The following is a 288,358-nucleotide window of genomic DNA, read 5'->3' as shown; positions in this document are numbered from 1 at the left end:
TAAACGTTGTGACAGTCCCTGCCTCAACTACTTCCTCTGGTATTTACCCTCTATCCATAGTGTAAAAGAAATTGTCCCTCATGTTCCTATTAATTCCTTCCCCCATCACCTTAAACCTATGTCCTCTGGTTCTTGATTGTCTTACTCTGGGTAAAAGACTCTGTCTGAAGAAAGGTCTTGCCCCGAAACGTCACCCATTCTTTCTGCCCAGAAGTGCTACCTGTCCCGCTGAGCTACTCCAGCATTTTGTGCCTATCTTCGGTGTAAACCTGCATCTGCAGTTACTTCCTACACATCCTGTGAATTTACCCTAACTTCCCCCTCATGATCTTAAACACCTCTGTAAGATCACCCCTTATTTTCCTGCGCTCCAAGGAATAAAGTCTGAGCCTGCCCAACCTCTCCCTATACCTCAGGCCCAGAGTCCTGGCACCACCCTCGTAAATCATCTCTTTCCAATTTAACAATATTTTTCTTTTAATAATATAGATGTAGTTGGGTAGAATCAAAGTTAAACATTTTGCTGTTGGACCACATTGTTGTTTCTAGGTTTTCCCTCATCTGCATCGTTGGTATAGATTGTGTGTGACTAGTTATGATTCCATCATTTAAACCTGTCCACCAGGGACTATACTGGAAGCTGGACAATTTTTATACTGGACAATTTTTACATTTATACCAAGCCAATTAACCTACAAACCTGTACGTCTTTGGAGTGTGGGAGGAAACCGAAGATCGCTGAGAAAACTCACGCAGGTCACGGGGAGAACGTACAAACTCCATACAGACAGCGCCTGTAGTCGAGATCGAACCTGGGTCTCCGATGCTGCATTTTGCTGTAACGCAGCAACTCTACCGCTGCGCCACCGTGACTGCCCACGTGGGGCCTCGTCACAATTCTTTGCAAAGTCCAAGTGCACCGCGTCCCCCACTTCTTCTATTCCCGCACTACGGGTTACATTCCAAAACAATTCCAGTAACTTTATCAAGCATGAGTTTCCTTTCATGAATGTATGCTGACCAATCCAATCACCCGTTTCCAAATACTTGACGATTACATCTTTAATAGTGGACTCTGGTTTTTTCCCTCCTACTATCAGGTCAACTAGAGTGATAGACAGAAACATGCTCTTCGGCCCAAAGTGTCCATACTGACTAAGATGCCCCATTTAAGCCAGTCCCATGTGGCTGCATTTGGCCCATATCCCTCTAATATGTCCTATTCATGTACCTGCCCAAGTGTCTTTTAAATGATGTTGTAGTACCTGCTTCCTTACCTCCTCTGGCAGCTCGTTCCATACACCCATCTGAGTGAAAATAATTCCCCTCAGGTTCCTGGTAAATCTATTCCGTCACTTTAAAGGGCCAGTCCCACTTGGCGAGTTTTTTCAGCGTCATATCAGTGTCGCCAAAAGATTTTGAACATTTCAAAGTCCAGCGGATACAAAAAAACGTTGCGACACTCGAAAAAACACCGCGTGACATAAGTCCTCACGCTTGCGTCACGGCGTGTCACCGCCACATCACGCCGCGACATTTCGGTGACCTGATACGTCAGTCAATGATGCCAGCAGACGCCGAAAAAAATCACCAAGCGGCCCTTTAAACCTCTGGTTCTTGATTCCCCTACTCTGGGTAAAATACTGTGCAGTTACCCTAACTATTCCCCTCATGATCTTATGCACCTCTCTATGGTCACCCATCCCTCATCGTCCTGCGCTCCAAGGACTAAAGACTCTGGGCATTCACCCTATCAATTTCCCTCAATAATTCCCTGTTTTCTCTCACCTCTCACCTATTTTAAATAGAGAGATTAAGGAGATGCCGGCAGTCAACAAATTATTTTTATGCGCTGCCTTTAACACAGCAAAATCTCCCTAAGGCACATCACGGGAGAATTATTAAGCAAAATTAGACATCAAACCACTTGACATATTGAAGCAGTTAACATAGCAAAAGAGATTGGTTTAAAGGATCATTAAAGGAGGGAAGCAAGGAGTTTGATGGAGAGAAATACAGAATGTAGTGCCTCAGCAACTGAGCGTTCAAGGTCAGTGTTAGGAGATTTAGAGGGGATTTGAGTTAAAATATTTCATCTTGAAGGAGGTTGAACACTGGAACACATTTCTTGAGGGGATGGGAGAGGCTGGTGGACCCACAACATTAATCTGTACTTGTGTTTAAAAAGGAACTGCAGATGCTGGAAAATCGAAGGTAGACAAAAGTGCTGGAGAAACTCAGCGGGTGCAGCAGCATCTATGGAGCGAAGGAAATGGGCAACGTTTCGGGCCGAAACCCTTCTTCAGTCTTTCCTTCGCTCCATAGATGCTGCTGCACCCGCTGAGTTCTCCAGCACTTTTGTCTACCATTAATCTGCACTTAGTGAACATTTGAAATGTCATAGCAAAGAAGATTGCAGGTCAAATTCTGGGAAATTGGATTAGAGCAGATAGGTAGACACAAAGTGCTGGAGTAACTCAGTGGGTACAGGCAGCATCTCGGGTGAAAAGGAATAGGTAGCATTTCGGGTGGAAACCCTTCTTCAGAAGAGCTGAGTTGAGTTTATTGTCACGTGTACCGAGGTACAGTGAAAAGAGTCAGGCCTGTCCCATTTGGGCGTCATTTATGCGACATCTTAAAAATTGGTTGGTGCATCGTGACACACGCCTGGCTTGTGAGGCCTGATGGGGTATGCAATGACGAGCGGTAACGCGCGGCGCCCCATGATTTTGGAAAACTCAAAATCCTCGCGCTCCGCCTGCGTGACGTATCCCTTTTGCACGCTGACGTACTGATGGCGTACGTGTAGCACGTGGTGACGCATGGTTACGCACGGTGATGCATGAACATTGCCGATGCTAATTTATTATGCGTCACCGTGCGTCAACGTCCGTAACCATGCGCTGCCCGTACGCTGTCGGCATGCCATTTGCGCATCATTTGAGCGCCGCACCACGTGACCACCCGGGTATAAAGCTCGCGTAGTTTTGAAAAATTTTAACCGGGAAAATCCTTGCCATGGAGATCGGACTACTTACGAACGACTTTGCAAATGGCTCCCAAAAGAAGCAGGGCCCTCAAGAGCACTTGGCTCGCGACTGTTGTACTGCTAGACGATTGTCGCGCGACTGTCTCTCGTCAGTCACTACCGGCCAGTCGCGGAAATGACGCGCAAATGACGCCCAAGTGGGACAAGCCCTTTAACCTCGACCTTGTACAAAGCTTTTGTTGATCTGTCCCTTTATGCAGAATTGCGTTTGAGAAGCAAGCCGGAGAGGATTACAGTGTTAATTGGGTTGTGAAATTGCAAATTTTATTTTTTGTGCCTCATCTCTGATGCAAAAGCAATGTTTTTCTTTTTTTGAAGTGTGCGGTTTTGATCAAATTTTCTCTAAAACACCAGCCAAATGTGGATCAGATTTGAAACCATGAAATGAAGCACCCAAATACCATACCTGATAAAAGTTAAAATGTTTAATACAGTGCCACTTTTAACATTACATTTTATTCATAACTTTACATCATGTGATAGGTATTTAGTTTAGAGATACAGCACGGAAACAAGTCCTTCGGCCCACCGAACCTGCGCTGACCAGCGGTCCCCACACGTTAACACTACCCTACACACACTCGGGACAATTTTATGTACAAAAAAAAAAGCCAATTGGCCTACAAACCTGTTCGCCTTTAGGAGTGTGGGAGGAAAGCGAAGATCTCGGAGAAGACCCACGCGGTCACAGGGAGAACGTGCAAACTCCGTACAGACAGCACCCGTGGTTGGGAACGAACCCGGGTCTCTGACGCTGTAATCTCTGTAAGGCAGCAACTCTACCGCTGCGCCACCGAGTCTGCCGAAGTTTCTAAACAAAGTTTCAATGAGGTATAGTGTTTAGAATTTAGATTTTAGAGATACAGCGCGGAAACAGGCCCCTTCGGCCCATCGAGTCCGTGCCCACCCACCGTACGCGAGCACTACCCTACAAACTAGGAACAATTTACAATTTACAGGGGCCAATGAGCCTACAAACTCTTATGTCCTTGGAGTGTGGGAGGAAACCAGAACATTGCTTTTCTGCATAAAGGTCTTGGAATTTGTTATCTGGATTAAATCTCACGTTTATTCAACATTGTTTTTAAAAATCAGGATATACATGAGAGAGCGAGTTTCAAAGCAATAATTAAATTGAGGTGTCAGCGCTATGTTTAATTGAGAATTGAAGTTGGAATTTAGATTGCAGTGTTACATTATACATTATATTGTGGTAGACACTACTTGCGTGTGATGCATTCTTCAATTCCGTGAACGATACTTTGGAACAGAATGGCCCAGTGAATGCTTGCATGCAGCTGGGTAGTGTTGTCCGTGAGGGATTCAGATCAGTTTTCTAGGCTATCGATATGTGAAGCCCAGTTGCATTGTTCAAGAGAGGCGATTTTAAAAAAGCGTGGTGTTTCTGTGCCGTAGCCATCGAGGCCTGTCACAGGATATTTGTCAGAAGTTCCCCAGCGCACTGATCAGTGCGGGTTTGCCATTGCAATGGGATCAACTTGGCTGTCTGCTGCAGGAACCACTAAGGTTCAACAGAGTCAAGGAGGAGTTACTCTTCTCACCAAAGATCCTATAGCGAGCAAGATAGTCCACTCGACGAAAAAGACGTAGTATGGTCATGGGCAGATTCATGGGTAATTTTAGGCCCCATTTCCGTAACTGGCTTCCGTCTCCGCACCAAAATCCCGTAAGCCGGTTACGGAAACACCCTCGTAAAAATAAAAGTTATTTGGGAAAAATCTTCTCCTCATTTTCAGAATTTTAATTTATTAACACAAACTGTTCCCCCGCAACATTGATTACACTGCGAGTCGGGTTACGGAAATGGATGAGAAAAAGGCCCACGTTCCGTTCCGTTGCGTACTATACGTCAGCCCATTGCATTTAGCACGAGTGGTCTATCTTGCTTGCTATAGAATCTTTGCTTCTCACTCTCTCTCTTCTCCCCCTCTTCCATCAGGCAAGAGGTACTGGAGTGTGAAAACGCACACCTCCAGATTCAGGGACAGTTTCTTCCCAGCTGTTATCAGGCAACCAAACCATCCTGCCACCAACTAGAGAGGGGTCCTAAACTACTATCTACCTCATTGGAGACCCTCGGACTATCTTTGATCGAACTTTATCTTGCACTAAACATTATTCATGTTATTCCCTTTATCAGTACAACGTGGATGGCTCAATCGTCATCATGTATTGTCTTTCCACTGACTGGACACATGCAACAAAACTTTTTCACTGTACCTCGGTACACGTGACAATAAATTAAATCAAGATCGTATCTGTAACTGTTCTATATGAGAGAATGGAGCGGCTGGGTTTGTACACGCTGGAGTTTAGAAGGATGAGAGGATATCTTATTGAAACATATACTGTAAGACTGTTAAGGGTTTGGACACGCTTCTTCTTCTTCTTTCATGTGGCGTGCACAGCCTAAAGTTGTTGGACAACTTGTTCTAGTTGATCTTCCGTTTGTACACATCGAGTTGATTGCATTAGTCGAAACACGGTGGACCACGTGAAGGTTGCAATCTTCCACCCCTTAGAGGCATGAAACATGTTCCCAATGTTGGGGGAGTCCAGAACCAGGGGCCACAGTTTAAGAATAAGGAGTAAGCCATTTAGAACGGAGATGAGGAAACACTTTTTCTCACAGAGAGTTGTGAGTCTGTGGAATTCTCTGCCTCAGAGGAGGGTGGAGGCAGGTTCTCTGGATACTTTCAAGAGAGAGCTAGATAGGGCTCTTAAAGATAGCGGAGTCAGGGGATATGGGAAGAAGGCAGGAACGGGGTACTGATTGGGGATGATCAGCCATGATCACATTGAATGGCGGTACTGGCTCAAAAGGCCGAATGGCCTCCTCCTGTACCTATTGTCCAACTAAGGCCAACTAAGCTACAAAGCCTCATGGGTCTTTGAGATGTGGGAAGAAGCCGGAGCACCCGGATGAAACCCACGCAGTCTCGGGGGGGAACGTGCAATCTCCCGAGGTTAGGATCGAACCAAGGGCCTCTGGTGCAGTGAGGCGGCACCTCTACCTGCTGCGCAACAGTGCCGCCCTTTGAGATAATGTTCTGCCTGCAACCAAAATAACAATGCAAAACAAACGGGTGTTGCAGTGGGTCTGCGGTAGAGTTGCTGCTTGACAGCGCCAGAGACACGGGTTCGATCCTGGCTACGGGTGCTGTCTGTACGGAGTTTGCACCTTGTCCCTGTGACCGCGTGGGTTTTCTCCGGGTGCTCCGGTTTCCTCCCGCACTCCAATGACTCAAGGTTAACTGGCTTTGGGTTTAAAAAAAAATCATAACTTGTCCCTAGTGTGTAGGATAGTGCCAGTGTACGGGGTGATCGCTGGTCGGCTCGGACTCGGTGGGCGAAGGGAGGACCTGTTTCCGGGCTGCACCTCCAAAGTCTATAGTCTAAATTACCTGACAGTCACCTCTTAGATGCTCACGGGACATTTAATCTCCAGATCGAATGCAGGGTTTCCATGGATACGGCTCAAAAGTATTTCTTCATCTCTAAACCGAGCTGCCTCATTGCTGAAGCTGTAAAAGATGCCGCACAGATACAAACCTTCCCACATTCGCGCTGCCTTGTGGCGCGCCGTAACACCACCTTCTATAAAGGAGAGGGGTTACATCATAGAATGCTGCATTATTGCCACGGATACACCTATTATGAGAACAATGTGGCGAGCCACTGTCTAAGATGAAGTGAAGTAAAAAGAGCAAATCTCGCAATGGGCGGGAAGGATGAGAAACGGAGAATTGGTGGCAGCCGATGGCCTGGACGGTGGGGGGGGAGGGTATTTTGGATTGTTGGTGTCGGAGTGGAAGTGTTTGGCTCCGCTCTGGTTGAAGTTCCACGCCAATGGGACTCATGCCAGTGTTCTACTCTAGAACACCGTTGCATTGTGTCGTGGGCAGGACAAGGTGGTTGCAGGAGACATGACCAGTTCTCTCCTCCTATCTCCGCCCCAGGGACGTCCGGCGATGAAGATAAGGCCACCTGGGGCATTTTGTTCTGATCTTGCGTATTGTTGGGCGTTTGGCTTTCCTTACATCTCGGTTGAAGAATGTAAAACAAGAACATATTAATGGATGTCGTAATCTGGATTGGCTCACAGTGCTGGAACCACAGGCTTGAGGCGCTAGAATTCTCCTACTTTTATTGTTTGTGATAAATTCCTCATGTACATAACAGAACATGGGACCAAAAATGCAGTATGAATCTTTCTGAAAAAATAAAGGTAGGATTTTACAAAATGGAGAATTGGCTATTTCACTGTAATCTGATCTCACTAACTTGAACTCATTGAGTAGATAGTAGCTCAGGGCCGCTCTCTAGTTGTGGTAGGATGGTTCAGCTGCCTGATAACAGCTGGGAAGAAACTGTCCCTGAATCTGGAGGTGTGCGCTTTCACACCTCTCGACGTCTTGCCTGATGGGCGAGGGGAGAAGAGGGAGTGACCGGGGTGCGACTCGTCCTTGATTGTGCTGCTGGCCTTGTCTATTTCAAATAGTCTTCCTTATTAATGACTATAATTGTAGTATCAAGGGTTACTTATAGTATCATGGGTCAACAGCTTTAATGAAATCAAAACACAAGAGACTGCAGATGCTGGAATCTTGAGTAAAAAAACAATGAACTGCTGGAGGAACCAAGTGGGTCAGGCAGCAACTGTGGAGGGAAATGTGCAGATGAAGTTTTAGGTCAGAACCCATAGTTTAGTTTAGAGATACAGTGCGGAAACAGGCCCTTTGGCCCACCGAGTCTGCTCTTACCAGCGATCCCCACACAATAACACTATCCTTCACACACACACTAAGGACAATTTTATAATTTTACCAAGCCAATTAACCTACAAACCAGTAAGTCTTTGGAGTGTGGGAGGAAACCGGGGTAAAAGCCCTTTGCGGTCATGAGGAGAACGTACAAACTCCCTACAGGCAGCACCCATAGTCAGGATCAAACCCAGGTCTCTGGCGCTGTAAGGCAGCAACTCTGTGCCACCGACCCTGCTTCAGACTTATTTCATTTTTCTTGAATTCAAAGCAAACTCAAGCAACTGAAGAGTGCAAGGCCAATTGGGGAGCATGAGTAAAGGGCATCACACAAATGCCTTGCTAATAAGATAGTGATCTGGATCATCAAATGGACTGTTTATTCCACTATGCTGTAAAATGAAGGCGCATGGAACTGCAAATGCTGGAATCTTGAGTAAAACGCAAAGTGCTGGAGTAACCGGTATGCAGGGTCCTGATGCAAGACCTCGTCTGTCCATTCCCTCGGGAGATGCTGCCAGACCCGTTGAGTTGCTCCAGCTCATTGTGTTGTACTCCACTTTGCTGTAACTTGGTGTACATTGGAGGAAAGAGAATAGTAATGGGAACCAGTGCGGGTACTTAAGCATCGTGAGGTAAGGAACGCAGGCGGTGTTTGCCAGCCGCACAAAGTGTCGTCTTTCTTCACCTTTACCTGCACCAGGTCAAAGATCAAGGTGAGCAGGATTTGTGGAATTGAAGATCCTCAAGATTACAGGAGGAGATGCTATTACACAAAGGGAGATACGATACAAAGAGATTCACCGTCCACCGGGGATCTACCAGCTAAACTTAGGCTGCATCTTGTACCCGTCATATATTCTCGCAACGCCGAAAGAGCATCTTTGGCCCATTGAGTTTACAGTGGTTCCCAGCGCAATCTCATCAGTCCCAGTCCTCTGCTTATTTCCACAGAACCTATTCACTATCAGGAAGGTAGACAAAAAATGCTAGAGTGACTCAGCAGGTCGGGCAGCATCTCTGGAGAGAGGGAATAGGTGACGTTTCGGGTCCTGAGATCCTGATGAAGGGCCTCGACCCGAAACGTCGCCTGTTCCTTCTCTCCAGGGATGTTGCCTGACCCTTCTGAGTTACTCCAGCATTTTGTTTCTCTTTGGTGTAAACCAGCATCTGCAGTTCCTTCTCACACTATTCTCTATCACGTCCATCTGATTCTTCTGCCACCTACCTACACCAGGGACAAATTATAGTAGGCGGTTCGCTACCGACCACATCTTTGGAATGTAGGGGAGATCGCAGCGCCCGTCTAGGCAATAAAACTTTGCAGTGGGGTTTCTATTCTAAGGCAAAGGGTAGTGTTTTAATTCCATAGCTCCCAGGAATATATTGATGGGAGGAATAGATGGATGGGAGGAATTCTACACGCTTTGTTGTCTACCTTGAGTTTCTTGTAAAGTAGCCAAAAGTGCTGGAGAAACTCAGCGGGTGCAGCAGCATCTATGGAGCGAAGGAAATAGGCAACGTTTCGGGCCGAAACCCAGTAGATTTGCTTCGTTTAGTTTTTGTTCAGTTTAGAGATACAGCACGGAAACAGGCCCTTCAGCCCACCGAGTCCGCGCCGACCAGCGATCCCCGCACTCTAACACTATCCTACACACACTAGGGGACAATTTACAATTTTACCGAAGCCAATTAACACAACAATCCTGCAGGTCTTCGGAGTGTGGGAGGAAACCGGAGCACCCGGAGAATACCCACGCAGATCACTGGGGAAGAATGTACACACTGCATATAGACAACACCCACAGTCAGGAACGAAGCCATTGTCCCTGGCGCTGTAAGGCAGCAACTCTACTGCTGAGCCACCATGCTGCCCAGTTTAGAGATGCAGCTGAGAAACAGGCCCTTCTGCCCACCTAGTCAATGCTGGCCATCGATCACCCGTTCACACCAGTGTCATGTTATCCCACTTCCTACACACTAGGGGTAACTTAATGAGGACAATTAACCTACAAACCCGCGCATTTTTGGGATGGGGGGGGGGGGATGGAGCACCAGGAGGAAATCCACGCGGTCACAGGGAGAACATGCAATCTCCACACAGACAGCACCATAGGTCAGGATCAAACCTGGGTCTCTGGCGCTATGAGGCAGCATCTCTGTTAATATAAATGACCAGGTTTATATTAAATGACATCGGGCTGATAAGTGAATGTGCCCTGTTAATCGGGCGGTGGCTTCTACGCTTGCTTATTTTTCACACTTAATATACGGTCTGACTTCACTCATTTCACGCTATCATTCCACTCATACCTTCATGAAGACGGTACAGGAGTCTGAAAACTATGACTGCCTGGTTTAAGAACAGCTTTTTCCCACCAACCATCAGCCTCTTGAACACCACCCAACACTAACATCAACCAGGAACCTCCAGGAAAGATCTATGCAGGCAGGACTTGCGTTTTTTTTCTGCACTAGTATTGTGCTCGTTAATTTATTGAACTTTTGTTTTGCCATATATTATTTATGTCTGTTGTGCTTTCCGACCTGGTATGTTGCTGCGAGTAAGGATTTAATTATGCCGTTGTTGGTACATTTGACAATGTACCTCTTGACACTTGGCTTGATTTGATTTGGGAATCATTTACTGAGTTCTGTAGAAAGCCACAAAAAAGCTGGAGTAACTCAGCGGGACAGGCCGCGTCTCTGGAGAGGAGGAATGGGTGATGTTTCGGGTCGAAACCCTTCTTTAGACCCGAAATGACGCCCATTCCTTCTCTCCAGAGATGCTGCCTGACCCGCTGAGTTACTCCAGCATTTTGTGTCTATCTTCGGTTTAAACCAGCATCTGCAGTTCCTTCCTCCACTGAGTTCTATAGTTCCATTTACATTTTAAAATATTTGTTGTATATTATGTGATGGATGGTCGAAAGGCTAAAACCCCTGTCCCACGGTTCGAGTTCATTCCAAGAGTTCTCCCGAGTTTGCCCTGATTCGAACTCGGAGATTTACGGTAATGGCCACTCGTCGGTACTCGGGGCTCTCGTGGACATTTTTCAACGTGTTGGAAAATCTTCACGAGTCTTCCCGTGCTTACCTGCCGTTAGCGAGTCTTCCCGAGTACCTGCCCTTAGCGCTAAGAGACGTCCCAGAGCTCCGACGTACCCGCTACGTTCATTCTCCGTGCTTACCATGAGTTTGATTTTTATTTTAACTCGGGAGAGCTCTTGGAATGAACTCACACCGTGGGACAGGGCTAAAACACTGCACTTTATATGCAAAGCATTGGAGAAGACACATTTTGATGTCCTGCACTTATTTTTCGATAAATGTATTGTTTGTCACTCTGTATTTAAACTACAGTTTCCTCAAAGATGTGATGGCATGTGAGAGCAGACTTATGCATTAGAAACAAAATCCCTGTGAATGTATTTCTGTAAGATGCTTCCTACTCTATAATCTAGATACAATAAGATGAGAGTTCTGTACGGAGTTCCAGCCATGTGTCCAGATGCTATGATGAGTACAATCTACTTTTTACTTGAATATTTCCAGGTGGCTCTCAGAATTCGTCCCATCAATGAATTGGAAGTAGACGACGGAGCCACCATCGTTGCACATAAAGTGGATGATCAGGTATGTAGTTCCCTGCTTCCGACAGCACTGAATACGATCTCTCTGCTAAAGTGAGTTATTAGTGTATCATGGAGTGTAAAACATCTTGACTAACATATCATACTTGTGAATTATCACAGTTTTCTATTGAAAGGATGTTAATATAACAGTTCTTGTTGGAGCAAAACACAAAGGTATAGTCTTTATGTGGAGGAAGGAACTGCAGATGCTAGTTTAAACCGAAGGTAGACACAAACAGCTGGAGTAACCCAGCGGGTCAGGAAGCATCGCTGGAGAAAAGGAATAAGTGACAAGAAGGGTCAAGACCCTTCTTCAGACTGGGAGTCAGGGGGAAGGGAAACGAGGGATATGGGCGGTGATAAAGAGAGATAACATATAACATATAACAATTACAGCACGGAAACATAGAATAGAATTCTCTTCCTCAGAGGGCGGTGGAGGCAGGTTCTCTGGATATTTTCAAGAGAGAGCTAGATAGGGCTCTTAAAGATAACGGAGTCAGGGGATATGGGGAGAAGGCAGGAATGGGGTACTGATTGGGGATGATCAGCCATGATCACATTGAATGGCGGTGCTGGCTTGAAGGGCCGAATGGCCTACTCCTGCACCTATTGTCTATTGGAACCGAGTAAGGTTGTTGTGAGAAACATTAATATAATCCTTGTACGACTGTGATAATCATCTTCAACAATTAAATGGCACATCTCATTACATCAGCAATTGTTAGTTATGCACCTGAATTATGTGACCTGAAGGTTTAAATATTTGCAGTGTTCAATTTTTAATAAGCCTATCATGTCTACTTCATGAGGAAGATATGCCAATGAGAACTTCACTTAGACGGCTATGAGTCCTTTGAAAATTCATGAAAGATCCCTGTATACTAGCACTATCCTACACTCTCGGGACAATTTACAACATACAGAGTCAACTAACCTACAAATCTGTACGTCTTTGGAGTGTGGGTGGAAACCGGAGCACCTGGAGAAAACCCACGCGGTCACAGGGAGAACGTACAAACTCGGCACAGACCCCTTAGTCAGCATCGAACCCGGATCTCTGGCGCTGTGAGGCAGCAACTCTAGCGCTGCGCCACCGTGCCGCACATATATGTGGAGGTTAATTGGCCCTCTGTTGCTTGTCCCCAGTGTGTAGGGAGTGGGTGTGAAAAAGGGATGAGGTGTGAATGGCCGTCATCATTTTAACTAAATAATTATCGGGCCTGCATAGTCAAACCCACCCGCCCTTTGATCAAATCATCTACATTACAAATTGTGTGAACCCTCTTCTACTTTTAGACCGGTAACTATTGTGCACTGTTGTCATATTGTGGTACTGTTCAAAAAGATAAAACTGACCTCCGCAGTGTTTGCTGTGCGCTGATAAAGTATTGTGCCGTAGATAAGTACTTTCATTTGTAACACACCTTATCGCATCTCTGCAGAAGATGCCTCAGAGCACACGTGGTGAATTACTTTGAATGGCTACGTTACAACATTGCCACAAGATGCCACTAAAAAAACCCATATGTATTTGACCATCCTGTAGCTGATCGCAATCTATTGAACAGCACTAAAGGGCCTGTCCCACTTGCCGATTTTTTTTGGCTACTGCCGGCATCATTGACTGACGTATCAGGTCACCGAAAAAGTTGCGTGCGTGATGCGGCACGATGACGTATTGACCCGCGGTGTTTCCTCAAGTGTCACAAGATTTTTTTGTTGCCGCTGGATTTTGAAATGTTCAAAACCTTTCGGCGACCCCGATACGTCAGTCAATGACGCCGGCAGTCGCTGTAAAAAATCGCCAATAGAGACGGGCCCTTAACTTCTCCCACTTCTTCGGGGAGGCAAGACACATCTCGAAGCCAAGTACTATCATGAGTTGTCTTTAAAAATTGAGTTGCATAGAAACATAGAAAATAGGTGCAGGAGTAGGCCATTCGGCCCTTCGAGCTTGCACCGCCATTCAATATCCAACTCAGTATCCTGTACCCGCCTTCTCTCCATACCCCCTGATTGCTTTAGCCACAAGGGCCACATCTAACTCCCTCTTAAATATAGCCAATGAACTGGCCTCAACTACCTGTGACAGAGAATTCCAGAGATTCACCACTCTCTGTGTGAAAAATGTTTTTCTCATATCGGTCCTAAAAGATTTCCCCCTTATCCTTAAACTGTGACCCCTTGTTCTGGACTTCCCCAACATCGGGAACAATCTTCCTGCATCTAGCCTGTCCAACCCCTTAAGAATTTTGTAAGTTTCTATAAGATCCCCCCTCAATCTTCTAGTTAGTTGGTTCATTGGGTAGGAAGTACTGAGGATGGACACAAAAATGCTGAAGTAACTCAGCGGGTCAGGCAGCATCTCCAGAGAGAAGGAATGGGTGGCGTTTCAGGTCGAGACCCTTCTTCAGACTGAGAGTCGGGGGAGAGGAAGACTAGAGATATGGAAGGGTAAGGTGTGAAAATGACAGATCGAAGTAGACGATGATCAAGGAAATGTAGACTGGTTCATTGTTGGCCGAGGGGAAGGTGACAACCTCACCTCAGCCAATGTCCCTGGCGATGACCAAATGTGCTGGAAGGAACTGCAGATGCTGGTTTACACCGAAGACAAGCGCAAAATGCTGGAGGAACTCAGCGGGTCAAGCAGCATCTCTGGAGAGAAGGAAAGGGTGGCATTTCGGGTCGAGACCCTTCTTCAGACTGAGAGTCAGGGGAGAGGGGAACTAAAGATATGATACCCTGACCCCCAGTCTGATCCAGGAGCGAAAAAGGCTACAAAAAGTTGTGACCACTGCCCAGTCCATCACCGGCTTTGACCTCCCTCCGTCGAAGGAATCTATCGCAGTCGCTGCCTCAAAAAGGCAGCCAACATCATCAAAGACCTACACCATCCTGGCCACACACTCATTTCACCATTGCCATCGGGAAGAAGTTACAGGAGCCTGAAAACTAACGTCCAGGTTCAGGAATAGCCCCTTCCCCACAGCCATCAGGCTATTAAACACAACAATGAATAAGCTCTGAGCTCTGAACTGCAAAAGACTATATTATTATTGCACTATATTCGTTATTTATTTAACTTTTTCCTTTTTTTCTCTTCCCCCGCTATGTACTATGTTTACATATTCACATATTACATAGAAAATAGGTGCAGGAGTAGGCCATTCGGCCCTTCGAGCCTGCACCGCCATTCAATATGATCATGGCTGATCATCCAACTCAGTATCCCATACCTGCCCTCTCTCCATACCCCCTGATCCCTTTAGCCACAAGGGCCACATCTAACTCCCTCTTAAATATAGTCAATGAACTGGCCTCAACTACCTTCTGTGGCAGAGAATTCCACAGATTCACCACTCTCTGTGTAAAAAATGATTTTCTCATCTCGGTCCTAAAAGACTTCCCTCTTATCCTTAAACTGTGACCCCTTGTTCTGGACTTCCCCAACATCGGGAATAATCTTCCTGCATCTAGCCTGTTCAACCCTTAAGAATTTTGTACGTTTCTATAAGATCCCCCCTCAATCTTCTAAATTCTAGCGTGTACAAGCCGAGTCTATCCAGTCTTTCTTCATATGAAAGTCCTGCCATCCCAGGAATCAGTCTGGTGAACCTTCTCTGTACTTCCTCTATAGCAAGAATGTCTTTCCTCAGATTAGGAGACCAAAACTGTACGCAATACTCCAGGTGTGGTCTCACCAAGACCCTGTACAACTGCCGTAGAACCTCCCTGCTCTTATACTCAAATCCTTTTGCTATGAATGCTGACATACCATTCGCTTTCTTCACTGCCTGCTGCACCTGCATGCCTACTTTCAATGACTGGTGTACCGTGACACCCAGGTCTATTTGCGTCTCCCCTTTTCCTAATCGGCCACCATTCAGATAATATTCTGTTGTGCTGCGGTAGACAAAAGTGCTGGAGAAACTCAGCGGGTGCGGTAGCATCTATGGGGTGAAGGAAATAGGCAACGTTTCGGGCCGAAACCCTCAGGGTTTCGGGCCGAAACCCTCAGGGTTTCGGCCCGAAACGTTACCTATTTCCTTCGCTCCATAGATGCTGCTGCACCCGCTGAGTTTCTCCAGCACTTTTGTCTACCTTCGATTTTCCAGCATCTGCAGTTCCTTTTTGAACATTAGGCTGCAGCAAATAAGAATTTCATTATCCCATCCGGGAAACATATGACAATAAAACACTCTTGGCTCGTGGACTCCGTACAGACAGCACCCGTCGTCAGGATCGAACCCGGGTCTCCGGCGCTGTAGAGACTAGTGCGAATGGGTGATCGATGGTCGGCACGGACTTCGGTGGGCGGAAGGGGCCTGTTTCCACGCTGTATCTCGAAACTAAACATAATTTGGCCCGAGAGCTATTGTTCTAATCCCAGCGCATCCTATCTCAGAGTAATTAGTATTTTAACATGATCTACCAATTAATGATTGAGGTCATGTAAATGTCCCCCCCTTTGTCTCTTGAATTCATCTACTGGCAATGAAACAATGGGTATGCTGTGACTGTCCTGCCATTACATTGTTGTTGGTGTTTGTGACCCATTCCCAGGCGATGCTTTATTCCTTTCTCAGACTCTCCAAGCTGCCTGTGGATGTGTGTTTGTGGCCCATCAACAGTTTCCTTTCATTCGGTCTTCCAATGGAAACGGCGCGGCAGGGCAAATCCCCCAGTAAACAATGCTCCCCATAGATGCACTCAAAGGGCTTCACACAATCGGTTTGCTTCAGCCTGTGAAAACAAGATCCATTCGTTAATTTGCAAGGGATTGTTTCCTCCCTCTTAGTTCAGTGTCCATGGGAGCATTTGCAAAAATGTTGATCCTGCTATTAGTTTAGTTTAGTTTAGAGGTGCAGCGCGGAAACGGTCGGAGGGTGGTGAATCTGTGGAATTCATTGACACAGACGGCTGTGGAGGCCAGGTTATTGGGTATTTTTTAAGGCGGAGATTGACAGATTCTTGATTGGTGCGGGTGTCGGGGTTATGGGGAGAAGGCAGGAGAATGGGGTTGGGTGGGAGAGATAGATCGGCCATGATTCAATGGCAGAGTAGACGTGATGGGCCGAATGGCCCAATTCTACTCCTATTCCTTATGACCTTATGACTCCACAAAATGTTGTCCCATCAAAACAGAAAGCAGCTGTGCAGGGGAATGTTGTGAACAGGAAGATACATCCTTAGCAACAGTCAATGCAGACGAACGTTCCTTCTTCCAGCTATTGTTCTGCATTTGTTGGTGTGGTTCTTCCTTGAAAGCGATTATTTTCAGCTCTGAGTGCAGTTTACTGTAAATTCGGGAAAGGTTTACCCAATGATTCTGTCATTTCCCTTGGCAATTGCAGCTAACTGAAACACAAAGTGTTTAAGAAGGAACTGCAGATGCTGGAAAATCGATGGTAGACAAAAGTGCTGGAGAAACTCAGCTGGGTGCAGCAGCACCTATGGATCGAAGGAAATAGGCAACGTTTCGGGCCGAAACCCGGAAGGGTTTCGGCCCGAAACGTTGCCTATTTCCTATTTCCAACGGTTTCGGCCCAAAACGTTGCCTATTTCCTTCGCTCCATAGATGCTGCTGCACCCAGCTGAGTTTCTCCAGCACTTTTGTCTAACTAAAACACAATGTGGACATCAACTCTTTGTTGGAGAGCTCTCATCAATAGTCTTACCTAAAGTTCTGTAGGGAGGATTGTAGAGTTATGGGTCCTGTCCCACTGTACGAGTTCATTCAAGTGCTCTCCCGAGTTAAAAAAACAAACTAATTTGTGGTAAGCACGGAGAATTAACGTAGCGGGTACGTCGGAGCTCGGGGACGTTTCTTAGCGGCTCGTAACGCTAACGGCAGGTACTCGGGAAGACTAGCTAACGGCAGGTAAGCTCGGGAAGACTCGCGAAGATTTTTCAACATGGTGAAAAATGTCCACGAGAGCCCCGAGTACTTACGAGCGGCCATTACCGTAAATCTCCGAGTTCGAATCAGGGCAAACTCGGGGAGAACTCTTGAATGAACTCGTACCGTGGGACAGGGCTTTAAGTAAACTCTCAGTGATTATTTGAACGTAGAACAGTACAGCACGGGACCAGGTCCTTCAGCCCACAATGTCTGTGTTGAACATGATGCCAAGTTAAGCTGAAGATCGACGCAAAAAGCTTCCTGCACATGACAAGTTAAACTCATCTCCCCAACCTGCATTTGACTCGTATCTCTCCATTCCCTGCATATCCCTGTGCGCATCTAAATGTGCAGGAAGGAACTGCAGATGCTGGTTTAGAACGAAGATAAACACAAAATGCTGGAGTAACTCAGCGGGACAGGGCAGCGTCTCTGGGGAGAAGGAATGGGTGACGTTTCGGGTCGAGACCCTCCTTCAGACCTGAAGGTGACCCGTCTTCAAACCTAACTCTCTTCAGGTCTGAAGAAGAGTCTCGACCCGAAATCCCACCCATTCCTCCTTCAGAGAAGCTGCCCTGTCCTGCTGAGTTACTCCAGCATTTTGTGCCCATCTAAATGCCTCTCAAACACCACTTGCCACATCTGCCTCCACCACCACCCTTGTTTTTTGTATCAAAAATAATTGATGTAATTAATAAAAGATACAATACAAAACGGTGGTGACACACCTACTGCCATTGCACAAAATCACCAAATTACTCAGACACTAAATTTCCAAACAACTGTCACAAATATACTAAATAACTACTATATAGTGTAGTAGTGAGACCAAGCGGATGCTGGGCGATCGTTTCGCCGAACACCTCCGCTCGGTCCGCAATAACCAAGCTGACCTCCCGGTGGCTCAGCACTTCAACTCCCACTCCCATTCCCCATCCGACCTCTCTGTCCTGGGTCTCCTCCTTGGCCAGAGCGAGCAACACTGGAAATTGGAGGAACAGCACCTCGTATTCCGCTTGGGGAGTCTGCATCCTGCGGGCATGAACATTGAATTCTCCCAATGTTGTTAGCCCTTGCTGTCTCCTCCCCTTCCTCAGCCCTCGGGCTCCTCTTCCTCCTTTTTCCTTTCTTCTCCCCGCCACCCCCCATCAGTCTGAAGAAGGGTTTCGGCCCGAAACGTTGCCTATTTCCTTCGCTCCATAGATGCTGCTGCACCCGCTGAGTTTCTCCAGCATTTTTGTGTACCAACTACTCTATAAATATGTCCCTCTCGAACACCACCTGGGGTCGGACGTATCCCCGGTAAAGGAGCAAGCATCTGGCTCAGGCAAAGCCCTCTTCCGTCTGGCGCCGTGACTCGCGGATGGCCAGCTTGGCCAGGCCTAGGCCTAGGAGCAACCCAACCAGGTCATCTTCGGCCCTGCACACTCGCCCACCACCACCACCACCACCACCCTCGGCAGCACGCTCCAGGCCCCCACCACTCTCTGTGTTGAAAACAATAACCTGCTTTAAACATTATACCCCTGTCACCTCAAAGCTCAGCTCTCTGGTCTTTATTATCCTTTAATTCATCCCTTTCCCTCAGCACTTGGTCCGGCCAGCAACCCCTTTGACTTTTTAAACCATTTCACCGAATGCCAATGATAGTGTTTACAAGAGAGTGTGTGTTTGATTACCTTGGCTCTGGCATGTTTAAGCCTGCTCGCCCTGTGTGTTTACAGCGGAAAAACAATGATCCACTGAAGGCAATGAGACAATGAATTATAAACGGGTTTCTTCAAAGTAATTTATGAAGCATTATTACCTTTGCAGAAACACGAACCGTCATTACTGCTCTATTGTTTGCCTGTCATCGGTGATTGAATAACATTTTGTTTAATGTGTAATTCCTGTGGGCACCACTGTTGTTTGAATGTCAGTACATAATCAGATATTATCAAAGCTTTTGGAGCTAAATGATGGGTCTAGGTTTCGTAATTCGAGTCACTACCTTCCCTTTCCCGCCTCCCCCTTGATCGCGTGTCTCAATCCCCAGCTAGGGGGCTTCAGACTACAGACAATAGACAATAGGTGCAGGAGTAGGCCATTCGGCCCTTCGAGCCAGCACCGCCATTCAATGTGATCATGGCTGGTCATCCCCAATCAGTACCCCGTTCCTGCCTTCTTCCCATATCCCCTGACTCCGCTATCTTAAAGAGCCCTATCTAGCTCTCTCTTGCAAGCATCCAGAGAACCGGCCTCCACCGCCCTCTGAGGCCGAGAATTCCACAGACTCGCCACTCTCTGTGAGACTTTCGGGTTTCAGAATCAGAATAAAGAATTTTGGACAAGTCTGTGTACACACAAGGAATTTGACTCTGTGTTCCGCTCGCACATGGCAACAGCACGGTGTACAGCGGACAGTAAAAAATAAATAAAACATTATAATTTCACCGTGTGAAAATATAGTAAACAGAGTAAAAAGAGGCTACAGACTTTTGGCTGTCGGGTCGAGCTGCTGCTCGTGGGAAGAAGGTAGACAAAAATGCTGGAGAAACTCAGCGGGTGAGGCAGCATCTATGGAGCGAAGGAATAGGTGACGTTTCGGGTCGAGACCCCCCTTCAGTGGGAGGAAGTTGTTTTTTATGTCCGACTGTGGCGGCTTTGATCGTCCGGAGTCGCCTCCCAGAGGGAAGTGCTTGAAAGAGTTTGTGGCCAGGGTGAGAGGGGGTCTGAGATGATCTTCTTGCTGCAGAGTGGCGCTGGAACCCATCCACCTTCTGCCAAGCCACTCAGTTCCAAACCCAAGTCCAGTCCAAACGTCACAGGCTTCGCCAATGCAAAAATAAGACGGATGCAAGATCTGTAAATGAACAGAATAGGGTCCAACGCCTGGTGCAAAATAATCCATAAATAGTCTTCATAAAATGTACACACGAGGGACTGCAGATGCTGATTTGATCAGTTTCTATTGTAGTCTCTCTCTGTGTCTAGCTCTGTCTCTCTCTGTCTGAGTCAGTCGCTCTCTGTCTCTCTCTCGCTCTCTCTCTCTCTCTCTCTCTCTCTCTCTCTCTGTCTCTCTCTCTGTCTCTCTCTCTGTCTCTCTCTGTCTCTCGCTCGCTCTGTCCCTCTCTGTCTGTCTGTCTGTCTGTCTGAATCAGTCTCTCTCTGTCGCTCTCTGTCTCTCTGTCTCTCTGTCTCTCTCTCTCTGTCTCTCTCTGTGTCTCTCTCTCTCTGTCTCTCTGTCTCTGTCTCTCTCTGTCTCTCTCTCTCTGTCTCTCTGTCTCTCTCTCTGTCTCTCTCTCTGTCTCTCTCTCTGTCTCTGTCTCTCTCTCTCTCTCTCCTCTCTCTGTCTCTGTCTCTGTCTCTCTCTCGCTCTGTCTCTGTCTGTCTGAGTCAGTCTCTCTCTGTCTCTCTCTCTCTGTCTCTGTCTCTCTCTCGCTCGCTCTGTCTCTGTCTGTCTGAGTCAGTCTCTCTCTGTCTCTCTCTCTCTCTGTCTCTCTGCCTCTCTCTCTGTCTCTCTCCGTCTCTCTCTCCGTGTATGTGTGTCTCTCTCTCTCCGTCTCTCTCTCTCCGTCTCTCCTTCTTTGAGATATGTTTGCTCATTGTAACATTTAAAGCTGCTCCAGATGAAATATCTTGACGGTATTCATCATTTGAATGAGATTTTATTAAAAAATAAAAACGAGACAGTGTTGAGCGGATCAGGCAGCATCTCTGCAGGACACGTATATGCTTCAGATCGAGCCCCTGCTTGAGACTGATTGTAGTCAGGGGTCACCTATCACTTGCCTGTCCCCACCTCCCTTCCAGTTTTTTCCAACCTACTACAATCAGTCCTGACCCGAGACGTCACCTATCCGTGTTCTCCACAGATGCAGGCTGTCCCGCTGAGTTACTCCAGCACTTTGTGTCTTTTTGAGTGGACATACAACGTCATTCAAATGACGAATAACACCGGGACATTTAATCTGTAGGAATTTTAAATGCAACAATGAACAAACATATCTCAAATAAGAAGGAATCAGAAAAGAACAAAGATTGGGAGTGATGGACTATTTAATTGAAATAGATCAATTATGTTGAAGGCCTGAGCTGTTGGGAGAGGTTGAGCAGGCCCGGACTGTATTCTTTGGTTCGCTGAAGGATGAGGGGTGATCTTATCGAGGTGCATAAAACAATGAGAGGAATGGATTGTGTAAACGCACAGAGTACTTTGCCCAATGTAGAGGAATCCAGAACCAGAGTACATGGGTGAGGGTGGGGGGGGGGGGGGAAGATTTAATAGGAACTTGAGGGGTAACTTTCTTCACACAAAGGGTGGTGGGTGTATGGAGCGAGCTTCTGGAGGAGGTAGTTGAAGGCAGTACTATTATAACGATTAAGAAACATTCGATGCGTACATGGATAAGCCAGGTTTAGAAGGATATGGGCTGAACGGCAGGCAGGTGGGACTATTGTAGCTGGGACATGCTGGCCGGTTTGGGCAAGTTGGGCTGCAGGGCCTGTTTCCACGATGTATCACTATGACTCGATGTCCTCTGGCAAGACATTGGGAGTAATAATTTGGCCCAATCATTGTCTGGTGAGGCACGTCACTTGTCTTGCTGTTTTTTAAAAAATTTGGTTGAATATACAGTAGAAACGCAGGAAGTTTGGACCATATGAAGCCAATTATAGCAGCTTATAAAAGCGTAATTTGCCTTAAATGACCCCAGTGCGAGCAGAAGGGTGCTAATTGGGAGCCGCGGAAACTCCTTGGTGTCCAGAGCTAACGGCAATGCCTCTGACTGAACAGGCCTTACACAAGAGGGGATCCTTTTATGCCCCTGTCCCACTTAGGAAACCTGAACGGAAACCTCTGGAGACTTTGCGCCCCACCCAAGGTTTCCGTGCGGTTCCCGGAGGTTGCAGGTGGTTGCCGGAGGTTGCAGGTAGTGGAAGCAGGTAGGGAGACTGACAAAAACCTCTGGGAACCGCACGGAAACCTTGGGTGGGGCGCAAAGTCTCCAGAGGTTTCCGTTCAGGTTTCCTAAGTGGGACAGGGGCATAAGTGGGACAGGGGCATAACTTCACACACTGGTACTGGATCATGGGCAGCACAGTGGCGCAGCTGGTAGAGCCGTTACCTCCCAGTGCTGGAGACCCAGCCTCGATCCTGACTTTGGGTGCTGTCTGCGTGGAGTTTGCGCGTTCTCCCAGTTTTCTCCATGTTTGCCGGTTCCCTTCCACGTCCCCAATTGTCGGTTAATTGGCCTTTGTGAATTGCCTAAATGTAGAAACAAAGAGCTGGGTGGCACGGCGGCGCAGCGATAAAGCTGCTGCCTTACAGCGCCAGAGACCCGTTTCAATCCTGACTACGGGTGCTGTATGTGCGGAGTTTGTATGTTCTCCCTGTGACCACGTGGGTTTTCTCCGGGTGCTCCGGTTTCCTCCCACACGCCAAAGACGTGCGGGATTGTCGGTGAATTGGCTTCTGTAAATTGTCCCCAGTGTGTAGGGTGGAACTAGTGTATGGGGGTCAGTGTGGGCTAAAGGGCCTGTTTCCACGCTGTATCTCTAAACTAAATTAAACTAAACTGCTGGTGCTGGTCAATATACAAAATGATGCCAAGTGCTGGAGTGACTCAGCAGGTCAGGCAGCATCTCTGCAGTGTTGGAGAGAGGAGACCTTCAAAGTAGGCAAACCTTGAGGTTGCAGTGGAGCAGTCGACGTGTCGAACCGAGGAACTGCAGATGCAATTTAACACACAAAAAGACACAAAGTGCTGGAGTAACCCAGTCGGCCAGGCAGCATGGAGAAAGCTTGGAGATGGGGCTGATATCATTGGAGAAATGTAAATAAGTCATAGGAACAGGGTTAGGCCATTCGGCCCATTGAGTCATCTCTGCCATTCAACCATGGCTGAGCGATCGTTCCCTCTCAAAACCATTCCCTCCTGCCTTCTCCCCATAACGTTTGATGCCCTTACTAATCAAGAGCCTGTTATTCTGAGGCTGTGTCCTCTAGTCCAAGACTCTCCCACTAGTGGAAAAGTGAAATAGCACAGATAAGTGTGAAGGAGAGCTGGTTGGTTAAAGGATGGGACTGAACGCAGTTATGTTCCTAACTCTGGGCTGGAAACTGCTGAGAACTGTCACCCTGAAGTCATCCCAAAGCTGCAGCCTTGTGGACGTCTGTATCGCAGTAGCAACAAATGCAAGAAAGCTGGCAGAATGCAAGAATGCATGTGGGAAACCTCAGCAGCCACTGCACTTGTTCAGGTTCTCACATCATTTAGACAGCCTGTGCTTGGTGGACCCTAGAATGAGTACCATGGACTTCCTGATCCACGCAATAAATCCCTGATTTACTATCTTGTTTGTGGAGGAAGGAACTGCAGATGCTGGTTTACACTGCAGATAGACAGTAAATGCTGGAGTAACTTCGGGTTGGGGTCAAGGAAAGAGCGTTCACATCGCGGCCCTGTTTCCACCAATCTTTCCACCACCACGCACAAGAAGCACAAGAAGCGACAAGACAGACACCATTGTACGCAGATGCCGTGAAGTGTGTTCAGCTCCGGCTGAAGAACTTCTAATTGAAGACGCGGAATGTCGGTGGCAGGAGCGGCCTGGCGCGGAGTGTCGCCGAACACCTCCGCTCGGTCCGCATTAACCAACCTGATCTCCCCTTGGCTCAGCACTTCAACTCCCATTCCGAATCCGACCTTTCTGTCCTGGGCCTCCTCCATGGCCAGAGTGAGCACCACCGGAAATTGGAGGAGCAGCACCTCATATTCCGCTTGGGCAGTCTGCACCCCAGCGGCATGAACATTGACTTCTCCAATTTCCGGTAGCCCTTGCTGTCTCCTCCCCTTCCCAGCTGTCTCTCAGCCCCCTGGCTCCTCCTCTTCCTTTCTTCTTCACCCCCCACCCACCCTGCATCAGTCTGAAGAAGGGTTTCGGCCTGAAACTTCGCCTATTTCCTTCGCTCCATAGATGCTGCCGCACCCGCTGAGTTTCTCCAGCATTTTTGTCTATCTACGAACAACTTCTAATCTTGCGCTGTGGGCTCGATAAGAAGAAGACTGCGGGTTAGGTGACGTTTCGGGTCGTAATCCGAGAGTCTGATGAAGGGTCACCTATTCCTTTTCTCCACTGATGCTGCCTGACCCGCTGAGTTACTCCAGCACTTTGTGTCCATTCTCTTTACTATCTTGTGTTTTGACTCTGCATATTGGACCATGACATGATATGATCTAATATGATCTAAAGCATGATGTGATCTAATTTCAGGCAGCTTTCTTTGAAAGTAACAATTTATTACATAGCGCCGGTAATTGCTTTTTATTAATCTTCATTGTGAACTAATCCTGTCAATATTGCAGTTGTTACTTTGATGTTGATTAATTGAAATGTTTCAGAGGGAAGCTGCTACACGTTTATCCTAAGTTTCAATCAGTTTAAGGGAGAAAATTGAATTACTTATCAAACCAAGAGTAAATCTTGAATGACTGAGACCGTCAAGGCAAATGATTTGGGGATTCCTGCTTCAAACCGTTTAGTTTAGTTTAGAGATACAGCGCGGAAACAGGCCCTTCGGCCCATCAAGTCCATGCCGACCAACAGTCCCCGTATACAGGCACTTTCCTACACTAGGGACAATTTACAGTTTTTACTGAAGCCAATTAACCTACAAACCTGCACGTCTTTGGAATGTGGGAGGAAACCGGAGCACCCGGAGAAAACTCATGCAGGTCACGGGGAGAACGTACGAACTCCACACAGACAGCACCCCCAGTCAGGACCGAACCCGGGTCTCTGGCGCTGTAAAGTAGCAACTCTATCGTTGCATCACCATGCCGCCCTTGTTTCAAAGGAAACCACCATATTAACCCAAATAGTGATGTTAAGATCATCTAATTAATTATCTCAGATGAGCAGTTTTAGCATAAGTGATAGACATAAAATGCTACAGTAACTCAGCGGGACAGGCAGCATCTCTGGGGAGAAGGAATGGGTGATGTTTTGGGTCGAGACTCTTCTTCGTCTGAAGAAGAAGGGTCTTAATCCGAAACGTCACCCATTCCTTGTCTCCAGAGATGCTGCCTGACCTGCTGAGTTACTCCAACATTTTGAGTCTATCTTCGGTTTAAACCAGCATCTATCTGCAGTTCCTTCCTACAGGTTTTTGATCACGATTCAGGAGATGCCCTTGATAAAGAACAAGGGTAGAGTGGGGCGTTGCACTGAGTTCCCGCCTGGATTCAGCTCCATGGCCTTCAACAGAATGGATCAGCAGCTTGGATGTACAGTAGTCAGTGGATGTGATGTTGGCTGCCATCGCATCTCATCCTCTCCACATTCACTCTCTCCAGGCCATTTCTTGAATGTATTTTGCGCATTTTCTTTTGCAGATGGTAGTTTTGATGGATCCAACAGAAGACCGGGATGACATCCTACGGGCTAATCGCTCCCGTGAAAGAACGTTTATGTTTGACATGGTGTTTGACGGCACTTCCACCCAGGTATATCAGATGGTGCAAAAAAGTTGCATGGATGGCCAACGTTTAGATGGACAATGTTGTAAGGCAAACTTGTCAGTGGGCCGAGAGGAGAAGATGATGGGAAGGCATTTAGCACTTGTGACACCTCAATGGTTAATGGTTCCTTTGTTGTCAACGATCAGTTTAGTTTATTGTCACGTGTACAGTGAAAAGCTTTTGTTGCGTGCTAACCAGTCAGCGGAAAGACAATACATGGTTACAATCGAAACATTTACTGTGTATAGATGCACGATAAGGGAATTGCGTTTAGTGCAAGGTAAAGCCAGCAAAGTCCGATCAAGGATAGTCCAAGGTCCGAGGACCCGATTTATTCCTCCCATGGTCTTGTACACCTTTATAAGATCACTGCCTCATCCTCCTGCGCTCCAAGGAATAGAGTCCCAGCCTACTCAAACCTCTGCCTATAGCTCACACCCTCTAGTCCTGGCAACATCCACGTATCATGTCTGAGATCTCATTCAGTGATGAGGTTTATACCATTACTGAATAAAACAAATTTAAATTTCACGATAGAGAAAACATGTATCTGTTTTTACACTTCACAGATGGTGGGTTTAAACATTTCCACTTTTGGTCAAGATTACAAATAATGATCTCCTTTTCTTTTTTATTTTATTTTATTTTCTCTATTTTCTCTCTCAACTTTCTTCATTTACTCGTTTTCTTTCTTCACACACTATATATTTCACATCTTTCTATCCTTTACTATCTAACTTCTTTTTCTTATTCTAATCTTTTTTCAATGTAACAAAAAAAAAAAGAAGTTGTACATAAAATGTATTATGAAAATATATATTAGGCACTTTGGTGCCATATGACTGTACTTACTTCTAATAAAATAAAAAGGAAAAAAAACACAAAAAAAACATTTCCACTTCTAATTAGTATAAAATAAATATTCTACTTTTTCTCAAACTGTTTCAATACTCCCTGATGCGTTTGATGGTGATATTGGAAGGTTAATGGGGGCATTCCGAATGTCCAAGAACCTGCTGGAAAAATTGTTCCCCATGTTAACATAGAAATAGAAACATAGAAATTAGGTGCAGGAGTAGGCCATTCGGCCCTTCGAGCCTGCACCGCCATTCAATATGATCATGGCTGATCATCCAACTCAGTATCCCGTACCTGCCTTCTCTCCATACCCTCTGATCCCCTTAGCCACAAGGGCCACATCTAACTCCCTCTTAAATATAGCCAATGAACTGGCCTCGACTACCCTCTGTGGCAGGGAGTTCCAGAGATTCACCACTCTCTGTGTGAAAAAAGTTCTTCTCATCTCGGTTTTAAAGGATTTCCCCCTTATCCTTAAGCTGTGACCCCTTGTCCTGGACTTCCCCAACATCGGGAGCAATCTTCCTGCATCTAACCTGTCCAACCCCTTAAGAATTTTGTAAGTTTCTATAAGATCCCCTCTCAATCTCCTAAATTCTAGAGAGTATAATCCAAGTCTATCCAGTCTTTCTTCATAAGACAGTCCTGACATCCCAGGAATCAGTCTGGTGAACCTTCTCTGCACTCCCTCTATGGCAATAATGTCCTTCCTCAGATTTGGAGACCAAAACTGTACGCAATACTCCAGGTGTGGTCTCACCAAGACCCTGTACAACTGCAGTAGAACCTCCCTGCTCCTATACTCAAATCCTTTTGCTATGAAAGCTAACATACCATTCGCTTTCTTCACTGCCTGCTGCACCTGCATGCCCGCTTTCAATGACTGGTGTACCATGACACCCAGGTCTCGCTGCATCTCCCCTTTTCCTAGTCGGTCACCATTTAGATAATAGTCTGCTTTCATGTTTTTGCCACCAAAATGGATAACCTCACATTTATCCACATTATACTGCATCTGCCAAACATTTGCCCACTCACCCAGCCTATCCAAGTCACCTTGCAGTCTCCTAGCATCCTCCTCACAGCTAACACTGCCCCCCAGCTTAGTGTCATCCGCAAACTTGGAGATATTGCCTTCAATTCCCTCATCCAGATCATTAATATATATTGTAAATAGCTGGGGTCCCAGCACTGAGCCTTGCGGTACCCCACTAGTCACTGCCTGCCATTGTGAAAAGGACCCGTTTACTCCTACTCTTTGCTTCCTGTTTGCCAGCCAGTTCTCTATCCACATCAATACTGAACCCCCAATGCCGTGTGCTTTAAGTTTGTAAACTAATCTCTTATGTGGGACCTTGTCGAAAGCCTTCTGGAAGTCCAGATACACCACATCCACTGGTTCTCCCCTATCCACGCTACTAGTTACATCCTCGAAAAATTCTATAAGATTCGTCAGACATGATTTACCCTTTGTAAATCCATGCTGACTTTGTTGGGGGAGTCTTGAACCAGGGGGGTCACAGTTTAAGAATAAGGGGTCGGCCATTTAAGACTGAGATGAGGAAAAATATTTTCACCCAGAGGGTTGTGAATTCTCTGCCACTTAAGACAGTGGAGGCCAATTCACTGGACCTTTTCAAGAGAGAGTTAGATATGGCTCTGATGGCTAAAGGAATCAAGGGTTATGGGGAGAAAACAGGAGCAGGGCACTGATTTTGGGTGATCAGCCATGATCATATTGAATGGCGGTGCTGGCTGGAAGAGTCAAATGGCCTACTCCTGCACCTAGTTTCTATGTTTCATGTCTAGTGGGCATAAATGCTGGTCTCCATATCAGTGCAAATATGAAAACTCTTTTGTCCATTGCCTTTAGGAGGATGTTTACTTGGCCACTACCAAGGATCTGATCAAAGGTGTCATTTCGGGATACAATGCAACAGTGTTCGCATATGGACCTACAGGTGACGTCACAACCTATTTTTAAAACATAGTTTTGATCCATAATTTATTTATTTAAAGTCCGCCTCTTTGTCGTGTTCTGCTCTCACAGACCAAAGCATTTTTCGTTTGAAGGGAGAAGAATATATGGACTCTAGGATAATGTTGAAACAAAGAACTGCAGATGCTGGTTTATACCGAAGACAGACACAAAATGCTGGAGTAACTCAACGGGTCAGGCAGCATCTCTGGAGAAAAAGGACACAAAGTGCTGGAGTGTTGAAGAGGGGTCCCGAACTTGAAATGTCACCCATCCTTTCTCTCCAGCGATGTTGCAGGACCCGCAGAGATCCTCCAGCATTTTGTGTCTGCTCTAGAATAGTATTCTTGGGTTTTAAAATCCATCTCTGTGGCTGCAGGTGCTTGTTAACATGCAAAAAAGACACAAAGTGCTGGAGTAACTCAGCGGGTAGCATCTCTTCACAACACGGATAGATGACGTTTTGGGTTAAGTTCCTTCAGTCTGAGGAAGGGTCTCGACCCGAAACGTCACCTATCCGTGTGGTTTAGCGATGCTGCTTGACCTGCTGAGTTACTCCAGCACTTTGTGTCCGTTTATGTTGATGAATTGTTAGCAGGGACTCTATATTCAAGCCCTGGAGATGGCTTTGTATCTATACCATGGATAACAGATGCTGACAGATTCTTGATTAATAATGGTATCAGTGGTTATAGGGAGAAAGCAGGAGAATGGGGTTGAGAGGGAAAGGTAGATCAGCTATGATTGAATGGCGGAATAGAATTGATGGGCCAAATGGCTTAATTCTGCTGCAATTACTTATGAACTCATGAACTTATACCATTCAGACCAAATTGATACTTTGAGAGACAGCGAGAGGAAAAATTAAGTCATAACTGCTAGATGATTGGAACATTCAAGGAGGCCAAATGGCTTCATAAGGTCATAAGTACCACCGACCTTGGTTGTGTGGCAATTAAATTATATCAATAAATTATATCAATAAATTATATCAAGTTCTAGGAGTGGAATTAGGCCATTTGGCCCATCAAGTCTACTCTGCCATTCAATCATGGCTGATCTATCTCTCCCTCCTAACCCCATTCTCCTGCCTTCGCCCCATAACCTCTGACACCCGTACTAATCAAAAATCTATCTATCTCTGCCTTAAAAATATCCAAGGACTTGGCCTCCACAGCCTTCTGTGGCAAAGAATTCCACAGATTCACCGCCCTCTGACTCAAGAAATTTCCCCTCATCGCCTTCCTAAAAAGACGTCCTAAAAGATTGTTTTTTGACTGGCCATCCGGGTGCATGAAAAACTATGAATTGATGGGATAAGTTAATCTGCCCATTGTGTCTCTAGGGACTTGTACACTTGGGAACGTACGGCCAATTGAAAGATGTTAATGAAAAATATATCTAGCATGGGGGAGCAATGGGAATGTGGCTTCTAGAGAATACAATGAACGACATTCTTTCGTTTGCTAAAACACAGAAAAGCCAAATATATCTCGAGTCTTTTGTTATGAGATGGTGAAGGGCTTTCTCCGGGTACTCCGGTTTCCTCCCGCACTCCAAAGACGTGCAGGTTTGTAGGTCAATTGGCTTCTGTAAATTCAATTCAATTTATTGTCATTTGGACCCCTTGAGGTCCAAACGAAATGTCGTTTCTGCAGCCATACATTACAAACAAATAGACCCAAGACACAACATAATTTACATAAACATCCATCGCATTGCTGTGATGGAAGGCCAAAAAAACTTATCTCTCCACTGCACTCTCCCCCCCCATGTCAGAGTCAAAGTCAAAGACCCCAGCGGGCGATGGCGAATTGTCCCGCGGCCATTAAAGTCACGCCGGGTGATGCAAGGTCACACACCGGGTCTTGATGTTAGAGCCCCCGGCGTGCGCTCGCAGAGTCCCGCAGCCATTCCAAGCCGCGCGGGGCGGTGCTGTAAGGCCCCGCTCCAGGAGCTCTTCAACCCCGCAACTCGGGCGGGAGAAGTCGCCGTTGCGGAAGCCCCGAAAAGCGGTCTCCCTCCAGGGACCCGCGGGCTCCCGGTGCCGCCGTCCGCCAAACCCGCAGTTGCAGCCACCGGATCTCCGGAGGTCGGGCCGCAGCAGCGTCCACCACAGCTCCACCCGCTCTGGACTCGGCCAGCCCCGTGACGGTGAGGTGAGTAGTCGGCACCACAGCCCCCGGTCTTCATGTTGGAGGCCGCTCCTCGTTGCAGCGCCAACGACAACGGAGACCCGACAAAGAAAAGGTCGGGTCTCCCGTGCAGGGAGAGATTTAAAAGTTACCCCCACCCCCCCACACACACATACCCCAACAAAAAATAACAAAAACTACATAAAAACATAGACATAAAATAATAAAAACGCAGACGGACTGCAGAGGCCGCTGCTGACGAAAGTCGCGCCGCCCACCAAAATTGTAAATTGCCCCTAGAGTTTAGGATAGTCCGAGTGTACGGGGTGATTACTAGTCACCGCGGACTCGTTGGGGCCGTGGGGTCCGTCTGTCCCCCTGCTGTATCTCTATAGTCGAATGTCTAGCCTACCTTCAGAATCCTGAGATTCATTTATCCCCTTAAGATCAGAGGATCTGTCGATGACTATCTTACGAGAAATCTGTCTCCCATTTGATGTTGGTGCTCTCCACCAACATTTGGTGCTCATATTATGGATCCAGACCACTGCCTGTAGATCTGGACATGCAATCCCCAGGCAAGGAGCTGCAGCGGTAGAGTTGCTGCCTTACAGCGTCAGGGGTCCTGGTCTGATCCTGACTACGGGTGCAGTCCGTACGGAGTTTGTACGTTTTCCCTGTGACTGTGGGTTTTCTCTGGGAGCTCCGGTTTCCTCCCAAGTTTAAGTGAGTTTATTGTCATGTGTCCCTGTATAGGACAATGAAATTCTTGCTTTGCTGAAGCACACAGAACATAGTAGGCATTTACTACAAAACAGATCAGTGTGTCCATATACCATGATATAAATATATACACACATGAATAAATAAACTGATAAAGTGCAAATAACAGAAAATGGTTATTAATAATCAGAGTTTTGTCCGAGCCAGGTTTAATAGCCTCAAGGCTGTGGGGAAGTAGCTATTCCTGAACCTGGTTGTTGCAGTCTTCAGGCTCCTGTACCTTCTACCTGAAGGTAGCAGGGAGATGAGTGTGTGGCCAGGATGGTGTGGGCCAGCATGATGATACTGCAAGCCTTTTTGAGGCAGCGACTGCGATAAATCCCCTCGATGGAATGAAGGTCAGAGCCGATGATGGACTGGGCAGTGTTTACTACTCCAACGACATGCAGACTCATAGGTTAATTGGCTTCTGTAAGAATTGTAAATTGTCCCCGGTGTGTTGAATAGTGACTAATTGGTTGGCGTGGACTTGGTGTAACGAAGGGCTTGTTTTCGCTCTGTATCTCTAAAGTCTAAAGTCTGGAGGAACTCAGCGGATCAGGTAGCGGCTGTGGAGGGAACAGACAGGTAATGTTTCGGGTCGGGTCACGACCCAAAATGTCACCCATCCATGTCCTCCGCACATGTTGCCTGATCTTCTGAGTTCCTCCAGCACCTTATGTTTTGCCCAGGCTAGGAAACAGGCAGTAAATGATGGAAATTTAAACAAGCCTTTATTTCACACAGGAGCCGGTAAAACCTACACCATGCTTGGAATGAACTACAAACCTGGAATCTATATCCAAACGTTGAACGATCTTTTCAAGGCGATCGAAGCCACGAGTGAAAACATGCTTTATAATGTCTCAATGTCTTACTTGGAGGTAAATCAAAAGCCAATTCATCCAATTTTCTTTTGGGAGATGCGGGAATGTCAGTGACGCAGTTATTAACTGCGGCACAGTGGCGCAGCGGTAGAGTTGTACAGGAAGGAACTGCAGATGCTGGTTTACACCGAAGATAGACACAAAATGCTGGAGTAACTCAGCGGGACTAGCAGCATCTTTGGAGAGAAGGATTTCCCGCCATCCCGCCTGTCCCGCTGAGTTACTCCAGCATTTTGTGTCTAGCAGCGGTAGAGTTGCTGCCTCACAGCTCCAGAAACCCGGGTTTGACCCCGACGACGGGTGCTGTCTGTACGGAGTTTGTACGTTCTCCCTGTTTGCGTGGGTTATCTCTGGGTGCTCTGGTTTCCTCCAATGACGTGCAGGTTTGCAGGTTAATTGGCTTCGGTAAAATTGTAAATTGTCCCCTAGTGTGTAGGATAGTGTTAGTGTGCAGGTGATCGCTGGTCGCTGCAGACTCGTGCGGCCAAAGGGCCCGTTTCCACGCTGCATCTCTAAAGTCTAAAAGTAATCTCTAACGTGCATCCAAACGTTGACCAAATTGTACATTTACCAAATGGATTTACAACAGAGAATTTGAATAAATATTGATCAAATGGCGCAGTCTCGGTGGGACGAAGGGCCTGTTGCCGCGCTGTATCTCTAAAAAAGGCTCCAATTTCTATCGCATTCTCAAGCTGAGAAGGACTAACACCTTTTCAGATATGATGATCAGTGTACGACTGATTTGATTCCTGCTAATTTTATTCCCTAGCTGTGAAGAAAAGCAAGCTAGAGTATATTTTTATCACCTCTTCACATTAAAGTACTTTACCACAGAATGATTAACTGGGAATGCAGTTATTGTTGTGTGGACAGGTACTGACATATTATTGTCCTATAAATATTGAATATATAAACGAGCGGATAAATTTGATGGAGTTGGTGGAATGATGCCAGTTGATTTTTTTAAATTCATTGACTGATTGAAAAATGCAGCGTGGGAACAGGTCCTTCGGCCCATCGCGCCCACGCTGACCATCGATCACTCGTTCACACTGGGTTCCATGCTATCCCACTTTCTCATCCACTCTCTTACACGCGATGGACTATTTCCAGAAGCCACTTAACCCGCAAACCCGCACGTCATTGGGATGTGGGGGGGAAACCGGAGCACCCGGAGGAAACCCACGCGGTCACCGGGAGAACGTGCAAACTCCACGCAGGGCCAGAGCAGATTGGAGATAAATTCCTCAGAAACATGGCTCCAAGAATTAACTGCACCTGTAAACATGAACTGAAATATGAGTTTACTGCTCAGTGTGTTTAAATGTTTTAAATGTTCAAATTTAAAATGCCGACTGATACCATTGTTTAGTTTAGTTTAGTGATGCATCGTAAAAACAGGCCCTTCGGCCCACCGAGTCCGTACCAACCAGCGATCCCCCCACACTAACACTACCCTACACACGAGGGACATTTTACAATTTTTACCAGAAGCCGATGAACCTACAAACCTGTACGTCATTGGTGTGTGGGAGGAAACCGGAGCACCCGGGGAAAACCCACGCGGTCACAGGGAGAACGTACAGACAACACCTGTAGTCAGGATCGAACCCAGGTCTCTGGCGTTGTAAGGCAGCAACTCTACCGCTGTGCCACCGTGCCGCCCCTAACACGAGTGCAACTGTGAGCCTGAGTCCTGAGACGAAACATCTGCTCAGATGTTTATTTCATCCAAAATATCAGTCATATTTTGAAGGGGAATAATGTATGGGCAGGAATTAAAATGCAAGATGATCTGAATTTGTAATTTCTAAGCTGAGATGGATTTAGTGAGCAGCGTATTACTGTTCAACGTGTTCGCTTCATCTTATTTTTTTTGTGCTGGGCGCATTCATTAGCCTTGCAAACATCTTAATTTTAAAATCAGGTATATTTTAAGTAGGTTATTAAAATGATGGTTATATTTGATTATCTTTTTAGAGTTTATTTGGCTCAGTATGTGGGGGGGGGTTAGTGGTGGAGGGAGAGGGGCTGAATGGGAGGAGTGAAGTGGGGGGGGAGATGAGGGGGAAGGAGGGGGTGATGAAGGGGAGGAGAAGGGGCTTGGGGGGGGAAGGGGGAGGGGGGGTTTGAGGGGGGGCAGGTATTTGGGTCTCAATGGTGGTAGAGGGAGAGGGGTGGGAGGGGGTGAGGGTGGGGAGAGAGGAAGGGGGTGTGAGGGAGAAGGGATGGGAGATCTGCAGGAGAAAGGGCTCAAAGGGGGGGTGGGAGAGAGGAGGGGGTGGGAGAGGGAGGGGTGGGAGAGGGGGTGGGTGGGGGAGGGAGAGGGGGGTGGGGTGAGAGGGGCGGAGGGTGGGGAGGAGATCAAGTAAGGTGGTGGAAGGGGGGGAGGGAAGAGAAGTGGAGGGGGTCGGGGTGGAGGTCAGACTGGAGAAGGGGATGTGGAGGAGGAGGTGGACCTCAATAGTGGGAGTGGCTGGGAGGGGAGAGGGAGAAGGGAGGTGACGAGGGGGAGGGGCAGAGTGGGGTGGATGGGAGGTGGGGAGCAGGGGAGCAGGGGCTCAATTGGGAGGAGGGAGCTGGAGAGGGTGGGAAGGGAATGGGAGTAATGAGGCGGGAGAGGAGGGCTGAAGGGGTGGGGAGAAGGGGGTGGATAAAGGGAGGGGAACATGAGGAGGGTCTGAACGAAGCGGTGGTGGGAGAGGGGTGGGAGGGGAATGGGAGTAAGGTGGTAGCAGGGGGAGAGAGGCAGGAGGAGGAGTTAGGGGCGAGGGGGATGGGGCTGGGTTGCGAGGAGGGGAGGAGATGGATTTAACCTTCCAATGTCGATGATGTGCATGATTTTAAACGCATTACTGGACACTGACAGAAGGGGGCAGTAGTGGTTGAGCCTGCCCCAGCTCAGCGACACTAAACTTCACACTTGTGCATTTTGCTTGGGCAGCTCACACCCCATCAGTAGGATTCTAGATATCTCTAACTTCAAGTAACCCTTGCTTTCCCTCTCTCTCCGCCCCTCCCCCATCCTGGTTCTCCAACTAGTTTTACTGACCCCCCACATTGACACAAATTCATTTCACTTTGCAAGTGTCGAATAAAACTTGACTTGACCCCCCCCTCCGATCAAATTTTACTGATTATATGTCTCGGTGTCACCTTCCCTTCAGCTAACAATGAACTATTCTCCATTTTCTGCGATCATCGTCCCCTTTGATCGGTGTTTTCACACCTTGCCCTTCCATTTCTCTATATCTCCCTCTCCTCTGACCCAGTCTGAAGGAGGGTCTCGACCCGAAACGTCACCCATTCCTTCTCTCCAGATATGCTGCCTGTCCCGCTGAGTTACTCCAGCATTTTGTGTCTATCTTCACACTTTGAACATTCCCTGGATCAAACCTTTCACCTTGCCATGTCGGAAGCAACTGCAGATGCTGGTTTAAACTGAAGGTAGACACAAAAATCTGGAGTAACTCAGCGGGACAGGCGGCACCTCTGGAGAGAACGAATGGGTGACGTTTCGGGTTGAGACCCCTTCGCCAGCTTTTTGTGTGTGTCTTGCACATTACTGCTTCTGTGGTTTAGTCACGAGAGATCTGCGAAGTGCTGAAATTAAGTTTAAAAGGTTTAATCCATTTTCTTATCTCAAAATGCTTCCTGCCGTGTTAAAGTGGAAGCAAGGCGACGACGAGTGGTCGAGGAAGTGCAATTACTGAGGGTGAAGAATGATGTCGGAGAATTACGCAGTTTCTCAAATTTCATTTTCATTTCAGATCTATAATGAAATGATCCGCGACCTCTTGAACCCTTCCTCAGGGTTTCTGGATTTGAGGGAGGACGCGAGAGGCGGGATACAGATAGCTGGCATCACGGAGTTCTCCACCAGCAATGCTATGGAGGTAGGCCCCCAAATAATCGATTTAGTTTGACTCCATGTGCTGCAGTAACTCAGTGGGTCAGGCACCACCTCTGGTTACAAATAATCCCATTCCTTTCCTCCAGAGATGCTTCCTGATCCCCCGAAGGCAGGAAAGTGGGATTAGGAGGCAGAGATCAGCCATGGTTGAATGGCCGAGTAGACTCGATGGGCCGAATGGCCAAATTCTACTCCTATAACTTGTGAACTTGTGAGTTACTCCAGCTTTTGGTGACCATCTTCAGTGTAAACCAGCATCTGCAGTTCCTTCCCACCCAGTAGTTAGAGATTTTTTTACACATAATGGTGGGAGGTATTTGGAACGATCTGCCGGAAGAGGTAGGTGAGGCAGGCACTATCACAATGTTTAAGAAACATTTGGGCAAGTGCAGGGATAGGATAGGTTTTGAGGGATATGGGCCAAACGCAGGCAGGTGGGACTAGTGTAGATGGGGCATGTTCGTCAGCATGGGCAAGTTGGGCTGAAGGGCCTGTTGGCATGCTGTATGTCTCTGACTATAACTCCATGAGAAACAGGTCCTTCAGCCCGCTGAGGCCATCGTCTCCCGTTTGCACGATCTATAATATCCCATTTTCTCGTCCACACCCGATACACTCGGGGCAATTTTGCAGAGGCCCAATTAACCTCCAAACCTGCAGAAAACCCCTCGCGGTCACGGGGAGAACGTGCAAACTCCGCATAGACAGCACCCGAGTTCAGGATCGAACAGCGGGTCTCTGGCGCGAACAGGCAAAAGATGAACAGAGCAGGAAAATGAACAACCTCAGTAGATTTTCACCAACTTCAAGAAGCCTTTGGGTTAGAGAAGGCAGAATGGAAAGGAGCAGCGTGTGGGCAAGTTGTACAGGAAGGAACCGCAGGTGCCGGTTTACACCAAAGGTAGACGCAGAAAGCTGGAGTAACTCAGCGGGTCAGGCAGCATCTTTGGAGAAAAGGAAGAGGTGACATTTCGGGTCCGGACCCTTCTCAGTCTGAAGAAGGGTCCCGACCTGAAACGTCACCCATTCCTTTTCTCCAAAGATGCTGCCTGGCCCGCTGAGTTACTCCAGCTTTTTGTATCCATCTTCTGTCTAAGCTTGTGATTGAGTTTCCAGTGAATCATTTTATAGATTGAAAGATGGGCATCACCTGTGCGATGCTTCAGCTTTGAATAAAGAGCAAATGAGCTGTTTTAATCTAACTCCCGCCTCTGTTATTGGTTGTCCTTGCTGATGTTCAGATTATTAATGGTTGTTTAAAATAGCCTAACCATGTAGGTAGCACCTCCTGCTGTTGACTTGGCTGCAAACCTGCCTGTGTATTTTGCCTTGTGCCATGCCAGATGCTGTGTGATGGAGGTGTTATCTCTGCTTATCTCTGCTTATCTCAGCTTATCTCTGCCAATCTCTGCCAGAACTATGCGGAGAGCTGGTAAATAATCAGAGTGCGGTATTGGTCTTGTGCCAGCCTGCCATTTTGGAGATTGTCCTCTGACCTTGCCGAATATGTATTCGTCAGTGGGAAGGTTCTCGCCCTTTGCTATTTAATTGGGATCATCCGCAACTACTTATATACTGTGATCTCGAGCGCTGTCGGTGTGGAGTTTGCACGTTCTCCCTGTGACCATGTGGATTCCCTCCGGTTTCCTCCCATGTCCCTAAAGACGGGCGGGTTTGTAAGTTATTTGGCCTCTGTAAGTTGCCCCCAGCGTGCAGGGGTGCGGAGGTGAAAGTGGGATACAACGGAACTAGTGTGAAGGTTGGCTTGGACTCAGTGGGTCGAAGGGCTTGTTTCCCCGCTGTGTAACTCTTTGTCTTGCTATTTGTTCTGGTTCTGTTTGCTGTGATCCAACGAGGTTCCAGGTTAGGGTTGCCATCTTTCTCACTCCCAAATAAGGGACGAAAGGTCAAAATAAGGGACAAATTCCCGAATGCAATTCGTTGACCGACTTGGCCGTGGCTGGGTGAATGATGAGTTGACCCGGCTGCTGGACTGCACACAAAGCCCAGCCGGCGGGCCAGCTGAGGAGTTTTACCCCGCGCGATGTTGCGCGCAAAGTTCAGCACCTCATCCAACTCATGAACCGATGATCGGCCATGAGAAGGAGGGGTGGTGGTGTCGGCGATCAGAGAAGGTCCGAAGGTCTGACAGCTGGCCGGGCTGCCGACCGACGGAGCCACTGGTGAGGGGCTGCTGCTGCACTCCATGGGCTGCACTACGTTGGGATGGGGTGAGGTGAGGCCGGACGCGGAGCTCTGACCCGACAGTCCCCGTGACCCGAGTAGTAGCAGTCAAATACGGGACAAGGGCGGTCCCATATGGGACAAACCAATTTAGCCCAATATACGGGATGTCCCGGCTAATACGGGAGTTAGCAACCCTAGTTATAGGCCAAAGACCTTGCTAGTCAAATACTTTTTGCTTTGAAACACAGACGGGAAAGTCCACCATCCCGTTTAAGAATAAGTAGTAAGCCATTTAGAACGGAGACGAGGAAACACTTTTTCTCACAGAGAGTGGTGAGTCTGTGGAATTCTCTGCCTCAGAGGGCGGTGGAGGCCGGTTCTCTGGATGCTTTCAAGAGAGAGCTAGATAGGGCTCTTAAAAATAGCGGAGTCAGGGGATATGGGGAGAAGGCAGGAACGGGGTACTGATTGTGGATGATCAGCCATGATCACATTGAATGGCGGTGCTGGCTCGAAGGGCCGAATGGCCTACTCCTGCACCTATTGTCTATTGTCTATCCCTGCCACTGTGGTAAAAGCTATCAAAAATGCGCTGACCACTCGTTGTAGAGCAGTCTGCTGCTGACGTCAGCACTTCAGTGAATTCAGTGTTAGTTGGTTTCACAGCTGGTTTATTGGCAGCAAAAACCTACCTCCGAGCCGTTCAGGATTCCGAGTGACCTTTTACATAATCCTCAGATCATGCAGCTGCTGACAAAGGGAAACAGGCGACGGACACAGGAGCCAACAGCGGCCAACAGGACCTCGTCGCGCTCCCACGCTGTGCTGCAGGTTACCGTCAAGCAGCGGAGTCGAGTCAAGGACATCACCGAGGAAGTCCGCATCGGCCGTCTCTTCATGATCGACCTCGCCGGCTCTGAGAGGGCGTCGCAGGTAATCATGGTGTAAAAACACAGTGCAAAGGAACGGCGGCACTGTGGCGCAGCGGTAGAGACGCTGCCTCCCAGCCCCAGGGACCCAGGTTCGATCCTGACCACGGGTGCTCGACTGCACATAGTCTGCTCGTTCTCCCCGTGTCCTGCGTGGGCTTTCTCCGGGTGCTCCGGTTTCCTCCCACACTCCAAAGACGTGCAGGTTTGTAGGTTAATTGGCCTACAAATTGCCCACGTAGGTTAAATGGCTTGGTGCAAATATAAACTTGACCCAAGTGGCTATAGGGTAGTGTAGGTGTGCAGGAATCGCTAGTCTGTGTGGACTGGGTCAGCCTGTTTCCACGCTGTATCTCGGAACTAAACTAAACTAAACTGCGGAGCAGATGCTGGTTTATACCAAAGACAGACAGGCGGCATCCCCGGATGATCGTTCGGGTCGGGACCCTTCTTTAGACTGAAAGTGGCGGGGGGAGGCTGAATAGCAGGAAGTCCTAGTCCTGTTCTCATCTCCTCTCTTCCCCCCCCACCCTCCCCTATTGACCTAAGGAGTGGATCATCTTCCTTGTCAATCTGTATTTCCCAGACTGCTGCCCCTCCTCATTCCTCCCATTCCACTTGATTAATGATTAATGTCATTGTGGCATTCTTTTCGTTAATATTTTTGGAATTATTGAACGGCATCGAAACAATGCCTGAGGGGGGGGGGGATGTAAAACGAGTAAAAGAACAGCACAGAGACCAGATATTTTGCAGAGCAGAGTAAAATCCCACACGATAATCAGCTGTAAGGTGATGTGTAAAGATGCAAAGGAAGACGAGAGTTTCGTTTAATTTAGTTTAGATTAGAGATACAGTGCAGAAACAGGGCCTTCAGCCCACTGAGTCCACGCCGGCCAGCGATCCCCGCACATTAACACTACCCTACACGCACAAGGGACAATTTAACATTTATACCAAGTCAATTAACCTACAAATCTGTACGTCTTTGGAGTGTGGGAGGAAACCGGACCCTTTACAAGTCAATGCAATCTTGCCCAGAGCTGGGTGACCATAAATTATGGTCACCAACTGGTCACCCTGTTGCCCAGAGGTGCAGCGGTCAAGTTGCTGCCTTAGAGCGCCAGAGACCCCGGTTCGATCCTGACTACGGGTGCTGTCTGTACGGAGTTTGTACATTCTCCCTGTAAACCACAAGGCTTTTCTCCGGGTGCTCCGGTTTCCTCCCACATTGCAAAGACGTGCAGGTTTTTTAAGGCTAATTAGCTTCGGTACAAATTGTAAATTTGTCCCTAGTGTGTGGTATAGTTATGACCTAATGAAGTGGAGTAAAGATGGCGTCCATACACCTGCCAACGACGAGCCAGGGATCTCCGTGCGTCCGCCTTGCGCCTCAATATGAAGCGGGAAAAAAAAATCTCATCACGTTTTCCCCCCCGACAGACTCAGAACACCGGCAAGCGGATGAAAGAGGGCGCGCACATTAACCGATCGCTGCTCGCTCTGGGAAACTGCATCAACGCGCTGAGTGAGAAAGGAGCCAATCGTCCCCAGTATGTCAACTACAGGGACAGCAAACTAACCCGTCTACTCAAGGTATCTGAAAGCTTCCGACTCCACCGTGGCAAGCAGCATTTAAGCATTTAAAAGCCATTTAGAATGGAGACGAGGAAACACTTTTTTTCACAGAGAGTTGTGAGTCTGTGGAATTCTCTGCCTCAGAGGGCGGTGGAGGCAGGTTCTCTGGATGCTTTCAAGAGAGAGCTAGATAGGGCTCTTAAAAATAGAGGAGTCGGGGGATATGGGGAGAAGGCAGGAACGAGGTACTGATTGGGGATGATCAGCCATGATCACATTGAATGGCAGTGCTGGCTCAAAGGGCCGAATGGCCTACTCCTGCCCCTATTGTCTATTGTCTATAACTCTTGACTTCCTTCTGGGTGATGTGACCCAGAAATTTCACTCTGATCCGTACCTCCTTCAACCTCGGCTAATCCTACCTATAGCATTAGAAACATAGAAACATAGAAAACTGGTGCAGGAGTAGGCCATTCGACCCTTCGAGCCAGCACCGCCGTTCAATATGATCATGGCTGATCATCCAAAATCAGTACCCTGTTCTTGCTTTCTCCCCATCCCTCGATTCCATTAGCTGTAAGAGCTAAATCTGACTCTCACTTGAAAAGATCCAGTGAGTTGGCCTCCACTGCCTTCTGTGGCAGAGAATTCCACAGATTCACAACTCTCTGGGTGAAGAGGTTTTTCCTCATTTAAATGGCCTACTCCTTATTCTTAACCTGCGACCCCTGGTTCTGGGCTCCCCCAACATCGGGAACATTTTTCCTGCATCTAGCCTGTCCAATCCCTTAAGAATTTTATATGTTTCTATATGATCCCATCTCATCCTTCTAAATTCCAGTGAATACAAGCCCAGTCAACCCATTATTTCATCATGTGTCAGTCCCACCATCCCGGGAATTAACCTGGTAAACCTTCACTAGTATACCAACGTATTATGTTGTCTGCTTTCCATGTAGCTTTATCTGAATAAAATGGGTTCAGTTATGGATATAAGTACAAAAAAAGTCGCAAGTGCTTGAGTAACAGTGGCTGATCATGGCTGATCTATTTTCCCCTCTCAACCCCATTTTTCCCTGAACCTTAATCAAAGAGATGGCTTCAATAAGAGAGACACAAGGATCTGTAGATGCTGCTTGACAAAAAATGGCACAAAGTGCTGGAGTAACACTGTAACCTCCTTCGCGTCACGTCCCGAAACATCACCTATCCATGTACTCCAGAGATGGGCGGCACAGTGGCACAACAGTAGAGTTGACCCTGACCTTGGTCGCTGTCTGTGTGGAGTTTGCACGTTATCCCTGTGACCATGTGGGTTTCCTCTGGGTGCTCTAGTTTCCTCCCACATCCCCAAAAACGTGCAGGTTTGAAGATTAATTGGCCTCTGTAAATTGCCTCTAGGGTGTAAGGTAGAACTAGTGTACGGGGCGATTGCTGGTCAGCGCGGACTTGTTGGGCTGAAGGGCCTGTTTCCACGCTGTACCTCTATACTAAACGAAACTAAAGATGTTGCCTGACCCACTGAGTTACTCCAGCACGTTGTGTCTATTTTTGTAAACCAGCATCTGCAGTTCCTTGTGTTTGTGCGGACATCAGTATAATTCATGCAGATGAAATTAACCAACTATAATGAATGGAGTAGTCTGAAGAAGGGTCTCGACCCGAAACACCTCCCATTCCTTCCCTCCAGAGATGCTGCCTGTGTTACTCCAGCGTGTTTAGCAAAGCCAGGTACGCCAACTGACTAAACCTACCTCCTCTGACTTAGCATTGGATCTCAACTCTGGGTTTTGTCTGTAATCCTTCCGTTCACGACCACTGGATTACACTTGACCAACGATGATTTGTTTTATGTTTTATTGCAGGACTCCTTGGGTGGAAACAGCAGAACAGTCATGATTGCTCACATCAGCCCGGCCAGTAGTTCGTTTGAAGAGTCCAGGAATACGTTGATATACGCGGACCGTGCCAAGAATATTAAAACCAGGGTACGAGGGATGAAAACTAAACGAAATCCAACTCATTTAGCTGTGGTTCTGCATCCTGGGAGAAGCAGCCAGTCAGTTTTTTCTCTCCGGTCTTTACAAGAGGGTGGGGAGCGCGTGCGTGAGTGTGTGCGCGTGAGTGTGCGTGTGAGTCACAGGGAGACGACAGCACCCATGGTGGGAATCGAACCCGGGCCTCTGGCGCTGTAAGACAGCAACTCTACCGCTGCGCCATCGTGCCGCCAAGTCTCCTAATGGAGCAGAGGCATTGGTGTAACACCTTGGCCGCCCTTTCAAGGTGGTTGGTCCACCACATATTTTAGTTTAGTTTATAGATACAGCGAGGAAACAGGCCCTTGCGGCCCACCGGGTCTGCGCCGACCAGCGATCCCCGCACATTAATGCTATCCTATAACCACGAGGGACAACCAAGCCAATTAATCTACAAACCTGTACGTCATTGGAGTGTGGGAGGAAACCGAGGATCTCGGAGAAAATCCACGCCGGAGAACGTACAAACTCTGTACAGACAGCACCCGTAGTCGGGATCGAACCCGGATCTCCAGCGCTGCATTCGCTGTAAGGCAACAACTCTGCACCACCATGACCACCCTATATTGTTAGTAATAGTCCAGAAAGTCCAGAACAAGGGGTCACAGTTTAAGGATAAAGGGGAAATCTTTTAGGACCAAGATGAGAAAATCATTTTTCACACAGAGAGTGGTGAATCTCTGGAATTCTCTGCCACACAAGGTAGTTGAGGCCAGTTCATTGGCTATATTTAAGAGGGAGTTAGATTTGGCCCTTGTGGCTAAAGGTATCAGGGGGTATGGAGAGAAGGCAGGTATGGGATACTGAGTTGGATGATCAGCCATGATCATATTGAATGGCGGTGCAGGCTCGAAGGGCCGAATGGCCTACTCCTGCACCTATTTTCTATGTTTCTATATTTTATCCTTCGTACTTTTACCAGCGGCCGCTTAAGGGAGGAATGCAGGACACTTAGCTCTGGTCTACAGAGCTCAGGTCTAAGACAAGATGTCAAGCAAAAGCATCCGTGTGAAAAGGCACACTCACTATATGCTATTGTGTGATTGTCATTCTTCAGGGAGATTAAGAGGAGCAATAAAAGAATCCACACTTATCAAGATGGAAAACACTATTTTGCTCGCAATGTACTTTATTAACACCGTCTGCGCTTGTATACGAACGTTTATCGAGTTAGAACATCTGAAAGTTAATGAAATGTTTCTGAGACATAGTTACTGCAGAAAGCGTAGCAATCTTAGCAGAGCAAAAGCCCTCAATAGGTCAACGACAATAAACAAGTGAAACGTTTTACTAATTTTAGCTGAGGATTTTAAATGGCCGTGTATTGCATTAAGCAGCGATGATCGTCACGTGTGTAGACAAGTGTCCACTTGCACCTTACTAGAATTTGCTTTAGTTGTTAATTTAGACTTTACTTTAGAGATACAGCGTGGAAACAGGCCCCTCGGCCCACCAGGTCCGTGCCGGCCAGCGATCACACTGTACACAAGCACTATCCAACACACTAGGAGCAATTTTACAGAAGCTACAATCCTGCACGTCTTTTGAATGTGGGAGGAAACCGGAGCACCTGGAGGAAACCCACACGGTCACAGGGAGAAGGTGCAAACTCCAGACAGACGGCACCCGTGGTCAGTCTCGAACCCTGGTCTCTGGCGCTGTAAAGCAGCAACTCTGCCTCCGCACTACTGTGCCGCCACTGAGAATAATGTTACCTCTGACAGTGCAGCACTCCCTCACCACTGTAGCCAAGTGTAAATCGAGGTTTAAGCTCAAAGCTCACTCATAGAATCATAGTCATACAGTGTGGAAACAGGCCCTTCGGCCCAACTTGCCCACACCGACCAACATGCCCCATCTAAAATACCCGCCTGCCTGCGTTTGGCCCGTATTCCTCTAAACCTGCCCTATCCATGGACCTGTCTAAATGTTTCACTCCAAAGGTTTGAGCTTTTTTTGCAGATGCAAAAAGAAGTTTGATAAAATATGAAATGTTTGTAGCCACGGCAACAGCATCTGAAATAAATTGATTAGATGACAACTGTTCATTACTGGAAGGCAATATAACTCAGCTGATAGCATTGTTTTGTGTTGGTTGGTACACATTGTTCTGACTGGCACAATGTATCATTGGTTACAGCTAATGTAATTTCCCTTGTAGATATCAATCTGTCTTAACATATGATGAGGTTTTGTCGGCACTGGGCCTGTACTCGCTGGAGTTTAGAAGGATGAGGGGTATTACCTCATTGAAACTTACCAAATAGTGAAAGGCCTGGATAGAGTGGATGTGGAGAGGATGTTTCCACTAGTAGGAGAGTCTAGGACCGGAGGCCACAGCCTCAGAATAAAACGACGTTCCTTCAGGAAGGAGATGAGGAGCAAGTTCTTGAGACAGAGGGTGGTGAATCTGTGGAATTCATTGCCACAGAAGGCTGTGATGGCCAAGCCAATGGATACTTTTAAGATTGAAAGATTCTTGATTAGTACGCGTACCAGGGGTTATGGGGAGAAGGCAGGAGAGTGGAGTTAAGAGGAAAAGAGAGATCAGCCATCATTGAATGGCAGAGTAGATGGGCCGAATGGCCTAATTCTGCTCCTATCACTTATGAACTTATGAGCCTGTTTCTGGTTGTGTTTACTTCATTTTGCCTGTTACTAATTGCCGAATTGTTCCACTGCAGGTGAAACAAAATCTGCTGAACATCTCGTACCACATCACTCAGTACACCAACATCATAGCCGATCTCAAGAAAGAGATCGAACGGCTCAAACTGAAGATTGACCAACAAGGACCTGAGCAGAGAAAATCGGAAAAGGCCAATATAAGGGATATTCAAGGTAGATAAGCAGGAGTAACTCAGTGGGACAGGCAGCGTCTCTGGAGAGAAGGAATGGGTGAAGTTTCGTGTCGAGACCCTTCTTCAGACAGTGGGTAGGTTTAGGGTGGACAAAAATGCTGGAGAAACTCAGCGGGTGAGGCAGCATCTATGGAGTGAAGGAATAGCTGACGTTTCGGGTCGAGACCCTTCTTCAGACTGATGTGGTGGGGGCGGGAAGAAGAAAGGAAGAGGCGGAGACAGTGGGCTGTGGGAGAGCTGGGAAGGGGAGGGGAAGGAGGGAGAAAGCAAGGACTACCTGAAATTGGAGGTCAATCTTCATACCGCTGGGGTGTGAACTGCCCAAGCGAAATATGAGGTGCTGCTCCTCCAATTTGTGGTGGGACTCACTCTGGCCATGGAGGAGGCCCAGGACTGAAAGGTCGGATTCGGAATGGGAGGGGGAGTTGAAGTGTTGGGCCACAGGGAGATCGGGTTGGTTATTGCGAACCGAGCGGAGGTGTGTGGGCGAAACGATCGCCAAGCCTGCGCTTGGTCTCACCGATGTAGAGCAGCTGACACCTTGAGCAGCGGATGCAATGGGTAGGATGAGAGTCAGTGTGAGCAGGAGGATGAAATATATGACCATTGCATACATTTGTAAAAAAAAAAAACAGATCCCTCATTTCATGTGTAGGAAGGAAATGCAGATGCTGGTTTACACTGAAGTTAGACACAAAATGCTGGAGTAACTCAGCGGGACAGGCAGCATCACTGGAGGGAAGGAATAGGTGACGTTTTAGAGGGTGGGATTGTCACTGTTGTTTCACCTTGATTTATTTTAAAGAGAAATTTGATAATGATTGGTCCTAGGTCACTTTGGAAATTGGACTCGATGTGAGTCCATCTGATGTAATTCTAGATATCAGAGAAATTAGGCAAGGTTATTCTGGGAATGAGTCACAGAGTCACACAGCATGCCAACAGATTGCCCAAAGGGACTGTTCCTGCGCTGTATGTGTAGGAAGGAACTGCAGATGCTGGTTTAAACCGAAGATAGGAACAAAAAGCTGGTGTAACTCAGCGGGACAGGCAGCATCTCTGGAGAAGAGGAATGGGCGACGTTTCGGGCCTGAAGAAGGGCCTCGACCCGAAATGTCACCCATTCCTTCTCTCCAGAGATGCTGCCTGTCCCGCTGAGTCACTCCTGCTTTTTGTTTCTGAGCTGTATGTCTCTATGACTCTAACGGCGGTGGGGGCGGGGGGGATAAAAGTTTGGCGTCAGACTTCATAACTCAGATGATCATTGGAAGGCCTCTGCCATGCAAACCACTGCAATTTCTGGGATGTTCCATATTGTACTGTGTGTTAAATAACCTGATATATATATAGAGAGGAACGGTTTAGAGAGATGTGGGCCAAAACACGGGCAAGTGTAGATGGGGCATCTTGGGTCAGCATGGGCAAGTTGGGCCGAAGGGCCTGTTGACTCTAGAAGATGAGGGAAAAACAAAAATCCAGTCTTCTCTGGCCTTGGTGTGAAGCCAGGGAACGTCACCTATTCCTTGTCTCCGGAGATGCTGCCTGTCCCACTGAGTTACTCCAGCTTTTTGTGCCTATCTTCAGTTTAAACCAGCCTTCCTACAGATTTCCAACCACTTACTGTTCTACTGAGAACCAATATCTTCTAATTGACCTCAGACATCACAATTACACCTATTCAACATTGTAAAAGCAGCGCTGAGCAGCAGAATAATTGCCCAATATAGAGTTCTGCCTTGATAAAACGCCGTATCCATGACTTGTCAGATAGTTCGTCTCTTTTCCATATGGTGCTTGGCACATTTCCCCCGTTTAATAATTTAATAATAAAGCATCTACCTGCCACGTTTTATCATTGTCTCATATTCCCTAGTCGAGCTGCGTTTCAATATTTAGTTCACTGACCCGTGAGCAGCTCCAACTGTTTTAATCTGTGGTGTTACATCTATCAAATAAAACTGAGATGGAGTCTGAGGAAGGGTCCCGACCCGAAACGTCACCCATTCTTGTTCTCCACAGATGCAGGAAAAATGTTCCCAATGTGGGGCGAGTCCAAAACCAGGGGCCACAGTCTTAGAATAAAGGGGAGGTCATTTAAGACTGAGGTGAGAAAAAACTTTTTCACCCAGAGAGTTGTGAATTTGTGGAATTCCCTGCCACAGAGGGCAGTGGAGGCCAAGTCACTGGATGGATTTAAGAGAGAGTTAGATAGAGCTCTAGGGGCTCGTGGAGTCAGGGGATATGGGGAGAAGGCAGGCACGGGTTATTGATAGGGGACGATCAGCCATGATCCCAATGAATGGCGGTGCTGGCTCGAAGGGCCGAATGGCCTCCTCCTGCACCTTTCTTCTATGTTTCTGTGCTGCCTGACCCGTTGAGTTACTCCAGCACTTTGCGTCTATCTTCGGTATAAACCAGCATCTGCAGTTCCTTCCTACACATAAAATTAGATGGATCTTATAACTTCACAGGAATATCTGTTGGGTATAAAAAAACTATTGCTTATTAATAAAATATTTTGGCAGCTGCTGTGAATATTTTATTCTGTGTCTTCATTTAACTATATCTGAAGATTTACAACTTATAGGTTGTTCATGTGCTTTTGCTAATACCTTTAGTTTAGTTTAGGTTAGAGATACAGTGTGGCAACAGGCCCTTCGGCCCACCGAGTCCACGCCAACCAACAGTTTCCCGTACACTAGTTCTATCCTACACGCTAGGGACAATGTACAGAAGCCAATGAACCTACAAACCTGCACGTCTTTGGAGTGTGGGAGGAAACCGGAGCACCCGCAGAAAACTGACATGGCTACAGGGAGAACGGACAGACTCCGTACAGACAGCACCAATAGTCAGGATGGAACCCGGGTCTATGGCGCTGTAAGGCAGCAACACTGCTGCTGTGTCACCGTGCCTCCCCCCGTAAACAGATGTGGCCAGCAGTATTGTTAGTGCACAGCCTGAGAGGTTTATCAAAGAGGTTCTGAAATCAATCACAAGGATTTTATTCCTTGGAGCGCAGGAGGCTGAGGGGTAATCGTAATAACATCACGAGGGGAATAGATAGGGTGAATGCACTTTTATCCAGACTGTCTTTTACCCAGGTTAGTGGAACAAAATAGCAAGACAATAGACACAAAATGCTGGAGTAATTCAGCGGGACTGGCAGCATCTCAGAAGGACTAGGTGACCTTTCTGGTCGAGACCCTTCTTCAGTCTGAAGAAGGGCCTCGACCCGAAACGTTGCCCATTCATTCTCTCCAGAGATGCTGCCTGTCCCGCTGAGTTACTCCAGCATTTTGTGTCTATCTTCGGTTTATACCAGCATCTGCAGTTCCTTCCAGTAACAAGAGGACATACTGTAGGCTAGGAAAGCAATCAGCCATTTCCCATATTAACCGAGTGAGATGCTGCATGCAAGTCCAACATTGCCAACACGTCAGCTGGAAAGAGTGCAAAGAGGATTTAGAAGGTTTAGACAATATACAATAGACAATAGGTGCGGGAGTAGGCCATTCGGCCCTTCGAGCCTGTACCGCCATTCAATGTGATCATGTCTGATCATCCACAAGGAGATCCACATTAGGAGATAGCTTTGTTTATAAAGTCATTCACGGTGTGAACTTTGTGATGTGCTTGCAGCGGAAGTCCAGCAGCACTCGGTGGAATACAAGCAAGGGGAAATGGACAGACTGAGGGATCAACTCATGGCTGCTTTTCGGCAACAAATGGACATCCGCCACAGTTTGATGGAGCTGGAGAACACCAACACTGAGCTGCACATCGGCGCATCCAGGCACCTGCTGACCATCGCTGAGTGAGTCCCACTGACATCTGAATCATACCACGAGAATTTCAACTGCGCTAATTGCCTGCATTTTGCAAATGACGTGTTGGCGTTTGAGTTTAGTCTCTTGTCACGTGTACCCAGGTGCAGTGAAAAGTCTTTCTGTTGCGTGCTAACCAGTCTGCGGTAAGACGATCGAGCCGTCCACAGTGCGCAGATACGTGAATGAAAGGAATAATATGAATAATGTTTAGTGCAAAATAAAGCCCATTAAAGGCTGATCAAAAATAGTCTCCAATGAGGTAGATAATGTGGTCATTTGCCTTGTAGGGTTCAATGATTTTAAGTATGTATGTGGCATTACACATCGAAATGGATACGGCCCAAACGTGGGTAAATGGGACTTGCTTAGATGAGGTAACTTGGTCGGCATGGACAGGTCGGGCCGAAGGGCCTGTTTCCACGCTGCATGACTCTGTGACACCAAAAATAATTCCTATGCCTTGTTGATTTTCCACCTTTGGGAGACCCACTGGATAGTCAAACACAAAGGCTCCTTGGTCATTGGAGCCTGTTGCACATCAACTAGAGTTTGAAGAAGGGTCACCGATTCCTTCTCTCCAGAGATGCTGCCTGCCCCTCTGAGTTGCTCCAGCTGTTTGTGCCTATCTATGTGCACATCACTTCGATCGTTGCTGATTGGTGATTAATTTCATATATTCATCTTCTCTCAATGGACACAAAGGTCAGGCAGCATCTCTGGAACACATGGATAGACAGGTGGTATTTTGGGTTGAGTCTCTTGTCCAGTGACACCTGCTCAGTTAGATCTAGCTGTTCGGGCTAACGGAATCAAGGGATACGGGGAGAAAGCAGGAACGGGGTACTGATTTTGGATGATCGGCCGTGATCATATTGAATGGCGGTGCTGGCTCGAAGGGGCGAATGGCCTACTCCTGCACCTATTTTCTATGTTTCTATATTTCTAGTAGCTCAGGACTGTTCTCTAGTAGTTGATAGAATGGTTCAGTTGCCTGATTTTGATGTTTGATCGTGTACTATCCAGTCAGCCGAAAGACTATACATGATTTCAATCGAGTTGTCCACAGTGTACAGATGTGGGATCAAGGGAATAATGTATAGTGCAAAATAAAATTCCGATTAAAGATAGTCTCAGGGTCTCCATTGAGGTAAATGGTAGCTCAGGACCGTTCTCCTGCAAAACAGAGGCATTAAATAATGTTTGTCTATGATAGAGATTTGTGTTAGATACTGTACATACATTAGTGTCTGCAGCTTATTTCAGAGTTGCCTCTGAAACATTTTGATGTTTGATTAACAAACGTTAGCTCCAACTTTCACCTCTGCATTATGTTGCCTTTGACAGCAAAAGCTGCAGGATATACCTTTACTAAAAAGGCTCTTGTAGTCAGTCCACTGCCTTCTCTGCCTCAGGATGAAGTAGCAGGGGCTGAGTGTTTGAATCCTTTCTGCTCTCTGCTCAGTCTGCTGCACTCCATCTTAATAATACTGAGCAGCTTTAAAGCTCTCCTGAAGCAAACACTGTCACACAAAGCCCCCCCGATGGTGTTTTTATTCTTCTAAGGTTCATGTCGTATGTGAGTGGTATTAGGTCTGCAAGAACAATCTGTGGCGAGGACTGACTTTCTGTCAAAAGCTTGACCGTGCATTAAGCCCGCAGAAAGCTGTGCTTGCTGATTGGGATAACTGGGCTGTCAATACTGAAGGTGAACTGGAAGTGCGTTATTCCCCAGCGCAGTGGAAGTCTTCAATGTGCTGTGTGGGCCGTGTGTTTACGAAGGAACTGCCGACGCTGGTTTCAACCGAAGATAGACGCGAAAAGCTGGAGTAACTCGATCTGAAGAAGGGTCTCGACCCGAACGTCACCCATTCCAAGTCAAGTCAAGTCAAGTTTATTCATCACATGCACATACGAGATGTGCAGTGAAATGGCAAAGTGGCAATGCTCGCAGAATTTGTGCAAAAAGACAAACAAACAAACAACCAAACAAACTACAAACAGAATGGAACAGAATCACATATTCTTTTACATATTAAATATTGTGGGCGGAAGGAAAAACGGAAATAAATAGCGATTTTTAAAAAAAGCAGTCGAGTGGTACGGTAAAGTTAGTCCCTGGTGAGATAGGAGTTTACAGTCCTAATGGCCTCTGGGAAGAAACTCCTTCTCAACCTCTCCAGAGATAATAATAATGATGGATGGGATTTATATAGCGCCTTTCTAATACTCAAGGCGCTTTTACATCGCATTATTCATTCACTCCTCAGTCACACTCGGTGGTGGTAAACTACTTCTGTAGCCACAGCTGCCCTGGGGCAGACTGACGGAAGCGTGGCTGCCAATCTGCGCCTACGGCCCCTCCGACCACCACCAATCACTCACACACATTCACACACATTCACGCACAGGCAAAGGTGGGTGAAGTGTCTTGCCCAAGGACACAACGACAGTATGCACTCCAAGCGGGATTCGAACCGGCTACCTTCCGGTTGCCAGCCGAACACTTAGCCCATTGTGCCATCCGTCGTCCCAGATGCTGGGATGCTGCCTGTCCCGCTGAGTTACTCCAGCTTTTTGTGCTTATCTTGGGCAGGGAGTTGGGCAGGAAGACAGCAGAAGTCATAGCAGTAGAAACCTCAACCCACAGTGTCTGCTTATTATGGTCAATGTCTTTTTCAAGATTGTGGCTGCTGCTTCTGTTTAAAGAGTCTAGCTATTGCTTTCCTGAGTACTTCAGTTTTAACGCTGAATTTACTTTAGACTTTAGAGATACATCGCGGAAACGGGCCCTTCGGCCCACCCAGTCCGTGCCGACCAGTGATCACCCTGTACACTTTGGACAATTTGGAATTTTATTTACTAAAGCCAATTAACCTACAAACCTGTACGCATTTGGAGTGCTTGAGGAAACTGGTGCACCCGGAGAAAACCAATGTGGTCACGGGGAGAGCGTACAAACTCAGTGTGCACATCCTCCCTGTGACCGCGTGCGTTCTCCCTGTGACAGAGACCCAGGTTCGATCCTGACTGCGGGTGTCTGGAAGGGGTTTGTACGTTCTCTCTGTGACCGCGTGGGTTTTCTCCGGGTGCTCCAGTTTCCTCCCGCACTCCTAAGATCTGCAGGTTTGCAGGTTATTTTGGCCCTCTGTAAATTGTCACTAGTGTGTAGGATAGAACGAGTGCACGGGGTGATATCTGGTCTGTGCAGACTTGGTGGGCTAAATGGCCTGTTTCCATGCTGTGTCTCTAAAGTCCAAAGCCTTCCCGAAGCAGCTTGCCTCTCCATCATTTCCCCCCTCCCCAACTTAACTCCAATCTCTGCCCACTGCACACTTTCTCTAACATAGAAACATAGACAATAGGTGCAGGAGTAGGCCATTCGGCCCTTCGAGCCTGCACCGCCATTCAATATGATCATGGCTGATCATCCAACTCACTATCCTGTACCTGCTTTCTCTCCATACCCCCCTGATCCCCTTAGCCACAAGGGCCACATCTAACTCCCTCTTAAATATAGCCAATGAACTGGCCTCAACTACATTCTGTAGCAGAGAATTCCAGAGATTCACCACAGACCAACCTCAGACCAAGAGCCCCTTGGCCTCCACTGAAATCATCCAAAACTATAATATACGTGGATTATGTGCAGATGGATAAGTGATTGCCTTGGCACCATGTTCGGCACAGACCTTGTGGGCCGAAGGGCCTGTTCTTGTGCTGTACTCATCTGTAAAATAGTTTAGTTTAGCTTTTTAGTTTAGTTTAGTTTATTGTCACACGTACCGAGGTACAGTGAAAGGCTTTTTGGCGTGTACTATCCAGTCAGCAGAAAGACTATACATGATTTCAATCGAGTTGTCCACAGTGTACAGACAAGGGAATAATGTATAGTGCAAGATAACATTCCGATTAAAGATAGTCCCGAGAGTCTCCAATGAGGTAAATGTTAGCTCAGGACCGTTCTCTTGCACTATCTCAATACATTTTGCTAAAAGTGCACATTTAAAGGCAAACATAAATGATTCTAATTAAAAGGTAACACCAAAATAGAAAAAAAAAAATTCCCGAAAATAGACATAAAATAAAGTACAGCAAGGTGTGGTCATAGATAAATCTTCATACTAACCAACAGACGCATTTAATAAGGTAAACAAAAGTGTGTGTGTGTGTCTCACGACTGAGATACACCCATGCCGGCCATATCAGGTCATCGTCCCTTGCATCGACATTGTCTGGGCGAGAGGATTCTCTTTTATAATCTTACACAGGCTTGCAGTAAAGCTGACTCGCAGTTTCTAAATATGGAGTCAGTCTTTTGCCTGTATTATCTTCTGCTTTAACCATCAAGACGCTTTGATTTTCTTTGATTCACCTATCGCCTCTTTTTTTTGTGTACGTATGTGTGCATGTATGATCTATATATATGATCTATATATATTATATACACACACACACACACACGTCCAAAGAACATAGGTTTAAGGTGAATGATTTAATTTTTTTCACACAAAGTGTGGTGGGTGTATGGAACGAGCTGCCAGAGAAGGCTGGGACTATCCCAACATTTAAGAAACAGTTAGATATGTACATAGATAGGACAGATTTGGAGGTGTTGTGGACCAAACGCGGGCAGGTGGGACTTGGCTTCTGTAAATTGCCCCAAGGGTGTAGGATAGCACTAGTGTATGGGTGATCACTAGTCGGCGTGGACGATGGGCCGAAGGGCCTGTCTCCACTCTGTACTGTAAACTATACTTATATCTACCTGATTAGATTCATCCTATGCAGAGCTAATGACAGAGCTATCCTCCAGTGCTTCTACGCAGCGGCTGTGGAAAGCATCGTGTCCGGGAATATTACCATCTGGTTTGGGAATTGCTCTGCCAAGGACAAGAAGGCTCTGCAGAGAGTAGTGCGTTCGGCCGAACGCACTATGGCAACTTCACTTGCCCCCCTGCAGGAACTATACATCAGGAGGTGCAACTCCAGGGCCAACAATATCATGAGAGACCCCTTCCACCCCTGCAACAGACTGTTCCAGCTGCTACGGTCAGGCAAACGCCTCCGTTGCCATGCGGTGAGAACAGAGAGGTTGAGAAGGAGTTTCTTCCCAGAGGCCATTCGGACTGCAAACGCCTATCTCACCAGGGACTAACTCTACTGAACGTTTTTCCTTCCATTATTTATTATGTAAAAGAATATGTGTGTTATGATTGTGTTTATAGTTTGTTTGGTTGTTTGTCTTTTTGCACAAAAGTCCGCGAGCATTGCCACTTTCATTTCACTGCACATCTCGTATGTGTATGTGACGAATAAACTTGACTTGACTTGACTTGAGGAAGCATTTCTACACACACATAACTAATGACATTTTTTAACTTCATTCTGAACGGATGTTCGTGTTACTCAATTGATTTTCAAATAAATGAATCAAGGGCATGAAGAGAAATGAAACTGAAACGCACAGCGGCCAGGATATTGACCCTGCTTATTCTTAGACCAGGCCCAAAGGACTGAGGAGTCGATTAATGTTGCTATGTGATCTAACACATGAGCAGCTTTGTTTATTTTGTTCAGTTCTTTTCATTGTTTGCCCCGACCATGGAAACTCTTTGTAACTTACAGAATAATGAAAGTCATAGATAGAGCGGATGTGGAGAGGATGTTTCCACTGGTGGGAGAGTCTAGGACCAGAGGTCACAGCCTCAGAATTAATGGACAGTCTTTTAGGAAGGAGTTGAGGAGGACATTCTTTGGTCAGAGGGTAGTTAATCTGTGGAACTCATGTGGAGGCCAAGTCAGTGGAGATTTTTAAGGTCGAGATAGACAAATTCTTGATTAGAACGGGTGTCGTGGGTTAGGTGGAGAAGGCAGGAAAATGGGATTAGGAGGCAGAGATCAGTCATGATTGAATGGCGGAATGGGACTCGATGGGCCGAATGGCCTAATTCTACTCCTATAACTTATGAACCTGGAGCTTCAGCAATTTGCTAAATTGTAGAATTGCTTCAATAATGAATAAAAATATTCAAATATTAAATTGACCCGTCGCCGACCATTGATCACCTGTTCACATTAATTTAGTTTGTTGTCACATGTATCGAGGTACTGTGAAAAACATTTGCTGCATCAGCACAATTACTATATACTGTATAACTACCATCAAACCCAAGATTACGTAGTGCTATATTATCCCACCTTCTCATCCGATCCCTGCAACACCAGGTTCATTTACAGGGGGCCAATTATCCCACAAACCCGCCCGTCATTGTGAGGTGGGAAGAAACTGGAACCCCTGGGAGAAACCCACGCGGCCACAGGGAGGACGTGCAAACTCCACATAGACAGCGTCCGAGGGCAGGATTGAACCCGTGTCCCTGGCTCTGTGTCCCTACCACACCACCCTGCTGCCCAGCTAGGCCACTGCAACTGTGCTATTTCAATGAAAGTAGCAATGATAGTAAGATTACCATAAAATCCATTCCGATATCCAACATGCACATTGGCAAAGACTGCTGGCAGCTGGTGTTACATATAGATATTAACCTAATGCAATTTCAAGTCCTGTTGAATATTCATCATGCACTATAATCTGCATGAATAGATGGTAACTGATTTTGAGTATAATTAATCGAATTGTTACGCAGTTCAGAGAGCATTGGAATATATATTTGTAAAAATGCACTTGGTTCTGTTTTTCATCCAAGCTGCATTAATCACATTTTTTTTTAAAACGCAAAGTACTGGAGTAACTCAGCGGGTCAGGCAGCATCTCTGGAGAACGTGGATAAGTGATGGTTTGAGTCGGCACGTTTCTTCAGACTGATTTTAGTCGGTGGGGAGAAAGCTGGAGGAGAGGTGGGGGCATGTCAAATGTTTGGCAAGTCAAGTCAAGTCACTTTTATTTCTATAGCGCATTTAAAAAACAACTCTCGTTGGCCAAAGTGCTTTACATTGGTGGAGGTACTAACGTTATACAACATTGGTTCATAGATTAAGTACATACATAAATACATACATATAGCCCTCACTCAGAGGACGTCAAGAAAGGCTTGAGAGTAACGATGAGTTTTAAGCCTCGACTTAAAGGAGTCGATGGAGGGGGCAGAGATGCTGCCGGTCCCGCCGAGTGGGGTGGGAGATTGCAACCTTCACGTGGTCCGCCCTGTTTCGACGAATGCAATCAACCTGGCGTGCACAATCAAATAAGATCAAATAGAACAAGTTGACCGACAACTTTAGGCTGTGCACGCCATACGCAAGAAGAAGAAGACCCGCTGAGTTACTCCAGCATTTTGTATCTCCCTTCGATTTGAACCGGCATCTGCAGTTCTTTCTCACACATTGAAGGTGGTATTATTGATTGTTCTCACCAAAAGGTCCAATCGCATTTATTGATTGGTTGTGTTACAATTCAATCATTTAGCAGATATTTTAAAATGTGCTCCGTGTGACAGAATTCCCAAGCCGTGGTGAGTTTGAGGTGGTCTGCATCACATGTAACATATGTTGACACACGCAATCCTCGACTTACAAATGTTCCATTTCCAATCTTTGATAGGAGCGCATGTCGTGAATTTATTTCCCACTGTAGCAAATAGAGTCATAGAGAGTATTGGGTCCAGGCAGCACAAAACCAGGCCCTTCGGCCCAACTTACCCATGCTGTCCAAGATGCACCAGCAACACAAGTTCCGCCAGCCTGCGTTTGGCTCACATCTCTCTAAACTTTTCCTATCTCTGTACCTGCCCGAATGTCTTTTAAATTGTGTCCAGTTTCGAGGGAAATGGGCAAAATATAGGCAGGTGGGACAAGTGTAGACGGGGCAAGTTGGTCGGTGTGGGCAAGTTGAACCAATGGGCCTGCTTCCATGCTGTATGGCTCTATGATTGACCTCAACTACCTCCTCCGGCAGCTCGTTCCGTACACCTACCATAAAGTTGCACCTCAGGTTCCTGTGAAATCTTTCTCCTCTCACCTTAAGGTAGTTTGCCAATCTTTGCCCAAAGGAACACATTGTACCGACACTCACAAAGAACTTTGGGGCTAATGACATTTTTTGCTGGCTGAGATATTTTCCAGTTAAATCGATGAATATCTGTAATAGGATGATCGATTTTGTGTTTTTTTTCCTCAGCTGGGAAAGGGAGCGAGCCAACCGTTCTGGGAGGTGGTGGGATGAGAGCTGGAGCGAGCGGCGAGGGAAGGAGCAAGCGGGGGAGGAGCGGGGAGACCGAGCGGAGGACGGGGTGGATGTGACTGAGCCACTGGAGGTTACGGCGGCACGGGAGGAAATCGTCATGTGGTTAACCGAGCAACACAAAACGGAAGCACTCAAGGTACGCAGCGCACAAACACTGTACCACACGCTAGGGACAAACTTACACTTTGTACACAAGCCAATTAACCTACAAACCTTTGCACGTCTTTGCGATGTGGGAGGAAACCGGAGCACCCGGAGAAAACCCACGCGGTCAGAGGGGGAGCGTGCAAGCTCCACACGGACAGCACACATAATCGAACCCGGATCTCTGGCGCTGTAAGGCAGCAATTCAACTGTTGCCGCCCCACAGGTATTCTCTCCACAAATGCTGCCTGACCCGCTGAGTTACTCCAGCGCTTTGTGCCTTGTCAAGACTCCAGCATCTGCGGTTCATAATATCATGAGTGATAGGAGTAGAATTAGGCCATTCGGCCCATCAAGTCTACTCCGCCATTTAATCGTGGCTGATCTACCTCTCCATCCTAACCCCATTCTCCTGCCTTCTCCCCATTACCCCTGACACCCGTACTAATCAATAATCCATCAATCACCATCTTAAATATATTCACTGACTTGGCCTCTACAGCTGTCTGTGGCAAAGAATTCCACAGATTTACCACCCTCTGACTAAAGAAATTCCTCCTCATCTCCCTCCTAAAAGAATGCCCTTTAATTCTGAGGCTGTGACCTCTGGTTCTAGACTCTCCAACTAGTGGAAACATCCTCTCCACATCCACTCTATCCAAGCCTATCACTATTCGGTACGTTTCAATGAGGTCCCCCCCTCTCATCCGTTCCAAACTCATTGTGGGGGGGTTCCTCGTTCCCCCGCAGTAATTGTCGGTGTTGGCTTGATCCCGCAGTGTGAGCTGGAGCAGAAGCTGGGGGACATCAAGGCTAAAGTCTGCAAGATGGAGGAACTGCTGCCGAGATGCATTGGCAACAAGGAGCAGCAGGAGATCATGAGCCTGCTGTGTAAGGTCCATGAGCTGGAGGTGGAGAACACGGAGATCCAATCTACCCTGCTGAGGAAAGAGAACCTCCTTCAGCAGAAAGACTTTGTGGTGCAGCGATATCAGCAACATCGCACTCTCTGCAGTGAGATTATTCGCCAGCAGCAGCAACTAATAAACGGTACAGTAACAGATCAGATAATGGAATCATTGCTTAAGAAAGAACTGCAGTTGCTGGAAAAATCAAAGGTAGACAAAAATGCTGGTGAAACTCAGTGGGTGAGACAGCATCTATGGAGCGAAGGAATAGGCGACGTTTCGGGTCGAGACCCTTCTTCAGACTGATGTGGGGGGGGGGGGGGAAGAAGAAAGGAAGAGGCGGACACAGTGGGGTGTGGGAGAGCTGGGAAGGGGAGGGGAAGGAGGGAGAAAGCAATGACTGCCTGAAATTGGAGAAGTCAATGTTCACACCTCTGGGGTGTGAACTACCCAAGCGAAATATGAGGTGCTGCTCCTCCAATTTGCGGTGGGACTCACTCTGGCCACGGAGGAATCCCAGGACAGAAAGGTTGGATTTGGAATGGGAGGGGGAGTTGAAGTGTTGAGCCGCCGGGAGATCAGGTTGGTTAATGCGAACTGTGCGGGGGTGTTGGGCGAAGCGATCGCCAAGCCTACGCTTGGTCTCACCGATGAAGAGCAGTTGGAATAATATAAGGCATATTAGTTTATCGTCACGTTTACCAATGTACAGTGACAAGTTTTTTTTTTTGCGTGCCATCGTCAGCAGAAGATTGCAACCTACACGTGGTCCACTCTGTTTCGACTAATGCAATCAACCCGACGTGCACAATCAAATAGATGTAGTGTTTTGGTGTCTACAACTTTAGGCTGTGCACTCCGTACGCAAGAAGAAGAAGCAGAAGCAGAAAGACTAAACAAGATTACAATCGATGTGTAGGAAGGAACTGCAGATGCTGCTTTACACCGAAGATAAGACACAAAATGCTGGAGGAACTCAGCGAGACAGGCAGCATCTCAGGATAGAAGGAATGGGTGACGTTTTGGGTCTCGAGATGCTGCCTGTCCCACACAGTTGCTCCAGGATTTTGTGTCTATGATTACAATCGAGCCTTGAACAGTCTACAGATATGGGATAAAGGGATTAACTTTTAATGTGAGATAAAGTCCAGTAAAGCCCGATTAAGATAGTTCGAGGGTTTCCAATGAGGTGGATGGTAGCTCAGGACCACTCTTTAGTTAGGGTCCGAGGGTCTCCAATGATGATATTAATCATTATGTTGAACTCACTGAAACTGTGATGATGGATGCAGAATTGAATCCAGTAGAGCTCACTGTACAAAGCTACACAATCCTAATTACCCTGGTTAAATCAATCACAATATCCTGACGAATCATCCCGACTCAAAACATCACCTACCCATGTCCCATGTCCTCCAGAGATGCTGCTTGACCTGCTGAGTTACTCCAGCATTTTGTGTTTTACTCAGGACTCCATCATCTGCAGTTCCTTGGGCTCCCAGTGTTCTTCCTAGGGTTTAGAACCCATGACTGGAGGAGTTCTCTAAACAGAACCTAACCAGGACCAGTAAACCAGCTTCTACCACTTATATGTGCAGGAAGGAACTGCAGATGCTGGTTTAAGCCGAACATAGACACAAAAAGCTGGAGTAACAACTCAGTGGGTCGGGCAGCATCTCAGGATAGAAGGACTGGGCGACCTTTCGGGTCTTCAATTCTTGTCTCGACCCAACACGTCCACAGATGCTGCCCGTCCCGCTGAGTTACTCCAGTGTCTATCTTCTACCACTGATGTGTTCAATAAAAAGATACAAAGTACTGGAGTACCTCCGTAGGTCAGGCAGCATCTCTGGAGAACATGGATGGGTGATGTTTTCTTCAGACTGAAGAAGGGTCCTGACCCAAAATGTCACCTGTCCATGTTCTCCAGGGATGCTGCCTGGCCCGCTGAGTTACTCCAACACCTTGTGCCTTTCCTAAGGCCTTGCTCTGCTGTGAACTCACTAAAGTGCTGAAAGTGTCCAATATCGGTTCTGCTCAAGACAAGGTGTCTGGGGATATCTAGGGAATGATATGTAATTTAATGAGCGTAAGACCTGCAAGGAAATGTGTAGGAAGGAACAGCAGATGCTGGCTTATACTGAAGATAGATACTAAGTGCTGGAGTAACTCAGCGGGTCAGGCAGCATCTCTGGACTAAAAAGGATGGGTAATGTTTTGGGTTGGAACCCTTCTTCAGACTTCGGAAGGAACTGCAGATGCTGGTTCGTAGCGAAGATATAGGTCTGACGAGGGGTTCTGACACGAAATGTCACCCATCCTTTTTCTCCAGAGACGCAGTGTGTGGAAATGCCTCGTTGAACCCGGAGGCGATAGTTATTCCATTTCACCTCATGGGGCAAGTACGTTTTAAATCATATGGTACTGAAATAAACAGCAATGTGCCATTTAATTTCAAAGTCATCATATTTTTGAAAATTTTTGCAGCACACTTCCTTAATATGTGTCACCCTGGAGAATTATTCTTAAATTTGTAATATATTAAAACCTTCACTGGCCAAAGTCATTAAAAAAAGAAAATCTAGTATCTTGTTTTCCTTCATAAATATTTATTTACAGGCAAAAGAGACTTGGTAATATATATCACCTCGGTATGTCGAGCAGTTGCTTCAATTTTTTACCCAATGTGGCAACCCACTGCCTCCCGGGATCTGTGTTGATTATAAATATATTCCTGCAGAAAATAGCCCGGTTCATGCACTGTGTATTCTGTGCAAATATATTAAATTTTAAATCCCAATTAACCAGTCAAAACATCTTAGTTATGAAATACGATGCCTTCAAATGTGTGAGGCCCTGCATTGCTGTGCAGTTTAGTTTAGTTTAGAGATACAGACCCTTCGACCCACCGGGTCCGCGCCGACCAGCGATCCCCGCACATTAACACTATCCTGCACACACTAGGGATAATTTGCAATTTTACCGAAGCCAATTAACCTACAAACCTGTACGTCTTTGGAGGAATCTGGAGCTCCCGGAGAAAACCCACGCAGGTCACGGGGAGAACGTACAAACTCCGTACAGACAGCGCCTGCAGTCAGGATCGAACCTGGGTTTCTGGCGCTGTACGGCAGCAACTCTACTGCTGCGCCACTGTGCCGCTCTTAATCTGCAGATCTGTGGGATATTGGCACTAAAATAGGTGGATATAGGCTAAAAAAAGGCCCTGGGCTCTCGTGAGGTGTAAATGCAATACATTCGAGCAACTAGGGTAGCGGTAGAGTTGCTGCCTCACAGCGTCAGAGACCTGGGTTCAATCCTGACTATGGGTGCTGTCTGTACGGAGTTTGTACGTTTTCCCCGTGACCACGTGGGTTTTATCCGGGTGCTCCGGTTTCCTCCCCATTCCAAAGACGTGAAGAAGGGTTTCGGCCCAAAACGTTGCCTATTTCCTTCGCTCCATAGATGCTGCTGCACCCGCTGAGTTTCTCCAGCATTTTTGTGTACCTCGGGTTTGTAGGTTAATGGGCCTCTGTACGTTGTGCCGATGGTGCAGGGAGTGGATACGAAAGTGGGATAACATAGAACTAGCGTGTAGGTGATCGTTGGTTGGTGCGGACTCGGTGGGCCAAAGGACGCGCTTTCACGCTGTATCTCTAAAACTGTCACGAAAACGAAACAACCGACTCCATCATTAGGTACCGCTAACTGTCTCGTTCCTGGTTATTTCGAGTCTGCCCACTTGATAGATCTTAATTAGCTTGAATTACATTTTTAAAGGACCTTGCTTGTGAAGGTTTATCTCACAGCTGCAGCATTTAAGTTCTTGGTGTAATTTAAAATAATGTTTGAATCCCCTGCGTAAAGTGACAATCGCATTAATTAAAGTACACATTGATAAAAAATCTTACTTTTAATATTCTTACGGGTTTGGTAATTAAACATTTGCCGAGGTGTGAATGTGAACAAATATTATTAGACAACATGTTTCCTATCCATTACTTGCAGTGGTTCAAATTAAACTTTTTTTATAGCAAAGAAAATCAGAAAAGGTCATAAGGAATAGACAATAGGTGCAGGAGGAGGCCATTCGGCCCTTCGAGCCAGCACCGTCATTCAATGTGATCATGGCTGATCATCCACAATCAGTACCCCGTTCCTGCCTTCTCCCCATATCCCCTGACTCCGCTATTTTTAAGAGCCCTATCTAGCTCTCTCAAGAAAGCATCCAGAGAACCGGCCTCCGCCGCTCTCTGAGGCAGAGAATTCCACACTCACCACTTTCCTCGTCTCCGTTCTAAATGGCTTACTCCTTATTCTTAAACTGTGGTCCCTGGTTCTTGAATGGGAGTAAAATTAGGCCATTCGGCCCATCAAGTCTGCACCACCATTCAATCATGGCTGATCTATCTCTCCCTCCTAACCCCATTTCTCCTGCCTTCTCCCCATAACCTCTGACACCCATAAATAAACATATCTAGTGTCTGAAGAAGGGTTTTTCGGCCCGAAACATTGCCTTTTTCCTTCGCTCCATAGATGCTGCTGCACCCGCTGAGTTTCTCCAGCTTTTTTGTGTACCTTCAATAAACATACCTAGTTTAGTTTTGAGATACAGTGCAGAAACAGGACGATCGGCCCAACCCACCCATGTCAACCAAGTTGCCCCATCTAAGCTAGCCCCATTTGACCAATATCCCTCGAAACTTTCCTATCCATGCACCTGTCCAAGTGTCTTTTAAATGCTGTTATAGTCACTGCCTCAACTAGCTCCTCCGGCAGCGCGTTCCATACACCCACCGCCCTCTAATTGAATGAAAAAAGTGGGTGCGCTAGACAGCTGTTGCCAGAACCAATAAAAGTCAGCAATCAAAAATATACCAGCGAGTGAGTCTATTAATTTGCCAAAGTGGGGCGGCAGATGACAAATGGTAGAAATAATAGCAATGCTTTGAGGACAAGTTGCTCATCTCCCTTGAAGGTTGAGAGATAATCTAATTGTGATGCTGAAGAGGATAAAGGGCATGATATAGTAATCAATGTTCAGTCAAACAATGTTCTCCAGTGAAGTCACACAGGTCTGGAAATTCTTTGTGAAGGACTGGTGCTATTGTTTGCAGTGTGAATGGTGTTTAATATCCGTGAAGGGTCTGTCCCATTTGGAGATTTTTTTTCGCCGACGGTCGGCATCGTTGGCTGACGTATCAGGTCACCGGAAATGTCGCGGCGGCGTGACCACGTATTGACGGGCGGTGTTTCCTCGAGTGTCGCGACATTTTTTTTTGTCGCCGCTGGATTTTGAAATGTACAACATTTTTCGGGCAACCCTGATACGTCGGACAATGACGCCGGCAAGTGGGACATTCTGGCCCATCAAGTCTACCACTCCATTCAATCTTGGCTGATCTATCTCTCCCTCCTAAAAGCCCCGTCCCACGGTACGAGTTCATTCCAAGAGTTCTCCCGAGTTTGCCCTGATTCGAACTCGGAGATTTACGGTAATGGCCACTCGTCGGTACTCGGGGCTCTCGTGGACATTTTTCATCGTGTTGAAAAATCTTCACGAGTCTTCCCGTGCTTACCTGCCGTTAGCGAGTCTTCCCGAGCTTACCTGCCTTTAGCGCTAAGAGACGTCCCCGAGCTCCGACGTACCCGCTACGTTCATTCTCCGTGCTTACCACGAGTTTGATTTTTTTTTAAACTCGGGAGAGCTCTTGGAATGAACTCACAACGTGGGCCAGGGCTTTAACTCCATTCTCCTGCCTTCTCCCCACAACCCCTGACACCCAGACTAATCCATGAGGACAGAGCGGGCTTTTCTTGATTCCCCACAAGTTGAGCAAACCGTTATTGATACAGATGGGTTGAGCTCAAAATGTGGGGATGCGTGCAGAAGATGTTTGTCAGAATGCTGTAGGTAGACAAAAAATGCTGGAGCAACTCAGCGGGTCAGGCAGATCTCTGCAGTGCAGCACGGTGGCGCAGCGGTTGAGTTGCTGCCCCACAGCGCCAGAGACCAGGGTTCGATCCTGACTACGGGTGCTGTCTGCACGGAGATTTTGTACGTTCTCCCTGTGGCCTGCTTGGGTTTTCTCCGAGATATTCGGTTTCCTCCCACAAACACGTACAGGTTTGTAGGTTGTTTAAGAAGAATCTGCAGGTGCTGGAAAATCGAAGGTACACAAAAATGCTGGAGGAACTCAGCGGGTGCAGCAGCATTTATGGAGCGAAGGAAATAGGTAACGTTTCGGGGCGAAACCCTTCCGGGTTTCGCCCCGTAAACGTTGCCTATTTCCTTCAGGGTTTCGGCCTGAAACGTTGCCTATTTCCTTCGCTCCATAGATGCTGCTGCACCCGCTGAGTTTCTCCAGCATTTTTGTGTACCTTCAGGTTTGTAGGTTAATTGACTTGGTATCAATGTAAATTGTCCCCAAATGTGTGTAGGATAGCATTAGTGTGCGGGGATCACTGGTCGGCGTGGACTCGGTGGGCCGAAGGGTTTGTTTCTCCACTGTATCTCTACACTAAACTAAGACGGATAGGTGGCGTTTTGGGTTGAGATCCTTCTTCAGACTGATTATAGTGGGGATGGAGGGGGGAGGGGGGGGAAACATTATCAGACTGCTGCCTGGATTAGATGGTGGTAGCTAGAAACATAGAAAATAGGTGCAGGAGTAGGCCATTCGGCCCTTCGAGCCTGCACCGCCATTCAATATGATCATGGCTGATCATCCAACTCAGTATCCTGTACCTGCCTTCTCTCCATACCCCCTAATCCATTTAGCCACAAGGGCCATATCTAACTCCCTCTTAAATATAGCCAATGAACTGGCCTCAACTACCTTCTGTGGCAGAGAGTTCCAGAGATTCATCACTCTCTGTGTGAAAAATGTTTTTCTCATCTCGGTCCTAAAAGATTTCCTCCTTATCCTTAAACTGTGACCCCCTTGTTCTGGACTTCCCCAACATCGGGAACAATCTTCCTGCATCTAGCCTGTCCAACCCCGTAAGAATTTTGTAAGTTTCTATAAGATCCCCCCTCAATCTTCTAAATTCTAGCGAGTACAAGCCGAGTCTATCCAGTCTTTCTTCATATGAAAGTCCTGCCATCCCAGGAATCAGTCTGGTGAACCTTCTCTGTACTCCCTCTATGGCAAGAATGTCTTTCCTCAGATTAGGAGACCAAAACTGTACACAATACTCCAGGTGTCTCACCAAGACCCTGTACAACTGCAGTAGAACCTCCCTGCTCCTTTTACTCAAATCTTTTTGCTGTGAATAAAGACAAGATAGACAAATGTGCATTGTTTTCTTTGCGATGCTGGAGACTTGATCGGATGGCACAGTTGTGTAGTGGTAGAGCTGCTGCCTTACAGAGCCAACACCTTCATTTACTTAATTCATGACCTGAAACATCATCAGTCCACTCCCTCAACAGATGCTGCCTGACCCGTTGAGTTCCTCCAGCGTTTGTGTTTTCTAGATTCCAGCATCTGCGGTTCCTTGTATCCGCTTCCCCTTGGACAAGTATAGAGGGTCTTGAATCTGTGGAAGTCTTTGCCACAGAAGGCTGTGGAGGCCAAGTCAGTGGATATTTTTAAGGCAGAGATAGATAGATTCTTGATTAGTACAGGGGGGGGGGTCAGGGGTTTTGGGGAGAAGGCAGGAGAATGGGGTTAAGAGGGGAAGATAGATCAGCCATGACTGAATGGCGGAGTAGATGGGCCGAATGGACTAATTCTACTCCTATTCCTTATGACCTTTTCTGGTTTTCTTTGCTAAAAAAATGTAAATTTAACCTCGAAGGAATTTTCCCTGTTTATAATCTGATAACTGCCTCTCAAAGGATATGCCCTGGAACCCCATAAGACGGGATCAAAACTGGGCCATTCAGCCCATTGAGTCTACCCTGCCATTGGATCACGGCTGATCTATTTATCTCTCTCAACCCCATTTTTCAGCCTTCTCACTGCAACGTTTGACGCCCTTCCTAATCAAGAACCTATCAAACTCTGCCTTTAACGTATCCAATGCCTCGGCCTCCACAGCCGTGGCACCTGTCCCTGTACCTCCTCCCCCACCTCCATCCAAGGACCACAGCAGTCCTTCCAGGTGAGACAGAGGTTCACCTGCACCTCCTCTAACCTCATCTAGTGGCGGCGCGGCTCTGGCTGCAGCGGCTCTCCGGCAGTCCTGTTTGTTTTGTGTTTTTTGGGTTGTTTATTTTCGTTTTGGTTAGTCTAGTTTTGGTTTTTAGTTTCTGTTTGGGGGGGGGGGGTTGAAACGGGGCTTGCTGTCTCTCCCTGCGGGGGAATGCGACTTTTATGTCGTATTCCCCTTCTCTGCCTCCGTCTGCGCTGAGGCCTAATGGCGGAGCTGGCGACCTCGAGGCTCAGGAGGCAGAGCCCGCCAGGACTTGCCCTGGGCTCGCTCCCGTGAGGACGGCCCGGCTCGGGGCTGGAACAGGGCTTCCGTGAGGGGCTGTGACGCTCCCGTGAGGACGGCCGGCCCGAGGAAGGAACGGTGCTCCCTTCGGAGTGGCCGAGCTCGGGGAGGTACGGCGTTCCCAGCCCGAGGGAGGAGCGGTGCCCAGTCGGGGCGGCCCAGCCCGAGGCTGAGACAGTAACGGCACTCACGTGAGGGCGATCCGGCTCGGGGCTGGAACGATGCTCCGGTGGCTTGCACGGTGTTCTGGCGGCGGTGGCCTGAGTCCGGGGTTCGGCCGCAGGCCAGCGGATGCGTCAGCAGGACTGGTGAGCGGCAGCTTCGACCACCCCGGGCCGCGGTGTTTGACCCGCGGGACAGTTGTAACATCGCCCGGGGGGTATCGCCTCAGCGCAGAAGGAGAAGAGGAGGGAAGAGACTGGAGACCTAAGACTTTTGCCTCCATCACAGTGAGGAGATGTTGGGTGGACTCACTGTGGTGGATGTTAATATGTGTTTATTGTTGTTTTTTATTGTATTGTATTGTATGTATGACTGCTTCAATTTCGTTCAGACTTCGGTCTGAATGACAATAAAGGCTATCTAATCTAATCTAATCTAATCTAATCTGCTGCTCCCGGTGTGGCCTCCTGTACATCGGTGAGACAAAGTGTAAACTAGCCGACAGATTCATTACTCTCTGGCAAAATAAATTCCTCCCTATCTCCATTCTAATGTCTTTTATTCTGAAGCTGTGCCCTCTGATCCCAGCTATTATCAGGCAACTGAACCATCACACCACAACTAGAGAGCGGTCCTGAACTACTATCTACCTCGTTGGTGATCCTCGGACTATCCTTAATTGGACTTTATCTTGCAATAGACAATAGACAATAGGTGCAGGAGTAGGCCATTTGGCCCTTCAAGCCAGCACCGCCATTCAATGTGATCATGGCTGATCATCCCCAATCAGTACCCTTTTCCTGCCTTCTCCCCATATCCCCTGACTCCGCTATCTTTAAGAGCCCTATCTAGCTCTCTCTTGCACTAAACGTTATTCCCTCATCATGTATGTGAATGACTCGATGGTAATGTATTGTCTTTCCGCTGACTGGTTAGCACGCAACAAAAGTTTTTCGCTGTGTATGTAAAGTACACGTGACAATAAACTAAACTGAACCCTCCCACTACTAGATCCATCCTTCACACATCCAGTGAACCCTGGAATTAATCTCAATCAGGTTTTCAGTGGCATCGAGTCTCCGAGCGCGCTTGTTGTTTGATGGCTGTTCACAGAGACTGATGCTTCTTGCTTTTATGCCCTAGATCATAACATTGAAGTTCCACAGCATCTACAAAACCTGTACACGTTGTATAGGCAGGAGACGGAGGACGGGATGCTGGATAGTCTCATCACCCTCCACACCATCTCCGCCAACACCCTGAAGGTAACAGTACCTCGAGTCCGAAGAAGGGTCTCGACCCGAAACGTCGCCCATTCCTTCTCTCCAGAGATGCTGCCTGTCCCGCTGAGTTACTCCAGCTTTTTGTGTCCATTTCATGATCTTTAGTTTAGTTTAGTTTAGAGATACAGCGGGGAAACAGGCCCTTCGACCCACTGTGTCTGCGCCGACCAACAATCCCCGTACACCCGCACTATCCTATACACTCCTACAATTTTACCAAGCCAATTAACCTACAAACCTGTACATCTTTGGAAGAAACTGGAGCACCCAGAGAAAACCCATGCGGGGAGAACGTACAAACTTCGTACAAAACTTACAAATCCGTAGTCAGGATTGAAACATAGAAACATAGAAAATAGGTGCAGGAGTAGGCCATTCGGCCCTTCGAGCCTACACTGCCATTCAATATGATCATGGCTGATCATCCAATTCAGTATCCTGTACCTGCCTTCCCTCCATACCCCCTGATCCCTTTAGCCACAAGGGCCACATCTAACTCCCTCTTAAATATAGCCAATGAACTGGCCTCAACTATATTCTGTGGCAGAGAATTCCACAGATTCACCACTCTCTGTGTAAAGAATATTTTTCTCATCTCGGTCCTAAAAGACTTACCCCTTAACCTTAAGAACGCTTGTCTCAGGCACTACTCTACCACTGAGCCACCGTGCCACTCTTAAATTATTAAGGATTATAAATGTGTGGGAAGGAACTGCAGATGTTGGTTTATGCTGAAATAAACACAAAGTGCTGGAGTACCTCAGCAGGTCAGGCAGCATCTCTGGAGAAAAGGAACAGGTGACGTTTTGGGTTGAGATCTTTCTTCTGATGGTTTAGAAAATTTCAGCCGTGCATTTCCAAGCAAATGGTCGACAACTTCTTAAAGTGTTTTATCCAGGATCGCACAATTCTGAATGTCGCTCGACAGCTGAACCTAGAAGACTACGTGTTGTCGTTGGAAGGAAGAAAGGAGGATGGGAGACCAAGGACGGTTCATGAAAACCGACCACTGCTTCATGCCCGGATTAAGGATTCAATGCCACCAATACTTCCTGAACTTGAGAGGTAACATTTGTAGTATGAGTGGCAGTGTGAACTGTGTCTGGGTGGCAGTGTGAACCGTGTCTGGGTGGCAGTGTGAACTGTGTCTGGGTGGCAGTGTGAACTGTGTCTGGGTGGCAGTGTGAACCGTGTCTGGGTGGCAGTGTGAACTGTGTCTGGGTGGCAGTGTGAACTGTGTCTGGGTGGCAGTGTGAACTGTAAAGAGGATGTTTAGAGGTTGCAGAGTGACCTGGACAGGTTGAGTGAGTGGGCAGATGCATGGCAGATGCAGATGCAGTATAATATAGATAAATGTGAGCTTATCCACTTTGGCCGCAAAAACAAGGGGGCAGGCTATTATCTGAATTGTGTTAGGTTAGGTAAGGGGGAGGTGCAGCGAGACCTGGGCATCCTTGTACACCAGTCACTGAAAGTTGGCGTGCAGGTACAGCACAGGTTATTGATTGGGGATGATCAACCATGATCACAATGAATGGCGGTGCTGGCACGAAGGGCCGAATGGCCTCCTCCTGCACCTATTTTCTATGTTTCTATGCATGTTCCCCAGAATAGGTTAGTTTTTAGTTTAGTTCAGACATACAGCATGGAAACAGGCCCTTCGGCCCACAGAATCCATGCCGACCATCGATCACCCATTCCATGTTGTTCCACTTTCTCATCCAATATTAATTCATAATCAACTCGTTGCACTCCCTCTTCTCCCCTCTTCCATCAGACAAGAGGTACAGAAGTGTGCAAATGCACACATCCAGATTCAGGGATAGTTTCTTCCCAGCTATTATCAGGCAACTGAACCATCCTATGAACAACTAGAGAGCGGTCCTGAGCTGCTACATTGGAGCCCTTCAGACTATCTTTGGTTGGACTTTACTGGACTTTATCTTTCCTTTATTATGGTCTCTGTGCACTGTGGATGGCTCTATTATAACCATGTATTGTCTTTCCATTGACTGGCGAGCGTGCAAGAAAAACTTTGCAATGTACCCTGGCACATGCGGCAATGAACTAAACACAAACTCTTACTCGGGGCAATTTTACAGAAGGCCGATTAACCTACAAACCCGCACGCCTTTGGGATGTGGAGGAAACCGGAGCACCCGGAGGGAACCCATGCGGTCACAGGGAGAACGTACAAACTCCACACTGACAGCACCCGAGGATCGAACCCAGGGCTTCTGGCGCTGTGAGGCAGCAGCTGTGAGCCACTTTGGCACAGACTCTGTTCAAAAGATGCAGAAACTAAATTAGACAGTGAATCAACATCTAATGGAGATGTCAGAAATAGTTCTGCTATGCATTGAATCATTGGTAACTCCATTGCAAATGTTGACAGATAAGTGATCTGAGCAATTGATGGTCTGTTTTTTTACATTCAAATGCTTTCTGCATTTTCATTAAACCACTCAAGGGCGTCACGGTGGCGCAGCGGTAGAGTTGCTGCCTTACAGCGCCAGAGACCCGGGTTCAATCCTGACTGAACCAGGTGCTGTCTGTACGGAGTTTGTACGTTCTCCCCGTGACCTGCGTGGGTCTTCTCCGAGATCTTCGGTTTCCTCCCACATTCCAAAGACCTGCAGGTCTGTAGGTTTGGTATAAATGTAAAACTGTCCCTAGTGTGTGTTGGCTAGTGCCAGTGTGTGGGGTGTGGACTCGGTGGGCCGAAGGGCCTGTTTCCCTGCTGTATCTCTAAACGAATCAAAGCTAATGTTGTCAAATATGTCGAGAAAGAAAAGGAAACCAAATTTCAAACATCCCGAGCTTCTATCGACAACTTTCTCTTTGCGCTTGGTGAATTATTTAAGCAGTTGTCCCCCGTTAAGTGGTTTTTCTTCCGTCCGTGCTACAGATGTTACAGGCCAGACGGCACATGTTCACCTTCTGCATAATTCATCTTGTGGCATCGTTCCCAGTCAGTGAACTCTACGGAATAAAATTGATTGCTCCTGTGTGGAAGGGAAAGAGTTTCTGTTCATAAGTGATAGGAGCAGAATTAGGCCATTCAGCCCATCAAGTCTACTCAACCCCATTCTCCTGCCTTCCCCCCCATAACCCCTGACACCCTTACGAATCAAGAATCTATCTCTGCCTTAAAATTATCCACTGACTTGTTGAGAAGGAGTTTTCCCCAGAGGCCATTAGGACTGTAAACTCCTATCTCACCAGGGACTAACTTTACTGAACCACTCGACTGCTTTTTAAAAAAATTGCTGTTTTTTTTCCCTTTTTCCTTCCGCCCACAATATTTAATATGAAAAAGAATATGTGATTCTGTTTGTAGTTTGTTTGGTTGTTTGTTTGTTTGTCTTTTTGCACAAAGTCCGCGAGCATTGCCACTTTTCATTTCACTGCACATCTCGTATGTGTATGTGACGAATAAACTTGACTTGACTTGGCCTCCACAGCCTTCTGAGGCAATGAATTCCACAGATTCACCACCCTGTGACTAAAGAAATTCCTCCTCATCTCCTTCCTGAAGGAATGTCCTTTAATTCTGAGGCCTTGCCGTCTGGTTCTAAACTTGGCCACTAGTGGAAACATCCTCTCCACATTCACTCTATTCAGGCCTTTCACTATTCAGTAAGTTTACTCAAACTCTTTGCATTCACGTTACGCGATTAGCTCTCACGTTCATTTTGTGAAGTAAACATTTGCACCATTAGCTTGGGTCCGGGGATCCTCGTGTTTTATCGGAGTGTTTAGTTTAGAGATTCAGCTTGAAAACAGGCCGTTCAGCCCACTGACTCTACCCGGATCAGCGATCACTCATTCACACCAGTTCTATGTTATTGCGGGCAGTTTTGGCCCCCATATCCGAGGAAGGTTGTACTGGCGTTGGAGAGGGTCCAGAGGAGGTTTACGAGAATGATCGCACGAATGATTAAGTGAACATATGATGAGCATTAGATGGCACCAGGCCTGTACTCGCTGGAGTTTCGAAGGATGAGGGGTGACCTCACTGAAACTTATTGAAAAGTGAAAGGCCTGGGTGGAGAGGATGTTTCCACTAGTGGGAGAGTCCAGGACCAGATGTCGTAGCCTCAGAATGAAAGTAGGTACCTTTAGAAAAGAGATGAGGAGGAATTTCTTTAGTCAGAGGGTGGTGAATCTGTCGAATTCATTGCCACAGGCGGCTGTGGAGGCCAAGGCAATCGATATTTTTAAGACTGAGATTGACAGATATTTGATTAATAAGGGTGTCAGGGGTTATGGGGAAGGCAGGAGAATGAGGCTGATAGGGATTGTTAGATCGGCCATGATTGAATAGAGGAGTAGACTTGACGGGCCGAATGGCCAAATTCTTCTCCTAAAAGGCATGAACATGAACTATCCCATGTTAGCGCGCACGCACACACACACACACACACACACACACACACGCACGCACGCACGCACACACACACACACACACACACACATACACACACACACACACACACACACACACGCCATTTAACAGAGGGCCAATTAACCTACAAGCCCGCAGGTCATTAGGAAACACATGTGGTCATGGGGAGAGTGTGCACATTCCACACGGACAGCGCCCGAGGTCAGGATTGTACTCGAGTCTCTGGATCCGTGACCACTCTTCCATGGATCCAAGTCCCGAGTAAAAATAGCATCAAGCACAATGATCTTTGTACGATCAACAAACCAGCTTGTCATGGAGAACATGGAGGGGCGGCATGGTGGCACAGCAGTAGAGCTTCAGCCTTGCAGCACCAGGGACCCGGGTTTGATCCTGACTACGGGCGCTGTCTGTACGGAGTTTGTACGTTCTTCGGTTTCCTCCCACACTCCAAAGACGTGCAGGTTTGTAGGTTAATTGGCTTGGCATAAATGTAAATTGTAACCAGTGTGTGTAGGATAGTGTTTATATGCGGAGATAGCTGGTCGGTGCGGACTCAGTGGGCCGAAGGGCCAGTTTCCGTGCAGTATCTCCAACCTAAACAAAATTACACAGTCATCTTACAGTATTTTCCCACTCATCCACTAGAGAGCTTGGATTACAATTGGATTACAATGTGGGTTATTCACAAGGTCCTGGTGCTTTAAGGTTATGAAAACTACCTTCAGCTCAGGATTTCTTCACTTGCTAAAACTCTGATTCACCTTTCACTTTGGAGACACCCCTCAGAACCTACTACTTTGATCAGAAGTTTGACTCGCTGCCATAGACTCATAGATGCCTAAAGGGGCTGTCCCACTGTGGCAACCTAATCCGCGAGTTCAGAAGAGTTTGCCCTCGACTCATACTCGCAGCATGGTCGACACGAGGTTCCAGGAGGTCTTTGTAACTCTCCTTCATGCTCGAGAGTAGTCCCCACGTACTCGAGGCCTCAGCTAGGCCCGCGAGTAAAAAAAGGTCGCCATGAAGGTTTATTTACTCGTAGATTTAGTCGAAGTAGGTCGTAGTAAGTCGGCATGTTATTCGTAGATAATCGAGGGTAGTCAAAGGTAATCGAAGGTAGTTGTAGATAGTCTTCAAATTGTCTAAGGGAGGTCGAAGGAGGTCGTCTTCACTCTCGACTATTCGGTGTCCAATTTTCCCAAAGCTAGTTGAAGCTGGTCTTCAACATAGTCCCAGGAGGTCTTCAACATAGTCGAAGGAGGTCTTCAACATAGTCCCAGGAGGTCTTCAACATGACACTTTTTCAAACTCTCCTAAACTCGCCAATTAAGTTGCCCAAGTGGGACAGCCCCTTTACAGTGTGGAAACAGGCCCTTCAACCCAACTTGCCCACACCGACCAACATGCCCCAGCTACACTAGTCCTATCTGCCTGCCTTTGACCCATATCCCTCCAAACCTGTCCTATCCATGCTCCTGTCTAACTGTTTCTGCTCTCGATGTCCTTGTACGAGCAACGCCGACTTTTGTTTGCTATCCATCCAGCGATACCATTATGGTTATTAATATTCTTTGCTGTGGAAGCTGCTGCATAAAAAGAACTTGTCGTCTTATTATTGTTGATTAAAAATAAAATGTTGATGCCGGTTTTTTTTTTCCCTTCAGTGATGCCTACAGGGTGTTCAACGCCACGACCCAGTCACGGCACATGAAACAGTTGCCGAATCTAACACCACCTCCCATCCGTCTGACTGCACCTCTGTTACTCCAGGTGGGTAGTCAGCCATTAATTCATTCTGCATAACAATATACACACACACACGCTCACAGTGCAAATATCACCAAAGATCACAATACAAAATTTAAAAAAATAATAAAATAAACTGCATGTAAATTCACAAGTTGATCAGTCATAGGAGCTGAAGGCACGGCACGGTGGCGCAGCGGTAGAGTTGCTGACTCACAGCGCCAGATACCCGGGTTCGATCCTGACTATGGGTGCTGCCTGTACAGAGTTTGAACGTTCTTCCCGTGACCTGCGTGGGTTTTCTGCAGGATCTCCGGTTTCATCCCACACTACAAACACTGCCAAAGATAGGCACAAAGTGCCGGAGTAACTCAGCGGGTCAGGCAGCATCTCTGGAGAAGAAGGGCCCTTCTACAGGCTCACAAGCCGAAACGTCACCAATCCTTTTTTTTTTCTCTCCAGAGTTGCTTCCTGACCCGATGACTTACTTTGTGTCTATATTTGCAACCTGCTGCCAGTTTGCAAGCAAACCAAAACAGAGTCTGAAGAAGGGTCTCGACCCGAAACGTCACTCGTTCCTCCTCTCCAGAGATGCTGCCTGTCCCGCTGAGTTACTCCAGCATTTTGTGTCTGTCTTCGGTGCAAACCAGCGTCTGCAGTTCCTTCCTACGGAATTTGTAATTTCTAGGTCTGCTGCCTTGATTATTTATGTGTAAGATAAGGATTTAATGTGCGTGGCTCAACTGCGCATTTATTTTGTCAGGTTGACTATCATATAATGTGTGGGAGATAAATTCTTCTGACTTGTATTTCTCCCATCGTCCATTGAATGTGCTTTGGTTAAGATATATATTCCTGCACACAATCCAGCTCAATAAATCAGGGTATGACCAGTGGGTTCTTAATCCAGAGTTCTCACTCATACAGAACGGTGGTTCTAATTAATGGCTGCAAGTCTGTAATTAACATAAATCAAGTTTCTTGGCTAAGTAGACAATAGGTGCAGGAGCAGGCCATTGGGCCCTTCGAACCAGCACAGTACTCGAATGTGGAAAGGTAGGAGCTGCTTAGTTCCACTTTCACAGCTGAGTTTAGTTTGGTGATACAGCGTGCAAACAGGCCCTTCTGCCCACAGTGATCGTGCGGACTAGCGATCACCCACACACTGGCTCTGCCCTGCACACCAGCGACAATATACAGAAGGTAATTAACCTACAAACCCACACCTCTTTGGAGTGTCGTGGGAAACCGGAGCGCCCAGTGAAAACCCACCTGGTCACAGGGAGAACGTGCAAACGTGAGGGGGATATCTTATAGAAACAAATAAAATTCTAAAAGGACTGGACAAGCTAGATGCAGGAAAATGTTCCCAATGTTGGGCGAGTCCAGAACTAGGGGCCACAGTCTTAGAATAAAGGGGAGGTCATTTAAAACTGAGGTGAGAAAAAACATTTTCACCCAGAGAGTTGTGAATTTATGGAATTCCCTGCCACAGAGGGCAGTGGAGGCCAAATTACTGGATGGATTTAAGAGAGAGTTAGATAGAGCTCTAGGGGCTAGTGGAGTCAAGGGATATGGGGAGAAGGCAGGCACGGGTTATTGATAGGGGATGATCACAATGAATGGTGGTGCTGACTCGAAGGGCTGAATGACCTCCTCCTGCACCTATTTTCTATGTTTCTATGGTATGTTTCTAAACTCGGCACAGACAGCAACCGAGGTCAGGATCGAACGGGTCTCTTGTGCTGTGAGGCAGCATCTCTGGAGGAAAAGGATGGGTGATGTTTCGGAGAGTCTGAAGAAGGGTTCCAACCTGAAACTATCTTTGATCTGGCTTTACCTTGAACTACCCTTAACATGTGTCTATACACAGTAAATGGCTCGATTGTAATCATGTATTGCCTTTCCGCTGACTTAATAGCACGCAACAAAAGCTTTTCACTGGACTCCGGTGTCTATCTTTTTTTCGGGGTGAATTTTATCTTCTTTTGCACTGTTTTTTATTCTTTCTTTGTCCTTATCAGAAGCAGAGTCCGATGAGCCTGAAGGATTGGAGCAGGAGTCAAGTGACCAACACGCCATCTGATGTGGGAAGCAGCAGATCAGAGTTGTTTGTGGTGAACAAGCAGCAGGGTGCTGGAAACCTGCAGGAAATCACCCTGGGAACCAAGAGCATCTCGGTCATAGCGGCAAAGCGGCGCTCACGGGCAAACGCGGCGGACCCTGCCCTGGAACCCACCAGGGAGAAGGGGAGGAGGATTCAGTCCATGCGATCTGCCGAGGAGACCGAGAAGGAGAACTGGCGTCACATCGACTCTAAGAAAGACGCGTTGAACATCGAAATGAAATCGGTCGGCAAAGGCCGCAGCCTCTCGCCCAAAATGGAAGGGATTGTCTTTGGGAACAGCCCAGATTTTGGCATTTCCTCTCCGCTGACCTCGAGTTTGTCCTGGTCCAAGCTGAAAGGGGCGAGAAAGACGGATCAGAGGGAGGATTCGACTGAAATGAAAGAAAGAAAGAAGAGATCCAGACAGTTCGAAATAAATTCTCCAGGGGTAAGACTGGTCGAGATCGGAATTGCTAATGATGATGGGTTGAACATGGTGATCATTCCACAGTAGCGCTCATAAGTCTTCTTATCGAGTCCACACACAAGATTAGAACTTCTCAGCATCTGCATACAATGGTGTCTGTCTTGGCGCTTCAAATATTGGCTATATTTAAGAGGGAGTTAGATGTGGCCCTTGTGGCTAAAGGTATCAGGGAGTATGGAGAGAAGGCAGGTACGGGATACTGAGTTGGATGATCAGCCATGATCATATTGAATGGTGGTGCAGGCTCGAAGGACCGAATGGCCTACTCCTGCACCTATTTTCTATGTTTCTATGTTTCTTGCACTTCTTGTGCGTGGTGGCGGAAAGATTGGTGGAAACAGGACCGTGACATAAACGCTCTTTCCTAAACCCCACGCTCATAAGTGATAAGAGCTAAATTGGGCCATTCGGCCCATCAAGTTTACTCCGTCTCAATCATGGCTGATCTATCGCTTCCTTCCGAACCCCATTCTCCTGCCTTCCCCCCCCCCCCCATATAACCTCTGACACCCGTACTAATCAAGAATCTTTCTATCTCAACCTTAAAAAATATCCACTGACTTGGCCTCCACTGCCTTCCGTGGCAATGAATTCCACAGATTCGCCACCCTCTGACTAAAGAAATGAAGTAAATGAAACTTCAAAAGTACTTCTCAAGACACATAATCCAGTACCATCTCGCATCTGCGCACAGCTGCAATACAAGGAGCAGTAAAACCCTTCTTGTACTCACACAGGTCTTTATCGAAACACATCAAGGTACACATGAAAGGCATCTTTTCAGTTGAGTGCAATGTGCAGTCTAATCTGTGCCGCGACTATCAAAATAGATAAATAACCAACCAGTCTGCAATCTTTTGGCTGGTTCTGGAAGAAGAAAGAATGTTTTACAAGAGGACATGCTTAAGAAAGAACTGCAGATGCTGGAGAAATCGAAGGTGGACAAAATTGCTGGAGAAACTCAGCGTGTGAGGCAGCATCTATGGAGCGAAGTTTCGGGCCGAAACCCGGAATAGGTGACGTTTCACGTCCGAGACCCTTCTGGAAACTCAGCGGGTGAGGTAGCATCTATGGAGCGAAGTTTCGGGCCGAAACCCAGGAATAGGTGACGTTTCACGTCCGAGACCCTTCTGGAAACTCAGCGGGTGAGGTAGCATCTATGGAGCGAAGGAATAGGTGACGTTTCGGGCCGAGACCCGGAAGGGTCTCGGCCCGAAACGTCACCTATTCCTTCGCTCCATAGATGCTGCCTCACCCGCTGAGTTTCTCCAGCAATTTTGTCCACCTTTCACAAGAGGACCCACAGAACTGAAAGAATAAAGAATTTGGAAGGAACTGCAGATGCTAGTTTTGTGCGACACTATTTGGACAGATGTATGGATAGGAAGGGTTTAGACGATACGGCTCAAATGCAGGCAAATGGGACAAGCCCAGTAAGCCAACCCATATGGCATGGATAAGGAGAACGTGCAAACTCCGTACAGATAGCACCCGTGGTCAGGATCGGACCCAGGTGTCCGGCGTTGTAAGCGCTGTAAGGCAGCAACTCTACCGATGCATCACACTGCACTTTTGCTTACACTTTTTTAATTTTCCATTCCCATTTTTTCTACATCTTAAAATTCTTCTTCCTTTGCCGATTCCTGGTTCTAGTGGCAGCTCATCCATCTGAAGCTTTGCATCTGTTCTCCCTCCACAGTCGCTTCCTCACCTGCTGAATATTTCCAGACGTTTCTGTTTATATATTAGTTCAGCAGCATCTGTATTATTCAGCTTTCGCAGCCAAAAATAACACCCAGTTTTCACATTCAAACGAAATGAATCATTTTCAATTGAAAAAACGAATGCTCGGCGGAGATAGAAATGAGTCTTTTGACAGATGGCACAATGGGCTAAGTGTTCGGCTGGCAACCGGAAGGTAGCCGGTTCAAATCCCGCTTGGAGTGCATACTGTCGTTGTGTCCTTGGGCAAGACACTTCACCCACCTTTGCCCGTGTGTGAATGTGTGTGAGTGATTGCTGGTGGTCGGAGGGGCCGTAGGCGCAGATTGGCAGCCACGCTTCCGTCAGTCTGCCCCAGGGCAGCTGTGGCTACAGAAGTAGCTTACCACCACCGAGTGTGACTGAGGAGTGAATGAATAATGCGATGTAAAGCGCCTTGAGTATTAGAAAGGCGCTATATAAATCTCATCCATTATTATTATTATTATTAATTAAAGGAATAGAAATGAGAAAAGTGAAAATCATGAAATCAACTAGCTGTGAGCAGGTGAATTGACTCTAATCGCTCGATCAAGTTTAATTTAGAGATATAATGCAGAAACAGCCCCTTGGCCCATCGAGTCTGTGCCGACCAGCGATCCCCGCACATTAGCTTTATCCTTGGGACAATTTACCTTTACACCAAGACAATTAAGCTACAAACCTGTGCGTCTTTGGAGTGTGGGAGGAAACCGAAGATCTCGGAGTAATCCCATGCAGTCACGGGGAGAACGTACAAACTCCGTACAGACCGCACCCGTAGTCGGGATCGAACCTGGGTCTCTCGCGCTGAGCCACCGTGCCACACGCAGTCCATTGAGATAGAAAGGGATGGAGGTTCCATGGAATAATACCAAGAAAGGCAGTAGGTTGGATGTAGCTCCCTGCAACAGGTTATCATAGTGTGTTGTGATTGTCAATTAACATTTCAGTAGGGAGCTGGTCAGCTGGTCCCTCAGGATGGGAGAGGAGCTTCCCAGTGTTATTCCCAGTGTGGGATCCTATATATATCGGCGCAACCAAGCGAAGGCTTTTGGGCCTGTCCCACTTTCGCGACTTTTTAGGTGACTACAGGAGACTATGAGGTTGCCGCTTGTTGGCCGGAGGTTGCCGGGGTGTCGCCTGCATGGTGATGAGTAATTCCCGCATTCTCGCAACTAGTCGCGGCTTCATTCTGGTCGCCGTTCATTTTTCAACATGTTGAAAAGTTAGCGGGGACCAGAATTTTGACGAGTAGCGAGAATTCTCGTGACGTAGATGCAATGGTAGTGGGTTGATCGCCAGGAGGTCGTGGGTTGTCGTGGGTTGCCGCTGGTGCTGACCAGTGAATTTCATTGGCTCATTGGGAATAAAATACGTAAACAGCAGTTTTCGGAACCAAGTATAACCGAACGGTAATGTTAATCTCCGCCGAGCTTCACAGCCGTGTATCTCTGACTTGTTAAAAGTTGACTCCACTCCTTCTCCCCATTCTCTTCTCCCCCTTCTCCTCCTCCTCCCCCCTCTCCCCCCCTCTTTTAAAGGACTTACGTGACCCTTCCTGTACACTGTGCTTTCACCGTCTTAATTACTGCGCCAATCTTCCTGTTCATCGCGGTGTGTGTCTGTATCAAATTGGCTTTGCACCGTGTGTATTTCACTCAGACAGCGCTCCCCCCCGCTTGCCCCATCCCCCGCCTGCATAACTGGCTGGTGAAGGAAGCGATGTGTGCGTGCGTGTTCCACTCTTCCAGTTGCCGGTTTTCCAGCGACTTGCTACGACTTGACAGTCTCCGGCAGTCGCCTGAAAAATAGCCCAAGTGGGACAGGCCCATTAGTGGTCATAGAGTCATAGAGTGTGGAGATAAGCCCTTCGGCCCAACTTGCCCTCACCAGCCAACACTGTCCCAGCTACACCAGTCATCATCTCGCTGAACACTTACACTCAGTCCGCCTTGGCCTACGCGATCTCCCGGTTGACAAACATTTTAACTCCCCTTCCCATTTCCACACTGACCTTTCTATCCTGGGCCTCCTCCACTGTCAGAGTGAAGCCACAGGCAAATTGGAGGACCTGCACCTCATAATTCACTTGGACAGCTCGCAACCCAGCGGTATGAACATTGACTTCTAATTTCAAGTAACTCCTGCATTCCCCCCCCCCCCCCTCCCCTCCCCTCTCTCACTCTCTTCCTAGTTATCCTATCACTTCCACTAGTCGCACGCTTGTATGCCTCTTGCATCACCTTCCCCAGCCACCAATGGGCCATTATGGGCTCCACCATTTCCTGAGATCATCTGTTTCTGGCCCTGATTTGTTCTGGCCTTTTCCCCCCCAAACCTCTACTTCCAATCTACCGACCCGAAACATCATCCACTCCTTTCCTCCACAGACGCTGCCTGACCCGTTGAGTTACCCCAGCATTTTGTGTCTATCTCCGTGCTTTTCCTATTAACCTTGGTCATCTTTTTGATGTCTTTCCTCTCCCCGGCGATACTGCACCTGACCTGGAACAGAAAGTGATGGGGTAACTCGGCGGGTCAGGCAGCATCTCTGGAGGACGTTTCAGGTCGGACCGAAGAAGGGTCCTGAATATCACTACCCATATCCTCCAGCGATGCTGCCTGATCCACTGAGTTACTCCAGCACTTTGTGTTCTACGTAGGATTCCAGCTCCTTGTGTCTACGTCGGGTCCAGGCGTACAAATGTGTACAAATGTATCCGCTCTAGAGAACTTTCTGCTTTGAAGAACAAATTGTCTCTTCCCAACTTTTAGCTTGGGTGTTGATTTTTTTTACTAACTTGCTACTCTTTCAATAGTGTTATGGGTTACTTAATAGCCAGCCAAAATGCTACACTGACTCTTCATTCAAACCACATCTGAAAGATTACACATCCATCATTCCTTCAGCACACCACAGAATTGTTAAGTGATGTGCCAACATCTTTGTGTGAAGTTTTGAAATCCATAACCTGATTCACATCCGAGGCAAGATTGTAATTAAATGAGCCAAATTGTTGAGATCAAAAGCAGAACTATTTGCTGGATCCTGGTCCAGAAAAACATCTTGTATACATGTTGTTTAGGTCAGAGATACAGCACGGAAACAGGCCCTTCGTCCCACCGAGTAAACGCTGACCATTGATTGCCAGGGAATTAACACTGGGAATAACACTGGGAATAAAACTGGGAATGACACTGGGGAATAACACTGGGGAATGACACTGGGGAATGACACTGGGAATGACACTGGGAATGACACTGGGAATGACACTGGGAACCGAAACGTCGCCAATTCCTTTTCTCCATAGATGCTGCCTCTCCCGCTGAGTTACACTCCAGCATTTTGTGTCCACCTTCGATTTTACCAGCTTCTGCAGTTCTTTCTTAAATACACTGGTTCTATGTTATCCCACTATCTCATCCATTTCTGACACACTAGGAACAACGTACGGCGACCAATTAATATACAAACCCGCACGTCTTTGGGATGTGGGAGGAAACCGGAGCACCTGGAGGAAACGCACGTGGTCACAGGGAAAATCGTGCAAACTCCACACAGACAGCTCCCGAGGTCAGGATTGAACCCTGGTCTGTGGGGCTGTGAGGCAGCAGCTCGACCAGCTGCACCACTGTGCCGCTAAAAGTGCAGAATAGAAACATCTATGCAATGTACTCCGAGTCCAAAATCCCGATCCCTTAAAGTTTCTGTCAACTGCCACTGCTTCCAACTGTTCATCGTTTATAAAGTATTGCATCCTAACCTCACATATTCCTGTTCTGAATTCCATTTATCACATTTCACACAATCTTTTTAATGCTCCCATCTATACTGCTTGACTTTGTGTCATTGCAATACATGGACGTGTAGCTTCCCACCCCATCACCCAGTCTGAAGAAGGGTTCCCACCCGAAACATCACCTATCCCTTTACTCCAGAGACGCTGCCTGACCTGCTGAGTTACTCCAGCACTTTAGACAATAGGTGCAGGAGTAGGCCATTCGGCCCTTCGAGCCAGCACCACCATTCAATGTGATCATGACTGATCATCCACAATCAGTAGCCCGTTCCTGCCTTCTCCCCATATCCCACTGACTCCGCTATCTTTAAGAGCCCTATCTAGCTCTCTCTTGAAAATATCCAGAGAACCGGCCTCCACCGCCCTCTGAGGCAGAGAATTCCACAGACTCACCACTCTCCATGTGAAAAAGTGTTTCCTCGTCTCTAATGGCTTACCCCTTATTCTTATTTTGTGTCTATCTTTGGATTTGGAGATTTGTCATCTAACTTGCCGTTGATTTCTTCAGCACTGTTATTAAGGCAGGCCCCTGCTGCCATTAAGTATTACATTTCACAGGATTTCCTGGCAGCTGCCCACATTTCAAGATTTTCCTGTTTATAATTTCACGATTATCCATTTTGCGATGCCGCTTTACACCAGACTATCTGCCCTTTGTGTTCATTACTTGATGTTTTGAAAGGTCTTTCCCTGTATATTTTTGGTGGATTCTGAGTTACAATTGGTCTCGAGTATTTAATTTTTTGCCTCGTATCAAATGCTTGCAACATTCTATTCAACGCTCTATTAAAAATGTTGACATTTTCAATTGATAATAAGGTTGTACAATAGATGGTTATAGTGATGCCACATGTTTTACCCCTCCACTATGCTTCGGCAAGGCCAGCAGCATAATCAAGGACCAGCCTCATCCCGGACACTCCCTCTTCTCCCCTCCCCCAGCAGGCAAGAGGTACAGAAGTGTGAAAACGCACACATACACCACCAGATTCAGGGACAGTTTCTTCCCCAGCTGTTATCAGCAAAGATCCTATAGCGAGCAAGATAGATCCCTCGACTAAAAAGACGTAGTACGGTCATGGGCAGATTCATGGGTAATTTTAGGCCCCATTTCCGTAACCCAGCTTCCGTCTCCGCACCAAAGATCCCATAGGATGCTAGTGCGGAGACGGAAGCCGGTTACGGAAACATCCTCGTAAAAATAAAAGTTATTTGAGAAAAATCTTCTCCTCATTTTCAGAATTATAATTTATTAACACAAACTGTTACCCCGCAACGTTGATTACACTGCGAGTCGGGTTGGGTTGGGTTACTAAAATGGATGAAAAAAAGGCCCACGTTCCGCTCCGTTGCGTACTACACGGCAGCCCATTGCATTTAGAAGGAGTGGTCTATCTTGCTCCGCTATAGGATCTTTGGTTATAAGGCAACTGAACCATCCTATCACCAACTGGAGAGTGGTCCTCCTGACCTGCCATCTACCCAATTGGAGACCTTCAGACTATCTTTAATCGGATGTTACTCAGCTTTATCCTGCACGAAACATTGTTCCTTTTATCCTGTACCCGTACGCAGTGGACGGTTCGATTGTAATCATGCCTTTCAGCTTACTGGATAGTGCGCAACAAAAAAGCTTTTCACTATACGTTGGTACATACGACAATAATGTTTGGTTTCATTATTTTACTTTAGTTTATTGTCAGGTGTACTGAGGTACAGTGAAAAGCTTTTGTTACTAACTAACAGTCTCTGCCCACAGTCTTCTAACTCTAATGCTTACTTTTAAATCTTGTGCCGATGGTTAGTGTAACATTTGCATCTAATGCAGTTTTTTTCTTCTTCTCCATAGGTTCCTAAACTGCGGACAAACCCCTCGCGTCCGCACAACGTCAAGAGCGTGTCCGATCACAGGTTTTCGTTCACCCCACACCTCTCCCAGAACTCTAATCTCAAGCCGAGTGTCGTGCCAGTCAGGAACTCCACTGTGTCTAACGCCAACCTGCCAACGGCGGCAAAGATCAAATTCCCACTCAAGTATCATTCAGGTGATTCTCCTTTTGCTGGGTGCTACTGCCCTCCCCTACTTACAGTCTGCATCTCAAGAAGGGTCTCGGCCCGAAACGTCACCCATTCCTTCTATCCAGAGATGCTGCTTGTCCCGCAGAGTTACACCAGCATTGTGTGTCTATCTTCGGTGTAAACCAGCGTCTCTGTAGTGCCATTCCTGCTACATTTTAATAACTTGCGACCAATCACCTCTCCTTTCTAAAATCCGAAACCTCTGGAGACTTTGCGCCCCACCCAAGGTTTCCGTGCGGTTCCCGGAGGTTGCAGGTGGTTGCCGGAGGTTGCAGGTAGTGGAAGCAGGTAGGGAGACTGACAAAAACCTCCGGGAACCGCACGGAAACCTTGGGTGGGGCGCAAAGTCTCCAGAGGTTTCCGTTCAGGTTTCCTAAGTGGGACAGGGGCATTAGGAACGCAAAGAAGACCCGTCAGAATTATGAAGCAAAACTCATGTGGATCAATCATAGAACGTTGCTCTGTTTATTTTTTAAAGTTTCTGATTATCCTTCTGACATTGTTTTTAAATCCTTAATGTTTACGTTAAAAAAATCATCCTGGGTGCTCTGATGCCTGGACCAGTGAGTGAATAACCGGGTCCCAGATTATAGAATTTTAAACATTATTGTGGCGTGGCGTTAGAGTTGCTGCATTAGGTACGGGTGACAATAGATTAAACTAAACTCCAAACACCTCAGGTGAAAAAGTCTCCTCATCTTCTCTCTGACCCTTCCTGTAATTAGGATCTGAATAAGGGTCCCAACTCAAAACATTGTCTCTCCATGTTCTCCAGAGGTGCTGCCTGGCCTGCTGAGTTGCTCCACAAACTTGGATAGAGTGGATGTGGAGGTAGAGATAGGCTTGGATAGAGTGGATGGGGAGAGGATGCTTCCACTAGTGGGAGAGTCTACCACTAGTGATCATAGCCTCAGAATTAAAGGACGTCCTTTTGGGAAGGAGAGGAGGAGGAATTTCTTCAGTCAGAGGGGGGTGAATCTGTGGAATTCTTTGCCACAGAAGGCTGTGGAGGCCAGGTCAGTGGATGTATTTAAGGCTGATATAGATAGATTCTTGATTAATACAGGTGTCTGAGGTTATGAGGAGAAGGCAGGAGAATGGGTTAGGAGGGAGAGATAGATCAGCCATGATTGAATGGCGGAGTAGACTTGAGGGGCCGAATGGCCTAATTCTACTCCTATGATTTATGATCTTATGACCACTGGGTGTCTTTTTTTTAATTAATTCATGCTGACTGCCCTTCATTAATATCTAGTCTGGTATTCAGGGTAGATTCCAATAACTTGCTCACCACTAAGTTAAACTAACTCACCTGCAATTCCACAGTTTATCTCTCCCTTCCTCCCTCCCTATTGTCTATTGTCTCCCTTTTCACTGGGACAATGTTCATAGTCTTATAGACAATAGACAATAGGTGCAGGAGTGGGCCATTCGGCCCTTCGCGCCAGCACCGCCACTCAATGTGATCATGTCTGATCATCCACAATCAGTACCCCGTTCCTGCCTTCTCCCCATATCCCATGACTCCGCTATCTTTAAGAGCCCTATCTAGCTCTCTCTTGAAAGTATCCAGGGAACCGGCCTCCACCGCCCTCTGAGGCAGAGAATTCCACAGACTCACAACTCTCTGTGTGAAAAAGGATTAGTCTTCTAATCCTCCAGCACCACTCCTGTAGTCAGTACGCACTAAAGACTATAGTTGCAGCTCAATAGCCTGAGATTTATTTTATTTGCACCTGGCAATATTTCATTTCCTAAAATGATAGTTATTTAATATTTTACATCCATCCGGCTTGAACACAATGTCGGCATCATCTCCCTCTATTGTGTCGACGGCTTCAAACTATTATTAACAGCCGTGCCCACAGTTACCAACAGCAGCTGCCCTTTGAATCTGAAATACAGACACTAATGTAGGTTTTAATGGAACGATTGAAAAGAACCTAACAATGATCTTTGATGATTTGCAGGTGAGAGCCAGTTGCAGAGGATTGAAGTGAGTAATACCACGCCAAGTACCATTCACCAGAAAAATGCAGAGGGGAGTAAGGGGCTAATCTTGCAGAAGCGATTGAGAGGTCAGCTATTCATGTTTATGTATGTAAGGGTCTATAGACGTGGTCCTTAGTCCTTCACTAAGTCTTTATTAAGACACTACATCCACACGTCCCAGCACTGACCACAACTGGTCTACACACGTACTGGAACCAACAGGGGGAGGGTGCATGCAGATACTACAGTTATACTACCTAAGGTGGGAGTGTCAAATGGTAATGAGGGAGCTACATATTTGGTTGCATGCATAACCACCTACAATGTACAATAACAGGTGCACCTGAACTACAGAACATACAGCTATATGAAGTAGGGGCAGGCCACTATGCCACCCGTACCTGCTCCCCTGTTCAATATGGCCATGGCTGATCTGATTGTAACCTCAAGTATTACAGCATTTAGTTTAGTTTAGAGATACAGCACGGAAACAGGCCCTTCGGCCCACCGAGTCAGCGATCCATGCACACGACCACTATCCTACACACACTAGGGACAATTTGCATTTATACCAAGCCAATGAACCTACAAACCTGTACGTCTTTGGAGTGTGGGAAGAAACTGAGGATCTCGGAGAAAACCCACGCAGGCCACGGGGAGAACGTACAAACTCCGTACAGACAGGATAGAACCTGGGTCTCTGGCGCTGTGAGGCAGCATAGATTAATTACCCTCTGACTAAAGAAGTTCCTCCTCATCTCCTTTTTAAAAGAGCGCCCTTTAATTCTGAGGCTGTGACCTCTAGTCCTAGACTCTCCCACCAGAGGAAACATCCTTTCCACATCCACTCTATCTATGCCTTTCACCTTACATCTGACCTATCTTTCTCTTCATATACAAGCTGCTTCATGGCTCGAAATGCAATCCACATATGATCCACATATGAAAATGCAGCATCTGCTAAAGCTGGAATCTCTGGTGCTCTCTGTACGGAGTTTGTACGTTCTCCCCGTGACTGCGTAGGTTGCTCCGATTTCCTCCCACATTCCAAAGACACGCAGGTTAATTGACTTCGGTGAGTGTGTTAATGAGAGAAAAATATCTGAGTTGACACCCCTTATAGGCTCAAGTTCTTGCATATGGTGCATGCGCAAGAATCACTCACTTTTAACAGTGGGATAAACATAGAAAATAGGTGCAGGAGTAGGCCATTCGGCCCTTCGAGCATGCACCGCCATTCAATATGATCATGGCTGATCATCCAACTCAGTATCCTGTACCTGCCTTCTCTCCATACCCCCTGATCCCTTTAGCCACAAGGGCCACATCTAACTCCCTCTTAAATATAGCCAATGAACTGGCCTCAACTACAATAAAATACTGTAAGGCCACTGAATCACTGTACCTGAGCATCTATTACACAAGCATGCTGTGGTGAACTGAGGACTGAATATCTGGCTCTACTTTGTTATACACTGGGTTTCGTCAATTACCATCTGATATGCTGATATTAGATCAGAATTTGAGCAGAGTTTGCAGAGGGCTCTTGACGGAAACGTCACCCATTCTTTCTGTCGAGAGATGCTGCCTGTCCTTCAGCATTTCTATGTCTACCAGTGTAAGCCCGCACCCACTGTTCCTGCCTACACAAAGTACATTTTCAGTTCAGTTCATTGTCACGGTGTGCCAAGGTACAGTGAAAAGCTTTTTGTTGCGTGCTAACCAGGCGGCAGAAAGACACGCCATGATTGCAATTGGGCCGTTTACAGTGTATAGATACACGATAAGGGGATAACGTTTAGTGCAAGGTAAAGCCAGCAGAGTCCGATCAAGCCCGAGTCGGAGAGACCTCTACCAAAGAGGTAGATTCAAGATTCAAGAGAGTTTATTGTCATGTGTCCCAGATAGGACAATGAAATTCTTACTTTGCTTCAGCACAACAGAATATAGTAGGCATGAATACAGAACAGATCAGTGTGTCCATATACCATTATATAAATATATACACACATGAATAAATAAACAGATAAAGTGCAAATAAACAGATAATGGGCTATTGATGTTCAGAGTTTTGCATGAGTTGAGTTTAATACCCTGATGGCTGTGGGGAAGTAGCTATTCCTGAACCTGGACGTTGCAGTCTTCAGGCTCCTGTATCTTCTACCTGAAGTTAGTGGGGAGATGAGTGTGTGGCCAGGATGGTGTGGGTCCTTGATGATGCTGCCAGCCTTTTTGAGGCAGCGACTGCGATAGATCCCCCTCGATGGTAGGGAGGTCAAAGCCAATGATGGACTGGGCAGTGTTTACTACTTTTTGTAGTATTTTCCGCTCCTGGGCGCTCAAGTTGCCGAACCAGGATACTGGATTTTTCACTCATTTGACTGAATAATGCATTTCACTTTGATTTCTTTTTAGATATGACTTTTGTCAGGATTTACCCGTGAAATATTGTCTAAGCTGCACATATTCAAACTTCTTCCCACGTGAAGGAGTGCAGCAATTTCCTTCCTACAGTTAATGAGATTTTTAAAGCAGTATCGGCAGGGAATAACCTTTCCAGCAGCTGACAGCCATGAATCTACGATGACCCGAGAAGTTAGATTAATGTTTAGGTTACCGCAGATTTAAATGTGAAATATTGATCAGATTAAACATAAAGCTCGGGAACTGGTGCAGAAAATGAAAGACCACAAACGGCTCCTGTGTTATTGATGAGCCTTGCCAGTTACTTTATTTATTTTTATTACCTGAATTTGGAGCCGACTGTGAATCAATGCAGCAGAGGTTAACCGCAGGTTAAATAGAAATAATGTATTCGGTCACGGTGGCTGGTGGGGTCACACCTTCTGAAACAAAAAGCAGAATTCAGGACTCGAATGCCTTAAATCAGTGACTCAGCTGGTAGAGCTGCTGCCTCACAGTGCCAGAGACCCTGGTTCAATCCTGACCTCGGATGCTGTCCGTGTGGAGTTTGCACGTTCTCCGTGACCACGTGGAGTTCCTCTGGTGCTCCGGTTTTCTCTTGCAACCCAAAGACCTGCAGGTTTGTACGCTAATTGGACTGTAAGTTGCCCCCAAAGCATGTAGGGAGTGAATGAGAAAGTTGGATAACATGGAACCAGTGTAGAAATGGGGAACTGCAGATGCTGATTTACAAAACAAGACACAAAGTGCTGGTGTAATTCAGCAGGCCAGGCAGATCTCTGGAGAACGCGGATAGGTGACGTTCTGGGTTGGGACCCTTCATCAGAGTCGTGTGGACGGGTAATCGATGGGCAGTGGCCTGATTCCATGCTGTGCCTTTCAAACAAAATCCAGACATTCTGATTTGATTTGTTTATGTTAACGGTGGCTTGCTTGCTTTCCAGTTGTCATGGTAACATCGGGGTGGCACGGTGGTGCAGCGGTAGAGTTGCTGCCTGACAGCGTCAGAGACCCTGGTTCGATCCTGACTACGGGTGCTGCCTGCACGGGATTTGCACGTTCCCCCCCCGACCGTGACCGCGTGGGTTTGCTCCGGGCGCTCCGGTTTCCTCCCACACTCTAAAGGCGTGCGAGTTTGTGGGTTAACTGGCTTTGGTAAATTGTCTCCTGTGTGTGGGATAGAACTGGTGTACGGGGTGATCGCTGGCCAGCGTGGGCCGAAGGGCCTGTTTCCACGATGTATCTCTGAACTAAGCTAAAGAGGTTTCAGCAGTTTTATTTGGTAGTTTCTTCACCGAGCAGCTGCAGCAGCTGGTGTATTTGAGCAAAGGCTTCCCGAGCAGAACTCAAATCTCACCACAAATATGAACATTTTTTTCCCCGTCCCAGAAGAGACTCCAGATTCTGCGGCTTTGTAACCGCTGCCAGCCGAGGAGAATGTTACCCGGGCCAGCTCTGCTTTCCAGAGCTGCCTCTCAACATTGCCCGTCCAGGGAGTGGATTCAACGTCAAGAAGTTCTCTGCTTGGTTCCAGGCGGACTCCACCCCCACCCCCCCCCCCCCCCCCCCCCCCCCCCCCGATGTTGGGGGAGTCCGGAACCAATACAATACAATACAATACAATACAATACCTTTTATTTGTCATTTGAACCTCACATGAGGTTCAAACGAAATTTGGTTTCTGCAGCCATACAAAAAAAGAACCAAGACACACACCAACACAATTCAATTCACATAAACATCCATCACAGTGAGTCCTCCTCACTGTGATGGAAGGCAAAACTTAAACATATCTCTCCCCTGCACTCCCCTCTCCCCCCCATGTCAGTCAAAGACAGAGTCAAAGCCCCCGGCGGGCGATGTTAAATGTCCCGCAGCCATTAAAGCCACGCCGGGTGATGCAAGGCCACGCACCGGGTCTTGGTGTTGGAGCCCCGGCGGGCTCTTGGTGTTGGAGCCCCGGCGGGCGCTCACAAAGTCCCGCGGCCATTCCAAGCCGCGCGGGGCGGTGATGTAAGGCCCCGCTCCAGGTAATCTTCAACCCCGCAACTCGGGCGGGAGAAGTCACCATTGCGGAAGCCCCGAAAAGCGGTCTCCCACCAGGGACCCGCGGGCTCCCGGCATCACTGTCCACAGACCTGCGGTAGGAGCCTCCGAGTCTCCGGGTGTCGGGTCACAGCAGCACTCCACCACAGCTCCACCCGCTCCGGACTCAGCCAGCTCCGTGATGGTGAATAAATCCGCAGCTCCGCGACTGGAGCCCCAGGTCATTCCTGTTGGAGGCCGCTCCACGTTGCAGCCCCAACGACAACGGAGACCCGACAAAGAAAAGGTTGGGTCTCCCGTGCAGGGGAAAGACCTTAAAGTTCCCCCACCCCACCCCACCCCCACACACATACCCCGACAAAAAAAACAATAAAAACTACATAGAACAAGACAGAAAACAATAAAAAGACAGACGGACTGCAGAGGCCGCTGCTGACAAGAGTCGCGCCGCCCAATTTACCAGGGGCCACAGTTTAAGAATAAGGAGTAAGCCATTAGAACGGAGACGAGGAAACACTTTTTCTCACAGAGAGTGGTGAGTCTGTGGAATTCTCTGCCTCAGAGGGCGGTGGAGGCAGGTTCTCTGGATGCTTTCAAGAGAGAGCTAGATAGGGCTCTTAAAAATAGCGGAGTCAGGGGATGTGGGGAGAAGGCAGGAACGTGGTACTGATTGTGGATGATCAGCCATGATCACATTGAATGGCGGTGCTGGCTCGAAGGGCCGAATGGTCTACTCCTGCACCTATTGTCTATTGTCTATTGACTTCCAGATTAAAGATGAAAAGAGCCCACTGGGGAATAAATGTAACCAGAAATATAACTCTCTTACTCCTATTCCCTGAGCAGGTCCGATGCTTAGTTAATATTTCCTTGCCGTTTTACTTTGCTATCTGCTCTTATTGAAATTCCATTCAAAACATTATTCATTTGGTAGTTTTCAATTGTACAATTTATAATGTTAATAAAATGCAATTTTAACAAGGTGCAGTATTTATCATATCCGTGAGAACTACTTTAGGGCAAAGTTTAAAAGAGAAGTTTGGGTGCGAGTTTTTTTTACACCGAGTTCGTTAGTTCGTTTAGTTTATTGTCACGTGTACAGCGAAAAGCTTTAGTTACATGCTAACCAGTCAGCAGAAAGACAATACATGATTACAATCGATCTATTTACAGCGTATAGATACATGATCAGGGTAGGGGGTGGCGGCACTGTGGCCATTTTGTCCATTCACTCCATTCCCTGTATATCCATGTGCCTATCTAAAAGCCTCTTATATGCCACTATTGTATCTACCTCCACTACTACCCCTGGTGGTGCGATCCAGGCACCTCCCACCCTTTTAGTTTAGCTTAGTTTAGTTTAAACATACAGTGCAGAAACAGGCCCTTCGGCCCACTGAGACTGCACCAACCAGCAATCGAGACTCTTCTTCAGACCCAGTTGTACAGGGTATTGGTGAGACCACACCTGGAGTATTGCGTACAGTTTTGGTCTCCAAATCTGAGGAAAGACATTCTTGCCATAGAGGGAGTACAGAGAAGGTTCACCAGACTGATTCCTGGGATGTCAGGACTTTCATATGAAGAAAGACTGCATAGACTCGGCTTGTACTCGCTAGAATTTAGAAGATTGAGGGGGGATCTTATAGAAACTTACAAAATTCTTAAGTGGTTGGACAGGCTAGATGCAGGAAGATTGTTCCCGATGTTGGGGAAGTCCAGGGCAAGGGGTCACAGCTTAAGGATAGAGGGGAAATCCTTTAGGACCGAGATGACAAAAACATTTTTCACACAGAGAGTGGTGAATCTCTGGAACTCTCTGCCACAGAAGGTAGTTGAGGCCAGTTCATTGGCTATATTTAAGAGGGAGTTAGATGCGGCCCTTGTGGCTAAAGGGATCAGGGGGTATGGAGAGAAGGCAGGTACAGGATACTGAGTTGGATGATCAGCCATGATCATATTGAATGGCGGTGCAGGCTCGAAGGGCCGAATGGCCTACTCCTGCACCTATTTTCTATGTTTCTGTTTCTTCAAACCTGGAGTAACTCAGCAGGTCAATTCTAGAGAAAAGGTCTGAAGAAGGGTCTCCACCCGAAACGTCACCTATTCCTCTTCCACAGAGATGCATTTTAGATCAGAGATACACCACAGAAACTGGCCCATCGGCCCATCTAGTCTGCACCGACAAGCTATCCCGGTACACTGGCACTACACACTAGGGACAATTTACAATCTTTACCGGAGCCAATTAACCTACAAACCAGTACGCGTTTGGAGTGTGGGAGGAAACCGGAGAACCCGGAGAAAACCCACGCGGTCACAGGGAGAACGTACAAACTCCATACAGACAGCACCCGTAGTCAGGATTGAACCAGGGTCTCCGGAGCGGTAAGGCAGCAACTCTACCGCTGCGCCACCATGCTGTCCCGGAACCTCATATCACATATCTATGCTATTAGTGAGACCATCAATTTCCATTTCTGTTTCAAGAGCTAATGTTTTGTTTCAGATTTACAAGTGGTGATGGAGATGAAAGCAAGGGTGATATAAATCAGATTTGTTTTCTCTTTTCCCACTACAATTGCAGGAGCAGGTAACGTCGCCAGCACACATGTGCCCATCCAACTCCAACGGCATCCCGGAAACATCAAAAAAGGAAGTAATTTGCCTTTTAGACCCCACAGGACGTCAGATGCAAATCTACATATCAGAGGAGATAATAGAAACAGGAAATGAACAGTTCCTAGGAAGCATGTGGGCAATAGAGATGTTCGATTCGTGAAATAGGACGCAAGGATTGAGGACAAATCTGAAATTAATTTAAACCAGGATCGTGACATTGCCTGACCTGACGCGAATTCCAAAGAAATTAATTTGAGACATTTACATTCTGTTTTTGCGAAGAAAAATAAGATGCAGGGACATCAATTCCTGCATTCCTTCATTCCGTCGTGCAAGTGACTTCAAGTAGTATTTCTACAGTTGAACATGCTGGCGTGATGAACATGGATCCAAGCATGGGAGGACTATACATGAGTGGAAACTCCAAACTGCTTAAGGCACAATTCCTTCGAGGGCCATTGACCAGTCGATCGTTGGTACTGTAGGAAATGAATTAACGTAGTTGCCATTTGGATCAGCAATGCTATTGGCAGCTATAAGAATTTACAATTATTGTATCCTGTAACAACTCACAAAAAATAGTCAATTTCTTCATATTTTAAGTTGCGATTACTGAAGGATCTGAATAAATCTACCAAGAGTATTTTTTTGTTCTGCATCTTTCACATTTCCTGTCGTGACTTATTTCAGATGCTAACTGGTAAGAGTTAATGGAGAAACTGCAAATGCTCGTATACACCAAAGATAGACGCAAAGTGCTGGAGTAATTCAGCGGGTCAGGCAGCATCTCTGGAGGAAAAGGATGGTTGATGATTTGGGTCTCAACTTACTGTATCTCCAGAGATGCTGCCTGACCCGCTGATTTATTCCAGCACATTGTGTCTATCTAATACTTCATGTATATTTCACATGAAGTCATCAATTGTATGAGCTGTACTCCAATCAATATTCGTGACAATACAAAATAGCCTGAGAATAATAAGGGATTGTAAATTACGTTAATGATAACGAGTGTGAAGTAGTAGTGTAATAACCGACTAACGACTGACAAAGGCGTACATATGTGATCAATGTTTGACGTCCCATTGTAAAACAAATGGCATCAACTTCTAAAGATTTATTGCCAGAAATTGGTTCCATCTGCACACATTTTCGATGTCGTGATTGCTTCCAGGTTGCTAAGTACCTAAGAGGAATTTGGCGTAGACCCTTCTGTGCACAATCCCTGGCATCAGTTAATGGTGTTACCATGTACATTGTGGCCATTTGTGCAACTGCCTGACTAAATTAATTTTTCAAGATGAGATCTATGACGTTTGTTAATTGGGTGTAAGAGAGGGTGGCACAGTGGTGGAGCTGCTGCTTTACAGCACCAGAGAACCGGCTAAGTATTCTGTCCGGACAGAGTTTGTACGTTCTCCCTGCGACTGCGTGGGTTTTCTACAGGTGCTCCGGTTTCCTCCCGCACTCCAAAGACATGCAGGTTTGTAAGTTAATTGGCTTCTGTAAATTGACTGGTTAGCATGCAACAAAGGCTGTTTCCTGTACCTTGGTACACGCGACATTAAACTAAACTCAACTAGTGTGTGTGAAGTTAAACTGGGGTCCTAGCACCTCCAGGCTGTGTAACTACCAAGTCGCAGAGATGACTGCCGCAGTCATCATCTTGCCACTCGCAATGTGCGAGGCCACTCCTGGTGTGGGATTGATTAGTTAGTGAGTGATGAACGGCCACACACATTGTAGAAGCAATGAACTGCAGATGCTGGTTTACATAAAAGGATTCAAAATGCTGGAGTAACTCACCCAGTCAGACAGAAACTCTGGAGAACATGGATCGGTGACGTTTCGGGTTGGGGCCCTTGTTCAGACTGTCTGAAGGGTTATAACCTGAAACGTCACCTATCCATGTTCTCCAGAGATGCCGCCAGTTGAGTTACTCCAGCACTTTGTGTTATTCGGGCCACACACGTTGTTACGTACAGGATGATGAGTCAGACAGATGTGGCACTAGCTTGGATTGTGTGCTCGGGTGTTCCCTCAACTCCATTACACCCATTGCCGCAGCCCATCGGTGCAGTCGACAGGAGAATTAGTTTAGTTTAGTTTAGAGATACAGTGCCGAAACAGGCCCTTCGGCCCACCAAGTTCGTGCTGACCAGCGATCCCCTCACACTAAAACACTGTCCTACACACATTAGGGGCAATTCTACCAAAGCCAATTAACCTACAAGCCTGAACGTCTTTGGAGTGTGGGAGGAAACCAGAGCACCCGGAGAAAACCCATGCAGATCACAGGGTGAACGTACAAACTGAACAGACAGCACTCATAGTCAGGATTGAACCTGGGACTCTGGCGTTGTAAGGCAGCAATTCTACCGCTGCGCCACCGTGCCACCCATATGCCCAGGCCAACCATCTGCCCTGTGACCAACACTCCAGTGACGACCTCAGCAACGTCAACATGCAACTCCTGATGGGAACTCTACACTGGACCTGATTTTGCAGATGATTTTAAGGTAAATTGACATAATGTTATTTTTAACAAACTTTTGCCCAATTCAATTCAATTCAATTCAATTCAACTTTAATGTCATTGCACAAATACTGAGTATGGGTACAACGAAATGCAGTTTTGCATCAGTCCGTAGTAGTGCAATATAGAAATTAAAAAAAAAGAGGATACAGAACAATAAAAAATGCAGAATAATTAAACAATGGGGACGGAGGGACCGGAGGAATCTATCGGCGGGACTCCGAGTTCAGCAATGCGACGGTATGATTGTAGAAGCTGTTCCTCATCCTACTGGTACGAGACCTGAGGCTCCTGTACCGCCTCCCTGATGGGAGGAGGGCAAACAGTCCATGGTTGGGGTGGGAGGGGTCTTTAATGATCTTCCCAGCTCGTTTCAGACACCGTTTTCGGTGGAGGGCATCCATGGCAGGGAGCGGGGCACCGATGATGTGCTGCGCGGTGTCCGCGCTTCCAGTGTTTTCCGGAGATCCAGGTGGGCATTAGTAATATATATATATATATATTATACATCTCTATTCAAGGTGTGGTGGGGGGGGGGGGGGGGGGTTGAGGATGAAGTAGATTTAACAGGAACATGTGGGACAACTTTATTTACAAAAAAGGGTGGTAGGTGTATGGAACGAACTGCCAGAAGAGGTAGTTGAGGCAGGTACTGGAGTAGTTGAAGAAACATTTAGACAGGTACATGGAGTAGTACTCTACTGCGAAATTTCCTCAAGGAATGCCTACTTAGACAGGTACATGGGTAAGATAGGTTTAGAGGAATATGGGTGAAACGCAGCAGGTGGGACGAGTGTGGATGGTCATGTTGGCCGTCATGGGCAAGTTGGGCCTAAGGGCCTGCTTCCACACTGTAAGACTCTATGACTATATATATATATATATATATATATATATATATATATATATATATATATATATATATATATATTTAAGGTGGGGAGGGGTGGGGGGGAGGGGGAGAATTTAATAGGAACCTGAGGGGCAACACTTTTGACACAAAGGGCGGGTGGGTGTATGGAATGAGCTGCCGGAGGAGGTAGTTGAGGCAGGTACTATCATAAAGAAACATTTAGACAGGTGCATGGATGGGATAGGCTTAGAGGAATTATGGGCCAAACGCAGCAGATGGGACCAATGTAGATGTGGCATGTTGGTCGGCTTGGGCAAGTTGGGCCGAAGTTGTGACTCCATACAGCATATGCGAAGTGAATGAAAAGAGAGCGAATTCCAATATCCGGGTATATGACTTAATCTATTGTGGTACTTCTGAATGGTAACCAATTTTGTAAATCAAAAACATGGTGAAAAATGCAATTTGATTTTATGGACCAAATTTCACTGTAGGTTTTTGACACTTGAAGCTGCTTTATGTTATTACACCAATGAATGTTAAGAAGGCTGGTTCTAAATAGAGCAGTGCCAAGGAAGAAGCACATTGATATATTTATGCTTTTCCAAGGGTTGTCAGATGGTGATAAAGAAAAGACTTGGACCTTTGTAGCGTCTTGCAATGTCTCTTAGAAAGTACTGCCAGATTTTTGCTCATGCTGTACTGAAGCAATGATAAAATGCTTTGGATGAGATATGTCGATCTGGCAACAGAGGTTGAGCAGCGAGGATGGAGGGCAATAGTACGTCCGATAGAGGTGGGTTGTAGTGGTTTCATAGCGTGATTGACCACGTCGCTATTTGGAGAGCTAGGAATTCGTGGACAGTTTGTGTCAGGCAGTAAATGAGATGCCATAGGGAGCTGCTGGTGGATTTGGTGGAAAATAAATAGTCAGAGCCGTTAATTTGTGGAATTCATTGCCACAGAGGGCTGAGGCGACCAACCAAGTCAGTTGATATTTTTAAGGCAGAGATAGACAAATCCTTGATTAGAAGGGGTGTCAAGGGTTATGGGGAGAAGGCAGGATAATGGGATTAGGAGGCAGAGATCAGCCATGATTGAATGGCGGAGTAGACTCGATGGGCCGAATGGCCTAATTCTACTCCTATAACTTGTGAAATAGTGTCAGTTGGGGTCAGAAAGGAAATGTATAACATGCAGTATGTGTATTTCTTTGTAAGTGTATCCCGGATTTATGCAAGTTGATATTTGTGACGCTAATCTGTTTAATGATGGGATGGGATAAGTGGAAGACAGGATGTGGGTGTTCAGCATTTGTTTGAGTGAATGAATCACCTGTAGTTTCCTTGATTTAGTAGATATTGGAAGCATAGGTGGTGAGAGCAGGTATTGAGGGGGGTTGTTCTGGGACTCCAGTACCAACTGTTGAGCTGTCGTGGGCACAACTCAACGAAACACCAGTGAAGGGAGGTGCCCACTTGATAACCCCAATAATATACTTGCATCTGAAGAAGGGTTTCGGGGGGTGGGAGGAAACCGAAGAAAACCCATGCGTAAAGGGTCTGAAGAAGAAGCTCCATAGATAATAATAATAATAATGGATGGGATTTATATAGCGCCTTTCTAATACTCAAGGCGCTTTACATCGCATTATTCATTCACTCCTCAGTCACACTCGGTGGTGGTAAGCTACTTCTGTAGCTACAGCTGCCCTGGGGCAGACTGACGGAAGCGTGGCTGCCAATCTGCGCCTACGGCCCCTCCGACCACCACCAATCACTCACACACATTCACACACAGGCAAAGGTGGGTGAAGTGTCTTGCCCAAGGACACAACGACAGTATGCACTCCAAGCGGGATTCGAACCGGCTACCTTCCGGTTGCCAGCTGAACACTTAGCCCATTGTGCCATCTGTCGTCCCAATAGATGCTGCCTCACCCGCTGAGTCCCTCCAGCATTTTTGTCTACTTGCATCTACACGATCAGATTTTATGTACTTGTTAACATGTAAGTAGCTGATCATTGCATATGGAGTAAGTTATTGTCCTGCGCACAAATTTGGAAAATCAGTTTAGATAGTACTTTGGCTTTGGGCTTGGTTTTCTTGGTTGAGAGCTTATCCTGGTGTTACAGCACAAGTACTTTGTGTTTTAATTGTAATCAGCTGGAAGCAAAAAACTTGCAACTCTGCTCAAAGAAGAGAATGGAGTTCACCGTGATCTCTGAGCCTGTATTTGTTCCTAATCAGAACAGCTTTAAAACCACAGTGTATCTGGTCATTATCTCATTCACTGTTCCCACATACGCTTCTTATTTTCTTTATTACAAAAGCTAGTATAGTATATGTCATGAGAGATGCCATAAAAATCCCTTGTTCCATTATTCTTTGCAAACAATGTATGATCTAATACTTTGTCAGGATTCCGTTTACTAGAACAGTGTAAATTAATTACTTTTTTACTGAACATCCTAAGAACATTACTGCGGTAAGTCACTTCCTAAGGTAATGCTCTTCCTCAATCTCATTCTTCCTCTTATTCAGCTCCTGATCTTCTCCTCCACCTGTGAGCACTCCTTGCATTCATCACTGTTGCAACATCTACCTGAATCGTTGATGTGATTCTCATGGCTGTTTTTAACATTTCTGTTTATCTCGCCACACTGTGAATGAAATTGTTCTACCTTCTGCCCTCCATATTTATCCTGTCAAAGTAATCTTGTTCAACTCCCTGCACTCCCTTTTAAACCTGATAATTCCACTGACCGTCACTCCTGCTGACCCTGTTACTTGATCAATAAGCACCTTCTGTTGTAACATATGTTCTCCAGGCTCTGCACTCATTCACCAAGGCTCCTGCCGTTCATGGTCTTCCTGTTCAGTTTAGTTTATTGTCACGTGTACTGAGGTAGAGTTAAAAGCTTCTGTTGCGTGCTATCCAGTCAGCGGAAAGACAATACATGATTACAATCGAGCCATTTACAATGTGTATATAGATATATATATATACATGATAAAGGAATAACGTTTAGGGCAAGGTAAAGCCAGTAAACTTAGATGAAAGATAGTCCGAGGGTCACCAATGAGGTAGGTAGTAGTTCAGGACTGCTCTCTAATTGTTGGTAGGATGATTCAATTACCTGATAGTATCTGGGAAGAAACTGTCCCTGATTCTGGCGGCATGCGTTTTCACACTTCTATATCTTTTAGGAGAGGGAAGAAGAGGGAGTGGCCGGGGTGTGACGTGGATTTATTACAAATAATCGGGATATACCATATAATATTAGTATTTAATAAACAATATGTGCTGGAATGCTTCTGTACATTGATTCAGCTGATGCTTGGAAAGTTGACTTGCTGCTTACAGAAGATGCTTTTTCTGCTGTACATTACAAATACGATGACCTAACCAGCCCACGTTTCCATGCTGCCTTTAACCTTGTAAAACCTCTACAACACGGGACTCTGTTCCCTCGAGCGCAGGAGGATGAGGGGTGACCTTATAGAGCAGTGATTCCCAAAATTTTGATACCCGTGTGCCCCTTTGTAAATTTTCGTAAGCATCTTGTACCCCTCGTTAAAAACGATCGTACTTCATTGTAAAAGTCGATAAAAATTGCATACATTTTAATTTCAGATTAAGGTATGCATGTAAACAAAAGTTTTCTATAATATGATGTATAATTACTAGAATACAATTAATAAAGTATCCATTATATACATTTTTAATGAAAATAATTTATCATCAATGTGAAGGATAAAATAGCGTAGGTAAAATAAATCATGTTTATTTAATATAAAATAATCCGTAACATAATCGATCCGTCCACGGTGTACAGATACATGATGAAGGGAATAATATGAACAGCATATAGTGCAAGAGATAAAGCCAGTAGATAGTCCAAGGGTCTCCGATGAGGTAGATAGTAGCTCAGGACTTCTCTCCAGTTGTTGGCCATGCATATACTCTCATGTTGTAACTACTCTGATGCTGTAAAGAGATGAAGGTCAAGGCAAGGGCTGCTTTTGGAAACAAAGCAGAGATATTTAAAATTGAGACGTCTCTTAGCTGGGAACCTATTTAGGTCGATGAGCATTGGGATGCAATTCTGCAAACACATATCTCAGCTAACATAAATTACACACTATTCCCATTCCCATGCTGACCTTTCCGTCCTGGACATCCTCCACTGTCAGAGTGAGGTCAAACGCAAATTGGAGGAACAGCACCTCATATTTCGCTTGGGCAGCTCACATCCCTGCGGTATGACTATTGATTTCTCCAACTTCAAGTAACCATTGCATCCCCTCTCTTTCCGTCCCACCCTCACCCCAGTCTTTGGACTAGTTTCACTGGGGTCCTGGTGAGTTTTATTGTTCGTATAACTCGTTTTCACCTGACCCACAGCTAACATGGACCACTTACATAGAAACATAGAAAATAGGTGCAGGAGTAGGCCATTCGGCCCTTCGAGCCTGCACCGCCATTCAATATGATCATGGCTGATCATCCAACTCAGTATCCTGTACCTGCCTTCTCTCCATACCCCCTGATCCCTTTAGCCACAAGGGCCACATCTAACTCCCTCTTAAATATAGCCAATGAACTGGCCTCAACTACCTTCTGTGTCAGGGAATTCCACAGATTCACCACTCTCTGTGTGAAAAATGTTTTTCTCATCTCGGTCCTAAAAGATTTCCCCCTTATCGTTAAACTTTGACCCCTTGTTCTGGACTTCCCCAACATCGGGAACAATCTTCCTGCATCTAGCCTGTCCAACCCCTTAAGAATTTTGTAAGTTTCTATAAGATCCCCCCTCAATCTTAAAATTCTAGCGAGTACACGCCGAGTGTATCCAGTCTTTCTTCATATGAAAGTCCTTGATCATCGATGGTTTTTTGCATATTTTTCATTTCTTAGTTTCATATCTCTCTATAATGCCGTCTATTTTTCTCTCGTTTCCCTTTCCCCTGCCTCTCAGTCTGAAGAAAGGTCTCGACCCGAAACGTCGCCCATTCCTTCTCTCCAGAGACGGTGCCTGACCCGCTGAGTTACTCCAGCATTTTGTTTCTGTCTTCCGTGTAAAGCAACATCTGCAGTCCCATCTGACATAAATTGTACTAACGTGGCCACTTTGCAGCTGTTAATTTCTCCATGTTAGTCAGGAAAGATGCAGCTGGTATTAGCTTGCTCTAACTGTTCACCACCTCCTCTCGCTCAATGCACTTTATGAAGAGAATTAACACGGCATTGAATTCCGGGTATGATTCACCCTGAGCCAGTTCACATACATCACAGCATCATCTGGAGGTGGATTCTTATTTGCATCGTCTATGTTGCCGGCTGTGTTTTTTTTTGCGCCAACTGTTACCCCGCATGGCCTCAGCGCAAGCTGCCTACCTGTTAAATTATTTATGCTTGTGATGTATGAAAAATAGGTTTTTAAATATACCGTATATATATAATATATGCAGCGATGGGTGACTAAGTGAGCCTATCCAGCTGGAACCCAGCGATCAATAAATAGTCTGTGGTTCTCCCACTTGATCTTTACACGGAGCTGGGATTAAGACATTGAATCCCAGAATAGGATGCACTCGGAGCAGTGACCTTGTCTTGAACCAGCGCCTGAGCTTAACCCAGACTGAATGTTAGAGAGGTCTCCATCTCCAATAGCCCAGGATCCGTGGCCATCAGTTCTGAGAAATTTGATGCTAATTGAAACTGATTATGCTTCATGAAAAAGTGAATGGTACTGTTGGAGTGTTTTGTCAAGTATATGATTCACTTATGTTGTGTGATGTGGTTTAAGGAAGCACTAAAGAAACCTGAAAAACACCACCTCTGCCTGATAGCCGTGCCCACGTTGTACTCAAGGATAAATCTGTCCAGAAATAAATTGTGTACCTCCAAAGAAATCTGTTTCTGTGTTACGAAAATTTGTTTCTGTGTTACGAGTCAAGCAACTTGGTCAGCAGAGACAGGTTGGGCCGAAGGGCCTGTTTCCATGCTATATAGTTCTGCGTCTCAGAGTAAGTTTCCATACATTACTAAGAATCTTAGCACCTATAAGTCATATGCGCAGAAGTAGGCCATTCAGCCCATCGAGTCTACTGCCATTCAATCATGGCTGATATCTTTCCCCTCTCAACGCCATTATCCTGCCTTCTCCCCAAAACCTTTGACACCTTTACTGCTTAAGTACCTGTCAATCTCGGGTTTAAAAATATCGAAAACTCGGCCTCCGCAGCGATCTGTGGCAATGAATTCCACAGATTCACCACCTTCTGTGCCAAAGAAATTCCTGCTCATTTCCTTTCCATTCTAACCCGTCAGGAAATTCACCCGATCATTTTGTTGGGATTATCCTTTGCTCTGACCACTTGATTTCCAGCATAAGACTCCCCAAATGAAAACAATATTAGCAGAATATGCAAAATTTACTATCAGTGGGATTTTTATCCTCAGTGATCTGAAAAATGAGTTTTTATTCAGTCACAGAATAACACCATGCTTTATTCATAATGTTTCCACTAAAACCATGCTATGTACAGGCAACGCCAAAAACTACCTGCTCTATCTCCACCGAGCTCTGTGGCACGGTGGTGCAGCGGTAGAGTTGCTGCCTTACAGCACCAGAGACCTGGGTTTAATCCGGACCACGGGTGCTGTCTGTACGGAGTTTGTAAGTTCTCCCCCTAGTCAAGTCAAGTCAAGTTTATTTGTCACATACACATACGAGATGTGCAGTGAAATGAAAGTGGCAATGCTCGCGGACTTTGTGCAAAAAGACAAACAAACAAACAAACTATAAACACAATCATAAACACACACATATTCTTTTACATATTAAATATTGGAAGGAAAAACGTTCAGTAAAGTTAGTCCATGGTGAGATTTACAGTCCGAATGGCCTCTGGGAAGAAACTCCTTCTCAACCTCTCCGTTCTCACCGCATGGCAACGGAGGTGTTTGCCTGACCGTAGCAGCTGGAACAGTCCGTTGCAGGGGTGGAAGGGGTCTCCCATGATTTTATTTGCTCTGGAGTTGCACCTCCTGTTGTATAGTTCCTGCAGGGGGGCGAGTGAAGTTCCCATAGTGCGTTCAGCCGAACGCACTACTCTCTGCAGAGCCTTCTTGTCCTGGGCAGAGCAATTCCCAAACCAGATGGTAATATTTCCGGACAAGATGCTTTCCACAGCCGCTGAGTAGAAGCACTGGAGGATCCTCGGAGACACTCTGAATTTCCTCAATTGCCTGAGGTGGTAAAGGCGCTGCCTTGCCTTACTCACGAGTGCTGCGGTGTGTGATGCCCATGTCATATCCTCAGAGATGTGGACTCCCAGATATTTAAAACAGCTCACCCTATCCACAGTATCCCCATTTATCCTCAATGGTGTGTACGTCCTCGGATGATGTGCCCTCCTAAAGTCCACGATCAGCTCCTTAGTTTTTTTGATGTTGAAGAGGAGGCTGTTGTCCTGGCACCAGAGTGCTAGATCAGCCACCTCCTCCCGGTTAGGCCTTCTCATCGTTGTCTGTGTGGGTTTTCCTCGGGTGCTCCGGTTTTCTCCCACACTCCAAACACGTACAGGTTTGTAGGTTGATTGGCTTCGGTTAAATTATAAATTGTCCCTAATATGTGTAGGATAGTGTTGGTGTGCGGGGATCACTGGTCGGCGTGGACACGGTGGGCCGAAGGGCCCGTTTTCGCGCTGTATCTCGAAAATGAACGAAATCTCCTTTGACTTCAAAGTCACCTCAACCTGTACACTTGGAATGATTTGCCCTGGAGGTCATGGAAACAATCACTCCCAGCTTCCTTGCCTCAGGATCACTTTAGGCTGTTGCTCCTGATCTCTGCAACATCTCGCAGGGTGCTGCATTGGGACTGTACCCCAGGCTCCTTAATCCAGGAGAGGTGTCTACATTTTCCTTCAGAATAGCAGCAGGCAGTGTAGGGATGGGCAGTTGCTGCCATGGTGCAACAATCCTAGGTTGCACTTGTGTCTTTGCTGAGATGTAGACTTTAGAGATACAGCGCGGAAACAGGCCCTTCGGCCCACCGAGTCTGCGCCGACCAGCGATCACCCTGTACACTAAGCTCTATACCAACATCCAACATACCAGGTATAATTGACAATTTTACTGAAATCAATTAACCTACAAACCTGTATGTCTTTGGAGTGTGGGAGGAAACCGAAGCACCCGGTGAAAACCCACGGTCACAGGGAGAACGTACAAACTCCATACATAGGTTGTAGGATTAGGCCATTCGTTATATCAAGTCTACTCTGCCATTCAATCATGGCTGATCTATCTTTCTCTCTCAGACGGCACCTGTAGTCAGATCAAACCTGGGTCTCAGGCAGCAGGTCTACCGCTGCACCACTGTGCCACCCCTAAACCACTGTGCCGAGATCTCTCTCGCCACCTACTCCCATGAGCAGTAGGTGATCATCCTGGAAGGCCTCTGGCTCCTTTGCACTAATAATATAAGAAGGGTCTCGACCCGAAACATCACCTATTCCTTCTCTGCAGAGACGCTGATTTACCCCAGCATTTTTTGTCTATCTTCGGTGTAAGCCAGCATCTGCAGTTCCTTCCTGCACATTTTGTTGTCTCCTGTGAGTACTGTATTTCTCCCGCTTGCCCTGGTCCGTTGGGAATACTCTGCGGCCCCTCTCCAAACACTGAAATGTGCATTAATTTAGCAGGAACTCTCCTATGGAAATGGAAGGGTAATGGCTGCATTCATTGTACCATCTGGGCTGCGTGCTGACAGATGCAGGAATTTGCAAGATAGGGAACATTGTGCTGAAATTGCCATTCTCGGTTTCAGTTTGGTGTTGCTCAAGGAAACCTCACTGTGAAGCGTTCAGCCTTTATGTAACAGCATCACCATGACCCACTTTTTCACACCATAGCAATGCATTCTCCAGCTCACTAAATCTCTCCCTCTCTCCACAGATGCTAAATATTTACAGCCATTTCTATTTTTGGTTTAAACAAATTGTCATTCTTATGTGTTGCCGAAGTAAAACCAATTGTCTGGAAAAACAGGGAAGTTGAAATTTCGTTTTACTTAATTTTGTTGAGTCGAAGAGAATGGTTCACGAAAAAAAAATGTTCATTTTGAAAAGGGGATGTTTCCTATTAAGGAATGCAAGATAAGCAATATGCTGGCAGAAAGTTATTTGGTGCTATAACATCAAACAAAATCACTGCATTAAATTAAATCCACTGACATTGTGTCCTACCAATCTTGTCTTGAGGATTAAAAAGGCATTTATTTATTCAGTCAATTGTCGCTCTGTATCTCTTTTCCTGAGCCTTTCCATAAGTGACACTGGTAGGCAATGGAAATTAAACTGCATCTAAGTTTTTATTTTAATGAGATGTTTCTTTTTTTGCATTTTAAATTTATACCATAAATATATTAGATATAAAAACAAGACTATCAAAAGCAATTTTTTGAATTAAATTAAGCAACTTGAGTTATTGAAAACTGAATGATGGGTATCTGTGCAGTGGCCGAAGGTGATCATTTGAATCCTAATTTAGAAGATTGAGGGGGGATCTTATAGAAACTTACAAAATTCTTTAGAGGTTGGACAGGCTAGATGCAGGAAGATTGTTCCTGATGTTGGGGAAGTGTAGAACAAGGGGTCACAGTTTAAGGATAAGGGGGAAATCTTTTAGGACCGAGATGAGGAAAACATTTTTCACACAGAGAGTGGTGAATCTCTGGAATTCTCTGCCACAGAAGGTAGTTGAGGCCAGTTCATTGGCTATATTTAAGAGGGAGTTAGATGTGGCCCTTGTGACTAAAGGGATCAGGGGGGTATGGAGAGAAGGCAGGTACAGGATACTGCGTTGGATGATCAGCCATGATCATATTGAATGGCGGTGCAGGCTCGAAGGGCCGAATGGCCTACTCCTGCACCTATTTTCTATGTTTCTAATTGGAATTAAACAGGGGTGGGTGAGTGCAGTGAATTTTGAATGCATCTCAGACCATCACACAAACTAACCTCCCTTCCATTGACTCCATTTATACCTCACGCTGCCTCGGCAGGGCCAACAGCGTAATCAAGGACAAGGCGCACCCTGGCTACTCCCTCTTCTCCCCTCTCCCATCGGGCAAAAGTTATAGAAGTGTGAAAACGCACACCTTCAGATTCAGGGACAGTTTCTCACCAGCTGTTATCAGGCAACTGAATCATCCTACCACAACTAGAGAGCAGATCTGAACTACCTTATTGGTGACCCCCGGACTATCTTTGATCGGTCTTTACAGGCTTTACCTAGCACTAAACTATAGCACGCAACAAAAGTTTTTCACTGTACCTCAGTACACATGATAATAAACTAAACTGGACTGAACTGAAGCAAGATAACTGAAATCCAAGTCAATGCAGTTTCACTTACGGTAGATAAACAAAGCTGTTGGTGCACTAACTACAATTATGTAGCCTACCCATAACTTACCCATGTAGCTTACCAACTGTCGTACGTTCACAAGTTCTGGGAGCAGAATTAGGCCATTCGGCCCATCACGTCTACTCTGCCATTCAATTATGGCTGATCTATGTTTCCCTCTCAACCCCATTCTCCTGCCTTCACCCCATAGCCCCTGACACCCTTACTAATCAAGAATCTGTCAATCTCCACCATAAATATATCCATTGACGACCCCCACAGCAATCCGTGGCAATGTATACTACATATTCACCACCCTCTCGCTAAAGGAATTCCTCCTCACCTCCTTCCTAAAGGAACGTCCTTTAATTCTGAAGCTATGGCCTCTGGTCCTAGACTCTGCCACTAGCGGGAACATCCTCTCCACTGTCCTCACCACCATTTATAATACATACTTTAGTGTAAATGCCATTTGCCTGCAGCATAAACTAACTGGTAGAGCTTAAGAGGCAATGTTCAACAAGGAGTAAGGCAAGAAGAAATCAGTGGTTAATATTTGGTGGCGATATCAAGCACTGAAGATAATGTTGTCTATGTTTGTAGGTTAATTGGCTTCTGTGAATTACCTCTAATGTGTAAGATGTGAAACTGGGATAACTGATGTGGAATGACAGGGATAACAGCATGAAAACAGGCTCTTCAGCCCACCGAGTTCATGCTGGACATCTATCCCCCAGTTCTATGTTATCCCACTTTCTCATCCACTTCCTACACATTGGGGCAATTTACAGAAGCCAATTAACCTACAAACCCGCACATCTTCGGGAAATGGAGCCTTCAGAGGACACCCAGGCGGTCACAGGGAGAAAATCCAAACTCCCCACAAACAGCACGAGGGCAGGATCGAACCAGGGTTTCAGGCAAGTCAAACCAGTGCTGGATTTACAGTAAATGGTAAGGGCATGGAGAGTGTTGTAGAGCAGATAGACCTAGGAACACAGGTACAGGGTTCCTTGAAAGTGATGAGCGTGGTGAAGAAGGCATTTGGCATGCTTGCCTTCATCAGTAAGGCCATTGAGTCGAGGAATAGGGACACCATTTTGCAGATGTACAAGACATTGGTGAGACCAGATTTGGAGTATTGTTTGCAATTAGGATTGCAGCTACAGAAGAATGTCATTAAGGGTGCAGGAAAGATTCATTAGGCTGTTAGCAGTATTGGAGGGCAAACGAGGCTGAGGGGTGACCGTAGTCAGGGGGCATAGATGAGGTGAATGGTCACCATCTTTTTCCCAGGCAAGAGGAGTCCAGAACTAGAGGGCAAAGGCTGAAAGTGAGAGGGGAAAGATTTAAAAGTGGCTTGAGGGGCAATCTATTCATGAGGAGGGTGTTGTGATTGTGGAACGAGGTGCTGTAGTGGCAATGGTGATGTTTAGAAGACATTTAGACTGGTACATGAATAGGAAAAGGTTAGTGGAAATGGGCCAAACGCAGGCGAATGAGATTGGCTCATTTATAAAACCTGGTTGACACGAACAAGTTGGGCTGAAGGGCCTAGTTCCATGCTGTATGACTGTATCAAGGACAATAACAGCTGGCTTGACCTGAGATGCTCTCATCTAATGAATAAATAAGATTTTATTTTTAATCTTGGGAGAATAATTAGTTATCATCCCAAACAAAACCCTCACTGACCTATAAATATACATGTACACACAAATTAATGGGTTTTAATACATTTTAATGATACCTAAATGATATTAATTGATGAATAAGACACTGACCTAGATCTAGACAATTGTCAATTGTAACCATGAAGCAAGTCACACTGAGGATCAGTGAGGAATTATCTAACTGTTGAAGCTGTCCTTCTTGGACTGAAGTAATTAAAAGAGGCATATCTGTGCTAAATTCATACACGTGCTAAAACCATGGTAAAAGCACACAAAATTAGGCCGTGGGGTTGACATTAAATCATTAGCTGCTTGTTTTTCAACCAGAAAGAGAATACATAGGGCGGCACAGTGGCGCAGCTGTTAGAGTTGCAGCCTCACGGCGCCAGAGACCCGGGTTCGATCCTGACTACCGGTGCTGTCTGTACGGAATTGGCACTTTATCCCCGTGACCATGTGGGTTTCCTCCCACATTCCAAGGACGTGCAGGTCTGTGGGTTAATTGGCTTCTGTAACATTGCCCCTCGTGTGCAACTAGGATAACAGAACTAGTGTGTAGGAAGGAACTGCCGATGCTGGTTTAAACCAAAGCTGGAGTAACTCAGTGGGTTAGGCAGGAAAGGAAAAGGTGACATTGCTGGTGGACCCGAAACATCACCTATTCCTTTTCTCCAGTGATGCTGCCTGACCCGCTGAGTTACTCCAGCTTTTGGTGTCTATTAACAGAACTAGTGCAAGATGTTGGTTGGTTGGTGTGGACTTGGTAGTCTCGACCTGAAACATCGACCTACCCATTTTGCTTCCACAGATACTGCACAGTTCCAGCCTTTTTTTTTCAATTCATGGAAAGCATAGACTTATTTGTTGGTTGGCTTTCTCTATCCATTAAGGCACTCTAGAGATTTGTGGAACAAAAATGTAGACTGACATTGCTGAGAGGTGAATACCATAAGATACAGATGTAGAATTAGGTCATTAGGCCCATCGAACCTGTTCCACCATTTGATCATGGCTGATCTTTCCCTCTCAACCCATTCTCTTGGCTGTGTATAGGAACTGCAGATGCTGGTTTACACCGAAGATAGACACAAAATGCTGGAGTAGCTCAGCGGGTCAGGCAGCATCTCTGGAGAAAAGGAATAGGTGACGTTTCGGGTTGAAACCCTTCTTCAGATTGAGAGTCAGGGGAGTGGGAAACTAGAGGTACCTTTTCATACCTGGTAGGTTTCCAGCATCTGCAGTTACTTCTTAAACTGTTCATACCTGGAGTTGCTCCAGCATTTGGTGTCTATTCTCTTGCCTTCAAAAGACATTGTCCTTCAGACGAGACCTTTGAATTGAGACCACATCCGATCTCAATGATGGATAAAGGGATCAGGGGGTATGGAGCGAAGGCAGGTACAGGATACTGAGTTGATCAGCCATGATCATATTGACTGGCGGTGCAGGCTCGAAGGGCCGAATGGCCTACTCCTGCACCTATTTTCTATGTTTCTATGATATAAAAGATCTTAGTGCACTATTTCATAGAAGATTGTCCAGTTGCCAAGCAATGTTTTGGAGTGAGCAATACCCATGACGAGAGTTATCCACAACCTAATTGGTATTCAACCCTCAATCAGTAACATTAAATACAGATTACCGCACTGCTTCCAGAGAGTTTTCTGTATTCAAATTGCCTGCAATGTTTCGTGCATTTCAACAGTGATTACACATCTGTAGTACAGTACTTCATTAGCAGAAAGTGCATTGAGATCCTCGATCTGTGACCAGGGCCGGTGCTAGGAATTGCGGGGGCCAATTAGAAAACTGATGGCGGGGTAAAAATTTATGTATGTTTATATTTCGTGTAGTATGCTCGTCTTTAACCAAAAAAAACATTAAATGCTTGATATACTAAAATTTTGAAAAACTATATGAAAGTTTTATTTTTTTTTAATACAAAGTAAGGCAATTACAGACATACTGCTTATACACAGGTCTTTTAGAAAAAGACTTTTCTGGCTTTTTTATTTGCAGTCTCTCAAAATATTTTCAAGGTCAATGGTTTTAGCAATGTCATTTTCTATAGATATCATTGCCAAATTGTTTAGTCTCTCTTGTGAAATTGTTGACCGTAAGTATGTTTTAATCAGTTTTAGTTTTGAAAAACTTCTTTCACCTGATGCGACTGTTATAGGCATTGTTAAGTAAATCCTCAAAGCAATAAAAACATTAGGAGATGCTGTAAATCGATTGTTTACTACCAGGTATTCAAACAGAGCATGAGGCTTAATGATACTGGAGGGAAGAAAAGTTTTCAGAGCTTCAAGTTCTTCAGCCAATAGATAGCCATCAACGTCTTTAGTTTTTTCAGTAACTACCTCTTCATCAGTGCTCTGTTTTATTGTGGTGTCTGTTAAAGCTGCTTCAAGGTCTGCTGTGTGTTTCCTTATTTCCGCCTTCTGTATACTTTGAAAGTTATTTAGAAATCCAAATAATTTTACATGGCTTTTAAGTTGTTCAAATCTACACTCCATGGACTGAATAGCTTGGTCTAGCACTAAGTTGAAGCACTGAATTCTGTATGCTTCTTTTGGATCATCTAAAGGTTGATCTTTTGTCTCATATGAAAACATTCTCTTCCTTCTATGTAGTTTTTTTTCTTGAAATTGTCTAAACTCCAATGGTAATTCAACAGATTCAGCCAATTCATTTACTAGAACATCATTAAAACCTTCCTCTCTATAAATTCTTAGCCATGATAATAGTTTTTCAAATGACTCCATGCCTTCATCAATGTCCTTTGTTTCACCTTGTAGTTGCTTGCTTACATAGTTAACTTTAAAAAGTACTTCATACCAAAATATCAAAGAAACTAAAAATTTGTAGTCTTTTAGCTGGTTTGCTAAAGATTCAGCTTCTGCTTTTACCTTGGGCTCATCTGTTATCTCTGATATTTCCACAAGTGCATCATATACTTCTCCAACCTGATAACGAATAGCTTTAACACTATCAATCCGACACTCCCACCTTGTATTGCTCAAGGGTTTAACTGATAACCTGGGTACATGTTTTTTTTAAACTGCCCACCTTTTTGTTGATGCTGAGAACACTATGTAGATCGTTTGCAGAATCCCAAAAAATGTTATGGCATCTGGACAACACTTGGCTACATCTCAGAGTAAAAGGTTATAATTGTGACATGCACAGGGTACAAAAAATGCTCTTGAATTATCCTTCAACAGTCGTGCTTGTACTACAGATGTGTGACCTTTCATGTTGCTACCGTTGTCATAGCCTTGGCCTCGAATGTCTTGCACTTCTAAATTTAATTCCTTCAGTGTGTTTAATAATGTTTTATATAAATCTTCTCCTGTGCTACTTTCAACTTGTATAAACTTTATGAAATGTTCATAAACACCCGAAGGAGCCAAGTTACCATCAGACACATACCTGATCGTTAGAGACATTTGTTCTTGGTGACTCATATCAGGTGTGCAGTCTAAAATAATGGCGTAGTACTTAGCTGCTTTTACACGTTTCAGTATTTCATTCAAAACAGCTGTAGCCATGATGTTTAGTAGTTCATTCTGAGTATCTTTTCCTAAATAGTGATCATGAATTTTGTGGGTTTTGATTTTTCGCAAATGTGTATCAAGAACAGGGTCAAACTTTCCAAGCAGCTCCACAAGACCTAAAAAGTTTCCATTGTGCACTCTCTCATTACCAACATTTTCTTTTGTTCCTCTAAATGCTTAATTTCTCTCAGCAAGAAACTGCACTATTGCTACTAACCTTTTGAATACTTGCTGCCAGTGCTTTGCATGTTCATTGACGATTTTTTCACGCTTTGTCAATTGTCTGTCCACTACAAAGTCTTTGGTGTAACTCCCAGAAACTCCATGTGGCTTCCAAATGGTTCTTTGAATTTTCATGCTCACATAACCTTGTATGAAGATTACACCAGTTGTTGAATCCACTTGTTGATAATGTACTGGTTGTGTTCTTACTAAAAAGTTTGCAATAAAAGCAATAAATTCTATCAGCAGACTGAGAGTATATAATCCAAGGTCTTTCAACACTCTCACCATTTGGAAGTTTCCTCTTACAGTGAAACCTTGAAAAACACAATCCCTTTTCATTTCTTGGAAAGCTGATCACTGGAATATTAGGAGGACCTTTCATTGTTAAATAATCTCTTACATTTTTATTTATATCTGCTGGCCAACTGGTTGGGTCATCATACATGTTAATTACAACTGTACTCATGGATGATCTATCATTGCATGATGTTTGGTCTTGTTTTTCTCTGGTCATAAGTAAGCTTTCTGCTTTGGCACTGTCTTCTGGTGCATAGAGATTGTCTTCAATTTGATTCACAGCTGCGTCATCCTTTTCTAATTTGTTATCAATGTCATCATTGTATTTATCAACTGTAATTGGACTCAAAGCTATATCGTAATTTTCTGAATAGTTTTTGTTTTCTTCATCCTCCATACATGGGCGCTTCAAAGATGGAGTGACAAGGAATTTTTTGATAGCACCTCTATGTTTTTCATTTTCAGCTACCTTAGCCTTGACCAGTGCTCGTTTCTGGTTGCCACTTAAATATTTACGCCCTTTGTCTCGATCTCTGCTTGTGCTTGCCATGATGTAAGGCCTTTTTATATTATCTTTTTTAGAAAAGACAAACAATGACAATAATCTGAAATTTAAAAAAATTGTATTAACAAGAAGGAAGGAAAAAAGAAGAAGGGGAAAGAAGGAAGCAAGTTTGAATGATGAAAGAAGGAAAGAACTTCAATATTAAAAAAAGTTATAAGAACTATTTTACCAAAATTTCAAAGTTTTGAGAAATCGCCTTGTAAAGATTTTGTACGCATTTACTGTAATAAATTCTAAAGTATTATGCTGAAATACTTGAAAATTGCTGTGATTATACAAAATCTTATAAGGAAACCACTGTTATTTGGTCTTCGGAGTTGCACTAGGCTATGTTTACATTCATTACAAACATTCATTACAAACAGGTGATTCCTAGCCAAACCTACCGCTAGATAAATTTTGAGTCATCTAACGAAACGAAACGAAACCAAACCTGCGATTGCACTTTTCATAATATGACATTATACACTTTTCATAATATAACATTAATTTAGGCGGAATGATTTGGCGGCGCCGGGCTGAAGGATTTGCCGACGGTAATGCGGTGCGTTCCCCAAAAGTAAAAACTACCCTATATAAGTATCCATGGAACACGAAAAATAATCATTATATTCAGAATCAGCTATTCCACCCACAAGCCATTTTTGATGCATTGTTTACATTCATGACAGCTGATCGTAGGCTAGACATATTTCCATTTCCATGGCTAATTTCGTACTGTTCTTATGTAGTCTTTCTCTATGATATCCCAAACACTCTCTAACACTGTCATATCATTATCATGCACTAAATATATATAAATATCCATGGAACACGATAAATAATCGGTATATTCTGAACCAGCTGATCACTCACCAACCATTATTTCGTCTTCGGAGACGCACAATATTCACACTGTCATATGTCATTTATATGGCTAATTAGCCCACTCTTTCTGTTTCGTTTTTTTCTATACACTAATGTTTTGTAAAATTATGTTGTTACAGCACAATATATCCTTAAATACGTGACAAAACACGATATATCCAAAGAGCAATGATACTCACTTGAAGAAAACAGTCTTTACACAATATACAAGGAACTTAAAGTACGACACATAAAAAATGAGAGAAAACGTGTTTTTATCGTAGAGTAATCTAAGCACAGACGAACTCTATCTTTTGGTACCCTTTTGGTTGAAAGACATAACCTTTTGGTTGTTGATAGAAGTGACATGGCGACAATTTTCTGTTAATATAGTATGCATAATAAATTAATAATGTGAGGAATAAGAATTTCTCATTCTTCATTTCACGTTTTCAGTAGTGGTTTATTCCTCTTAGAATACAGAAAAGGCTTCAAACGGTAACTCTGTCACCGCTGGTGCGGGGGCCCCTTAAGGTGCGGGGGCCCCTTAAGGCGCGGGGGCCCCTTAAGGCGCGGGGGCCCCTTAAGGCGCGGGGGCCCCTTAAGGCGCGGGGGCCCCTTAAGGCGCGGGGGCCCCTTAAGGCGCGGGGGCCCCTTAAGGCGCGGGGGCCCCTTAAGGCGCGGGGGCAATTTGATAAAATTGGTCAAATAGGCTTAAAACCGGCCCTGTCTGTGACATAATCTATCAAACATGGGGCTGTACATACCAGCGGCAGCTGAGAATAATTTGCAACAGTGGGAGAGGGGGGCAGGGAAGTTGCAGTTCGCGCAGCGGGCACTGGGGGGGCTGAGCGGCGCTGCTGAGCCGCGGGCTTCACCTGGCGCCGGAGCGACTGGTTCGGTTTGCAGACGGTGACCGGGAATCGTCGTCAGGGGGGGGGGAAAAAAAATCTAGCAGCAACACCTTCGATTGGGGCAAACCGTCGTCCCAGAGGCAAATCACTCGGAGGGCGAGAAGTGCAGCGGAACTCGGGGAACGCGGCGGCGAGCGGGACCCCACCTCCTTCGAGCCCCGACCGCCCACCTCCTCAGGCCCGGCCGGGCGCGGTGCACGGGGGCGCCCCCCGGCCTCTCCAGGGACTCGGCTGCCGTTGCGGAGGGAGGGGGGGGGGAGTCACCCCCTCCCGCCCGAGCGAGTGCGGAGCCGAGCGCCCGCCATCTGCTGGCCGCCTTCACGGCGGACGGAGGGAAGGAAAGGATCGCTGAAAATCTCCACAGATCTCGTCCCTCTCTTCATTAACTAAACATTAACCGCGAAAGAGGGAGATTTTTACATCGAAGTGTTGTGTTTCGGAGGCGGAGGAGAAGGTTTTTTTTTTAATTTTACCTCAGCGTCGGCGGGCGGATCTGAGGAGGGATGGAGTGAGTTGTTGTTGTTCATCCCCCCTCCTCCTCCCGCCGCCTTTCTCTCCCTTCCACCTCGCTCCCGGAGTGTGCAGGCTGCGGGATCAGACGCAGGCTCCGGCTCCGGCTCCAGCCCGATGGCGGCGGCGGCGGTGAACTACTCGCCCCCATGGTGGGTCAACCTGCTCCACCGTCTCCCTCACTTCAGCCTCCAGCTGGAGGTTGTCAACAGCGACTTCCACCCCGAGGACACCCAGTACCAGCAGGTAAGGGAGGCGCCTCGGAGACGGGGAAGGCAGCTAGGCAATTGTCGTTGCACCGCGGGCTCGGCCAGTCAGTTACAAAGATCCTAGAGCAGAGCTGTAGGATCTTTGGTCAGTTATGTTATTTGCCATCTACAAACACACACACACACACACCAGCCGGCCAGCACGAAGTTGAGACACAAGGAACTGTCTGTCTACAGAAGGTACACAAAATTGCTGGGGAAACTACAGATGCTGGGGATTGTGAGCAAAATCACAACGTGCTGGAGTAAGCCAGTGGGGTCAGGCAGCATCTCTGGAGAACATGGACCCAAGAAACAACCCCTCAGATTAATTGTAGTAAGGAGGAAATAGCTGTAATCATCCACCCCCCTCCTCGGGTTTCCAGCTTTGTTTCCCCACTACAATCAGCCTGAAGAAGGGGTCCCAAACCAGAACGTCTTCTGTCCATGTTCTGGAGTAGCTAAGGTACACAAAAAAGCTGGAGAAACTCAGCGGGTGCAGCAGCATCTATGGAGCGAAGGAAAAAGGCAACGTTTCGGGCCGAAACCCTTCTTCACAGACTGCATCTGCAGTTCCTTCTTAAACATTCTGGGGTAGCTAAGCAGGTCAGGCAACATTTCTGGAGAACATAGATTTCACTTTGGGATCCTTTTTCAGGCTTTTCGTAGTAAGTGAGGGAGAGGACGGGGGGGGGGGGGGGGGGGGGGGAAGAAAGCTGCATTCCTTCCCCCTCCCCCCCTCTCCTAAGTTTTCTGCAATCAGTCCGAATAAGGGTCCTGAATCAAAACGACGCCCTTCCCTCCCCCAGATGCTGCCTGAGTTCCTCCAGCATTTTGGTTTGCAACATCTGCAGTTCCTTGTGTTTCCAAAACAATTAATGCATTCTTACTGCCTACATATGCAATGTTATGGTCAGGAGTGTTGCACCTCCCTGTTTCTGTGCACGTCGCACCATTGCTTTGGGGAAGGGGGGAGAAGAGTTTGCATAATAGATGAGAAGTTCTCGGCAGCTATTTACAGCCGCCACAAGTAATCGCTGCAACTTTTTTTTAGTGCGGTTGCGTGGGGACGCTCTCATTGTAAAACCGGTGACGACTGTGCAAATGTGTACATGCGCTTTCTGCAGATTAGATGCTCCTTTTCCTTCCACTGATGATTTTGGGGGAAGGGAGAGGCAGGGAACTGCATGAGGCGACCTAATGTTGTTTTTTAGCAGGATTTGAAGTGGACGATAGCTTAACGGGGCGAAATTTGTAGTTTTAAATGTCTGAGTGAATTGTGTCACTGGTGAGGATGGGCTTAGCGATTAGATTGCCTAGCTGCGTGCAAAATACATGTTGGAATATAGATTGTTATATTGACCATGAGAGTATCCATTGAATGGTGTATTTTCTTCAAAAAATGCATGAAAATAAAGGTGTTGACATGAGAATTAGTGGGGAATCCGAGTTTTATCAATATACTAAATGAGGGGTGATTTTATAGCATTGTACAAAATCTTAAGGGATATTGATAGTGAAAGCACAGGAAGATCTAGAGGCATAGAAGTAAGGTGAGAGGGAAAAGATTTAATAGGAACTTGGGAGCATTTTTCCCCAGACGGGGTAGTGGATATCTAGAACAAGCTGCCAGAAGTAGTCGTTGAGGCAGGTTCAATAATAATATTTAAAAGGTGTTTGCTCAGCTGCGCGGATAGGAAAGGTTTGAGGGATGTGGATCAATCATTGGCAAATGGGGCAGAGTTAGATCGGGCATCTTGGTTGGCATGGTTGTCGGGCTGAAGGGCCTGTTTCCACAATGTATTACTTTTTTTGAGTAGGCTTATTTTCATTGCTTTTATTTTATAACTTCATTATAACGCTTATTTTCAATGGTTCTGGAAATGAGCCAGATGTTCATAGAGTTTCGGTCAGTTGCGTGGGACATGTTGATGCTCATCCTAGATATGTCACTGTACACTCTGTCCACACCCTAGCATTGAAACAGTAGCTGAATCATAATGGAAATATTTCTTCCCTATGGTCATGCAAGAAAGCAAGTCCTATTCTGCTACGTATTGCAAGGGAAGGAAGTTACAAAATATCTTCCCATTCGCATTAGTTAGCACATCAGGATATACCAAGATTAAAACACTTTATTTGAAAATACTACAGTGACGCAATTATGGAAAGTTAGCTTAATTTCTGCATTGAGCTTTCCGCAGCCAGGTTTGGAAATATTTGGTAAAAAGGTAATTGAGTAAATGGAGGTGATTTGTATTTATCCAATGCTTTTCATGTCTGCCCCCGCTGCCCTCCTCCCACAAAGTTTTAGAATCAGTTAAGTACTTTTGAAGTCCATAGACATGTGGCAGCCAATTTACATGCAGCAGGTTTGCACCAATAACCATTTAGTAAAGCTTATTTAAAGATATATATTTGCAGGCTACTGGAGATAATTTATCTGATCGGAATAGCTCTGGAATGTTTTGGATCCACAAGTGAGAGCAAATGAGATATCTGTTTAATATCTCAATCAAGAGATTCAGGGATAAACAATACCACGTTAGCCATGACAGCCATCATCAATGCAACACTGTCACACTGTTTGGGTTTTGTATGATGTGTGGGTATTTGAATATGGAGCGTAGGAAGGAACTGCAGATGTTGGTTTACACCAAAGATGGACACAAAATGCTGGAGTAACTCAGCGGATCAGGCAGCATCTCTGGTGAATGTGGCTATCTGGCTATTATGTATGAGGGCCAGCACAGCAATATTTACAATTTTTGAGCAAATTTGGATATTACTCATCTCGATAAGTTTTTTAATAAAAAGTGAATGTTTGTGCCTGAAGACTGCAACAACCAGGTTCAGGAATAGCTACTTCCCCACAGCCATCAGGCTATTAAACCTGGCTCGGACAAAACTCTGATTATTAATAACCACTTTCTGTTATTTGCACTTTACCAGTTTATTTATTCATGTGTGTATATATTTATATCATGGTATAGGGTGATTTCACGAAAGGTCACTGGAGCGTAGATCCGCACCCACGTGACCGAAAATTTTAACTGGGGGACAAGCGTCACTTCCGGTACATGTTAGTGAATGGGAAAACACGCACTTTCACACCCGTTAAAAACATCGAAAACGGCCCGTTTTTGAGCTGCAATTAACTGTACCAGTCAGGGTGACCGTGAGGAACAGCTACCTAAATTTACAGTCCAAAAAAAAGATAGAAACTAAGGTAAATTCAAGAGGGAGCTGAAGGTGTAAATACAGCGGAAGTGCTAGCGGACATTTGCCGTGGAGATTTAAAGATCCAAAATATCGGGAATTATCGCGTTTGCTCGCTGCATTTCATCAAAAGTGGCATTATTGACTTTTTATCTTTATTCATTTGTTATATGAAAAGTATTAAAAGTTAAAAATCCGTCAGTAGAATTGCAAAATCGCCCATGGTTCTCAGGTGGGTTTTAACATGCAAAATGAAAACGCTTCTGAAGCTCCATTTACCATTTAAATAATCGTAAACTATCAATGCGTTTTGAAATAAATTTTACTGAGATGCAAGCTAAGGAATGGGATAATGGTCAGCTGTTTGTTGGACAAAAGCAGGACATTTTATTATTTGCCAAAATATATTTCTCAATGTTTCTTGTTTAAGGCCTGCACAATCACCCAAACTACTTATTTATTTATTTATCATCTAATAACAGACAAGCCTGCAGCATGGAATGATGTCAACAATCCTGATTGGGCACCCACTGTGAGCAGGATAGACAATGTGCACAAGAACGCCATGCACGTGCAACAAGAAGAGAGTATTAAAGCAGATTTGGTTGCAGCTCAAGCATCTATAGCTCTGCAAGTTGATGGCATTCTTGCTGTTCCTCACGGTCACCCTGACTGGTACAGTTAATTGCAGCTCAAAAACGGGCCGTTTTCGATGTTTTTAACGGGTGTGAAAGTGCGTGTTTTCCCATTCACTAACATGTACCGGAAGTGACGCTTGTCCCCCAGTTAAAATTTTCGGTCACGTGGGTGCGGATCTACGCTCCAGTGACCTTTCGTGAAATCACCCTATATGGACACATGTATCTGTTTTGTAGTAAATGCCTACTATTTTCTGTGTGCTTAAGCAAAGCAAGAATTTCATTGTCCTATACAGGGACACATGACAATAAACTCACTTGAACTTGAACTTGGTACTCAATTTTCTTTATGAAACGACCTGGATAATTTTGCAGTGATTTCTGAACTTTGTAAATATGAGCTCAAGAATTGTTTTCATATTCTATGCACACAATTGTATTTGTGGATGTAAAATGAAAATACTGGTTCAACATGGACCATTACTGCCTCGGAATGCAAGTAGCATTTGTAAATTACAATGATGACAAGTGTAGGAGCTTTTAGGGATGATCTGTGTAATTTTAATTTCTGTGGTGCCTGGTATGGGTACTTTGATTGAATTCAGGAAATTCAAAATGCTTTGTATATATTAAATGTAGGCGATACATTTGGATGAATTACGGATTGCTTAATATATGAAGAGATTATGCAGTAATGAAGCTGTGATGAATGCAATAATGAAGGACATTATCATGAGAGGAAAATAGACTAAGGGGCCTGTCCCACTTAGGCAATTTTTTTTCCGGCGACTATCGTGGTCATAGCAGGTTACCGAAAAAGCGGCAACTGGACCCCCCCCCCACGATAAGCTACGACAAGCTACGACAACCAACCACCTAGTCGACATCAAGCTTCAGCAAGCTGCCCACAACCAGCGACCCATTAGAACGTCCACCTACGACAACCTACGACCACACAGGCGACAACCAAAGTCAACCTACGTCCACCCGCGACAAGCTACGAAAAAACAACGGCCTTGTCGGCGACAACTGAAGACAATTCAGTCGCCGGTTGATGTAGGTAGTCGCCAATGGAATTTACTGAAGTCAGCACCTGTCGACAACCATCGTCACTGGGCGACAACCTGCGTCATCCTGGCAACAACCTATGGCAGCACCTACGACAGGAGAAGACAAGCTACGTCATGCCCACAGTCAGCGAAAAGTTTTGAACATTTCGAAATCCAGCAGCGACCAGAAAAACGTTACGACTCTAGGCGACTTGAGGAGATTACTCCCGACCATACAGGCGTCACCCCGTGACCATAGTCGCCTGTAGTAGCCGAAAAAATAGCCTGTGAGACAGGGGCTTAACACTTTACAGGAGAGAACAGATTCCCTATTGATTATGTGGGTAATCATTATTTGTATTTTAGCCAGGATTATTGCGTTTAGTGTTGTAAAAACTTAATTCTGTACACAACACTAAGAGGTAGTTTATCTGTATTTTTCATTGATTCACTTCACAATTAGTTAAGTACTTGCTACATATTGACAGTGAGTGCAAAATTGCAAAGAGGAAGCCTTTAATGGGCAAAATTGGACATGCTGAAAATTTAAAAAGTAAACACGACATTTCTTGGTGGATCGCACAGTGACTTTTGCATTATCCACAAAGAGTACTTGCTATTTTGTCAACTTTACCATGGAAACAAATCAGAGATAAAAAGATTTGAATCATATTTATCTTTTGGGTGTATTTGTAGGTAGCAGTTACATAATAGCCATGACAATGGCCTGTAGAATCTATACAGGTGATTTCCAATGTTACAGCAGTTTGCGTAATGGAAATTCACCCTTATGGAACTCTCAAATCTCCCAAAAATCTGAGAAATAGAATTAAAAAAATTTGCTTTCATGCAATTTGAGGAAAGAAACAATAAACACTCCCCTTACCCCCCAACTCAGATTTCTTGATGCATATGTGAATGACGTCACACTTTATATTTACCAACATTAAATGTTAATTTCCAACTATTTTCACCAGTCTATATATATCCATCATGACAGCTCACTGCCTCTCCAGATTTTGTGTCATCTACATGTTTACAATTTGATCTACACCCCCAAAAATCATTCTTAGAATTTTCTTTTATAATATTTATAAAAAGTGTGCAATTTAAAAACAAAATCAAATGCGTCTGGTCATGCAGTGAATGGCTTTTAAGACCTATCAGCATCATCTGTGCATACAGTAGAGTTGAGTGTTTTATTGTATTGTTTAAAGGCCTGGTGGAATAAGCTGCTCCTGAACCTGGATGTTACAGTTTTCAGGCTCCTATGCCCTCTTCCAGTTGGCAGGAGTGAAATAAGCATGTGACCTGGGTGATGTGGGTCTTTGATGATGCTGCCTGCCTTTTTGAAGCAGCAACTCCTGTTGATCCCTTCGATGGCAGGCAGGTCAATACCTGTGATGGACAGAGCAGTGTACACCACTTTTTGCAATCTTCTTCATTCCTGAGCGTTCGAGTTGCCAAACCAGGCCTGGTTTTGATGTTTTAATTGAACTTTACATCCTTATTGAACTGAATTAAAAGAATTAATTCCGTACTGAATTTAATATCAGGTTAGACCTTGCTGTGACGGGGCAGTTAATGGTTTCCGGTGTTTGTTAGACTTGACTTTGCATCCTTCAGCATGACATAATTTGCCCACCAAAACTGGCTGAAAGTGAAAGTTGATCTTGGTGAGGGAAATGACATTTAAGACATAAATGAATAGGCTGATTGACAAATGAGTTCAGTATCCAACGTGTTTTGACTTGGATAATACAGAAAATCTGATATGAAGTGATATATCGCGAGTTAATTCAATGTCATATTGGGTACAGAAAGAAAGATTGGCTAAAGTGAGTAGGAAAAGGAAAAATTAGTTTGTTTTTTCACTTCACAAAGTTGTAGTTTGCTGTTGAATGCTTCTTTCATTGTCTTTGTGCCTAGATAATATATTCAACATTTGTCTTGCGTAGGCATTGGACTAACCACAATCTTCACAGGAAAGTGTTCATTATAATTTACAAGGGTAGATATTTTCTCAAAGTAAGTAATAGTTGGCACGTTCCTGTTGATGATTAAAGTTTGTGGGAATATAATATTTGAGATGAGGTAATTGCTGTGATATCTAAACACAATTTATTGCTTTGACCCATAGAATATTGAACTATATCTAATGCCAATCATATTCAACATTTCTTTAATTGATGGAGATGTGTGTAAACTGAAAAGATTCCATGCAAATCTAAAATAGTCGTTGGCTTGTTAATTGTAAAATTTGTATATTTTTTAACAATTGTCAGCCTATAGAATGGTACACATAGTTAAAAATCAGCAGGTTAAGTTAGTTTTTAATCCTCGTACTTTTTTTGCTTAACGAACAGAAGAACAAAACGGGCCCCTGAGGGGGGGGGTCATACACAAAATTAATTTCCTTCTCACTGCAGCTCTTTAAAAATGTTTTCAAGCCCACAATTGTCCATATGAAAAGCCCCTCCTTGATTGTTGTAACATTCAATGTTTTTTTTACTTTGAAGGTACAATATATGTGATTTATTATATAAAACTTATAACTATTGACTTGGGTGAAATGCAATGTCTGGTGTTCAAGCTTCCAAGTTTGTCCAGCCAGTGTATAGCCAGCTGATCTTATAGAGCTGCCAAGAATGGAATTCTATAAATAACAAGGGTAATGAGTTGATTTGAAATTAATAAAATTATTCTTCCACTCAGATGACCATAAACATTGGCTATAAAATGTAATAATTGGCATGAATTAATGTGTAACATAGAAACATAGAAAATAAGTGCAGGAGTAGGCCATTCGGTCCTTCGAGCCTGCACCGCCATTCAATATGATCATGGCTGATAAGTAATACGCCGGTAGTTTTACAGTGAAGGCTTTCAATTATATTTGTACTTTACAGTAGATTTCAAAATTGCCCTTCCAAGAAATCAGATGGTAGAATGGCTTCAGCAGAGTTGCAGAAGGTTAGAGGGATATAGAATTAACTTTAATTTACATTTCATTCTTAGCGATAAGGAGGTTAAGCTTGAAGTTCTATAAAACTGAGATCTATTAATGCTACTCTATTAATTCAGATTGACAGAAAAGGCCCAGATTGCTTCCTGAAATACACTGGCAGCAAGTCTAAGGCGGTGAAATTGTAAAGACTAAATGCTGGCATAAAAGAAATCTGAAATTAAAACAGAAAATGGTGAAAATACACAGCAGATTAGACATTGAGTTGTGATAAAGGGACCTTGACCTTCATGTTAGCTGTTTCCACAAATACTGCTAAATATTCCCATCATTCACTGTTTTGATGCCCGTCGTTGGAGCTTAAGATCTAATTTAGGCCCAGAGGAGGAAGTTGACGTTTATGAGGGGATCAAACACAATTGATTTTTATTTTCCCTTTTGCCTTAAACTCTGTTGCCAAGCAGAAATAGGCTGGTAATGTTATTCATGGTGTGTTTCTGAGACACCACATTTTGTGTGCATAAAAATAAAAATGGAAGTTTCGCACAGAAGAGTGCTTTTACCATTTGACTCCAAGTCATTTATGAAGGAAGGAAAATAGGAGTAGGCTCTTTGAGCCTTGCCTTGGCGTTCAGTATGATCAGTACATTATTTCAGTATATGTCTTTCATATCCAGTCAGAAAATGTATATATTGAATTTAAAAAATATTTGTTCTCATTAGGTATTAGTTCTAAATGTAAATGAATAATTGATTTTGTACTCCAATGAGTTGTATTGATATTTAAACTGATCAATGTTGCTTGACAGCCAGATACCTTGCCGTTCTTTGGTTAGATTGGTGTCCCTTATATAAACCACAATTTTTTTTTCCCTCGCTTCTCATGAAATATTAAACTGTTTGTTCATCCATTATAATCACCCATTAAATTCTTGAAGGAGAATGTATATAGTAGAAATTAGAGATGCATCTGTAAACTGAGGAAGCAAAAAATCAAATTGATTTCACCCCAAGGACTCCACTCTGAAAGCTGGGAACATTTTTGCTCATAATTTGAAAGAAAACGGTGAGATAAAGAAGCAGAAACAAAGCTTTGGGCTTTTGCCAAGTTAGGAGGAAATGGCTTCTATGGGGATTAAACAGTTTATATTGAAAGAAAGACTGATCTAAAATGGCTGTTAATTATGCTGTTGAACCTGACTATTAGGACTGGGAGCGAATGTTCCAAAACTGCCAGTAACATTGAAATCTATACATACATAACTAAAACTCTGATCTTGTGCTCTTCTGGTTTGCGTGGTTTTTCTATTTGCGCAAAAACTGTACACAATAGCGCTACGATTGTTCGTCACCTTAATCACCATTCTCGTGTGCTGCAAGTGCAACAAATTTTGTTCCGATCTATGGTATATTTTAAACGTTATTAAGGTTTAAAAATCTTTTAAAATGTGCATGCGCAGATTGGTCTCTTCAGTCAGTCAGTGCTACGCAGATTGGTCTCCTCTCCTGTCAGTCAACGCCACGGTCGGGGAAATGGAGGCAAGGTACAGGGTGGCCATGATTTGATGGTAGAGTCCAAACCCTCTTCTTGTTGGAGAGGCAAAATTTTCTGAATTGAGCGCATGAACAGCCCATTTCCTCAGGTACTGCTCTTAATTTAAAAAAAAAAATACACATTGGCTAGCAAATAGTTCTAGATTCGGGTCATGTACTTATGTCCAAATAGCAAAGATGGAGTATGGCAAGATGTTTTTAAAATATTGCTATTAGTTTCAAAGAGTTGTTCCTTAAAATCAATTCTCAAGTTAGTTCAGTCGTAGCTGAACTCTTAACTGCATGGGAAATTGTATTTGCAAAATTCAATTTCTTTATTGACTGTTCAGAACCTCTGGCCCATGATTGCTTAAAGTGGAGGCGAAGCATTTCGGGATGGCACTGACAACCTCAGGTTTATGCATTCTGAGCACACAGAAGGCCTACCTAAGAGAGCTGATAAGTTATTCACTGGCCAATCGCTGCCAAGTATCGCTTGCCCCAACGATGGAAAAGACTGGCTCATCAGTCGCCTGAATTCACAAAACCTGAGTGTTAGCAACTTCTTTAATCTTGAGAAACTGTTGAGAGAAATATTAAAGTTGCATTTCAGAGACTTGAACATTGAAACTGGAATGGTGCCTCAGAACAGCACTAACGAAGTAATATAATAGTGGTGTTTAAGAAAGAACTGCAGATGCTTGTAAAATCGAAGGTTAGGCACAAAATGCTGGAGAAACTCTGCGGGTGAGGCAGCATCTATGGAGAGAAGGAATTGGCGATGTTTCGGGTCGAGACCCTTCTTCATAATAGCATCTCTTGCATTAGTATTTAATTTCAGTCGTTTTTGCTGTTTAAAGTATTAATCAATCCCAAGAATTTATAAAGAGCACAAGACCTCTGCCAGTATCTTAGCCTTATATTCTCCAACTAAAGGTAGACACAAAATGCAGGAGTAACTCAGTGGGTCAGGCAGCATCTCTGAAGAGAAGGAACGGGTGACGTTTTGGGTAGAGACACTTCTTCCAACCCGAAACGTCATCTATTCCTTCTCTCCAGAGATGCTGCCTCCGCTGAGTTACTCCAGCATTTTGAGTCTACCATCGATTTAAACCAGCATCTGCAGTTCTTTCCTACCTATTCTCCAACTAATATGGGAATCAAATGCTTTGATATTTTTGTTATCTTTTTGAGACCTTGCAATGTGCAGAGTGTTTTCTGGCAATTAATGTGAAACATCAGTAGCCACACTTCAAAATAATTTGTTTTTGTTTGAGGATCTGAATGTGCAAAGCAAGTGCACCTTTTGTTCATCCAGTTCTCATGCTTTGAATTACCAGTGTGCTAGGTAGAATTTCAAATCTACTATAGTTTACAAAATGTAGAATGAGGAAATCAAATGTTATGAGGTTCTTGTTACATTTAAAGTTAACAACGCATTCAAAGTAGCATAAAGCTTTGTTATATGCTACAAACATTTTCCTGGATGAAATGGAAATTGAAATAGAGTTGATATTTCAGAATGCTACCTTGTGTCAAAACTGAAATTTCAACCCAAAACAGAAATATTTATCACTGGAGTGCAGTCTGTTTGCAGGTTTTGTTTTGGTAGAGTCCAGATTTTCTTTAATTGTACAGTTCTGTTGATGGATGACTAATTTTTGATGCATGAACAAGTAGATTGATACATTTGTATTATTTTGCCAAAAGTGTTTTAGCTTTTACTATTTCAATGAGTTGTGTACTTCAAGTAATGTTTGTTTTTAGGTGTTTCACATAATATTCTTGCCAATGCTGACATGCTCTTATGAAATGAAGTCTTTGGATGGTTGCTTATCAATTGTCCTTTTTTGATGTCAGCATGTTTTATCAAGTTGATTTACATTAGTGTGCCATTTCTGCAATTATGTTTCTTTTGGCAGGTGAAATCGTGCTATTAAGCAGAAGTGGTGGGCTAGATGGTGATCTAGTTAATGCAGACCCTTTCCCCCACAGAGTCTAAGGCAGAGCAAGAGTGAATGGCAGGATAAGGTCATAGATTGTTGAGGAGATGGAAGCCTATGATGAGGAAAAAGGTGATGGCAGCTGAGGATCTATCCTTACAAAAACAATGACATATTGTTGCAAAAATGCTTAGGTTACTTCTGAAGTTCTGCTGTTGGTTGGGTAAGGATTAGGTTAGATTTGTTGCCCTCTGTCTCCCTAACTCTCAGCCTGAAGAAAGATCTTGACATCAAATGTCACCTTATCCTTTTTTCCAGAGATGATACCTGTCCTGTGGAGTTACTCCAGCATCTTCTATCTATCTTTGATAGATATGTTCTGTTGTGCTGCTGCAAGCAAGAATTTCATTGTTCTGGGGTTTCAGGACATATGACAATAAAACACACGATTCTCTTAAACTGGTGTGCATGGACCTGAACTGTTCAAACTATGCCACTTGTACACAGTGGAGAAGATGAGAAAACAGGACCACATCCACAATAAACCAATTTAAAACAATAATATGAACCTATTGGTCGAACAATTCTTGTCAATAAAAAAGCTGATTCAATGTCAAAATTGAGAAGAGAGGTGGATAAATACTTTACATATATGTGTTCTGTTATGTCTCTGGAAAGGCCTTTATTGCTTCAGTTGCTTTGATTGCTCTCCAGCCCAATAGAGTCCCCAATAGATGTAGTTTGATTTGGAGTCACCTGGAAGTCAGACAGGATAAGAAAATTCAAGGAAGGAAATAAGTTTTTCTTAGCTGACTGGGTAACAAAAATACATTTTTAGCTGATAAAAAGAACTTTGCATTTGAAAACAACTCATTTGTTTGTGAAAATTCCTTTGAAATTGCCACACTAAGGAGGGAGCAATAAATTTTGGACAAGGATTAACAGTCAAACATTGAATCCCTGCTATAAATTGTAGCGGTGGGAATGGTTCCAAAATTGGGTTTATGTTAGTTTAACTTATAATGCAGGTAGCTCATAACATAGGTGTTAAAGTTATTTAATTACATCAGCGTTATATAAAGGCTGTGTGATATTTTTTGTGTTCTGTTATTATGTTCATTATAGATTCTAACCCTTTTAGTCTTGACATTTGGTACCCTCCAAGCTGTAGGAACCATTTGAGAATCCGAAACTCTGAAAGATGACCAATGCATCCAGTATCTATTGCCAGATCATTGCCAGATCTATTGCAATTTCTCATTGCATTGCAACATTTAAGGTAGCCCTTCCTCAATTTATCCAGAAAAACATCTTGTATATATTCCATGAATTTGTCTTCCCCTTTATTATGGATATTTGATTTATCCACTCTATAAATTCCCCCATGATTAATGCATTACTCCTGCTACAAGCTTTTTAATTTCTGAATCTATGCTACAGTTTAACTATTGAAAAGATAAAAAATTATAATGCAGAGAATATTAGTAATATATGAATATTTCATTGTCATTTCCCTCTTTTCAAGAGCGTTTTATTGTCGTGTGTCCCAGAATGAACAATGAAATTCTTACTTGCTGCAGCTCTATTTTTTAACCATACCCCACCTCCTCCCTCTTTCCCTGTTTCTAACCCAACAAACCATAATTATTTTTTACCAGCAGTAAATTTGAATTTGGTTGGATTGTAATGACATCCGAATCTTCCATTTTGATGAGCGTCTGCTTTAGTTCTCCTTGTACCATTCATGACTTGTAAAGTGGAGCATAACTAATAAATTAGGCTTTTGCTTCTCTGTACAATTCCTACTTTATGATTTTTAAACAACCATTATTGATGTCTACTGCTGCATTTTATAATTTATAACTTTCTAGACTTCGAATTGCATTTTGTGAATATTGGTCTATTTTTTTAGATTGAAACAATACGCAGGCAAAATAGTTTTTTGGGTAAGTACTGCTTTCCCAGGATTTTTTTTAAATTGCATTTCAGTTTTATATATTGGATACTGTATATTTGAATTTTAAATTAACTTGAAGGGTAGCTTTGTATACTTTAGTACATCGTGAACATTTTTAAGTGGCACTTTGTTATTTCAATATTGTGCAGGATATGTAAATCTAAAGCACGCTGTGACTTTAAAGATACGTTCTACTGTCAATAAGCGACATCAAATCCATTTAACTTCATTTGGATAATATAGGTTTTTTTTTTAAAGTAGTTTTATTTCTGACTTCTTTAGGGTGAACAGAAGGTTAATTTTCCAAAGACAGCTTTAACTAACATTGAACTTTTAAAATGTAAAAATAATCAAATTTGCTCTACTGCAAGATAAACGCGTGTATCACTTCAGTTGTATAAACCTGCATTCTTTCAAAATATAGTTAAATGGTACTTTATTGTCACATGCACTAGGAGCAGTGAAATTCCTTTTTTTCACATGGTTCAGTAAAAATCTTACTAGACATCGGCATAATAATAATAATAATAATAAATTTTATTTATGGGCGCCTTTCAAGAGTCTCAAGGACACCTTACAAAAATTGAGCATGTAGAGGAAAAACATGTAAGGGGAATGAAATAAATAGTAGAGACATGACTAGTACACAAAGTAAAGACAGAATTCAATACAAAACACAGTATGAGGCAATTAATGCACAGATGAAAAGGGACGGGGACATGGGGCTAAGGATAGGCAGAGGTGAAGAGATGGGTCTTGAGGCGGGACTGGAAGATGGTGAGGGACACGGAATTGCGGATCAGTTGGGGGAGGGAGTTCCAGAGCCTGGGAGCTGCCCTGGAGAAGGCTCTGTCCCCAAAACTGCGGAGGTTGGACTTGTGGATGGAGAGGAGACCGGCTGATGTGGATCTGAGGGACCGTGAGGGTTGGTAGGGGGAGAGGAGGTCAGTGAGATATGGGGGGGCCAGATGGTGGACGGCTTTGTAGGTGAGGACCAGGATTTTGTAGGTGATCCGGTGGGAGATGGGAAGGCAGTGAAGTTGTTTGAGGACTGGAGTGATGTGATGCCAGGATTTGGTGTGGGTGATGAGTCGGGCGGCTGCGTTCTGGACCAGTTGGAGTCGGTTGATGTAGGTGGAGCTGATGCCAAGGAGAAGTGAGTTGCAATAGTCCAGTCGGGAGGAGATGAAGGCATGGATGAGTCTTTCAGCAGCGGGCGGTGTGAGAGAGGGTCTGAGTTTGGCGATGTTGCGGAGATGAAAGAAGGAGGTTTTAATGACATGGCGGATGTGAGGCTCAAGGGAGAGGGTGGAATCAAAGATCATGCCAAGGTTGCGGGCCTGGGGAGACAGTGGTGCCGTCGATGGTGAGAGTGGGGCCATTGATTTTGCTGAGTGTGGCTTTGGAGCCTATGAGGAGGAATTCTGTCTTATCGCTGTTGAGTTTGAGATAATCATGCCCATATGGGTGTAAGAATAGTAGATTACTCTGAGAGTACACAAGAGTCGTCATATTAACGGAACCATTTTCTACCATATAAAAAAAGCTAGTCTTAAAAATGTCTTAAAGGCCTTTGTCCTGTCATAATACAATATATGAAGAACATACATGTAGAAACAGGAACAGCAGATGCTGGCTTACAAAAGATACAAAGTGCTAGACTAACTAGTCAGTCAGGCAGTATCCCTGGAAAACACGGATAAGTAATGTTTTGGCCCGGGACTCTTCTTCAGACTGATTGTGTGTGGGGGGGGGGGGGGGGGGTTGTATGTTGTGTTTGTGCTAGTGTTTTCCAAATAGGCAGATTAACCTTCGGCGGAGTCATAGAAACATAGAAAATAGCTGCAGGAGTAGGCCATTCGGCCCTTCGAGCCTGCACCGCCATTCAATATGATCATGGCTGATCATCCAACTCAGTATCCCATCCCTGCCCTCTCTCCATACCCCCTGATCCCTTTAGCCACAAGGGTCACATCTAACTCCCTCTTAAATATAGCCAATGAACTGGCCTCAACTACCTTCTGTGGCAGAGAATTCCACAGATTCACCACTCTCTGTGTAAAAAATGATTTTCCCATCTCGGTCCTAAAAGACTTCCCTCTTATCCTTAAACTGTGACCCCTAGTTCTGGACTTCCCCAACATCGGGAATAATCTTCCTGCATCTAGCCTGTCCAACCCCTTAAGAATTTTGCAAGTTTCTATAAGATCCCCCCTCAATCTTCTAAATGCTAGCGTGTACAAGCCGAGTCTATCCAGTCTTTCTTCATATGAAAGTCCTGCCATCCCAGGAATCAGTCTGGTGAACCTTCTCTGTACTCCCTCTATGGCAAGAATGTCTTTCCCCAGATTAGGAGACCAAAACTGTACGTAATACTCCAGGTGTGGTCTCACCAAGACCCTGTACAACTGTAGTAGAACCTCCCTACTCTTATATTCAAATCCTTTCGCTATGAATGCTAACATACCATTTGCTTTCTTCACTGCCTGCTGCACCTGAGTCACAGAATGTTCCATTGTAACATCACTTAAATAAAACTATTTGTGAAGATCTGATGAGAACATGTGGCTGCAATTAATAGAAAAATAATAAAGTGAAAGAGGTGAACAGTTAAGATTGTGGGTGTGGAGATTTGTGGCTTAGTATAGGATCATTGCCAGCTACAATGTCAGTAATACCATGAAGCTTCTAACCTCCAAGGCATTGTTCCTGCTAATTATGAAATCAATTTCAGTATGTATTAATATCTGCAAAATGTGTTTTAGCAGATACTAATAAAATAAACACTTGCATTTATATTAGTCCTTTAATGTTTTCTGGAACACTATTATGTGAACTGTCTTTTTGTTACACTATAGTTGGAAAATATTCAAATATAAAAACCTAGTCTGCATAATAGTGTGCTATAAAACCCATTTGTGGAGACAGTCTAATTTTAATCTTCGGATAAACTGGAAACTGGTGCAGTGCAGATACTGGGTATGGGCCTTACTCATGTTATATAGAGCAAAAATGGGCAGGATAATAATACACTTTATTGTCATTGTAAATACATACAGCAAATTTCAGGCGCGCTGCCCGAGCGGAGCTTCAACTTAACAGATACATAATAACGACAATGGAACCAACAAAACGGCAAGAAAAACATCACGTTATGTGCAATATTTCACAGTGTGGTGTTGTGGCAGTACAAAATACTGACTATGGGGCTGTGCGTTCAGTACAGAGTTCAGAGGGGTGATGTCCTTGTGGGTAGAAACTGTTCGTTAATCTTGTGGTGTGTGGTTTGCTGGACCTGTAACGCTTTCCTGAGGGCAGAAGGGCAAACAAGTGATGTGCGGGGTGTGATGAGTCCTTTAGTATGCCTGCTGCATACACCCAATGACCAGATTTATCCTTGAAGATGCACAATATACGTAAGCTCGAAATGCTTCTCATCCTGATGGCTAGCTTTGTGTGTGACTGCAATAAACACTTGGTATTTGCATGCCAGAGAATATTACCTACTGTGGGTCTACCTGTCTGTGGTATTGCAGTGGATGGGTTTAGGTCTGTTTTTGTATTGCATTCCTTTCAGCTGGGTAGTACTGCACCACCTGTCCCTTTTTAAAGAACATTTTGTCTTGAAGAACATTTGCCCACAAGACAATTGGGCAATGGTTTACATGGAAAGTTGTAAAAGCCCTGTGGGGTGGGGGTGGAAATCATGAATCTAGCCAGCTGGTTTCCTGAGCTGACAGTGTTGGTCATCTGGCAGAATGTGTCTTTGTCACAACTTGCAAACAAATGGAGACGTGGCTAGCCTGATGAGGAGAAGGTCTGGTCCTTCGTGTGCCTTCAGAGTGTCTGCTCTCCAAAAAGCAGCTGTGTATGGAACATGATCATCGTCCATGTTCTCCTGGAATGCACATTTGCCAAGACGGTCTGGAAATAGATGCAGTAGTCTTTGTTGAGATCCTGTTTGAGCAGCTGCGTAACACAGGGCTCCGTGCGCAACAGGTTTTTCCAGACTCACAGTGAGACAGCTATCATCTGCTGCTCAAGACCAACTTTGTGAAAGATGCCCTCGGCTCTGCTCAACATGCTGCACTTCCAGCATAAGGAATTGTCAACGACTCGTGGTTACAGACTGGCACTTTAAAGTCCTGTACAGTGTGCTGAGTGATGCACTGAAACTTGGTGCAGCTGCCTTAAAGACCATTTGGGAAAAGGTCACAGTTTAAAGCTCTCCTGCTGTTGCTGAGAGATAGGCCAGTACCTAGGTTTAATACAACTTCCTGACAGTCTGCTACAGACTGTACATTGAGGATAACTTGTCTTGCTGTAAATGAAATAACAAGGCTTGTTCTGAAATTGATAAACTGTGTTTTATGTTAAATATTTGGAAATTTTAGAATTAAATTAATAGTTTAAAAAAAAATTAAAAGGCGCTAGTGGTTCCTTTTTTTGCCAAAAATCATGACTGGACGAAATATCCTTGACTCTGTTTTAAATCTTTTGCACCCACCTGAGAGGATCGACTGGATCTTAGTTTAATGTTTTATTCAAAAAGCCTTGATTGTGCCCTGAACAGCCAGTTTAGACTTTGCGGACTCTCACTTGGAATGGTCTTGAACTCCCAGCTGCAGAGTCTTGGCCAGCTCTGCTCAGCAGAAATGCCGGGCGTCTGTCTGTGACTTCTTTGATGTTAGCCTTTTCTTGAGGCAGTGCTTCCTGTAGACCCCTTCAATGGTGGGGATGTCAATACGCGATGAACTGGGTAATGGGCCGCCACTTTCTGCAGTTTTTTTCGTTCTTGAAGATCGAATCACCAAGCAAGACCATGATGCAAACAATCAATATGTTCTTCGTCATGCTCCTGAAGAAGTTCGATGGAGTAGTGTGCAATCCACTTGACCAGAGTCGCGCTGTTCAGTTACTACTGTAAACAGGGAGGAGTATTGTCAGATGTTTTTTTTTCTCTCTTGCCTCTCTCCAATTTTCAGACAAGAGTTGGAGTGATAGGGTCTTTGATCGTTGGGTGCTACATGAGACATTCTGATGGTAGTCTGGAAGTGTCTTCAAGGTAGTCTTGTTGAAGTCCCCAGCAACTATGGTGAAACTGTTAGCTAAGCTATCTGGTGCATGTTGACTACAGTGTATAGTTGTTCAAGTGCCAGCTGAATATCTGCCTGAGGCAGGATGTAGACATCAGGCAAGGTGATTTCCTCGGGAGGTAGAAGCGATGGAATTTCACTGCTAGGTGAGATATTTGTATCATCGTTAATCACGGGTAAAGTACTGGGACACTTGTGGATGGCAAAAATATTGTATCTTTATTTAAGTAGTGCTGCAAGGGGAAGCTGTGAGCTTAACACCAGTGGTGCGAAAGTACCTGGAGGGAACTGTGAGAGAAAGGACCAACCTGCATTTGGAAAGGCATGGGGAGAGTCTAGTAAGGGAAGAGCACCTCATATTCTACTTATGTAGCTTGCAACTTAATTGTATGAACATTGAATTCTCCAATACAAACACCTTCCTACCACTTTTTCTCCCCCACCCTTCAACCAAAAGTCCTTTAACTAGCTTCACAGTTTGCAATGATATATCCCTCTTGGGCTTGTATTGGGGGTGATTGTAGTTCGTTACTCATCTTGTCTGTGCTGCCTGCATGGATGAGGAATTTAAACTGCTCATCTTTAGGAAGTCGGCACTACATGGAGAGAACACCATGAACCAATAAACCTGTCAGTAGGGAGACAACAAATTTACTTATAATTAAACTGAAGGTCATAAACTGGAATACATATCACAAATTTCAATTAGATATCCTGTAAACTGCAATAAAATGCTCAAGAGGTTATAATGCCACAATTTATGATAGATTGGTGATGTACATTAATGTACTGTCGTTAATTGAGGAAGAGCCACACTCTGCAGTGGATGCAGTCTAACTATCTTGTTCATGTTGAAGTTTCCCTTCAGTATAAATTCATTGCCATCATTCATCAGCATGTAAAAAAATGGAAGCATGCAAAAGCCCCTTGCGTTACTGCTGCTGCTGTTACATTGATGAATCTGTATCCAATACGCTTTGAAATTACAATTTTTAGTGGGCACAAGTTATTTTGCTCCAGCAATAGTTCTGTATTTCACACTGGCATTGAAAGCGATTTTAAAGCCAGCAATGTACCTATTCTACACACTTGTTTCTGGGTGTTTCGTATTTTGCTGCTGTTCTTTTGTTAGAGAGAGTAGTAAGCCCCTCTCGGTCATGACTGACCATGGGTGATGCATGTGTGGTCGGATGCAAGCCTGGGCGATGTCACTTGGAGGACAGGCTGTTGCCCATGCAGCACGTCCCCCTCTCCACGTCGCTGAACGATCCAAAGGAACAGCAGGGCCGTTACAGTTTAGCACCAGCGCTGTTGGAGGAGCTGCCAGAGCGAGGTTGTCAGAGAGAAACAGCACGGAAATTGGCCCTCTGGCCCACCAATTGCAAGCCGACCAACGATCACCCGTTCTGGTTCTATGTTATCACGCTAGTTCCATGTCCCATGCTGTCAGTGGATCACCAGCTTCCTGACAGACAGGAAGCAGCATGTGAGGCTGGGAAAGTACATCTCGGACCCGCAAAAGCTCAGCATAGGAGCACCGCAAGGCTGCGTACTCTCTCCTCTCCTCTCTACACCAACGACTGCACCGCCACAGACACTTCTGTCAAGCTTCTCAAGTGTGCGGACGACACAACCCTGATTGGACTGATCCAGGATGGGGAGGAATCTGCCTACAGGCAGGAAGTGTCACAGCTGGCGTCATGGTGCCATCGCAACAACCTAGAGCTCAATGCTCTTAAGACAGTGGAATTGATTGTAGACTTTAGGAGAGCTCCTCACCCCACTCACCATCAACAACACCACAGTCACATCTGTGGAGTCTTAAGTTCCTGGGAACCATCATCAGTGGGGGGCTACCATCAACTCCACAGTCAAAAAGGCACAACAGAGGATGTACTTCATACGGCAGCTGAGGAAGCACAATCTTCCACAGGCAATGATGGTCCAATTCTATACGGCCATTGTAGAGTCTGTCTTCACCTTCTCCATCATGGTCTGGTTTGGCTCAGCCACCAAGCACGACACCTGGAGGCTGCAGCGAATCGTCCGATCAGCTGAGAAGTTTATTGGCTGCAACCTTCCCTCCATTGATGAACTGTACACTGCAAGGGCCAGGAAGCGAGCGGGCAAGATCATCTCTGACCCCTCTCACCCTGGCTACAAACTCTTTGAATCACTTCCCTCTGGAAGCCACAAATCTGTAGCCTCCCTTTGATCTGGTATTTTGTTGGTTCACACACTTGATCAATGGTGTTTTATCATTAATGTTTTATTATTATTAATGTTTAGTGTTTTCTGAGCCATTCGTAACTGTCACTGTATGTCATGTTGTTACTTGTGGGCGGAGCACCAAGGCAAATTCCTTGTATGTGAATACTTGGCCAATAAACTTACTTTACTTTACTTTTCCCTCTCCACTCCCTACACACTCGGGGCAATTTACAGAGGCTCATTAACCTACAAACTTGCATGTCTTTGGGATGAGGGAGGAAACCATAGCACCTGGAGGAAACCCACGCGGTCACAGAGAGAACGTGCAAACTCTATGCAGACCGCTCCCGAGGTCAAGATGTTCTCCCTGGGACAGTGTGGATTTTCTCCAGGAGCTCGGGTCTCTTCCCACACAGGTTTGTAGGTTAATTGGCTTCAGTGGGCTGAAGGGCCTGTTTCCGCGCTGTATCTCTAAAGTCTAAAGTAATTCCTACGAAACATTTCTTTTTCACCAGAGTGATTACCTTTATCCTTAATTCATTTTTCACTACAACCTCCCTGACTCTCATGATCTGGTGTTTAGCGATTTATTACCTGACCAAAGGTTGTTTGAAAGTTCACATCATGTATATTGTATTCAGAGCATTGCCTCTGTTTACAATGTTACTATAAATAATGCAGTTTGCCAAGCATGACCCTACCTTTTGAAACGTGCTATTTGGTATGTTTTTATTTTCATTTGAGCAACAAAAAAATTTTTGTGAATTTTTTATCCTTAACTAAACATGTATGAAAATACATGTAGGAATGAACTGCAGGTGCTGTTTATTATGAAGATAGACATAAAATACTGGAGTAACTCAGCGGGTCAGGCTGCACTCTGGAGAAAAATAATTGGTGACGTATCCGGGGTAAAGAAGGGTTCCAACCTGAATTGTGATAAACATGTAGCTAAAACAAATTTAAAGCAAGTGAATTTATTTGGTCTATTTCTGGATCTCTTGCCAGGCTTGGTATATTTTATAATGCAGTGTGCATATGTTATGACGTGTAAATTCCATGTTAGTAAAAAAAACTATCCCACAACCTAAATTAAATTTGGCCCCTAATGTAATTGAGCATAAATAGAACTTGTACATTTCCACTGTTCATCTCCAAAATCATGGTAACAAAGTCTATTCATTGGAATTTCTGATCTCATTTTGACATGAGCAGATGCCCTAGTTTAGCAAATTGCATTTTGGACCCACTGAAATTTGACTGTTGACTTGTAATCAATATCCCTGCAGAGCAGCTTTGTTTGCTGTACAAATTGAAATGCCTGCAGAAAGCAATACATCTCGGCATAGAAATCAGAAATGGACGGGACATCGGGTTTACAAAATGATTTGGATACTAATTAACCAGATTGAAAGAATACAGTGGAAGTAAAGTTCACTGTAAATGACTAATGTCAGTATATTAATGAATTTTTACAATCCTGATAAGTTTGTCCTTTCTATTCCGGGGTATAAAGCTTAATTATAGTCTCCACTGCAGTGCTGCACCAGATCAACACATTACTGGCACCCGAGGAACAATGTTCTCATTAGGTAAACTCGTAGGCATTCTCCATTGATTGTTCCACAGGGAATGTGGTGGGGTTGGGTGGAGAAATGAGTCAAATGTCCTTCAGAAAGTAAACTTTAATTTTGTGACTTTTAAGCATCTTTAAGATTTCAAGATGAAAACAACCATCTTGGACCAAATGTGGATTTTTAGACTTTAGAGATACAGCAGGGAAACAGGCCTTTCGGCCTACCGAGTCCACGTCACCCTACAATCACCCTGTACACCAGCACCATGTACACACTAGGGACAATTCATAACTTTTTTACCAAAGCCTATTAACCTACAAACCTGTATGTCTTTGGAGTGTGGGAGGAAACCCATGCGGAACTTAAAAACTCTGTACAGACAGCAACCATGGTCAGGATAGTACCCGGGTCTCTGTCACTAAGGCAGCAACTCTACTGCTGTGCAACTCCCTGAAAGCTGCAATACAAGTGTATAGAGTGGAAAAGGCGGCGTATGATATGCTTGGCGTTATGTCAGGTCATTGAGTGAGGAAGTCAAGACGCAGCTTTATAGGACTATTTTAGGTCTCATTTGGAGTATTGTGTGTAGTACAAGTCACCCCATTACAGGAAGGATGTGAAAGCATAGGAAAAGGTGCAGAGGAGGTTTACCAGAATTATGCCTGGGTTAGGGGGTATTAGATATAGGGAAAGGTTAGATAGACTTAGATTGCTTCCAGTGGAATGTCGGCTGTTGCGGGGAGACCTGATAGAAGTGTATAAAATCATGAGATGTATAGATAAGGTGGACAGTCGGATCCTTTTTCCCAGGATACAAATATCAATTACAAAAAGATATAGTTTTAAGGTGAGATGGACAAAGTTTAGAGGAGATGTGCGGGGCAAGATTATTACATAGGGTGGTGAGTGCCTGGAAAGTGTTGCTGGGGTGGTGGTGGCATTTAATAGACTTTTGGATATGTACATGGATTTTCAGGGAATGGAGGGATGTGGATTATGTGCAGGCAGATAAGAGTTGGTCTTGGCATCGTGTTCAGCACAGACATTATGGGCTGAAGGACCTGTTCATGTGTGTACAGTTTTAATGTGCTCGTGTGGGTACAGTACAAATGAGAAATAAAACCTGAAGCCTAAGCAGAAAGATGACCAGCAGGCTAGGTGGAGCATTGTAGAAATTAACATTTATATTGAAAAAACAATTTTGAGGCCATCCCGTTCTCCTTCGACAGATTGGGTTTCACAATTGTTTAGATTTTTTTCAAAAAATGTGGTTTGTTCTCTTTCTACACCACAACATACTTTGTCCATGAGCAAACAATGCAAATATTGAGCAGACAAGACAGCAGGAGAGAGAAGCAGATTCAGCTTGATGAAGGGTCACCCATCCTGAATCATTGACTGTTCTTCACCACATTGACTGACCGGAGTGCATTTTCTGCTGTGATTTCAGATTTCCAGCAGTTGCAGTAATTTTAATATATTTCGTTCCCAGGGTTTTTGTTTCTTCACAAGTTTTAATCAAGAGCTGTAAAACTGACCATTATTATAAGAACCGTTTTGGAATGAACAGTCTTTCCTTTTTTTTTGCTTGGTTCTCCTGAGCTTGACAATATCTTGTTTGTTTTTTTTAATAAAGATTCCAGTTTTTTCTTGTTGTCGGAATCAGATGGCCACTGTTTATGTTTTAGCGATGACAAATCATGATACAAGGCTTTTCATATTTTGAAGAAGCTCAAAAGTGTTTTAAGTGTAATTCTTTTTCTTGATTTTCACATATCATGGCACGGCTGTAGAGTTGATGCCTTATAGCGCTAGAGACCCAGTTCCAGATCTATCTGTATGGAGTTCGTAAGATTCTTTGTGACCGCATGGGTTTTCTCCGGGTGTGCAGGTTTGTAGGTTAATTAGCTTCTATAAATTTTCACTGGAGTGTAGGATAGCACTTGTGTATGGATGATCATTGGTCTGTTGGACTTGGTGGGTCGATGGGCCTCTCTCTATCAGGGGGGCACAGAGGCAAATAGAAGGGTGTGCTGCTAGCCAAACTGAGATCATCTGATACAAACATAATTAGAAAATGACATTTGGCTGACGTATGTGTATAAACTGTGGGTTTGCAAAGGCTTTGAGTTGTGGCCTGATTTATACATCTGTTAGATCTCTCCGTGCTTGTCAATGTAGTTAATCTTTTGTTCAAAGCATTTAATCTGCCTGAATTTTTAGTTAGTAAGCGGTACATTATGCTTCTATCTGGGTTGCAAGGAGGAGTCATGAGTTTTGTCTCCTTGTCTCCAGCAGCTAGTTCACTACATGATTGTTTAGCTGAAACAAGGTATTAATGGTTGGTGCAGTGCAATCAAATCTTGTGTGGAGACGGCATTGTGTTTTAACAACAAAAGAACCCTTAGGGCAGGCCATTTAAAAAAAAAATTGCAGTTCTATCAACTATCATGGAAAAATTATGCAATTTCCTTAATGAGCTTGTAGCTTTCTGAAAAATCAAAAAACTGCACCATTTTCCTTAAACAAGCTTCTAAATTGAAAACAAAATAAGCTTTCACATTTTAATATCAGTCTTGAAATAAGGGAACACAAATCAACTGTGAAAAGTAGTAGCTAATTATTGGACAGTTTTAGTAACTCTTTCCCATCAGTTCCAGAGTTTGACTAATTAAAATGGGTTGACTCTGAAGACTTAATTGAAGCCAACCTGTTCCTTAAGTTTTGTCAAGATTTCATACAACTTGCAAACATTATATTAAGATAATTTGTCGATTTTAATTGTTCAAAAAAGCAACGTTACTACCATGATGATTTATAAGTGACTTTTACATAACCTTTACTTTTGAAAAACTTTATTTTCTAAAAAAAATTATATACGCGACCATCTTTTGATTATGTTGGTGAGCCTTACAAGGGCATATTCTGTTGCATATTAATTAATTAATCAGTGAATTAAAAGTAATCACAAATGAAGCAAAAGTTGCAGCTAAGTTGCACAATTTTTTTTCCTATCGTCTCTCAGCAGTGTGTTTGTCTAATTCTCCACAGATGCCATCAATGGCACAAGAACCCATTTCAGCAGTTAGAAAAGAATCCTGCTGTTGATTTCCCCTTCATTCTCCAAGGCAACCTCATTGTGTCAGGGAAACATGCACTTTACAAATACTAGTTCAAAACTAAATTTCAACTCGTACTGTAATTCGGTGGCCATTATGTGAATTTATTCAAGTTGCTGAACATTGGGAGTTCTTTAATTTCTATATTAACATTATAAAAGCATTTAAAATTATGCTGCCCATTCTGGGAAATGGCAGCCATCATCTATGGTGTGGATTTGTAAAGTTCCTTCCATCTGGATGAGTACAATGGTTCAATGGTTCTTTATTAATATGTGTACGAAGGTACAGTGACATTTTTTTTCTGCATACAGATCAATAAGATTATTGTCATAGATAAGTACAATCCCCGATCAAGTACAGAATGCATTAAGTACAGAATACGGAACAGCCCATTGAGTCCATGTATAAGAGTCACCAGGTTTTAGCCACATTTTCAAAATACTATGAAGGCCCGTTGCAGCCATTTCCATGATCCTGTGAACTGTCGTCTTTCTCCACGTCCGGCCACCTTCAGCTTTCATGCTCCGGGAGCGGCTCCCGCAGCTGACCATGAGGGCATGGAAGGCAAGACCCCCAGTTCTTCTTACCAGCCCTTTGTCCAGCGTCTGCCGCCGTCGCCATCTCCCTCCACCCACCTCTCTGGTTCTTGGTCAGTGGAAGGAACAATGCCTCCTCTGACTGAAGTGAGATCCCTGTTTTGACTTCACTCTGGACAGGCCTCTACTGAATCTCTGCAGGTCCTGGCCATTATGGATATTTAGTCCACAGATGGAAAATTATAGATGAAATGGTGTACCTGGTTTGCCATTGAACGCATCACATCAGCCTGCCCATTAATATCAGTTCTCCAGCTAGCAGCTGAGGATGCAATTGATGTTGTATATCTGACTGTGAAGCTTTTCTTGTTATAAAGAAGGAAAGTAGCAGTTTATCATCAATCTAAGCGCATATGTATAGAGATATTTGTGTTGAACTGTGTACAGAAATGAATGATACATGTGACAATGATAGTACAACTGAGCCATTGATCTCTTGATAGGTGAAATGATCCTTGAATAAAAATATTGCCAGCCTCTTACATTCAGATACATGTAATATAAAATAAAGATGTTAGAATTTTTAAACTAATCTTGGTTTAGAGGTTATCCTGCTTAGTCCTGTTCATTTAAATTTCATGTTAATTCTATGACATTCTTCACTGTACTGTTTTTTGTAAAAAACGATGAGGTTGCTCAGCATTGGACAAAATTGCACTTCACTGTTGAAGCAATTAAATTAGTAAGAAACTTGAACATTATTAACAGGGATCTTTACTGTTCAAAACATGAATGTTGTATCACACAATAATGTAATCTTGCCATGTTGAATCTAATGGCAACAATTTGAGAATTTAATGTGTTCAGAGTTTAATATATTTAAATTTCATAGTTACCATCCACAAAAGTTTCTTAAGTTTCAATCCTGGATTTGAGTGCTCTCTGTGTAATGTTTATATGAGCAGCTACCTGTATTGGTCTGAAGAAGGGTCTCGACCTGAAATGTTAACTATTTCTTTTCTCCAGAGATGGTGCCTGACCCACTGAGTTAGCTTTTTGTGTCTACCTGTTTTGGAGTCTGTTCAAAATATTTGAATAAACATACCCATCTGCTTTAGATATAAAAGAGTAAATTATATCATTGCATGCTCTCGAATTTTATCTCTTTTTGTGTCCATTTGCTGTACATCACAGTATTATGAAGAAGTTTGACATATATTAGTTGGATGAGCTACAGATCTCAATGTTCTCTTTAGCTTGTTATGCTGTTTTATGCCATGCATTTCACTCAGCTCTGCAAACTCCTAGATTATCAATAAATAGCGTACTTAATTTCCTCATCAGTTTAACTGGATTTTTATAATGTGAAAACCTTTCTTGTGCAATGTAAAAATACTGAATAATTTTGAAATATTCAATAATTAAAATTAACATTTAAATTCTCTACGAACTCTTGTCAGTATTGCTATGGTTTGATTTTGGAATTATTTATGACTACTTTCCTGAAACTCTTGATCCACCTGATAAATTACCTTTTCTTTTGTTTCTCTCCATTTTGTCCCTTCCTTTCCCATGTGAACATGAAGTCCTTGGCACATTTGCCAATTGTGACAGCATTTCTTTGCTATTTTTAATTGTCTTGGTACTTAAATTCTATTTACAGCACCACACTTTTTCTTGGCTGTTAGAGAGCATGATGCACTATACATTTATATGTTAAATTAATGGTGGTACAGGTGCACAACCTTTTATCCGAAAGCCTTGGGACCAGACACTTTTCGTAATTCCGAATTTGTCGGTCTTCGGAATGGAATTTTTTTAGCGTAGATTTTAATGGCTGGCTCAGTGGTAGAGTGCTCGGCTCATATCCGCAAGGTCGCGAGTTTGCGCCTTGATCCTGGCAGTTACTCGATCGCGAGTTTGAGTCTTCAATGTCGTTTTTTCTTGCAGAATAAATGTTTGTATGAAATACAGTGTAGGAGAAGTGTACTGACTGTGTGGGCAGAACTTTGGAAGTGATTGCCCACCAGTCTAAAAAGCCGCTGTGTCTCCCTGTCCCTGGGATAGCAGGGGGCGATCAAACAGCACAATACCCCCTCCCCCTCCAACTCCAGAGGAATCCGCTCCCCGATGGGCCGCTACCAAAGATCATAGAGGAGCTCCTCTATGATCTTTGGCCGCTACAGCGACAAGTGGCAGTTCGCCCACAGCCCGAGCTGCGCCCCCTCATCTGCCACCCCAAGAACAAGACATACCTTGCACACCATCAGCTTCTGCCCCTACGTGTTCCTCTGGAGTTGGAGCGGGGCTGGGTTGGAGTTGCTGCTGGCTGTGGGTCTCTGGGATCTCCGTGCTTGCAGTGGGCCTGGGGGTCGGTGGGCGGCGGTGGGAGCTGTGGACCTACGGACCTACCTCCGTGGAGCTAGCCAGCTTCGGAGCGTGGAGAGTTGCGGGGGCGAGCTGCTGCGACCCGACTCCGGTGGATGGTGACACCTGGAGCTCGCGGGTCTCCGGTGGGAGACTGCTTTGCGGGGCACCGGCAGCGGCGACTTCTCCCGCCCGAATTACGGGGTTGAGAGCAAACATCATAGAGGTTGAGAGTGACCTGGAGGGGGGCCTTACAACGCCCGGCGCGGCTGTAAATTGCCGCGGACTTGCTAGCGCCCGCCGGGGGCTCCAACATCAAGACCGGGGCAGGGCCCTACATCTCCCGGCGTGGCTTTGAGTGGCCGCTCCCCGATGGGCCCCTACGACGCCCCGAGCTGCGCCCCGTCATCCGCAACCCAGGTTCCTCTGTAGTTGGAGTGGGGCTGGGCTGGGCTGCTGTTGGCTGTGGGTCTCTGGGATCTCCGTGCTTGCGGTGGGCCTGGTGGTCGGTGTCTAATTGGTTCTGACACGGTCCTGCTGCAATCGCCGACGTGAAGACAGTGCAAAGCCCCCGCGCCGGTGCAATGGGCGGGGAGCTGGAGAGGGGAGGGAAGGGGTCACACACATGGCCGGGAAGCAGAGGGGTGTAGGTGGGGTGATACTGAAGCGAGCGACAATCTGCTGCTGCCTGCCCCGCTGAGTTAAAAAGTTCCCACGCAAGACTCACGAAACACTGTATATCGTGAGTCTACCGTGGGAACTTTTTAATTCAGCGGGCAGGCAGCAGCATATTGTCAATTATTAACCCTCCCGCGCAATATACCCTCATCTTCTCTTTTATGAATGGGGATTTAGTTCCCCTTTCTTCGAGGACCGACCGGAGGTTCCGCTGTCACCTCTGCGGGCCGCCCTCGGTGAACGTTTTCAAGGACCTTTCTTCAAGGACCAAATGGCCGCTATTCGGAGGTTTTCGTTATTTGGATCTTCGGATAAAAGGTTGTGCACCTGTACTTGGAAGGAGAGAGGAAAAAATATGAAATGATTGTTGGTAGATGTCAAGAGAGAGTCAAGAGTGTTTTATTGTCATGTCCCAGATAGAACAATGAAATTCTTACTTGCTGCAGCACAACAGAATATGCAAACATAGTACACTGTGAACAATATAATAAACGAGAGAAAAAAACACACACACACACACACGAGAGTATGCTCGCGCGCACACACACACACACACACTCGTATACACACACACACAAAAAACAAACAATAGTAGTGCAATAATAGTCTATTGTAGTTCAGAGCTTAGTTGAGGTTGTAGTGTTTAATAGCCTCAATGGGCTGTAGGGAAGAAGCTGTTCCTGAACTTGGACGTTACAATTTTCAGGCTCCTGTACCTTCTTCCCGATGGCAGGAGGGAAATGAGTATGTGGCCAGGGTGGTGTGGGTCTCTGATGATGCTGGCTGCCTTTTTGAGGCAGCGACTCCGATAAATCCCTTTGATGGTAGGGAGGTCAGAGCCGGTGATGGACTGGGCAGTGTTGACAACATTTTGCAGTCTTTTTCGCTCCTGGGCATTCAAGTTGCTGAACCAGACCGTGATGCAACCAGTCAATATGTTCTCTACTAGAAGTTCAAGAGAATCCTCTCTGACATGGGCTCTATCCAGGGGAAATAATTCTGTCCATAAGCTTAGGAAAAACCTGGATGGAATCAATTAAGTCTCTCTCTGCCTCATTACTGTGATGACATTGAGTGATCCTACCAGTCTACCTGCCTGCCCCATGCATGTTGAAACTTGCACAGCAGCTGCAAGGCAATGTTTCAATAACTTTTATGTTCCAACAACTTTACTGGAATTTTCCATCATATATATTTAATAAAAAGATTTTGAACCTACACTCAGGGCCCAGTTGCAATCCTTCAGTCTAATTTTGGGCTGTGGCTGTGGCTGTAGCTTAGGAACGAGTGAAGTCAAGAAAAAAATGAGTACAAAAATGCTTTACAATATATAAATATTCCTTGCAATATTTAAATATGCTTAAAAATATTGAATCTGATGAATGGTCCCGACTCAAAACGTCTCCCATTCTCTCCAGAGATGCTGCCTGACCTGCTGAGTTACTCCCGTTCTTTGTCTTTATTTGTAAATCAGCATCTGCAGTTGCTTGTATCTCTACAATATTTAAACTTGCCATTAATCTTTATTGATGGCTGGCTTATCAGAAGAGGTTTTAGTGTGATGATTAGTAATTGATAATGAGTGCAGAAGATGAAAATGTTATGCAGGGTTTTTGATGATACTGTGTTGGACAAATGTTTGATGAAATTGCTGGGGTTCAACCTTCCTTCAATATTATCTTGCTCTGAGGTTTTTCTCCATAAATCTCCTTGTAGTAGATTGGCAATATTTGCTAATGCAAGTGAAATGTAAAGAAAATTGTCTCTTTGAACTATAAGATGAAGACACTCTGTCATTTGTTTGTTTACTAGCCCATTGTGTTCTTTTGGATGCCTTCTTCCAATGCTTCTGTGACCAGTTCTGTTTCTAATTCCATTAAATCTTCAATTAATAGCTTTTGTGCGCAATATTCCTGCTACTCCATCATTTATTTCAATTTCTACTTCCATTTACTCACTCAATTGAACAACTTTTTTTTCTGTCACTCTCAGCACCATCAAATTCTTTAAAACATTGCCTTCAAAGGCCATCATTCATGTTTGTATACTTTACTTCGTATTGTGCTTCATCAATATTTTTGATGTCATGGTAAAGATTGTAGTCCTTCCAAAATTACATTATGATCATGTAATGTCTTCTGTGATCTTAATTGGCCTGGGGCAGGATCCAAATTAAGCAAAACATTCAAGAGCAAAAAATTAACCGTGCAGTATTCGTTGGAAAAGGAAGGCAGCTAACGGTGCCAAAATCAGTCTTAGAACAAAACTTTGCTTACGCATACATTGGAATGGACTCTCAGATAATTAGTACAGCAGCGTTAATGCTTTTGAGAGCTTTGAGGTTACCTGTAGTGTAATCTGGAAGCGATTTAAATTAGCAATTACCGTCAAGCAATAAAGTTTTAATATCATTCGCAGATTTAAAGATCAGTGTTGACTTTTCCTTAGCAATGAATGTACATTCAACTAGTTCCACCACATCCCCAACAGCATTAAACACCTGTTGAGCACAGTAACCCCTTCACCTCTAACCTCCTTAAGTCAGCCAAAACACTGAGATTCATTTACTGCATTAGAATCTGTATTGGCAGTTTCACAAGGTTCATACTCGTTAAAACTACTTAAACAATCCAAGACTCAAAAGTATTTACTTTCACTTCCTTAACCTCCTTTCACCTTTAAGTCAATATAAAGACTTTTCGCATTTTGCTCTATCAAGTTAAGCTAATCAGTGCACAACATTGAGTGTGGTCTTGACTTCAAATCATTAGCAGTTGTCTCATTTCACTTTTTATATCAGTTCTCCATTTAGTTATTGTCACATCCCTTGTTGCCATTTCTTAAGATGTTCCAGAACTTGTATTTTAATTGTCCCAACTGTCAGAATGATTTAGCCCTAAAGTTTGGCCAAAAGTTGCTTGTGATGTTGGTTATGCAGCTTTATGAAGTCCATTTCATTTTCCATTTTCATGTTAATGGCATGATATTTCTGATAAGGACACTGCCACGTGATGTGCTATTATGTTTTTCTTGCATTGTTAAAGTAAGACATGCAGAGATACAATACGCAGTGACACTGATGCTTGTGTAGCACCTTGAAACGGCTTCTTATAGAAGTAAGGCATAGACAGAAAATATTTAGAAGGTCGAACAAGGTATACCAATCAGGAAATGGAGTGGTCAGCACTGGAGATGTATATTTAAACAATTGTTTAAATGGGTCAGCAGCAGATAAGAAGAGGCAAACTGAATTAGGTGATTTATAGTGGCATTGATGGCCTCGATATTATTTTTACGACATGATCTGAATCTAATGTTGGAATCCAATGTGACACCAAGGTTGTGAACGCCCAGTTTGGCCCAGGGAGAAGGTTGAAGTTGATGGCTAAGAAACAGTTTATGTTGGGGAATCAAATACAGTTGCTTTGATCTTCTAAATATTAGGACATTTCCGATCGTGGAGTATTGCATGTTGAACAAGCAGGCTAATTTTGGATGTTGGATCTAAAAAGTGGTGAAGATTCACGTATGTATCTTCTATGGCTCGACTTTCAGAAGCTATAATTAATCAAATTGAAAGCCAAATAATTCTTTGTTTGCTATGTGATTAAAATAAATAATTCTACTGATAATATTTTGGATATGCTCATCTTGTATTAGGCCAGAAACTGGACACAAAATGCTGGAGCAACTCAGCGAACCAGGCAGCATCTCCAGAGTAAAGGAACGGGTGACGCTTAGAGTCGGTACCCTTCTTCGGACACTCGGGGTTCAGACCCGAAAGTCATCTGTTCCTGTTCTCCAGAGATGCTGCATGACCTGCTGAATTTGTCCTGCACTTTGTGTCTACCTTCGGTGTAAACCAGCATCTGCAGTTCCTTCCTACACATGAATTAGGCCAGGTTCCATGGTAGATATTTTGAAATTTATATCCTGGCAGAAGCATTGAGTTAGACAGTTACAATAGTCGTGTTCTCTTTAGCTAATCTGGAGTGATCTTATCATGCTGCAAATTATTTTTTACAAGAAGATATGACATCAGTTGTTAAATTGCCTTCATGTTATAAAAGCTCAGGACATAAGGTCTGGTTTTCATGCTTTGTCACAATTGGGGAGTTCGATGTGGAATCCATACACCCAGACCTGCAGAATGTTACATGTTTTTCTGCAAGCCATTATTTTAAGTTTATAACTGCAAAGTTTTATTTACTCAGCAACCTTTTGAAACTGCTAAGCAAAGACAAAACTGCACTGAGTCTTTCTTATCAGCACTTGCTATCTATCATGTTTACGAAGTTGTGTATGTTTACTGGTAGTATCGATAAACATAGCACATTTCTGCAGAGCCCTTTCCTGTGGCTTTCCATGAAGTTTAATCACTGTGCCATGAATTGTATTTGATGCTTCATGCTGGCAAATGGTAAAATATAAATGGTTGGCGTATGGTTAGGAAACTGGTAGCCTTTGTGGCCGGAGCTGTCGTCTGAAGTGTGGGCTTTATATTTACATGTAATTTTTGTGCAATTAAGATGCAGTTAGATAGTATGGCTGGGATCGAGGGGAAATATAGTTATATATGTCCATTGGGGCAGTAGACATGAATTGCCACATTGAGCTAAATATATTTCGAGTGTTCAGCCATTTTTTTGTGAAATTAATTTTGGTTTCTTGTCCTCATGAAAGCTACAGTAGGACATTTTCAACTCTTTAAAAGCAAAAATGCAGTACAATGTATAGAGAGAACTTTGGTGCTAGTCAGCATGTTAACATCCTTGTATATCTTTGCCCTGCTCCTAAAATGATTGAAGTATGTCATTAGATTAGATGCCTGTTTACTTATGTCTAACTGCTGGAGAAAAAGCTTCTGTTCACTGCAGCTGGGGACACTCAACTCCACCAATATTCCCATCTCCTCCAAGCTGTATGCAGAACGATTTCTGAAAATGGATGTGTAGTCTTTAAATGCACTTGGGCAGTCAAGTAACATGGTCAGACTTGCTCTTGGCACTATTCACGTCCAAGCCTCAAGAACTGATAAAAATATCTTGAAAGAAGTGAATATATTTGGGACTGTCAGGGAAAATAAACTGTGGCAAACTTGCAAAGGTATCAGTTGATCACCAATTCAAACGACGTATCCCGTTATCTTGCAGTTTGATTTTAAAAACCATGAAATAAACAAAGACTAGATTAAAGATTTAACAACAGAAGATAAGAAAGATGGAAATTACTGTGCAGACCCTGAATGACCAAAGATCTGGATGGTACAAACAATATTTTGTTCTCTTTACACCTTGTGTACTTAAACACTGGTTTAAGCAAGAATCTAATAATCATATGTATTCTAATTCTTCTAAATTCACGACTTCATCCAAAAATATCAACTATCTAACTGTTTAATAGTGATTTAATCTAAAAATACCGTTGTGCATTCAGTCGATGCAGAAATCGCATTTTGTTTCAAGTTCGACACATGGAATGAGGCAGACGTGACATCTGTTCCTGTAATTTGAGGTTTGCATGCAATAGACTAACCCCAAATGGCCAGGATTTCCTCTCTCGGTTACAGTATAGAGTATTAGATAATTACACCTTTGTTTTTAGCCTGAGAAACCAAGCCAACTACTGCTCCAATACAGTGTCGGTTTTTTTGGCTGAAGAAACAAACCAGACTCTCAATTACACTTTTCCAATGTTTTCAAACTTTTCAGAAGTGAAATTCCTGCAATTGTTTTATTGCATAAGAGCCTGAGAAGGCAAAGGCATTTCCCCCCACAAATTTTGCTGTGTTGTGTACATACAGTTAAGATTTATTTTTCCTTTTCCTGTTGACATTACATTTGTATAAAATGTAATTTGCGATAGCAAGAAACTCAATAAGCAAGCATACCTTTGTCTGTTTATGGATTATTTAGATATTGGCTGGCAAAAGCTGAATATTTATGTTGTGCAGGCAAACCATGTCTCCTGCAGGCTCTATGTTTGTATTTTAATACAAGTTTAACTATCGGGTATTGCTGCTTTTCATTGAGTCCCAGATGGCCACAGAGCTATAAGTACAGAAACAGGCCCTTTGACCCACTGAGTTTATGCTCGGCATCATAAATCCTAATTGTACATCATTTTTTAAAGCATGATATCATTGTCCTAGAATTTGCAATTTGAATTCCCAGTATTTATTTGTTTTATCCCTGCTCAGTTAATATTGTGCCACAAAATACTGGAAATACAACATGACAATGTGAATATGAGACTTTGTTGACATCGGGTTCTGTGATCTGATTTAAAGAAATTAAATTTCTTAAGTGAATGGAATTTAAAGGGGAAAGCAGCAATGAATGAGGAGAAACGAAGTGGTGTGAATGTGAAGTTAAATAATAGAAATAAAATGATACAGAAATGAAAAATTGGAATAAATGTTAAATTGTTCCTGGAGCTCCTTTAAAAATCAGTGCAGTGTAGTTCCTGAGACACTCTGAGGTCCCAATACTTGATTGCTCTTTGCTGAGCCATTATCAGCATCCCATCAGAAGATAGAGCAAGCATGTTTAAAGTGATGGGTGCAACGCAAACAATTGAATGGGTGCAAGTGCCTGTTCAGTAAAATTTGGTCATGTGAATTTATTTTGTACAATTTAAAGGATGAAAAAGAAAATCAGTTGTATTTTCCTGCTTTTCCATTATGGTTTTTTAGGTGGTTTTCCGTGTTTTGTGATTCATTCATTAGTTTCTTAAGTGAAGGTTCTTAATTAAACTTCATAGTCAGTTGCTTTAAACAAAATATTTAAGTACACCATTTATTTATTAGCTAAATCATTCTTTGTCAAATTTATTTTTAACATCGACTTAGCTCGTCATGATGGTCAGACAAAGTGTTTTTCTTCCGATTATATTATTTGGAACAAGCTGGATGGAGACTGTTATTTCTGGAGCGTGTCCAAGCGGCAGAGTATTTTTTGTTTATTCCCCTTGTGAGATTTGTGGGGCAGCTGCATAAGGTCACATTGGTTTGCGGATAATGTGGATTTGAATGGGGAAGCCATATGAGAGCTAGAATGATAAAATTATTTGTAAGTGTCCTGGATTGTAACTGATCCAGGTTGGTTTCCTTTCTTGTTTTTTTCTTTTATTTTCTGGTTCTTTTTACCTGACTCAGCTCTCCAATTTTCCCACCAAAATCTTTGCCTTCACCCTTCTTGACCTCTTCTCCAGACTTCCAAACACTCTTGACTCTTTGGAGCTCCCCCTCCCGTCACTAGTTTTCCCTTTTTTCTTCTTCCCTACTCCCGCACACACCCCTCCCCCCGCAACTCCATACCCACTGGCTCTGATTGCCCTCAGCTTCTTCTTGATTGATATTACCCCCTCCACCTTTTGGCATTGCTCCCAATTTCTCACCACTGTCCCACTTTCTTTAACTTCACAGCTGGGACCTATTGAGGTTCTAAGTGATGGTATTTCCTCAAATTATTTAATTTCTTTAGATTTGAATGGGGGAGTAGGGAGAGGGAGAGTCATGAATAAGGAACTCAAAAGCTTCAGCAATTTTCCATTGCACGCACTATTATAAATAATAGATGGTCCGTCATGGTGCCTTATTGGAAGAATTATTCTTTTATCATAATGCCTATAGCTAGTTCCGTTTTTTCATGTGATTTTTAGTTATATTCAATGTAATTTGATCGATTTTCATCAATGTAAAACTCAATCTTCTTTCAGTGTGCTTGATGAATTGAAAATTATTTAAATTGTTGAAATTGTGAGATGGTACTCCTTTTAGTATAATTTTAACTTAGCTAAATAGATGGAGTAAGTCAAGAGTATTGTTATCAAGTGAAATAAAAAGGAACTGCAGATATCAAAGATAGACAGAAAACGCTGGAGTAACTCATTGGGTCAGGCAGCATCTCTGGCTAAAATGAATAGATGTTTCAGGTCAGGAACATTGTCCATTGTTCAGACTGATTTGGGTGGGGGGGGGGGGTGGAGATACTGGAAGCAAGAAAAGACCAGGGCAAATCGGGGCTGGCAACAGATGACCTCGGGCAAGGAGGTTCCCTGATAGGCCAATTGTTGGCAAGTGATGGTGTGACCCCCAAGAGGGATACTTTTGTTGTGAACTGTGGAACAGGTTAATCGGCCTTTAGTGGAGGGGGAGGGGGGGGGGGGGGAGAGTTTCTGTACTAGTTATCTAGAACTAATGAATTCAACATTCATACCGCTGGGATGTAAGCTGCCCAAGCAAAATATGAGGTGCTCTTTCTCCAATTTGCTTGTGGCCTCACTCTGACAGTGAAGGAGGCCCAGGACAAAGGTCAATATGGGAAAGGGGAGTCTATTGTTGATTGAATCACTCCATTGTTGTATTATACTTTGATATATATTTGTATTTTTCTGGAATAATGTAGCATACGATATTTTTCATTGATTCATCCATTTTAAGCCAAGAAGCTGGCCATTTGGAACATCATGCCAATGTCAGCTATTTGGGAAACATTTTTAATTGTTACCACCTAACTTTTCTTGTTCCACAATCTGCATCAGTAACCTGTTCAATAATGTCCATTTCTACTATAATACTGAATTTGAACAGAGAGTGGAAACCAAAGTTGAGCAGCAGATCTTCCTTTGGTTGTGTTGGTTTGTGGAGGATGGTGATAATAAGGCTGGGCAGAAAACCACTAAACAACAGGATGTTACCACCGGAGGGCGCTTCGATGGCAGCCTCGTCTACAGTCTGTCGGTCCTTTCAGTCTTTTTTTGTTATTTTTAGTGTGTTTTAAAAGTGTGTTAATGTTCTCTGGTTTGTTTTATGTGGGGGAGGGGGTCAGAGGAAACTTTTTTTCGATCTCTTACCTTGCCGGAGAGGCGATTGTTTTCCGGATCGTATCTCCGCTCGCTCTGTAGCCTAACATCGTGGAGCTGGAGGCCTTGCTTGGGGCTGACTTTGAGCTCCACCGCGGGGACGTGGACTTACCATCGGAGCCGATTCCTTGCCTGGGATCGACGCTCCAACTGCGGCCGTGGATTTTACCATCGAGTGCTCGCAGTCTCGTGTTGAGACCGACGTCGGGAGCTCCAAAAGCCGCACGACGTTCGACTAGCCCCAACCCAGTGCAGGCGCTTGATCACCCCGACGAGGAAGGCCCGCCACCGGCTATAGGAGTAAGATCGTCCCGTCAACGGGAGGTTAGAGGCCCTGACCGCTGGAAGACAAAGAAGGGAGAGATTAAACTTTTTCTCGCCTTCCATCACAGTGAGGAATGCAGAGGAGTCACTGTGGTGGATGTTCATGTTAAAATGTATTTATTGTGTTCTGTTGCTTTTTATTAGTATGATGACTGTATGGCAAATGAAATTCCTCGTTTGTTGCATATTGGCTAATAAAATATGATTATGATGATTATGAAAGATAAAATAATTAAACCTAGTGCAGATAGCCCAATTCAACTGGAAACAAGAGGCTGTGATTGGGCAGTAATAGCAGGATTGCTGGAATTCGTCTTGCAAGTGTATAGTGTTTACAGTGTCATATGCCAATGCTTTAAACTGGGAAGTGCGTTAGAGTGGGTGGCACAGTTGAGTATGGCTGCCCTGCCTGCAGCTGTTCATCTTTTCATCCTTTTCTATTTTTAGTCCGTCAAAAAGTTTTGTTTTGGAGTTTTTTTTGTCTTTTTATGTGGGGGGTGGGGGGGGGGGGGTTGGGAAGGGGGAAACTGTTTTCTTAGTCACTGCCTGGTTGAGGAATGCCTCTTTTCTCCGAGCCGCATCTTCACTCCTTCCTCGCGACCTACCATCTGGCTTGGCGCAGCCTTTCCTGCTGGAGACCGGCCAGAGCTTCAGCAGCGGCACAGCACTGAAGTACCATCGCGGAGCGGGACGATGCCTTACCGGGGTCGCCATGTTGGAGCTCGAATGCTGGAACTTCTGACTTGAACACCGTGGAGCTTCCAGCCGCGGGCGCCTCCGGAGGGCCTGCCTACTTTAACACCCTGGAGCTGTGGTCTGCGGAGCTCCCAGGCGTGAGTGGCGCTGACTTTAACATCGCAGGGCACTGGGATCTTTCGCCAAGGATTGCCGCGTGGAGCTCCGCCCCGCTCGGCCTGTGGACTTCGGAAGCAGCGGTCTCTGGTAGGAAGCGGCCGATTCGGATCTCCAAGCCGCTGAGAGTGTTCTTCCGACGCCGGAGTTCCATCATCCGGCAAGAGGGCCTGAAACATCGGGCCGCCGTTGCGGCAACTGCGGAGGCCTCAATAGGCCCCGACCACGGGTGAACAAGAGGCAGATGACCGAACTTTTATTACCTTCCCCCACAGTGATAAACGTTGATTCCGCTGTGTGGGAATGTTCATGTTAAATTCTATCGTGTGTTGTGTTCTTTTTATTTGTATGGCCAAAGCTCCCTGTACCAATTGGTACAGTGACAATAAATGTAAACTTGAACTTGAGATTTATCTATTTGATTAAAAGGTTATTGATGATCAGATGAAAAAAATTAAAGCCTACTAATAAATTGGGTAGAGATGACAGTGGAAATGTCAAGGACAGGGTGGAAATGTCATGGTTAAGAAGGCATAGCTTTAAGGTAAGGGGTGTGGGGCAAAGTTTAAAGTAAATGCATGGGGTGAGGTTTTTTTACCCAAAGACTGGTAGTTGTCTAGAATGTGATCCCAGGGATGGTGATGGAACCAGATATAATTGTGGCATTTAAGAGGCTTTTAAAGAGACACCTGGATATGCAGGGAATGGAGGGATATGGATCACATGCAGGCAGAAGAGATTAGTTTAACTTGCAATCATGTTTGGCGCAGACCTTGTGAGCCGAAGGGCCTGTTCTTGTGCTGTAATGTGTCTTAAATTCAAATTATTAAAATATTACTTTTTGACTTGAGACACTTGGATTAGTGTCTGATAATGTATTCATGGTTTTTAACCAAATATTCCAGAGTATTCTTTGTGTGTAATGTTGCAATCATATTACTATGTTTTGAACCAGTGTAGGCAATGGATGAGGGTCATGCTGTTAATTGGTAAATTAGGCAGACAGATGAAATTTGATCTACAAGTATGATGGAATGGAGGAGGAAAGAAATGATAAAATAAAATGATTTTAAAGAGGATGAAGAAATGAATTTCAGGAGTCAGGATAAGTCAAGGAATAGTTAAAATGAGATATGGCTCTATTAATAAAGGTTAAACAATGTTAAAAAGATGAAATGCAAGGTGCCAAACCCTTTATGAAGCAACAATAACGCCAGTTCTGGGTATCACACGAGGAAATGTCGAAGAAAGTGCAGGAAAATATTTACTAAAATGTTATTGGGGTAAAAAACAAACTGCAAGGCAAACACAGCAGGTCAAGTAGCACCCCGGGGATGGGGTAGGAATTTGTCAACTTTCTGGTTGAGACCCTGTATCTGGACTGAAAGTGGAGAGGGTGAGTGGTGCGATAGGGGCCAGTCGATTAATGGTACACTGAGGAGGGATGAAAGATGATGGGCAGATGCAGCAATGTTGGGAGACAGAGGCCATAGGGGAGATAGGTGGAACTTTGCAGAACTCTCGTCGGAGAGAGGAGGAGAATTTCTTTGCAGAACTCTTGTCAGACGAAGGGTCTTGACCTGCAACGTCACCCATTCCTTCTCTCCAGAGATGCTGGCTGTCCCACTGAGTTACTTCAGAATTTTGTGTCTATTTTGGGTGATGGGTGGAAGCAGACAAGGAGGAAAAAAAAACAGATGCAGCTAGGTGAGGGCAGGGCAGGGCAGGGGAGGGTGAAGTTGGAGACAACTGCTGGAGGCTGACAAACAAGAACACCACATCTTTGTAGATTAGTTACAAGATCAATTGCAGAAAGGTCAAAAACCAGAGCATCGCTTTGAGGTGATTAGTTCTTTCGCCTGCAGTGACCAGTAGAGCTTTCTGGAGGATTTATGTCTGTCAACAAACCTTGAGGTCTGAAATATAACAGCAAATGCTTGGATATCAGCATTTAAAAGGTGAAAACTGTTTACTCTTCCTCTAAACTGTACACTAAACCTTATATTTAACAGACATTTTAATCACAAGCAAAGTTGTTAATTTGCTGAATGACCTGCTATTTGTTTATTAGTAACACGATAAAGATAATTTCTGCAAGGTATTAAGTGTGGGAAACTAGTTCAAATGGTTAAAACCACCAGTAAAGACCCATACCAGCAAAATAAATTCCAGCTCTAGCCATTTGTTCAATTTTTTGTTAATGCTGTGTGCAACCTACCTTTTCAATGAAATGTACATCAGAACAGATATTCTGAAGACTGGTTCTTGCTTTGAATTAATAGCTGCTACTTCCACAGAATTTTATAACTCCTCAATATAACCCCTGAGAGTACGAGTCAAAGTCATGATGCAGCCTAGAGCATGGACTTTGCTTAGGCTATACTTTTCCGTTCAGTTCTGGTTGCCCCATTATGAGAATCTTTGGAAAGATTGCTCTGAAATGCTGGAGGTTGTGGGGAGACCTGATAGAATTATATACAATTTTGAGAGGCATAGATAGGATAGGCAGTCTGAATCTTTTTCCCAGGATGGAAATATCAAATAGGAGAGGGTAAAGATTTAAGATGAGATGGGCAAAGATTAAAGGTGATGTGCGGGACAAGTTTTTTTTATTTATTTTTTTACATAGTTTACAGGTGGAAACAGGCCCTTTGGCACAACTTGCCCACTCCGACCAACATGTTCCATCTACACTAGTCCCACCTGCCTGCGTTTTGCCCATATATCTCTCTAAACCTGTCCTATCCATGTACTTGTCTAAATGTTTCTTAATTGTTTCCTCGTTTGTTCATTTCCAGTTGAAATAACGGGCTTTGATTTATCAAAAGATGCATGTTACCTCTGAGAGATTTTTGATATGGAGTATTGCGTACAGTTTTGGTCTCCAAATCTGAGGAAGGACATTATTGCCATAGAGGGAGTGCAGAGAAGGTTCACCAGACTGATTCCTGGGATGTCAGGACTGTCTTATGAAGAAAGACTGGATAGACTTGGTTTATACTCTCTAGAATTTAGGAGATTGAGAGGGGATCTTATAGAAACTTACAAAATTCTTAAGGGGTTGGACAGGCTAGATGCAGGAAGATTGCTCCCGATGTTGGGGAAGTCCAGGACAAGGGGTCACAGCTTAAGGATAAGGGGGAAATCCTTTAAAACCGAGATGAGAAGAACTTTTTTCACACAGAGAGTGGTGAATCTCTGGAACTCTCTGCCACAGAGGGTAGTCGAGGCCAGTTCATTGGCTATATTTAAGAGGGAGTTAGATGTGGCCCTTGTGGCTAAGGGGATCAGAGGGTATGGAGAGAAGGCAGGTACGGGATACTGAGTTGGATGATCAGCCATGATCATATTGAATGGCGGTGCAGGCTCGAAGGGCCGAATGGCCTACTCCTGCACCTAATTTCTATGTTTCTATGATATCCCTTGCAAATTTTTCATTGACACTTTTGTGTAACTCTCGCAGTGTTTTTTCAGCTTTTGATTGTTTTTATTGTGTATGCGTTGTTTGTTCAAATGCCATGCCAAGGCATAAGCACATAATGTGCCATTTGGTGCAGAACTAAGTAGGGCATTGTTGGAGGTTGCGTTTTGAAAAGGTGAGATGTTGAAGAGAAGAACTACAGATGCTGGTTTGAGCCAAAGACACACAAAAGGATGGACTCACTTAGGGGGTCAGGCAGCATCTCTAGGAGAAAAGAAGGTACACAAAAATGCTGGAGAAACTCAGCAGGTGCAGCAGCATCTATGGAGCGAAGGAAATAGGCAACGTTTCGGGCCAAAACGTTGCCTATTTCCTTCGCTCCATAGATGCTGCTGCACCCGCTGAGTTTCTCCAGCATTATTGTGTACCTTTGATTTCCAGCATCTGCAGTTTCTTCTTAAACTCTAGGTGAAAAGAAATGGGTGATGTTTCAGATCCCGCAAAATCACCTATTCCTTTTCTCCAGAGATGCCGCCTGACCCTCTGAGTTATTCCAGCCTTTTGTATCTGTGTTCAGTGAGGTGTTGAATCTTGTCCTGTCTCCTCAGGCTGTATGGTGGGTGGGGGGGATGAGTGGGACAGGGACAGAGCAGGAGGGTTCTGCATTCTGGCAAACATTAATCCTTGGTCTACGTCACTGAAACAGATTATTTGATGATTCATCTAATTGTAGTTTTTGTGATTCTTTCTGTTTGTCTAATGACTGCTGAGTCTGTTCTCCAAGTATTCGTGACTGCTTCAAAAGTCAATTGGCTGTTAAAGACAATTCAAGTTTCTATATTCCGTACTGTCGTGACAGCTTATGTAATTGATTTAAATATTTACCCAAGTATGTCTAAAGTTCAGGATCCACCAGCTGTTTGTGCTATGATAAAGTTGTTAAAATGAGTCGGCTTGTGATTACATTTTGAATGTTTGCTTATCTCATTACATCATTGTCTTTCTGATTTCCTGCTGCTGTTCCCTGTCCAAGTGCTTTAATGTTTGTCTTGTACTTCTTCAACATTTTTCCGCATTAACAAAATAATTCTTGCTGGAACTTGTATCAGATGGCAATGCGTGATTTTGTTCTTTTCCTTGCTTCTATCGATTATTTGGTGCAAATACAATGCCCTTTAATGCTCGTGGTACATTTAGGATTGTGCCTCAGTCTCTAGATGATGGAATATTAAGCAGTAGGAAGGAATTGCAGATGCTGGTTTGTATCGAAGATAGACACAAAATGCTGGAGTAACTCAGGCAGCATCTCTGGAGAGAAGGAATGGGTGACGTTTCTGGTCAAAACGTCACCCATTCCTTCTCTACAGAGATGTTGCCTGTTCCGCTGAGTTGCTCCAGCATTTTGTGCCTATCTTCAGAATAATAAGCTGTTGTTTTTTCCCCCTCTTAACAGAAAGCTACCGTAGGTATCTATTATATCTATTCATTATTTGCAGGTCGATTTCCACTTCAATGATTTTAAGTGGTTAAATACATATCTTGGATCATTTATGAATTAGTTGAGTGAAATGTTTAATGTAACAACACCAATGTGCATTCACAGCTGTTTCCCAGCCGCAGTTTGGGTATGCAGTTATTAAGAACTATTCAAAGGTCAAGATTACCTATTTTTAAAGATTATTAAAGAGACAAAGGTTGAATTAATCCAATTTTCATATAGATGCCAATTTAGCTTAGTTCAATTTAGTGATACCCTTCAGCCCACTGAGTCTGCGCCAGAGATCGTTGTACATTAGCACTACCCTACACACTAGGGACAATTTCCATTTTTTTCCGGATGCCAAATTAACCGCCAAACCTGTACTTCTTTGCAGTGTGGGAGGTAACTGGGGCACCCGGGGAAAACCCATGTGGTCACGGGGAGAACGAACAACTCTCAGATTTTGATAAATAATAATAAACATTCAAATAGGCTTGAGTACCATCAATCTAGAACCTATATCTCTGCTGCTCATGTTGATTACGGTGATGCCAATAGTATGAATCGCTTTTATGTACTCAATGATGCACACATGGAGTAAAATCAGTTAGTATGTTGGTTAAATAACACATTCGTTTGGAATTTCAGAATGTTAATGGATGTGTTTAATTTCTGTTGATGTGTTTAATTTCTGTTGATGTGTTTAATTTAAATATTAACCCTTTTCTCATCATCCCCATCCCACTTTGTTTTTCAGTCACTCCTGCTGTTGGGTGGAATTGCTCTCGTTTGTCTGGCTCTCAACCTCCTCTTCCTTCTCTTCTATTCCTTTTGGCTCTGCTGTCGGCGGAAGAGTGAAGATCAGCCAAATGCAGACTGTTGCTGTACAGCATGGTGTGTGATCATAGCAACACTGGTGTGCAGGTGAGGTCACAGTTTATCGAAGCTTGAGTTTTTATTTTCCTGTCAATGCCTGCTCTGTCTGCATGCATGACGGGGTGGGGTGAGGAGTGATGTTGCATTCCTAAAAAATTGTATCACTATTTTCAAGAATGTGAAGCCACATTATCTGTACATGCATTAAGAAATATGAGTTGAAACCAAAATTAATTAATGTTTGTTTTTTCTCATTTTTTTGAGAGTGTATTTATATTCCATATTTCATTATTTGATTTAGTATTGATTTGTGAATTTCGCGGTGGTGATTTCTGTTTCCTGAACAGCGATAATAAGATGTGTAGGAAGGAACTGCAGATGCTGGGTTACACCAAATATATGAATGATAGACACAAAGTGCTGGATTAAATCAGCAGGTCAGGCAGCATCTCTGGAGAAAAATGATGGATGGCATTTTGGGTCGGGACCTTCTTCAAACATGGAAGGGTTTTCTGAAGAAGGGTTCTGACCTGAAACGTCACCCGTCCTTTTTGTGTCTATCTTCGGTATAAACCAGCATCTGCAGTTCCTTTCTACACAGCTGTAATAGGATGTTGCCTGCACTTATTTTTCTGAATGATACTGTGAACTCTAACTGGCTACTGCATTGGATTCCATGTTCTAGAATGCTAAATTGACTGCCTGACTAAATTTTCAAGAGTTGTTTAAAAAAGAGTAGACCGTGTAATGCGATCTTTGTAGATTTTCAAAAAGCCTGAATAAGGTGCCTCAGAATAGATAAGTAAATGCAATAAATTGGAGTGGGGAGGGGTTAAGCAGTAGAGAGTGTATTGTCTACTGGTTTCAAGATAGGGATAAAGATTAGCTATTCACAGTGGAGAACATGGTGAGTAGTCGTGTTCAACACCACAAGAGCTGGACCATAACAATTTATAATTAACAGTAATAAAGTTTCACTGGTTGCGTCACTCGCTACCACCTTCCCCACAGCTAATAATGGACCATTCTGGGCTCCACATTTCCTTGATCATTGTTGCTTTTGCATATCTTTCATTCATTTGTTCCATGTACCTTTTAAGTCTCACGTTTCACTCTCCCCTGGCTCTCAGTCTGAGGAAGGGTCTCAACCCGAAACGTCACCTATTCTTTTTCTCCAGAGATGCTGCCTGACCCACTGAGTTATTCCAGCTTTTTGTGTCTATCTTCAGTAATAAATTAAACTTTAGTATTACATTCCAGGTTTTGATGGTGGTGGAGTTGTTCAGTGATGGTACCCAGTTAGATAAGCAAATAACTGGTGAATAAAGTTCAACACAAAAATGGCAGTACATCTTTCTAAGAAGTATTTGGAGGTCAGGTGTACTCGAAAGTCAAGTGTAAATGGGCGTAGAGGATCAAAGGGATCTTGAGGTATAAGTGCATCTATTGCTAAAAGTTGCACCAGAGGTAACAAAACCATAAAAATGAAAGCAAGCTCTGGGGTTTATTTCAGGGAATTAATTGAAATTCAATCAGATTCAGCTGTGCTTATTGCCATGTACACCAGGGTTCAATTAAATTCCTTGTTCACATTGAAGAGACAGAGTAAGTACACATACAGTAATGACAAACACAACAATAAATACAATAATGTGTGCAAAACAGCAGAATGGTGAAATGTTGTAGTGTAATCCGAAGAAGGCTTACCGACATAAGGATCAGTCTGGAGAAGGGTCTCGACCCGAAACGTCACCTATTCCTTCTCTCCAGCGATGCTGCCCGTCCCGCTGAGTTGCTCCAGCATTGTGTGTCGATCAAGGCTTCTTTAACTGTTTTAAGGGGAGTTTCACGTGAAATATTGCCACTCTCCGGCACTGTTTTGGGAAGTTTGGTCTTGATTGGAGTGCTGCCAGAGAGGGGCATACAGCACTAGATTCCCTTGTTTGAAAAGGATGTAGAAACAGTGCATATAATTCAGGGTAGACAAAAATGCTGGAGAAACTCAGTTGGTGAGACAGCATCTATGGACCTAAGGAATAAGTGATGTTTCGATACCAGAAATGTGAACGTATGTGCATATAACGAAAGGAAAAGCAGACTGGGTTTCTTGAGAAGGTGACTTAATAGAGGTCACTGATAAATGATTATCGCAAAGAAATCCAAAAGGGTAACCAGAAGAAACGTCACTGCCCAAAGACTAAGAATGTGGGGTTGAAGTGAATAGTGTAGAAGCACTTAAGGGAAAGCTGGACAAGCATATGAGGAAACTAGAAAAATGGTTAAGTTGGTGGATTTAACTGAGGAAAGAGGAGGAAGTTTGAGTTGAGCATGCTGTCTACTTGGTTTCTTTGGGGAGTTTCTACAACAGAGGAGTTGAGGGGAGACTTGATAGAAGTATCTAAAATTATGAGACACATAGATAGGGTAGACAATCAGGACCTTTTTCCCAGGGTGGAAATGTTTGACACTGGAGGACATAGCTGTCAGGTGAGGGGGAAATGTTTTTTTACACAGAGTAGTGGTGGCTTGGAATGCATTGGAAGCAGATACGATAGTGGTATTTAAGAGGTTTTTAGAAAGGCACATGGAAGCACAGGGAATAGAGGAATATGAATCATGTACAGGCAGATGAGATCAGTTTAATGGCATCATGTTGGGCACAAACATTATCGGCCAAAGGAATGGTTCCTGCGCAGTACTGTTCTATGTAACATCTATGTATGTGTTTTCACACATGGCCTCTGCCTATCAGTCATATTAATGGAAGGACTAAAGAAATCTAAATGCTTAAAAAGATATGAGGCAAAAGTAAGGCAGAAGCATTATTGTTTACCATTTCATATATCGGTTGCATAATATTTTTGGATACTGCTGAACTGGTCACTGTTCCTGCCTCAGGTTAGGGAATGTTGTGTTGTGGATATAATAATGTTCTGAGAAAAATATTTCGGTGCATGATTAATGAATGCAAACTAACCATTGCTTCATCTTAGTGACGTAAATTTTGCTGTAATCACTATGTTGATCCTGTGTTATCTGCATAGTAAAATAAATTGGGATGCTTCCAGTTCCCACCTTTATGTGCATGAAACTGATGTGGATTATTTGAGCTTCATAGATTTTTAAATAACTTTTCACACGATACCTCAAAATAGTTAAATAGACTCAACTAGTCGGTGGGAGGAAACGAGAGGTCAGGTCTTTAGCTATTTATTTGGTGATTGATGAGAAGGTGAAAAATCATGTCACAACCAATAAAGGTCATGGAAAGAGAAAGTGAAAGTTGGAAATTGATGACATGAGTATAATCTTAAGATTATTGAAATAAATGCATCAGGCACTTTCCCAATTATTTCTGTAATATATTACCAAATATACAGAAGCTAGAGAGGAAATTGCAGATGCCCTGGTTGAGATTTATGAGTTGTCATTAAATACGGGTGAGGTGCCGGAAGACTTGAGGGTGGCAAATGTTATGATAAGAAGGGCTGTAGGAAAAATACTTTTCCCAGAGCAGGGGAATCAAGAACCTGAGGGGCAACATCGATTTAAGATGAGGTGGGAAGATTTTATAGGAACCTGAGGGGAAACGTTTTTTACTCAAAAGGTTGTAGGTGTATGGAACGAGCTGGCATGGAGAACGTAGGTGAGGCAGGTATTATCACTATTTAAAAAAAAAAAAATTTGGACAGGTACATGGATAGGTTTCGAGGGAGATGGGAGTAGTGTAGATGGGGCATGTAGATTGGCGTGGAAAAGTTGGGCCGAAGGACCTGTTTCCACATTGTAAGACTCCATGACCATGAATGATTATTGACCATATATCAACCATTCAGTTGGATATGGTTAAGGAGCTGTTCTGCTCTACTGTGCATTTTATTCCACAGTGAATCAATTTATTCATAAAACAGTAAATTAAAAGTAATAGAAAGCAGGTTATAGCAATTTATCTCAAAATAGCTGAATTAATTCTCTAGAAAGATCAACTGAGGCGAGGATAGTTAAATCCAAATTATGCACATAAAATTAATTGCTGTCATTTACAGTAGTATGTCACAAAATTTACTTGCATGAGCATCATACAATTACCTCCACTACATGCAGAAATGTGTGTAATTTGTGTTCCCTCTAATATTTTTCTCCTTCAAAATTTCTTAAAATAATGTAAACCACTTTACCATCAACACAACATGGAAGATGTATCAACAATTAAAAAAAATGTTATTAATCCTTTTTAAAAGTAAAGTTGCAGAAACGTTCTCGCTGTGTCATTGGATATTGAATTTTAGATATAGAACTTCCATGAATAAAAACTCATCTATCCAGATGTGAAAATGGATGTAATTCAATCTCGTGTGAGGAATATGGGACATTTGTTGGAGAAATTAAACTTGAGGTTTAAAGATACAGTGAAGAAACAGGTCCTTCAGCCCACCGAGTCCGCACCGACCAGCGATCCCCATACACCAACACCATCCTGCATACTAGGGACAATTTACAATTTATATCAAAGTCAATTAACCTACAAACCTGTACGTCTTTGGAGTGTGGGAGAAAACTGGAGCTCCCGGTGAAAACCCATGCGATGTCCAGAGAATTATAAAACCCAATACAAATTAATTTAAGTGAGGCTACTCTGACATTGAGAAATTGGCATTCAGGAAGGGAGCAGTTCTGAACATTAAGCCGCTTCCCTGAAACCTAGCCTTTTGCTCTTCACAGAGTTACAATTTTTCTCATGGTCAGAGGTTCACCTTCTGCACCACATCCTATTGCCTTGTGACACATGAAGGGTTAAATGGCTTGAGTAAATTGAACCTTTTGTACTGATATGGATAATACAGACACTCTGCTCTGCCCCAGATAATTGCAGAAGGCTAATAAACTAAACATTTATTCATTTGACTGCAGCACTGATAGTAATGAGATGCTGAATAATGCAACAATGTTCAGGATTCCCTTTGAACCAGCAGCAGTCCATTTTGGTAAATTTTCCCACTGTGCCGTAAGCATTTTTGCTTGCATGTTGAAATAAATATATTTCTTCAACTATTACAACTGAAGTGCAAAGTGAATGTTTTGTATGTTATTTCCTCAACCCTCAATTGCAACAGTGCAATCAAACAACCAGAAATTGTTTTAGTAATATATTCAAACTCCAGAGCTAAGAACTTCTATTAATGAGGATAGTGAATTTCTGGAATTTTCACTCTGGATTGTTGTGGAGGCTAGATCATCAAAGGTATTTAATGAAAAGGGAGAGATTTTTGAAAGGTCAGAAAATACTGTTGTAGGTTTGCCAATTAATCTTTTCTCACCAATGAGAACCATACATTGTCCAAGATGGAAGGCAGGTTGAAGCCTGGGCAGATCAGCCATGTCCATATTGAAAGGCAAAGCAGGCGTGAGCCAGGCTACCTTCTATAGACACAAAATGCTGGAGTAACTCAGCAGGGCAGGCAGCATGTCTGAAATCCAGAAATGCTGCCTGTCCTGCTGAGTTAATCCAGCATTTTGTGTCTTATCTTCTGTATAAACCAGCATCTGCAGTTCCTTCCTACACAGGTTACCTTCTACTCTTGTAAAAAGAATCGCTTTGGATAAAGGAATTACGACTTGGGCAAGGGCAATCCCTCATTTGTAGACTCTCTAATTCTCGACACGCCAGCCAGGGAAAACATCATCCCCAAATCTATCCTGTCACCTCCCTTAAGGATATTGAACGTTTCATTGACATCACCTAATCTTGAGAGTATTGCCCGATAAACATAATCTTTCATATGACCATCCCTTTGTTCTCAGAATTATTCCAGTAAAACATTGATGCATTTCCTCTTTTGCAAGTATATCTTGACTTGGGTAGAGAGTCCAGACTTGAATACAATATACAGATGCAATCTCACGTAGCCCAATATAATTTGGAGCAAAATGTTTCTACTCTCGCACCGAAATATGATGCTCCATGGATGGTTCAAAGCAGATAATACAGATGCTTTTGAATGTTAACCTGTTTCATATGTGCAGAAGAATACAATAGAGGGGTGGAAATGATTGGAAGAAGATAATGTGTGATATAAACACCGCCTCTAATTATTCAGTCTGAAATGCGTTTTGATTACATTTGGAGCACCTTCTTTAACTTTTTCGAGTTTCATATCAATAATTAAGAGGAGGGTAGCGAGTCAATGTTTTTCAGCTATGTCCCATTCCAGCAATTCATTACAAAGTGGTTTGAGAATTGGACAAAGTGTGATATAAATGTGTTTTTTTATTGTAGGAACATTGCAACATGGTATATAGCTGTATTTGATTTTAAAAAGCTGACAAATTTTGTTATTTTAGCCAGAGCATCTGGTAGTTCCATCAAGTGTTTTAATTCTCTTTGCTATTTAGCAATGAATAAAAACTAACCAGTTTTTTTGGACTAAGTACAAAAAACGATTTTCATTGGATTTGGTTTGTTATATTTTCAGCAATGACATCTGCAGTCAATAGTCACTTAAAAGTGAAAAGATTTATTAAATTCCATAATTAACCACATTTATTTCAATGTTATTGAATCTGTACAATATTTTATAGAAGCTGTTTTAGATTTTGAATGAGCTATTATATCTTCAATAAAGTATATCCCTAAATTCACCTTTGCATTTATGAGGATATTTGATTTCAACAACACTGAATCACAAACACTGAAGTCTCTGATTGGACTGATCCAGGATGGGGAGGAATCTGCCTACAGACAGGAATTGTCACAGCTGGCGTCCTGGTGCCGTCGTAACAATGCGCTTAATGCGCTTAAGACAGTAGAATTTATTGTAGACTTTAGGAGAGCTCCTCCTCCCCTCACCCCACTCACTATCAACAACACCACAGTCACATCTGTGGAGTCTTTTAAGTTCCTGAGAACCATCATCTCCAAGGACCTTAAGTGGGGGCTACCATCGACTCCACAGTCAAAAAGGCACAATAGAGGATGTACTTCCTTCAGCAGTTAAGGAAGCACAATCTGCCACAGGCAACGATGGTCCAATTCTACACAGCCATCGTAGAATCTGTTCTCACCTTCTCCATCATGGTCTGGTTTGGCTCAGCCACCAAGCACGACACCTGGAGGTTGCAGCGAATCGTCCGATCAGCAGAGAAGGTTATTGGCTGCAACCTTCCCTCCATTGATGAACTATACACTGCAAGGGCCAGGAAGTGAGCGAGCAAGATCATCTCTGACCCGTCTCACCCTGGCCACAAACTCTTTGAATCACTTCCCTCTGGAAGGCGACTCCGGATTGTCAAAACTGCCACAGCCAGACATAAAAACTGTTTTTATCCACGAGTAGTTGCTCTACTCAACAGCCAAAAATCTGTAGCATCCCTTTGATCTGGTATTTTGTTGGTTCACATGCTTAATCAATGGTGTTTTATTATTAATGTTTAGTGTTTTCTGAGTCATTCGTAACTGTCACTGTATGTCATGTTGTTACAGCAACAAGGCAAATTCCTTGTATGTGAATACATTGGCCAATAAACTTACTTATTTGCTTACTGAAACTATATTATTTTAAATACAATGAACGTTACTGGATAAGTGGATTGGATTGAAATGCACATAAATTTACTAGGATTATTGAGAAACACCATATAAATAGGATAAAATTATTATGAATTAGATTTTAATATCTATATTCAATTGCCTCTAATCTCTATTTTCAGAACATCTATATACAATCCATACTTTAGGTTTATGCTGTGTTTGCAGGGAAGTGAAGAAACATTTGTTGGATACTTGAATTTTAAAACATAATATGTTATGCTCTTAACAGACTGGGAATGTGGACAAAGTTTTGTAATTAGTGCAGTTTTGTAGTTCCTAGTGGATATTTTATGAGCCGCTTAAATTGTAAGTTCAGTTTGTTTGCAATTTAGCAAGTAATTTGGAATGCTAAGAAAAGAAACGTTTGAAAGTTAAAATGGAGGTGGAACAAAAGCAAAATTTGATTTAAGTTTTTCAAACATTTATAATTGTTAAAAGGGGCAGAATTATCTGAATTAGGAACATTTAAATTGGCGAATAATTAATGCATATTCTCATATCAGTGACATGTTAAGTTTAATACAGTTCTAAACATTTATTGTGTTCAGCTAGTATTTTAATGTTTAATTCACCTGAGAGATGAAATACAAGTACTCCTCGCTAACCACAGATCTGTTGCTGAAGCTTGATTGACTCCGGGTCTTGTCCAATCTTTGTAAAGGTCGTTGTGGCGTGAAAGAGTATTACTTTAAAATTGTTGTTTTGCCCATAATTCAAAGTATTATAAATAGCAAGAATTCTCTTTCTGTATAATTGAAATGTTTCCTTATGCTGGAATTTCTGATTTTACCAGTGCAGGGATCGCTGTTGGCTTCTATGGTAATGGAGAAACCAGCGATGGCGTCTTCAGGCTTGCCTATTCAATGAGACACGCAAACCGCACTATAACTGGAGTTGAGTACCTGGTAAGTCAAAGTTTCCAGTGTTGTGTGAGTAAACAACAAATGATAAAAGTCCACTGTTTCCATTAACGTTGACCATGTCGTCAAGATGTGGCTATATTATATTTGTGGTTTACCAGATGGTAATTATTTCAAATCAAAATGTCAAGAGATATATTGAGTTTGAATTATCCATGTTCTTTAATTAAAGTATTGTTAATGACGAGCTAATATGAGAAACTTGCATTTATAACAATTACTCTGCATCATTCTTCCTATCCAGTTGATGGCATCGCAACCTGTATAAGTTGTTGTGAGAGAAATTGTACAAATTGAAAAGGGTTCAGAGTAGTAGCCCTGTTGAACAGTATATGAACAATGATCTTCAGAAAATCTTAAATTAAAATTCCAGTGCTGTAATGTTAGAGCAAAAACTGATCTGTGCAATTGACAGCAAAGATGCTGTATGAAATCCAGTTTCGTATGTGGCAATTTGTATGCACTGTGTAGTTTACAGCAGCAGGTATAATTATTCATGTTCACTGCACTCAAACCAGTTTAACATATTAACTTTTTACCTTCTTAATGCATATTGTTGTTGGATAGGATGCTAGGCTCCTTGCTGCTGAGTAAAATAGATCAAACAGAAATAGAAGGGAAAATGGTGGATCTGAAGCTTTAGACAAAATTTAAGACATTAATGCAGAGAAGAATGAGAAAGCTGTGAAAGGGCACATACATTCCCATGGGTGATGGGTTGGTTCATGTGGATGGCAAATTTTAATGCACTGTTTATGCTCTGAAGGTTTCCTTGTAGATTATACAAAACGGCATTAATAACAAAAATGCTATGGCTGACTGTCTTCCAGTAAATTAATTCCCTTAGCCTTGGATTTTGCATAAATGAGTTCTACACGGTCGTTCAGAAAGTATTTGCACAATGGTGCACTTTTTTAGTTGATGCTTTATTTTACCATTTGCTCTGCCCCCTCTACTTTCATGAAAATGCCCCTTCAACGACATGCTATGCCATAGCTGTTCTGTGACTCAATAATTGTTTTATTTTGTCATGTAAGAAAGAACTGCAGATGCTGGTTTAAATCGAAGATAGACACAAAATGCTGGAGTAACTCAGCGGGTGAGGCAGCATCTCTGGAGAGAAGGAAGGGGGGACGTTTGGGGTAGAGACCCTTCTTCAGACTGATCATTTTTATTGTTTTATTTTGTCGCTTGTGCCGTGGTTGATTAACCTAAGGATTGCGTATTCGGCTGCAAATTAACAACAAAATAAAAACACAATTATTTTGACAGGCTGTTTACCGTAAGTTTATCTTCAGAAATCTGGGTGGGCAAGTCTGAGCTACAGGGAGATACGAGGGTTAGGGATGGGACAAATGAGGAAAGAAAATTTGTAAATCCCATAAATGGAGAAATCAATTGAGCTTGATGAAAATGACTATCCATTAGAAAAAATGTTCAGCATGGCAACAAACAAGTGGGACAACTTTATCCCCATTATCAATAACTACCACCCCTACCCTCAAATTCACCTGGATTATTTCTGACATATTCTTTTCTGGAACTCCATCTCGGGTGACAAATTATGCACCCATACTTGCTATAAACCAATGGACCTCCACAGCCACCTCTCCGACACCTTTTCCTTGAAGGATGCCATTTTCACATCTCGTATTATATATCTCCACTAGACTCTACATTTGTTCTCAAGGTAATGCTTTTCATTCTAGGCTTTCTGTAATGTCCTCCAGAATACGTGGCTTCCCCCCCCGCTGTGGTTGATGGAGACACACGATTCCTCTATTTCTGCACTTGTGCTGCCTCACCCATCCCCAGACAAGAGAAAGTGGTCCCCTGATCCTCACCCTTAATCACAATAGTGCCTGCATCCAGCATGTCATCCTCTGCAGTTGCACCAGCTCCAATGGGATCCCACCACCAGCCATATCTTCCCCTTTCTGCTATAACAGCATTAGCAACATTAGAGTAGGCCCCCCTCGGTCTCGACTGACCATAGGTGATGCATCCTAGTTGTTGGCTGCTTGCTCCAAACCTCGGCTAGAGCAGCGTCGCTTATGGCTGAAGAGACCAATGCGGGAGTGACAGTCTGCCGCAAATGTCACATTTGTGTGTGGTCTCTGGTCTGTTGAAGTTATTGCGCTCCTTTCTGCGTGCCTGCTTGTCTGCCGCTGCGTTCACCAGTTTCTCTTCCCCAGTTTTGAGATGTTGGTTCATGGTACCTCTCCACCTCGTGCGGTCAGCTGCAAGGCTCTCCCAGGACTCCACATCAATGTCGAGCGCCTTCATATCTCTCTTGCAGACACCCTTGTAACGAAGCTAGGGGCAGCAGATGGTTCTCCTCACAGATGTCAGCTCTCCATAGAGGATGTCTTTTGGAATACGGCCATCCTCCATGCGGTGGACATGGCCCGGCCACCACAGTCTGCGCTGCCTGAGTAGAGTGTACATACTGGGCAGGTCAGCGCGAGACATGATCTCAGCGTTGGACACTCTTGTCTTGCCAGGATATGCTCAGGATACAGCGGATGCTTCTAAGATGGAAGGTGTTGAGTCTTCTCTCCTGTGGCATATGTAGTCCATGTCTCACTGCCATACAGCAGCGTACTGTTGACACAGGCATTTTAGACTGCTATCTTTGACTTCACTGTCTGCTTTCGGTTGGTCCACACTCGAGTTGTGAGGCGAGTGAGAGTTGTAGCTGCCTTCCTGATCCTCTTGTCAATCTCTGTGTCCAAGGAGAGATTGTCAGTGATGGTGGAGCCGATGTACGTGAACTGATGGACGGCATTGAGTTTGTAGTCGTCGATGATGATGACGGGTGGTGCCTCTGTAACCTGCCCGATGGTCAGCCCGAAGTCCTTGCAAGCCCGATAGAAGCTGTCCATCAGTGACTGTAGTTTCTGCTGGATGTGCGTTATCGGCAAGCTACATGTCTCTGATGAGAGCTTCACGTACATTTGTCTTGGCTCTGAGGTTGAAGAGCCTGCCATCTGATCTAGTGCATTAACACCATTTAAAATATATTTGGATAGGTACAGGGATAAGAAAGGTTTAGAGGATCAAACACTGGCACGTGGGGCTATCCTAGTTGGGGCATTTTGATCGGCATGGGTAAGTTGGACCAAAGGGGCTGTTTCCATGCTGTATGACTATATTTCTGCTTATTCTATTTTCTGCAGGGACATCTCTCTGTGATTCCCTGGTTTGTTCATCTCTTCTCAATTCCCCCTCTGTGTCCCTGGTACTCTCCCCCCTGACTGTGGAAAGGGCAACACTTGCCCCTATAACCAGCTCCTCACCACCATTCAGAGTTTTAAACATCTTTTCCAAGTGAGGCAGAGATTCATATGCATCTTCTTCAACCGGTCTGTTATGTTCAGTGCTTGCAATCTGGCCCTCTCTGCATTGGTGAAACCATGTACGTTTTACAGAACACCTGGTAAAGGTATTTTACATTTGGTCACAAATAATGAAGGCAACGAAGATGGATTAATTAATCTCAGATAAAGGGTTCTCAGGGGAAGAATGATCATAATATGATGAACTTCACTTTCAGTATTAAAAAAGTGTTCAACTCAAAGAACATGCATGTACATTATTATAAGTGTTGAATTGCCTAAAGAGGATTGGGGTATTTTAAAAGGAATGATGGCAGATAGTAACAGAAGACAGCTCTCAATAAGTATGAGGATACTGAGAATAAGGACTTCATAGGAAAATTGATCCATTTGTGGAAAACTACGGTGGTTAAGTGTGATATTAGATTGAAAGTAAAGTCTTTGAGTTGTAAAGAAAAATAGTATGGCTAAGACTGGCAGAGTTTAAGCAACCAGCAAAGAATTATTAAACTTGGTGCAGGGATTAAATAGAATACAAGAATAAATTAGTGAGAAATAAAAACAATATAGGGTGATTTCACGATAGGTCACTGGAGCGTAGATCCGCACCCACGTGACCGAAAATTTTAATTGGGGGACAAGCGTCACTTCCGGTACATGTTAGTGAATGGGAAAACACGCACTTTCACACCCGTTAAAAACATCGAAAACGGCCAGGTTTTGAGCTGCAATTTACTGTACCAGTCGGGGTGACCGTGAGGAACAGCTACCTAAATTTACAGTCCAAATAAAAGATAGAAACTAAGGTAAATTCAAGAGGGAGCTGAAGGTGTAAATACAGCGGAAGTGCTAGCGGACATTTGCCGTGGAGATTTAAAGATCCAAAATATCGGGAATTATCGCGTTTGCTCGCTGCATTTCATCAAAAGTAAGGCATTATTGACTTTTTATCTTTATTCATTTGTTATATGAAAAGTATTAAAAGTTAATCCGTCAGTAAAATTGCAAAATCGCCCATGGTTCTCAGGTGGGTTTTAACATGCAAAATGAAAATGCTTCTGAAGCTCCATTTACCATTTAAATAATCGTAAACTCTCAATGCGTTTTGAAATAAATTTTACTGAGATGCAAGCTGTCAGCTGTTAGTTGGACAAAAGCAGGACATTTTATTATTTGCCAAAATATATTTCTCAATGTTTCTTGTTTAAAGCCTGCACAATCACCCAAACTACTTATTTATTTATTTATCATCTAATAACAGACAAGCCTGCAGCATGGAATGATGTCACCAATCCTGATTGGGCACCCACTGTGAGCAGGATAGACAATGTGCACAAGAACGCCATGCACGTGCAACAAGAAGAGAGTATTAAAGTAGATTTGGTCGCAGCTCAAGCATCTATAGCTCTGCAAGTTGATGGCGTTCTTGTGCACATTGTCTATCCTGCTCACAGTGGGTGCCCAATCAGGATTGTTGACATCATTCCATGCTGCAGGCTTGTCTGTTATTAGATGATAAATAAATAAATAAATAAGTAGTTTGGGTGATTGTGCAGGCTTTAAACAAGAAACATTGAGAAATATATTTTGGCAAATAATAAAATGTCCTGCTTTTGTCCAACTAACAGCTGACAGCTTGCATCTCAGTAAAATTTATTTCAAAACGCATTGAGAGTTTACGATTATTTAAATGGTAAATGGAGCTTCAGAAGCATTTTCATTTGCATGTTAAAACCCACCTGAGAACCATGGGCGATTTTGCAATTTTACTGACGGATTTTTAACTTTTAATACTTTTCATATAACAAATGAATAAAGATAAAAAGTCAATAATGCCTTACTTTTGATGAAATGCAGCGAGCAAACGCGATAATTCCCGATATTTTGGATCTTTAAATCTCCACGGCAAATGTCCGCTAGCACTTCCGCTGTATTTACACCTTCAGCTCCCTCTTGAATTTACCTTAGTTTCTATCTTTTTTTTGGACTGTAAATTTAGGTAGCTGTTCCTCACGGTCACCCCGACTGGTACAGTAAATTGCAGCTCAAAACCTGGCCGTTTTCGATGTTTTTAACGGGTGTGAAAGTGCGTGTTTTCCCATTCACTAACATGTACCGGAAGTGACGCTTGTCCCCCAATTAAAATTTTCGGTCACGTGGGTGCGGATCTACGCTCCAGTGACCTTTCGTGAAATCACCCTATAAGAGTTCTATTGTATCTTGAAAAAATAGTAGTAAACTAAATATGGGTATTGACATTGGGGAGGGATATGGCAAAGATTTTGTATCTGCCTTCATAGTAAAGAACTAAATGCAGAATAAAGCTTGTACATAACCAAGGGAGGAAAGATCTTAATGTAATATCGCTGGACAAGAAGTACAAGGTAAATTAAAGGATCAGACATTTTCTGGATAACACTGGTGACCTTTCAAATGCACTCAGTAGTGTCATGTTCCTTCTACTGTTTCTAATCTCGAACTGAACAGATTCTGACGACCCCTAAGTGACACCGTCTCTCTCCAGCATTGTATTCTCTTTGATCAACACGGAAATCCCTTTTTTTTTAATCCTTCCCTGTCCTTCCTGAGCACTTTGATTCTACTAATATCTAATTACTAGTCGAGTTATTGTGAACACCTAATATTTCCAGGCAGCAATCTGGTTCCTAAAATATTGATGCTATTCTGATATTTTGATCTTGTGATTTCTGAAAGCAAGAAACCTGATTTCAACCACCCTTTCATATTGTTGTTCCTTGCCACAGGATATTGTCAGGCTGTGGGGTTTTTTAGTCGTTGTTCAAAATGGGAAATGAGTTGGTCATTTTTAATAATGGATTACGTTCCTCCTTCCTGTGGTTTTCTACACCAGAGGGCATGAACAACACTTCTAAATGATCTTTCAAAACTATTTGCAGTGTTTGCTCCACCTGTGACAGATTTCATAATAAATTAATGTTTTGCTGCACAAAGTGAATTTACTAAAAAAAAAGTACTTCAATTTCTCTTAACCAATGAATTCTATGAGGTTTAAAAACAAGATCAATATGACACTAATTATAGCAAGATGATACAATTTTGGAGACATAAGATCATTAGAATTTAACAGAATTTTCAATGTAATCAAATTTAAAGATGTATCATCTTGATGTTTACTGAAATGTTTATTCATTTTGTGGAATTTGTACAGTTACAAGACCTGCATACATTGTCCCTGTTTTCTTGCTCTTATCAAACCATTGACCATTAAAAGTACTGTGGAATTTTTGTGAGTGGGTTTCATGCCGTAAGATTTAAAACCTATGACAAGGTAACATGAGAGGAATCTGCAATAGCAGTGTTCCCATTTGCTTGTTGCCCACATCCTTTTTACAATTTCAAAAATAGACTTTATTCTGAATAATAAATACTTGTTCTCTTCAATCATTTTACCAACAAATCAATTCATTCTCTTACAATGCAGGACTATTTCCCCCCTTTCCTCTACCTATTGTATGTATACGTGTCTGTATTGATACTTTTTATGCACGGTAATCTGATAAGGTTGGATAGCATGTAAAACAAAGCTTTTCACTGTACCTCGGTGCGCATGCCAATAATAAGTCTAAGCTTAAGCCTAAACCCAGAGCCAGCAGGATGCAAAACGATGGTAGTTCCCCACAAGGTCTTTCCAGAGGCTGCACTGAGCCTCAGTGCATCCTCGGCATGTATTTCCGCACGTTGGACCATCACTGTGGATTTTTGGGAGGTATATTCCAAGATTTAGAACTGATGACAAAGTAACGTGTGATTTTGAGACAAATCTGCAGAATTAGCTTACAGCATCTCCTTACACAGGAAGACCAACGTTCCAAGCAGACCAAAGGGCACCATTCACCGAGTTGATGAACGTTCGGCTGCATGTGATATTTTCTCAGTTCCCTGAGAACAGCTTGTATAACCCATTCTTCTCAATTAAGTAGCTGCTCAGGCTAACTTGCAAAACACCATTGAATAATTTTCCAGACTTTCTTGGAAATCACACAGTCCACGAAGAGATGAGCGATCATCTTATTTACACTTGAGGACAGTGTGCTGTGGTAGTGAGACACTGCAGGAAGGATCTGATGAGTGAGGAGATGGGCTCCTCCTCCTGCCAGCCAAGCAAAGTCTTGGTGCTCGTTTGCAAGTTCTGCCAAAGAGGCATTTAGCCAAATCACTACCAATCTGCTGGGAAAGCCATCCTGCAGGATCCATTGTGTTTTTCTCCACCAGGGCTTGTGGGACATTCCGTGCTGACCACTGCCACGTGGACCTGTGGTTGAAGGTGTCTTTTCTGCAGAAAGTTTTCTATGAAGAACAGATAGTGCAGCGTCTATTGTATATTGTCTATTAACTATTACGATCCAACTGAATGAAACATTGTGTGGCCCACCCTTCTGTTATTGAGCTGTCTTTTTCCTTAGTGCTGGAGGTCGTGGGTTTGGCGGTGTTAATGTGACTAAAGACAGCAACTGTGAAGCATTATATAGGTAGACAGAAAATGCTGGAGTAACACAGCGGGACAGGCAGCATCTCTGGAGAGAAGGAATGGGTGCAATATATAGCTGTTACACTTTACAGGCTTGGTGTGGCCATGATGAAGGTTCTGAATGTTTAGGTAGTCGACGGTTTCCCAATATTCTACTGGCCCCAGATTAATATAAACTCCTGATGTTTGGAGAGATTAAAATTGAAAATATTCTGAATTCATGCAGGTTCCTATCTGAAGGGTTAGATACATTCATCAGTGGGTGTTTTGATCTGTAAGGTATATTGACATTCTACTGGTACACTGTTGAAATGAGTATAGAGAAAGTACAGGAACAAGGAATCCCATTTCTCCCAAATCTCTCGCTTGAGAATGTTGGTTGGGAGGGCAGATTCAGGGTTTTTTTTTCTCGCAAGGAACTGCTGAGTAAGCAATACCTTGCATTTATATTCAGGAGTAAATCCAGAGAGACATGCTATAAATTTAGATCTGGCAGGGATATCTTTGTTAGCTTGGACAATCTCTTAAATCAGGGGGTCGGCAACCTACGGCCCCCGGGCTGAATGCGGCCCGTAACCCGAAATCATCCGGCCCGCAGACGGATTTCATTTCCCGTAATCATCCGGCCCGCCCAGCGTGGCCGAGCTCTGTCTGTACCGCATCCTGCGCAAAGCCGCCGGCATGGCCGCGCACCTTCTGTGAACACGTTTAAGAAAGAACTGCAGATGCTGGAAAAATCGAAGGTAGACAAAAATGCTGGAGAAACTCAGCAGGTGAGACATGCAAGCATGGCATGAGGCTGCCTCACCCGCTGAGTTTCTTCAGCATTTTTGTCTACCTTCTGTGAACATGTGATTTGACGCCTGCCATCGAGGGCGGGATCCATGTGTACACGTGCTAGATGTGGCCCGCCATCCGCTCACAGACATGCATCCTGGCCCCAATGCAGAACAAGGTTGCCGACCCCTGTCTTAAATGGTCTAAGTTTAGTCAATCCCTCAAATAATGAGAGTACAATACAATACAATACAATACAATTCAATTTATTGTCATTTGGACCCCTTAAGGTCCAAACGAAATGACGTTTCTGCAGCCATACATTACAAACAAATAGACCCAAGACACAACATAATTTACATAAACATCCATCACATTGCTGTGATGGAAGGCCAAAAAAACTTCTCTCTCCACTGCACTCTCCCCCCCCGATGTCAGAGTCAAAGTCAAAGCCCCCGGCTGGCGATGGCGAATTGTCCCGTGGCCATTAAAGCCACGCCAGGTGATGCAAGGCCGCACACCGGGTCTTGGTGTTAGAGCCCCCGGCGCGCGCTCGCAGAGACCCGCCGCCATTCCAAGCCGCGCGGGGCGGTGCTGTAGGCCCCGCTCAGGTGCTCTTCAACCCCGCAACTCGGGCGGGAGAAGTCGCTGCTGCGGAAGCCCCGAAAAGCGGTCTCCCTCCAGGGACCCGCGGGCTCCCGGTATCACTGTCCGCCAAACCCGCAGTTGCAGCCACCGAATCTCCGGGGGTCGGGTCGCAGCAGCGTCCACCACAGCTCCACCCGCTCTGGACTCGGCCAGCTCCGCGACGGTGAGGTGAGGAGTCGGCACCACAGCCCCCGGTCTTCATGTTGGAGGCCGCTCCTCGTTGCAGCCCCAACGACAACGGAGACCCGACAAAGAAAAGGTCGGGTCTCCCGTGCAGGGAGAGATTTAAAAGTTACCCCCAACCCCCCCCACACCACCCCCACCCCCCCACACACATACCCCAACAAAAATAACAAAAACTACATAAAAACATAGACATAAAATAATAAAAACGCAGACGGACTGCAGAGGCCGCTGCAGACGAGAGTCGCGCCGCCTACTGGACGGGCCGCGAACGGGCTGGTTCAAGCTCCGTGGCCCGGGGTGGTCGAAGCTGCCGCCCTCCATGAGTATGGTTGTATCATAATTGAGTCTAGCTATCCTATAATTCACTTGTACAATAGCAAAACCTAAGTATACTGTTATGAATTTATTTCGTAATGTGGACCACATTGTCAATAATAGATATGGTAGACAGTTGTAGTCTTTTTCCACAGGGTGGAAATGTCAACGGCTAGAGGGCATAACTTTAAGGTTAGAGGGGGAAAGTTTAAATGAGATGTACAGGCCAGGTTTTCTTTTGTACAGAGAGTGGTAAGTGCCTGGAATGTACTGCCAGAGGTGGTGGTGAAGCAGATATGAAAGCAACATTTAAGAGGCTTTTAGATAAGAACATGGATATGCAGGGAATATTGAGATGTGGATCACTCACAGGCAGATGAGATTAGTTTAACTTAGTATCAATGTTAAGCACCGACAATGTTGGCCAAAGGGACTGTTGTGTATCGTTGTGTATTCTACATCATGGTTTATTCACCTGTACTAGCATTCTAAATTGCCCATATCTTGTACCAACGTTTTATCTGATGTGTCTCAACTTTTTCCAGATTCTTAGTATACTTTAGGAGTTCTTTCTGTTAGCATTCTTTCAAACTAGCCCTAATATTAAGATTGCACAGTCTGGTTCTAGACTATCTCATGAGGAAATAATTTATCTATCTGCATTATCAAATCCTTTAATCATCTTAATAACTTCACTCAGATCATCCCTTAATCTCACAAGAAAACAAACCTAGCCTGTGTAATTTACAGTTTAATCCTTTTAGCTCTGTATAGTTCTAGTACGGGCTACATCACTTCCCAGACCAATAAGTACAGCCTTCCTGAGGGACAGTGAGTGACCAGATGTCTAAATGGTTTCTAACCAGAGCCTTATGCAACTGCATTAACCCCTAACCCCTTGCAGTAGAATTTATTAACAGTAAAACAACAACAGGGCTGGAAAACACAGGGTAAGGTTCTGAGAGATCTTTTAACCAAAGGGAGAATGATAAACTTTGACATTTCCATGATGATTCAAACATAACTGGTATGTCAGCTTCATTCAATGGGTCCACTGCTGAGCTAGGCTAATCAATTTAGTTTGGGGGAAAGAAGTTAGTTTTGGCATAATCCGGTCAGTCCTTAAAGGTATAGCTGCCTTCAGTCAGACAGCCAAGGATAGATTCAAGGATAGAATAGAGAAGACAATTTACAAAATCAGTTTCACACAAAACAGCAATGAAATATGGCAGCATATCACATTTATTTTATTTTTCAATATTACTTATTTTTATACAAATGAAAATAAATGAAACCCAAAATAACATCATATGTGCTCATTGTCCTGTGAAAAATAAAACTGCTCAATAATTTGTGCTGAGCCTCAGCTCATCTATACCTCTCAAAATTTGATATACTTCTATCAAGTTTCCCCCATAACCTCTGATGTTCCAGAGAAAACTATCCAAGTTTGTCCAACCTCACCTCAGAGCTAATACCCTCTAATCTTGGCAGCATTCTAGTAAACCTCTTCTACATCCCCTCACAAGTCTTGAAATGGGGTGACCAGAACTGCACACAATACTCCAAACATGACTTAACCAAAGTTTTATAAAGCTAACATGACTGAAGGTTGGCACAGATTCACTTAAATTTTTGGCCTCCCAAGTATTTAGCCTAATTTTCAGAACTCGGCGGTCTCAAACTAGGTTTTTCAAAAGGAATTTGGTTTTCACGTTTGGCTGGACAGTTTAATTCTCCCAGAAAAATCAGAGCCTGTAGCATCACATTCTTGTCTGTCAAATTGAATACGGGGTTCTTGTACTGCAAGGGCTTTGTCCAGGGTCAGTCATCTTTGTGTAGCTGCAGCTTCTCCTCGGTTTAAATAAACCTCTTTTAAAAAAAACATTTATCATCTTTTATTGAATTGAATTTCCTTTATTGTCATGATTGTGAACGATATTTTATGCCTGCAGTCATACATATAATAATAAATAACAAAAACACACAATAAACACAAATTAACATCCACCACAGTGAGTTCACCAGGCACCTCCTCACTGTGATGGAAGGCAAAAGTCTCTGTCTCTTCCCTCCTTGTTCTCCCTCTGCGCTGAGGCGATCCAGGCTTCCGTTGTTGTGACCCCGCCGGGTAATGGTAAGTCAGTCCCGCGGCTGAATCCGAGCTCCGCGAACGGGCCGGTTCAAGCTCCGTGGCCCGGGGTGGTCGAAGCTGCCGCCCTCCAGTCCAGCGGACGCAGCTGTAGTTGTGGGAGCTCCGGAAAAACAGGTCACCAACCTGTGACCTGCGAGCTCCCGACGATGTCGTCCACTGGGCCCGCCGCCACAGCTCCAAAGCCCCGGGGCTTGAAATGTATTAAAATGTAGCTAACTTCAGGTTCAGTGAACTAGTTCAATGGTACTTTATTGCCGCATATACCAAGGTACACTGAAATTCATGTTTGTATACAGTTCAGTACAATTATTACTATACATAAGTATATCTTCGATGCAGTACAAGTGTAGGAATTTTTCAATGAGGCAGTATACAGAGTCGCCAGGTTTGGTGCCATTTTTAAGTCCCATTTGCTATAGGTGTAGAGTTCTTATGGTATAGAGCTTTTGAAATGTATTTGTTTTTGATCAGCCTATCCACAAATGCAAATTAACTGGTATCTAAATACCAGAATGTTGATTATTTAACATGCAGCCAGTTTTGAATTATAGTTTCTAAAAAATCATATAGGTTACAGCCATGCTTGAATTCCTATTCCGTCAAATAGGAAAGGTGCAATCTTTTTTTTTTTTTTTTGTGTTTTTTTGTTGTTTATTTATTAGAAGTAAGTACAATACAGTGGTACCCTTTTTCAGGTGCCAAATATATGTTGGCATGTTACATTCTATGTACAACTTCATTTTTTTCTTTTTTTTAAAGAAAATGTGCAACTTTTACTGCTGTACAATCATACCGCTTAAAGGCAGTACAGACAACTTGCAAGACTACACAGCATTTTAATTTACAATCTTTTTATAATGCAGGTTTCTGAGAGCAATCGAGATCTGAATCGGACGGTAGAAGGAAGCCTTCGTACCTTGCAGGATTTGTTTGCAAAGGAACCACGATATCTAGAGAGAGTGCTGAAGATAAAGGATCTTCTTGGAAATCTAGGTCGACAGCTCACTAAAATTCCATTTTGGGAAAGGAGCGACGTCTCTTTGGAAGATCTGGCTGTTCTGATGGAGATGTATGACTATTACAGGTATGTGTCCATAAAATCTACTTTTTTGGTGAAGTACGTTGGTTCTGAGGATTTTAAACCAATTTACTAATGCTACTCTTGGATTTCCATGGTCAGACTGTAATGTGTGGATGCAACATGTAGTGATTCTTAAAAAACCCCAATACTTCTAGTTGTATCATTGTTGTTCATATTCCCATTACTTACACCAACGGCCCACCTTCATTTCAATTTTTGTTTTGTAATTGGAGCTGTCACTGACTTTGAATGTGTTTGCCAGCTCGACAAAGAGCTGGCTATCAATCTCACAATCAGAAATGTATTTGCAGGAAAAGAACATTAAAACTGGTAAATGTGAGAAATGTCAAATAATTTGAAGTGTTTAACACTTTGACAAATGGGCTGATTGTTTACTTTTTGACCTTGGGTACTTTTTTTTTACTCCTGTCTGCTTTGGATTTGTACCATTTTATTACTGATTTCAATCAGTGATTGGTGATTTTTATTATTATTTCAAGCTGTTATGATTGCTTTTGTTTTGTTCTTTATCTTTCTGCTGGTTTCATTATTTTCTGAATGTGTTTCTCATTGTTCCTAGTTAGAACACAAAACCATCCAAAAATGTTTTTTTTCTCCACAACCACTTCCAGTACAGCTCATCTGGAAGACACAGTGCCCTCCATAATGTTTGGGACAAAGACCATAATTTATTTATTTGCCTCTGTACTCCACATGTTGAGATTTATAATAGAAAAAAATCACATTTGGTTCTGCACGCAAAGGATATGCAACAGAATACTAAACATAACTACTTTCAGTTATATGACATTGCTGTGTCACAAACATTATGGTGCTTTGAAATGGGGGGGACGATGTTTAAACACTGCTGTAATTTCTCAATGGTGAAACAAAAATGTATAAAAATGGCCTTTATTAAAATCTGACAATGTGCACTTTAACCACATATGATTATTTTTCTATTACAAATCTCAAGTTGTGGAGTACAGAGGCAAATAAATAAATGATGGGTCTTTGTCTCAAACATTATGGAGGGCACTGTAATTGCAGCCACATTTCAGGCTGAACAGGGGTTATTATGCCATTCATTTATCGCCTTATCGCCACTTGTATCTGTTATCATGAGCCCATCTATCTATAAACTTGCACCACTATCTGAGAAAGTAGTAACATCACTTCTTAACCAGTTGTTTTGGATGACTATTCTGGCATCCATACAAATACTCTGCGAGTGCTATGATCATTCCAGGAACACTAAGTTCCAGCATATTATTTAAATACCGCAAAAGTACCAATTTAATCAAATCTGGTGATTACCCACTATTTGCTGGCTCTTAAAACTGGCCGTGATTGGCAGTGCATTTGTCTGTATCTCTAAAGAGTTTTTTTTGCTGCAGTACTTTGCTATTTTAGTGTTTTAATTTATAACAATTTCGCTATTTTTTGTTCAGTTCTGCAGATTCTTGGGAAATCTTTATTTTGTGAAAATAACAATTACCGTAGCAATGAACATACTTCATATAAATTCAGCCATCAAATATTAAAGAACATAGTGAGCATTGGGGTTTTTCCAAACCGAAAGTAATTTGGGAAGCATCCCACGATCCACTCCTAAAAGATAGACACAAAGTGTGGCATGGTGGCACACCGGGAGAGCTACTGCCTTACAGCGCAAGCGACCCAGGTTCGACCTGTCTGTACGGAGTTTGTAAGTTCTCCCTGTGAGCTGCATTCTTTAAGATGTTCGGTTTCCTCCCACATTCCAAAGACATAGGTTTGTAGGTTAATTGGCTGGGTATAAATGTAAAATTGTCCCTAGTGTGTGTAGGATAGTATTAATGTGCGGGGATTGCTGGTTGGTGACGACTCGGTGGGCCGAAGGGCCTGTTTCCGAGCTGTATCTCTAAATAAACTAAGCATCTTTGGAGAAAAGGAACGGGTGACATTTTGGGACCCGGAACATCACCTATTCCTTTTCTGTAGAGATGCTGCCTAACCTACTGAGTTACTTCAGCGGTCTATCTCTGGTATACACCAGCATCTTGTTACATATTTCCACTCCATAAAGGGCTCTTTACATTGATTCAATACTTCAATCTAACATGACATGGTTAAAATGACTTAACTGCTGTGAGCCATTAGTTTTTGCATATCTTTCTCTGCATAAGTTTCCCCTGCTGAGCAGCGCATGGTGCATATCATGTGTTATACTATTTTCCACCCCATTCCTGTACTTCCCTTTGCCTTTGTAACTCATGTGGATTCTATCTTTAAATAATCAGAACCATTCCTTGAATTTATTTCAATTCGTTTTGGCTTCAGGTTTATGCTGGGTAGCTTATTTTCTGTTTTGTATATTTTTAATCCTTGCAATTTACTGTATTGAATTAAAGATTTTAATCGTGGAGTATAGTTCTTCAGTCAATAGTTCCAACCCTAAAACATACACAAAAGCCAGAATCTGCAGCCATTTTTCATTAACATTTTAACTAATATCTCTGATTTGCCTGAGACTGATTCGTCACTGATTATATTTCCCCTTTGGCAGCCTGTAAAGTACTGTAGAGCTAAACTATTTCCATATTGCCATCTCCTACTCTATGCAATAGGGCCCCTTCTCAATGTAACCCATCAGATGTGCGTTCTTGTGTTTTGATGCAATCCTTTAAAAACGCTGTCACCTATTCTCTCTTTCTAATTTCTAACCTGTTGCTGCTGTTCCTGCCATGTACTTTCTTGCTCTCCTGTAATAATCATTCCCAATTTAAAACTTTGAACCACTCCTTGCAAGAGTGAAGTTAGCAGACACTCTACATGCTGACTGTAGAACTCGGAGCTTCCTTCCAAAAGCAACACTCGAAGCAAGGGAAATTGTTTATTTTAACCTGGAGAACTATTTATCTTGGTCCTATTTCCCTAATATCCTTATTTAATGAGGTTGGTTTGCTCAACAATCAACCATGATCTTAATGAGTAATGAAACGCGCTCAAGAGTAAATAGATTATTTTTTCTGCTGCCGGTCTGTGCTCCCGCAAACTTCATGAACTGAACTTCTTAATCTGTTCAGCACATGGTGTAAGAGGCAATCAGAATTTGTGTAAAAGTGAACAGTTATTTGTAAGAGGCAGAATGCGAATCTTGTGTTTGTGACTTTTGTTTTATTCTCGCATTGACGGTTTAAATAGTCACAAAATTTAATACCAAGGAATTCTAAATATCCCATAATGTCATGCAACAAAATGTCAAAGTAAAATGACTACCATAATCCAACCAACGATACAATCACTCTGAACAGATGCAGCATGGAATGTAGCACTGTTCATGTGGAGGCCCTTGGGACATAAAAAATATGAACAAAAGTAACCCCTCTGGCCCTCAAGCTTGCTCCAGTTTTAAACTAGATCAAGGCTGATCTTCCACCTCAACATTATTTCCCAACCCCATCCCCGCATTCTTTGATTCCTTTAACATTTAGAAATCTTTCGGTCTCTGTTTTGAATGAATTTAATGACTGGGTGTCTTCACCCCACCAGGCTAGAGTATTCCAATGACCCACCATCCAAATGGAAACATTTTCCTTCATTTCATTTCTAAATGGCATACTCCTTATTTTGATGCTATGCTATTTTGATTCTAATTCTAGGCTCTACAGCTCCAAAACCATCTTCCCACTATCTACCATGGAGAACCCTCTAAAAAATGTTGCATGCCTCAATGAAGTTGCCTCTAATTCTTTTAACCTCTGAAGGATGTAAACCTAGATAGTTCTATCTCTTACTGTGCAACAGACCTATCATTCCAATAGCCAATATGAATCTTTACTCCGTTACCTCCAAAGTAATATTATCCTCCTCATACGCAACACATCATGCATTTGTATTTATATTTCCCTTTTTAGCAATGATAAAGCATCATGGTAGAGCTTTATTCTGGATGAGGTGGTCTTCTGATCTCAACCAAGTTACATGCAGGAGATCCTGACGCATCTCAAGCACACCTCTGTAAGAGAACATAGCCATAAAATGCTGGAGTAACTCAGTAGGACAGGCAGCATCTCTGGAGAGAAGGAATGGGTAACGATTTGGGTGGAGACCCTTCTTCAGTCTGAAGTGTTGAGGCAATTTCACAATTTTGTCCAGGTTAATAAGAAAGGTGACACATGAAATAGGAGACGTTTTGGGTAGAGAAGACTGAAGAAGGGTCTAGACCTGAAACGTCACCCATTCCTTCTCTCCAGAGATGCTGCCTGTTCCGCTGAGTTACTCTAGCATTTTGTGTCTATCTTTGGTTTAAACCAGCATCTGCAGTTCCTTCCTACATATTCTGTAAGAGAACAGTTTTATTTAGTGAAATTTGACATTTAACAATGATTTCTGTCCTTAAGTGGTATAGTATAAGATGTTTATGAAATCTTTCTGTCTCTGTTTGCATTATTAAAATTGTTATTTTTCTTCACAGGTGGTTGGGATATCTCGGCCTGCTACTTTTTGATGTTCTTATCTGTCTATTGGTGCTGTTTGGATTAATTAGAAACTCGAAAGCAATCCTTATTTGGTAAGTGCGATTATGTATATCAGTATTCATTGTATCTTGCTGATTGTCAAGTTTCATGGTATTTTTAAGAATAAAACCTTCTCCAGGGAAATTGTTGTTACAGTATTATTCCCCTTGAGGCAGTTTCACAATTTTGTTCAGGTTAATAAGAAAGATGACGTGGAATCCTTGCTATTGATGTCTAGGAATTGTCTTTGTTTGTATGGCTGTGGAAACAGAATTTCGTTTGAGCCTCACTGAGGCTCAAATGACAATAAATTGTATTGTATTGTATTGTATTGAGGGAGTGCAGCGTAGGTTTACAAGGTTAATTCCCGGGATGGCAGGACTGTCATGTGCTGAGAGAATGCAGCGGCTGGGCTTGTATACTCTGGAGTTTAGAAGGATGAGAGGGGGTCTTATTAAAACATATAAGATTATTAACGGTTTGGTCACGCTAGAGGCAGGAAACATGTTCCTGATGTTGGGGGGAGTCCAGAACCAGGGGCCACAGTTTAAGAAAAGGGGTAAGCCATTTAGAACGGAGACGAGGAAACAATTTTCCTCACAGAGAGTTGTGAGTCTGTGGAATTCTCTGCCTCAGAGAGCGGTGGAGGCCAGTTCTCTGGATACTTCAGGAGAGAGCTAGATAGGGCTCTTTAAAGATAGCAGAGTCAGTTGATATGGGGAGAAGGCAGGAACGGGGTACTGATTGGGGATGATCAGCCATGATCACATTGAATGGCCGTGCTGGCTCGAAGGGCCAATTGGCCTACTCCTGCACCTATTGTCTATTGTCAAGACGAAAGTAAATAACTTCAACACCTCCTCCATCTATCACAATTTTACTAGTGGCTCAATTTCATATTGCAGGATCACTTAGTGCAGGGGTTCCCAACCTTTTATTGTCCCATTTACCCCTGGCAATTTTAATAGCACAAAACAATATTATTTCAATTATTTATGAACAACTAATGATGAACAGATACCGGTATACCAGAACCACAGTCAGTTAATGAGAAAAAATATGTACAAATGCAGAATCTACAAATTTACCCTCTAGGTAGATGAAATTTACCCCCTGGGGTAAATCACTTCAACCCCCTGGGGTAAATTTGCCCCAGGTTGGGAACCCTTGACTTAGGGACTTTGTTCACTTTTTTTCTCTATACACAATTTTCATTTACTCTTCTCCTTTTGAGGGAAAAGACTAGCTGACTAAAATGTAACTTTAATAAAAAAAACTTGAATATTGGCATATTATTTAACCCTTTCTCAGTGTCTACACAAGTACTTCCGGTAGAGGAATTATAATTGGAATCTTGGTCAATTCCCTTCCCAAGCCCAGCACTTGAGGCGACACATTGGGTGGCACAGTGCTGTTTCCGCGCTGTTTCTCTAAACTAAGCAAGTATCTTAACATAATTGAATGGCGGAGTAGACTTAATGGGTCGAATGGCCTAATTCTGCTCCTATCATTTATGAACTTTCTCCTATCCATGCCCACTAGTGCTGCTGCCTGACCTGCTGAGCTACTCCAGCACTTTTGTTTTTTAAAGCTAACTCGATCATTGACTGGCAGCAAAAGTCACCACCTTTAAATTGAAATGGACATGAGCACTATATTTAGCTCAATAGTGATGCTCTCCACAGGCAGTTAACTGCTAAAATTCACATGAAGAGTGTTCCCTTGAGTGCAGCACTGAAAAGAAATGGCCAGTAAATGAAATCATGATTAGTGGCAAACAGCCAAAGAATTGAATACAAAAGCAAAGTACTACTAGCTTCGAAATAAAAGGAAAAATGTTTGGGAGTGAAGGGGAAAGGGGGGAAGTAGGCCAGGCTGTATCTGTGGTGAGAGAATCTCACTCAATGGTTTGAACTTTACTGGCCATAGCTGCAGTTGCTGAAGTTTGGCTATTCGGTCTGAAGGCAGACCTGGACTTGTGAGTGAGCACTTTAGAGTTTGGTAGCTTTGGGAGGTGTAGCCTGGTCGTGCTGGGGTTCATTGGCATAATGCTGGGGAATTATCACTGAGATAAGCCTCACTTTAGATTTCACAGAGAATCATGACCCTCGTGTTAGGAGCCAAAGGCACAGGTAACTTTAAATGGGTTTAATTTATTATTATTTGCTGCAATTATGTTTATTAATTTTGTCCAGTAATGTTTACATTTCTAATTTAATTATTTGCTTCCATTTTATTTATTTTTCCATGTCTCGATGTTTGAGAAATAAAAAAATATTTGGGATGGCGCTGCGGCAGTCTTTTGTGCCTTGCAGCGCTGTACATCCGGGTTCGATACTGACTACGTGTGCTGTCTGTGCGGAGTTTCTACTTTTTCCCTGTGACCTCATGGGTTTTCTCCAGGTGCTCCAGTTTCCTCCCACACTCCAAATATGTACAGGTTTGTAGGTTAATTGGCTTTGGTAAAATTGTAAATTGGCCCTATTGTGTAGGGTACTGCTAATGTACGGGACGATCCTTGGTTGGTGCAGACTCGGTGGGACGAAAGGCCTGTTTCCACGCTGTATCTCTTATGTTCAGTGATGGAAGGGAATGCAGCATTCCAACTTTGGCTACTTGTTAAAGCCTGTTGGAGAGCTTTGAAAGTGGGCCTTTGCATTTTAATGTGGTGGCCAAGTTGTCACAAGGGGCCTGCTGCTTAACCAGAGGATGTAGATGTCCAGGAAAATAGATCTGCCACATCTGGATCAAGTGCGCAATGACCAGAAGCAACTATATAATGGGGTCCAGTTCAGAGTGATCTGGCTCATTATTTCAGATTGGTGACTTTTCATCAAGAAGGATATGATAAAATAAAGCTGAGGCTTTAAAAAAAAAAAAAAAATTGTTTCAATTTGACTGATTAAAATGCATTATATATAAACTGATTTTTTTTTCTTGGGTAATCAGGAAATGTTGGTATTGAGGTGTGAACAAGGCAAGTTCAAAATGTTTGTGTGGTCTTTCACTATTAACCTCTTGTGTTTATTTTAATCCAGCAATGATTGTGCTTCTCATTGCATCATTTCTTCCTCTGCAGTGCTGCTCTCCTGGGAGTGTTAACCTTGATTATCAGCTGGAGTTCTCTAGGCCTGGAACTGGCAGTCTCAGTGGTGAGTTTTGCTTCCATGCCCAGTTATGTCACAGAAGGAATCCATTCAGCCCATCATGTCCGTGCTGGCTCCCAGCAGACCAATCCAATTCCCCCTCTTTTTTTTCCTTGTAGCCCTGCAACTTATTCTATCGGGCATGCCATAAACTCCCATTTTGTCCTACATCAAGGGTGAATCTATATTCGACAATTAACCTGCCAACATGTCGTTGTGGTGTGAGAAAAAGCACGGCCATATGGTAGAAGTGCATGCAGATATGGGGAGATTGGGGAGACCCCATTCAAATGGCACCCTGAGTGCCTGGAACTTTCAAAGTCTGTAAAATCACAGGTAAACTGAAAAATAGTTTCAGCTGCAACCAGTGGAAAACACGACTGTACCAAATATATGAATTGAATAATTATTCCCCTAATCTAATGGCTTTCCTAAAATCATTCTGTTGATTTATTTAAGTACCTTTATCAATTGATTTGCAAAATCACAGATTTATAAAAAATGAATGACATTTTTTGGATGGTGTCATAGAGAGACATAACAGAGAAACCGGCCCTTTGGTTCCTTCAGTCCATGACAGCTGTCAACCACACATTCACACTCATTTTACGTTAATCCATATTTTTTACTCTGCCACATTTTTGCCAACTCCACCCCTCCATGTTTTTGCAAACTTAGAAAACATTGTTTTCCTTCCCCTCTGCTCCCATTGCTTTCCACCACTCATCTACAACAAGGGTACTTTATCATGACCCACCAACCTGCATTGTGACACTGACTGCACTGTCAAAGGGAGAATGTGCAAACCCCATAAACAAGGCACCGGAGGTCAGGATCGAACCCGGGTCCGTGGTGCTGTGAGGCCGCTACTCTACTAGCAGTTCGACTGTGACAGTGCGTGTGGCCTCATTTGTGCTCTGCAATTTATCACTGACTTTAGATATACTGAATCTAAATGAGGAATGTGACATTCCCTGAGCATGTCTGAATCAGTTTACACAAGTGGAGGATGGTGTCAGTATTTGTCCTAGTTATGTATCCAGTTTAGAAATGTTAATTCTTTTTTTTACCCTAACTGAATATTGCACATTTTTGAGTCATTTTCAGTAATACTGTCAAAACATTTTCAGAGTTTTAGTTTTGTTTTGTACTTACAATTAATTATAGATTAGATTAGATTAGATAGCCTTTATTGTCATAGAATATGATTTTGAAGGATTATATATGAAGTGAGACTTAAAAAACATTTAGACGTTGGAGACTTTATTTTGCGTAAAAACAGTGTTGGAATATAGATAGTTATTGTCCAAGAATAATTAGTTCACTTTTCACGCATCCACCAAATTACATTTTGGCCACTGCCACCTTTTATAATGCCAGTTGATGTACTTACAATCTTTTTAAAAATAAATGTTCCTGTGTTATTCAATTTAAACTGGTTTTCTTAAACTTGATCTGTTTGTACAAATTCCAGTGGATACTCAGCTATTTGACTTAACTAGTCCAGGCCGACGTTCATACCTAACTATTAATACATCAATATTATTCCATCGGGTGCAGCAGCATCTATGGAGCGAAGGAAATAGGCGACGTTTCGGGCCGAAACGTCGCCTAGTTCCTTCGCTCCATAGATGCTGCTGCACCCGCTGAGTTTCTCCAGCATTTTTGTGTACCTTCGATCTTCCAGCATCTGCAGTTCCTTCTTGAACAATATTATTCCATCGTTGGTCTTGAAAGCCTCAAAGTTTCTTCAATATCTGCTGTCAACGTTTCAAGGGTTGCAGTTGAAAACCAGGGAATGGGCTAAGCTGTATTCTACCACATAATCAATTGTCAAGCCATCATGATGTGGCTATCATATATCTGATGTATCAATAATATTCACCTTAACCATTCAATTGTAGCAATTTCCATGTTCTCCTCCATCCTGTGGGTAAAGAAGTTCCTTCTGAATTCCTTTAGATTATCTGGTGATCATCTTGTGTATATATTTCATGATCATGTTCTTCCCCACATGTGGAAACATGTACTCTGTGTCCACTCTATCAAGTCCTTTAACAATTACGAAATACTCTATTACTCTGCTCAGTCTTTACACGAGAGAAAAGTAACTAGGTCTGTTAGATCTTTTCTTGATAACTTTCATTTTGTTTTTTGTTTGCTTTGGAATTCATTGCCATTCCATAGTTTTGTTTTCTTATTGAAAGCAGGATATTCCGATCATGGAATCTACTGCTTACGAACTTGCACACGGCTTTTTAGTTTATTTTAGAGATACAACGTGGAAACAGACCCTTCGGCCCACCAAATCCGCGAGACCTGCGATTCCCGTACACTAACACTATCCTACATACTGGGGATAATTTACAATTTTTACTGAAGCCGATTAACTTGCAAACCTGCACGTTTTTGGAGTGTGGGAGGAAACCGGAACACCCTGAGAAAACCCACGTGGTTACTGGGAGAACGTACGAACTTCGTACAGACAGCACCCATAGCTAGGATCTAACCCGGGTCTCTGGCGCTGTAAGGCTACAACTCTACCGTTGCACCACCATGCCCACCCACTTACATAGATTTGGAGAGCCATGGTTGCATAATATTGAGTGGGACGTGCACATGATATGAGGACCCCTGAGCCCAGTATCTTTTGGCTCAGCAGCAACATTATTTTCTCACATTTTAGAGGAAAAGATGGGAACATTACTCGTGCAGTATATAATGTGCAAAATGAAAGATTTGAACGTGTAGAATTTCATTTCCTTTCCAAATATTGCTGTTGGGAAGTCCACGTGAAAGTAGCCAAAGTTGAATTTGCTGAACAATTTTTATTTTGAACTAGCTTATATGTATAATGTAATGTTGTTTAAATCTATAATTTAAACAAATGTTGTTTAAATCTATAATTTACAATACAAAATACTGGTTTTGTTTGGTCACAATATCTAAAGGGACCATCTACAAAGTTTAGGATTTGAGATTGCAAACAATTTTGCCTCTTGGTCAATTTATTATTATGAACAAGATTACTTTGAGATTTATTCAGTACGCTTTGTTGATGAATTAATATACCAGAGCTTTATTGTAATTTGTCCATCAGGCATACTTGTAACCTAAAATACTGAAGTGAGAGAGCATAAAAGAAAAGTGAAAATCTGCAAGTCCTGATGTGGTAATAAGAAGGGTTATGATAAAGATTGTAAAAATGTGGCAGTGTAGAGTAGAATTATTTAAAAGATGAATGAATTACTATTCTGTTGTCAGGCTGATGTGTGGATGGAATTTATGTTCCATATCAACTTCTTGTCTGTATCGCCAAACAATATTCTACCTTGAGCACGCAGTCCTGTGATTTAGACTTGATGTCCAGAATTGGCTAGATTACATTGGCTAGCTTACATTATCCCAGTCAGCCTCCACTCTTTGTTTGCTCACCCACATCAACCCCTGGTTAGGCCACATTTTAATTTATTTTAGCTTAATTCTCAGTAACCTCCTCCAGCCCTGTAACTGTCTGAGATATCGATGCTCCCTTAATTCCAGGGTCTTGATCACCCCTGTATTAAATTGTTCCACTATTAATTTCCTTGCCTTCATTTGGTGAGACCCAAAGCTCTAGAGTTCACAACATACAATTCTCTGTCTGCCTTAATGACATATAAACATGACATATTAAGTTGTGCAAGTTAACAAACAAATGGGGATGTTGGTGGTATAATTGTTAAAATAATCTCAAGAGTTAACAGAAATAAATATATCCAGTCAAACAAGAAAAAAGGGAAGGGGGTGGTTCAAGTGTGTGGCCAAAGCTTGCCAATTCTCTGTGTATTTGACTCTAGTTGCCTTCCCTGGAGGCTCCTAAACAACCTTTGTTTCTTTTGTTTTTCTGATATTGGTGATTGGTTTTGATGCACAGATTTAAGATATTTAATTCGTGAGAACATATTGCTTAAAAAAAAGAAGCATTTTCTCAACTCCCTAATCAAGGGGAACATTAAGTAGAATATGTGCATTGATGTTTAGGCTTTCTAGAAATGAAATCTGATAACTTTCCAAAATGCTGGATGGTTGTTCTACAGCTGACAGATCCAGCTGGTAATAATTTGCATGCTTCAGATGGTTAGAGTCAATGGAACTGAATTGTAAAACATTGGCATCGAATATTGAGTGGTTACATCTGAGTTAGATTTTGAAGATTGGATAAGAATGAGAGAACTGATGATGACAAAATGAAATGCCATCATCTTGATCTTGCTCAAAAGTTGCAAGACATGTTTTTTGAATTAATACTGGATAAGCTGAACAGATCAGTAAAATTGAATCGGCTCCATGTCCAGCTTGATCTTCAGTCTGTAGAAGAAAACCCAGTCAGCCTAGGCTTCCAATGGCAGGTGTACTATATTGAGTCTTTTTTTTAAATATTCCCTTCCCACAAAAAGAATAATACAATCAAACTGCAGTATGGGGTAGGAATCATCTAAACTATGTCCAAGTGGACAGTAGGCACTAATGACTTTTCAGTGCTATGTTTAAGTCGTTTAGTCTGTGTAAAACATTTTGAGTGCACTCTTTATTCAATCTTGCCCTGGCATTGTTGACGTTAAACCACCTATAATTCAGCAGATTATTGGTCCGAGCTTTCCTTGATTCTACAAGCTGGAACAGCATTTTGCCCCTCTGTACTTGTAAACACCAAGACCTGCATATGAAGGCCCTCTCTCATACTGAACCTCCTTTCACCTTTGGTCTTGAAAGCATCAACGTTTCTTCAATATCTGCTGTCAGTGTTTCAAAGGTTGCAGTTGAAAACCAGGGAATAGGTCAAGCAGTATTCTGCCACATAATTTGCTAAGCCATCATGGACTCCATATGCCTATCATATTTCTATTTTGGAAATAGAAACAGGCAAGTTCATAATTCAGAAATTTATGCTCACTCTCGTATTTCCATGAGGCATAGGAGCAGGAGCTACCTGCCAATAACAAAATTGGCTGATACACTAAGGCGCTTCCTAGTAAAAACTAACAACTTGAGTGACCTCCATTATTCCCAAAATCACTGCTCCATAAGGTTTAAATATGCTTTGGTGGTCATGGAAAGATGGAGCTTTTCTCTACAACAACCTTCATCTTCCAATCTCCAAATGGGAGGATTTTCGAATCCCATGGGCCCAATTCGTACATCGAAACTGTGACAAATTGCCATTGTTCTTTTAAGTTTGGAGCTGTTGCTTTGTCTGAGTCTGAATCGAGGAACAAGAGTGGGTGTTGCACCTGTGACTCAGAGCTCAGCTCTGCTCCTGCTCCAAATAATTAGGTCCCACCCTAATTAGAGGGAAGCTGGATGGTAAAATCATTGTGTTTCCTGGGAACCCTCGGGCAGAAGTTCCCCTAATGTACAGACAGAGAGGACTCTGGATGACTGCACAATATTTATCAATGCTCCCTGTAACATGTAACTGACTCCAAGAGTGTGAATCCTTGGATTGCACATCAGTGGATATTGAGAATTAAGTATATATTTTTCAGTCTCCAGGTGTGACGTACTTTAATCATGCATGAGGACTGAAGGATTGGGAAACATTTTACAGTGCCATCCAACAATTCACAAATGTTTACAGCATTTGGTGTTCTTAGATCTTCTTTCTTAAGAAATTATTTTTGACGTTGACTGGCTATTGCACCATCCTAATTCTAACCCTTGCACCTTCCCTCCTGTACTCTCAGTCTCCACACCTCTCACTTTCCCAATATCTTGCACCCCTTGCCTATCCTTGCAAACTCCCCTGATCCCATGCTTGACCATCTCCCCATTTAAGAGTGAATTAACAACTTATTGGATGTCTTAAACCAGATAGAGTCATACATAGAGTCATACATAGAAACAAGCCCTTCGGTCCAACTTGCCCACTGTGACCAACATGTCCCATCGAAAATAGTCCCACCTGCCTGCGTTTGGTCCATATCCATTTAAACCTGTCCTATAATGCTGTGAAAGAACAGAAAATGGTGTAATTAAAATGATTTTATTTCAAAATTCTACATTGAAGGGGAAGAGAGAATTTCTGCTATTAAGTTTTTTTTTGATGGTTAGGTAAGATGGTTTAATATGTTACCAGAAGATATCTAATGGAGGTTTTTATATCCCCATGTAAAGCCAATGCAGCCATTTATGCATGTGGCCCTAACTGCAGTAAATAACAAAAGATAGGTTAATATTTTTTAAAGATGCTCTTCCAGTTTCCATTTATTTTAGGTTTCTATGTTATTGATTTGACATTTTTATTTCTTGAACAGGGTTCAAGTGATTTCTGTGTATCTCCAGATGTATACGTTTCCAAAATGGTGGACAGACTTGGTCTTATTGCAAAAGGTATGTTGTCTTCAAATAGAACTCGAGTAAGAAATTCCTCTGAATTTATTGTCAATGAAATGTAACGACTCTGTGTGTACTTTGTGTAATGTAGTTAGCTGACTGGTGCTATTTAATCTAAAGACTTTGTGAGAAATTGATTCCAAAATAGCCATATTTAAATGTTGGGCGAGTCCAGAACCAGGCGCCACAGTCTTAGAATAAAGGGGAGGTCATTTAAGACTGAGGTGAGAAAAAACTTTTTCACCCAGAGAGTTGTGAATTTATGGAATTCCCTGCTACAGAGGGCAGTGGAGGCCAAGTCACTGGATGGATTTAAGAGAGAATTAGATAGAGCTCTAGGGGCTAGTGGAGTCAAGGGATATGGGGAGAAGGCAGCACGGGTTATTGATAGGGGACGATCAGCCATGATCACAATGAATGGCGGTGCTGGCTCGAAGGGCCGAATGGCCCCCTCCTGCACCTATTTTCTATGTTTCTATGTTTCTATTCCTCATGTTAACTAGAAAAATACCTCAATTAATGAAGTTTAGTTTAGAGACACAGCGCGGAAACAGGCGCTTCGGCCCACTATGTCCGCGCCGACCAGCGATCCCCGCACATTAACGCCATCCTACATACACTGGGGATAATTTACACTTATACCAAGCCAATTAACCTACACACCTATACGTCTTTGGAGTGTGGGATGATCTCGGGGAAAACCCATGTGTTCGCAGGGAGAACATACAGTGTTCTCCATAATGTTTGGAACAAAGACCCATCATTTATTTATTTGCCTCTGTACTCCACAATTTGAGATTTGTGATATAAAAAAAATAAATCACATGTGGTTAAAGTACACATTGTCAGATTTTAATAAAGGCCATTTTTATACATTTTGGTTTCACCATGTAAAATTATAGCTATATTTATACATTGTCCTCCCATTTCCGGGCACCACAATGTTTGGGACACAGCAATGTCATGTAAATGAAAGTCATGTTTAGTATTTTGTTGTATCCTTTCATGCAATGACTGCTTGAAGTCTACGATTCATGGACATCATCAGGTTGCTGGGTGTCTTCTCTGGTGATGCTCTGCCAGGCCTGTATTGCAGCCATCTTTAGCTTATGCTTGTTTTGGGGGCTAGTCCCCTTCAGTTTTCTCTTCAGCATATAAAAGACATGCTCGGTTGGGTTCAGATCGGGTGATTGACTTGACCACTCAAGAACTGCCCATTTTTTAGCTTTGAAAAACTCCTTTGTTGCTTTAGCAGTATGTTTGGGATAATTTTCTTGCTGTAAAATAAACTGCCCGGCAATGAGTTTTGAGGCATTTGTTTGAACTTGACCAGATAGGATATGTCTATACACTTCAGAATTCATTATGCTACTATCATCAGCAGTTGTATCATCAATGAAGATAAGTGAGCCAGTACCTTCAGCAGCCATACATGCCCAGGCCATAATACCCCCACCACTGTGTTTCACAGATGAGGTGGTATGCTTTGGATCTTGGGCAGTTCCTTCTCTCCTCCATACTTTGCTCTTACCATCACTCTGATATGTTAATCTTCATCTCATCTGTCCACAAGATCTTTTTCCACAACTGTGGTTGCTCTTTTAAGTACTTGGCAAACTGTAACCTGGCCATCCTATTTTTGCGGCTAAGCAGTGGTTTGCATTTTGCAGTGTAGCCTCTATATTTCTCTGTTCATGAAGTCTTCTGCGGACAGTGGTCATTGACAAATCCACACCTTACTCCTGAAGAGTGTTTCTGATCTGACGGACAGGGATTTATTTTTATTATAGAGAGAATTCTTCTGTCATCAGCTGGTGAGGTCTTCCTTGGCCTGCCAGTCCCTTTGCGATTGGTAAGCTCACCATTGCTCTCTTTCTTCTTAATGATGTTCCAAACAGTTGATTTTGGTAAGCCTAATGTTTGGCTGATGTCTCTAACAGTTTTATTCTTCTTTCTAGAAGGCTAGGTGCTGAGAGCTCTCTTATACCTGCATTAGGGAGGCATTTAAACACACCTGAGCAATTCCAATCACCTGTGAAGCCATTTGTCCCAAACATTATGGTGCCCTGAATTTGGGGGACTATGTATAAACACTGCTGTAATTTCTCCATGGTGAAACCCAAAAGTAAAAAAACTCCCTTGAATAAAATCTGACAATGTGCACTTTAACCCCATGTGAGTTTTTTCTATTACAAATCTCAAATTGTGGAGTACAGAAGCAAATAAATAAATGATGGGTCTTTGTCCCAAAGATTATGGAGGGCACTGTACAAACTCCGTACAGACGGCACCCGTAGTCAGGATCGAACCCGGGTCTCCGGCGATGCAAGCGCTGTAAGGCAGCAACTCTACTGCTGTGGATTTGTGGATTTGCTGCTTTTTAGATCAGTCTCTTAAAAGGTTCAACAGACTTTAGGGTGTTCATTCTGTTCTGCTCGAGCAAGATTCATTTTCTTTCTAAAAGGATAATGTTACTCTAATTTATCCATTTGAGAATTCTGAACTGACAGCGATATGCATTATTGATGAGAAAAATGTTTTACCATATAAATAAATAAAATTACTGATATATTTCTTACATCTTGGCTCATTTACATGTTAACAAAGTACTTTAACATTTATTTGTGAATGTCAGCTTTCATTTGACACACTTGGACTTTTTTGAAGTACCTGGAACCTATATGCCTTCTTGAAATACTAGACTGTTTCTGAAGTTAATTACAACCCTATAGAAACCACCAATTAAGAACAAACTTTCCTTTGAAGATTAGACTTGAAATCAACTTGTCTTTAAATTTCCCTACCTTGAATCTAGAGCATAATGGAAGCTGACCATGGAAATAGGGGCCTTGTTAAAACTCGAGGTTGTGTTTAGTTATCCAAAAATACGTAATTGCTGCATGTTTCCTTTCAGCGATCAATCATAATTGAATGACTTGTATCTGTGACATCTCTAATGGCCTTTGCCACCCTGATTATTTCCAATTCCCACCTCCCAACAGGTTTATCTGTACAATTAACATATAGAAACATAGAAACATAGAAATTAGGTGCAGGAGTAGGCCATTCGGCCCTTCGAGCCTGCACCGCCATTCAATATGATCATGGCTGATCATCCAACTCAGTATCCCGTACCTGCCTTCTCTCCATACCCTCTGATCCCCTTAGCCACAAGGGCCACATCTAACTCCCTCTTAAATATAGCCAATGAACTGGCCTCGACTACCCTCTGTGGCAGGGAAGTATAATGTTTAGTTTAGAGATACAATGTGGAAACAGGGCCTTTGGTCTACCGAGAACACACCGACCAACAATCATCCGTACACTAGTTCGATCCTACATACTAGGGACAATTTACAGAGGACAATTAACCTACAAACCTGCATGTCTTTGGTATGTGGGAGAAATCCCACGTGGTCACAGGGGAGAATGTGTAAACTCCATACAGACAGCACTTGTAGTCAGGATCGAACCTGGGTCTCTGGCGTTGCAAGGCAGCAGCTTTACCGCTGCACCACTGTACCGTTCCCGACTATGCTCTCTACTGTAAGCTCTGCATGCACTCCTACATTCTTTTGTCCATGTTCTCTCTGGCTCTTAATTGCTCCCATTTGCTTCTGGGTCAGGTAATTTTGTTTACAAATGATGCCCATGATGTCCCTGTATTTACGCTGTCCGAGACAGCCCCTCTACATTATTCACCGCAGTTTAACGCTTCTTTCAGCTCCTTCCCCGTTGTGACGAACGATCCTCAACCTGAAAATTAACTTTGTTTCTCTAACCCACAGATGCAGGCTGACCGGAGTATTTCCAGCACTTTCTGTTTTTATGTTTGATCTTTATTAACTGTACAGCCCACTTAATAATTACTTATTTGTGAAGGTAGCTAGTTAGTCATTGATTCAGCACCTACTAATATGATCTGGTCCGAATTATGTTGTTGATACATGATGGCTCCTCATCAGTGAATTTACATTTTCAAAGTTGTATTGATCAGGCTATATGCTGTGTCTGAAGCTCCTCACCATGATATATTTTCAATGAGATGCAGACTGCTTTTGATCATATTAAAAATACAGAATTTTAAAAGTATATCTGATTAAATTGATTTTAATCGTGCATTGTCATCTTAGAGTAAAATTAACATCCTGGTTTGTAAAATGCTTCCTATGTAAGCAGATAGCAAGTAAGCAATTCAGAAATTAATGTGAGGAAGAATCTCTTTGACTATGATGTTGGGGGAAAAAAGACAATCCTTTAAATATTTAATTGCCACTATTCCAGCTATTCTCTTCATACATTTAGTTTGCATTAGTGTCATTGTAGTCGTGATCCTCTGTAGCCGTGATTGAAATCCTGAACTCTCATTGTATCTCGAAATGTGTGGGAAGGAACTGCAGATGCTGGAGTAACTCAGCGGGACAGGCGGCATCTCTGGAGAGAGGGAATGGGTGACAGGCAGCATCTGGAGAGAAGCTGCTTGTTCTGCTACGTTACTCCAGCATTTTGTGTCTTATCTTCGGTGTAAACCAGTTCCTTCCTGCACATTTTGAACTAATTGTATCTCACTGCATTAATTTATTTCCAACAATGCTTTCTGCAATGAGACGATAAAGTAAAATTGGAAATTGCTGGGATTACTCAATAGGTAAGCAGAATCTGCAGTGATTGAATGGGAATATTTCATGTTGATATCTGGAACTGTAAGAGGTTTCAATGGAATTTGAGCAAGATCAGACCTACAGAAGTTGGAGATGAAAGAAAGCGAGGGGCTCCTTAGGAATGGAGGATCTGAGTGATTAGGGTTAGCGCAAGTTAACAAACAAAGGGTCTTAATTATAGGATTATAAGGTCTTAATAATGGATCTAGGGATGCAAAAGGCGATAGTGCAACTGCTGTTAAAGCGAACAGGGGCAGTGGATTATGATCTTTTGTTGAACTCAGTGTTGAACCTTGGGTGGATTCAAACCCAAATATGCAGTTTTGACCAGGACTTTATCTGGGTTCAGTCTGAGCCAAAGACTGTATCTCAGGAAAGTGACATGGATGTAAAAAATATATATTTGGACAATGGAAATGTAATATTTTCTAAGGTAGACACAGAATGCTGTAGTAACTCGGTGGGACGGGCAGCTTCAGAAGTGAAGGAGGGTCTCGACTCAACATCACCCATTCCTTCTCTCCAGAGATGCTGCCCGTCCCGCTGAGTTACTCCAGCATTTTGTGTCTACCTGTAATATTTTCTACATTTGACCATCCATGTAACATAAATAATAATTTGAATATTAATCTTGCCTAAATAGAAACTAAATATAGACATCCAATCCAAATAATATACACGATATACTGATCTCACTGCAAATATAAATACTGACTAGTATAATAATTTCTTAGTGTGTAGGAAGGAATTCTTAGGCTGTGATAGTATTCTGAGGTCTACAGAAATTAATCGTAAGACATTGTTTTTTCCCCTATATCCGGTAATCTTGGATATATGCTGTGGGGATGCATGCAGCCTTTTAAATTGGCAGATAACCGTAGTCTAATATGGTTTCTCTGATGGATCTGACAGTCTTTGTGATTCATTGGAAAGAGGAGCCGCTGGGTAATTGGTCTGTCCACTTTCGTCTTCAATTTTTAATTATACTGGATGCCTTCCCTTGTGGGCAGAAGCTAAGAAATGATCTCCTGCTGTGATTTAAATAACACAATGCTTTATCCAGCGTCTTACATTTCAGGCATCACAATTCGTCACTCTTCAATCAATTTGTCCACCACCTTTTTTTTTCCCCCCCCCCCATCTCTGGCCTTTCCCCAACCATCTGCCTTTGAAAAGCCTGAGCTCACCTATTACCTGCCATGCTCTGTCATGCCCCTCCTTTCTTCTAGCTTTTTTTCCCCCACATCCTCTTCCCCCCCCCCCCCCCCACCCACAATCAGACTGAAGGGTCCCAACATGATTTGTCACCTTCCATACTCTCCAGTGATGCTGTCTGACCCACTGAGTTACTCCAGCACTTTTGTGTTTTTTTTTTTTGTAAACCAGCATCCGCTGTTCCTTGTTTCTATATTCTATCCTAGTGTCACCTTATGCACCTGGATACAGATTCGTACAGAATCTGTTACTCAATAGGGAAACCTCATTTTCATCGCGCCATAATTAGTGCCATACACCATAGTTAAAATAACTGACCTTTTTTAATTTGAGGAAAATATTCAGGTTTATCTTGGTGTTATGTTAACAAAAAGGGGTATAGTTGTGATAGTTTGTGAGATACAGCTTCGCTGCATTAGTGTAAACGTGGAAATAAATCCTTCTGAAACAAATAACTGTTGGACAGTGTTGCTAACATACAGTACATAGTAGGAAGAGGCACAAGAAAAATGTTTGCTGGTTATTTGTTGGTTGACGTGAAATAAACTAAGAGAATTGGTAGAACTTAGAAATATGTGCAATATTAAATCATTGTTATTTCATGGGGACTATTAATGTTCAAGAAGCAGTCTCCACCAACATCCTTAACTAATTATTTCTTGAACAGTTACCCACCTACTGCATTCCTTACCACCCGAGAGAGCATTGAAGTTATCAATGGAGAGATTAATAATGTGTAATGATAAATTATTAAATACCTGTCCTAAATGAGTCTGAAATATAGTACTTCTGTCATAAATGATTATGTAGGTAACTGGGTCTTAGGGCATGACAGCAAGTACAAATTGGTTTTATGTTTTTTTTCCCTCAGAATAATTAGAAAGTGTGAACAATGGAAACCATTTTTGAGATAACTGTATTTTGTGTAAAAATAACATACGACCATTAAATGTAGGTTTGATAACCTTGGTTTTTAGTTAATATGCATGCATCATTCAGCATAATCAATGTCCCCACTGAAAAACGAAAGCTTAAAATTTAAACAGTTGATGCACCAAACATTACACATTACATGTCACGTTTTCTTGTCATGTCACCGAGTTTTTCTAGAATCCATCATTCGTGACAGGAAGAAAATTTATAAATATTTCGAGGCAATCAGTTGCATTTTCCCATGAAAATATAAAAAGCCAATTTATTTGGTAGAAGATAGGGTATCATTCTGATTTTTCTTGAAATTATTCAGCATTGGAGCAAGAAGGAAATTGAGATTCGATTTGTTTAATAATCATTTAATTTTAAAAAACTGCGTAATGAAATGTAATTAATATGTATTATTTTGTGAAGAATTGCTATGGAAAGGTTCATCTTCAGGGAATCTGATCTATATGTCGGGAGATAATTCCATGATGAGAGGCAAGGTGTTTAAACCAAAAACTACAAATGTTGGAAATCAGATATAAAATAAATGGATATGTCATTATTACGTGTTAAAATCTTTAGGATAACATTTATACTTTAGATTTGGATTCAATGCCTTAATGTATGTTGAACAGTAAAGCTAAACTTTCAAATTTTCAGTCTGGTAAAGTGCTAGTGAATATTCTAATTATTAAAAATCACGACAATTGTTTTGCAAGGATGACTTGAGGATACATTTGGTTTAATTTTATGCATCCAATCATTTTTTTTTCAACAAAGAATTGCCAACATTGCATTTAACTGTGCGTAAAATTAGCTTTAGTTAGAGGAGACGTTGGATTTTGCATACTTAAACAAAAACCTGTTCTTATATCATTCAGTGCGTCATTAATCCTAGTATTGTCAGTTGGTCTTAAGTCACCCACTGGAATACTGTCAAACTGATCATAGGTGATAGGACTAGATTTAGGCCATTCAATCACGGCTGATCTATCTCTCCCTTGTAACCCCATTCTTCTGCTTTCTCTGACACCAATACTAATCAAGAACTGTTCAAGAAGGAACTGCAGATGCTGGAAGATCGAAGGTACACAAAAGGCTGGAGAAACTCAGCGGGTACAGCAGCATCTACGGAGCGAAGGAAATAGGCAACGTTTCGGGCCGAAACGGTTCTGAAGAAGGGTTTCGGCCCGAAACGTTGCCTATTTCCTTCGCTCCATAGATGCTGCTGTACCCGCTGAGTTTCTCCAGCCTTTTGCGTACCTTCTAATCAAGAACTGTTAAATTTTTGAAGGTAGATTTAAGGTTTTTAATGATAGATTGGAAGGCTGACATAGCTTGGCTCGGTATCCTTGTACTTTGCTTGTTCCATATATAATTTAAGTGACCTGACAATTCTTTAAATCTGTTCAACACACTTATCAATAATTAAATACAATTCTTCAAATCTGTTCAAAATATTATCAATAATTTATAATATTTCATTTTTTTTACTTGCAGATGCTTTAAATTATTACCTGGTATGCAACATTGGATACCCAAATCCTTTTCAGCACGTGAGTTAGTGTTTGTGTGTAATACATCAATCTAATATATTTTTGTGTATATACATTTTATATGCCTCTCAGAAGGAAATATATAGATAAAAATAGATTGTTATCCCTTCTTAGTCCCGGTGCTCTAGATTTGGATTTGGTCTGTTTATCCCATTTATACATCCAGGGACATATTAAACCTTAAAATTCTCAAGCCAATACAAAACTTCTGGCTTCACCCCAATGCATTAGTGTTCTCACTGCTGCAAGGATAAACAGTGAAGTTTTGTTGCTCATGTCTATGTCTACACTGGCACTACGTTACAGTGCTCTTAATAATATGTTCTATCTATCTGTTTTACTTGGAAACTTGTTTTAAAACAAAATTCGTGAGTCAGTGGGGAATAAAAATATTTCTTGCACGTGAAGTTCAGCAATGTAAAATAACCTGCCAAACACAGCTGTACAAAGTTCCTCACACTTAGAAGGCATTCACTTGGGTAACAAAGCTAGAGGAGTTTTAGTTCTGCAGACCCTTCCTTTAATGTATATTTTGCAGAGAATTTGTAAACCAAATCAAAGTAGAAAAAAATTATTTCTCAAACCATCAGCATAGTCAAGTACGAGATATCTTTATGCCTATTATATCCGACAACAAAATAAACTATTAAATATTGCTGAGTGCTTTGACTCTTTAGTAATGAGAACAAGTTGACTATGATGGCCGGTGTGAAGGTTATAATATTTAGAAACTTGGGTGAACAAATGTTTCAATGCTGGAAACACTCAGCAAGTCAAGAATTAGAGAAATGTCAAAACAAGGAACTGCAGATGCTGGTTTACAAAAATAAGACACAAAAGTATGGGAGTGAATCCAGATGGGTTAATGGGTGCATTTACGAGGACATTTTTAATAAGTATTTTTTCGCTGTGATGAATTGTAATGGCAAGGCTGTGGGGCATGCTCAGCGGGCCAGACTAAATTAATAGAACAAGAAAACCTGAGCCAAAGTGAATACAGGCCAAATATCTAGTTTGGAACTAAGTACAGAACCTAAAATTGGAGAATTCAGCATTGTCACTGGGAGGCTCAGTGTGCCTAGACGGAAGATGAGGTGCTCGATAGACCTTGTTGTAACAACGTAGAAGAACGTAAGCAGGAAAGTCCGAGTGGAGGGACGGCACTGTTTCGCAGCGGTAGAATTGCTGGTTCGATCCTGACTACGTGTGCTGGATGTATGGAGTTCGTATGTTCCCCCCGTGACCTACTTGGGTTCCCCGGGTGCTCTGGATTCCTCCCACACGCCTAAGATGTACAGGTTTATAGGCTAATTGGCTTGGTAAAATTGTACGTTGTCCTCGGTGTGTGTAGGATGGTGTTCGTTTGCGGGAATCGCTGGTCAGTGTGGACTCAGTGGGCCGAAGGGCCTGATGCCGCACTGTATCTCTAAAATAAACTAAGTGGGATGGTAAGTTAAAGAAGGAGCCATCAGAATCGCAAGATCTTTCCTGCAGTCTCAATTGAGATAGCCACAAAGAAATCACCTAACTTCCATATGATTCTTCTAGTGTATAGGAGCTGACACTGTAGACATGGATGTATTGGAAGAACTGCAAGTTAGTCACTACTTCACCTCGATGGACTGTTTGGGTCCCTGGATGGAGGGAAGAGAATGGGAAAGGACTGGTGTTGTACCTCCCGTGGTTGCATGCAAAAGTGCCATAAAATGGAGAGTGGACCACTTACCTCCTTAAACTCCTTTAAGCCCTCCTCCCCCCCCCCACCCACTACCTCTAGTATTTGACATTTCAACCTGGGGAAAAAGACTGACAATGCTCTACCTGTGCAAGAAGATAGTACAGTTAAATACGCTTAGGTGTAGAAGATGCAAAGAATGAAACTTTTATTTCTTTTAACCCCCTTCAGAAACTGTCCAGCAGCCATAAAGCTCTGGTGGAGATGCAGGATCATGTCTCTGAACTTCTAAAGTCAGCTGTTCCAGAGTTCCCTTCTTCTCGTGTAAGTATTATCATCTGGAGGAAAGGAATAGATTTTTTCGTGTACATACTTTCCATTTGATTTATCTAGTTTCCAAAGAATCTTTTGAATCTTTACAATTTACAGTGAAATGAAATAGGAACTGTAACTATCAGTGGTGATTGAATGATGATGAAGAAAATCGTGCCATAAGAAAAATCCCTTTTTGTGAATTGGATAATGTTTATCAGGGTTATTCAGATATTTATCATTTATGATTCCTTTTATCTGTTGACTGCATCTTTTCTATAATCTCTACAGATTGAGCAATATAAGGAATATAACCTGGTTCATTGCAACTTTAAATTATTTTTCACAGGAGTCTTAACTGCCTGTTATGTCCACGCTTTCTCTGTAAAAGAGAAGTTCAATCAGCCTCACTGCTGTGCTATTTTTTCTTCCAGTAATTCAAAATTTTCTTTCCCTTTTTAATGTTACATTTCGAAAGTCGTTGAATTTACTCCAACCACCTCTTCAGGCACAGCATCCCTGATTGCAATAATATAATTGTTTGCGTCTGGTTCTTTTGCAAATGATCTTAAATTATTACCCATTTAATTTATTCATTCACGTAATATTGACCTTGCTGGCAATGCCAGCAATTAATAACAATCCCTAACTCCGCCTGTACTGAGGAGGCAGTTAAGATCAATGGTATTGATAATTCTGGAGTCGCGCATGGGAGAGATTGCATAAGCATGATAGATTTCCTTTGCTGTAGACCATTGGTGAACAAAACAGGTTTCATTGAAGTTTTATATTATTGGAATCAGCATTACTCTAATTCCAGATTTAATTAGTTACTTGAATTTAAATTCTGCAGGTACAGCCTACTACAATATAATTAAAATTGATGCATCTGGACCAATGATCCAGAATTGTATTTCTTTGCTCCATTTGATGACGAAGACTTGGGTAAAGGGGGCACAGCTTAGACCTGGTGAAATTTAGCACGTGTATAAATGGTGTATTTCAAGTTCAAGTGAGTTTATTGTCATGTGTCCCTGTATAGGACAATGAAATTCTTGCTTTGCTTAAGCACACAGAAAATAGTAGGCATTTACTACAAAACAGATAAATGTGTCCATATACCATGATATAAATATATACACACATGAATAAATAAACTGATAAAGTGCAAATAGCAGAAAGTGGTTATTAATAATCAGAGTTTTGTCCGAGCCAGGTTTAATAGCCTGATGGCTGTGGGGAAGTAGCTATTCCTGAACCTGGTTGTTGCAGTCTTCAGGCTCCTGTACCTTCTACCTGAAGGTAGCAGGGAGATGAGTATGTGGCCAGGATGGTGTGGGTCTTTGATGATACTGCCAGCCTTTTTGAGGCAGCGACTGCGATAAATCCCCTCGATGGAAGGAAGGTCAGAGCCGATGATGGACTGGACAGTGTTTACTACTTTTTGTAGTCTTTTCCTCTCCAGGGCGCTCAAATTGCCGAACCAAGCCACGATGCAACCGGTCAGCATGCTCTCTACTGTGCACCTGTAGAAGTTAGAGAGAGTCTTCCTTGACAAACCGACTCTCCGTAATCTTCTCAGGAAGTAGAGGCGCTGATGAGCTTTTTTGATAATTGCGTTAGTGTTCTCGGACCAGGAAAGATCTTCAGAGATGTGCACGCCCAGGAATTTGAAGTTCTTGACCCTTTCAACCATCGACCCGTTGATATAAATGGGGCTGTGGGTCCCCCTCCTACTCCTTCCAAAGTCCACAATCAGTTCCTTGGTTTTGCTGGTGTTGAGGGCCAGGTTATTGCGCTGGCACCATATGGACAGTTGCTCGATCATCCCCATCAGTGATACGCCCCACAATAGTGGTGTCGTCAGCGAACTTGATGATGGAGTTCGCACTGTTGTTGGCTACGCAGTCATGGGTATAGAGTGAGTACAGCAGGGGGCTGAGCACGCAGCCTTGAGGTGCTCCCGTGCTGATTGTTATCGAGGCTGACACATTTCCACCAATACTGTGGTCTGTGGATGAGGAAGTCGAGGATCCAGTTGCAGAGGGATGTGCAGAGACCCAGTTCTGCGAGTTTGGTAACCAGTTTGGAGGGGATTGTGTTGAATGCCGAGCTGTAATCGATGAATAACAGCCTGACATATGAGTTTTTGTTGTCCAAGTGGTCCAGTGCGGAGTGGAGGGCCAGCGAGATCGCATCCACCGTAGATCTGTTGTGGCGGTAAGCGAACTGCAGTGGGTCCAGGTTTTTGTCGAGGTAGGAGTTGATTTGCTCCATGATCAGCCTCTCAAAGCACTTCATCACCACCGGCGTTAGTGCCACTGGTCGATAGTCATTGAGGCACGTCACCTTACTCTTCTTGGGCACCGGTATAATTGATGCCCTTTTAAAGCAGGTGGGGACCTCAGACCTCAGAAGTGAGAGGTTGAAAATGTCCGTAAAAACTCCTGCCAGTTGGTCCGCACAGGTTTTTAGAACACGACCGGGTATACCATCAGGTCCAGGCGCTTTTCAGGGGTTCACCCCTCTGAAGGATTTCCTGACGTCGGCCTCTGTGACTGAGAAACAAAATTGTGGTTAGGTGATATAAATGGTGTAATTTGGAATGGTGGCTGAGTGGCTGGAACAGTGCTGTTCCTTAAGTTTTGAAGGTCATAGAGTCAGGACCCTTGGCTCAACTCGATCATGCCGACCAAGGTGCTAATCTGAGCTGGCTCCATTTGCCTGTATTTGGCCCATGTCCCTCTAAACATTTATTTTGCATGAACATGTACTAATGTCTTTTAAATGTTGTCATTGCACCTGACTCAACTACTTCCTCTGCGTCTCATCCATATACATACTACGCGCTCAATGTTCCCTTTAAATCTTTCCCCTCTCGTCAGAAACCTATGCCCTCTAGTTTTAGACTCCTATCTTGGGAAAGAGATTGTAGCAATTCACCTTATCTACTATGCCTCTCATAATTTTGTAAACTTCCTAAGTGTCATCCTCTCAGCCTCCATAGCTCCAATGAGAACAATCCTAGCCTATCATGTCTCCTTGGAATTCAAGTCCTCCAGTGGAAGAATTTATTATGGGGAACAAGAAAATGGCAGATGAGTACTTTGGATCTGTCTTCGCTAAGGAAGACAAACAATCTTCCTGATGTACTAGTAGCCAGAGGACCTGGGGTGACGGAGGCACTGAAGGAAATCCACATTAGGCAGGAAATGGTGTTGGGTAGACTGATGGGACTGAAGGCTGATAAATCCCCTGGGCCTGATGGTCTGCATCCCAGGGTAATTAAGGAAGTGTCTCTATAAACCGTTCCAATGTTCTATAGATTCAGGATCGGTTCCTGTGGATTGGAGGGTAGCTAATATTAAATGGAGGGTAGAAAAGCTAACTTTTCTCTCATGCATCATAACTAGAGAAAGCACGTTAAAATTAGTTGACAAAGGAACAAGAAAGCAGTTTTTTTCCTTTAAAGTTAATCAGTGTATATACCCTTGAATGCATTGGGACTCTCCCACCAAGATCTGCCTGCATTTAAAGCTGAAACTGGCTGTTCCATTAGCATGAGCTGCAGTGCAGCCTTCACAGCCTTGAGCTGGGAAATATGTCTATTGATTCTCACGGCATTATCCTGGTACAAGTAGACCATTGAAGTAAATTAGTTGCAGGGTGTAGGATTAGCACAAATAAGGAGTTTTCTCGATATGATTAGGATAGTCTAAATGCTGCTTTTGTTTATATTATGTAGATTTTTTGTTTGCAATTTGATTTATTTTAATCTAATTATTTGTAACTTTTTTAATAGAACCCAAGTGTATTTGAATGATTTGGTCCCACCAGCTTTTAAAGCCACTGTAGAATCTTAGTGTCATACAGCACGGAATCAGCCCCTACTGTCCAACGCATCCATGCTGACCGAGATGCCCCATCTAAGCTAGATCCATTTGCCCCATATCCCTGCAAACCTTTTCATCCATGTATCTGTCCAAATGTGTTTTGAATATTGTTATTGTACTTGACTCAACTACTTCCTTTCGCAGTTCATTCCATATACACTCTGTGAAACAGACACATACATACTCTGTGAAAGTTGCCCCTCCTAATAAAACTTTTCCTTCTCACCTTAAACCTGTCCCTACCCTGGGAAAAAGATAATGTATCTATTCCCTTCATGTTTGCATGCATCCCTGTAAGATAACCCCTCAGCATTATGTGTTGCGAGAAATAAAGTCCCTGCCTGCCCGACTTCTGCTTGTAGCTCAGGCCCTCAAATTCTGCCAACATCCTTGTAAATCTTCTCTGTGTTTTTTCCAACTTAATGGCATCTCTTCTATTGACCAAAACTAAACACAATACTTCAAGTGCAGCCACACCAATGTCTTCAACAAATGTAACATATCTTACCATTGATGCACATCATGCCAAAAGCTGCTGTCACCACTCTATCCATCTGAAATGTAATTTTCAGGGAACAATGTACTTGTACTCCCGGATCCCACTGGTCTATAACACTCACGAGGACGCTACCATTCACTGTGACGGTCCCGCCCTGGTCTGATTTCTCAAAATGCAACACCTCACACTTGTCTGAATTAAACATCATTTGCCATTCCTCAGCCCACTTGCCCAGCTGATCCTGGGTAAAAATGGCATCTCGTTACATTGTGTACATTGACCAAACGGCAAGCAAGTTACAATACCAGAGCGGGCTAGTCATGTTCTGTCCCTGAAACTGGCAATTTATACCAAGAGACCTGTAATGCGATGTTCTGGGTTTCAACTGTGTGCTGACTGCAGACATCCCAGCAAGAACCCATGCCCTGGGCAAGGCTGACAGAAACAATGAGTAGATCTGCCACACCATTTGAAAAGCTCAAGCTTACGGAATTAGCCATGATTATCAAAATGGAAGGAGAGTACATAGAAAGAGGGGGTGTGTAGGCTGAAAGGGAAAGAGCATAGAAGAGTGACAGACCAGAATTAATTAACTCTTAAAATCTTCACTTTATTAAGCTTTCTAATCTCAGAGTGCAAATCATTCTCTCATTAATCATTTTTTTGTAATAAGCTTATAGACCAGATTTGATTTTATTCAAATTAAATAACGTTCAAGCTTTGAATTATTTTGCTCTCCCACATTTTTAGTTGGTTTTGTTATCCATGCAAGTAAAATAGAAATGTGTTTGCAAGCCTAACGCATATGACATTTTTTTCAAATCCTGGATGAGATTTGGCATCTTGTTGACTGAACAAACTGCAAAAAAGTTAAATAACGCGGTGGACTTGTATGCTGGTAATTTATGTGCTCCAAGTACATCTGGATCTAGTGTACTTAGACTATTACAACTTTTGAAATATTACTTGTTGGTTTTGTGGTTTGAGGTAGTCTGGACATCTGCAATTATGCAGTTGTGCTTGACTGGTTTTGAAAGGGTCTGGTATAGTGTATGCATAGTCCTGTCAACCTCTCACCAGTTTCAATAAACACTCCCTGCTTGTAAAAGGAGATTCACGAGTGCTGTAAATATACTATGAATAATGTCCCATAAAGTGATCACCATCTACATGTATTAACAGGAATATCTGGATCGGACTCAAATAGTATTGAACTCTACAGAGACCACCCTGCAGCAGTTGACTGCTCTGGTTGATTGTCGAAGTCTTCACATGGTGAGTGTGTAAGGAGCTGCAATGTATTAAAAAAACTTTCTATTAATAGTTTTAACTATGCATTCACTGAATTTGAAGTCCCAAAACTATCATGTTGCGGACTATTTAGCCAGCACTTTTATTCGTAGCCATATATAGTGCAATAATTATTGAATTGTTATTGAGCAGTACAATGGTCCAGCACGAATCCTCTGCCAGAATTTCCATCGATACTTGGCAGCAACTACTACTTGGCAGGAGAGGAGTTGGAACTCTGGCTTGTGCATTATTACGATCGTCTAGTATTACAGCTATTAATTTATTGCATTATTGATTGTTTGCAATTCATCCGTGTGTATTGCATTTACTGGTCTGTTACGCTGCAGCAAGCAGGAGTTTCATTGTTCCGTTGTCGGTACATATGATATTGAAACGCTCTTGACTCTCTTGGTTTCCAGTCTTGTATTTCTAGTTAATATTTCTCTGTTCTTTCCTTCAGGATTATGTGCAGGCTCTGACAGGACTGTGCTATGATGGTGTGGAGGGTCTAATTTATTTGGTTTTATTCTCCTTCGTAACTGCACTGATGTTGAGTTCGATTGTCTGCAGTGTTCCTCACACATGGAAGCAGAGCAAGAGGTATTAACGTTATTATGCATTTGAATTTTGCACACATTCTTTTCAGCTTGATGCCGGTACCAAATAGTTCTCATTTTAACCTAGTTAACATTTTTATATGCTTATATTTTTAGTGCAAAGTATAGAAGTATCTCTGTAGTCCACTCCTGATTACAGACGACTAACCAATGGAATACGAACAAGCTCCAATACATATTAAATAGAATAGAATTGATTCAAACCTACAAGTTCCTGAGGGGTCTTGACAGGATAAATGTGCAGAAGATGTTTCATCTTGTGGAATAATCTGGAACTTGATGTTATTGTTTAAAAATAACATGTTTCCCCATTTAAGATAGTGTCAAGATAAATCTTTTCCTGAGGGTCATGAATCTTTGGAGGTCTCTAACTCAGGGGAATGGAAGCAGAATCCTGGAGTGGTTTAAGACGGAATTAGATTAGACTCTTATTAAGCAAAGGAGTAAAAGATTACTACAGGTAGATGTGAATGTAACGGGTTACAATCAGATCGGTCATAATTGTGTGGAATAGTGAAACCAGTTTCAGAGGCCGTGACCTACTCCTACTTTTAAGTCTGTGCATAAAATGCCATGCAGCATTGTTGAGGTTGCTTTCATAATCAAGACAGTATTACATCTACAAAAGGACTGCGATGGTCATTCCGACCATTAGACATGGGTATAAAAATCTGTAGTAAGTAAACAGGTGAGACCGTCGTTCATCTCACGCTGGCTCTCACCAACAGTCTCTAGCTCGTTTGCATAGCTAGGATCAGTGATGGTGCTGCCAAGCCACTTGTTCCAATGTTAAAGACCTCGAGCCCGTTTGTATAGCTAGGAACAGTGATGGTGCTGCGAAGCCACTTATTCCAATGTTAATGATAATCACCTGGATGCATTGTGTTTTGGTTACCTTTGGTAGAATTAGGGAGAGTGGTAGATTTATTCCATTTAAAATCTGTAGTTCTAGAGATTTTTATAAGATTTTCTTTTAGAATGGTTTCAAGACTAAATAAATCCCAAATTTAGGCAAATTACTAGAAACAGTTCAATTTGCTCTCCAATATTCCATACTAGACCTCCAACACAAAAACAGTTATATCACTGCATTAAGATAGAAAATGTATTTCCATAGCAGCGGCAGGGTTATTGTGCCCTCTATTGGTGAATCCTTTCATGGGTTGCATTGCGATCTCCAGTCAATTTGAAACCATTGAGAGTGAACATTATCCAATAAATGTTATGAGGATTAACCAATTTATATATTCTAGGTGATTTTGCATTCATTTGAGTTAGTGAGAGTTATACATAGTATGAAATGTCCATCATGTTATTTTGTCCGAAGATAGACACAAAAAGCTGGAGTAACTCAGACTGTAATCAGACTGAAGAAGTGTCTCGACCCGAAACATCACCCAATCGTTCTCTCCAGAGATGCTGCCAGAGTTACTCCACCTTTTGTATCTATCTTTGGTTTAAACCTTCCTACCTAATTTCCTTCCTACACATGTTATTTTGTCCCATGATTTAGTGCAGGGTACCCTTTTCCACATTTTTTGGGGAGGACTCTGCAAACTACTTGAACTTTGGTACTGCTTCTTGCACCTGCGCCTACAACGTTGGTAATGCTACTTGCACCTGCAACTCAATGTTTGCAAATGGAATGCTGAAAGTCCTGTCCCATGGTACGAGTTCATTCCAAGAGCTCTCCCGAGTTTAAAAAAAAATCAAACTCGTGGTAAGCACGGAGAATGAACGTAACGGGTACGTCGGAGCTCGGGGACGTCTCTTAGCGCTAACGGCAGGTAAGCACGGGAAGACTAGTGAAGATTTTTCAACATGATGAAAAATGTCCACGAGATCCCCGAGTACCGACGAGTGGCCATTACCGTAAATCTCCGAGTTCGAATCAGGGCAAACTCGGGAGAACTCTTGGAATGAACTCGTACCGTGGGACAGGGCTTTAAGTGACAAATAATACTCATGTTGCAAGAGTGCCAGGGATCACTTAATCTTCGACAGGGCAATGGAATTGAATATCAAGTTCCCTAGAGGGGGAATCATTGCTGACCAGAAGCTTGACTGGATTAACTAACTAAGTACAGAAACTACGTTGAGATCTAAGATCAAATGAATTGATTTGTGGATTAGTAGGCTGCCTGCTGCATCCTATTCCAAATTTGCTATGGGTTTAAAGCTACCTTCAACTGGGAAAGCAAAACATTTGGAAAATATGCTGTGATCCAGATGTGGCTATAAATTGCTGCAGGGTGACCTGATTATGCCTTGATTAATGACGACCCTGATGCTTTAGGTGCCGAATGGTTAACCATTTTTCCAAATCATTGAATGGGTGAAAAGGAACAGCATTTTTTGAACTTTTATGTGTCTTCAGACTTTTATGACACAGTGAGCAGTAATTTTGCAGCAATCCAACCTCAACGGTGGAACAGGCGAAGGACGATGGCTGACTTTAGTGGAGCGTCACAACGGCTGGGAAGGCAGATGAAGGCTGCAGCAGAAAAGGGTCCCTGGTTGTCTTGGCCTCCATGCCACTGGATCCTGACCGAGATCTGTCAAGGACCGTGTGGTGGCTGTCTGTGCACCAGTCTCCCCACGTTAAACAAAGTCACGCACAAGTGTCCTCCCAAAAGATGACGGTCATACCCGTTTTGAGTGACCGCCGATAATGAATTTTGATACTAATGCATTGAGTTGATCAGAAGTTTAGAATTGGGTTTTGTCACTTAATAAGCAACATGTTTGAAGGACCAATTTATAATACATGATCGGCAGAGGAATTATTTTTTTGAAGACTAGTTAATATTTTTAATGCATTGATCATTTACTGCTAACTATCATGGTTCAAAATATAATTATTATAGTGCGGATTACTGTAACAAATGGCCTGTTTAATCCGTAGGTGTTTGAACAAGGGTCTCGACCCAAAACATCACCTATAACTTTTCTCCAGAGGTGCTGCCAGACCTGCTTAGTTACTCCAGCTTTTAGTGTCTGTATTCGGTTTAAACCAGCATCTGCAGTTCCTCCCTACACATTTCTTGATAAGTGCACAGTCTGGTTCTTCGATATGTTGAAGTCGCCTGTGGGAATGATGAATAATGCTAAATCCAGACATCATATCTGTCAAAAATATATTACATTCGTCATATTACATCTATCTATATCTATCTATCTATCTATCTATCTATCTATCTATCTATCTATCTACTATTAAAACTCTGTGGCTGCCGCCTGCCGTCCTTCTGCCTTTCGATTCGTTCCATCGTGTTATGTCACAATGCCCAATACTCGCAGATGTCCAATCGGAATGGCCGATGCTCGCAGATGTCCAATCGGAATAGATCCATTTACATGTACGGCTGCATTTCTTCCTTTGATTCCTTGCCACTCCGAATCCAGACGCACAATCGCCGAGATCTTTTCCATTTCGGTAGAGATTTCACTTTTCTTTCTAAGTATCCGCTCCTCATTACATTTCGTCGTGTTTAAGTACACCTTTTTAATCAAATCCTTCTCCCTCCCACCCCCCAATATTTCAAAAATAAACTGGCTTCTCACCCATAGAAGCAGCCATTTCGGTAGACATTTCACTTTTCATTCCAACTATCCACTCCTCATTAGATTTCGTTATGTTTATGTCCACATTTTTCATTAAAACCTTCTCCCCCCCACTCACTCATTTTGTCGCCTCCTGCTGGCCAGCGACCATAACGGCTGCTGGCGCCCGCATCTCGCCTCAAAGACGCCATTTAAAACCAGCCGCACTGCTCATTCCTGGGCCGCTTGAGTTGGAGGACCACATCTCCCGTGGGAGCTACGGGTAGGGAACGGCTGCGTTGGGGGAGCAGACCCAACGGGTCTGCCCTTGGTCTAGTAATCTATAAAACTACACAAATGCTTTTGAAATATGAAAGTTTGGTTGACCAAAAATTCAGCATTCAGATCAAAAATGATTTAAAAAACAAGGTCCAAACGTTATATAAGTGGCAGACAATGCCACAACACTTTATCCAAAGTGAATATGCTAAATCTATGAAAATATATATTAAACTGTCTCGACCCAAAACATCACCCATTCCTTCTCTCCAGAGATTTCCCCTGTGTTACTCCAGCTTTTTGTTTCTATCTTTTGGTGTAAATCAGCATTTGCAGTTCTTTCCTACACAATAAAATCATCTGTTAGTTTAAGTAGGAGTTCCATGCTTAATTCTGATGATCTTTGCTTTTTCCCCATTCTTGAAGGAGTCATGTCGATGACGATGGAGATGATGATATTGTGAACCCTCAAGGAAGCCGCCAACAGCACGACAATCTGTACAGAGTTCACATGCCCAGTCTCTACAGCTGTGGGAGCAGTTTCGGTAGTGAGACCAGTATCCCTGCTGCAGCACATACAGTCAGCAATGCCCCTGTCACGGAATACATGTAAGTAACCATTCTTCTATTTTTTTTGACCATCTGCTTAAAATTAAACAAATATTTAAAGGCTCAAGCCCAGAAGATTTTAAAAACCTTAAATTAGATTACTTTATTGGATGCAGCTGGTATAATCAATAATTATGTACATCAACTTATTTTCTTTTATAGTCAGGCTGTGCTGGAAACCCATTTAGCCATCTGGGCAAAATTTGTATTTACTGCTGATTTAACAAAGATAGCCTCTTGAGTAGGTTGGTTGTCATGGGGCCCTTCAAGTTGCAATCAATGTGCTTAAGCTTCAAACAAATCAAGTTTTCTTACGCCCATTTTAAATGGATGCCTTGTGATGTGAATTCCCAGTGCTAGTGTTCTACAACATTTAGAGAACTAGGACAGCAAGTGGCGCAGGAGTACAGCTGCTGCCTTATGCCCCTGTCCCACTTAGGAAACCTGAACGGAAACCTCTGGAGACTTTGCGCCCCACCCAAGGTTTCCGTGCGGTTCCCGGCGGTTTTTGTCAGTCTCCCTACCTGCTTCCACTACCTGCAACCTCCGGGAACCGCACGGAAACCTTGGGTGGGGCGCAAAGTCTCCAGGGGTTTCCGTTTAGGTTTCCTAAGTGGGACAGGGGCATTCCAGTGACCCCAGAGACCCCGGTTCGATCCTGACTACAGGTGGCATCTGTATGGAGTTTGCATGTTCTCCCTGTGACTGCAAAGATTTTCTCTGGGTACTCTGGTTTCCTCCCCCCCCCCTCAGGTCATCCAGGTTTACTGGTTAACTGACATGTAAATTGTCCCTAGTGTGGGAGATAGAACTAGTGTATGGGTGATTGCCGGTCAGCACTGGCCCGGTGGGCCGAAAGGCTTGTTTCCACGCTGGATCGCTAAACTAATCACATTCTCCTTGAGAATTTAAGGCTAAAACTGCACAGTTCGTGTTTCTGAAATGCAGAAGTAAAGTATCTTAAATAGTTTTGAAAGGTGACAGGAGTGTTTTGTATCTCCATGTGGTTTTTGTAACCAGGTTGGTCTGAAATTGCACCCCACCACATGCTTACATTTCAATTTTGTTCCACAATTAATCGAAAAAATAGATTTTTCTCAAAATCTTCCAAGCTTTTTCGAATATGTAAAATGTTAGCCACTTTAGCATTCATTGTATAAAGAGAGTCGGAAACAGTACTGTACTCACAATTATTGCTCTTAAACCTTAATTACCATTTAAAAACTTTCCACAAAAGTACAAATTGGTAGGTTTGTAGGTTAATTAGCTTCGGCAAAGATTGGAAATTGTCCCTAGTAGGATAGCGCGGGTGTACTTGGATCGCAGTTTGGCCCAGACTCGGTGGGCCAAAGAGCCTGTTTCCGCGATGTATTTTGAAACTGAACTAAGTAAAGGTGTTTTTGCATATTAAAATCCTAAATTCTGTTTACCATCTAGACTCCCGACCTGAATCATCGGCTATCCATTCCCTCCCCACTTGCTGCCTGACCTGCTCAGTTACTCTAGCATTTTGTCTCTTTAAAATCACTCTGCTCATGACATGGAGATTACTTGTTTCTTTAGCAAAGCAGAATGCAACTACTATTTTGTTTTCCCTCTCCTTGTATTTAAACAGGAGCCAGAACACAACTTATCAGAATCCACGATGTGAGAACACACCTCTGATTGGTAGAGAATCACCACCTCCTTCTGTAAGTATATAGTTTGAGTATTTCTTTGTATAGTAAAAATTGCTTTAAGTCAATGTTGACTATTTCAAAGCTATAAACAATTATGAATTAATGCAATGCCATTGAGTTCAATCAAAGAAAGAACTGTAATTTGAAAGCTAAAGCGATCAGTTTTTGATTATGTAATATGCTTACACTGCAAAATGAATATATACCATATGGATTTTTGAAGAGTATGGTGCATTAGAATTGGCAGTACTTCCTGATGAAGGCTTTTCATGCTGAACAGATTTTCTATATCAGAACAACACAAATGAGGCACCATTCATCAAAAATTTACCTCGTAGTGTAAGCGTAGTAGGATAAAAGAAAGTAACTGCACTAGGCCCTTGCTATAACATTGTCTGGTATGCTGCAACCTCTCATAACGCATATTCCTTATGGCTCCCTTTCTATAGGGGAACCATATAAAAGGCAGTCTACAACACACTCGTCATTATAGCGAGCTTTTTGTGTGACTTCAGAGACAGCTTTATAGAGAGGGTCTAGTGTATGCTGGTAAGTGGTGTTTTATCTCGCCCAGTTTAATGCAGATTATTTTATATGCTGTGTCGGTTGTATGTTAACGATATTCACGTAGGTTCAACTTAATCCTTTGAGTACAGTGTAGTATCTTGCACCAGTTAAGTAATTAATATTTAAATGTCCAGAATAAAATCATTGCGATTTTTTTAAATCAAGTTTCAAATAAGATTTTATCCATTTTAATATACATATGGTATTCAAAGATTATAGTCCCAGATGTTTTAAAGGTGCAGAATAAATGTCTTAAAGGATTGAAATATCAAATATGATAATAAATATTATGAGAAATTGTGCCCAAATAATGGATATCAGTATTTCTTATCCATTCCCTTCAAAAAAAGACTTCTGTTGTAAGTGCAAGTTGACCGTTAAACTAATTTTTTGTATTTATCAACAAAATGCTGCATAATGATTTGTACTTTATAACAGGGCAGCCTGACAATGTAAGAAGCAATATTTATCTTAAACTATTTTGTAATTTAAAATGATGGGACAATATTTTTGGAAATAAAACATATTTTCAGTTTGCATCAACAGAAAATACTGAAGTAATATTGTCATGCTTTAAAAATATAGTACCGTGTTCTCCAATTAACCTGCTCATTTCTTATTCTTTGTCAGACTTTTGTCATTGTTGCTCTCAATATTTCCCCTACTAATTTCTATGCTTTTATTTTTCACAGCTTTTAAAGACAGTATCAATTTTTTACGCTTTTTATTTAGAAGCTTAAACAGTTTGTGGTAAATATAAATTTACTACAGGTTTCATCAGCTTGTTTTGGAGCATTTCCTATTAAAGAGGATTGGTTTGAAAACAAGTGCACAGCTAGAACTGGTTGGAAATCTGATGATAAATGATCGTCTTGCAAATAGGGACCAGAATGTAAATACATTTTGTATTTGGTTTGAGAGGGAAGATAGCGAGGCCTGAAAGTTGAACTTTGGACATCAGAGAAATTCAAAAGGGTGAGAAATGAAAGAAAATTGGTGCTTGAAATTGCTAATGCAAAGACTTACGGACAAACAGTAGGGGTATTCAAAAAAGTATTTAGTGCAGAAGAACGGTTCATGCACTGTAAAAAGGAAGATTGGTACTTGTATTATGAAACAATATTTGGGAGCAAGTGAGTTAAAATAAAGCCAGAACAACAAAAGATTTGCATCAGTAGAAATAGCATATATTTAGTGTAGGAGATGTGTAATAATCTACAAATTATTAATCTACAAAGTAAATAAAGAAAGAGGTGGAGCATGGGTGTGTGTGTGTTCAAACATTATTTTAATGTTACAAGAGTGGAAAAAATGAGTGGTAATCGAAAATATTGCTTAACCATTTTTATTAAAACATCGGTGGTATTTTTAGGGACTAGGTCCTTAAGACCTCAAACCTATTTTTCTTTTTTTTTAAATCACATTATTGAAAAACAATGTTGAACAAAAATAACATAAATTGTGGCCATATATACAGTTTTTGAGTTGCATAAAACTGCAAATATCCTGTTGTGAAAGTGATTTTGGCAATGGTGCATAATTCTACAGTCCTCAAAGGGTTAATTGTATTTGAGTTAAAAATGGAGTGTTACCGAGAAAATAAGGTCCTTTACACATCATTTGGTGTTTTTTCTTGTTTACCTCTGTGTGAATATATAAAAAGATTTTTATAAGCTGTGTTCCTCCCAATTGTTCCTTTGTTCCGTTCTCCTGTCCCGGGAGTGCCCCCTGGATATTTTGTGGGATTGTTCTTCCCTTGCTTGCAGTGGATTTCTCTTTTGAGGCTGCACTCTATTTCTCTCTCTTGCAATGCCACAGCTGTATTTGGCTGCTCTGGAGACTGACAGCCATCTGCGCTGGCAGCCAAAGAACTGCAACAGTGCGAGACGAACTCTTACTGATAAAGAAGGCAGCAAAGCAGAACAGGTACTGAAAATATGGCTTTGTATCCCGTTCCCTACCGCTTTCAGTTCCTTAAATATCCACCGCTGCTAAGTAGCATTATTTTGGATGGCCAATCCTTTCCTCACTGTCTGATTCCCAAAATTAGCACTCTTTAGACAGCACAGCATTTTGAATGGACACTGGAACATTGGTTGTTGCTCCATTCTATGCTGCTTCTGATTCTCTTTAAAATGTATATTCTGCTACATAACACTAAAATAAACCTGTTCCTAACCCCCAATTTTTCCCCCCAACTATCTTAAAAATGACACCTTGCTGAATAGCATGGATTCATCGGGCTGTGGTGCTAGATCCTACAGACTAACAGGAATGTCACAATATCATATTGATCTTGCATTTCAATACATCTTTACCAATTTCCTTTAATTGTGGTTAAAGTTCTCAAACGAGTGTTAACTATTACTCTATTCGGACACCTCGACAAGCGCAAATGTTGAATTTGTATCGTTTTGTGTACTTGAATCAGGATATGAGGTGTTTCAAGCACATCTGTTTGAAGGTATTGGAATTTAAACGTTTCTTAATTCCAAAATGTTAAAATCTGAATTTTTTTGAGAAATGTGGATTTTCAACCAAAGTAAGATGGGCATTGTGAAGCCCATTTTAATTTTCAAGCATTTAATGTATTTGGCATGCTGAACATGTGACATCCCTGTTATATGCTTGCTGCAGTTATTTGAATTGCACATAATTTGGGCGGCCACTGATTCCCAGCCTGAACACTTTGAGCACTGTAACAGCCTTCTGCACCAAAATTATTATTTTTTTAAATTTCCTTTAGCTTGCTCGAGAATGCTATAAAATATTATTTCCCTGTTTTTCTAAATGTGATTCGTGAAAATGCAATACTTAGATTTGCAGAATATATTTACTTTTTTCCTGTTATTTTAATATGTTGTTATAAATCTTAACCAGTTAAAGGGTTCAGATTTTGTTAGCAATGATTCTGATTTCTTAAATTAAATGCTGTGCTGCACATTAGTGTTTCAAATAGAAACTGCATACAGTGCCCTCCATAATGTTTGGGACAAGATCCATCATTTATTTATTTGCCCCTGTACTCCACAATTTGAGATTTGTAATAGAAAAAAATCACATATGGTTAAAGTGCACATTGTCAGATTTTAATTAATGGACATTTTTATACATTTTGGTTTCACCATGTAGAAATTACAGCAGTGTTTATACATAGTCCCCCCCATTTCAGGGCACCATAATGTTTGGGACACATGGCTCCACGGGTGTTTGTAATTGCTCAGGTGTGTTTAATTGCCACCTTAATGCAGGTATACGAAAGCTCTCAGCACCTAGTCTCAGCACCTAGACTGAGAGACAAGAATAAAACTCTTAGAGACATCAGCCAAACCTTAGGCTTGCCAAAATCAACTGTTTGGAACATCATTAAGAAGAAAGAGAGCACTGGTGAGCTTACCGATTGCAAAGGGATTGGCAGGCCAAGGAAGACCTCACCAGCTGATGACAAAATAATTTTCTCCATAATAAATAAATCCCCAAACACCTGTCCGACAGATCAGAAACACTCTTCAGGAGTTGGGTGTGGATTTGTCAATGACCAATTTCCACAGAAGACTTCATGAACAGAAATACAGAGGCTATACTGCAAGATGCAAACCACTGGTTAGCCGCAAAAATAGGATGGCCAGGTTACAGTTTGCCAAGAATTACTTAAAAGAGCAACCACAGTTCTGGAAAAAGGTCTTGTGGACAGATGAGACGATGATTAACATATGAGAGTGATGGCAAGAGCAAAGTATGGATGAGAGAAGGAACTGCCAAGATCCAAAGCATACCACCTCATCTGTGAAACACGGTGGTGGGGGTGTTATGGCCTGGGCATGTATGGCTGCTGAAGGTACTGGCTCACTTATCTTCATTGATGATACAACTGCTATTGGTAGTAGCATAATTAATTCTGAAGTGTATAGACATATCCTATCTGCTCAAGTGCAAACAAATGCCGCAAAACTCATTGAATGATGGTTCATTCTACAACAAGGCAATGATCCCAAACGCACTGCTAAAGCAACAAAGGAGTTTTTCAAAGCTAAAAAATGGTCAATTCTTGAGTGGGCAAGTCAATCACCCGATCTGAACCCAATTGATCATGCCTTTTATATGCTGAAGAGAAAACTGAAGGGGACTAGCCCCCAAAGTCTCTCTGCCCAGGACCAGAAAGCTCTGCAGAGAGTAGTGCATTCGGCCGAATGCACTATGGGAATGCACTACACTCGCCCCCCCCCCCCTGCAGGAACTATACATCAGAAGGTGCAGATCCAGAGCCAGCAACATTATGGGGGACCCCTACCACCCCTGCAACGGACTGTTTCAGCTGCTACGGTCAGGCAAACGCCTCCGCTGTCATGCTGTGAGAACGGAGAGGATGAGACGGAGTTTCTTCACACAGGCCATCAGGACTGTAAACTCTTATCTCACCAGGGACTAATTTACTGTCCTCATTTACTGTTGTGTTGTGTCTTTTTAAAAATGTTTTTTTTTTCCTAACATGTAAATACTGATTCTGTTCTATTCTGTTCTGTAGTTTTTTTGCACATCCGCAGGCATTGCCACTTTCATTTCACTGCACATCTTCTTTGTGTATGTGACAAATAAACTTGACTTGACAAAACAAACATAAGCTAAAGATGGCTGCAATACAGGCCTGGCAGAGCATCACCAGATAAGACACCCAGCAACTGATTATGTCCATGAATTGCAGACTTCAAGCAGTCATTGCATGCATATGCAAAGTCTGAAGAAGGGTTTCGGCCCGAAACGTTGCCTATTTCCTTCGCTCCATTGATGCTGCCGGACCCGCTGAGTTTCTACAGCACTTTTGTCTACCACTAAACATGACTACTTTCATTTACATGACATTGCCGTGTCCCAAATATTATGATGAAATGGGGGGACTATGTAGAAACACTGCTGTAATTTCTACGTGGTGAAACCAAAATGTATAAAAATGGGCTTTATTAAAATCTGACACTTTAACCACATGTGATTTTTGTTCTATTACAAATCTCAAATTATGGAGTACAGAGGCAAATAAATAAATGATGGGTCTTCGTCCCAAACATTATAGAGGGCACTGTATGTTTCTTGTCACCAATTGCCTTCTTTCCGAATGAAGTGTGCACCCTTTCAGATAACTATTATTAGATTGGTGCAGTGTATTTGGTATATCATTAGAAACATCATGGTGAAGTGGACATTTGTAAGTTCATCAGTTCTAGGAGCAGAATTGGGCCATTCGGTCCATCAAGTCTAACCTGCCATTCAATCATGGCTGATCTATCTTTCCCCCTCAACCCGATTCTCCTGCCTTCTCCCCATAACCCCTGACACCCGTATTAATCAAGAGCATCGTTTGTGTATCATCGTGGCGTCTCCTGGCATCAGTTGTTTACTGTGCTTGATTGGGATTTTTGAGGAAAAGCTGTGTGACACTTGGTAATTAATGTACTTAACTACCTCTGTATATTCTTTAAATGCTTGCTTACTTACTGAACTTAAGCCATGGAGAGGTAGAATCTTGGGGGGGGGATTTAGTAAGTAATAGTCGACTCTCCTTTAGAATGAACATGGGGATTTTAAAGAGATTTAAATTGACGTGTTATTTTGAGTATTAAAGAAGTATGAAGAAGCAGATTTAACTTGAAGTGAATGAAATTTTTGGCCACCCCAAAGGTTACTGAAATTTCTGGCCACCCCAAACGTTACTGAAATTTCTGGCCACACCAGTTGTCCCTGGTGCAACTTTAAGCACTGGATGTGAAATGCATTTGTGCCCTCTCCCAGGAGTTGCTATTCTGCTGCTGGAGTCCTGCAGTGGAACAGTCAATCCCTCTCCCCTGAATCTCAGTTTGAAGAAGGGTCTCGACCCGAAATGTCTATTCCTTTTCTCCAGAAATGCTGCCTGTCCCATTGACTTACTCCGGCTTTTTGTGTCTATCTTCGGTGTAAACTAGCATCTGTAGTTCTTCCCTAAACAGTCAATCAGATTTGTAGGAAGGAACTGCAGATGCTGGTTTACACCAAAGATAGACACAAAATGCTGGAGTAACTGCAGGACAGGCAGCATCTCTTGATAGAAGGAAAGGGTGACGTTTCGGGTCGAGACCATTCTTCAGATCAGATGTGGCACCTTTCAACTCTGCAACGCGTAAGGCAGCGTTTCTCAACCTTTATACCCTTGCGGAACCCTTGAAATAATTTTCATGTCTCAGGGAACCCTTACATAAAAATTATTATATATCTTTATTAATCTCGTTCTTTCTCTTTCATAAACTTAAAGTTCAAAAGGCAAACATAATATATTTTTCTCAAGTTTATCGACAATGACAAAAAAAAAAACTGAAATCAAACTGCTTGTTCAAAAGTGAAGCAAATAAAGGCAAAGAACTAACCTAGGAGGGGAGAGAGAGAAAACACCACACAAACTTTTCATCAACAAACAAAAACACATAAACTTTTGATAAAGTAACAAAAATAAACATAAACATACTTAAATTTTATAAATTCATGTAACATCCTGAAAAGATGGGTAATAAATTACTAAATAATGTGGGTGAATGAGGGAGTGTACCTGTACACCAGGAAGCTCAGACAGGACTGATGGAGACCGTGCATGCGTCTGTACTCGAGTGAGTCGCCTGATGATACACAAATTTGTCACGTACAGCTCCTGTCCACTGACCACTAAAGGCTGTTTCACACTGGTGCCGTACAGACATCGCTAAATATGCCGTACGTGTATAATAAAATTACGAATATGAAATGAAACACAATTCATTTACATATGATTAAAGGTAAACACAAAATGCTGGCGTAACTCAGCAGGTGAGGCAGGATCTATGGAGAGAAGGAGTGGGTGACGTTTCGGACTGATATCGAGAGGTGGCGGGACAAAAAAATCAAAATTAAAATTAAATTAAACTAAATAATGATAATATTTCCCTCGGAACCCTGAGCGATCTCTCGCAGAACCCCAGCATTCCGAGGAACTCCGGTTGAGAAGCGCTAGCCTATGGTGTATGATTGGTAGCTGAGTTGAGCCCATCATTAAGATAGGGTGAAGGAAGACAAAAGTATTTTTTTAATTGTTATCCTGAAAATCCGGCAGGTAACAATATTAAGCAATTTTAGATTTGTGAGCAGGAGAGATGGTTTTTGACATTAACAGTAGTCATGGCATTAGGAGGGTGCTTATACTTTTTGTGTGCGAGGTGCTTATACTTTTTGTGTGCGAGACAAATCCCGACCAGATTTAATTAACAATTACTATGAAAATGTAGCAACTTTCTTGGATATCATGATTGTGTTGAAGTGCTAGGCTGGTGGATTTGCAGAGGATGCAGCTCAGCCTTTGCAAGGATGCATTAAACACCTTGCAACTTTTTATGCACATCCTAAATAAATTAAAAACTGAAAGTGAATATTGATTGATTGATTGATAGAATTTATTGCCACACAGCCAGGGTCGGTGGAATTTTGGGTTGTGGCATCCAAGTACGTGACTGTAAATTCAGTACTTGCATCCTCTGGTCCAAATTGCATAACATAACCTGCCTCTCTAATTCAGGTTGTGAGAATTTGAGCTTCTTGTATGCATATCATGGAATAAACAATATGGGTAATAACCATTTTCTTTCCATGCTATCTATTTTTATTACAGCCGTTAATAAATCCTTAGTTTTGATTGCTGCTGTTTAAAATCTTTTTATATGTTCTTGAGAAAAAAAATTATATGTTCAAACTACGTACATATTTCTGAAGGTGCAGGGATCACTCACAAAGTCACACCCAGCTTTTGTAGTGTGTACATGCACTTGTTGTGTGGTTTGGAAGAGAACATTTGAACAAGGCTGTTCATTTAATTGATTTCATTTTTATATCCAGAATGCTTTATTAAATGTCGATCATGTTTATATTGTCTGATGAATCATTTCATGAAATCTCTGTTTATATACAGTTTGCATAACTCCAGATGTTTTTTGTACAAGTCTGTAATTGGTCTCTGCAAAGGTTTGGGAGCGGGTGTTGTTTAAATTGCATTTATTATTTCTTTCACGACCCTGGGACATTCATAGCAATTTAAATCTAATGGGTGTAGTCACATAAATAATACAGGGTGGTGTTACGGCCAGTTTATACATGTTGTCAAGCTGGAAAGGCTGCAGAGATGATTTACGAGGATGTTGTCACGACTCGAGGGCCTGAGCTATAGGGTATAGGGAGAGGTTGAGCATGCTAGGACTATTCCTTGGAGCACAAGAGGATGAGGAGTGACCCTATAGTGGTGTACAAAATCATGAGAGGAATAGAGTGGGTAGATGCACAGAGTCCCTTGTCCAGATTAGGGGAATCATGAACCAGAGGCCATAGGTTTAAGGTGAGGGGAGAAATATTTAACAGGATCCTGCGGGGTAACTTTTTTACACAAAGGGTGGCGGGTGTATGGAACAAGCTGCTGGAGGAGGTTGTTGAGGCAGGTTCTATCGTAACGCTTAAACTTTTAGACGGTTACATGGATAGGACAGGTTTAGAGGGAAATATCCCAAATATGGGAAGTGTAGATGGGACATGTTGGTCGGTGTGGGCAAGTTGGGCTGAAAGGCCAGTTTCCATGCTGTATGTGTATGAATCTATAATAGGGGAAATTAGGTAGATGATTAAATAAAACCAATTTGCTGGAGGAACTCAGTAGGCCAGGCACTCGATGAAAGGAAACGGGCAGATAATGTTTCGGCTCAGGACTCTTCACATTCTTGTCCATTTCCCCCCACAGATGCTGCCTGACCTGCTGACTTGTCCTCCACAAACTGCTTGAGCTTTTTGAGCTTTGTTTTTTTTATTGCTCCTGATTCCAGTATCTGCAGTCTCTTGTATCTCTGAGCGATTGAATAATCTGTTTTGGCTTCAAGTATAAATTTTGGAAATTGCACTACTCTTCAAATTAAATGTTTAATATATTTATTCACTTGGGAACATGCATGAGGTCTGCATTTAATGTAAAGTAATGCATTTCCAGTACTGCCACTGCATGTCAGTGAATTGTCAGTCTAGAGTATCGGCTCATGACCCAGAAATGGGGCAAATGCACAGACTTGAATCAGAAATTGTGCCTGAAGCAAACGCACGCCATTATATAGTATTCGGGTACAAAATAGGTGCAAACTTTGTTATGAGGAAAAACTGAAGTTCTTAGACCAGTTTACTTTAGTTTAGAGATATGGCGTGGAAACGGGCTCACCGAGTCCACGCCGACCAGCGATCTCCCGAACACCATTTCTATCCTACACGTGCGAAACAATTTATGGAAGCCAATTAACCTACAAACCTGCACATCTTTGGGATGTGGGAGTAAACGCACGCGGTCACAGGGAAAACGTACAAACCATACGGACAACTGTAGTCGGGATCAGGCGCGGGTTTCTGGTGCTGTAAGACATCAACTCATCCGCCACGCTTCTGTGCCGCCCAGTTGCTAAGAATATTCAAACTTAAGAAAGGCTTTTTAACAGTAAATGAGATAATTAGTTTCTGATAGCGGAAAGGTTGGGAAGAGGGATAATGATAGAAAATGCTTTACCAAAAAAACTGCTGGTGAAACAATTGTTTTCAATTATATAAGCACTGTATGAAAATGTGGAAAATAGGTTTATCAACTACTTCCAAAAATGAATGGAATAAACAAAAAAAAATAGTCAGGTCATGGAAAAGAATGGAAGAGTTGGATTATTTGTACAATTTACAGAGAGCCTGTCCATGTACAGTGGGCTGAATGGCCTTCGGAGTTATTCTAATTAAATAATTTACTATATTTGGCTCAGTGTAGTTACAGTACTGCAGTATTCCAGTTTTTGATTTGTTTTTTGGGGGTTTACTTAAAGGATCTTCTAGCACTTTACTGTAAAGAACGGGGAGTTTTAACTGTATTCTAGTCACCATTAATCTCTTAACCCACATCAGTAGAGCATTATCTAGTTGTTTATTACTTTGCACTTAATGGGCGCATATAGGCGGCTGCATTTACTGAAGTTACAGCAGTGACTACACTTCAATAAGTGCTTAATTGCCAGTAATGCGCTTAGGGAGGTATTGAGGTTATTTAAGATGCAATGGAAATGCTAATCATCGTTCCTGCAACCGAGTACCTTATTTGCATTCACTGTACAACAAAGATCTTTTTCTGGATAAGTGGGCCTTATTTCTCCTCACTTTACCTCTTTTAATTCTCCGATCTCCTACAAAATAGGAGACATTTTGAGAAGGTCTTTGATAAGGTGCCGTACGTGAGGCTGCTAAACAAGATGAGAGCCCATGGTATTAGAGGGAAGATACTAACATGGATAGAAGGTTGGCTGAATGGCCGAAGGCAAAGATGGAACAAAGGGGGCCTTTTCCAGTTGACTGCCAATGACTAATGGTGTTCCGCGGGGGCCGGTGTTGTGGCCGCCATTCTTCACCTTGTATATCGGTGATTTGGATGAGGAAATTGAAGGCTTTGTGGCCAAGCTTGCAGATGATACGAAGATAGGACAGGTAGTGTAGAGGAAGCAAGGACTCTGAAGAAGGACTTGGACGTTGGGAGTGTGGTCAAAGCAAGGACTCTGTAGATAGACTTGGACGTTGGGAGAGTGGGCAAAGCTTTTTGCCCTGAGGATACGTTCTGTGTCATGTTCTTCCATTAGATATGATTCTCACTGACTGTATATGATTTTAGCTGGTATTCGGTGAAGCAAAACACTAATGTTTTTAGATGTTCCCTGCATGATTGCCACATGTGTTAAGTAGCTTTGATAGACTGTATTTTAAATGGCATGCGTGTTGGTTTTATATTACAAATTTTGTCCCTTAAGTCTGCAATCCTTATAAGGGAAAGAAAAGACACACAGTACTCTGAAGAAGGGTCCCGACCCGAAACGTCACCTACCCATGTTCTCCAGAGATGATGCTTAACCTGCTGAGTTACACCAGCACTTTGTGGCTTTTTTTTTTGTGAACCAGCATCTGCAGATCCTTGTTTCTACATCCAAATAAGGCAATATGTTTAAAGGTGTATCTATTGTTGATTTCAAGCCAATTCTAGTGTGGATGCATTTAAATCCAGTTGATCTTCACTGGTTCTAGTCCATATGTTGGGGCAGTTGATCACAATGATCTTACATTTGTTTTACCTCCTAACCAAAGCAGACATTTGGTGAGGAGATAAATGAGTCAATGATTCAATTATAATACATTATTGTATTCTAAACCCACTGACATGGCTATTTAGTCGACACTTCTTCCCACCCTGATTCCTGTAAAGAGTATCCCCTAATCCCAATTCCTCCGTCTACGCCGCATCTGCACCCAAGATGAGGTGTCCTATACCAGGTCATCAAAGATGACCTCATTCTTTAGGGAACGGGGGTTCCCCTCTTTCATTATAGATGAGACCCTCTTAGAGTCTAGGGTCTCTTCAATATCCCGCAGCTCCACTCTGGTCCCCCCCTCCCCCGTTTCTTAACAGGGACAGAGTCCTCCTTGTCCTTCCACCCCATCAGCTGTCGCATACAGCACATAATCCTCAGATATTTTTGCCACCTCCAACGGGATCCCACCACTAGCCACATCTTCCCATCTCCACCACTTTCAGCATTCCGCAGAGACCGTTCCCTCCAAACTCCCTGTTGTCTGGTTAGCACGCAACAAAAGCTTTTCCCTGTACCTCGGTACACGTGACAATGAACCCAAACTCATACTCGGACTTCACCAAGGCACTACACAAGAGTCACCATGTTTCTGATGCCGTCAAAGGTACAAAAAGTTAATTGAGCCATTTTATCTTCTGCTCGCAGTGGCGAACCAGGCCTGCTGCCGCAGGTGGCCCCCGCCAGGTCCCTCCTTTTAAAATTTAATGTTTTCAGAAATCTAAAATGGAGAATTGAGAAGGAATGCCTTGCGACTTATTAAAATTCATTTCTTCTGTTTTTCCCCACAGTATTCAAACAGCATGAGAGCCAAATACCTTGCTACAAACGGGCCTGAAACCAGCAGTGTCCACTAAGACCACGGGAAGAGAGAGAAAAAATGGAACTTCTATGTATCCAATGCCATTAATACAGTTTTACTAACTTGATCGTAGCACTATTCTATCAGTTGTACAGTTGCACTGTAAAAGGTAGATTGATTACAAGGAATGAAGAAATTCTGCCAACATAGATTGTGTTATGGATGCCTAGGGGGGGTGTGTCGTCAAGTCTGTAGACCCTGCACAACCTTATCTGTACCAATATCACAGTTTACATCATTCCAGTTCATTTCAGTGTAATGTTCTCTCATTTCTAGGTTGCAACAAGAAATGCCAAGGTATGTGAGTGCTCCGTCTGGTCTGCGATTATCTGAACAAAATGACAATTGGTATTCGCCTGTTGTAACAATTGTAAAGTGCACCGATCATTGCAGATCAATAAGCAATAGTTCAGATCAAAGTAAAATCTGTACTTATCTGGAATAGTTCAGAGATAGGATGCCAAAATATCAACTGCATATATGCTGTTTTAAAAGTGTCACAGAATCCCTGAATGACAGAAATAGAAATGTAGAGAGACTTGATTGATTATCACCAGTTGTTGATAATTGAAGTCTGTGGTCTTTTGAATTTGCTTTGGTTGTAATATAACTTTTAACCACTCATAAGTTCACCGTATAGTAGGTGTTCTTACTGTGATATGGGTATGTATTGCCACAGATTATTGTGTAAATATTGGGGTAAATGCACTAAAATTGCTCTGAAAGTTAGCCAACATTAGTAGCTAATCAATGATCAATGTGGTTAACCTGATTCTAGTTATCACTGGTGATTCATGTATTCTTGATTAAGAGTTGCTTACAAAGCTAAAAAAAAACCTCATCAATAAATGGCCTGTCCTCTTTGACAGATGCATGTCTTTAATATTACTTGGCAAATGTTTTGTTGCACATAAGAACATTTTAGCCTTTAGGCAAATAGTAAAGAGCCTATGTTGCGGCCATCCACCCTCTGTTTAATGTGTCTGCTGATATTTTAACAATGGTGCTGTTTTGATAATCGAGTCAGTTACATATAGAACGCACTAGGTAGTTTTGGCTTCAGGAAGAAACATTCCTCCTTTGAGTTTCAGGGATTTTGTTTGGTATCAAAGTCTGAAATAAAAGTACTCAACTTTTACACCACCATCTCAAATCCCTGGGAGACTTTTTAAACAAAAAAAAATCTTTATTTTGTTGTCTTTCTATATTTCAATACGTGGCAGCTGAGCAATAATCCTTTAAATCTGATTGAAACATTCCATAAACTCAATCTTTCACCCAGGTCCATGTTTAACATGTTCTGGTGAAAGATGCACATTTGATTTAATTCTAATGCTATCCCATCACTTATCCTATATTTTTAAAACATCTCTATTTTGAGCCTCTTAGTGACACTCAATACCAATCACTGTACTTGCAAACCACAATGATGTTGATTATTTTTTTTTCTAAGATTCTTGAGAATTATGCTCTGATGTACCAAATTGGGAATGTTCCACGTGTACTGTCTGCCAGAAATGCTGGGGATTCTAGAGCAGGTAGGAATAATATTCAACCATGTAAAATGGCTTCATGTCAAAGACTGATGCTGTCATTTTTTGCAATCTGTTAGTGCTGAACACAATGAAAAGCTCTGTGATAGTTTGCATACTTTATGAATGAAATGCTGTAAATCAGGAAAACCTAAAATTAAAACCTCTAAATAGAAAGTTTACATTGTCCCAACTTGGTAAAGTAGAAATCCTCACTTCTAATCCATTCTCATGTGAACGTGACCCTACCACACTCCAGTCATCTCTGTTGAGACATAATGTCATTAATATACCTCCAATCGGTGAAGTTCCAAATAGGTTCCACAAGTTGCAGCTATTCCAATGCTAAATGATAGTGTGCATATTTTAGCCTAATATCCCAGCACTTGCCCCTTGAATACAGTGCTGTGGACTGCAATTGTGCTTTAAACCAACCTGAGCCACACCCTGTCAGCAGCCAGAAGCCACATCTTCACTACAGAAGCAAACTTCAATTTACCATATGTCAAAATGAAAAGGAGAACTTGCTTGCTTTATTTTTCACACCATGAATCATGTTAGTTATATTTTTCTTTGAGTTATTCAGTGTGGGCTATGTGTAAAACTGTTTTTACGATCTGAGATATTTTAAAATTCCGTCCAATTTGCAAGAAGTGAGTGATTGTCGCTGAGCTTATTTTCTGTGAGAAAATCAAAAGGACTGTGGTGAGTTCAGCTGCATAAAAAAACCTCGCACTCGATCACTCGCTAGAAGCACAATCTCATTTTAATTCTGTAAAACGTGGGTTTGTTTTTACTCCTTGGGAGAGCACACATCAACCATGCAACCTTGAAAATGTGAATACAGGAAACACCTGGGTATAAAATTGACCATCAATCAGGATCTTGTGGTGATTGTAAGATATTTACTGTGAATTTATTAAGCACTGCAGGTTTACATTTGTGGTGCCCTCTCTGTATGTAATACATAATGTATTCTCTTGCTGGCATGTGGACTCGAGTACTGAATTTCCAGCCAGCATTTTTACCAAATTTGTATTGGAAATGTATCTATTACATTCTGACCCAGGTCGGTGAAAATTAGTGAAGATAAAATACATACAATTTCAAGCTGTCTGCATTTAGTTTAATTTCTCATCAACTAACCGATAATACTTATAAACTATTTATTTCCAGAAAGCCTTTTGATTAATCGATAACTGAAGATTGGAACTGTTGTAACAAAAGTCAAATTTGGTTCTGAGATTTGTGCAATAATGTGAGTGACATATTCTTGCACAAAATAATAAATGCTAACTCATTTTAATACCAAACTGATTGAATGTGATATCTCCCAGTTCAATAGTGAGATGGAATTAAAAATCAAAATCAAAACTATGTGGTGAAAAATAATTGTTCCACGCACTATTTCAATGATACTGGTTACTGCGATTAATCCCCAAAAACGTATTAAAAACAGCCCCATTTCACACTGATCCTATTACCTTGCTCTTCAGCAGCAGAACTCCTTTATACTAACACTGACCAATTTTAAAGTGTAGCACACATGGTTATTGTTTTTTAGTTTTGTTCAAAAGGTTAAATGATTGCCATCAAAAGAGAAAACTAGTTCTAATCGTCACTGAAGTATGTCTTAAAATCATCGTGAATGCTGGCAGGTGAAATGTAAAAAGAACATTGAGTCCTGCGTAATCTATTTAGTTACATTGTGAACCAGAGTTACTCTGTTGTGTTAGTGAGACAATCCTTGAGTGTTTCCATTGAAATTTTACCATTTGTAGAAAACTATATCCACAAACGAATAACTTGCACGAACAGTTTTTAATCATTTCAAACAACTTGTTGTGTACCATACAGCTTCAATTTTTACTTACATAATATATAACAAAACTGGTAAATGTAGTATTTCGTAATAGTGTAGTTTTGTGAAGCCTGTTTTTAAAACAGCATTTTTTTATTAAAAGAGGGGAATGATCCTGTGTACTATTGCTCATTATTATTTTTGCTAAAATTGCTGTAGCTCTTAATAGATTTATAACATTTTAAAACTTCTTTTTCCAATGAGTAAAATGTTGCAAATGTCAAACCTGTGGTTTTCATGAGCTTGAACTAAATGTTTTCAAAATGAAACTAATAAAGTTTGTTGAACTTGCCAACTATTTCTTGCTTATTTCTCACCTTAATGGAAGGCGACGACCCTGAATTTATAACGGTCAGACGTGCCCTTCGGTTCACCGAGTCCACGCTGACCAGCGATCCCCGTACACTAACACTATCCTACACACACTAGGGACACTTTACACTTATACTGAAGCCAATTAACCTACAAACAAGTACGTCTTTGGAGTGTGGGAGGAAGCCAGAGATCCCAGAGAAAATCCACGCAGGTCACGGGGAGAACACACAAGCGCTGTATGGACAACACCCATGGTCAGGATGTAAGGCAGCAGCTCTACCGCTGTGCTGCTCTAATGGGGAGAGCTTGAACGGAGTCAGGGTCGAACCTGGGTCACTGGTCTGTAGGGCAGCAACTCTACCCCTGTGCCATCTTGCTGCCCAGAACATGGCCATTCTGATATTAGCCTTAACTCCAATTTCCAGCTTGGCCTCCAGTGCCCTTGACTGCTGTGGAGGAGGTTCTGGTGGAACCCAATGTAAACTGAAAACAGTGTATTAGTAAATTCCACGTATAATCAACCGTTATCACTAATCTAACGATTGAGAGCAGGCTGAAGTCGGGTCTCGACCGAAACGTCACCCATCCCTTCTCTCCAGAGATGCTGCCTGACCGGCTGAGTTACTCAGCATTTTGAGTCTACCTGGGTGGAGTAAGTGTCCGACTAGAGGTGAAAAGGAGACAAAGGGGTGTCAGCTAAGGAGAGCAGAGGTGGAGTAACATGTAAAGCCAGAGGAAGACAAATGGGTTGAAGGGGAAAGGGAAGAAGGGGTGGGATTGTCTGACGAAATTTGAGAATTCATTGTTCATACCATTGGGCAGGTAAGATACCCAAGCTGAAGGTGGTTCTTGTAAGTCCTCAATATTATAGATAGACCTTAACCTGAGCAAATGTGAGATGTTGAACATTGCGAAGTTGAATGCAAGGGAAAATCAATCAACGGCAAACATTGATGTACAGAGAGACCTTGGGGGCCAAGTCATAACTCCCTGAAGGTGGCGACATGAGTAGATGCAGTCGAAAAGAAGGTAAATGGTATGCTTGCCTTTGTTGGTCAGGGCATTGAGTATAATGGTCAGGATGTCATGAGTTTAATTTAGTTCAGGTTAGAGATACAGCATGGATACAAAAGGCCTTTTGCCTGCCGAGTCCATGCCGACCATTGATCACCCGTACACACTGTGTAGGAAAGAACTGCAGATGCTGGCTCAGTCTCAAGAAGTGTCTCGACCCTAAACGTCGCCCATTCCTTCTCTCCAGAGATGCTGCCTGTTCCGCTGAGTTACTCCAGCATTTAGTGTCTACCCGTACACACTTGTTCCATATTGTTCCACTTTCTCATTCACTTCCTATATGTTACAGGCAATTTGCAGAAGCCAATTAACCTGCAAACCTCTGGGGTGTGGGAGGAAATCGGAGCACCCAGAGGAAACCCATGCGATCACAGGAAGAACGTGCAAACTCCATGAGGACAGCACCCGAGGTCAGCTGGGCTTGTACACTCTGGAGTTTAGAAGGATGAGAGGGAATCTCATTGAAACATATAAGATTGTTAAGGGCTTGGACACATTAGAGGCAGGAAACATGTTCCCGATGTTGGGGGAGTCCAGAACCAGGGGCCACAGTTTAAGAATAAGGAGTAAGCCATTTAGAACGGAGATGAGGAAACACTTTTTCTCACGGAGAGTGGTGAGCCTGTGGAATTCTCTGCCTCAGAGGGCGGTGGAGGCAAGTTCTCTGGATGCTTTTAAGAGGGAGCTAGATAGGGCTCTTAAAAATAGCAGATATGGGGAGAAGGCAGGAATGGGGTACTGATTGGGGATGATCAGCCATGATCACATTGAATGGCTCGAAGGGCCGAATGGCCTTCTACTGCACCTATTGTCTATTGTCAGGATCAAATCCAGGTCTCTGGCTCAGTGAGACAGTGGCTCTACCAGCTACACCACTGTGTCACCCATACTGTTTGTGATTCCACTACAGCTTATGGTTTACAGCACTTCACAGTAGAACTTTGCAGTAGGATTTCTTTTGTTTATGTTTAACAAAATGTCTGTTTAAAATTGCTGACCATATACATAGAAGATAGACTCAAAATGCTGGAGTAACGCAGCAGGTCAGGCAGCATCTCTGGGGAAAAAAGGAATCTGTGACCTTTCGGGTCGAGACCCTTCTTCAGACAGTCGGGAAAGGGAAATGACAGATATAGACGGTGATATGGAGAGATATAGAACAAATGAAGGAAAGAAATGAAGGAAACCGGCCATTGTTAGCTCATTTTCACCTTGGCCACAGCTAACAATGGCCTGTTTCCATTATCATTGTTACTTTTTTTGCATATCTTTCATTCATTTGTTCTATATTTGATGATATCACGGTCGACATCTCTCGTTTCCCTCTCGCCTGACCCTCAATTGAAGAAGGGACTCACCCCGAAACGTCACCTATTCCTTCTCTCCAGAGGTGCTGTCATTGTTATACTGTGCGCCAATGTTGAGAAGCAACTAAATTGATAGACTTGTAGATTTGTGGACCAACGTCACATATATTCAACAAGATTCAGGATATTTAGAATTGAGTGATGCTTTGAGTAAATGATTTGACGTCCATTTCTCCAATGAACACCAGAGGGCAGCAGACAATAAATCTTGGAAATCCCTTCCCGTGGAGTGGAAAATTGGATTTCCTGTAGATTTATTATAATTGATTTTCCTTTCGGTAAAAAAATCAACATGCCGCAGCTACAGTCCATGTCCAAAGTAAGTGATTAATGTTCACAAATATCTCTCAGCGTTAACCGTGCTTCAAATAGAAGAAATATTAATGTAGTGTCTCAGTACCATCCATTTCAATGGCACCTTATTGTTATGTGTACCAGTGAAATTATTTCTTTACATACAATTCAGTGACAATTCTACTATTTATTAGGCATAATTATACTAAATATGAGAGTGCAAGGCTGGATCCTGAGCCAGATCGTGTCAAGGACCGTGTGTGTGGTGGCTGTCTATGCACCAGCCTCCCCACGTTAAACAAAGTCACACACAGGCGTCCTCCCAAAAGAGGTCAGCGATATTCGTTTCGAGTGATCGCCGATGATGATGATGAGAGTACAAGGCAGTAAACGACACCCAGACTGTGCACAAGCATCACCATGCTTTATGTGCCATCCTTCAAGTTTAAAACCTTTTAAAAAAAAAAAACATGTTTGTCTTAATTTGGCCTAAAGGCCCTTTGTCCATGTGGCGGGCGGCTCTGGGTGGGAGTTCCAGGGTTGGTGGTGGCTCTGGGTGGGAATTGCAGGGTTGGCCTGGCCTGGCGATGTTGTCGATGTCCTCCTCCACCACTCCATGCCGCTGCAGGCCGCCTCCGATTCGCACTCTCGGCCACTTGGAGCGGGGCCCGAACTAATGGAGCCGCAGGCTGCAGCAAGGCCTCCAGCGGCCCACTCCGCCGACACGACCCACTCCAACGCCTCTTCAACATCAGCCCACGAACGCACCGTCCACTAGGATTAACGTTTTGCTGAGGACAATTAACCTACAAACCCAACACACCTTTGGGATGTGGGAGGAAACCGGTGGAACATGCAAACTCCACCTCGGCAGCATCCGAGGTCTGAATTTACCCCGGTCTTTGGCGCTCTCAAGCAGCACCTCCACCAGCAGCGGCACTGTGTCACCCTACTTAGCCAAAAATTTGCATGGATCTATTTGAACGTAGGGATATAATTGGGAACTACAATTATATCATTCCCACATTTCCATACACTTTTGATTTCCAGGAGAGATCACCGGATAGCAATTCAGTGAAACTCGGGTTTGTAGGTGAATTGGCTTCTGTAATTTGTCCCGAGTGTGTTGGATAGAACTAGTGTATGGGTGATCACTTGTTGATGCGGACCTGGCCAAGGGGCCTGATTCCACGCAGTATCTCTAAACTGAACTAAACAAAGATCAAAGCTGAGGAATTCATGATATCGCAGTGAAGATTAGTCACCGAATAACGATGGTAAAATATGAGAGCTAATGTGACCTTTAGACAGCTGAAAACCCATTGGTACACCGGGTACAAATTCCTTAGCAACAGGCTGGTGATTAATGCTTCCAGATTAGCAGTGGAGAAGTAATTTAGACTGTTTTCATGCAGCTGCTTCAGATGTTACTTCTCTCTCACCATATGGAAGTTTTATTTATAGATTTTATTTGTAATAGGTTCATTAGCTTGCGTCTATTCTTTATCCTGCTAGCTATCCGTAACAAATTGATTTTTGGAGCATCCTAGTGATATCCATAGTAGAAATATTAGCTTCAACTCTTAATTTAGAGATACAGCATGGAAACAGGCCCTTCGGCCCATCGAACACCCGTGCACCAGTTCTATGCTGTCCCACTTTCACATCCGACATACAAGGGGCAATTTTGCAGAAATTAACCTACAAACCTGCGCATCTTTGGAAAGTGGGAGGAAACCGGAGCACCTGGAGAAAACCCAGGTGGTCACAGGGAGAACGTACAGACAGTCGGGATCAAACCCGGGTCTCTGGCGCTGTAAACCAGCAGCTCTATCACTGCGCCGCCCCAAAAATTATAAAGTTCTGAGGTGTCTTAGTCGTTCAGAGTGCACCAGAGTGTGGTGTTTGAGGTTGGGGTTTCTTCTCCCCAATGGTACACTTCAAAGTGCAGAGTACCAGGAGGGATATATATCAAGTGGAAACAAGGAACTACAGACCCTGGTTTATATCAAAGATGGACACAAAGTGTTGGAGCAACTCTGCTGGTCAGGCGGCAGCTCTGGGGAAAAAAGGAATGTGTGACTTTTCGGGTTGGGACCCTTTTTCAGAAATATCAAATCAGGTATTTTTCTTAAAGGAGCTAGAGAAGAGCAGACGTGGGTGTAGGAAGGAACGGCGGATGCATTTTGTGTCTCTATCTGGAGAAGTGCGGAGGCCCATGTTGGACTGAATTTAGAAGATTGAAGGGGGGTCTTATAGAAACGTACAAAATTCTTAAGGGGTTGGACAGGCTAGATGCAGGAAGATTGTTCCCGATGTTGGGGAAGTCCAGAACAAGGGGTCACACAGTTTAAGGATAAGGGGGAAATATTTTAGAACCGAGATGAGAAAAACATTTTGCACACACAGAGAGTGGTGAATCTCTGGAATTCTCTGCCACAGAAGGTAGTTGAGGCCACAGTTCATTGGCTATATTTAAGAGGGAGTTAGATGTGGCCCTTGTGGCTAAAGGGATCAGGGGGTATGGAGAGAAGGCAGGTACAGGATACTGAGTTGGATGATCAGCCATGATCATATTGAATGGCGGTGCAGGCTCGAAGGGCCGAATGGCCTACTCCTGCACCTATTTTCTATGTTTCTATGACTGTGTCAAATAACTTGCCACCCACACATCTTCTTTAAAGTTTCACTCACTGATCTCAAAAGCTATGCCCTCAAGTCTTTTGTATTTCCACCCTCGGAAAAAGATTCTGACTGTCTACCCTATCTATGCCTCTCTTGTTTTATATACTTCTATCAGCTCTCCCCTCAGCCTCCATCATCTCATCATCCTCTGAGACTTCATAATTAATGCTTCTGCTGCTCTGCTGAAGATCTGAGAACAATAATAGCTGCAATCATTGACAATAACTGAAATTAAATCATTGAACAGTCCAGCATTTTTGTGTACCTTCGATCTTCCAGCATCTGCAGTTCCTTCTTGAACACTTAAATCATTGAACAGTAAGTTCTTTGAGCAGGCCATAACATTTTAGTTAACTGGACAGTAATTGAATAAAGGATCAATGTTGGCTGAACACCAGAACGAGAATTCTACTTTGAATTTAATGACCGTATAATTTGAATAAATATTTGGATATTTTTATTGCCAGTTTATTTTGTGAGAGAAACTATATCACCGGGAGTACCTGGCCTGTTAACTGTTTCCCTCTCCCCTGATGCTGCCTGACCTGCTGAGAAAATCAAAGGAAGAAGTAATTTTGAATTTGGCTGAGTTCATAAAACAGTGCATTAATTTCTCCCTAAATGGATGAGAGATAAAGATTATAGGAATGGGGCATTGAATATAAGAATCAGGATGGCGCAGTGGTAGAGTTGCTGCTTTACAGCGCCAGAGACCCGGGTTTGATCCTAACTACGGGTGCTGTCCGTACCTTCTCCCTGTGTCCGAGTGGGTTTTCTCCGGGTGCTCCGGTTTCCTTCCACATTCCAAAGACGTCCAAAGGTTTGTAGGTCAATTGGCTTGGCGTATGTGTAAATTGTCCCTTGTGTGTGCAGGATAGTGTTAATGGGCGGGGATCACTGGTCGGTGCAGACTCGTTGGGCCGAAGAGCCTGTTTCCACGCTGTATCTCTAAGCTAAACTAAACTTAACGTGCATGTTTGTAGGTTAATTGGCTTCGGTAATTGTAAAATTGTCCCTAGAATGGAGGGTGGTGCTAGTGTGTAGGGTGATCGCTGGTTGGCACGGACTTGGTGGGCCCAAGGCCCTGTTTCCAAAGTCTAGAGTAAATAGTCAACGTTATTCAAATAATTGCTGTACAAATTCACAAAGTGACTTGTCCGTAATGGCTCTGTCTCTCCCACTGGGGTTTGAACAAGCTTGTTCAGAATTTGATTCTCAAGTCAGTAATGTAAACACCCTTTGTAACTTTAACTCTGCACTGGTCCTGCGTAAAGTCACAGAAATGGCTGGAGATTAGCAGATACAAATAACAAGTGTTATAAAACATTTGCAAAGCCTCAAGGTCGCTTCTATCATTAATCAATCATGCTGTTGCAATACGGGCAAAGTAAATGGAGCCTGAAATAAATATCATGTCTGAACATTTGTGGGGGTTGTAAATCTGAAATTAAAACAACTTATTTTCCTCTTCTGATGAATGTGTGTGTTTTGGTAATGTTCAACAGGCCACACAACAGCAGCGGAAAGAAAACAGACTAAATGATTTTATTCTTTTTTTTTTTCAGCAGCACAGCCAACATTTGATTCATTGATTGAAAGATACAGCCTGGAAAACAGGCCCTTCGGCCCTTCGAGTCCATCGATCACCCGCTCACACCAGTTCTATGTTATCACAATTTCTCATCCACCGCCCCTGCACACGAGGGCCAATTAACCTGCAAACCCGCACGTCTTTGGGATGTGGGAGGAAACCAGGTTTTCTCCGGGTGCTCCGGTTTCCACCCGCACTCTGAAGACGTACAGGTTTGTAGGTTAATTGGCTTTGGAAAATTGGAAATTGTCGCTAGTGTGCGGGATAGTGCTATTGTACGGGGTGATCACTGGTCGGCACAGACTCGTCGGGCCAAAGGGCCTGTTTCCGTGCTCTATCTCTAATCTAAACTAAACTAAACGAAACCAAACTAAACACCGAGGGGAAACCCACACAGTCACAGGGAGAACGTGCAGACTCCACACAGTGGTGAGGATCGAACCAGGATCTCTGGGGCTAAGAGGCAGCAGCTCTACCAACTGCGCCACCATGCTGCCCGTAAGTGTGGTTACCAGCTAGAGCAATTCTAAAGGCGTGGAAAATGACTAAAAAGAACTGCAGGTGAAGGAAATCTGAAGCAAACGCTGAAAATGTCGGAAACACTCAGCAGGTCAGGCAGCGGGTTTGAAAAGAGAAATACATAATGTTTCAGATCGACCTGTAATGTTAGTTTTGTATCTCTCTCTCCACACATGCTGCCTGACTTGCTGGGTGTTTCCAGCGTTTTCTGTCATTGTTTCCCAAGGCAGTGGTGCATCAGCACAAAGTCAAAGAGACTTCACTTCCTTGGAGAGAACTGTTGAAAAATACCAAGCAACGGCCATAAACTCACTCACTTCCAACAAAAAAGTATAGATGGGACAGTGAAGTGAGCAGCAGCGTTTGTCATTGCAGTCTGGGCCTTAACTGTACGATGACTTGCAATGTTTAGAGTCATGTTCCCCTCAATGGCCTGGCCCTTTGTGTTGGAGAAATCTCCCCTCTCCTTACTTGAGGCAGCAGTATAGGTATATACAATATAGGGCGGCATAATGGCGCAGCAGAAAGAGCTGCTGCCTCACAACGCCGGAGACACGGGTTCGATCCTGACTACTGGTGCTGCCCGCTTTCTTCCCACATTCTGCAGACGCGCAGGTTCGTGGGTTAATTGGCTTCGGTAAATTGTCCCTATTGTGTAGGATCGCTGGTCGGCACGGACTCGGTGGGCCGAAGGGCCAGTCTCCATGCGGTATCTATAAAGTGAACTAAAAACGAATGAGCAGGAAGGAACTGTAGATGCTGGTTTATGCTTAAGATGGACACAAAGTGCTGGAGTAAGAGGGTGACGCATCGGGTCAGGCTGAAGGGGGGGGGGGGGGGGGGGGGGAAATAAACTGGAGGCGAGGAAAGGCCAGAACAAATCATGGCCGGCAACTGATGACCTCAGGAAGGGTGGAGCCCACAATGGTCCATTGTTGTCTGGGGAAGGCACGATAACAAGAGGGATACAGGGATGTGAATAGTGCAACTGGTAGGATGAGTAGGGGGGGGGGGGGGGGATCTAGTATTTCACTGCCAACTCACACTCACACCCTATCGCTCTCAGCATTATAATTGTGAACCAAGAGGAGCAGGAGTTTTAGCCAAAGTAGAACTGATTGCAACCTGTCCGATGTTTCTAGTCTGGGTTTCTTGTTTAATTGCTTTAGTGAGCGTGCACATCGCCAGAGGCCGGGCGTTTACAGCATGCGCTCCACATCCCTGCCGTGGGTGGGCATGGCAACAACGACTAGGTGGCGCCATCAGTCATTTGCTCAGCACGCCTCTGGTCACGTACGGCTGGACTCAAGTGCAGCCATTCTTATCTGCAAATAAAACGGTGGTGGCGGTGGCACGGTGGCGCAGCGGTAGAGTTGCTGCCTTACAGCGCTTACACCCGGGTTCGATCCCAACCACGGGTGCTGTCTGTACAGAGTTTGTACTTCCTGCCCGTGATCTGCGAGGGTTTTCTCCCACACTCCAAAGACATACAGGTTAATTGGCTTGGTATAAATGTAAATTGTCCCTAGTGTGTGTGTGTGTGTGTGTAGGATAGTGTTAATGTGCGGGGATCGTTGGTCGGCGCGGACTCGGTGGGCCGAAGGGCCTGTTTCCGTGCTGTATCTCTAAACTAAACTAAAACCAGCAGTAAATATAATTAGGCATGCAACATAATAAACTCTCAACTCATACTAAATGAACGGCCATGACAATCAGCCCACATCCAGCATTCAAACCTATTCTGTTTCTCTGCCTCTGAGGACAATAGACAATAGACAATAGGTGCAGGAGTAGGCCATTCGGCCCTTCGAGCCAGCACCTCTGTTCAATGTGATCATGGCTGATCATCCACAATCAGTACCCCGTTCCTGCCTTCTCCCCATATCCCCTGACTCCGCTATTTTTAAGAGCCCTACCAAGCTCTCTCTTGAAAGTATCCAGAGAATCCCTCCTAATGCAATTCTCCTGCCTTCTCCCCCATAACCTCTGACACCTGTACTAATCAAGAATCAGTCTGCCTCTGCCTTAAATACATCCACTGACTTGGCCTCCACAGCCTTGTGTGGCAAAGGATTCCACAGATAAACCACCCTCCGACTAACAAATAGGTTAAGATTCACATTGAAGGAACTTGGTGCCTCAGTAGTCTGGAGACACAAAGGACAATTGACCTGTTCTTGACAGTAATAATAGAATCACTCCATTTCATGCTGTGACAAGTGAACCAGTTTGCACTGTGGCCAAGTCTGTCAGAAGTTTTGTGTCTGGGAACTGACGTGGCTTTATGTTGAAGTGATAAATAAACTCAGTGTTTAGTTCAATGCAAGTTCTTTTCCCTTGCTTGTCGTCAGCAAGAAAATGAATTCACGAGCTCAATAGTTCATGTCAACAGATTGTAACTAAATTACATCTATCACTATTAAACCACTCTTCTTACATAGAAACATTGAAAATAGGTGCAGGAGGAGGCTATTCGGCCCTTCGAGCCAGCACTGCCATTCATTGTGATCATGGCTGATCGTCCCCAATCAATAACCCGTGCCTGCCTTCTCCCCATATCCCTTGATTCCACCAGCCCCGAGAGCTCTATCTAACTCTCTCTTAAATCCATCCAGTGATTTGGCCTCCACTGCCCTCTGTGGCAGGGAATTCCACAAATTCACAACTCTCTGGGTGAAAAAGTTTTTTCTCACCTCAGTCTTAAATGGCCTCCCCTTTATTCTAAGACTGTGGCCCCTGGTTCTGGACTCGCCCAACATTGGTAACATTTTTCCTGCATCTAGCTTATCCAGTCCTTTTATAATTTTATATGTTTCTATAAGATTCCCCCTCATCCTTCTAAACTCCAGTGAATACAAGCCTAGTCTTTTCAATCTTTCCTCATATGACAGTCACGCCATCCCAGGGATCGATCTCTTTCACTCTTTCGAAGATCGAAGGTAGACAAAAGTGCTGGAGAAACGTTGCCTATTTCCTTCGCTCCATAGATGCTGCTGCACCCGCTGAGTTTCTCCAGCACTTTTGTCTACCTTCGATTTTCCAGCATCTGCAGTTCCTTCTTAAAAACATCTTTCAGCTCTTGTTACTTTTCCACTTCTCTCCTCAAGAAACACACCATGAGTTCAATGTGTTCCACAAAAAGGAATAGTCCCATTAATAATCTATTATTTTTCAGGCATAATATCCATTGTAGACAGCGCCAGAGACACGGGTTTGATCCTGACTGCAAGTGCTGTCTGTACGGAGTTTGTACGTCATCCCTGTGACCGCGTGGGTTTCCTCCCACACTCCAAAGACGTACAGGTCTGCAGGTTAATTGGTTCTGGTGAAGATTGTAAATTGTCCCTGGTAGTGTGTGTAGGACAGTGTAATGCCCCTGTCCCACTTAGGAAACCTGAACGGAACCCTCTGGAGACTTTGCGCCCCACCCGTGGTTTCCGTGCGGTTCCCGGAGGTTGCAGGAGGTTGCCGGAGGTTGCAGGTAGTGGAAGCAGGTAGGGAGACTGACAAAAACCTCCGGGAACCGCACGGAAACCTTGGGTGGGGTGCAAAGTCTCCAGAGGTTCCGTTCAGGTTTCCTAAGTGGGACAGGGGGCATTAGTGTACGAGGAGATCACTGGTCGGTACGGACCCTGAATGTACTATGAATCTGTAGGAAGGAACTGCAGATGCTGGTTTACACCGAAGGTAGACACACTATGCTGGAGTAACTCCGCGGGACAGGCAGCATCTCTGGAGAGAAGGAATGGGTGGGCCGAAGGGCCTGTTTTGCGCGCTGAATCTCTAAACTTAATGGATCTCTGAGATGACGAGACGTCACAGCGCTAGAATGGACTGGAAGGGGGAGAGATTTAACCTATTAACGAGGCTCAGCTCAGCTCAGCTCGTGTTTCGATACCAAGGGAAGACTCTGGGGGGCTGAGGGCATGTTGACCCTGCATCAGCTGTGAATAATTTAAAAAAACTCTATCGAGTCATGTTTCCTGAGGATTGATTACAAAACAGCAAACTAACCACGGAATTCAACAACACATCAAAACTCAATGGATAACACAAATATTTTACAGTAATAATCAGGAACCAGAGCTTTGGAATATTGTCTTGCAGCTGTTCCCCTGGAGATTTTTCTTTCTTTTTTGTGTATTTAAATTTCATTTGATCTTTTATTTTAGTGGATTGCAATGCTGCCAGCAGCTGTCGGCACAGATGTTGTTGGCAACATGCTGCTCTGCCGCATGGCTTTGGCCTTGCACTGGGACTATCTATCCATGTTAATCCCACCACAGGGTTCAGGCAGTAGGATGGATGTCAACACAAAGAACTGCAGATGCTAGTTTACCGAGAAATTAATACACAGACAGGAGGTGCAGGAGTAGCTCAACGGGTCAGGCAGCATCTCTGGAGCACGTCTGCAGTTCCTTCCTACACATTTTATAAGGGTTAGGAGCATAATTATGCCATTCGACCCATCAAGTTGACTCCGCCATTCAATCCTGGCTGTTCTATCTTTCCCTCCTAACCCCATTCTCCTGCCTTCTCCCCATAACCCCCTGACACCTGTACTAATCAAGAATCTATCTACCTCAACCTTAAAAAAAATATCCATTGACTTTGCCTCCACACAGCCTTCTGTGTCAAAGAATTCCATAGATTCACCACCCCCTGACCAGAATAATTCCTCCTCATCTCCTTCCAAAAGGAATGTCACTTAATTCTGAGGCTATGAGGCTATAACCTCTGGTCCTAGACTCTCCCATTAGTGGAAATGTCATCCGCACATTCACACTATCCAGGTCAGTCATAGAGCCATACATCGTGGAAACAGGCCTTTCAGCCCATGCCAATGCTAGTCAGCATCCCCCATCTAGTCCCACCTGCCCGTGCTTGGCCCATATCCCTCTAACTGGGTTGGACAGGCTAGATGCAGGAAGATTGTTCCAGATGTTGGGGAAGTCCAGGACAAGGGGTCACAGCTTAAGGATAAGGGGGAAATCCTTTAAGACCGAGATGAGAAAAACATTTTTCACACAGAGAGTGGTGAATCTCTGGAACTCTCTGCCACGGAGGGTAGTTGAGGCCACAGTTCATTGGCTATATTTAAGAGGGAGTTAGATGTGGCCCTTGTGGCTAAAGGGATCAGGGGGTATGGAGAGAAGGCAGGTATGGGATACTGAGTTGGATGATCAGCCATGATCATATTGAATGGCGGTGCAGGCTCGAAGGGCCGAATGGCCTACTCCTGCACCTATTTTCTATGTATCTATGTAACCCTATTCTATCTGTGTACCTGTCCAAATGTCTCTTAAATGTTATCATAGTCCCTACCTCCTCAGGCAGCTCGTTCCATACACCCGTCACCCTTTGGGTAAAAATGTTACCCCTCAGGTTCCTATTAATACTTTTCCATTTCACTTACCCCTTCTCTACCAAAGATGTACTTCTTAGACCCAATTGTGTCACTAATAGTAATGTAGGAAAATCCGGCTGCCATTTTGTGCAAGGTAATTTCTTCTCTGGCCTCTGGGAGGCGGTGGTTGTGGAGGTTGCCAGTGATCCCTATGGCAAAGAGCAGGAAAGCATCTCCTTAGTGACCACATTGGGATTTGTTGACTTGCTTGAGGGGAGTCACAAGTTTGTTTCTTTGGAGTTCTTCTGATACAGTATAATAACGTTAAAGTTATGCGTGAAGTGTGAGCTTGAACTATCTGTTGAAATGGTGGACCGCAAACTGAACTGAAGATACCCTGACCCTGAGGTAAGTCTGGAATACAACACCAGGATGACGTTGACACCAATATATCTGTATTATTGCAGTGTGTGTTGCTTTTGAATTATTCTGTGGCCCATTTATCACTGTTTCTCACAGACATTAATGATGGGTGGCTGGAATTCTTTAGATTAATAATTTAAAATGTCATTTTGGCCTCTACGTGTGTGGGATGCTTGGCCACCAGAGTGGATCCAGCTTACAGGAGCAACATGTACCATGCGCACATGTGGCAGAGAGGCTCTCTGGAGTTGAGACTGCAATGTTAAAGCAGAGAGCGACACACACACACACGCACGCACACACATGTACGCACATGCACGCATGCACACACAGACTCGCGTGCTTGTGCACATACACACACATGTGGAGGCGCGCACACACACAGACCACAGACACAGACAGACACAAACATTACTACCCCACACATACACGCACACACACAAGCACACATATACATAGACCACAGAACAAGCACACACAGACAACGGACACACACGCGGACAGTCAGACAGAAACACACACACACAAACACACACACAAACATTACAGACACACGAGCAGACACACACAGAGACAGTTTTACACACACACACACACACTCACACTCACACTCACACTCACATACCACAGAAACACACATACATGCACACACACACACACACACACACACACACACTCACACACACACACACACACACACACACCACAGAAACACACATACATGCACACACACACACACACACACACACACACACACACACACACACACACACACTCACACTCACACACACACACACCACAGAAACACACATACATGCACACACACACACACACACCACAGAAACACACATACATGCACACACACACACACACACACACACACACACACACACACACACTCACACACACACACACTCACACTCACACACACACACACACACACACACACACACACACACACACACACACACACACACACACACACACACACACACACACACACATCTCAGACGTACGTCAGTGCAGACAGACAGGTGGTTGTTGCCTCAGCTGAAGATCTGCAAGCACGCTGTGAATTAGTGATGTGCTTTCCATCCTGTTTGTTTTCCGTTCTTTAGGCTTTAGAGATAGAGTGTGGAAACAGGCCCTTCGGCCCACCAAGTCCCCGCTTGTACACTAGCACTATCCTACACATGCTAGCGACAATTTACGATTTACAAACCTGTACAAACCTTTGGAGTGTGGGCGAAAGGCGGAGCACGCGGAGAAAACCCACACGTTAACGGGGAGAACGTACAAACTCCATACAGACAGCACCCGCAGTCAGGATTGAACCCGGGTCTCCTGCGCTGTAAGGCAGCAACTCTACCGCTGCGTACCCTGTCACCTGCGGTGTGAATGGACAGACGACCTTTTGGGTCTGAAGAAGGATCTCCTGCTCATTCCTTCCACATATGCTTCCTGACCCGCTAAGTTTCTCCAGCACTTTGTATTTCCCACAACATCTGCAGTTCCTTGTGTCTCCTTACTGATATCAGCCCTGGTTCCAATCTGACAGCCAGTCGTACAGCAGAATTATACTAGGGGCCTGGGAGAAGGTCATTTGTTTGCACTAGTCAGATTCATTGTAAACAAATTCTAGTCCAAAAAAATACAACACCATATCTCCTTGTCAAACGATGATATTGTGAGTCTGAGATTCTGAGTCGAAGCAAAGATTACCTCCTGTCTCAACCCAATACCGCTCTCTCGTTTCACATTATCTATTGTTGTGGCTTTCTTGTACACTGAACCCTAATGATTATGTTTTAAACTGCGGCTTTCCCTTTCACGCACAACGATGCGAGCGTATAATGAGAATTACTTCATCATGGGTTGCCAACAGATGTTTCATCTAATTGTAGATGGTGTTATTGTGAACTGTTTAATTCCCAGTGCAAACAAGACCTTAAGAACATTGAAGGAAAGAATAATACATCTAGAGCCTTTCATAAGCCATGATATGAAAGATATGTTTTTAATTAGGGCCTCGTAATCCTATTATTCTTTCAGCGGAACTCATTGAGGTTACAAGATCCGGAGGGAAAAAATAACATCGGGAGAGATGGAGGAATTTTGAGGAGATGGATGAGATTTTTGAGATACAGCAGGGAAACCGGCCCTTCAGCCCACCGAGTACACACTAATTATTGGTCACATGTATATTGTCCCTGGTGTGTAACAGGGAACTCGTGTAGGGGTGATCGTTGGCCGAAGGGCTCGTTTCTCTAAACTAAACTAAACTTGAAAAATTTGACACAAAAATGCTGGAGTGACTCAGCATCTCTGGAGAGAAGGAATGGGTGACGTTTTGGGTCGAGACCCTTCTTCAGACTGAGGGAAGAAATTGCCTCGACCCGAAACGTCACCCATTCTTTCTCTCCAGAGATGCTGCCTGTCCCGCTGAGTTACTCCAGCATTCTGTGTCTACCTTCGGTGTAAACCAGCATCTGCAGTTCCTTCCTAAACTTGAGATTGTTCACTTTCTAACGACCAAGGCCGATTGAATTGACAATAATAATAATAATAATAATGGATGGGATTTATATAGCGCCTTTCTAATACTCAAGGCGCTTTACATCGCATTATTCATTCACTCCTCAGTCACACTCGGTGGTGGTAAGCTACTTCTGTAGCCACAGCTGCCCTGGGGCAGACTGACGGAAGCGTGGCTGCCAATCTGCGCCTACGGCCCCTCCGACCACCACCAATCACTCACACACATTCACACACATTCACACACAGGCAAAGGTGGGTGAAGTGTCTTGCCCGAGGACACAACGACAGTATGCACTCCAAGCGGGATTCGAACCGGCTACCTTCCGGTTGCCAGCCGAACACTTAGCCCATTATGCCATCTGTCGTCGACAATGGCAGTGACAGTCTGAAGAAGGGTCTCGCCCCGAAACGTCACCCATTCCTTCTCTCCAGAGATGCTGCCTGTCCCGCTGAGTTACTCCAGCATTCTGTGTCTACCTTCGATTTAAACCAACTTCTGCAGTTCTTTCCTACACATGGCAGTGCCATTGTCAGGTATAAGTGAGGTGGGACATTTTCAAAATTCCACTTATATGGCCCAGAGTATTTGCCTCAGTCTGAAACTCAGAACTAGTTTCACGAACTGATTTGACAGTTTCACTTTTCTGTATTCCATTCGTGTGGCCTCTGTAGAGAAAGTCCAAAATTAGCACCTGCAGCCCCAATCTAGTGTCCCTTGTGATTCATTCAATGTGTCAAAGACCCCATAATGGATTGTGCCACATCTGCATTTGGCATTCAATGCTCTCTGCAGATAGAATGATAACTGAGAATTATCATTTTTAAGTCTTTAGGTTTTAAGTCAGTCATAATATATTTATAACATAGTGATTGACACAAAATGCTGGAGAAACTCAGCAGATCAGGCAGCATATCTGGAGAAGGGTCTTGCCCCGAAATGTCACCTATTCCTTTTCTCCAGAGATGCTGCCTGACCCGCCGAGTTACTCCAGCACTTTGTGTCTATCTTTAGGGTGTAAACCAGCATCTGCAGTTCCTTCCTACACATAGGGACGACAGATGGCACAATGGGCTAAGTGTTCGGCTGACAACCGGAAGGTAGCTGGTTCAAATCCCGCTTGGAGTGCATACTGTCGTTGTGTCCTTGGGCAAGACACTTCACCCACCTTTGCCTGTGTGTGTCCTTGGGCAAGACACTTCACCCACCTTTGCCTGTGTGTGTGTGGATGTAATTATGTGAAGCACTTTGGGGTCAATGCAAGTTGACTAAAAATGTGCTATATAAATAAAGAAATTTAATAGAAATTTAATTTCATAAGTTCATAAGTGTCAGGAGAATAATTATGCCATTCGGCCCATCAAGTCTACCCCACCAGTCAATCGTGGCTGCTCCATCTCTCCCTCCTAACCCCATTCTCCTGCCTTCTCCCCATAACCCCTGACCCTTGTACTAATCAAGACTCCATCAATCTCTGCCTTAAAAATATCCATTGACTTGGCCTCCACAGCCTTCTGGTGGCAATGAATTCCACAGATTCACCACTAAAGAAATTCCCCCTCAGCTCCTTCCTGAAAGAATGTCCTTTAATTCTGAGGCCATGATCTATGGTCCTAGACTCTCCCACTAGTGGAAACATTTACAACATTGTGTTCAGTTGCATCCATCATCAGTTTTCACTGTCTGCTCTCTTAATTTTAATGTACTGACTTTTATTGAACCATAACTTTTCCGGGGATCTTGTGGCCTCTTTGATCACTTATGCACCACTGGACCAATATGTCCACCCTAGTGTAACGCATCTCTTATCCTCTGGCTGGTTTTATTCAGGCCATTTCTCCTCTTCACCTCACTTCACTTTGTTCTTTAATCCGTCATGGGGCATATTGGCTTTTACTCTGGGAATATTTATTTTGGATGTGGCCCTTTGAAGATGTCCCAGCTGTTTTCTGTAAGGACATGAGAATTAGAAGCAGGCGTAGGTCATCCGGCCCGTCCAAGATTGCTCCACCACTCATCTCAGCGGATCTTCAGCTTCTGTGTTTTCCTGCATTAACCGCTTTTTCCTCTATCCAGAAATCCTCATGTAAGCAAGGAACTGCAGGCGCTGGTTAATACACAAAAGGGCACAAAGTGCTGGAGCAACTCAGCAGGTCAGGCAGCATCTCGGGTCGAGTCCCGAGAAATCACCCCCCCCCCCCCCCCCATGTTCTCCAGAGACGGTGCCTGATCTGCTAGGTTACTCCAACACATTGTGTCCTTTGTGTAGGAAGGAACTGCAGATGCTGGTTTACACCGAAAATAGACACGGAATGCTGGAGTAACTCGACGGGTCCGGCAGCACGTCTGGAGAAAAAGAATAGGTGACGTTTCTGGGTCTCAGTCTGAAATGTCACCTATTCCTTTTCTCCAGAGATGCTGCCTGACCCGCTGAGTTACACCAAGCTTTTTGTGTCTAATCTTGTGTCCTTTCATCTATTGATCACTCATGGGAGGTTCGTATCTGTAATGAGCTGCAATAGGAAGCTACAGAAATGGATACCATTCCAGACAAATGGACAAATATATGGATAGGATGGGTTTAGCAGCTACAGTATGAACCAAATGCAGGCAAGTGGGATCAGCCTAGAATACCAACAGGAATAGCATGGACAGGTAGGGCAGAAGGGCCTGTTTCCATGCTGTACAGCTCTATGACCCTATTTTTTTTTGGACTCCATAGAACTCCAGGATGGAGAATTCCAAATAGTTTTGCTAACATGGTGACCACTCTCCTAATCCCTTTGTTTAAAATGGTCATTTGTTACATTCTATTTAGCGTTTTCATTATTTAGTTTAGTTTAGTTTAGTTTAGAGACACATAGAGGAAACAGGCCCTTCGGGGGGAGGCCATTTAAGACTGAGGTGAAAAAAAACTTTTTCACCCAGCGAGTTGTGAATTTGTGGAATTCCCTGCCACAGAGGGCAGTGGAGGCCAAGTCACTGGATGGATTTATGAGAGAGTTAGATAGAGCTCTAGGGGGCTAGTGGAATCAAGGGATATGGGGAGAAGGCAGACACGGGTTATTGATTGGGGACGATCAGCCATGATCACAATGAATGACGGTGCTGGCTCGAAGGGCCGAATGGCCTCCTCCTGCACCTATTTTCTATGTTTCTATGTTTCCTCTCCCCTGACTCTCAGACTGAAGAAGGGTGTGGACCCGAAACGTCACTTATTCCTTCTCTCCAGAGATGCTGCTGAGTTACTCCATCATTTTGTGTCTATCTTCGGCTTAAACCAGCATCTGCAGTTCCTCCCTTCACATGGATCGAGACAACCATTTTCCCCTCGATTCTTTGCCTTGTACTCATTGAAATAACATTGGAGGTGGTCACAGGACCTAAACAGCTATGAAGGCATCATGCTTCATTTCTGTTAGTTTGGAATCTTAATTTTCAACAATTAAATCGACATAAAACAAAAGATTCCAAACTAACAGCTGCAAATATCATTCAGTCGGCACCAATCAGAGTCTCATTACTAAAAGGTTGTTAAATAAAACATGTTCTTTGACCCTCTGCCACTTTTATAATCAAGAATAAAATTTTGGCAGATGTGTTATGATAATAAGATGTTTCAGTTTCCTGGGCAGAATAATGTAACCCAGAATTACAGTATCAGAAGCCATGGAAACTAAACACCAACCTGCTGTATTTTCTGGGTAGTTTAAAATGTATCACCCATTTCCTTATCGTGAACTCTTTCACCCCAACGAGCATCTCTAAAGTATATTTTCCCTTGTTATTGCCTCACTGGCCCTGAATTTTCATAAAGGTCATAGATTTAATATCAACAGTACTGAAATCATAGCCAGACTAAACCGAATGGATTCCAGGATTTGTTTAAGAAGGAACTGCAGATGCCGGAAAATCGAAGGTACACAAAAATGCTGGAGTAACTCAGTGGGTGCAGCAGCATCTATGGAGCGAAGGAAATAGGCAACGTTTCGGGCCGAAACCCTTCTTCCAGGATTTGTTTAGTTTGGTTTAGTTTAGAGATACAGCGCGGAAACAGACCCTTCATCCCACCGAGTCCGCACCCACCAGCGATCCCCGCACACTAACACTATCCTACACACACTGGGGACAATTTGCACACACACCAAGCCAATTAACCTACATACCTGTACGTCTTTGGAGTGTGGAAGGAAACCGAAGATCTCGGAGAAAACCCACGCAGGTCACGGGGAGAACGTACAAACTCCGTACAGACAGCGGCCGTAGTCGGGATTGAACCCGGGTCTCCGCCGTGCTGCAAGCACTGTAAGACAGCAACTCCTACCGCTGTGCCACCGTGTCGCATATGTTCACTTGCGGCATTAACCTCATTAGTCTGTAGCTTTTGCAAGTGTGTTTATGGTACGTATTTGCTTTTAGAGTCATAGAGAGTCATTGAGCACGGACACAGGCCCTTTGGCCCAACTTGCCCATGCCGACCAAGATGCCCATTCTAAGCTAGTACCATTTACCCACGTTAGCCCCCTGTCCTTCTAATCCTTTTGTATCCATGTAATAACAAGGAACTGCAGATGATGGTTTATACCAAAGATAGACACAAAATGCTGGAGTAACTCAGCGGGTCTGAAGAAGGGTTCCGATCCAAAACGCTACCTGTCCATGTTCTCCAGAGACGCTGCCTGACCCGCAGATTCACTCCAACATTTCTCCACTATACAACTCAGCGGATCTTCAGCTTCTGCGTTTTCCTGCATTTATCCCTTGTTCCTTTGGTTCTTTAGCTCTTAGGTACCTAAAGGAATCCAGGGATATGGGGAAAAAAGCAGGAATGGGGTACTGAATTTAGATGATCAGCCATGATCATATTGAATGGTGGTGCTGGCTCGAAGGGCCGAATGGCCTACTCCTGCAGCTATTTTTCCATGTTTCTATGTTTCTTCTCTCCAGAAATCCATTGATCTCTCATTGAAACAAGGAACTGTAGATGCTGGTTAAGACACAAAGTGCTGGAGTAACTTAGCTGGTTAGGCAACATCTCTGGAGAACATGGATAGGTGACGTTTCATGTCTCGAGCATCTTTCCTATCCATGTACCCGACCGAATGTCTTTTAAATGCTGTTATAGTACCTGCCACTTCTCGGTGGATCGTCACCTTGTCGTGGTGGAGAAGCTTGTGTGGACCTGAGATCCTGAGAGCGATGCCGTCTGGAGCTATGCTCCTGGTAGAGCCACCCATGGCGGTAAGGTCGAGGGGGGAGGTCTCTGACAAAGAGCAATCCAACCAAGACCTCAACGGTGGAACAGGCGGAGGATGATGGCTGACCTTAGTGGAGCGTCACAACGGCTGGGAAGGCGGATGAAGGCTGCAGCAGAAAAGGGTCTCCGGTCGTCTTGGACTCCATGCCACTGGATCCGGACCCAGATCTGCCAAGGACCGTGGGGTGGCTGTCTGTGCACCAGTCTCCCCATGTTAAACAAAGTCATGCACAGGCGAACTCCATATTGGGAATAGCACCCTGGAGACACCCATGGTGAGCCATGACCGAAGAGGGCCTAAGATGGCGTTCTCCCTCCTCCAGCAGCTCATTCCATCTGCGTGAAAAAGTTGCCCCTCAGGTTCGTATTAAATCTTGTCCCTGTCACCTACCTCGTCTGATTTATGAACAGTATGGACAGTAATAGCCTTGTCCCACAGTACGAGTTCATTCCACAAGTTAAAAAAAAATCAAACTCGTGGTAAGCACGGAGAATGAATGTAGCGGGTACGTCGGAGCTCGGGGACGTCTTTTAGCGCTAACGGCAGGTACTCGGGAAGACTCGCTAACGGCAGGTAAGCACGGGAAGACTCATGAAGATTTTTCAACACGACGAAAAATGTCCACCAGAGCCCCGAGTACCGACGAGTGGCCGTAACCGTAAATCTCCGTGAACTCGGGAGAGCTCTTGGAATGAACTCGTACCGTGGGACAGGGCTTAAGGAGTGAAGTTTTTAAAGTCCAAGATGCTTGCACATAGATATGATCGAAATCTGTTTGTGTTATTGCCCCCAGGTATCTCAACTCAGTTGAAGTACGGGATTTTTATCTTTACCTTTGCTGACAAAGTCAGGTGAAGGATTTTAATGTAACAATTGCCAACGTTTCAAAGACTTAAAAAAAGTCAAAGTTTTAAAAAATCGGTGTAAATGCTTTAATCAAAACAGGAAAGATAGAGGAAATCAGACAATTTAGTGAAAATAATTTAGAAAGATGCTTAAATAGGGTAGATGAATCTACACACTAGGGGCAATTTACAGAGGCCACTTAAGCTACAAACCTGAACGTGAGAGGACATTTTTCTGCACATAACTTGCACTAAAGGTGATTCACATTATTCCCTTTATCATGTAACCTGTACGCTGTGGACGACTCGAATGTATTCATGTATTCCCTTTCTGCCGACTGCTTAGCACGCAACAAAGGTTTTTCACTGTTCCTCGTTACACATTATTCACATTATCCCCGTTATCATGTAATCTATACACTGTGGATGGCTCAAATGTAATCATGTATTCCCTTTCCGCCGACTGCTTTTCACTGTTCCTCGGTACACGTGACAATAAACTAAACGCAAACTCAACCAGAGCCCCCGGAGAAAACTCACACGGTCATGGGGAGAACATGCAAACTCCTTACAGACAGCATCCATAGTCGGGATCGAATCTGGGAACCTGGCGCTGTGAGGCAGCAGTTCGACCGGCTGCGCCTCTGTGTCCCCCTTAAGCTGGTTAGTGTTAATAGACAATAGACAATAGGTGCAGGAGTAGGCCATTCGGCCCTTCGAGCCAGCACCGCCATTTAATGTGATCATGGCTGATCATCCACAATCAGTACCCCGTTCCTGCCTTCTCCCCATATCCCCTGACTCCGCTATCTTTGAGAGCCCTATCTAGCTCTCTCTTGAAAGTATCCAGAGAACCGGCCTCCACCGCCGTCTGAGGCAGAGAATTCCACAGACTCACCACTCTCCGTGAGAAAAGGTGTTTCCTCGTCTCCGTTCTAAATGGCTTACTCCTTACTCTTAAACTGTGGCCCCTGGTTCTGGACTCCACCGACATCAGGAACATGTTTCCTGCCTCTAGCGTGTCCAAACCCTTAACAATCCTATATGTGTCACACTGGACATGAGAGTTAAGTTGGAGTTACTGCCTTCAATTACGGATGATCTGTCTGATCATTTACCTTTACAACAAAAGACCCACGGACACACTCCGTCTGTGAAGAATATCATTGAAGAAGAATAAATAATACAGAATAGATAAAAAAACAGTTTTAAGTTGGCCCTTCACCGCACACCTTCTGTTCTCACTTTGGTATTTTTCCAGGATTGGTTTTGTATTGTTGTCATTTAACTTTTCAGAAACCATTTTGTCTTGTAATGTTAAATTCAGAACCCATTGCTTTAACAGAAGGTCTCGTGTAGCTCCCACATCGCCATGTGGTATGACATTATGGCATGGGCATTGTTGCAAGTTACAATTAGATTTCTTGTGGAGTCTCTCTGACTGATTGCTTTGAAGTATTAAAAAGTCATAACCGTCCAAACCCCCGTGGAAGTCTTCATTATAACAATGAGAATAGATCGTTGCTTGTGGTTGGCATTTATTCAAGCTTATTAATTTATATTCTATTGCAAACTGATGAGTCAAAGGTAATAACATATTCAATATGCACGCTCGTGAAATTTAATGGACCATATTGCTTTACACTTGTCTGAACATTCTTTGGAAGACTGATTGTGTTGTTGTCTGTTAAATAAAATGTGGCAATTATCTTTAACCTTGGGATTTTAGGCATCCAAGTATCTATTTTTTTTCTCAAATGACTGGTTTCAGCTGGCATTGTCCATGGGTATAGGAATCCTCGATTGCAAATTGTCAACTCATGTAGATACAAGGAACTGCAGATGCTGGTTTACAGAAATAGACACAACGTGCCGGAGTAACTCGACGGCTCAGACAGCATCTCTGGATAACGTAGAAACAAAGAACTGCAGATTCAGGTTAACACACAAAAGGACACAAAGTGCTGGAGTGACTCAGCGGGTCAGGCAGCATCTCTGGAGAACATGGATAGGTGACATTTTCGGCCAGGACTCTCCTTCAGACTTATTCTTCGTTTGAAGAAGGGTCCCGACCCGAAACGTTGCCCATCCATGACTCCAGAGATCCTACCTGACCCATAACTGTCAACTCATGTTTTTAGCACCAGTCTGCGCCTGTGAATGATGCAATATGCTATTCCTGGCCTCCCATCCACCTCATTGGAAACCCTCAGACTATCTTTAACCAGACTTTATCTTGAGCCAAACATTATACCTTTCATCCTGTATCTGTACGCCGTGAACGACTAGACTGGTTAGCATGCAACAAAAAGCTTTTCACTGTACCTTGGTACACGTGACAATAAACTATAAGCTAAACTACCGATTAATGTTGCATCGATCCCAAGTCAATAACGGCAGAGATCTACACAAAGTTAAATATGATGTCTGGAGAGGAGCGGGTGACGTTTCGGGTCAAGACCCTTCTTCAGAATCTGAATAATTGACCCTTAAGAAGGGTCTCGGCCCGAAACGTCACCCATTCCTTGTCTCCTGGGATGCTGCCTGTCCCGCTGAGTTACTCCAGCATTTTGTGTAAGCCAGCATCTGCAGTCCCTTCCTACACAGTTAAACATGATGCATGTGCTTGTATATGTGTGTGAGAGCGGGATGCTGGTGAGAATGGAGGAGGAGGCATTGTGGAGGGGGTGCCGATGGAGAGGTGTGAGTCACTGTTGAATCCTCAACATGAACGGCGAAGATTAAGAAACGTTATGTGACTGAGTTGGGCAATCAGTGACATTTCTGAGTCTTTGAGAGAGAATTATCAAAGGGAATTTGTCACTGGGTTGGGATGAGTGAAGTGCCAGATGGTAGAAGCAGCATGCTTTTGCACTTGGCTTCCAAAGTTTAGTCCCACTAAAGTCAAATTAATTGAACTGAATGCGTAGTACAACCAAATGCTGTTGCTTGCACTTGCGTAATTCATTACTGCTAAAAGCCCTGTCCCACGGTACGAGTTCATTCCAAGAGCTCTCCCGAGTTAAAAAAAAATCAAACTCGTGGTAAGCACGGAGAATGAACGTAGCGGGTACGTCGGAGCTCGGGGACGTATGTTAGCGACTCGTAACGCTGACGACAGGTACTCGGGAAGACTCGCTAACGGCAGGTAAGCACAGGAAGACTCGTGAAGATTTTTCAACACGATGAAAAATGTCCACGAGAGCCCCGAGTATCGACTAGTGGCCATTACCGTAAATCTCCGAGTTCGAATCAGGGCAAACTCGGGAGAACTCTTGGAATGAACTCGTACCGTGGGACAGGGGTTTTAGTTTAGTTTAATTTAGTTTAGTTTAGAGATGCAGTGAGGAAACAGGCCCTTCGGCCCACCGAGTCCGTGTTGACCAGCGATCCCCGCACACCAACACTATCCTCCACACACAATTTACAATGATACCAAGTCAATTAACCTACAAACCTGCGCGTCTTTGGAGTGTGGGAGGAAACCTGAGCACCCGGAGAAAAACCCACGCAGGCCACGGGGAGAACGGACAAACTCCGTACAGACAGCACCCGTAGCCAGGATGGAACCCGGGTCTCTGGCGCTGTGAGGCAGCAACTCTACCGCAGCTCATTGTATTTCCCACAACCAAACACTGTCATCAGGTGAAACTTATTAAATTCAAAATGTGTTTTTTTTTTCTTTTGATTATTCTAGCTCAAACAAATAAAAAAGCAATTTAAATGTGGCCTCATGTGGAAAAGAAAACTAGTTTCTGTTTAAAATGCATGATTGTTGTTCTCCGGCAATTGCTTATTTTCAGAGATTAACACAACTACATGGGGTGGCCCTGGTGCAAGGCAGCTTACTGTTTAGGGTGGAATAGCAAGCACAAGGGTTCATTTGATGGTCCGATTGAAACAGATGAATGCGAAGACTAATTTATTGTGAAGAACATTTTCGCATAAGCATGTTGATACTATTCCCATCACCAACTGGCCACATGTTTTTTTCTGGCGCAGCGGTAGAACTGCTGCCTTACAGCTCCAGAGACCCGGGTTCGATCCCGACTACGGGTGCTGTCTGTACGGAAATTGTACGCTCTCCCCTTGGACGTGCGTGGATTTTCTCCGAGATCTTTGGTTTCACTCCCACACTCCAAAGGCGTACAGGTTTGTAGGTTATTTGGTTTGGTGGAAACGTAAGATTGTCCCCAGTGTGTGTAGGATAGCGTTAATGTGCGGGCGGGGATCGCTGGTCGGTGCGGACACGGTGGGACACAAAGTGTTTGGAGTGTGGGAGGAAACTGAAGACCTCGGAGAAAACCCACGCAGGTCACGGGGAGAAACATAGAAACATAGAAAATAGGTGCAGGAGTAGGCCATTCGGCCCTTCGAGCCTGCACCGCCATTCAATATGATCATGGCTGATCATCCAACTCAGTATCCTGTACCTGCCTTCTCTCCATACCCCCTGATCCCTTTAGCCACAAGGGCCACATCTAACTCCCTCTTAAATATAGCCAATGAACTGGCCTCAACTACCTTCTGTGGCAGAGAATTCCAGAGATTCACCACTCTCTGTGTGAAAAATGTTTTCCTCATCTCGGTCCTAAAAGATTTCCCCCATATCCTTAAACTGTGACCCCTTGTTCTGGACTTCCCCAGCAACGGGAACAATCTTCCTGCATCTAGCCTGTCCAACCCCTTAAGAATTTTGGTCCGTCCCAAAGTACAAACTTGGTACAGCCAGCACCCGTAGTCGGGATCGAACCCGAGTCACCGGCGCTGTTAGGCAGCAACTCTACCGCTGCGCCACCGTGCCGCGATTCTAGCTCAAGAACAGCTTCTTCCCAACACAGTCAGGTTTTTGAATATCACACGGAACTAGCCTATGAGCTATAGACTGTTTTATGGACTAAGGACTTTGTGTTTTTTTCGCTAGTATTGAGTTTTCTAACTTATTGAATTTGGTTATTATATATTATCTACATGTATAGATAAAATACCCATTGACTTGGCCTCCACAACCTTCTGTGGCAATGAATTCCATCCTCTGACTAAAGAAATTCTTACTCATCTTCTTTCTCAAGGTGCGTCCTTTTACTCTGAGGCTGTGCCCTCTGGTCCTAGACTCTCCCACTAGTGGAAACATCCTCTCCACATCCACTCTATCCAGGCCTTTCACTATTCGGTAAATTTTATTGAGCCCCCCCCCCCCACTTCCCCTCATCCTTCTAAACTCCAGCGCGTACAGGCTCAACAATCCCAGTCCTCCCCCTGGGATCATTCTCGTAAACCTCCTCTGGACCCTCTCCATCGCTGGGGGCAACCTTCCTCAGACATTGGGCACTCTTGAAACTGTTTTCAAAATGTCCAAAGGTAGACGAAAATGCTGGAGAAACTCAGCGGGCGCAGCAGCATCTATGGAGCGAAGGAAATAGGCAACGTTTCGGGCCGAAACCCTTCTTCAGACCTAAGGAAATAGGCAACTTCAGGCAACCCATTCTTAGAGAAACCCTTCTTAGATAGGAAATAGGCAACGTTTCGGGCCGAAACCCTTCCGGGTTTCGTCCCGAAACGTTGCCTATTTCCTTCGCTCCATAGATGCTGCTGCGCCCGCTGAGTTTCTCCAGCATTTTTGTCTACCTTCGATTTTCCAGCATCTGCAGTTCCTTCTTAAAATTCAAAATGCCCATTCCTGTTTTCCCCAAAATGTTAATCTTCGGTTATGAGAACCAGCGCCGAAATAATAAATAAAAACTTCATTTTTCCAAGTCAGATTGAACCTTTAACTTTTGTCAGGATATATTGCCCCTTGACCCTCCCCCCCCCCCCCCCCCCCCCCCACTGTTGCAGTATGGTCAATTAATGCTCCCTTTAGCATTGATATCTTTCAGTCAAGATTCTCTTCCTCACTACATCTTCCACTATAAATGGAATATAATCGCTACTGACTGCTTGCTTCCATTAGATGGCCCACTAGTATTTGATAAGCAATAAGCAGGTAAATATACAGTACGTCAAAACTGACCACGACCCCAGCCCTTTTTCCCATTTGGCGCAGATTAAATGATCTGATTTTGTCAGCTACCCTGTTCTTATGAAGGTTATTGCCCTTGTCGTTTTGTTTACTCTCTAACTTACAGTCTAACTCTCTCTCTCCCTCTCTCTCTCTCTCTCTCTCTCTCTCTCTGTTCCTTATTAACCATTCTGGTGTGTTCTCAGCTCTCTCCGTCAAATATTGTAACAACGAATCAGAGTGGGCAGGTTCGCACAGTCATAGACATAGAACATGGAAAAAACAGGTGCAGGAGTAGGCCATTCGGCCCTTCGAGCCATTCAATATGATCATGGCCAAAGATCTTATAGCGGAGTCAAATTTTATTCTTTAATAAGAATTAACAGAGTTATGAACTAACAGAATTATGAATCTAACCCTATATCACACACACAAACTGTTCCCCGCAACGTTGATTACACTGCAAGTCGGGTAGGTTCCGGTTACTGGAATGGACGAAAAAAATGCCCAGGATCCGCCCCGTAGCGTACTACACGTCAGCCCATTGCATTTTGCAGGAGTGGCCTATCTTGCTCCGCTATAAGATCTTTGATCATGGCTGATCATCTAAAATCGGTGCCCGGTTCCTGCTTGTTCCCCATATCCCGTGATTCCGTTAGCCCTTTAGCTCATAGAGTCATGCAGCACAGAAACAAACTCTTCAGCCCAACTTGCCAATGCTGACCCAAATGCTGACCCCATCGATGTTGGTCCCACCTGACTGCATTAGGCCCATATTCTTGCAGGTACAGGAGTTTGAAATTGCACATATTCATATTCTGGGACAGTTTCTGGTTCAGTCCCTTCTCCACTATTGTCAGGCAAATGTATAACTCTTTCCTTTGACTGGATAGCACACATCAAAAAGTTTTTCACTGCACCTCGGTAAACTAACCTAAGTCAAATTGTTCTACAACACTTGCCCGGGCCCTACCGTTTATTGCGTAGCTCCTGCCCTTCTTTGTCTTACTAAAATACAACACCTCACATTTATCTGAATTAAACTCAGACCCATGGCCCAGTTGATCAAGATCCCTTTGGAATCTCAGATACCTTTCTTCACTGTCTGCTACACTATCGGTGTTGGTGTTATCCACAACTTATTGAACTTCTCTCCTTTGTGAGCAGTTAAGGTCAGGACCAGCCTTGGGTTAATGGCGATACTGAGGGAGCCTTGAAGCACATTCTCTCTCCGCCCACCTCAAGAGGGCTCCGGACAGAAGATGGGCTTCGAGAGTCTAGTTTCAGGTAAATGGACAAAGCAGTTCCCCCTGTGAACTTGGCGGATACCATGCGTGGTGTGAGAGTGGACGGCAAGAGTGGTTCAGTCGTTCCCTAAACTTGTCCCCTGACCACAGTTCCTCAACATCTGACCCCTTTGAGCTAATTTAACCCCATTCGGCACGGTGGCGCAGCGGTAGAGTTGGTGCCTTACAGCGCCAGAGACCCCGGTTCGATCCTGACTACGGGTGCTGTGTGTACGGTGTTTGTAAGTAAGTAAGTAAGTACGTTTATTGGCCAAGTATTCACATACAAGGAATTTGCCTTGGTGCTCCACCCACAAGTAACTACATGACATACAATGACAGTTATGAATGACTCAGAAAACACTAAACATTAATAATAATAAGACATAAATGATAAAACACCCTTGATCAAGCATGTGAAATATGCTTGGTCAAAGGGAGGCTACAGATTTTTGGCTGTTGAGTAGAGTGACTACTCGTGGATACAAACTGTTTTTATGTCTGGCTGTGGCAGCTTTGACAGTCCGGAGTCGCCTTCCAGAGGGAAGTGATTCAAAGAGTTTGTGGCCAGGGTACGTTCTCCCCATGACCTGCGTGGGTTTTCTCTGGGTGCTCCGGTTTCCTCCCACACTCCAAAGACGTGCAGGTTTGTAGGTGAATTGGCTTCAGTAAGTTGTAAAACTGTCCCCAGTGTGTGTCGGATATTGTACAGGGTGACCGGGGTAAACGCCAGTTTCCGTACTGTATCTCCAAAAAAAATTCTCTAATGTCTAAGTAACAATCGGTGGTGAATATTTTTTGCTTTTTGATAAATAAAGAGCCTGTCCCACAAGCATGCGCCTGCATGCGGCAAGCGCGACCTAACGTGGTTGCTTGAGCTGTACGGCCTCGCGGGGCCGGTCCCACTTCGATCGCCGGAGCCGTATGGAGTTGTGCGGAGCTGGCTCCGAAAAACTGACCGTGTTCAAAAATTCCGCGCAGCAACAGCCTGCCGGCCCGCAGCCGTATTGAGGCCGTACGCACCGCCTCGACGGGCATACGCAGCGTCTTGTCGCCGTACGTCACGCTCGAACTTCCCGCGGACTTCGCTCAAACTTCTCGTCACTCACTCGACCACCGCGCGGCCCCCGCATCTGGTTTGGTCGCGCTCGCCGCATGCAGTTGCATGCTAGTGGGACCGGCCCTGTACGGGGATCACTCGACCTTTGCGCGACCTCCGCGCGGCCCCCGCTTCCGGTTTGGTCGCGCTTGCCGCATGCAGTCGCATGCTCGTGGGACAGGCTCTTAAAGAGTATCTAGACCTCAGAGAGACGCCAAATATTGGAGTAACTCAGCAGGCCAGGCAGCATCTCTGGTGAAGATGAATAGGTGATGTTTTTGGGGTCAGGACCCTTCTTCAGACTGATTGTCTAGACTTCAGACTTCCTCTTCAGACAGCATCTAGACCTGACTGTCTGCTTTGCCTTCTAATACTACTGACTCATGATGGGGGTGGGAAGATTGCAACCTTCACGTGGTCCGCCCTGTTTTGACGAATGCAATCAACCTGGCGTGCACAATCAAATAAAATCAAACGGAACAAGTTGTCCTACAACTTTAGGCTGTGCACGCCATACGCAGGAAGAAGAAGAAGACTCATGATGGAAGGGACACCCACAAACCTAACTGCCGTACCACCACTAAGAAAGATACTACCAATAAACACATCTCATAATTCTGGCAGCTTTTCAACACCTCAAATTGACAGTGTTTGCTTTGGTTAATCATCTTAAATAATATTTCATCTCACCTGCTGCAACTGGTTAACTCCAAACTCATTTGGCAGCCAAATTAAAGTAATTGGGTGAACACCTGGAAGTTAATGAAGCAAACTCGCAATGATTGGGCGTTTGTAAATAGTATTATTTAGCGAGGAGGTGTGTGGTGTATGTGTGTGCATCATACACATGGACATTGCAGACAAAGAGTTGAATGGAGAAACAAAGAGAACTTTACCAGCTCTCTGTTCAGTTTAGTTTATTGTCACATGTACTGAGGTACAGTGTAAAGCTTTTGTTGCGTGCTATCCAGTCAGCGGAAAGACAATACATGATCACAATCGTGTCGGCCGCAGTGTACAGATACACGATACTACAATTAGAGGCATTAAGTCGTACCGCACAGAAACAGACCCTTAGGCCCAACTGGTCTGCGGCGAACAAGATGCCTCATCTACGCTGGTCCCACCTGCCCACGTTTGGCCTACATCCCTCTAGATTTGTATGGGTGTCAGGGGTTACGGGGAGAAGGCAGGAGAATGGGGTTGAGAGGGAACGATAGATCAGCTATGATTAAATGGCGTAGTACACCCGATGGGCCGAATGGCCTAATTCTGCTCCTATAACCTATGACCTTCGATCTTTCCGATCAATGCACCTGCCCAAATGATTTTTAAATGTTGTTGATGTACCTGCCTCAACTACCTCCTCTGGCAGCTCATTCGAATAAGAGGATGAGAGTGAAATAAGGGTGCAGGATATATAATCCACATCTCAGCTACAATATTCCATGCCTCTATTTATTAGATTGAATCAGTAACATAAATCAAGTATCACAATGCAATTTGACTCCTCTCTGCATCAAATGGTCTTGCAAAAGTCCAAATTTCATTTTCTGTATTCGGTGGAATTGCAGTTCATATTATTTACTGCAGGCATCAACAAGGCCCGCCTTTATATGTGAGCCCTTTAAAATGGTGTTCAACACAAACCTCATTCACAATATCATCCTTCTTCATACATTGAAAGATCAATCAGAATATTCAAGCAAACATGGCAGAAACACATATCATGAGGGTACAGGCCCAACACCGATTTTCCGGCACCCTTGGTTCCAGAGATTATCCGTTTTGCCAGACCAACAGAGGTCACGGTCTCTGAGAGGAGTTTAACGGTACTGGGACGGTCCGCCTAGACCGCTGTGGGGCCGAGATACCGGCAGCGCAAAGTCGGCCTCGGAAGTCGGCTACGGGAACGGATCTGCCACAGTTCCACTGCCCCGTCCGCGGGGGGCAAATTCGACCCGCCGATCGGACGCGTAAGTCCTGACGAGGTCCAGGTTGGCCGCCTCACCTGGCCTTACTGCCACATTTTGACTTCCAGGGGGGATGTCAAGTGTGCTCTCGTAATTTTGTCCAGATTAAAGGAGGTGCTGGAAGTCCAGTTGCCAGACAATGGGTGGTGGACCCGTACATCAGTTCAACAGTGCAACTTTGAATAGCAATATTTCTGCTGAACAACACATTTCACAAAGTTAAGGGCCTGTCCCATTGGCGATTTTTTCGGCAACTGCCGGCGTCATTGACTGACGTATCAGGGTCGCCAAAAGATTTTGAATATTTCAAAAAATGTTGCGACACCTGAGGAAACGCCACACGCCAATACATCGTCACCGCCGCGACTTTTTCGGTGACCTGATACATCAGTCAATGATGCCGGAAGTCGCCCAAACAAAATCGCCAAGTGGGACAGGCCCTTTATCCTTTTGCTTAGTTAGGAGAATAGGGTTAGGAGGGAGAGATGGATCCGCCATGATTGAATGGCAGAGAAGACTTGATGGGCCGAATGGCCTAATTATGCTCCTCGCACTTATGAACATGAAAGGTGTAGGAAGGAACTGAAGATGCTGGTTTACACCAAAGATAGACACAAAATGCTGGAGTAACTCAGCGGGTCAGGCAGCATCTCTGGATCCTGTGAATGGCGGAGTAGACCTGATGGGCCGAATGGCCTTATTCACCTCTAAACATTTGAACTTATGAAGGCTTTGTCATTTCCTCCTTTTGATCCATGGAACAATGCATCAGCTGATTCACTCTTTGAAAAGCTATCCGAAATTGTCCTGACACCTACTTTAAATTTCCTGAGGAAACAGTGAGAAATGACTAATCTCTACAGAAGTTTAAAAATAGCCTTTTCATTATAAAATGAAACATGTTGAATTGATTCAAGTCTATCATGACTTGGAACCTTCGTCATTTGCTTTTAAATGTACAAGTTGGGGATGAATTACTTTAACAGGTTTTGAATAAGGTTTCTGAAAACCCAACTAGAATAGAACTTGATCTTCGTCAATAGTCTAAAATTAAATGATAGTTTATTAATCATGATTCCTATTTCAATTGAAGCCCGTGTCGAATAAATATGAAGTTATGTAAAACACTTGCACGCTTCTATTATCCATTTTACTGAATCAAATAAAGTCAATATTAGACAATAGGTGCAGGGGTAGGCCATTCGGCCCTTCATGCCATTCAATGTGATCATGGCTGCCTCTGCTGGTGTGGTGCGAGACTGTTGCAGGTGGGGCAGGAGGCTGTACGGTCCCGTATGTACTTGGCCATCCCAGGCCAGTAGAACAGGTTCTGCACGTGGCATCAATTCCTGGGTGACCGCTGTGTGTCTCTTTGTAGTATTCCTCACGTAGTGATGAGGGGATCATGACTTTATGGCCCTTAACTATGACACCATCCTGTATTACCAGTTCATCGCAGACGAAGAAGAACGACTGCACCTCTGTTGGTACGCCAGATTGTCTGTCTGGCCAGCCTCCTTTGATCACAGATGAAAGTATCTGGAGGCGTGAGTTCGAATCCCACTTCTGACACCATGTAAACAAGATAATCACACAATATATATAATCCAAGATCATCTTTAATCTTTTTGCAAACTATAGCAGTACAGTAGATCGTTAATTATCAGAGCATCCTGACTGCTCCAGAACTGAGCAACATAGGAAGTGGGTGTTAATATAAATGGTACAGTAATGTGGGGTTAGTGATGCTAACCTATTATGATTGGTTGTCATGCATAAACCAATCTACAGTAAGTAAGTTTATTGGCCAAGTATTCACATACAAGGAATTTGCCTTGGTGCTCCGCCCACAAGTAATACCATGACATACAGTGACAGTTACGAATGACTCAGAAAACACTAAACGTTAATAATAATAAAACATTAATGATAAAACACCATGTGAACCAACAAAATACCATCAGTATCATCAATCAGATTTTTGGCTGTTGAGTGGAGCAACTACTTGTGGATAAGAACAGTTTTTATGTCTGACTGTGGCAGCTTTGACAATCTGGAGTCGCCTTCCAGAGGGAAGTGATTGAAAGAGTTTGTGGGCAGGGTGAGAGGGGTCGGAGATGATCTTGCCCGCTCGCTTCCTGTGTACAGTTCATCAATGGAGGGAAGGTTGGAGCCAATAACCTTCTTTTCTTTTGTGTCTTTTTTGTGCCTTTTCTTGGTAAACCATCATCTTGTTCCTTGTTTCTACAAGGAACAAAGATGCCAGTTTACAAAAATGCTGGAGTAACCAGGCAGGCAGCATCCCTGGAGAACATGGATAAGGCGACGTTTCGGGTTGGGTCACACGATGGGTCCCGATATGAAACATCATCTATCGGCTCTGAAGTAGGGTCCTAACCTGAAACGTCACCTATTCATGTTCTCCACAGATGCTGCCTGAACTGCTGTGTTACTCAAGCACTTTGTGTTTTTTTATGTTTAAGCAGCATTTGCAGTTCCTTGTGTCTAGTGCAAACTGTAACTTCTGTTTTCCCCATTATATTCTCTGAAGAGATAAGGTCTCTGATTATTGAAACCGGATAAACACAAATGCTTCTTTTAAAAAGCACAATATTCAACTTGTTCACTCACTTGTAAAGATTTATGCTGTTCAATCTCTTGGCATCCATGCTTCTTTACAAGATTTAGCTTGTAATGTTTGTCATAAGGTCATAAGTGATAAGAATTAGGCTATTCGGCCCCATCAAGTCTACCCCGCCATTCAATCATGGCTGATCTATCTCTCCCTCCTAACGCCATTCTCCTGCCTTCTCCCCATAACTTCTGACACCCGTACTAATCAAAAATCTATCTATCTCTGCCTTAAAAATATCCGCTGATGGCCTCCACAGCAAAGAATTCCACAGAGTTACCACCCTCTGACTAAAGAAATTTCTCCTCATCTCCTTCCGAAAAGAACGACCTTTAATTCTAAATGTGCATTGAACAAAAAAATCCTCTGCAAGGAACAAAAAAAGACAAAGTTGCTACTCCCTGGGAAGTAGCAATTTTATGTGAGGTTACACTTACTGAAATAAAATGTGCAATTTCCTGAAGTTAGATGAAGATTAAAAATGACTTTTAAAAATGATATCAATAGCTCTGAAACCTCCACCTTGTGGCTGGATAACAGCAGATGGAATCAATTTTGGGAAATTCTCCAGGGTGGTTATCCACAAATATGTCAAGGGAATCAAGGGATATGGGGAGAAGGCAGGCACGGGTTATTGATTGGGGACGATCAGCCATGATCACAAAGAAATGGCGGTGTTGGCTCGAAGGGCCGAATGGCCTCCTCCTGCACCTATTTTCTATGTTTCTATGTTCTTACTCCCAGAAAATAGCACATTGTGGAATTGAAACGTATTGAATTCTACAATACAGGTAATCGGATGTAGAATATGGAACAGTATGGAACAGGAACAGGCCCTTCGGCCCACATTGTTCATGCTCAATAAAATAAAAGGACGTACCTTTAGAAAGGAGATGGGGAGGAATTTCTTTAGTCAGCAGGAGGTGAATCTGAGGAATTTGAATGTCTGTGGAGAACAAGTCATTGGGTATTTTTAAAACAGAGATTGACAAATTCTTGATTAGTACGGGCTTCTAAGGTAGCCCTTAGGTTACCTAAGGTTTTGTGGAGATGGCGGGAGAGTGGGGTTGAGATAGATCGGCCATGACTGAATGGCGGAGTAGACTCGATGGGCCGAATGGCCTAATTCTGCACCCATGACTATAGTCTCTGACCCTCGGGAGTTTGGACAAACAGCGATCAAGTGTATTTGATATTTGATGTATTTTTCTGTTCATATTTGAATCTCAGTACTTTTCCTTGCTCTACATGGAGTTAGAACCATTGTTATGCACAGGTTCATTATTATGCATTCAACCTCCATGGTTCTTTACACCACACATCTAACTAGAAATGGAAAAGACCACGTGAGTATTTTCTTAATTCGAAAGAAGCCCCTGTATAATAGAACAGAGAACGGTATAACACAGTCCATAATGTTTACTTTAGACTTAGAGATACTTCGCCCCACTGAGTCCACGCCCACCAGCATTCACTATCCTACACAGTTTGCAATTTAGGGAAGCCACATAACGTACAAACCTGCACGCCTTAAGAGTGTGGGAGGAAACTACAGCACCCGGAGAAAACACACACGGTCACGGGGAGAAGGTTCAAAATCCATACGGACAACACCCCAGAGTCAGGATCTAACCCGGTCTCTGGCGTTGTAAGGCAGCAACTCTTCCGCTGCGCCACCGTGCTGCCCATGATGCCAAATTAAACAGATTTAAGAATAAGGGGTAAGCCATTTAGAACGGAGACGAGGAAACACTTTTTCCCTCAGAGAGTGGTGAGTCTGTGGAATTCTCTGCCTCAGAGAGCGGTGGAGGCAGGTTCTCTGGATGCTTTCAAGAGAGAGCTAGATAGGGCTCTTAAAAATAGCAGAGTCAGGGGATATGGGGAGAAGGCAGGAACGGGGTACTGATTGTGGATGATCAGCCGTGATCAGATTGAATGGCGGTGCTGGCTCGAAGGGCCGAATGGCCTACTCCTGCACCTATTGTCTATTGTCTATTGTCTATCGTGTCTGCCTTCACCACCACCCCTGGCAATACATTCCAGGCCTTCACCACTCTGGGTAGAGATCTTGCCCCACACATCTCCATTAAACTTTCCCCCTCTCTCCTCATAGTCTTGGACATTTCCACCCTGGGGAAAAAGGTGTGGACCGTCTATCCCAGGGGTTCCCAACCTGGGGTATATTACCCACAGGGGGTACATTTCGCCTACCCAGGGGATACCTTTGTTGGTTCTGGATTTGTACATATTTATTTCGCATTGACTGACTGTGTTTGGTTCTGGTATTAGTTGTCATGTTCATCGTTAGTTGTTCATAAATGAGCGAAATAACATTGTCATGTGTCATTAAAGTTGCCAGGGGTAAACGGGACGAAAAAGGCTGGTCTATCCTATCTATGCCTCTCATCATTTTTATATCCTTCTATCAAATCTCCCCATAACCTTCGGCGCTCCAGAGAAAAAAAAATGTTTTAAAACGTGGCTTTGAGAGTACATTGTTGCATGCATAGTTAGTTATAAGGTCGGAGCAGATACCACATAAATATAGTAAACAGTTGCAAAAATCTCATCTGATATGTACATGAGAGAGAATAATGACAGATACCAGGGATAAATGGCCAACATGTTCAGGATGTACCTGGAGAGGAGAAGGGGGGAGAATTGTCATTATCACAATAATGGATGTGATCGGCCTGTTGTGAGCTGATGAAAAGCTCTGCGTGCATAGTTGTCTGTTGAAAGCAGGGACAGCGTTAGTAATTGTAGCTGTTGCACAGATCGGCCCCCCCATCCCAGGGCTCAACACTAAAAATATGTGAGGAAACGTGAGGTGGATGTAACATGCTATCACACAGATCATTTGTCATGTTCCCCAGGGTTTGATCACTGTTATTAGGAACATGCGCCCCCTTAGGTTTCGTTCTAGTGAAAGACAAGAATTCATGTTGGAGGCCGGTGAATCGGTGGAATTCTTTGCCACAGAAGGCCGTGGAGGCCAAGTCAGTGGAGACCAAATCATCATATATACCGACAAAGGAGGCTCCTCAATTAAAACTCTTTCTTGATTAGTACAGGTGTCAGAGGTTATGGGAGAGAAGGCAGGAGAAGAGGGTTGGGAGTGAGAGCCAAGTTCAAGTTCAAGTGAGTTTATTGTCATGTGTCCCTGATAGGACAAGGAAATTCTTGCTTTGCTCAGCACACAGAACATAGTAGGCATTTACTACAATGGTTGAGTAGTGGAGTAGGCTTAATGGGCTGAATGGCCTAATTCTACTCCTATCACTTATGACCTCATGAACGGTACATTTTCTTTATGTGCAGGAAGGAACTGCAGATGCGGGCTTACACCAAAGATAGCCACAAAATGCTGGAGTAACTCAGCTCCAGTGATACTGCCTGTCCCGCTGAGTTACTCCAGCATTTTGTCTCTAGTTACATGTTCTTTGACTTTCGGATAGGCCTGGTCCGTTCTTTTAAGAGTGGAACATTTACTATTACAAAAACACACTGAGGAATTCTAGTCGATTTCGGATAAGGTCATAAGTGATGGGAGGAGAATTAGGCCATTCTGCCCATCAAGTCTACCCCGCCAGTCAATCGTGACTAATCTATCTCTCCCTCCTAATCCCATTCTCCCCACAACCCCCGACACCCATACTAATCATGATTGAGTTCTAATTGAGGAGCCCTCGATTCCGCGATCTTTCAAATATATCCTCTGTCAGTATGTGTAATGATTGCTACTGGGGCAGCTGAGAATTTCAAAGATCCACTACAAACTGAGGGAGGAAATTTCCACACAAAGATTCTGACAAGTTGCACTTGGCACAAGCGGAAATAACAATCAAATAATAACAAATCAGATTAATAACTACCTGCCTTCATATACTGCTTCTAATGTATTGAAATGACCCGAGGGACATAACAGAAGTACTTGCAAACAAGAAAAATGGACACAAAATTAACCTTGAAAGCATTAGCCAAAAATATATATAGTGAATGTGTAAGAATGAACTGCAGATGCTGGTAAAATCAAAGGTAGACACAAAATGCTGGAGTAACTCAACGGGTGAGGCAGCATCTCTGGAGAGAAGGAATGGTGGCGTTTCGGGTTGAGACCCTTCTTCAAACTGATGTCAGGGGAGGGGGCGGGACAAAGATAGAATGTAGGCAGAGACAGTAAGACTAGTGGGAGAACTGGGAAGGGGGAGGGGATGGAGAGGGAAAGCAAGGACTATCTGAAGTTAGAGAAGTCAATGTTCATACCGCTGGGGTGTAAACTACCAAAGCGAAATATGAGGTGTTGTTCCTCCAATTTGCACTGGGCCTCACTCTGACAATGGAGGAGGCCCAGGACAGAAAGGTCAGATTGGGAATGGGAGGGGGAGTTGAAGTGCTGGGCCACCGGGAGATCAGCTTGGTTAAGACGTACCTAGCGGAGGTGTTCGGCGAAACGATCGCCGAGCCTGCGCTTGGTCTCGCCGATGTAGAGAAGTTGACTCCTGGAACAGCGGATGCATTAGATGAAGTTGGAGGAGGTGCAGGTGAACCTCTGCCTCACCTGGAATTAAGACTGTTTGGGTCCTTGGATGGAGTCAAGGGGGGAGGTAATGGGACAGGTGAAGGCAGATCGAGCTACAAAGGTTCAAAGGTTCAAAGGTTGATTTATTGTCACATACACCTAGGTGTAGTGAAATTCTTGTTGCCAATGCAGCACATAAAAAAGAATACAAACATAGCAATAATAAATAGCTTCAACATAAAAACATCCCCCCACAATGGTTCCCATTATGGGGGAAGGCACAAAGTCCAGTCCCATCCCCAATGTCCACCCATAGTCGGGCCTATTGAGGCCTCCACAGTTGCCTCTACGGAGGCCCGATGTTCCAGGCCGTCCTCGCCGGGTGATGATGTTCCGGCGTCGGGAGAGTCCTCTCAGCGGCTTGGGAACCCTGGAACGGCCGCCTCCCTACTCGAGACCGTGGCTTCCGGTGCCGACAAGGCCGCGCCTAATGGAGCTCAACTGGCGATCTCGTCGAGAGATCCCAGGCTCCCGATGTAAAGTTCAGCGCCGCCGCCCGCAGCTCCGCGATGTTTTTAACGCCGGTCCCAGCTCACCGAAGTTCCAGCGCGGCGACTCAGGCAAGGCACCGCCCGCCCCTCAATGGCGCTCCAGCGCTGCACCGCCGTCCTCAGACCTGCAGCTCCGCCGCCGCCGATGCCGGTGCCGCCGCCGATGCCGAGGCTCAGGGCGGTCTCCTCGCTCCTCGGACCCGCAGCTCCGCAGCCGCTGCCGATGCCCCGGGCGGTCCCCTCAGGAAACGCCGCTCCAGGCTCGCTGGTAGGCCGCGAGGACGGGTCAAAAGTGCAGCCCGGAGAAAAGCTGCATCTCCGACCAGGTAGGGACCCTGAAAATTAGTCTCCCCCTTCCCCCCCCCCCTCCCCCACACATAAAAAAGCTAGAACTCCTCAAAAACAAAACACTAAACTAACTAAAAATAAGAAAAAAGATGAAAAAACAGACAGCTGCAGGCTAGGCAGCCATACCCCCTACAGGTCGGCGCCAACCGGTGGCAGGTGGAGAAGTTGGATGACTATCTAGCTGAACATTGAGTGAAAAATAAAGACACAAACTGCTGGAGTAACTCAGCGGGTCAGGATGTATCTTTGGAGAATATGGACAGGTAATATTTCAGATTGGGATCTGATCTTCTTCAGACTTGCTTTGAAACCAGTATAAGTAGTTCCTTGTGTTTGCTCACTAGACATATGGCGCGATGATTGAAACTTTCTTATTCCCAGATTAAGATAGTGAGGTTATCTTGTATCCCATACTGTTATTATGCAGCATATATTATTCATACACTCGTGGCTTTATAGTGCACGATGATATGTAAAACTGTCAAATCAGAAACAACCTGCAGCTGTGATCTTTCATTATTTATTATGGCGCAAAACATCAGGACAGTCGACATCAGTGATCTGTCATTTTGCAGATACTTGATGCGTTCGAGAATGCTCTCCTTGTACCAACCACAGATAGACACAAAGTGCTGGGGTTTCGGGTCGAGACCCTTCTTCAGACTGAGATTCAAGGGAGAGGGAGTCCAGAGATATGGAAGGATAAGGTGTGAAAATGACAGATCAAAGCAGACGATGATCAAGGAAAATGTCGAATGGATCATTGTTTTGCGTAGGAAGGAACTGCAGATGCTGGTTTAAACCGAAGATAGACACAAAAAGCTGGAGTAACTCAGCGGGTCAAACAGCATCTCAGGAGAAAAGGAATAGGCGACGTTTTGGGACAAGCCCCTTCTTCAGTGTGAAGAAGGATCTCAACCCTATTCCTTTTCTTAGAGCAGCTTGTACTGGAGCCTACCACGGAGAAGGCGATTCTGGTTTAGTGTTGTGTAATGAACCAAATTTGATAAGGGAACTCGAGGTAAAGGAACTATTAGGACAGTGGTTCTTAACCTGGGGGGGGTTTGGGGCTTTGCCGGGGGTCATGAAGGGGACACAAAAATACATATCAATTTGTTGAGGCCATGTTTAGGAACCTAACACAGGTACATACCACATACAGTATTTTGTTCGCGTACACACGCAGTGGTGCCAAAAAGGTTAAGAACCACTGCATTAGGAGGTAGTGACCATAATATGATTTTAATTTACAATTTGAGAGGGAGAAGGGAAAATCGGAAGTGTCAGTATTACAGTTAAATAAAGGGGATTATGGAGGCATGAGGGAGGAGCTGGCCAAAGTTGACTGGAAAGATACCCTAGCATGGTTGACAGTGGAACAACAATGGCAGGTATTTCTGGGAATAATACAGAAGGTGCAGGATCAGTTCATTCCAAAGAGGAAGAAAGATTCTAAGGGGAGTAAGGGGTGACCGTGGCTGACAAGGGAAGTCAAGGACAGTATAAAAATAAAAGAGAAGACGTCTAACATAACAAAGATGAGCGGGAAGCCAGAGGATTGGGAAACTTAAAGTGCAACAGAAGATAACTGAAAGGGCAATATGGGGAGAAACGATGAGGTACGAAGGTAAGTTAGCCAACAATATTAAAAGCTTCTTTAGGTACGTGACGAGGAAAAAATTAATTAAGACCAAAGTTGGATCCTTGAAGACTGAAACAGGTGGGGAGTCCAGAACCAGCGGCCACAGTTTCAGACTAAGGGGTAAGGCATTTAGAACGGAGATGAGGAAATACATTTTCACACAGAGATTTGTTAGTCTGTGGAATTCTCTGCTTCAGAGGGCGGTGGAGGCCGGTTCTCTGGATACTTTTGAGAGAGAGCTTGATAGGGCTCTTAAAGATAGCGGAGTCAGGGAATATGGGGAGAAGGCAGGAACGGGGTACTGATTGGGGATGATCAGCCATGATCACATTGAATGGCGGTGCTGGCTCAAAGGGCCGAACGGCCTACTCCTGCACCTATTGTCTATTGTTAGGTGAATTTAGTATGGGGAACAAGGAAATGGCAGACGGGTTGAACAGGTACTTTGGATCCGTCTTCACTAGGACCGCAGCTATTTACAATATACATCAATGACTTAGATGAAGGGATTAAAAGTAACATTACCAAATTTGCAGATGACACAAAGCTGTGTGGTAGTGTGAACTGTGAGGAGGATGCTATGAGGATGCAGGGTGACTTGAACAGGTTGGATGAGTGGACAGATGCATGACAGAAGCAGTTTAATGTGGATAAATGTGAGGTTATCCACTTTGGTGGCAAAAACAGGAAGGCAAATTATTATCTGAATGGTGTCAAGTTGGGAAAAGTGGAAGTACAACGATATCTGGGGGTCCTTGTTCATCAGTCACTGAAAGTAAACATGCAGGTACAGCAGGCAGTGAAGAAAGCTAATGGCATGTTGGCCTTCATAACAAGAGAAGTTGAGTATAGGAGCAAAGAGGTCCATCTGCAGTTGTACAGGGCCCTGGTGAGACTAAACCTGGCGTATTGTGTGCAGTTTTGGTCTCCAACTGCGATAGATCCCTTCGACGGTGGGGAGGTCAAAGCCGGTGATGGACTGGGCAGTGGTCACAACTTTTTGTAGTCTTTTTTGCTCCTGGACGTTCAAGTTGCCGAACCAGGCCACGATGCAACCAGTCAGAATGCTCTCTACCGTGCACTTGTAGAAGTTTAGGAGAATCCTCTTTCGACATGCCGAATCTCCGTAATCTTCATCTGAAGTAGAGTCGCTGATGTGCGTTCTTTATAAATGCATCAGTGTGCTGGGACCAGGAAAGATCTTCTGATATATGCACGCCCAGGAATTTGAAATTATTGACCCTTTCCACCATCGTCCCGTTGATATAAACGGGATTGTGGGTCCCTATCCTACCCCTTCCAAAGTCCACAATCAGTTCCTTGGTTTTGCTGGTGATGAGAGCCAGGTTATTGTGCTGGCACCATTTGGTCAATCGGTCGATCTCACTTCTATACTCTGACTCGTCACCATCAGTGATTCGTCCCACAACAGCGGTGTCGTCGGCGAACTTGATGATGGAGTTTGCACTTTGTCCGGCTACGCAGTCATGAGTATAGAGTGAGTACAGCAGGGGGCTGAGCACGCATTGCGTATCTGATTGTTGACGGAGGGGAAGGTGGCAACACGGCATACAATTAGTAAAATGAATCAGAAGGAAAGTGAAACTAGTCGGAGAACTAGGGTGGGGGAGGGACGGAGAGAGAGGGAAATCAAGGGTTACTTGAAGTTAGAGAAATCAATGTTCATACCACTGGGTTATGAGCTGCCCAAGCGAAATACGAGGTACTGTTCCTCCAATTTGTGTGTGGCCTCACTCTGACAATGGAGGAGGCCCAGGACAGAAAGGGGCAAGCTCTAAGCTTAGCTCGCCCTGCACACGGTAAGAACGTTTTGTGACTCTGTCGGGTTCACTCGGCCCACGCTGGCCTCTGTTTACCGTCGAGAGTGGAACTCTTCAATCTGACTGTTGCCGACCGAAGCGCCAACAATCAAACTCCTATCACACGCAGTTGGCAGATTAATTTGGAGACTCTGCCCTTTGCCTTGTGAGTGATCCCACGGGACGGCAGGGACCTGTCACATTGACAGACGCAAGTGCTAGTCGTCTCCCCGTCACACAGCAGAGCTCCCAATCAAACAGGTGAGACTCAGTAGCAGACCTGTCCTAGCTGGTGCCTGCTTGACTGCGACTGGCACTGGATTGATCTGTAATTCACTCTGCCTCTGCTCAGATGCTCAGATTAATTTATCCTCACTTCAGACAGCTTGTCCACCTTATCTATCACCCTTCATCCAAACAAATGTACCAACGCACACGCTGAACTTGTTTTTTTTTCCGTTTATTATATTGTTTACAGTGTACTATGTTTACGTATTCTGTTGTGCTGCTGCAAGTTATGCCCCTGTCCCACTTAGGAAACCTGAACGGAAACCTCTGGAGACTTTGCGCCCCACCCAAGGTTTCCGTGCGGTTCCCGGAGGTTTTTGTCAGTCTCCCTACCTGCTTCCACTACCTGCAGCCTCCGGCAACCACCTGCAACCTCCGGGAACCACACGGAAACCTTGGGTGGGGCGCAAAGTCTCCAGAGGTTTCCGTTCAGGTTTCCTAAGTGGGACAGGTGGATAAGAATTTCATTGTTCTATCTGGGACACATGATAATAAAACACTCTAGACCAGTAATACTGTGCACTTCCTCCAAATCTCCAAATCTTAATCCGCTCCGGAGATTGATGTAAGAAAGAACTGGTTTAAACCAAAGATAGACACTAAATGCTGGAGCAACTCAGCTGGACAGGTGGCATCTCTGGAGAGAAGGAATGGGGGACGTTTAGGGTCGAGACCCTTCTTCAGAGATTTATCCTGTTTTCCCTTTGCTGTGTCTTACACCAACCATCTTAGTTTAGTTGACTGACACAGTGCGGAAACAGGCCCTTCGGCCCACTGGTTCCGCGCCAACCAGGGATCACCTGTACTAGTCCTGTGTCCACACACTGGGCACAACTCACCTACAAACCTGTACGTCTTTGGAGTGTTTGAGGAAACCGGAGCAGCCGGAGAAAATCCATGCAAGTCGAGGATGGAGAGAACATACACACTCTGCAACTGACAGCACCCGTAGTCAGGATCGAACCCGGGCCTCTGGCGCTGTCGAAAAAGAGAAATAAGACTAATAGTCATGTAGGAAAAGATGTAATGAGATGGAGCAGAGGAATAAAACTAACTAGGGGGTTACAAACAGGGTGAATACTGAAGTGGTTTCTTTGCCAAAAAAAAATTATGGGGTAAGGAATATTGTTAAATGAAGCAATATCTATCTCTGCCTTAAAAATATCCACCGACTTGGCCTCCACCGCCTTCGGTGGCAAAGACGGGATCACTGGTCGGCGCGGACTTGATGGGTTGAAGGGCCTGTTTCCGCACTGTATCTCTAAAGATGTAACAGGAGTGACCTGATAAAAACAATTTACTATCTATCTTCGGAAATCAATCTCGCTGTCTTTCACTCTGCATGTTTAGCTTTGGAGGAAACATTGACTTAAAGTTAAGTCACGATCCTAATAACATCCTTGGAGCCCAATCTGTATGTTTTCACTGGGCATCGCCACAGTAGTGGAAAAGTGCCCGGGACACCAATGAGAACTCTATGGTTTAAATGGCAGGAATCAATTGGAGCTGAGATTGCAAAACATACTTGGCTAGTGAAGTATTGTTGTGATTGAATTCCTTTGATCAAATGTTTATTCCAGTCACCATTCTGTTTTCCAGGCAATAGAGTTAACTTGTTCCTTGTACTTGTAGAAGATCATGTGGGGAATAGATCGGGTAAATGCACAGAGTCTTTTACCCAGAGTAGGGAATCAAGAAGCAGAGGACATAGGTCTATGGTGAGGGGGGGAAAGATTTAATAAGAACCTTGAGGGGTGACTTTTTACACAAAAAGGCAGGAGTTTCCTGGAATGAGCTGCTAGACGAGGTAGTTAAGGCAGGTACTATGGCAATGGCTAAGAGACATTTGGACAGGTAGTGTCATCTTTACTAAAATATTAATTACCTACTGTAATGGTAATTGCATGGATAGGATAGGTTTGAGGGATATGGGATATTGGTATGTGTGGATACCTGACAAGAATATCAGGTTATATACAGTAGTGGATATAGTTTAAGAAGGAACTGCAGATGCTGGAAAATCGAAGGTACACAAAAAAGCTGGAGAAACTCAGCGGGTGCAGCAGTATCTATGGAGCGAAGGAAATAGGCAACGTTTCGGGCCGAAACGTTGCCTATTTCCTTCGCTCCATAGATGCTGCTGCACCCGCTGAGTTTCTCCAGCTTTTTTGTGTACCGTGGATATAGTTTACTTCACATTAGTATTTTAGACTTTGGAGATTCAGCGCAGAAACTGGCCCTTCAGCCCACCATGTCCGCGCTGACTAGCGATCCCCGTACACGTTCATTATCCTGCACACATTAGGGACAAATTACGATTTTACCAAGCCAATCAACCTACAAATTCCTCCTCATCCCCTACCTAAATTTTACAATTTTACAGAAGCCAACTCATCTTCAAACCTGTACAGCTTTGGAGTATGGGAGGAAGCCGGAGAACCTGGGGAAAACCCACGAGGTCACAGGGAGATCGTACAAACTCCGTACAGACAGCACCCGTAGCCAGTATTGAACCCGGGCCTCTGGCGCTGTGAGGCAGCAACTCTACCTGGTTACACGAAACATCACAGTGGTTCAAGTTGATCCATGGACTGTTTTATCTCATGAAGAATCCAATGGCCTTTCACTTGATCAGATGGGAGGGGAGAAGGATTCCAATTTAAGTAAATACTTAATATTTCAGATATGAATGTATTTTGACCTTGGCATTTGCACAAGCTGATATTTTCTAAAAGAAAAAAAATAACTCAAACTTCAAAAGAAGTCAGAGTGTCAGCGTCAGCGACACATTATTTATAACCCGACATCACTCATCTCTTCATCACACTGAGCTCAAAAAAGTTTCACAACAGACTCAATTCCAAAAAAACATGAGCTGTGTTTTGTAATTCTCCTTATTGTAATTCTCCTTAAAGATAGCGGAGTCAGGGGATGTGGGGAGAAGGCAGGAACGGGGTACTGATTGGGGATGATCAGCCATGATCACATTGAATGGCGGTGCTGGCTCGAAGGGCTGAATGGCCTACTCCTGCACCTATTGTCTATTGTCTATTGTCTATTATTGGGTTGCTCAAGAATTTTAAAGTCACTGCCTTGAATGGCTTCCAAGACCAAGTCTAGTTTGGAGATACAGCGCGGAAACAGGCCCTTTCGGCCCACCGGGTCCGCGCCGACCAGCGATCCCCGAACATCAACACAATCCTATACCCACTAGGGACTATTTTTACATTTACCAAGCCAATGAACCTACAAACCTGTACGTCTTTGGAGTGTGGGAGGAAACCGAAGATCTCGGAGAAAACCCACGCAGGCCACGGGGAGAACGTACAAACTCCGTAAAGACAGCACCCGTAGTCGGGTTCGAACCCGGGTCTCCGGCGCTGCATTCGCTGTGAGCGAGCAACTCTGCCGCTGCGCCGCCGTGACCGCCCTCAAAAGGCATTGCCAGACAATTCCTAAGTTTCAGCAACTCAGCGTGAAAATTTATTTTCACCGCAGTCCAGAATGGTCAAACCTAGAATACAGGTAATGAGGTGTTAGTTTAGAGTTAGAGCATGGAACCAGGCCCTTCGGCCCACAGTGTCCATGCTGACCAGCGATCACCCATTCACACTAGTTATCCCACTTTCTCATCCACTCCCTGCACACTAGGGGCAATTTAAACAAGAGGCCATTTAGCCTACAGACCAGCACATCTTTGGGATGTGGGAGGAAACCGGAGCACCCGGAGAAAACACACGTCGTCACAGGGAGAACGTGCAAACTCCACGCGGCCGGCATCCGAGGTCATGATCAAGCCCGGGTCGCTGGCGCTGTGAGGCAGTAACTCTACCAGATACAGCATTGTGCTGATCAATAACTCATTATCATTAGACTGATTCTGAAGAAGGTTCCCGATCCAAAACATCGCCTGTCTATTCCCTCCCCAGATGCTGAACACCTTCACTCAGTTCGCCTGGACCTACCTGATCTCCCGTTTGCTAAACACTTTAATTCCCCTTCCCAGTCCCACTCTGACCTTTCTGTCCGAGGCCCCCTCCATTGTCAGGGTGAGGCTAAACGCAAATTGGAGAAACAGCATCTTATATTTCGCTTGGGCAGCTTACAACACAGTGGTATGAATATTGATGTCTCTAACTTCAAGTAATCCCGGCATTCCCTCTCTCTCCATCCCTCCCCCACTCAAGTCACACCAGCCTTTCGTTCTCACCTAGCAAACAGCTAACAAAGGCCTGTTTCTTTTATCATTGTTACTTTTTTGCATATCTTTCATTCATTTGTTCTATATCTCGCTATATCACTGTCTATATCTCTCGTTCCCTGTTCCTAAGACTTTCAGTCTGAAGATGGGTCTGTCTTTTATGTTTGTCTGCTGTCTGACCCGCTGAGTTCCTCCAGCATCTTGTTCAATATCGTATGTATGCATCATTATCTTATCGCACGAAAAAGGAATAAGCTTGTTTAAAATTCTTGAGCAATGCAGTTATAAATAAAACCTAACCTTCCTCTCAGTCGCTGAGATGTAGTCACCACCACCACCATTTAAGTTTGAGCTATTTGTTTCTCTTGGGAAATATTCATGAGGTTTCTGATATGTACTGACATCAGACACAAAATGTAACTTTGATTTTTCTGTAATTTTATTCCCCAATAAGAACATGTAGTATAAATACTTGATTTGACCAGCACGTGCACTGAATTATCTCCCAATTCTGCAGTGCTGTCTGCATGACAATAGTCTCTGATTTAGACTGTAGACTTTAGAGATACAGCGCGTACACAGGCCCTTCAGCCCACCGAGTCCATGCCGACCAGCGACCCCCCCCCCGCACACTAGCACAATCCGACACAGTAGTGACAATTTACCATTTTTACCAAAGCCACCTAACCTACAAACCTGTACATCTTTGGAGTGTGGGAGGAAGCCGGAGCACCCGGAGAGAACCCATGTGATCAGAGGGAGAATGTACAAACTCTGTACCTGTTAGACAGGATCGAACTCGGGTCTTTGGCATTTGAAGGCAGCAAGCAACTCTACCACTTCCCTTGATTTAAGTTTCCTAGTTTATACTGCGTTCTGCTGTAACACTACTGCTTGGGATGTTTACACAACTTCCACCAAGGTTTTCTGTTCCTAGCTGTTCCTTAATTACTCATGCTGATTCTCTTCCTCCATTTATGAGCTCAGATCCTTCCTATAAATCATTATTTAATAACAGGGCTTCATGGGTTCTTTTTTAGATTGTCCCTCTCTTCCAAAAGTTAAGTGTTCTAGGATTCCAAGATTTAATTCCCAGTCTTGGTCACAGTGCAATCGCACCTCAGTCCTGGCTATTAGATTGTACCCACTTATTTCCAATTATTTGTTATGCTAGGAATTCTATTCATATGGGTTCAAAATAATTTGAAAAATATGCGTGAGCAATTTGATGTTTATAAAACTAATCGTAACATGATGTGATAAAACGAATACATAAAAAGAATATTATTTTGTTTGCAAAAATGTACGCAGTTTTTAACTTAGTTTCGAAATACAGCGTGGAAACACATCCTTAGGCCCGTCGAGTCCGCGCCGACCAACGATCCCCACACACTAAAGGGCCTGTCCCACGAGTATGCGACTGCATGCGGCAAGCTCAAGCGCAACCAAACTGGAAGCGGGGGCCGCACGGAGGTTGAGTGATCCCGTACGAGTTGACATGAAGTTCGAGCGAAGTCCGCGGGGAAGTTTGCGCTAGGCGTACGCCGTCAAGACGCTGCGTACGGCGTTGAGACTCTGCACACGCCCGTCGAGGCGGTGCGTACGGCCTCAATGCGGCTGTGGGCCGGTAGGCCGTTGCCACGCGGACTTTTTGGACAGTGCCAGGTTTTCGGAGCCCCGCGCGATGTAGGGACCAGCCCCGCACAACTCCATTTGGCTCCGGCGATCTAAGTGGGACCGGCCCCGCAAGGCCGTATGGCTCAAGCGACCACGTTAGCTCGCGCTTGCCGCATGCAGTCGCATGCTCGTGGGACAGGCCCTTAACACTATCCCACATACACTGGGGACAATTTACAATTTCACCTAGCCAAGTAGCCTACAAACCTCTACGTCTTTGGAGGGTGGAAGGAAACCGGTGCTCCCGGAGAAAACCCACGCAGGTCACAGGGACAACGTACAAACTCCGTACAGACAGCACCCGCAGTCAGGATCGAACCTGGGTCTCTGCCGTTGCAAGGCGGCAACTCAACCGCTGCTCCACCGTGCCGCACTTGGGGTTCAAGCTAATTGGATAAAATGTGAGAGCAATTCGATTTTTACAAAAATCCTAAAAAGATGTGATGAAACTAATACATAAGAGGCTAGATATTAATTTGTTTGCAAGGATGTGCACAGTTATACACACAGATTTTCTTTGCCTGTAGCATTGCCTGCAGAGTGGAATTGGTTGCTTGTTAATAATGAGCAAAATGGCAATAAGACACAGCTGCTCATAAAAAATACATTTTATGCCACGCATGGAAACTGTGTGAATGTTTGCACTGCATTAGAAGGAAGGATGCTTTGCGAAATGTCTAATTTGAGAAAAGTGTTTCATGATTACCACATTTGCTAAACCATATATTTTGTTGCCGATGAATCAGGGTTCCATCTGTTCATAGCTATCGATAACTTAAGTCATTTCTACGCGAAGGAATTTTCCCCAAGTCTGAATTAATAAAGTTCACGGTAAATATCCCCCTAAATATCTGCACTCTCTAGCTGTCAGAGGGCTTACTCAAGGAGCAGTCTCACCCCGGCCACCCTCTCTTCTCCCCTCTCCCATCAGGCAAGAGGTGCAGAAGTGTGAAAATGCATACCTCCAGATTCAATTGGAGGAGCAGCACCTCATATTTCGCTTGGGCAGTCTGCACCCCAGCGGCATGAACATTGACTTCTCTAATTTCAGGTAGTCCTTACTTTCTCCTCCCCTTCTCAGCTCTCCCTCAGCCCACTGGCTCCACCTCTTCCTTTCTTCTTCCAGCCCCCCTCCACCCGCACATAAGTCTGAAGAAGGGTTGCCTATTTCCGCGCTGTGTGGCTAAACTAAACTAAACTAAATTCAATGTTAATGCCTTTGGGTTGTAAGCTACCCAAGCGGAATATGGGGATAAAATTATTGATCTACCGATGATCATCTTTATTAACACATCTCCTCGCCCCATCTCCAACCCTGCTTCGTTACGGTGTTGACATCAGAGCAGGTCGGGCTGATCTAATGACTCACCCTCACGAATCTTTGGAAATTTCATTCCGTGCATCCAACAGCAAGGGACAGATCTCCAATCACTTAGTGTATTCAGTGAGAGGGTCTAAATGACAATGAATGCAGGATGTCTGGCAATCTTCCACCACAGTCACAGCGGGAAGTCAGGAGCGCAGTTGAAGAAATTACAGGCACGTCTTTTCAACTTCAGTTTCCTTCACGCAAACCAAGGAGCCAGCCAGATTATGGTGAACGCAGGCTAGAGGTGTTGAATTACAGAAGCAGGGGTCACACAGTTTAAGAATAAAGGGGAGGCCATTTAGGCCTGACATGAGGACAATCATTTTCACCCAGAGATTTGTGAATCTGTGGAATTCTCTGCCGCAGAAGGTAGTGGAGGCCAATTCACTGGATGTTTTCAAGAGAGAGTTAGATTTAGCTCTTAGGGCTAATGGAATCAAGGGATATGGGAAAAAAGCAGGAATGGGGTACTGATTTTGGATGATCAACCATGATCATATTGAATGGTGGTGCTGGCTCAAAGGGCCGAATAGCCTACTTCTGCACCTATTTTTCTATGTTTCTATATTACGTATAACACACAGCACCAATGCTCCATGCTG

General features: G+C 43.7%; 2 protein-coding genes and 1 long non-coding RNA gene across 5 annotated transcripts in view; 2 read left to right on the top strand and 1 right to left on the bottom strand.

The window, feature by feature from the left end:
* Positions 1–95,097, top strand: part of LOC116985917 (kinesin-like protein KIF19) — a 97,539-nt gene extending 2,442 nt beyond the window's left edge. The window contains exons 2-20 of the mRNA XM_033041038.1: positions 11,389–11,469; positions 25,758–25,868; positions 28,615–28,702; positions 32,364–32,500; positions 36,277–36,402; positions 39,345–39,539; positions 40,979–41,131; positions 42,979–43,101; positions 45,834–45,990; positions 49,653–49,827; positions 57,978–58,179; positions 58,967–59,237; positions 68,843–68,964; positions 69,881–70,047; positions 75,058–75,163; positions 77,164–77,694; positions 85,126–85,321; positions 87,326–87,433; positions 94,405–95,097. Coding sequence (XP_032896929.1) covers positions 11,389–11,469; positions 25,758–25,868; positions 28,615–28,702; positions 32,364–32,500; positions 36,277–36,402; positions 39,345–39,539; positions 40,979–41,131; positions 42,979–43,101; positions 45,834–45,990; positions 49,653–49,827; positions 57,978–58,179; positions 58,967–59,237; positions 68,843–68,964; positions 69,881–70,047; positions 75,058–75,163; positions 77,164–77,694; positions 85,126–85,321; positions 87,326–87,433; positions 94,405–94,553 — 3,198 coding nt within the window. The 3' untranslated portion in view covers positions 94,554–95,097. The remainder of the gene's footprint in view (positions 1–11,388; positions 11,470–25,757; positions 25,869–28,614; positions 28,703–32,363; positions 32,501–36,276; positions 36,403–39,344; positions 39,540–40,978; positions 41,132–42,978; positions 43,102–45,833; positions 45,991–49,652; positions 49,828–57,977; positions 58,180–58,966; positions 59,238–68,842; positions 68,965–69,880; positions 70,048–75,057; positions 75,164–77,163; positions 77,695–85,125; positions 85,322–87,325; positions 87,434–94,404) is intronic.
* Positions 95,098–116,552: 21,455 nt separating this feature from the next.
* On the top strand, positions 116,553–236,388 carry ttyh3 (tweety family member 3). Of its 3 annotated transcripts, none has more exons than XM_033041036.1 (15): positions 116,553–117,087; positions 161,680–161,846; positions 170,180–170,291; positions 183,099–183,319; positions 187,776–187,871; positions 190,898–190,970; positions 197,261–197,336; positions 205,637–205,692; positions 207,599–207,691; positions 213,254–213,346; positions 213,825–213,964; positions 218,230–218,412; positions 220,028–220,103; positions 220,541–220,640; positions 232,630–235,592. In XM_033041036.1, exons 1-14 carry the CDS (start codon positions 116,959–116,961, stop codon positions 220,598–220,600), a joined length of 1,575 nt encoding a protein of 524 aa, XP_032896927.1. In that variant the 5' UTR covers positions 116,553–116,958; the 3' UTR covers positions 220,601–220,640; positions 232,630–235,592. The 3 variants fall into 3 exon arrangements, with proteins under 3 accessions (XP_032896927.1, XP_032896928.1, XP_032896926.1); XM_033041037.1 differs by lacking the exon at positions 220,541–220,640 and adding an exon at positions 222,477–222,584 and having other exon boundaries at positions 116,568–117,087; positions 232,630–236,388; XM_033041035.1 differs by lacking the exon at positions 220,541–220,640 and having other exon boundaries at positions 116,568–117,087; positions 232,630–235,600.
* A 49,359-nt stretch (positions 236,389–285,747) lies between these two features.
* The window catches only part of LOC116985486, a 3,921-nt gene continuing 1,310 nt past the window's right edge, over positions 285,748–288,358 (bottom strand). The window contains exon 3 of the long non-coding RNA XR_004415284.1: positions 285,748–285,759. This is a non-coding gene — a long non-coding RNA (uncharacterized LOC116985486). The remainder of the gene's footprint in view (positions 285,760–288,358) is intronic.

Source organism: Amblyraja radiata, chromosome 22 (assembly GCF_010909765.2).
Source record: "Amblyraja radiata isolate CabotCenter1 chromosome 22, sAmbRad1.1.pri, whole genome shotgun sequence".
Classification (NCBI taxonomy): domain Eukaryota; kingdom Metazoa; phylum Chordata; class Chondrichthyes; order Rajiformes; family Rajidae; genus Amblyraja; species Amblyraja radiata.
Note: the sequence above shows the minus strand (reverse complement) of the source record. Positions and strands in the feature narration are given on the sequence as shown.

What these genes read in the sequence shown, in the direction of transcription:
- ttyh3 (XM_033041037.1), top strand. Translation starts at nt 116,959, where the DNA reads ATGGCGGCGGCGGCGGTGAACTACTCGCCCCCATGGTGGGTCAACCTG. An exon ending in ACCCAAATCCTTTTCAGCAC is followed by an intron (nt 205,693 to 207,598) that starts GTGAGTTAGTGT and finishes AACCCCCTTCAG; the next exon opens with AAACTGTCCAGCAGCCATAA. An exon ending in CAGAGTTCCCTTCTTCTCGT is followed by an intron (nt 207,692 to 213,253) that starts GTAAGTATTATC and finishes ATGTATTAACAG; the next exon opens with GAATATCTGGATCGGACTCA.